Genomic DNA, 288358 nt, shown 5'->3' with positions numbered 1-288358 from the left:
GAAATTCCCCTTATTTTGAGGTAAAAAGGCTGAAATTCCTTTTATTTGGGGGCAAAAAGGCAGAAATTTCCCTTATTTTGGGGCAAATATGCAGAAATTTCACTTATTTCTGGGTAATAAGTCAGAAATTTTCCTTATTTTGGAGCAAAAAAGACAGAAATTCCCTTTGTTTTGAGGGAAAAAGACAGAAATTCTACTTATTTAAAGGGAAAAAAGCAGAAATTCCCCTTATTTTACAGCAAAAATAAAGAAATTTCCCTTTTTTATGGCAAAAGGTATGCATTCTTCTTATTTTCGGGCAAAAAGGCCAAAATTCCCCCTATTTCTGAGCAAAATTGCAGAAATTCCCCTAATTGTGGGGCAAAAAGGCAGACATTCCCTATATGTTGGGGCAAAAGACAGAAATTCTCCTTATTTTGGGGAAAAACGCAGAAATTCCACTTATTTGGTGCAAAATTCCAGAAATTTCCCTTATTTTGGGGCAAAATTGCAGAAATTTCATTTATTTTGGGGAACAATTGCAGAAATTTCACTTATTTCAAAAAAAAGGCAGAAATTTTCCTTATTTTGGGGAAAAAAGGCTGAAATTCCTAATATTTTGTGACAAAAATGCACAAATTTCTCTTATTTTGAGGTAAAAAGGCTGAAATTCCCCTTATTTGGGGGCAAAAAGGCAGAAATTTCCCTTATTTTGGGGAAAAATTGCAGAAATTTCACTTATTTCAGAGTAATAATTCAGAAATTTTTTTTATTTTGAGGCAAAAAAGACAGAAATTTCCTTTGTTTTGGGGGAAAAAGACAGAAAATCCACTTATTTAGAGGGAAAAAAGCAGAAATTCCCCTTATTTTGGGGCAAACAGCAGACATTTCCCTTATTTTGGAAAAAATTTTTAGAAATTTTACTTATTTCAGGGCAAAAAGTCAGAAATTCCCCTTATTTTAAGGCAAAAAGACAGAAATTCCATTTATTTTTTGGGAAAAGTCAGAAATTGCACTTATTTTGAGTCAAAAAGTCGGAAAATCACCTTATTTTGGGGTAAAAATTAAGAAATTCTCTTTTTTAAGGCAAAAAGGTATACATTCCCTTTATTTTCGGGCAAAAATGCAGAAATTCCCCTGTATTTTGGAGCAAAATTGCAGAAATTCCCCTAATTTTGGGGCAAAAACGCAGAACTTTCCCTTACTTTGTGGTAAAACTGCAGAAATTTCACTTATTTCGTGGCAAAATGGCAAAAATTCCCCTTATTTTTGGCAAAAAAGGCTGAAATTCCCCATATTTTGGAGCAAAATTGCAGAAATTCCCCTAATTGTTGGGCAAAAATGCAGAAATTCCCTATATGTTGGGGCAAAAAGACAGAAATTCTCCTTATTTTGGGGGAAAACTCAGAAATTTTCTCTTATTTTGGGCCAAAATTCCAAAAATTTCCCTTATTTTGGGGCAAAATTGCAGAAATTTCACTTATTTTGGGGCAAAATTGCAGAAATTTCACTTATTTCAGAGTAATAAGTCAGAAATTTTCCTTATTTTGAGACAAAAAAGACAGAAATTCTCATTGTTTTGGGGGAAAAAGACAGAAATTCCACTTATTTAGATGGAAAAAACCAGAAATTCCCCTTATTTTGGGGCAAACAGCAGACATTTCCCTTATTTTGGGAAAAATTTTAGAAATTTTACTTATTTCAGGGCAAAAAGTCAGAAATTCCCCTTATTTTAAGGCAAAAAGACAGAAATTCCGTTTATTTTTGGGGAAAAGTCAGAAATTGCACTTATTTTGAGTCAAAAAGGCGGAAAATCCAATTATTTTGGGGTAAAAATGAAGAAATTCTCTTTCTTTATGGCAAAAAGGTATACATTCCCTTTATTTTCGTGCAAAAAGGCAGAAATTCCCCGTATTTTGGAGAAAATTGCAGAAATTCCACTAATTTTGGGGCAAAAACGCAGAACTTCCCCTTATTTTTGGGGTAAAACTGCAGAAATTCCACTTATTTGGGGGCAAAATTCCAGAAATTTCTCTTATTTTGGGGCAAAATTGCAGAAATTTCACTTATTTTGGGGCAAAATTGCAGATATTTCATTTATTTCAGGGAAAAAAGGCAGAAATTTTCTGTATTTTAGAGCACAATGGCAGAAATTTTTAATATTTTGTGGCAAAAATGCAGAAATTCATCTTATTTTGAGATAAAAAGGCTGAAATTCCCCTTATTTGGGAACAAAAAGGCAAATATTTCCCTTATTTTGGGGCAAAAATACTGACATTCTCCTTATTTTGTGGCAAAAAGGCAGAATTTTCTTTTATTTTGGGGCAAAATTGCAGAAATTTCACTTATTTCAAGGCATAATTCAAAAATTCCTTTTATTCTGTGGCAAAAAGACAGAAATTTTGTTTATTTTTGGGTAAAAAGGCAGAAATTTCACTTATTTTGAGGTAGAAAGGCAGAAATTCCTCTTATTTTGGGGCAAACCTGAAGCAAAAAGACAGAAATTCTTTTTATTTTGGAGCAAAAATCTGAAATTCCACTTATTTGGAGCAAAATTCCAGAAATTTCCCTTATTTTGGGGCAAAATTGCAGAAATTTCACTTATTTTGGTGCAAAATTACAGAAATTTCACTTATTTCATGGAAAAAAGGCACAAATTTTCCTTATTTTGGGGCAAAAAGGCAGAAATTCCTAATATTTTGTGGAAAAATGCAGAAATTCCCCTTATTTTGAGGTAAAAAGGCTGAAATTCCCTTTATTTGGGGGCAAAAAGGCAGAAATTTCGCTTATTTTGGAGCAAATATGAAGAAATTTCACTTATTTCAGGGTAATAAGTCAGAAATTTTCCTTATTTTGGAGCAAAAAAGACAGAAATTCCCTTTGTTTTGGGGGAAAAAGACAGAAATTCCACTTATTTGAAGGGAAAAAAGCAGAAATTCCCCTTATTTTAGAGCAAAAATGAAGAAATTCCCCTTTTTTATGGCAAAAGGTATGCATTCTTCTTATTTTCGGGCAAAAAGGCCAAAATTCCCCCTATTTTTGAGCAAAATTGCAGAAATTCCCCTAATTGTGGGGCAAAAAGGCAGACATTCCCTATATGTTGGGGCAAAAAGACAGAAATTCTCCTTATTTTGGGGAAAAACTCAGAAATTCCACTTATTTGGTGCAAAATTCCAGAAATTTCCCTTATTTTGGGGCAAAATTGCAGAAATTTCACTTATTTTGGGGCACAATTGCAGAAATTTCACTTATTTCAAAAAAAAGGCAGATATTTTCCTTATTTTGGGGAAAAAAGGCTGAAATTCCTAATATTTTGTGGCAAAAATGCACAAATTCCCCTTATTTTGAGGTAAAAAGTCTGAAATTCCCCTTATTTGGGGGCAAAAAGGCAGAAATTTCCCTTTTTTGGGGCAAAATTGCAGAAATTTCACTTATTTCAGAGTAATAAGTCAGAATTTTTTTTTTATTTTGAGGCAAAAAAGACAGAAATTTCCTTTGTTTTGGGGGAAAAAGACAGAAAATCCACTTATTTAGAGGGAAAAAAAGCAGAAATTCCCCTTATTTTGGGGTAAAAAGCAGACATTTCCCTTATTTTGGAAAAAATTTTTAGAAATTTTACTTATTTCAGGGCAAAAAGTCAGATATTCCCCTTATTTTAAGGCAAAAAGACAGAAATTCCGTTTATTTTTGGGGAAAAGTCAGAAATTGCACTTATTTTGAGTCAAAAAGGCGGAAAATCCCCTTATTTTGGGGTAAAAATGAAGAAATTCTCTTTTTAAGGCAAAAAGGTATACATTCCCTTTATTTTCGGGCAAAAATGCAGAAATTCCCCGTATTTTGGAGCAAAATTGCAGAAATTCCCCTAATTTTGGGGCAAAAATGAAGAAATTCCCCTTATTTTGTGGTAAAACTGCAGAAATTTCACTTATTTCGCGGGAAAATGGCAGAAATTCCCTTTATTTTCGGCGAAAAAGGCTGAAATTCCCCGTATTTTGGAGCAAAATTGCAGAAATTCCCCTAATTGTGGGGCAAAAATGCAGAAATTCCCTATATGTTGGGGCAAAAATACAGAAATTCTCCTTATTTTGGGGCAAAACTCAGAAATTTCACTTATTTTGGGCCAAAATTCCAAAAATTTCCCTTATTTTGGGGCAAAATTGCAGAAATTTCACTTATTTAGGGGCAAAATTGCAGAAATTTCACTTATTTAAAGGAAAAAAGGCAGAAGTTTTCCATACTTTGGAGCACAATGGCAGAAATTCTTAATATTTTGTGGCAAAAATGCAGAAATTCCCCTTATTTTGAGGTAAAAAGCCTGAAATTCCCCCTTATTTGGGGGCAAAAATGCAGAAATTTTCCTTATTTTGGGGCATAAAGACAGAAATTCCCTATATTTTGTGGCAAAAAGGCAGAAATTTCTATTATTTTGGGGCAAAATTGCAGAAATTTCACTTATTTCAGGGCATAATTCAAAAATTCCTTTTATTTTTGGGCAAAAAGACAGAAATTCCGTTTATTTTTGGGTAAAAAGGCAGAAATTTCACTTATTTTGAGGTAAAAAGGCAGAAATTCCTCTTATTTTTGGGCAAAAATGAAGAAATTTCGCTATTTTGTGGCAAAAGATATACATTCCCCTCATTTTCGGGCAAAAAAGCAGAAATTCCCCGTATTTTGGAGCAAAATTGCAGAAATTCTTCGACTTGTGGGGCAAAAATGCAAAAATTCTTTATATGTTGGGGCAAAAAGACTGAAATTCTTCTTATTATGGGGCAAAACTCAGAAATTCTACTTATTTTGGGGCAAAATTTCAGAAATTTCACTTATTATGGGGCAAAATTGCAGACATTTCATTTATTTCAGGGAAAAAAGGCAGAAATTTTTCGTATTTTAGAGCACAATGGCAGAAATTTTTAATATTTTGTGGCAAAAATGCAGAAATTCCTCTTATTTTGAGGTAAAAAGGCTGAAATTCCCCTTATTTGGGAACAAAAAGGCAAAAATTTCCCTTATTTTGGGGCAAAAATACAGAAATTCTCCTTATTTTGTGGCAAAAAGGCAGAAATTTCTTTTATTTTGGGGCAAAATTGCAGAAATTTCACTTATTTCAAGGAATAATTCAAAAATTCCTTTTATTCTGGGGCAATAAGACAGAAATTTCGTTTATTTTTGGGTAAAAAGGCAGAAATTTCACTTTTTTGAGGTAGAAAGGCAGAAATTCCTCTTATTTTGGGGCAAACCTGAAAATATTTCCCTTTTTTATGGCAAAAAGATATGCATTCTTCTTATTTTCAAGCAAAAAAGCAGAAATTCCCTCTATTTTGGAGCAAAATTGCAGAAATTCCCCTAATTGTGGGGAAAAAATGCAGAAATTCCCTATATGTTGAGGCAAAAAGACAGAAATTCTTTTTATTTTGGGGCAAAACTCAGAAATTCCACTTATTTGGAGCAAAATTCGAGAAATTTCCCTTATTTTGGGGAAAAATTGCAGAAATTTCACTTATTTTGGGGCACAATTGCAGAAATTTCACTTATTTCATGGAAAAAAGGCACAAATTTCCCTTATTTTGGGGCAAAAAGGCAGAAATTCCTAATATATTCTGGAAAAAATGCAGAAATTCCCCTTATTTTGAGGTAAAAAGGCTGAAATTCCCTTTATTTGGGGGCAAAAAGGCAGAAATTTCCCTTATTTTGGGGCAAATATGCAGAAATTTCACTTATTTCAGGGTAATAAGTCAGAAATTTTCCTTATTTTGGAGCAAAAAAGACAGAAATTCCCTTTGTTTTGGGGGAAAAAGACAGAAATTCTACTTATTTAAAGGGAAAAAAGTAGAAATTCCCCTCATTTTAGAGCAAAAATGAAGAAATTTCCCTTTTTTATGGCAAAAGGTATGCATTCTTCTTATTTTCGGGCAAAAAGGCCAAAATTCCCCCTATTTTTGAGCAAAATTGCAGAAATTCCCCTAATTGTGGGGCAAAAAGGCAGACATTCCCTATATGTTGGGGCAAAAGACAGAAATTCTCTTTATTTTGGGGAAAAACTCAGAAATTCCACTTATTTGGTGCAAAATTCCAGAAATTTCCCTTATTTTGGGGCAAAATTGCAGAAATTTCACTTATTTTGGGGCACAATTGCAGAAATTTCACTTATTTCAAAAAAAAAGGCAGAAATTTTCCTTATTTTGGGGAAAAAAGGCTGAAATTCCTAATATTTTGTGACAAAAATGCACAAATTCCTCTTATTTTGAGGTAAAAAGGCTGAAATTCCCTTTATTTGGGGGCAAAAAGGCAGAAATTTCCCTTATTTTGGGGCAAAATTGCAGAAATTTCACTTATTTCAGAGTAATAAGTCAGAAATTTTTTTTATTTTGAGGCAAAAAAGACAGAAATTTCCTTTGTTTTGAGGGAAAAAGACAAAAATTCCACTTATTTAAAGGGAAAAATCAGAAATTCCCCTTATTTTGGGGCAAAAAGCAGACATTTCCGTTATTTTGGAAAAAACTTTTAGAAATTTTACTTATTGCAGGGCAAAAAGTCAGAAATTCCCCTTATTTTAAGGCAAAAAGACAGAAATTCCGTTTATTTTTGGGGAAAAGTCAGAAATTGCACTTATTTTGAGTCAAAAAGGCTGAAAATCCCTTTATTTTGGGGTAAAAATGAAGAAATTCTCTTTTTTTAAGGCAAAAAGGTATACATTCCCTTCATTTTCGGGCAAAAATGCAGAAATTCCCCGTATTTTGGAGTAAAATTGCAGAAATTCCCCTAATTTTGGGGCAAAAACGAAGAAATTCCCCTTATTTTGGGGTAAAACTGCAGAAATTGCACTTATTTCGTGGCAAAATGGCAGAAATTCCCCTTATTTTCGGCGAAAAAGGCTGAAATTCCCCGTATTTTTGGTGCAAAATTACAGAAATTTCCCTAATTGTGGGGCAAAAAGACAGAAATTCTCCTTATTTTGGGGCAAAACTCAGAAATTTCACTTATTTTGGGCCAAAATTCCAAAAATTTCCCTTATTTTGGGGCAAAATTGCAGAAATTTCACTTATTTTGGGGCAAAATTGCAGAAATTTCACTTATTTAAGGGAAAAAAGGCAGAAGTTTTCCATACTTTGGAGCACAATGGCAGAAATTCTTAATATTTTGTGGCAAAAATGCAGAAATTCCCCTTATTTTGAGGTAAAAAGCCTGAAATTCCCCCTTATTTGGGGGCAAAAATGCAGAAATTTCCCTTATTTTGGGGCAAAAAGACAGAAATTCCCCTTATTTTGTGGCAAATGCAGAAATTTCTATTATTTTGGGGCAAAATTGCAGAAATTTCACTTATTTCAGGGCATAATTTAAAAATTTCTTTTATTTTTGGGCAAAAAGACAGAAATTCCGTTTATTTTTGGGTAAAAAGGCAGAAAATTCACTTATTTTGTGGTAAAAAGGCAGAAATTCCTCTTATTTTTGGGCAAAAATGAAGAAATTTCCCTATTTTGTGGCAAAAGATATACATTCCTCTTATTTTCGGGCAAAAAAGGAGAAATTCCCCATATTTTGAGGTAAAAAGCCTGAAATTCCCCCTTATTTGGGGGCAAAAAGGCAGAAATTTCCCTTATTTTGGGGCAAAAAGACAGAAATTCCCCTTATTTTGTGGCAAAAAGGCAGAAATTTCTATTATTTTGGGGCAAAATTGCAGAAATTTCACTTATTTCAGGGCATAATTCAAAAATTCCTTTTATTTTTGGGCAAAAAGACAGAAATTCCGTTTATTTTTGGGTAAAAAGGCAGAAATTTCACTTATTTTGAGGTAAAAAGGCAGAAATTCCTCTTATTTTGGGGCAAAAATGAAATTTCCCTATTTTGTGGCAAAAGATATACATTCCCCTTATTTTCGGGCAAAAAAGCAGAAATTCCCCGAATTTTGGAGCTAAATTGCAGAAATTCTTCTAATTGTGGGGCAAAAATGCAAAAATTCCTTATATGTTGGGGCAAAAAGACAGAAATTCTTCTTATTTTGGGGCAAAACTCAGAAATTCTACTTATTTTGGGGCAAAATTCCAGAAATTTCCCTTATTTTGGTGCAAAATTACAAAAATTTCACATATTTTGGGGCAAAATTGCAGAAATTTCACTTATTTCAGGGAAAAAAGGCAGAAATTTTCCTTATTTTAGAGAACAATGGCAGAAATCCTTAATATTTTGTGGCAAAAATGCAGAAATTCCCCATATTTTGAGCTAAAAAGGCTGAAATTCCCCCTTATTTGGGGGCAAAAAGGCTGAAATTTCCCTTATTTTGGGGCAAAAAGACAGAAATTCCTTTTTTGTGATAAAAAGGAAGAAATTTCTTTTATTTTGGGGCAATATTGCCGAAATTTCACTTATTTCAGGGCATAATTCAAAAATTCCTTTTATTTTGGAGCAAAAAGACAGAAATTCCATTTATTTTGGGGTAAAAAGACAGAAATTTTAATTATTTTGAAGTAAAAAGGCAGAAATTCTTCTTATTTTGGGGCAAAAATGAAGAAATTTCCCTTTTTTGTGGCAAAAAGTATACATTCCCCTTATTTTCAGGCAAAAAAGCAGAAATTCCCCGTATTTTGGAGCAAAATTGCAGAAATTTCCCTAATTGTGGGGCAAAAAGGCAGAAATTCCCTATATGTTGGGACAAAAAGACAGAAATTCTAATTATTTTGGGGCAAAACTCAGAAATTCTACTTATTTTGGGGCAAAATTCCAGAAATTTCCCTTATTTTGGTGCAAAATTACAAAAATTTCACATATTTTGGGGCAAAATTGCAGAAATTTCACTTATTTCAGGGAAAAAAGGCAGAAATTTTCCTTATTTTAGAGAACAATGGCAGAAATCCTTAATATTTTGTGGCAAAAATGCAGAAATTCCCCATATTTTGAGCTAAAAAGGCTGAAATTCCCCCTTATTTGGGGGCAAAAAGGCTGAAATTTCCCTTATTTTGGGGCAAAAAGACAGAAATTCCTTTTTTGTGATAAAAAGGAAGAAATTTCTTTTATTTTGGGGCAATATTGCCGAAATTTCACTTATTTCAGGGCATAATTCAAAAATTCCTTTTATTTTGGAGCAAAAAGACAGAAATTCCATTTATTTTGGGGTAAAAAGACAGAAATTTTAATTATTTTGAAGTAAAAAGGCAGAAATTCTTCTTATTTTGGGGCAAAAATGAAGAAATTTCCCTTTTTTGTGGCAAAAAGTATACATTCCCCTTATTTTCAGGCAAAAAAGCAGAAATTCCCCGTATTTTGGAGCAAAATTGCAGAAATTTCCCTAATTGTGGGGCAAAAAGGCAGAAATTCCCTATATGTTGGGACAAAAAGACAGAAATTCTAATTATTTTGGGGCAAAACTCAGAAATTCCACTTATTTTGGGACAAAATTCCAGAAATTTCCCTTATTTTTGGGCATAATTGCAGAAATTTCACTAATTTTTGGGCAAAATTGCAGAAATTTCATTTATTTCAGGGAAAAAAGGCAGAAATTTTCCATATTTTAGAGCACAATGGCAGAAATTTTTAATATTTTGTGGCAATAATGCAGAAATTCCCCTTATTTTGAGGTAAAAATGCTAAAATTCCCCTTATTTGGCGGCAAAAAGGCAGAAATTTTCTTTATTTTGGGGCAAAAAGACAGAAATTCTTTTTATTTTGTGGCAAAAAGGCAGAAATTTCTTTTATTTTGGGGCAAAATTGCAGAAATTTCACTTATTTCAGAGTAATAATTCAGAAATTTTCCTTATTTTGAGTCAAAAAAGACAGAAATTCTCTTTGTTTTGGAAGAAAAAGACAGAAATTCCACTTATTTAGATGGAAAAAAGCAGAAATTCCCCTTATTTTGGGGCAAAAAGCAGACATTTTCCTTATTTTTGGGAAAAATTTTAGAAATTTTACTTATTTCAGGGCAAAAAGTCAGAAATTCCCCTTATTTTAAGGCAAAAAGACAGAAATTCCGTTTATTTTTGGGGAAAAGTCAGAAATTGCACTTATTTTGAGTCAAAAAAGCGGAAAATCCCCTTATTTTGGGGTAAAAATGAAGAAATTCTTTTTCTTTATGGCAAAAAGGTATACATTTCTTTTATTTTCGGGCAAAAAGGCAGAAATTCCCCGTATTTTGGAGCAAAATTGCAGAAATTCCCATAATTTTGGGGAAAAACGCAGAACTTCCCCTTATTTTGGGGTAAAACTGCATAAATTCCACTTATTTTGGGGCAAAATTCCAGAAATTTCCCTTATTATGAGGCAAAATTGCAGAAATTTCACTTATTTTGGGGCAAAATTGCAGAAATTTCATTTATTTCAGGGGAAAAAGGCAGAAATTTTCCGTATTTTAGAGCACAATGGCAGAAATTTTTAATATTTTGTGGCAAAAATGCAGAAATTTCTCTTATTTTGAGGTAAAAAGGCTGAAATTCCCCTTATTTGGGAACAAAAAGGCAAAAATTTCCCTTAATTTGGGGCAAAAATACAGAAATTCTCATTATTTTGTGGCAAAAAGGCAGAAATTTCTTTTATTTTGGGGCAAAATTGCAGAAATTTCACTTATTTCAAGGCATAATTAAAAAATTCCTTTTATTCTGGGGCAAAAAGACAAAAATTTCGTTTATTTTTGGTTAAAAGGCAGAAATTTCACTTATTTTGAGGTAGAAAGGAAGAAATTCCTCTTATTTTGGGGCAAAACTAAAAAAATTTCCCTTTTTTATGGCAAAAAGATATGCATTCTTCTTATTTTCAAGCAAAAAAGCAGAAATTCCCCCTATTTTGAAGCAAAATTGCAGAAATTCCCCTAATTGTGGGCAAAAAAGCAGAAATTCCCTATATGTTGGGGCAAAAAGACAGAAATTCTTTTTATTTTGGGGCAAAACTCAGAAATTCCACTTATTTGGAGCAAAATTCCAGAAATTTCCCTTATTTTGGGGCAAAATTGCAGAAATTTCACTTATTTTGGGGCACAATTACAGAAATTTCACTTATTTCAAAAAAAAAGGCAGAAATATTTTTTATTTTGGGGAAAAAAGGCAGAAATTCCTAATATTTTGTGGCAAAAATGTAGAAATTCCCCCTTTTTTGAGGTAAAAAGGCTGAAATTCCCCTTATTTGGGGGCAAAAAGGCAGAAATTTCCCTTATTTTGGGGCAAAATTGCAGAAATTTTACTTATTTCAGAGTAATAAGTCAGAAATTTTTCTTATTTTGAGGCAAAAAAGACAGAAATTCCCTTTGTTTTGGGAAAAAAAGAAATTCCATTTATTTAGAGGGAAAAAAGCAAAAATTCCCCTTATTTTGGGGCAAAAAGCAGACATTTCCCTTATTTTGGAAAAAAATTTCAGAAATTTTACTTGTTTCAGGGCAAAAAGTCAGAAATTCCCCTTATTTTAAGGCAAAAAGACAGAAATTCCGTTTATTTTTGGGGAAAAGTCAGAGATTGCACTTATTTTGTGTCAAAAAGGCGGAAAATCCCCTTATTTTGGGGTAAAAATGAAGAAATTCTCTTTTTTTATGGCAAAAAGGTATACATTCCCTTTATTTTCAGGCAAAAATGCAGAAATTCCCCGTATTTTGGAGCAAAATTGCAGAAATTCCCCTAATTTTGGGGCAAAAACGCAGAACTTACCTTATTTTGGGGGAAAATTGCAGAAATTTCACTTATTTCGCGGCAAAATGGCAGAAATTCCCCTAATTTTCGGCGAAAAAGGCTGAAAATCCCCGTATTTTGGAGCAAAATTGCAGAAATTCCCCTAATTGTGGGGCAAAAATGCAGAAATTTTCTATATGTTGGGGCAAATAGACAGAAATTTTCCTTATTTTGGAGGAAAAACTCAGAAATTTCACTTATTTTGGGCCAAAATTCCAGAAATTTCCGTTATTTTGGGGCAAAATTGGAGAAATTTCACTTATTTTGGGGCATAATTGCAGAAATTTCACTTATTTAAGAGAAAAAATCAGAAGTTTTCCATACTTTGGAGCACAATGGCAGAAATTCTTAATATCTTGTGGCAAAAATTCAGAAATTCCCCTTATTTTGAGGTAAAAAGCCTGAAATTCCCCTTTTTGGGGGGCAAAAAGGCAGAAATTTCCCTTATTTTGGGGCAAAAAGACAGAAATTCCCCTTATTTTGTGGCAAAAAGAAAGAAATTTCTTTTATTTTGGGGCAAAATTGCAGAAATTTCACTTATTTCAGGGCATAATTCAAAAATTACTTTAATTTTTGGGCAAAAAGACAGAAATACCGTTTATTTTTGGGTAAAAAGGCAGAAATTTCACTTATTTTGAGGTAAAATGGCAGAAATTCCTCTTATTTTGTGGCAAAAATGAAGAAATTTCCCTATTTTGTGGCAAAAGTTATACATTCCCCTTATTTTCGGGCAAAAAAGCAGAAATTCCCCATATTTTGAAGCAAAATTGCAGAAATTCTTCTAATTTTGGGTCAAAAATGCAAAAATTCTTAATGTGTTGGGGCAAAAAGACAGAAATTCTTCTTATTTTGCGGCAAAACTCAGAAATTCTACTTATTTTGGGGCAAAATTCCAGAAATTTCCCTTATTTTGGGCCAAAATTGCAGAAATTTCACTTATTTTGGGGCAAAATTGCAGAAATTTCACCTATTTCAGGGAAAAAAGGCAGAAATTTTCCGTATTTTAGAGAACAATGGCAGAAATCCTTAATATTTTGTGGCAAAAATGCAGAAATTCCCCATATTTTGAGCTAAAAAGGCTGAAATTCCCCCTTATTTGGGGGCAAAAAGGCTGAAATTTCCCTTATTTTGGGGCAAAAAGACAGAAATTCCTTTTTGTGATAAAAAGGAAGAAATTTCTTTTATCTTGGGGCAAAATTGCAGAAATTTCACTTATTTCAGGGCATAATTCAAAAATTCCTTTTATTTTGGAGCAAAAACACAGAAATTCCATTTATTTTGGTGTAAAAACACAAAAATTTTACTTATTTTGAGGTAAAAAAGCAGAAATTCCTCTTATTTTGGGGCAAAAATTAAGAAATTTCCCTTTTTTGTGATAAAAGTATACATTCTACTTATTTTCAGGCAAAAAAGAAGAAATTCCCTGTATTTTGGAGCAAAATTGCAGAAATTCCCCTAATTTTGGGGCAAAAAGGCAGAAATTCCCTATATGTTGGGACAAAAAGACAGAAATTCTTATTATTTTGGGGCAAAACTCAGAAATTCCACTTATTTTTGGCAAAATTTCAGAAATTTCATTTATTTCAGGGAAAAAAGGAAGAAATTTTCCGTATTTTAGAGCACAATGGCAGAAATTTTTAATATTTTGTGGCAAAAATGCAGAAATTCCTGTTATTTTGAGGTAAAAATGCTGGAATTAACCTTATTTGGGGGCAAAAAGGCAGAAATTTCCCTTATTTTGGGGCAAAATTGCAGAAATTTCACTTACTTCAGAGTAATAAGTCAGAAATTTTTTTTTATTTTGAGGCAAAAAAGACAGAAATTCCCTTTGTTTTGGGGGAAAAAGACAGAAATTCCACTTATTTAGAGGAAAAAAAGCAGAAATTCCCCTTATTTTGGGGCAAAAAGCAGACATATCTCTTATTTTGGAAAAAATTTTAGAAATTTTACTTATTTCAGGGCAAAAAGTAAGAAATTCCCCTTATTTTAAGGCAAAAAGACAGAAATTCCGTTTATTTTGTGGGAAAAGTCAGAAATTGCACTTATTTTGAGTCTAAAAGGCAGAAAATCCCCTTATTTTAAGGTAAAAATGAAGAAATTCTCTTTTTTTATGGCAAAAATGTATACATACCCTTTATTTTCGGGCAAAAATGCAGAAATTCCTCGTATTTTGGAGCAAAATTGCAGATATTCCCCCAATTTTGGGGCAAAAACGAAGAACTTCCCCTTATTTTGGGGTAAAACTGCAGAAATTTCACTTATTTTGCGGCAAAATGGCAGAAATTCCCCTTATTTTCGGCGAAAAAGGCTGAAAATCCCCGTATTTTGGAGCAAAATTGAAGAAATTCCCCTAATTGTGTGGCAAAAATGCAGAAATTCGCTATATGTTGGGGCAAAAAGACAGAAATTCTCTTTATTTTTGGGGAAAACTCAGAAATTTCACTTATTTTGGGCCAAATTTCCAGAAATTTCCCTTATTTTGAGGCAAAATTGCAGAAATTTCACTTATTTCAGGGCATAATTCAAAAATTCCTTTTATTTTTGGGCAAAAAGACAGAAATTCCGTTTATTTTTGGGTAAAAGAGCAGAAATTTCACTTATTTTGAGGTAAAAAGGCAGAAATTCCTATTATTTTGGGGCAAAAATGAAGAAATTTCCCTATTTTGTGGCAAAAGTTATACATTCCCCTTATTTTCGGGCAAAAAAGCAGAAATTCCCCGTATTTTGAAGCAAAATTGCAGAAATTCTTCTAATTTTTAAGCAAAAATGCAAAAATTCTTTATGTTTTGGGGCAAAATAACAGAAATTCTTCTTATTTTGGGGCAAAACTCAGAAATTCTACTTATTTTGGGGCAAAATTCCAGAAATTTCCCTTATTTTGGGCCAAAATTGCAGAAATTTCACTTATTTTGTGGCAAAATTGCAGAAATTTCACTTATTTCAGGAAAAAAAGGCAGAAATTTTCCGTATTTTAGAGAACAATGGCAGAAATCCTTAATATTTTGGGGCAAAAATGCAGAAATTCCCCATATTTTGAGCTAAAAAGGCTGAAATTCCCTCTTATTTGGGGGCAAAAAGGCTGAAATTTCCCTTATTTTGGGGCAAAAAGACAGAAATTACTTTTTTGTGATAAAAAGGAAGAAATTTCTTTTATCTTGGGGCAAAATTGCAGAAATTTCACTTATTTCAGGGCATAATTCAAAAATTCCTATTATTTTAGAGCAAAAAGACAGAAATTCCATTTATTTTGGTGTAAAAACACAGAAATTTTACTTATTTTGAGCTAAAAAGGCAGAAATTCCTCTTATTTTGGGGCAAAAATTAAGAAATTTCCCTTTTTTGTGGCAAAAAGTATACATTCCCCTTATTTTCAGGCAAAAAAGAAGAAATTCTCCATATTTTGGAGCAAAATTGAAGAAATTCCCCAAATTTTGGGGCAAAAAGGCAGAAATTCCCTATATGTTGTGACAAAAAGACAGAAATTCTCCTTATTTTGGGGCAAAACTCAGAAATTCCACTTATTTTGGGACAAAATTCCAAAAATTTCCCTTATTTTTGGGCAAAATTGCAGAAATTTCACTTATTTTGGGGCAAAATTGCAGAGATTTCATTTATTTCAGGGAAAAAAGGCAGAAATTTTCAGTATTTTAGAGCACAATGGCAGAAATTTTTAATATTTTGTGGCAAAAATGCAGAAATTCCCCTTATTTTGAGGTAAAAAGGCTGAAATTCCCCTTATTTGGGGGCAAAAAGGCAGAAATTTCCCTTATTTTGGGGCAAAAAGACAGAAATTCTCCTTATTTTGTGGCAAGAAGCAGAAATTTCTTTTATTTTGGGGCAAAATTGCACAAATTTCACTTATTTCAAGGCATAATTCAAAAATTCCTTTTATTCTAGGGGAAAAAGGCAGAAATTTCTTTTATTTTGGGGCAAAATTACAGAAATTTCACTTATTTTGGAGCAAAATTGCAGAAATTTCACTTATTTCAGGAAAAAAAGGCAGAAATTTTCTTTATTTTGGGGAAAAAAGGCAGAAATTCCTAATATTTTGTGGCAAAAATGCAGAAATTCCCCTTATTTTGAGGTAAAAAGGCTGAAATTCCCCTTATTTGTGGGAAAAAAGCAGAAATTTCCCTTATTTTGGGGCAAAATTGCAGGAATTTCACTTATTTCAGAGTAAAAAGTCAGAAATTTTCCTTATTTTGGGGCAAAAAAGACAGAAATTCCCTTTGTTTTGGGGGAAAAAACAGAAATTCCACTTATTTAGGGGGAAAAAAGCAGAAATTCCCCTTATTTTGGAGCAAAAATGAAGAAATTTCCCTTTTTTATGGCAAAAAGGTATGCATTCTTCTTATTTTTGGGCAAAAAGGCAGAAATTCCCCGTATTTTGGAGCAAAATTGCAGAAATTCCCCTAATTGTGGGGCAAAAAGGCAGAAATTCCCTTTATGTTGGGGCAAAAAGACAGAAATTCTCCTTATTTTGGGGCAAAACTCAGAGATTCCACTTATTTTGGGGCAAAATTCCAGAAATTTCCCTTATTTTGGGGCAAAGTTGCAAAAATTTCACTTATTTTGGTGCAAAATTGCAGAAATTTCACTTATTTCAGGAAAAAAAGGCAGAAATTTTCCGTATTTTGGAGCACAATGGCAGATATTCTTAATATTTTTTGGCAAAAATGCAGAAATTCCTTTTTTTTAGGTAAAAAGGCTAAAATACCCCTTATTTGGGGGCAAAAAGGCAGAAATTTCTCTTATTATGGGGCAAAAAGACAGAAATTCCCCTTATTTTTGGGCAAAAAGACAAAAATTCCGTTTATTTTTGGGTTAAAGGGCAAAAATTTCACTTATTTTGAGGTAAAAAGGCAGAAATTCCTCTTATTTTGGGGCAAAAATTAAGAAATTTCCTATTTTTGTGGCAAAAGGTATACATTCCCTTTATTTTCGGGCTAAAAAGCAGAAATTCCCCGTATTTTGGAGCAAAATTGCAGAAATTTCTCTAATTGTGGGGCAAAAAGGCTGAAATTCCCTGTATGTTGGGGCAAAAAGACAGAAATTCTTCTTATTTTGGGGCAAAACTCAGAAATTCCACTTATTTTGGGACAAAATTCTAGAAATTTCACTTATTTTGGGGCAAAATTGCAGAAATTTCATTTATTTTGGTGAAAAATTGCAGAAATTTCACTTATTTCAGAAAAAGAACAAAAATTTTCTTATTTGGGGGCAAAAAGGTAAAAATTTCTTTTATTTTGGTACAAAATTGCAGAAATTATTCTTATTTTGGGGCAAAAAGGCAGAAATTTCCCATATTTTGGGGCAAAAATGCAGAAATTCCCTTTATTTTGAGGTAAAAAGGCTAAAATTCCCCTTATTTGGGGGCAAAAAGGCAGAAATTCCATTTATTTTGGGGCAAAAAGCAGACATTTCCCTTATTTTAGGTAAAAATATTAGAAATTTAATTTATTTCAGGGCAAAAAGTCAGAAATTCCCCTTATTTTGGGGCAAAAAGACAGAAAATCCGTTTATTTTTGGGGAAAATTCAGAAATTGCACTTATTTTGAGTCAAAATGGTGAAAAATCGTTTTATTTTGGAGTAAAAATGAAGGAATTTCCCTATTTTTATGGCAAAAAGGTATACATTCCCTTTATTTTCGGGAAAAAGGCAGAAATTCCCCGTATTTTGGAGCAAAATTGCAGAAATTCCCTTAATTTTGGGGCAAAAACGCAGAACTTCCTTTATTTTGTGGTAAAACTGCAGAAATTTCACTTATTTCGCGGCAAAATGGCAGAAATTCCCTTTATTTTCGGCGAAAACGGCAGAAAATCCCCATTTTTTGGAGCAAAATTGCAGAAATTCACTTAATTTTGGGGTAAAACATGCAGTAATTTTCTTTATTTCGGGGCAAAAAGGCAGAAATTCCCTTTATTTTGGGGCAAAAGGCAGAAATAACCCTTATTTTAGGGCAAAATTGCAGAAATTTCCCTTATTTGGGGACAAAAAACAGAAATTCTCTTTATTTTGGGGCAATATTGCAGAAAATTCCTTTATTATGGGGAAAAATTGCAGAAATTTCTTTTATTTTAAGGCAAAATTGCAGAAATTTCATTTATTTCAGAGAAAAATAGCAAAAATTTTTCTTATTTTAGGGCAAAATGCAGAAATTCCCATTATTTGGGGGCAAAAAGGCAGAAATTCACCTTATTTTAGGGTAAAATTGCAGGCATTTCACATATTTCAGGGCAAAAGTCAGAAATTCCCCTTATTTGAAGGCAAAAAGGCAGAAATTCCCCTTATTTTGGAATACAATTGCAGAAATTACCCTTGTTTGTTGGCAAAAAGGCAGAAAATCCCCATATTTTGGAGCGAAATTGCCAAACTTCCCCTAATATTGGGTCAAAAATGCAGAAATACCCTTTATTTGGGGCAAATCGACAGAAGTTCCCCTTATTTTCAGGAAAAGAGGCAGAAATTCCCTGTATTTTGAAGAAAAATTGCAGAAACTCCCCTAATTTTGGGGCAAAAAGGCAGAAATTCCCTTTATTTTGGGGCAAAAATACAGAAATTCTTCTTATTTCGGGGCAAAAAAATCAGAAATTTCCCTTATTTTGGGGCAAAATTTTAGAAATTTCTTTATTTTGGTACAGAATTGAAGAAATTTTTCATATTTTGTGGAAAAAAGGCAGAAATTTCCCATATTTTGGGGCAAAAATGCCGAAATTCCCCTTATTTTGAGGTAAAAAGGCTGAAATTCCCTTTATTTGGGGGCAAAAAGGCAGAAATTTCACTTATTTTGGGGTAAAATTGCAGAAATTTCACTTATTTCAGGAAAAAAAAGGCAGAAATTTTCATTATTTTGGAGCAAAAAGGCAGAAATTCCTAATATTTTGTGGCAAAAATGCAGAAATTCCCCTTATTTTGAGGTAAAAAGGCTATAATTTTCCTTATTTGGGGGCAAACAGGCAAAAATTTCCCTTATTTTGGGGCAAAATTGCAGAAATTTCACTTATTTCTGGGTAATAAGTCAGAAATTTTCCTTATTTTGGGGCAAGAAAAGACAGAAATTACCTTTGTTTTGAGGGAAAAAAACAGAAATTCCACTTATTTAGAGGCAAAAAAGCAGAAATTCCCCTTATTTTGGAGCAAAAATGAAGAAATTTTCCTTTTTTCTGGCAAAAAGGTATGCATTCTTCTTATTTTCGGCCAAAAAGGCAGAAAATCCCCATATTTTGGACCAAAATTGAAGAAATTCACCTAATTTTGGGGTAAAACATGCAGTAATTTTCTTTATTTTGGGGCAAAAAGGCAGAAATTCCCTTTATTTTGGGGCAAAAGACAGAAATAACCCTTATTTTAGGGCAAAATTGGAGAAATTTCCTTTATTTGGGAACATAAAACAGAAATTCCCTTTATTTTGGTGTAATATTGCAGAAAATTCCTTTATTATGGGGAAAATTGCAGAAATTTCTTTTATTTTAAGGCAAAATTGCAGAAATTTCATTTATTTCAGAGAAAAATAGCAAAAATTTTTCTTATTTTAGGGCAAAATGCAGAAATTCCCAATTTTTGGGGCAAAAAGGCAGATATTCACCTTATTTTGAGGTAAAATTGCAGACATTTCACATAATTCAGGGAAAAAGGCAGAAATTCCCTTTATTTGGGGGCAAAAACGCAGAAATTTCCCTTATTTTGGGATAAAATTGCAGAAATTTCCCTTGTTTGTGGGCAAAAAAGCAGAAAATCCCCCTATTTTGGAGCAAAATTGCAAAAATTCCCCTAATATTGGGGCAAAAATGCAGAAATTCCTTTTAATTGGGGCAAATCGGCAGAAGTTCCCCTTATTTTCAGGAAAAGAGGCAGAAATTCCCTGTATTTTGAGCAAAAATTGCATAAACTCCCCTAATTTTGGGGCAAAAAGGCAGAAATTCCCTTTATTTTGGGGCAAAAATACAGAAATTCTCCTTACTTCGGGGCAAAAACTCAGAAATTTCCCTTATTTTAGGGCAAAATTTTAGAAATTTCTTTTATTTTGGTACAGAATTGCAGAAATTTTTCTTATTTTGTGGCAAAAAGGCAGAAATTTCGCATATTTTGGGGCAAAACTGCAGAAATTCCCCTTATTTTGAGGTAAAAAGGCTGTAATTCTCCTTATTTGGGGGCAAAAAGGCAGAAATTTCACTTATTTTGGGGTAAAATTGCAGAAATTTCACTTATTTCAGAGAAAAAAGGCAGAAATTTTCCTTATTTTGGGGCAAAAAGGCAGAAATTCCTAATATTTTGTGGCAAAAATGCAGAAATTCTCCTTATTTTGAGGTAAAAAGGCTGAAATTCCCCTTATTTGGGGGCAAAAAGGCAGAAATTTCCGTTATTTTGGGGCAAAATTGCAGAAATTTCACTTATTTCAGGGTAATAAGTCAGAAATTTTCCTTATTTTGGGGCAAAAAAGACAGAAATTACCTTTGTTTTGGGGGAAAAAGACAGAAATTCCACTTATTTAGAGGCAAAATAGCAGAAATTCCCCTTATTTTGGAGCAAAAATGAAGAAATTTCCCTTTTTTATGGCAAAAAGGTATGCATTCTTCTTATTTTCGGGCAAAAGCAGAAATTTCCCGTATTTTGGAGCAAAATTGCAGAAATCCCTTAATTGTGGGGCAAAAAGGCAGAAATTCCCTATATGTTGGGGTACAAAGACAGAAATTCTCCTTATTTTGGTACAAAACTCAGAAATTACACTTATTTTGGGGCAAAATTCCAGAAATTTCCCTTATTTTGGGGCAAAATTGCAGAAATTTCTCTTATTTTGGGGCAAAATTGCAGAAATTTCACTTATTTCAGGGAAAAAAAGCAGAAATTTTCTTATTTTCGGGCAAAAAGGCAGAAATTGTCGTTATTTTGTGGCAAAAAGGCAGAAATTTCTTTTATTTTGGGGCAAAATTGCAGAAATTTCACTTATTTCACGGCATAATTCAAAAATTCCTTTTATTCTGGGGCAAAAAGACAGAAATTTCGTTTATTTTTGGGTAAAAAGGCAGAAATATCACTTATTTTGAGGTAGAAAGGCAGAAATTCCTCTAATTTTTGGGCAAACCTGAAAAAATTTCCCTTTTTTATGGCAAAAAGATATGCATTCTTCTTATTTTCGGGCAAAAAGGCAGAAATTCCCCCTATTTTGGAGCAAAATTGCAGAAATTCCCCTAATTGTGAAGCAAAAAAGCAGAAATTCCCTATATGTTGGGGCAAAAAGACAGAAATTCTCTTTATTTTGGGGCAAAACTCAGAAATTCCATTTATTTGTAGCAAAATTCCAGAAATTTCCCTTATTTTGGGGCAAAATTGCAGAAATTTCACTTATTTTGGGGCACAATTGCAGAAATTTCACTTATTTCAAAAAAAAAGGCAGAAATTTTCCTTATTTTGTGGAAAAAAGGCAGAAATTCCTAATATTTTTTGGCAAAAATGCAGAAATTCCCCTTATTTTGAGGTTAAAAAGGCTGAAATTCCCCTTATTTGGGGGCAAAAAGGCAGAAATTTCCCTTATTTTGGGGCAAAATTGCAGAAATTTTACTTATTTCAGAGTAATAAGTCAGAAATTTTCCTTATTTTGAGGCAAAAAAGACATAAATTCCCTTTGTTTTGGGGGAAAAAGAAAGAAATTCCACTTATTGAGAGAGAAAAAAGCAGAAATTCCTCTTATTTTGGGGCAAAATGCAGACATTTCCCTTATTTTGGAAAAATATTTCAGAAATTTTACTTATTTCAGGGCAAAAAGTCAGAAATTCCCATTATTTTAAGGCAAAAAGACAGAAATTCCATTTATTTTTGGGGAAAAGTCAGAGATTGAACTTATTTTGAGTCAAAAAAGCGAAAAATCCCCTTATTTTGGGGTAAAAATGAAGAAATTCTCTTTTTTTATGGCAAAAAGGAATACATTCCCTTTATTTTCGGGCAAAAATGCAGAAATTCTCCGTATTTTGGAGCAAAATTGCAGAAATTCCCCTAATTTTCGGGCAAAAACGCAGAACTTCCTCTTATTTTGGGGTAAAACTGCAGAAATTTCACTTATTTCGCGGCAAAATGGCAGAAATTCCCCTTATGTTCGGCGAAAAAGGCTGAAAATCCTCGTATTTTGGAGCAAAATTGCAGAAATTCCCCTAATTGTAGGGCAAAAATTCAAAAATTCCCTATATGTTGGGGCAAAAAGACTGAAATTCTCTTTATTTTGGGGGAAAACTCAGAAATTTCACTTATTTTGGGCCAAAATTCCAGAAATTTCCCTTATTTTGAAGCAAAATTGCAAAAATTTCACTTATTTTGGGGCAAATTTGCAGAAATTTCACTTATTTAAGGGAAAAAAGGCAGAAGTTTTCCATACTTTGGAGCACAATGGCAGAAATTCTTAATATTTTGAGGCAAAAATGCAGAAATTCCCCTTATTTTGAGGTAAAAACCCTGAAATTCCCTCTTATTTGGGGGCAAAAAGGCAGAAATTTCCCTAATTTTGGGGCAAAAAGACAGAAATTCCCCTTATTTTGTGGCAAAAAGAAAGAAATTTCTTTTATTTTGGGGCAAAATTTCAGAAATTTCACTTATTTCAGGGCATAATTCAAAAATTCCGTTTATTTTTTGGGTAAAAAGGCAGAAATTTCACTTATTTTGAGGTAAAAAGGCAGAAATTCGTCTTATTTTGGGGCAAAAACGAAGAAATTTCCCTATTTTGTGGCAAAAGATATACATTCCCCTTATTTTCGGGCAAAAAAGCAGAAATTCCCTGTATTTTGAAGCAAAATTGCAGAAATTCTTCTAATTGTGGGGCAAAAATGCAAAAATTCCTTATATGTGGGGGCAAAAAGACAGAAATATTCTTATTTTGGGGCAAAACTCATAAATTCTACTTATTTTGGGGCAAAATTCCAGAAATTTCCCTTATTTTGGGGCAAAATTACAGAAATTTCACTTATTTCAGGGAAAAAAGGCAGAAATTTTCCGTATTTTAGAGAACAATGGCAGAAATCCTTAATATTTTTGGCAAAAATGCAGAAATTCCTCATATTTTGAGCTAAAAAGGCTGAAATTCCCCCTTATTTGATGGCAAAAAGGCTGAAATTTCCCTTATTTTGGGGCAAAAAGACAGAAATTCTTATTTTGGGGCAAAACTCAGAAATTCCACTTATTTTGAAGCAAAACTCAGAAATTTCACTTATTTTGGGCAAAATTCCAGAAATTTCTCTTATTTTAGGGCAAAATTGCAGAAATTTCACTTCTTTTGGGCAAAATTGCAGAAATTTCACTTATTTAGGGAAAAAAGGCAGAAGTTTTTCATACTTTGGAGCACTATGGCAGAAATACTTATTATTTTGTGGCAAAACTGCAGAAATTTCCCTTATTTTGAGGTAAAAAGCCTGAAATTCCCCCTTATTTGGGGGCAAAAAGGAAGAAATTTCCCTTATTTTGGGGCAACAATACAGAAATTCCCCTTATTTTGTAGCAAAAAGGCAGAAATTTCTTTTATTTTGGGGCAAAATTGCAGAAATTTCACTTATTTCAGGGCATAATTCAAAAATTCCTTTTATTTTTGGGCAAAAAGACAGAAATTCCGTTTATTTTTGGGTAAAAAGGCAGAAATTTCACTTATTTTGAGGTAAAAATGCAGAAATTCCTCTTAATTTGGGGCAAAAATGAAGAAATTTCCCTATTTTGTGGCAAAAGATATACATTCCCCTTATTTTCGGGCAAAAAAGCAGAAATTCCCCGTATTTTGAGCTAAAAAGGCTGAAATTCCCCCTTACTTGGGGGAAAAAAGGCTGAAATTTTCTTTATTTTGGGGCAAAAAAACAGAAATTCCTTTTTTGTGACAAAAAGGAAAAAATATCTTTGATTTTGGGGCAAAAATGCAGAAATTTCACTTATTTCAGGGCATAATTCAAAAATTCCTTTTATTTTGGAGCAAAAAGACAGAAATTCCATTTATTTTGGTGTAAAAAGACAGAAATTTTACTTATTTTGAGGTAAAAAGGCAGAAATTCCTCTTATTTTGGGGCAAAAATGAAGAAATTTTCCTTTTTTGTAGCAAAAAGTATACATTCCCCTTATTTTCAGGAAAAAAACAGAAATTCCCCGTATTTTGGAGCAAAATTGCAGAAATTCCCCTAATTGTGGGGCAAAAAGGCAGAAATTTCCTATATGTTGGGACAAAAAGACAGAAATTCTCCTTATTTTGGGGCAAAACTCAGAAATTCCACATATTTTGGGGCAAAATTCCAGAAATTCCATTATTCTGGGGCAAAATTGCAGAAATTTAACTTATTTTGGGGCAAAATTGCAGAAATTTTACTTATTTCAGAGAAAAAAGGCAGAAATATTTCTTGTTTTGGGGAAAAAATGCAGAAATTTCATTTATTTCAGAGAAAAAAGCAGAAATTTTCGGTTTTAGAGCACAATGGCAGAAATTTTTAATATTTTGTGGCAAAAATGCAGAAATTCCCCTTATTTTGAGGTAAAAAGGCTGAAATTCCATTTATTTTGGGGTTAAACTGCAGAAATTCCACTTATTTTGGGGCAAAATTGCAGAAATTTCATTTATTTCAGGAAAAAAAGGCAGAAATTTTCCGTATTTTAGAGCACAATGGCAGAAATTTTTAATATTTTGTGGCAAAAATGCAGAAATTCCTCTTATTTTGAGGTAAAAAGGCTAAAATTCCCCTTATTTGGGGGCAAAAAGGCAGAAATTTCCTTTATTTTGGGCAAAAAGACAGAAATTGTCGTTATTTTGTGGCAAAAAGGCAGAAATTTCTTTTATTTTGGGGCAAAATTGCAGAAATTTCACTTATTTCAGAGTAATAAGTCAGAAATTTTCCTTATTTTGAGGCAAAAAAGACAGAAATTCCCTTTGTTTTGGGGGGAAAAGACAGAAATTCCACTTATTTAGAGGGAAAAAAGCAGAAATTCCCCTTATTTTGGGGCAAAAAGCAGACATTTCCCTTATTTTGGGGTAAAATTTTAGAAATTTTAATTATTTCAGGGCAAAAAGTCAGAAATTCCCCTTATTTTAAGGCAAAATGACAGAAATTCCGTTTATTTTTCGAGAAAAGTCAGAAATTGCACTTATTTTGAGTTAAAAAGGCAGAAAATCCCCTTATTTTGGGGTAAAAATGAAGAAATTCTCTTTCTTTATGGCAAAAAGATATACATTCCCTTTATTTTCGGGCAAAAAGGCAGAAATTCCCCGTATTTTGGAGCAAAATTGCAGAAATTCCCCTAATTTTGGGGCAAAAACGCAGAACTTCCCCTTATTTTGGGGTAAAACTGCAAAAATTCCACTTATTTTGGGGCAAAATTCCAGAAATTTCCCTTATTTTGGGGCAAAATTGCAGAAATTTCACTTATTTTGGGGCAAAATTGCAGAAATTTCATTTATTTCAGGGAAAAAAGGCAGAAATTTTTCGTATTTTAGAGCACAATGGCAGAAATTTTTAATATTTTATGGCAAAAATGCAGAAATTCCTCTTATATTGAGGTAAAAAGGGTGAAATTCCCCTTATTTGGGGGCAAAAAGACAGTTGTTTCCCTTATTTTGGGGCAAAAAGACAGAAATTCTCCTTATTTTGTGGCAAAAAGGCAGAAATTTCACTTATTTCAAGGCATAATTCAAATATTTTTTTTATTCTGGGGCAAAAAGACAGAAATTTCGTTTATTTTTGGGTAAAAAGGCAGAAATTTCACTTATTTTGAGGTAGAAAGGCAGAAATTCCTCTTATTTTGGGGCAAACCTGAAGAAATTTCCCTTTTTTATAGCAAAGAGGTATGCATTCTTCTTGATTTCGGGCAAAAAGGCAGAAATTCCCCCTATTTTGAAGCAAAATTGCAGAAATTCCCCTAATTGTGGGGCAAAAAAGCAGAAATTCCATATATGATGGGGCAAAAAGACAGAAATTCTATTTATTTTGGGGCAAAACTCAGAAATTCCACTTATTTGGGGCAAAATTCCAGAAATTTCCCTTATTTTGAGGCAAAATTGCAGAAATTTCACTTATTTTGGGGCACAATTGCAGAAATTTCACTTATTTCAAAAAAAGGCAGAAATTTTCCTTATTTTGGGGGAAAAAGGCAGAAATTCCTAATATTTTGTGGCAAAAATGCAGAAATTCCCCTTATATTGAGGTAAAAAGGCTGAAATTCTTATTTGGGGGCAAAAAGGCAGAAATTTCCCTTATTTTGGGGCAAAATTGCAGAAATTTCACTTATTTCAGAGTAATAAGTCAGAAATTTTCCTTATTTTGAGGCAAAAAAGACAGAAATTCCCTTTGTTTTGGGGGGAAAAGACAGAAATTCCACTTATTTAGAGGGAAAAAAGCAGAAATTCCCCTTATTTTGGGGCAAAAAGCAGACATTTCCCTTATTTTGGGGTAAAATTTTAGAAATTTTAATTATTTCAGGGCAAAAAGTCAGAAATTCCCCTTATTTTAAGGCAAAATGACAGAAATTCCGTTTATTTTTCGAGAAAAGTCAGAAATTGCACTTATTTTGAGTTAAAAAGGCAGAAAATCCCCTTATTTTGGGGTAAAAATGAAGAAATTCTCTTTCTTTATGGCAAAAAGATATACATTCCCTTTATTTTCGGGCAAAAAGGCAGAAATTCCCCGTATTTTTGAGCAAAATTGCAGAAATTCCCCTAATTTTGGGGCAAAAACGCAGAACTTCCCCTTATTTTGGGGTAAAACTGCAAAAATTCCACTTATTTTGGGGCAAAATTCCAGAAATTTCCCTTATTTTGGGGCAAAATTGCAGAAATTTCACTTATTTTGGGGCAAAATTGCAGAAATTTCATTTATTTCAGGGAAAAAAGGCAGAAATTTTTCGTATTTTAGAGCACAATGGCAGAAATTTTTAATATTTTATGGCAAAAATGCAGAAATTCCTCTTATATTGAGGTAAAAAGGGTGAAATTCCCCTTATTTGGGGGCAAAAAGACAGTTGTTTCCCTTATTTTGGGGCAAAAAGACAGAAATTCTCCTTATTTTGTGGCAAAAAGGCAGAAATTTCACTTATTTCAAGGCATAATTCAAATATTTTTTTTATTCTGGGGCAAAAAGACAGAAATTTCGTTTATTTTTGGGTAAAAAGGCAGAAATTTCACTTATTTCAAGGCATAATTCAAATATTTTTTTTATTCTGGGGCAAAAAGACAGAAATTTCGTTTATTTTTGGGTAAAAAGGCAGAAATTTCACTTATTTTGAGGTAGAAAGGCAGAAATTCCTCTTATTTTGGGGCAAACCTGAAGAAATTTCCCTTTTTTATAGCAAAGAGGTATGCATTCTTCTTGATTTCGGGCAAAAAGGCAGAAATTCCCCCTATTTTGAAGCAAAATTGCAGAAATTCCCCTAATTGTGGGGCAAAAAAGCAGAAATTCCATATATGATGGGGCAAAAAGACAGAAATCCTATTTATTTTGGGGCAAAACTCAGAAATTCCACTTATTTGGGGCAAAATTCCAGAAATTTCCCTTATTTTGAGGCAAAATTGCAGAAATTTCACTTATTTTGGGGCACAATTGCAGAAATTTCACTTATTTCAAAAAAAGGCAGAAATTTTCCTTATTTTGGGGGAAAAAGGCAGAAATTCCTAATATTTTGTGGCAAAAATGCAGAAATTCCCCTTATTTTGAGGTAAAAAGGCTGAAATTCTTATTTGGGGGCAAAAAGGCAGAAATTTCCCTTATTTTGGGGCAAAATTGCAGAAATTTCACTTATTTCAGAGTAATAAGTCAGAAATTTTCCTTATTTTGAGGCAAAAAAGACAGAAATTCCCTTTGTTTTGGGGGGAAAAGACAGAAATTCCACTTATTTAGAGGGAAAAAAGCAGAAATTCCCCTTATTTTGGGGCAAAAAGCAGACATTTCCCTTATTTTGGAAAAAAATTTAGAAATTTTACTTATTTCAGGCAAAAAGTCAGAAATTCCCCTTATTTTAAGGCAAAAAGACAGAAATTCTGTTTATTTTTGGGGAAAAGTCAGAAATTGCACTTATTTTGAGTCAAAAAGGCGGAAAATTCCCTTATTTTAAGGTAAAAATGAAGAAATTCTCTTTTTTATGGCAAAAAGGTATACATTCCCTTTATTTTCGGGCAAAAATGCAGAAATTCCTTGTATTTTGGAGCAAAATTGCAGAAATTCCCCTAATTTTGGGGCAAAAACGCAGAACTTCCCCTTATTTTGGGGTAAAACTGCAGAAATTTCACTTATTTCGCGGCAAAATGGCAGAAATTCCCCTTATTTTCGGCGAAAAAGGCTGAAATTCCCCGTATTTTGGTGCAAAATTGCAGAAATTCCCCTAATTGTGGGGCAAAATTGCAGAAATTCCCTATATGTTGGGGCAAAAAGACAGAAATTCTCTTTATTTTTGGGGAAAACTCAGAAATTTCACTTATTTTGCGCCAAAATTCCAGAAATTTTCCTTATTTTGGGGCAAAATTGCAGAAATTTCACTTATTTTGGGGCAAAATTGCAGAAATTTCACTTATTTAAGGGAAAAAAGGCAGAAATTTTCCATACTTTGGAGCACAATGGCAGAAATTCTTAATATTTTGTGGCAAAAATGCAGAAATTCCCCATATTTTGAGCTAAAAAGGCTGAAATTCCCCTTATTTGGGGGCAAAAAGGCAGAAATTCCCCTTATTTTGGGGCAAAAAGCAGACATTTCCTTTATTTTAGGGAAAAATTTTAGAAATTTAATTTATTTCAGGGCAGAAAGTCAGAAATTCCCCTTATTTTGGGGCAAAATACAGAAATTCCGTTTATTTTTGGGGAAAAGTCAGAAATTGCTCTTATTTTGAGTCAAAATGTTGGAAAATCCTCTTATTTTGGGGTAAAAATGAAGAAATTTCCCTATTTTTATGGCAAAAAGATATACATTCCCTTTATTTTCGGCAAAAAGGCAGAAATTCCCCGTATTTTGGAGCAAAATTGCAGAAATTCCCCTAATTTTGGGGCAAAAACGCAGAACTTCCCTTTATTTTGTGGTAAAACTGCAGAAAATTCATTTATTTCGCGGCAAAATGGCAGAAATTCCTTTTATTTTCGGCGAAAACGGCAGAAAATCCCCATATTTTGGAGCAAAATTGCAGAAATTAACTTAATTTTGGGGTAAAACATGCAGTAATTTTCTTTATTAATAAATTCCACTTATTTAGAGGCAAAAAAGCAGAAATTCCCCTTATTTTGGAGCAAAAATGAAGAAATTTTCTTTTTTTATGGCAAAAGGAATGCATTCTTCTTATTTTCGGGCAAAAAGGCAGAAATTTCCCCTATTTTGGGGCAAATATAAAGAAATTTCCTTTTTTTATGGCAAAAAGGTATGCATACTTCTTATTTTCAGGCTAAAAAGCAGAAATTCTCCGTATTATGGAGCAAAATTGAAGAAATTCCCCTAATTGTGGGGCAAAAAGACAGAAATTCTCCCAATTTTGGGGCAAAACTCAGAAATTCCACTTATTTTGGGGCAAAATTCCAGAAATTTCCCTTATTTTGGGGCAAATTTACAGAAATTTCACTTCTTTTGGGGCAAAATTGCAGAAATTTCACTTATTTCAGGAAAAAAAGGCAGAAATTTTCCTTATTTTGGAGCAAAAATGCAGAAATTCCTAATATTTTGTGGCAAAAATGCAGAAATTCCCCTGATTTTGAGGTAAAAAGGCTGAATTTCCCCTTATTTGGAGGCAAAAAGTCAAAATTTTCCCTCATTTTGGGGCAAAATTGCAGAAATTTCACTTATTTCAGGGTAATAAGTCAGAAATTCCCCTTATTTTGGGGCAAAAAAGACAGAAATTCCCTTTGTTTTGGGGGAAAAAGACAAAAATTCCACATATTTAGAGGCAAAAAAGCAGAAATTCCCCTTATTTTAGAGCAAAAATGAAGAATTTTTTTTTTTATGGCAAAAAGGTATGCATTCTTCTTATTTTCGGACAAAAAGGCAGAAATTCCCCGTATTTTGTAGCAAAATTGCAGAAATTCCCCTAATTGTGGGGCAAAAAGGCAGAAATTCATTAAATGTTGGGGCAAAAAGACAGAAATTCTCTTTATTTTGGGACAAAACTCAGAAATTCCACTTATTTGGAGCAAAATTCCAGAAATTTCCCTTATTTTGGGGCAAAATTGCAGAAATTTCACTTATTTTGGGGCAAAATTGCAGAAATTTCACTTATTTCAGGGAAGTAAGGCAGAAATTTTCCTTATTTTGGGGCAAAAGGGAGAAATTCCTAATATTTGTGGTAAAAATGCAGAAATTTTCCTTATTTTGAGGTAAAAAGGCTGAAATTCCCCTTTTTGGTGGCAAAAAGCAGAAATTTCCCTTATTTTGGGGAAAAATTCCAGAAATTTCACATATTTCAGGGTAATAAGTCAGAAATTTTCCTTACTTTGGGGCAAAAAGACAGAAATTTCCTTAGTTTTGGGGAAAAAAACAGAAATTTCACTTATTTAGAGGGAAAAAAGCAGAAATTCCTCTTATTTTGGAGCAAAAATGAAGAAATTTCTTGTTTTATGGCAAAAAAGTATGCATTCTTATTATTTTCGGGCAAAAAGGCAGAAAATTCCCTTAATTTTTAGCAAAATTGCAGAAATTTCCCTAATTGTAGGGCAAAAAGAAAGAAATTCCCTATATTTTGGGGCAAAAAGACAGAAATTCTCCTTATTTTGGGACAAACCTCAGAAATTCCACTTATTTGGGGCAAAATTCAAGAAATTTTCATTATTTTGGGGCAAAATTGCAGAAATTACACTTATTTTGGGGCAAAATTGCAGGAATTTCACTTATTTCAGGGAAAAAAGGTAGACATTTTCATTATTTTGGCGCAAAAATGCAGAAATTCCTAATATTTTGTAGCAAAAATGCAGAAATTCCCTTTATTTTGAGGTAAAAAGGCTGAAATTCCGCTTATTTGGGGGCAAAAATGTAGAAATTTCCATTTTTATGGCAAAAACGTATGCATTCTTCTTATTTTCGGGCAAAAAGGCAGAAATTCCCCGTATTTTGGAGCAGAATTGCAGAAATTTCCCTAATTGTGGGGCAAAAATGCAGAAATTCCCTATATGTTGGGGCAAAAAGAAAGAAATTCTTTTTATTTAGGGGCAAAACTCAGAAATTCCACTTATTTTGGGGCAAAGTTTCAGAATTTTCCCTTATTTTGGGGCAAAATTGCAGAAATTTCACTTATTTTGGGGTAAAATTGCAGAAATTTCACTTATTTCAGGGAAAAAAGGCAGAAATTTTCCTTATTTTGGGGCAAAAAGGAAGAAATTCCTAATATTTTGTGGCAAGAATGCAGAAATTCCCCTTATTTTGAGATAAAAAGGCTATAATTTTCCTTATTTGGGGGCAAAAAGGCAAAAATTTCCCTTATTTTGGGGCAAAATTGCAGAAATTTCACTTATTTCTGGGTAATAAGTCAGAAATTTTCCTTATTTTGGGGCAAAAAAGACAGAAATTACCTTTGTTTTGGGGTAAAAAGACAGAAATTCCACTGATTTAAAGGCAAAAAAGCAGAAATTCCCCTTATTTTGGAGCAAAAATGAAGAAATTTCCCTTTTTTATCGCAAAAACGTATGCATTCTTGTTATTTTCGGCCAAAAAGGCAGAAAATCCCCATATTTTGGAGCAAAATTGCAAAAATTCACCTAATTTTGGGGTAAAACATGCAGTAATTTTCTTTATTTTGGGGCAAAAAGGCAGAAATTCCCATTATTTTGGGGCAAAAGACAGAAATAACCCTTATTTTAGGGAAAAATTGCAGAAATTTCCCTTATTTGGGGACAAAAAACAGAAATTCCCTTTATTTTGGAACAATATTGCAGAAAATTCCTTTATTATGGGGAAAAATTGCAGAAATTTCTTTTATTTTAAGGCAAAATTGCAGAAATTTCATTTATTTCCGAGAAAAATAGCAAAAATTTTTCTTATTTTAGGGCAAAATGCAGAAATTCCCATTATTTTGGGGCAAAAAGGGAGAAATTCACCTTATTTTGGGGTAAAATTGCAGACATTTCACATATTTCAGGGCAAAAAAGCAGAAATTCCCCTTATTTGGGGGCAAAAACGCAGAAATTCCCCTTATTTTGGGATAAAATTGCAGAAATTTCTCTTGTTTTTGGTCAAAAAGGCAGAAAATCCCCGTATTTTGGAGCAAAATTGCAAAAATTCCCCTAATATTGGGGCAAAAATGCAGAAATTCCCTTTATTTGGGGCAAATCGGCAGAAGTTCCCTTATTTTCAGGAAAAGAGGCAGAAATTCCCTGTATTTTGAAGAAAAATTGCAGAAACTCCCCTAATTTTGGGGCAAAAAGGCAGAAATCCCTTTATTTTGGGGCAAAAATACAGAAATTCTCCTTATTTCGGGACAAAAAATCAGAAATTTCCCTTATTTTGGGGCAAAATTTTAGAAATTTCTTTTATTTTGGTACAGAATTGCAGAAATTTTTCTTATTTTGTGGCAAAAAGGCAGAAATTTTCCATATTTTGGGGCAAAAATGCAGAAATGCCCCTTATTTTGAGGTAAAAAGGCTGAAATTCCCCTTATTTGGGGGCAAAAAGGCAAAAATTTCCCTTATTTTGGGGCAATATTGCAGAAATTTCACTTATTTCAGGGTATTAAGTCAGACATTTTCCTTATTTTGGGGCAAAAAAGACAGAAATTCCCTTTGTTTTAGAGGAAAAAGACAGAAATTCCACTTATTTAGAGGGAAAAATGCAGAAATACCCCCTATTTTGGAGCAAATATGAAGGAATTTCCCTTTTTTATGGCAAAAAGCTATGCATTCTTCTTATTTTCAGGCTATAAAGCAGAAATTTTCTGTATTTTGGAGCAAAATTGCAGAAATTCCCCTAATTGTGGGGCAAAAAGACAGAAATTCTCCTAATTTTGGAGCAAAACTCAGAAATTCCACTTATTTTGGGGCAAAATTCCAGAAATTTCCCTTATTTTGGGGCAAAATTGCAGAAATTTCACTTATTTTTGGGCAAAATTGCAGAAATTTCACTTATTTCAGAGAAAAAAAGGCAGAAATTTTCCATATTTTGGAGCAAAAATGCAGAAATTCCTGATATTTTGTGGCAAAAATGCAGAAATTCCCCTTATTTTGAGGTAAAAAGGCTGAAATTCCCCTTATTTGGGGGCAAAAAGTCAAAAATTTCCCTTATTTTGGGGCAAAATTGCAGAAATTTCACTTATTTCAGGGTAATAAGTCAGAAATTCCCCTTAATTTGGGGCAAAAAAGACAGAAATTCCCTTTGTTTTTGGGGAAAATAACAGAAATTCCACATATTTAGAGGCAAAAAAGCAGAAATTCACCTTATTTTAGAGCAAAAATGAAGAAATTTTTTTTTATGGCAAAAAAGTATGCATTCTTCTTATTTTCGGGCAAAAAGGCAGAAATTCCTTTTATTTTGGAGCAAAATTGCAGAAATTCCCCAAATTGTGGGGCAAAAAGGTAGAAATTCTTGAAATGTTGGGGCAAAAAGACAGAAATTCTCCTTATTTTGGGGCAAAACTCAGAAATTCCACCTATTTAGAGCAAAATTCCAGAAATTTCCCTTATTTTGGGGCAAAATTGCAGAAATTTCACTTATTTTGGGGCAAAATTGGAGAAATTTCACTCTTTTCAGGGAAAAAAGAAGAAATTTTCCTTATTTTGGGGCAAAAGGGAGAAATTACTAATATTTTGTTGTAAAAATGCAGAAATTCCCATTATTTTGAGGAAAAAAAGCTGAAATTCCCTTTTTGGGGGCAAAAAGCAGAAATTTCTCTTATTTTGGGGCAAAATTGCAGAAATTTCACTTATTTCAGGGTAATAAGTCAGAAATTTTCCTTATTTTGGGGCAAAAAATACAGAAATTCCCTTTGTTTTGGGGAAAAAAAGACAGAAATTTCACTTATTTAGAGGGAAAAAAGCAGAAATTCCTCTTATTTTGGAGCAAAAATGAAGAAATTTCCCTTTTTTATGGCAAAAAGTTATGCATTCTTCTTATTTTCGGGCAAAAAGGCAGAAATTCCCCCTATTTTAGAGCAAAATTGCAGAAATTCCCCTAATTGTGGGGCAAAAAGAAAGAAATTTCCTATATGTTGGGGCAAAAAGACCGAAATTCTCCTTATTTTGGGGCAAAACTCAGAAAATTCCACTTATTTTGGGGCAAAATTCGAGAAATTTCCCGTATTTTGGAATAAAATTGCAGAAATTTCACTTATTTTGGGGCAAAATTGCAGAAATTTCACTTGTTTTGGGGCAAAATTGCAGAAATTTCACTTATTTCAGGGAAAAAAGGCAGACATTTTCATTATTTTTGGTCAAAAATGCAGAAATTCCTAATATTTTGTGGCAAAAATGCAGAAATTCCCCTTATTTTGAGGTAAAAAAGCTGAAATTCCCCTTAATTGGGGGCAAAAATGAAGAAATTTCCATTTTTTATGGCAAAAAGGTATGCATTCTTATTTTCGGGCAAAAAGACAGAAATTTCCTGTATTTTGGAGAAAAATTGCAGAAATTCTTCTAATTGTGGGGCAAACATGCAGAAATTCCCTAAATGTTGGGGCAAAAAGAAAGAAATTCTTTTTATTTAGGGGCAAAACTCAGAAATTCCACTTATTTTGGGGCAAAATTCCAGAATTTTCTCTTATTTTGGGGCAAAATTGCAGAAATTTCACTTATTTTGGGGCAAAATTGCAGAAATTTCACTTATTTTGGGGCAAAATTGCAGAAATTTCACTTATTTCACGGAAAAAAAGCAGAAATTTTCTTATTTTGGGCCAAAAGGCAGAAAATCCTAATATTTTGTGGCAAAAATGCAGAAATTCCCCTTATTTTGAGGTCTAAAGGCTGAAATTCCCCTTATTTGGGGGCAAAAAGGCAGAAATTTCCCTTATTTTGGGGCAAAATTGCAGAAATTTCACTTAGTTCAGGGTAATAAGTCAGAAATTTTCCTTATTTTGGGGCAAAAAAAAAGAAATTACCTTTGTTTTGGGGGAAAAGACAGAAATTCCACTTATTTAGAGGCAAAAAAGCAGAAATTCCCCTTATTTTGGAGCAAAAATGAAGAAATTTTCTTTTTTTATGGCAAAAGGAATGCATTCTTCTTATTTTCGGGCAAAAAGGCAGAAATTTCCCCTATTTTGGGGCAAATATAAAGAAATTTCCTTTTTTTATGGCAAAAAGGTATGCATACTTCTTATTTTCAGGCTAAAAAGCAGAAATTCTCCGTATTACGGAGCAAAATTGAAGAAATTCCCCTAATTGTGGGGCAAAAAGACAGAAATTCTCCCAATTTTGGGGCAAAACTCAGAAATTCCACTTATTTTGGGGCAAAATTCCAGAAATTTCCCTTATTTTGGGGCAAATTTACAGAAATTTCACTTCTTTTGGGGCAAAATTGCAGAAATTTCACTTATTTCAGGAAAAAAAGGCAGAAATTTTCCTTATTTTGGAGCAAAAATGCAGAAATTCCTAATATTTTGTGGCAAAAATGCAGAAATTCCCCTGATTTTGAGGTAAAAAGGCTGAATTTCCCCTTATTTGGAGGCAAAAAGTCAAAATTTTCCCTCATTTTGGGGCAAAATTGCAGAAATTTCACTTATTTCAGGGTAATAAGTCAGAAATTCCCCTTATTTTGGGGCAAAAAAGACAGAAATTCCCTTTGTTTTGGGGGAAAAAGACAAAAATTCCACATATTTAGAGGCAAAAAAGCAGAAATTCCCCTTATTTTAGAGCAAAAATGAAGAATTTTTTTTTTATGGCAAAAAGGTATGCATTCTTCTTATTTTCGGACAAAAAGGCAGAAATTCCCCGTATTTTGTAGCAAAATTGCAGAAATTCCCCTAATTGTGGGGCAAAAAGGCAGAAATTCATTAAATGTTGGGGCAAAAAGACAGAAATTCTCTTTATTTTGGGACAAAACTCAGAAATTCCACTTATTTGGAGCAAAATTCCAGAAATTTCCCTTATTTTGGGGCAAAATTGCAGAAATTTCACTTATTTTGGGGCAAAATTGCAGAAATTTCACTTATTTCAGGGAAGTAAGGCAGAAATTTTCCTTATTTTGGGGCAAAAGGGAGAAATTCCTAATATTTGTGGTAAAAATGCAGAAATTTTCCTTATTTTGAGGTAAAAAGGCTGAAATTCCCCTTTTTGGTGGCAAAAAGCAGAAATTTCCCTTATTTTGGGGAAAAATTCCAGAAATTTCACATATTTCAGGGTAATAAGTCAGAAATTTTCCTTACTTTGTGGCAAAAAGACAGAAATTTCCTTAGTTTTGGGGAAAAAAACAGAAATTTCACTTATTTAGAGGGAAAAAAGCAGAAATTCCTCTTATTTTGGAGCAAAAATGAAGAAATTTCTTGTTTTATGGCAAAAAAGTATGCATTCTTATTATTTTCGGGCAAAAAGGCAGAAAATTCCCTTAATTTTTAGCAAAATTGCAGAAATTTCCCTAATTGTAGGGCAAAAAGAAAGAAATTCCCTATATTTTGGGGCAAAAAGACAGAAATTCTCCTTATTTTGGGACAAACCTCAGAAATTCCACTTATTTGGGGCAAAATTCAAGAAATTTTCATTATTTTGGGGCAAAATTGCAGAAATTACACTTATTTTGGGGCAAAATTGCAGGAATTTCACTTATTTCAGGGAAAAAAGGTAGACATTTTCATTATTTTGGCGCAAAAATGCAGAAATTCCTAATATTTTGTAGCAAAAATGCAGAAATTCCCTTTATTTTGAGGTAAAAAGGCTGAAATTCCGCTTATTTGGGGGCAAAAATGTAGAAATTTCCATTTTTATGGCAAAAACGTATGCATTCTTCTTATTTTCGGGCAAAAAGGCAGAAATTCCCCGTATTTTGGAGCAGAATTGCAGAAATTTCCCTAATTGTGGGGCAAAAATGCAGAAATTCCCTATATGTTGGGGCAAAAAGAAAGAAATTCTTTTTATTTAGGGGCAAAACTCAGAAATTCCACTTATTTTGGGGCAAAGTTTCAGAATTTTCCCTTATTTTGGGGCAAAATTGCAGAAATTTCACTTATTTTGGGGTAAAATTGCAGAAATTTCACTTATTTCAGGGAAAAAAGGCAGAAATTTTCCTTATTTTGGGGCAAAAAGGAAGAAATTCCTAATATTTTGTGGCAAGAATGCAGAAATTCCCCTTATTTTGAGATAAAAAGGCTATAATTTTCCTTATTTGGGGGCAAAAAGGCAAAAATTTCCCTTATTTTGGGGCAAAATTGCAGAAATTTCACTTATTTCTGGGTAATAAGTCAGAAATTTTCCTTATTTTGGGGCAAAAAAGACAGAAATTACCTTTGTTTTGGGGTAAAAAGACAGAAATTCCACTGATTTAAAGGCAAAAAAGCAGAAATTCCCCTTATTTTGGAGCAAAAATGAAGAAATTTCCCTTTTTTATCGCAAAAACGTATGCATTCTTGTTATTTTCGGCCAAAAAGGCAGAAAATCCCCATATTTTGGAGCAAAATTGCAAAAATTCACCTAATTTTGGGGTAAAACATGCAGTAATTTTCTTTATTTTGGGGCAAAAAGGCAGAAATTCCCTTTATTTTGGGGCAAAAGACAGAAATAACCCTTATTTTAGGGAAAAATTGCAGAAATTTCCCTTATTTGGGGACAAAAAACAGAAATTCCCTATATTTTGGAACAATATTGCAGAAAATTCCTTTATTATGGGGAAAAATTGCAGAAATTTCTTTTATTTTAAGGCAAAATTGCAGAAATTTCATTTATTTCCGAGAAAAATAGCAAAAATTTTTCTTATTTTAGGGAAAAATGCAGAAATTCCCATTATTTTGGGGCAAAAAGGGAGAAATTCACCTTATTTTGGGGTAAAATTGCAGACATTTCACATATTTCAGGGCAAAAAAGCAGAAATTCCCCTTATTTGGGGGCAAAAACGCAGAAATTCCCCTTATTTTGGGATAAAATTGCAGAAATTTCTCTTGTTTTTGGTCAAAAAGGCAGAAAATCCCCGTATTTTGGAGCAAAATTGCAAAAATTCCCCTAATATTGGGGCAAAAATGCAGAAATTCCCTTTATTTGGGGCAAATCGGCAGAAGTTCCCTTATTTTCAGGAAAAGAGGCAGAAATTCCCTGTATTTTGAAGAAAAATTGCAGAAACTCCCCTAATTTTGGGGCAAAAAGGCAGAAATCCCTTTATTTTGGGGCAAAAATACAGAAATTCTCCTTATTTCGGGACAAAAAATCAGAAATTTCCCTTATTTTGGGGCAAAATTTTAGAAATTTCTTTTATTTTGGTACAGAATTGCAGAAATTTTTCTTATTTTGTGGCAAAAAGGCAGAAATTTTCCATATTTTGGGGCAAAAATGCAGAAATGCCCCTTATTTTGAGGTAAAAAGGCTGAAATTCCCCTTATTTGGGGGCAAAAAGGCAAAAATTTCCCTTATTTTGGGGCAATATTGCAGAAATTTCACTTATTTCAGGGTATTAAGTCAGACATTTTCCTTATTTTGGGGCAAAAAAGACAGAAATTCCCTTTGTTTTAGAGGAAAAAGACAGAAATTCCACTTATTTAGAGGGAAAAATGCAGAAATACCCCCTATTTTGGAGCAAATATGAAGGAATTTCCCTTTTTTAAGGCAAAAAGCTATGCATTCTTCTTATTTTCAGGCTATAAAGCAGAAATTTTCTGTATTTTGGAGCAAAATTGCAGAAATTCCCCTAATTGTGGGGCAAAAAGACAGAAATTCTCCTAATTTTGGAGCAAAACTCAGAAATTCCACTTATTTTGGGGCAAAATTCCAGAAATTTCCCTTATTTTGGGGCAAAATTGCAGAAATTTCACTTATTTTTGGGCAAAATTGCAGAAATTTCACTTATTTCAGAGAAAAAAAGGCAGAAATTTTCCATATTTTGGAGCAAAAATGCAGAAATTCCTGATATTTTGTGGCAAAAATGCAGAAATTCCCCTTATTTTGAGGTAAAAAGGCTGAAATTCCCCTTATTTGGGGGCAAAAAGTCAAAAATTTCCCTTATTTTGGGGCAAAATTGCAGAAATTTCACTTATTTCAGGGTAATAAGTAAGAAATTCCCCTTAATTTGGGGCAAAAAAGACAGAAATTCCCTTTGTTTTTGGGGAAAATAACAGAAATTCCACATATTTAGAGGCAAAAAAGCAGAAATTCCCCTTATTTTAGAGCAAAATGAAGAAATTTTTTTTTTATGGCAAAAAAGTATGCATTCTTCTTATTTTCGGGCAAAAAGGCAGAAATTCCTTTTATTTTGGAGCAAAATTGCAGAAATTCCCCAAATTGTGGGGCAAAAAGGTAGAAATTCTTGAAATGTTGGGGCAAAAAGACAGAAATTCTCCTTATTTTGGGGTAAAACTCAGAAATTCCACCTATTTAGAGCAAAATTCCAGAAATTTCCCTTATTTTGGGGCAAAATTGCAGAAATTTCACTTATTTTGGGGCAAAATTGGAGAAATTTCACTCTTTTCAGGGAAAAAAGAAGAAATTTTCCTTATTTTCGGGCAAAAGGGAGAAATTACTAATATTTTGTTGTAAAAATGCAGAAATTCCCATCATTTTGAGGAAAAAAAGCTGAAATTCCCTTTTTGGGGGCAAAAAGCAGAAATTTCTCTTATTTTGGGGCAAAATTGCAGAAATTTCACTTATTTCAGGGTAATAAGTCAGAAATTTTCCTTATTTTGGGGCAAAAAATACAGAAATTCCCTTTGTTTTGGGGAAAAAAAGACAGAAATTTCACTTATTTAGAGGGAAAAAAGCAGAAATTCCCCTTATTTTGGAGCAAAAATGAAGAAATTTCCCTTTTTTATGGCAAAAAGTTATGCATTCTTCTTATTTTCGGGCAAAAAGGCAGAAATTCCCCCTATTTTAGAGCAAAATTGCAGAAATTCCCCTAATTGTGGGGCAAAAAGAAAGAAATTTCCTATATGTTGGGGCAAAAAGACCGAAATTCTCCTTATTTTGGGGCAAAACTCAGAAAATTCCACTTATGTTGGGGCAAAATTCGAGAAATTTCTCATATTTTGGAATAAAATTGCAGAAATTTCACTTATTTTGGGGCAAAATTGCTGAAATTTCACTTGTTTTGGGGCAAAATTGCAGAAATTTCACTTATTTCAGGGAAAAAAGGCAGACATTTTCATTATTTTTGGTCAAAAATGCAGAAATTCCTAATATTTTGTGGCAAAAATGCAGAAATTCCCCTTATTTTGAGGTAAAAAAGCTGAAATTCCCCTTAATTGGGGGCAAAAATGAAGAAATTTCCATTTTTTATGGCAAAAAGGTATGCATTCTTATTTTCGGGCAAAAAGACAGAAATTTCCTGTATTTTGGAGAAAAATTGCAGAAATTCTTCTAATTGTGGGGCAAACATGCAGAAATTCCCTAAATGTTGGGGCAAAAAGAAAGAAATTCTTTTTATTTAGGGGCAAAACTCAGAAATTCCACTTATTTTGGGGCAAAATTCCAGAATTTTCTCTTATTTTGGGGCAAAATTGCAGAAATTTCACTTATTTTGGGGCAAAATTGCAGAAATTTCACTTATTTTGGGGCAAAATTGCAGAAATTTCACTTATTTCACGGAAAAAAAGCAGAAATTTTCTTATTTTGGGCCAAAAGGCAGAAAATCCTAATATTTTGTGGCAAAAATGCAGAAATTCCCCTTATTTTGAGGTCTAAAGGCTGAAATTCCCCTTACTTGGGGGCAAAAAGGCAGAAATTTCCCTTATTTTGGGGCAAAATTGCAGAAATTTCACTTAGTTCAGGGTAATAAGTCAGAAATTTTCCTTATTTTGGGGCAAAAAAAAGAAATTACCTTTGTTTTGGGGGAAAAGACAGAAATTCCACTTATTTAGAGGCAAAAAAGCAGAAATTCCCCTTATTTTGGAGCAAAAATGAAGAAATTTTCTTTTTTTATGGCAAAAGGAATGCATTCTTCTTATTTTCGGGCAAAAAGGCAGAAATTTCCCCTATTTTGGGGCAAATATAAAGAAATTTCCTTTTTTTATGGCAAAAAGGTATGCATACTTCTTATTTTCAGGCTAAAAAGCAGAAATTCTCCGTATTATGGAGCAAAATTGAAGAAATTCCCCTAATTGTGGGGCAAAAAGACAGAAATTCTCCCAATTTTGGGGCAAAACTCAGAAATTCCACTTATTTTGGGGCAAAATTCCAGAAATTTCCCTTATTTTGGGGCAAATTTACAGAAATTTCACTTCTTTTGGGGCAAAATTGCAGAAATTTCACTTATTTCAGGAAAAAAAGGCAGAAATTTTCCTTATTTTGGAGCAAAAATGCAGAAATTCCTAATATTTTGTGGCAAAAATGCAGAAATTCCCCTGATTTTGAGGTAAAAAGGCTGAATTTCCCCTTATTTGGAGGCAAAAAGTCAAAATTTTCCCTCATTTTGGGGCAAAATTGCAGAAATTTCACTTATTTCAGGGTAATAAGTCAGAAATTCCCCTTATTTTGGGGCAAAAAAGACAGAAATTCCCTTTGTTTTGGGGGAAAAAGACAAAAATTCCACATATTTAGAGGCAAAAAAGCAGAAATTCCCCTTATTTTAGAGCAAAAATGAAGAATTTTTTTTTTTATGGCAAAAAGGTATGCATTCTTCTTATTTTCGGACAAAAAGGCAGAAATTCCCCGTATTTTGTAGCAAAATTGCAGAAATTCCCCTAATTGTGGGGCAAAAAGGCAGAAATTCATTAAATGTTGGGGCAAAAAGACAGAAATTCTCTTTATTTTGGGACAAAACTCAGAAATTCCACTTATTTGGAGCAAAATTCCAGAAATTTCCCTTATTTTGGGGCAAAATTGCAGAAATTTTACTTATTTTGGGGCAAAATTGCAGAAATTTCACTTATTTCAGGGAAGTAAGGCAGAAATTTTCCTTATTTTGGGGCAAAAGGGAGAAATTCCTAATATTTGTGGTAAAAATGCAGAAATTTTCCTTATTTTGAGGTAAAAAGGCTGAAATTCCCCTTTTTGGTGGCAAAAAGCAGAAATTTCCCTTATTTTGGGGAAAAATTCCAGAAATTTCACATATTTCAGGGTAATAAGTCAGAAATTTTCCTTACTTTGGGGCAAAAAGACAGAAATTTCCTTAGTTTTGGGGAAAAAAACAGAAATTTCACTTATTTAGAGGGAAAAAAGCAGAAATTCCTCTTATTTTGGAGCAAAAATGAAGAAATTTCTTGTTTTATGGCAAAAAAGTATGCATTCTTATTATTTTCGGGCAAAAAGGCAGAAAATTCCCTTAATTTTTAGCAAAATTGCAGAAATTTCCCTAATTGTAGGGCAAAAAGAAAGAAATTCCCTATATGTTGGGGCAAAAAGACAGAAATTCTCCTTATTTTGGGACAAACCTCAGAAATTCCACTTATTTGGGGCAAAATTCAAGAAATTTTCATTATTTTGGGGCAAAATTGCAGAAATTACACTTATTTTGGGGCAAAATTGCAGGAATTTCACTTATTTCAGGGAAAAAAGGCAGACATTTTCATTATTTTGGCGCAAAAATGCAGAAATTCCTAATATTTTGTAGCAAAAATGCAGAAATTCCCTTTATTTTGAGGTAAAAAGGCTGAATTTCCGCTTATTTGGGGGCAAAAATGTAGAAATTTCCATTTTTATGGCAAAAACGTATGCATTCTTCTTATTTTCGGGCAAAAAGGCAGAAATTCCCCGTATTTTGGAGCAGAATTGCAGAAATTTCCCTAATTGTGGGGCAAAAATGCAGAAATTCCCTATATGTTGGGGCAAAAAGAAAGAAATTCTTTTTATTTAGGGGCAAAACTCAGAAATTCCACTTATTTTGGGGCAAAGTTTCAGAATTTTCCCTTATTTTGGGGCAAAATTGCAGAAATTTAACTTATTTTGGGGCAAAATTGCAGAAATTTTCCTTATTTCACAGAAAAAAAGCAGAAATTTTCTTATTTTGGGGCAAAAAGGAAGAAAATCCTAATATTTTGTGGCAAAAATGCAGAAATTCCCCTTATTTTGAGGTATAAAGGCTGAAATTCCCCTTATTTGGGGGCAAAAAGGCAGAAATTTCCCTTATTTTGGGGCAAAATTGCAGAAATTTCACTTATTTCAGGGTAATAAGTCAGAAATTTTCCTTATTTTGGGGCAAAAAAGACAGAAATTCTCTTTGTTTTGGGGTAAAAGACAGAAATTCCACTTATTTAGAGGCAAAAAAGCAGAAATTCCCCTTATTTTGGAGCAATAATGAAGAAATTTCCCATTTTTATGGCAAAAGTTATGAATTCTTCTCATTTTCGGGCAAAAAGGCAGAAATTCCCCGTATTTTGGAGCAAAATTGCAGAAATTCCCCTAATTGTAGGGCAAAAAGGCAGAAATTCCCTATATGTTGGGGCAAAAAGACAGATATTCTTTTTATTTTGGGGCAAAACTCAGAAATTCCACTTATTTTGGGGCAAAATTCCAGAAATTTCCCTTATTTTGGGGCAAAATTCCAGAAATTTGACTTATTTCAGGAAAAAAAGCAGAAATTTTCTTATTTTACGGCAAAAAGGAAGAAATTTCTTTTATTTTGATACAGAATTGCCGAAATTTTTCTTATTTTGGGGCAAAAAGGCAGAAATTTCCCATATTTTGGGGAAAAATGAAGAAATTCCCCTTATTTTGAGTTAAAAAGGCTGAAATTCCCCTTATTTGGGGACAAAAAGGCAGAAATTTCCCTTTTTTGGGGAAATATTGCAGAAATTTCACTTATTTCAGGGTAATAATTCAGACATTTTCCTTATTTTGGGACAAAAAAGACAGAAATTCCCTTTGTTTTGGAGGAAAAAGACAGAAATTCCACTTATTTAGAGGCAAAAATGCAGAAATTCCCCCTATTTTGGGGCAAATATGAAGGAATTTCCCTTTTTTATGGCAAAAAGGTATGGATTCTTCTTATTTTCAGGCTAAAAAGCAGAAATTTTCCGTATTTTTTAGCAAAATTGCAGAAAATCCCCTAATTGTTGGGCAAAAAGACAGAAATTCTCCTAATTTTGGGGCAAAACTCAGAAATTCCACTTATTTTGGGGCAAAATTCCAGAAATTTCCCTTATTTTGTGGCAAAATTGCAGAAATTTCACTTATTTTGTGGCAAAATTGAAGAAAATTCACTTATTTCAGGGAAAAAAGGCAGATATTTTTCTTATTTTGGAGCAAAAATGCAGAAATTCCTAATATTTGTGGCAAAAATGCAGAAATTCTCCTTATTTTGAGGTAAAAAGGCTTAAATTCCCCTTATTTGGGGGCAAAAAGTCAAAATTTTCCTTTATTTTGGGGCAAAATTCCAGAAATTTCACTTATTTCAGGGTAATAAGTCAGAAATTCCCCTTATTTTGGGGCAAAAAAGACAGAAATTCCCTTTGTTTTGGGGGAAACAGACAGAAATTCCACATATTTAGAGGCAAAAAAGCAGAAATTCCCCTTATTTTAGAGCAAAAATGAAGAAATTTTTTTCTAATGGCAAAAAGGTATGCATTCTTCTTATTTTCGGGCAAAAAGACATAAATTCCTTTTATTTTGGAGCAAAATTGCAGAAATTCCCCTAATTGTGGGGCAAAAAGGCAGAAATTCCCTAAATGTTGCGGCAAAAAGACAGAAATTCTTCTTATTTTAGGGCAAAACTCAGAAATTCCACTTATTTTGGCGCAAAATTCCAGAAATTTCCCTTATTTTGGGGCAAAATTGCAGAAATTTCACTTATTTTGAATCAAAATTGTAGAAATTTCACTTATTTCAGGGAAAAAAAACAGAAATTTTCCTTATTTTGGGGCAAAAAGGCAGAAATTCGTAATATTTTGTAGCAAAAATGCAGAAATTCCGCTTATTTTGAGGTAACAAGGCTGAAATTCCTCGTATTTGGGGGCAAAAAGGCAGAAATTTCCCTTATTTTGGGGCAAAATTGCAGAAATTTCACTTATTTAAGGGTAATAAGTAAGAAATTTTCTTTATTTTGGGGCTAAAAAGACAGAAATTCCCTTTGTTTTTTGGGAAAAAGAAAGAAATTCCTCTTATTTAGAGGCAAAAAAGCAGGAATTCCCCTTATTTTGGAGCAAAAATGAAGAAACTTCCCCTTTTTATGGCAAAATGTTATGCATTCTTTCTATTTTTGGGCAAAAAGGCAGAAATTCCCCCTATTTTGAAAAAAAATTGCAGAAATTCCCCTAATTGTGGGGAAAAAAGGCAGAAATTCCCTATATGTTAATGCAAAAAGACAGAAATTCTCTTTATTTTGGGGCAAAACTCAGAAATTCCACTTATTTTGGGGCAAAATTCCAGAAATTTCCCTTATTTTGGGGCAAAATTGCAGAAATTTCACTTATTTTGAATCAAAATTGAATAAATTTCACTTATTTCAAAAAAAGCATAATTTTCTTATTTTTGGGCAAAAAGGCAGAAATTTCTTTTATTTTGGTAAAAAAATGCAGAATTTTTTCTTATTTTGGGGCAAAAAGGCAGAAATTTTGTATATTTTGGGGCAAAAATGCAGAAATTCATTTTAATTTGGGGCAAAAAGGCAGAAATTTCCCATATTTTGTAGCAAAAATGCAGAAATTCCCCTTATTTTGTGGTAAAAAGGGTGAAATTCTTCTTATTTGGGGGCAAAAATGAAGAAATTTCTCTTTTATATGGCAAAAAGGAATGCATTCTTCTTATTTTCGGGCAAAAGAACAGAAATTCTCCATATTTTGGAGCAAAATTGCCGAAATTCCTCTAATTGTGGGGCAAAAAGGCAGAAATTCCTTATATGTTAATGCAAAAAGACATAAATTCTCCTTATTTTGGGGCAAAACTCAGAAATTCCACTTATTTTGAGGCAAAATTCCAGAAATTTCCCTTATTTTGGGGCAAAATTGCAGAAATTTCACTTATTTTGGGGCAAAATTGCAGAAATTTCACTTATTTCAGAGAAAAAAGGCAGAAATTTTCCTTATTTTGGAGCAAAAAGGCAGAAATTCCTAATATTATGTGGCAAAAATACAGAATTTCCCCTTATTTTGAGGTATAAAGGCTGAAATTCCCTTTATTTGAGAGAAAAAAGGCAGAAATTTCCCTTATTTTGGGGCAAAAAAACAGAAATTTCCCTTATTTTGTGCAAAAAGGCAGAAATTTCTTTTATTTTGAGGCAAAATTGCAGAAATTTCACTTATTTCAGGGCATAATTCAAAAATTCCTTTTATTTTGGGGCAAAAAGACAGAAATTCCGTTCATTTTTGGGTAAAAAGGCAGAAATTTCACTTATTTTGAGGTAAATAGGCAGAAATTCCTCTTATTTTCTGGCACAAATGAAGAAATTTCCCTTTTTTATGGCAAAAAGGTATGCATTCCTCTTATTTTCGGGTAAAAAGGCAGAAATTCCCCGTATTTTGGAGCAAAATTGCAGAAATTCCCCTAATTGTGGGGCAAAAAGGCAGAAATTCCCTATATGTTGGGGTAAAAAGACAGTAATTCTCCTTATTTTGAGGCAAAACTCAGAAATTCCACTTATTTTGGAGCAAAATTCCAGAAATTTCCCTTATTTTGGGGCAAAATTGCAGAAATTTCAATTATTTTGGGGCAAAATTGCAGAAATTTCACTTATTTCAGGGAAAAAAAAACAGAAATTCCTAATATTTTGTGGCAAAAATGCAGAAATTCCCCATATTTTGAGGTAAAAAGGCTGAAATTCCCCTTATTTGGGGGCAAAGGGCAGAAATTTCCCTTATTTTGGGGCAAATTGCAGAAATTTCACTTATTTCAAGGTAATAAGTCAGAAATTTTCCTTATTTTGGGGCAAAAAAGGCAGAAATTTTCTTTGTTTTGGGGGAAAGAGACAGAAATTCCACTTATTTAAAGGGAAAAAAGCAGAAATTCCCCTTATTTTGGAGCAAAAATGAAGAAATTTCCTTTTTTTTTTGGGAAAAAGTATGCATTCTTCTTATTTTCGGGCAAAAAGGCAGAAATTCCCTATATTTTGGAGCCAAATTGCAGAAATTCTCCTAATTGTGGGGCAAAAAGACAGAAATTCTCCTTATTTTGGGGCAAAACTCAGAAATTCCACTTATTTTGGGGCAAAATTCCAGAAATTTCCCTTATTTTAAGGCAAAATTGCAAAAATTTCACTTATTTTTGGGCAAAATTGCAGAATTTTCACTTATTTCAGGGAAAAAAGGCAGAAATTTTCCTTATTTTGGAACAAAAATACAGATATTCCTAATATTTTTGGCAAAAATGCAGAAATTCCCCTTATTTTGAGGTAAAAAGGCTGAAATTTCTTTTATTTGGAGGCAAAAAGTCAAAAATTTCTTTTATTTTGGGGCAAAATTGCAGAAATTTCACTTATTTCAGGGTAATAAGTCAGAAATTCCTTTTATTTTGGGGCAAAAAAGACAGAAATTCCCTTTGTTTTGGGGGAAAAAGACAGAAATTCCACATATTTGGAGGCAAAAAAGCAGAAATTCCCGTTATTTTAGAGCAAAAATGAAGAATTTTTTTCTAATGGCAAAAAGGTATGCATTCTTCTTATTTTTGGGCAAAAAGGCAGAAATTCCTTTTATTTTGGGTAAAAAATGAAGAAATTTCCCTTTTTTGTGGCAAAAGGTATACATTCCTCTTGTTTTCGGGCTAAAAAGCAGAAATTTCCCGTATTTTGGAGCAAAATTGCAGAAATTCCCCTAATTGTAGGGTAAAAAGGCAGAAATTCCCTATATGTTGGGGCAAAAAGACAGATTTTTTTTTATTTTGGGGCAAAACTCAGAAATTCTAATTATTTTGGGGAAAAATTCCAGAAATTTCTCTTATTTTGGTGCAAAATTCCAAAAATTTGACTTATTTCAGAAAAAAAGCAGAAATTTTCGTATTTTCGGGCAAAAAGGAAGAAATTTCTTTTATTTTGGAACAAAATTGAAGAAATTTTTCTTATTTTTGAGAAAAAAATGCAGAAATTTCCCATATTTTGGGGCAAAAATGCAGAAATTCCCCTTATTATGAGGTAAAAAGACTGAAATTCCCCTTATTTGGGGGCAAAAAGGCAGAAATTTCCCTTATTTGGGGGATAAATTGCAGAAATTTCACTTATTTCAGGGTAATAAGTCAGACATTTTTCTTATTTTGGGGAAAAAAAGACAGAAATTCCCTTTGTTTTGGGGGAAAAAGACAGAAATTCCAATATTTTACAGGCAAAAATGCAGAAATTACTCTATTTTAGAGCAAAAATGAAGAAATTTTTTTTATGGCAAAGAGGTACGCATTCTTCTTATTTTCAGGCTAAAAAGCAGAAATTCCCTGTATTTTGGAGCAAAATTGCAGAAATTCCCCTAATTGTGGGGCAAAAAGGCAGAAATTCCCTATACGTTGGGGCAAAAAGATAGAAAATCTCCTTATTTTGGGGCAAAACTCAGAAATTCCACTTATTTTGGGGCAAAGTTCCAGAAATTTCTCTTATTTTGGGGCAAAATTGCAGAAATTTCACTTATTTTGTGGCAAAATTACAGAAGTTTCACTTATTTCAGGAAAAAAGCAGAAATTTTCTTATTTTGGGGCAAAAAGGCAGAAATTCCTAATATTTTGTGGCAAAAATGCAGAAATTCTCCTTATTTGGGAGCAAAGGCAGAAATTTCCCTTATTTTGGGGCAAAATTGCAGAAATTTCACTTATTTCAGAGTAATAAATCAGAAATTTTCCTTATCTTAGGGCAAAAAGACAGAAATTCCCTTTGTTTTTGGGGAAAAGAAAAAATTCCACTTATTTAGAGGCAAAAAAGCAGAAATTCCCCTTATTTTGGAGCAAAAATGAAGAAATTTCCCTTTTTTATGGCAAAAGGTATGCATTCTTCTTATTTACGGGCAAAAAGGCAGAAATTCCCCGTATTTTGGAGCAAAATTGCAGAAATTCCCCTAATTGTGGGGCAAAGAGGCAGAAATTATCTATATGTTGGGGCAAAAAACAGAAATTCTCATTATTTTGGGGCAAAACTCAGAAAATCCACTTATTTTGGGGCAAAATTCCAGAAATTTCCTTTTTTTGGGGGCAAAATTGAAGAAATTTGACTCGTTTCAGAAAAAAAGCAGAAATTTTCTTATTTGGGGGCAAAAAGGCTGAAATTTCTTTTATTCTGGTACAAAATTGCAGAAATTTATCTTATTTTGGGGAAAAAGGCAGAAATTTCCAATATTTTGGGGCAAAAATGCAGAAATTCCCCTTATTTTGAGGTAAAAAGGCTGAAATTCCCCTTATTTGGTTGCAAAAATGCAGAAATTTCCCTTATTTTTTGGCAAAATTGCAGAAATTTTACTTATTTCTGGGTAATAAGTAAGACATTTTCTTTACTTTGGGGCACAAAAGACAGAAATTCCCTTTGTTTTGGGGGAAAAAGACAGAAATTGCACTTATGTAGAGGCAAAAATGCAGAAATTCCATTTATTTTAGAGCAAAAATGAAGAAATTTCACTTTTTTATGGCAAAAAGGTATGCATTCTTCTTATTTCAGGCTAAAAAGCAGAAATTCCCCGTATTATGGAGCAAAATTGCAGAAATTCCCCTAATTTTGGGGCAAAAAGGCAGAAATTCCCTATATGTTGGGGCAAAAAGACAGATATTTTTTTTATTTTTGGGCAAAAGTCAGAAATTCCACTTATTTTGGGGCAAAATTTCAGAAATTTCACTTATTTTGGGGCAAAATTGCAGAAATTTCATTTATTTCAGGGAAAAAAGGCAGAAATTATCCTTATTTTGGAGCAAAAATGCAGAAATTCCTAATATTTTGTGGCAAAAATGCAGAAATTCACCTTATTTTGAGGTAAAAAGGCTGAAATTCCCCTTATTTGGGGGCAAAAAGGCAGAAATTTCCCTTATTTTGGGGAAAAATTGCAGAAATTTCACTTATTTCAGGGTAATAAGTCAGAAATTCCCCTTATTTTGGGGAAAAAATACAGAAATTCCCTTTGTTTTGGGGGAAAAAGACAGAAATTCCACATATTTAGAGGCAAAAAAGCAGAAATTCCCCCTATTTTAGAGCAAAAATGAAGAAATTTTTTTTTTTATTGCAAAAAGGTATGCATTCTTCTTATTTTCGGGCAAAAAGGAAGAAATTCCTTATATTTTGGAGCAAAATTGCAGAAATTCCCCTAATTGTGGGGCAAAAAGGCAGAAATTCCCTATATTATGGGCAAAAAGACAGAAATTCTCCTTATTTTGGGGCAAAACTCAGAAATTCCATTTATTTGGAGCAAAATTCCAGAAATTTCCCTTATTTTGGGGCAAAATTGCAAAAATTTCACTTATTTTTGGGCACAATTGCAGAAACTTCACTTATTTCAGGGAAAAAAGGCAGAAATTTTCTTTATTTTGGTGCAAAAGTTAGAAATTCCAAATATTTTGTGTCAAAAATGCAGAAATTCCCCTTATTTTGAGGTAAAAGGCTGAAATTCCATTTTTGGGGGCAAAAAGCAGAAATTTCCCTTATTTTGGAGCAAAATTGCAGAAATTTCACTTATTTCAGGGTAATAAGTCAGAAATTTTCCTTATTTTGGGGCACAAAAGACAGAAATTCCCTTTGTTTTGGGGAAAAAAGACAGAAATCCCACTTATTTAGAGGGAAAAATAAAGAAATTCCCCTTATTTTGGAGCAAAAATGAAGAAATTTCCCTTTTTTATGGCAAAATGTTATGCATTCTTTATATTTTCGGGTAAAAAGGCAGAAATTCCCCCTATTTTGGAGCAAAATTGCAGAAATTACCCCAATTGTGGGGCAAAAATGCAGAAATTCCCTATATGTTGGGGCAAAAAGACAGAAATTCTTTTTATTTTGGGGCAAAACTCAGAAATTCAACTTATTTTGGGGCAAAATTCCAGAAATTTCCCTTATTTGGGGGCAAAATTGCAGAAATTTCACTTATTTTGGGGCAAAATTGCAGAAATTTCACTTATTTCCGAAAAAAAAGCAGAAATTTTCTTATTTTGGGGCAAAAAGGCAGAAATTTTTTTTATTTTGGTAAAAAATTGCTGAATTTTTTCTTATTTTGGGGCAAAAAGGCAGAAATTTTGTATATTTTGGGGCAAAAATGAAGAAATTCCCCTTATTTTGGAGCAAAATGGCAGAAATTTCTCATATTTTGGGGCAAAAATGCAGAAATTCCCCTTATTTTGAGGTAAAAAGGCTGAAAGTCCTCTTTTTTCTGGGCAAAAAGGCAGAAATTTTTTTTATTTTGGGGCAAAATTGCAGAAATTTCACTTATTTCAGGGTAAGAAGTCAGACATTTTTCTTATTTTGGGGCAAAAAAGACAGAAATTCTCTTTGTTTTGGGGGAAAAAGAGAGAAATTCCACTTATTTAGAGGCAAAAATGCAGATATTCCCCCTATTTTAGAGCAAAAATGAAGAAATTTTTCTTTTTTATGGCAAAAAGTTATGCATTCTTCTTATTTTCAGGCTAAAAAGCAGAAATTCCCCATATTTTGAAGCAAAATTGCAGAAATTCCCCTAATTGTGGGGCAAAAAGGCAGAAATTCCCTATATGTTGGGGCAAAAAGACAGAAATTCTCTTTATTTTGGGGCAAAACTCAGAAATTCCACTTATTTTGGGGCAAAATTGCAGAAATTTCACTTATTTAAGGGAAAAAAGGCAGAAATTTTCCATACTTTGGAGCACAATGGCAGAAATTCTTAATATTTTGTGGCAAAAATGCAGAAATTCCCCATATTTTGAGCTAAAAAGGCTGAAATTCCCCTTATTTGGGGGCAAAAAGGCAGAAATTCCCCTTATTTTGGGGCAAAAAGCAGACATTTCCTTTATTTTAGGGAAAATTTTAGAAATTTAATTTATTTCAGGGCAGAAAGTCAGAAATTCCCCTTATTTTGGGGCAAAATACAGAAATTCCGTTTATTTTTGGGGAAAAGTCAGAAATTGCTCTTATTTTGAGTCAAAATGTTGGAAAATCCTCTTATTTTGGGGTAAAAATGAAGAAATTTCCCTATTTTTATGGCAAAAAGATAGACATTCCCTTTATTTTCGGCAAAAAGGCAGAAATTCCCCGTATTTTGGAGCAAAATTGCAGAAATTCCCCTAATTTTGGGGCAAAAACGCAGAACTTCCCTTTATTTTGTGGTAAAACTGCAGAAAATTCATTTATTTCGCGGCAAAATGGCAGAAATTCCTTTTATTTTCGGCGAAAACGGCAGAAAATCCCCATATTTTGGAGCAAAATTGCAGAAATTAACTTAATTTTGGGGTAAAACATGCAGTAATTTTCTTTATTAATAAATTCCACTTATTTAGAGGCAAAAAAGCAGAAATTCCCCTTATTTTGGAGCAAAAATGAAGAAATTTTCTTTTTTTATGGCAAAAGGAATGCATTCTTCTTATTTTCGGGCAAAAAGGCAGAAATTTCCCCTATTTTGGGGCAAATATAAAGAAATTTCCTTTTTTTATGGCAAAAAGGTATGCATACTTCTTATTTTCAGGCTAAAAAGCAGAAATTCTCCGTATTATGGAGCAAAATTGAAGAAATTCCCCTAATTGTGGGGCAAAAAGACAGAAATTCTCCCAATTTTGGGGCAAAACTCAGAAATTCCACTTATTTTGGGGCAAAATTCCAGAAATTTCCCTTATTTTGGGGCAAATTTACAGAAATTTCACTTCTTTTGGGGCAAAATTGCAGAAATTTCACTTATTTCAGGAAAAAAAGGCAGAAATTTTCCTTATTTTGGAGCAAAAATGCAGAAATTCCTAATATTTTGTGGCAAAAATGCAGAAATTCCCCTGATTTTGAGGTAAAAAGGCTGAATTTCCCCTTATTTGGAGGCAAAAAGTCAAAATTTTCCCTCATTTTGGGGCAAAATTGCAGAAATTTCACTTATTTCAGGGTAATAAGTCAGAAATTCCCCTTATTTTGGGGCAAAAAAGACAGAAATTCCCTTTGTTTTGGGGGAAAAAGACAAAAATTCCACATATTTAGAGGCAAAAAAGCAGAAATTCCCCTTATTTTAGAGCAAAAATGAAGAATTTTTTTTTTTATGGCAAAAAGGTATGCATTCTTCTTATTTTCGGACAAAAAGGCAGAAATTCCCCGTATTTTGTAGCAAAATTGCAGAAATTCCCCTAATTGTGGGGCAAAAAGGCAGAAATTCATTAAATGTTGGGGCAAAAAGACAGAAATTCTCTTTATTTTGGGACAAAACTCAGAAATTCCACTTATTTGGAGCAAAATTCCAGAAATTTCCCTTATTTTGGGGCAAAATTGCAGAAATTTCACTTATTTTGGGGCAAAATTGCAGAAATTTCACTTATTTCAGGGAAGTAAGGCAGAAATTTTCCTTATTTTGGGGCAAAAGGGAGAAATTCCTAATATTTGTGGTAAAAATGCAGAAATTTTCCTTATTTTGAGGTAAAAAGGCTGAAATTCCCCTTTTTGGTGGCAAAAAGCAGAAATTTCCCTTATTTTGGGGAAAAATTCCAGAAATTTCACATATTTCAGGGTAATAAGTCAGAAATTTTCCTTACTTTGGGGCAAAAAGACAGAAATTTCCTTAGTTTTGGGGAAAAAAACAGAAATTTCACTTATTTAGAGGGAAAAAAGCAGAAATTCCTCTTATTTTGGAGCAAAAATGAAGAAATTTCTTGTTTTATGGCAAAAAAGTATGCATTCTTATTATTTTCGGGCAAAAAGGCAGAAAATTCCCTTAATTTTTAGCAAAATTGCAGAAATTTCCCTAATTGTAGGGCAAAAAGAAAGAAATTCCCTATATTTTGGGGCAAAAAGACAGAAATTCTCCTTATTTTGGGACAAACCTCAGAAATTCCACTTATTTGGGGCAAAATTCAAGAAATTTTCATTATTTTGGGGCAAAATTGCAGAAATTACACTTATTTTGGGGCAAAATTGCAGGAATTTCACTTATTTCAGGGAAAAAAGGTAGACATTTTCATTATTTTGGCGCAAAAATGCAGAAATTCCTAATATTTTGTAGCAAAAATGCAGAAATTCCCTTTATTTTGAGGTAAAAAGGCTGAAATTCCGCTTATTTGGGGGCAAAAATGTAGAAATTTCCATTTTTATGGCAAAAACGTATGCATTCTTCTTATTTTCGGGCAAAAAGGCAGAAATTCCCCGTATTTTGGAGCAGAATTGCAGAAATTTCCCTAATTGTGGGGCAAAAATGCAGAAATTCCCTATATGTTGGGGCAAAAAGAAAGAAATTCTTTTTATTTAGGGGCAAAACTCAGAAATTCCACTTATTTTGGGGCAAAGTTTCAGAATTTTCCCTTATTTTGGGGCAAAATTGCAGAAATTTCACTTATTTTGGGGTAAAATTGCAGAAATTTCACTTATTTCAGGGAAAAAAGGCAGAAATTTTCCTTATTTTGGGGCAAAAAGGAAGAAATTCCTAATATTTTGTGGCAAGAATGCAGAAATTCCCCTTATTTTGAGATAAAAAGGCTATAATTTTCCTTATTTGGGGGCAAAAAGGCAAAAATTTCCCTTATTTTGGGGCAAAATTGCAGAAATTTCACTTATTTCTGGGTAATAAGTCAGAAATTTTCCTTATTTTGGGGCAAAAAAGACAGAAATTACCTTTGTTTTGGGGTAAAAAGACAGAAATTCCACTGATTTAAAGGCAAAAAAGCAGAAATTCCCCTTATTTTGGAGCAAAAATGAAGAAATTTCCCTTTTTTATCGCAAAAACGTATGCATTCTTGTTATTTTCGGCCAAAAAGGCAGAAAATCCCCATATTTTGGAGCAAAATTGCAAAAATTCACCTAATTTTGGGGTAAAACATGCAGTAATTTTCTTTATTTTGGGGCAAAAAGGCAGAAATTCCCATTATTTTGGGGCAAAAGACAGAAATAACCCTTATTTTAGGGAAAAATTGCAGAAATTTCCCTTATTTGGGGACAAAAAACAGAAATTCCCTTTATTTTGGAACAATATTGCAGAAAATTCCTTTATTATGGGGAAAAATTGCAGAAATTTCTTTTATTTTAAGGCAAAATTGCAGAAATTTCATTTATTTCCGAGAAAAATAGCAAAAATTTTTCTTATTTTAGGGCAAAATGCAGAAATTCCCATTATTTTGGGGCAAAAAGGGAGAAATTCACCTTATTTTGGGGTAAAATTGCAGACATTTCACATATTTCAGGGCAAAAAAGCAGAAATTCCCCTTATTTGGGGGCAAAAACGCAGAAATTCCCCTTATTTTGGGATAAAATTGCAGAAATTTCTCTTGTTTTTGGTCAAAAAGGCAGAAAATCCCCGTATTTTGGAGCAAAATTGCAAAAATTCCCCTAATATTGGGGCAAAAATGCAGAAATTCCCTTTATTTGGGGCAAATCGGCAGAAGTTCCCTTATTTTCAGGAAAAGAGGCAGAAATTCCCTGTATTTTGAAGAAAAATTGCAGAAACTCCCCTAATTTTGGGGCAAAAAGGCAGAAATCCCTTTATTTTGGGGCAAAAATACAGAAATTCTCCTTATTTCGGGACAAAAAATCAGAAATTTCCCTTATTTTGGGGCAAAATTTTAGAAATTTCTTTTATTTTGGTACAGAATTGCAGAAATTTTTCTTATTTTGTGGCAAAAAGGCAGAAATTTTCCATATTTTGGGGCAAAAATGCAGAAATGCCCCTTATTTTGAGGTAAAAAGGCTGAAATTCCCCTTATTTGGGGGCAAAAAGGCAAAAATTTCCCTTATTTTGGGGCAATATTGCAGAAATTTCACTTATTTCAGGGTATTAAGTCAGACATTTTCCTTATTTTGGGGCAAAAAAGACAGAAATTCCCTTTGTTTTAGAGGAAAAAGACAGAAATTCCACTTATTTAGAGGGAAAAATGCAGAAATACCCCCTATTTTGGAGCAAATATGAAGGAATTTCCCTTTTTTATGGCAAAAAGCTATGCATTCTTCTTATTTTCAGGCTATAAAGCAGAAATTTTCTGTATTTTGGAGCAAAATTGCAGAAATTCCCCTAATTGTGGGGCAAAAAGACAGAAATTCTCCTAATTTTGGAGCAAAACTCAGAAATTCCACTTATTTTGGGGCAAAATTCCAGAAATTTCCCTTATTTTGGGGCAAAATTGCAGAAATTTCACTTATTTTTGGGCAAAATTGCAGAAATTTCACTTATTTCAGAGAAAAAAAGGCAGAAATTTTCCATATTTTGGAGCAAAAATGCAGAAATTCCTGATATTTTGTGGCAAAAATGCAGAAATTCCCCTTATTTTGAGGTAAAAAGGCTGAAATTCCCCTTATTTAGGTGCAAAAAGTCAAAAATTTCCCTTATTTTGGGGCAAAATTGCAGAAATTTCACTTATTTCAGGGTAATAAGTCAGAAATTCCCCTTAATTTGGGGCAAAAAAGACAGAAATTCCCTTTGTTTTTGGGGAAAATAACAGAAATTCCACATATTTAGAGGCAAAAAAGCAGAAATTCACCTTATTTTAGAGCAAAAATGAAGAAATTTTTTTTTATGGCAAAAAAGTATGCATTCTTCTTATTTTCGGGCAAAAAGGCAGAAATTCCTTTTATTTTGGAGCAAAATTGCAGAAATTCCCCAAATTGTGGGGCAAAAAGGTAGAAATTCTTGAAATGTTGGGGCAAAAAGACAGAAATTCTCCTTATTTTGGGGCAAAACTCAGAAATTCCACCTATTTAGAGCAAAATTCCAGAAATTTCCCTTATTTTGGGGCAAAATTGCAGAAATTTCACTTATTTTGGGGCAAAATTGGAGAAATTTCACTCTTTTCAGGGAAAAAAGAAGAAATTTTCCTTATTTTGGGGCAAAAGGGAGAAATTACTAATATTTTGTTGTAAAAATGCAGAAATTCCCATTATTTTGAGGAAAAAAAGCTGAAATTCCCTTTTTGGGGGCAAAAAGCAGAAATTTCTCTTATTTTGGGGCAAAATTGCAGAAATTTCACTTATTTCAGGGTAATAAGTCAGAAATTTTCCTTATTTTGGGGCAAAAAATACAGAAATTCCCTTTGTTTTGGGGAAAAAAAGACAGAAATTTCACTTATTTAGAGGGAAAAAAGCAGAAATTCCCCTTATTTTGGAGCAAAAATGAAGAAATTTCCCTTTTTTATGGCAAAAAGTTATGCATTCTTCTTATTTTCGGGCAAAAAGGCAGAAATTCCCCCTATTTTAGAGCAAAATTGCAGAAATTCCCCTAATTGTGGGGCAAAAAGAAAGAAATTTCCTATATGTTGGGGCAAAAAGACCGAAATTCTCCTTATTTTGGGGCAAAACTCAGAAAATTCCACTTATTTTGGGGCAAAATTCGAGAAATTTCCCGTATTTTGGAATAAAATTGCAGAAATTTCACTTATTTTGGGGCAAAATTGCTGAAATTTCACTTGTTTTGGGGCAAAATTGCAGAAATTTCACTTATTTCAGGGAAAAAAGGCAGACATTTTCATTATTTTTGGTCAAAAATGCAGAAATTCCTAATATTTTGTGGCAAAAATGCAGAAATTCCCCTTATTTTGAGGTAAAAAAGCTGAAATTCCCCTTAATTGGGGGCAAAAATGAAGAAATTTCCATTTTTTATGGCAAAAAGGTATGCATTCTTATTTTCGGGCAAAAAGACAGAAATTTCCTGTATTTTGGAGAAAAATTGCAGAAATTCTTCTAATTGTGGGGCAAACATGCAGAAATTCCCTAAATGTTGGGGCAAAAAGAAAGAAATTCTTTTTATTTAGGGGCAAAACTCAGAAATTCCACTTATTTTGGGGCAAAATTCCAGAATTTTCTCTTATTTTGGGGCAAAATTGCAGAAATTTCACTTATTTTGGGGCAAAATTGCAGAAATTTCACTTATTTTGGGGCAAAATTGCAGAAATTTCACTTATTTCACGGAAAAAAAGCAGAAATTTTCTTATTTTGGGCCAAAAGGCAGAAAATCCTAATATTTTGTGGCAAAAATGCAGAAATTCCCCTTATTTTGAGGTCTAAAGGCTGAAATTCCCCTTATTTGGGGGCAAAAAGGCAGAAATTTCCCTTATTTTGGGGCAAAATTGCAGAAATTTCACTTAGTTCAGGGTAATAAGTCAGAAATTTTCCTTATTTTGGGGCAAAAAAAAAGAAATTACCTTTGTTTTGGGGGAAAAGACAGAAATTCCACTTATTTAGAGGCAAAAAAGCAGAAATTCCCCTTATTTTGGAGCAAAAATGAAGAAATTTTCTTTTTTTATGGCAAAAGGAATGCATTCTTCTTATTTTCGGGCAAAAAGGCAGAAATTTCCCCTATTTTGGGGCAAATATAAAGAAATTTCCTTTTTTATGGCAAAAAGGTATGCATACTTCTTATTTTCAGGCTAAAAAGCAGAAATTCTCCGTATTACGGAGCAAAATTGAAGAAATTCCCCTAATTGTGGGGCAAAAAGACAGAAATTCTCCCAATTTTGGGGCAAAACTCAGAAATTCCACTTATTTTGGGGCAAAATTCCAGAAATTTCCCTTATTTTGGGGCAAATTTACAGAAATTTCACTTCTTTTGGGGCAAAATTGCAGAAATTTCACTTATTTCAGGAAAAAAAGGCAGAAATTTTCCTTATTTTGGAGCAAAAATGCAGAAATTCCTAATATTTTGTGGCAAAAATGCAGAAATTCCCCTGATTTTGAGGTAAAAAGGCTGAATTTCCCCTTATTTGGAGGCAAAAAGTCAAAATTTTCCCTCATTTTGGGGCAAAATTGCAGAAATTTCACTTATTTCAGGGTAATAAGTCAGAAATTCCCCTTATTTTGGGGCAAAAAAGACAGAAATTCCCTTTGTTTTGGGGGAAAAAGACAAAAATTCCACATATTTAGAGGCAAAAAAGGAGAAATTCCCCTTATTTTAGAGCAAAAATGAAGAATTTTTTTTTATGGCAAAAAGGTATGCATTCTTCTTATTTTCGGACAAAAAGGCAGAAATTCCCCGTATTTTGTAGCAAAATTGCAGAAATTCCCCTAATTGTGGGGCAAAAAGGCAGAAATTCATTAAATGTTGGGGCAAAAAGACAGAAATTCTCTTTATTTTGGGACAAAACTCAGAAATTCCACTTATTTGGAGCAAAATTCCAGAAATTTCCCTTATTTTGGGGCAAAATTGCAGAAATTTCACTTATTTTGGGGCAAAATTGCAGAAATTTCACTTATTTCAGGGAAGTAAGGCAGAAATTTTCCTTATTTTGGGGCAAAAGGGAGAAATTCCTAATATTTGTGGTAAAAATGCAGAAATTTTCCTTATTTTGAGGTAAAAAGGCTGAAATTCCCCTTTTTGGTGGCAAAAAGCAGAAATTTCCCTTATTTTGGGGAAAAATTCCAGAAATTTCACATATTTCAGGGTAATAAGTCAGAAATTTTCCTTACTTTGGGGCAAAAAGACAGAAATTTCCTTAGTTTTGGGGAAAAAAACAGAAATTTCACTTATTTAGAGGGAAAAAAGCAGAAATTCCTCTTATTTTGGAGCAAAAATGAAGAAATTTCTTGTTTTATGGCAAAAAAGTATGCATTCTTATTATTTTCGGGCAAAAAGGCAGAAAATTCCCTTAATTTTTAGCAAAATTGCAGAAATTTCCCTAATTGTAGGGCAAAAAGAAAGAAATTCCCTATATTTTGGGGCAAAAAGACAGAAATTCTCCTTATTTTGGGACAAACCTCAGAAATTCCACTTATTTGGGGCAAAATTCAAGAAATTTTCATTATTTTGGGGCAAAATTGCAGAAATTACACTTATTTTGGGGCAAAATTGCAGGAATTTCACTTATTTCAGGGAAAAAAGGTAGACATTTTCATTATTTTGGCGCAAAAATGCAGAAATTCCTAATATTTTGTAGCAAAAATGCAGAAATTCCCTTTATTTTGAGGTAAAAAGGCTGAAATTCCGCTTATTTGGGGGCAAAAATGTAGAAATTTCCATTTTTATGGCAAAAACGTATGCATTCTTCTTATTTTCGGGCAAAAAGGCAGAAATTCCCCGTATTTTGGAGCAGAATTGCAGAAATTTCCCTAATTGTGGGGCAAAAATGCAGAAATTCCCTATATGTTGGGGCAAAAAGAAAGAAATTCTTTTTATTTAGGGGCAAAACTCAGAAATTCCACTTATTTTGGGGCAAAGTTTCAGAATTTTCCCTTATTTTGGGGCAAAATTGCAGAAATTTCACTTATTTTGGGGTAAAATTGCAGAAATTTCACTTATTTCAGGGAAAAAAGGCAGAAATTTTCCTTATTTTGGGGCAAAAAGGAAGAAATTCCTAATATTTTGTGGCAAGAATGCAGAAATTCCCCTTATTTTGAGATAAAAAGGCTATAATTTTCCTTATTTGGGGGCAAAAAGGCAAAAATTTCCCTTATTTTGGGGCAAAATTGCAGAAATTTCACTTATTTCTGGGTAATAAGTCAGAAATTTTCCTTATTTTGGGGCAAAAAAGACAGAAATTACCTTTGTTTTGGGGTAAAAAGACAGAAATTCCACTGATTTAAAGGCAAAAAAGCAGAAATTCCCCTTATTTTGGAGCAAAAATGAAGAAATTTCCCTTTTTTATCGCAAAAACGTATGCATTCTTGTTATTTTCGGCCAAAAAGGCAGAAAATCCCCATATTTTGGAGCAAAATTGCAAAAATTCACCTAATTTTGGGGTAAAACATGCAGTAATTTTCTTTATTTTGGGGCAAAAAGGCAGAAATTCCCATTATTTTGGGGCAAAAGACAGAAATAACCCTTATTTTAGGGAAAAATTGCAGAAATTTCCCTTATTTGGGGACAAAAAACAGAAATTCCCTTTATTTTGGAACAATATTGCAGAAAATTCCTTTATTATGGGGAAAAATTGCAGAAATTTCTTTTATTTTAAGGCAAAATTGCAGAAATTTCATTTATTTCCGAGAAAAATAGCAAAAATTTTTCTTATTTTAGGGCAAAATGCAGAAATTCCCATTATTTTGGGGCAAAAAGGGAGAAATTCACCTTATTTTGGGGTAAAATTGCAGACATTTCACATATTTCAGGGCAAAAAAGCAGAAATTCCCCTTATTTGGGGGCAAAAACGCAGAAATTCCCCTTATTTTGGGATAAAATTGCAGAAATTTCTCTTGTTTTTGGTCAAAAAGGCAGAAAATCCCCGTATTTTGGAGCAAAATTGCAAAAATTCCCCTAATATTGGGGCAAAAATGCAGAAATTCCCTTTATTTGGGGCAAATCGGCAGAAGTTCCCTTATTTTCAGGAAAAGAGGCAGAAATTCCCTGTATTTTGAAGAAAAATTGCAGAAACTCCCCTAATTTTGGGGCAAAAAGGCAGAAATCCCTTTATTTTGGGGCAAAAATACAGAAATTCTCCTTATTTCGGGACAAAAAATCAGAAATTTCCCTTATTTTGGGGCAAAATTTTAGAAATTTCTTTTATTTTGGTACAGAATTGCAGAAATTTTTCTTATTTTGTGGCAAAAAGGCAGAAATTTTCCATATTTTGGGGCAAAAATGCAGAAATGCCCCTTATTTTGAGGTAAAAAGGCTGAAATTCCCCTTATTTGGGGGCAAAAAGGCAAAAATTTCCCTTATTTTGGGGCAATATTGCAGAAATTTCACTTATTTCAGGGTATTAAGTCAGACATTTTCCTTATTTTGGGGCAAAAAAGACAGAAATTCCCTTTGTTTTAGAGGAAAAAGACAGAAATTCCACTTATTTAGAGGGAAAAATGCAGAAATACCCCCTATTTTGGAGCAAATATGAAGGAATTTCCCTTTTTTATGGCAAAAAGCTATGCATTCTTCTTATTTTCAGGCTATAAAGCAGAAATTTTCTGTATTTTGGAGCAAAATTGCAGAAATTCCCCTAATTGTGGGGCAAAAAGACAGAAATTCTCCTAATTTTGGAGCAAAACTCAGAAATTCCACTTATTTTGGGGCAAAATTCCAGAAATTTCCCTTATTTTGGGGCAAAATTGCAGAAATTTCACTTATTTTTGGGCAAAATTGCAGAAATTTCACTTATTTCAGAGAAAAAAAGGCAGAAATTTTCCATATTTTGGAGCAAAAATGCAGAAATTCCTGATATTTTGTGGCAAAAATGCAGAAATTCCCCTTATTTTGAGGTAAAAAGGCTGAAATTCCCCTTATTTGGGGGCAAAAAGTCAAAAATTTCCCTTATTTTGGGGCAAAATTGCAGAAATTTCACTTATTTCAGGGTAATAAGTCAGAAATTCCCCTTAATTTGGGGCAAAAAAGACAGAAATTCCCTTTGTTTTTGGGGAAAATAACAGAAATTCCACATATTTAGAGGCAAAAAAGCAGAAATTCACCTTATTTTAGAGCAAAAATGAAGAAATTTTTTTTTATGGCAAAAAAGTATGCATTCTTCTTATTTTCGGGCAAAAAGGCAGAAATTCCTTTTATTTTGGAGCAAAATTGCAGAAATTCCCCAAATTGTGGGGCAAAAAGGTAGAAATTCTTGAAATGTTGGGGCAAAAAGACAGAAATTCTCCTTATTTTGGGGCAAAACTCAGAAATTCCACCTATTTAGAGCAAAATTCCAGAAATTTCCCTTATTTTGGGGCAAAATTGCAGAAATTTCACTTATTTTGGGGCAAAATTGGAGAAATTTCACTCTTTTCAGGGAAAAAAGAAGAAATTTTCCTTATTTTGGGGCAAAAGGGAGAAATTACTAATATTTTGTTGTAAAAATGCAGAAATTCCCATTATTTTGAGGAAAAAAAGCTGAAATTCCCTTTTTGGGGGCAAAAAGCAGAAATTTCTCTTATTTTGGGGCAAAATTGCAGAAATTTCACTTATTTCAGGGTAATAAGTCAGAAATTTTCCTTATTTTGGGGCAAAAAATACAGAAATTCCCTTTGTTTTGGGGAAAAAAAGACAGAAATTTCACTTATTTAGAGGGAAAAAAGCAGAAATTCCTCTTATTTTGGAGCAAAAATGAAGAAATTTCCCTTTTTTATGGCAAAAAGTTATGCATTCTTCTTATTTTCGGGCAAAAAGGCAGAAATTCCCCCTATTTTAGAGCAAAATTGCAGAAATTCCCCTAATTGTGGGGCAAAAAGAAAGAAATTTCCTATATGTTGGGGCAAAAAGACCGAAATTCTCCTTATTTTGGGGCAAAACTCAGAAAATTCCACTTATTTTGGGGCAAAATTCGAGAAATTTCCCGTATTTTGGAATAAAATTGCAGAAATTTCACTTATTTTGGGGCAAAATTGCAGAAATTTCACTTGTTTTGGGGCAAAATTGCAGAAATTTCACTTATTTCAGGGAAAAAAGGCAGACATTTTCATTATTTTTGGTCAAAAATGCAGAAATTCCTAATATTTTGTGGCAAAAATGCAGAAATTCCCCTTATTTTGAGGTAAAAAAGCTGAAATTCCCCTTAATTGGGGGCAAAAATGAAGAAATTTCCATTTTTTATGGCAAAAAGGTATGCATTCTTATTTTCGGGCAAAAAGACAGAAATTTCCTGTATTTTGGAGAAAAATTGCAGAAATTCTTCTAATTGTGGGGCAAACATGCAGAAATTCCCTAAATGTTGGGGCAAAAAGAAAGAAATTCTTTTTATTTAGGGGCAAAACTCAGAAATTCCACTTATTTTGGGGCAAAATTCCAGAATTTTCTCTTATTTTGGGGCAAAATTGCAGAAATTTCACTTATTTTGGGGCAAAATTGCAGAAATTTCACTTATTTTGGGGCAAAATTGCAGAAATTTCACTTATTTCACGGAAAAAAAGCAGAAATTTTCTTATTTTGGGCCAAAAGGCAGAAAATCCTAATATTTTGTGGCAAAAATGCAGAAATTCCCCTTATTTTGAGGTCTAAAGGCTGAAATTCCCCTTATTTGGGGGCAAAAAGGCAGAAATTTCCCTTATTTTGGGGCAAAATTGCAGAAATTTCACTTAGTTCAGGGTAATAAGTCAGAAATTTTCCTTATTTTGGGGCAAAAAAAACCAGTAATTCCTTTTGTTTTGGGGGAAAAAGACAGAAATTCCACTTATTTAGAGGCAAAAAAGCAGAAATTCCCCTTATTTTGGAGCAAAAATGAAGAAATTTTCTTTTTTTATGGCAAAAGGAATGCATTCTTCTTATTTTCGGGCAAAAAGGCAGAAATTTCCCCTATTTTGGGGCAAATATAAAGAAATTTCCTTTTTTTATGGCAAAAAGGTATGCATACTTCTTATTTTCAGGCTAAAAAGCAGAAATTCTCCGTATTACGGAGCAAAATTGAAGAAATTCCCCTAATTGTGGGGCAAAAAGACAGAAATTCTCCCAATTTTGGGGCAAAACTCAGAAATTCCACTTATTTTGGGGCAAAATTCCAGAAATTTCCCTTATTTTGGGGCAAATTTACAGAAATTTCACTTCTTTTGGGGCAAAATTGCAGAAATTTCACTTATTTCAGGAAAAAAAGGCAGAAATTTTCCTTATTTTGGAGCAAAAATGCAGAAATTCCTAATATTTTGTGGCAAAAATGCAGAAATTCCCCTGATTTTGAGGTAAAAAGGCTGAATTTCCCCTTATTTGGAGGCAAAAAGTCAAAATTTTCCCTCATTTTGGGGCAAAATTGCAGAAATTTCACTTATTTCAGGGTAATAAGTCAGAAATTCCCCTTATTTTGGGGCAAAAAAGACAGAAATTCCGTTTGTTTTGGGGGAAAAAGACAAAAATTCCACATATTTAGAGGCAAAAAAGCAGAAATTCCCCTTATTTTAGAGCAAAAATGAAGAATTTTTTTTTTATGGCAAAAAGGTATGCATTCTTCTTATTTTCGGACAAAAAGGCAGAAATTCCCCGTATTTTGTAGCAAAATTGCAGAAATTCCCCTAATTGTGGGGCAAAAAGGCAGAAATTCATTAAATGTTGGGGCAAAAAGACAGAAATTCTCTTTATTTTGGGACAAAACTCAGAAATTCCACTTATTTGGAGCAAAATTCCAGAAATTTCCCTTATTTTGGGGCAAAATTGCAGAAATTTCACTTATTTTGGGGCAAAATTGCAGAAATTTCACTTATTTCAGGGAAGTAAGGCAGAAATTTTCCTTATTTTGGGGCAAAAGGGAGAAATTCCTAATATTTGTGGTAAAAATGCAGAAATTTTCCTTATTTTGAGGTAAAAAGGCTGAAATTCCCCTTTTTGGTGGCAAAAAGCAGAAATTTCCCTTATTTTGGGGAAAAATTCCAGAAATTTCACATATTTCAGGGTAATAAGTCAGAAATTTTCCTTACTTTGGGGCAAAAAGACAGAAATTTCCTTAGTTTTGGGGAAAAAAACAGAAATTTCACTTATTTAGAGGGAAAAAAGCAGAAATTCCTCTTATTTTGGAGCAAAAATGAAGAAATTTCTTGTTTTATGGCAAAAAAGTATGCATTCTTATTATTTTCGGGCAAAAAGGCAGAAAATTCCCTTAATTTTTAGCAAAATTGCAGAAATTTCCCTAATTGTAGGGCAAAAAGAAAGAAATTCCCTATATTTTGGGGCAAAAAGACAGAAATTCTCCTTATTTTGGGACAAACCTCAGAAATTCCACTTATTTGGGGCAAAATTCAAGAAATTTTCATTATTTTGGGGCAAAATTGCAGAAATTACACTTATTTTGGGGCAAAATTGCAGGAATTTCACTTATTTCAGGGAAAAAAGGTAGACATTTTCATTATTTTGGCGCAAAAATGCAGAAATTCCTAATATTTTGTAGCAAAAATGCAGAAATTCCCTTTATTTTGAGGTAAAAAGGCTGAAATTCCGCTTATTTGGGGGCAAAAATGTAGAAATTTCCATTTTTATGGCAAAAACGTATGCATTCTTCTTATTTTCGGGCAAAAAGGCAGAAATTCCCCGTATTTTGGAGCAGAATTGCAGAAATTTCCCTAATTGTGGGGCAAAAATGCAGAAATTCCCTATATGTTGGGGCAAAAAGAAAGAAATTCTTTTTATTTAGGGGCAAAACTCAGAAATTCCACTTATTTTGGGGCAAAGTTTCAGAATTTTCCCTTATTTTGGGGCAAAATTGCAGAAATTTCACTTATTTTGGGGTAAAATTGCAGAAATTTCACTTATTTCAGGGAAAAAAGGCAGAAATTTTCCTTATTTTGGGGCAAAAAGGAAGAAATTCCTAATATTTTGTGGCAAGAATGCAGAAATTCCCCTTATTTTGAGATAAAAAGGCTATAATTTTCCTTATTTGGGGGCAAAAAGGCAAAAATTTCCCTTATTTTGGGGCAAAATTGCAGAAATTTCACTTATTTCTGGGTAATAAGTCAGAAATTTTCCTTATTTTGGGGCAAAAAAGACAGAAATTACCTTTGTTTTGGGGTAAAAAGACAGAAATTCCACTGATTTAAAGGCAAAAAAGCAGAAATTCCCCTTATTTTGGAGCAAAAATGAAGAAATTTCCCTTTTTTATCGCAAAAACGTATGCATTCTTGTTATTTTCGGCCAAAAAGGCAGAAAATCCCCATATTTTGGAGCAAAATTGCAAAAATTCACCTAATTTTGGGGTAAAACATGCAGTAATTTTCTTTATTTTGGGGCAAAAAGGCAGAAATTCCCTTTATTTTGGGGCAAAAGACAGAAATAACCCTTATTTTAGGGAAAAATTGCAGAAATTTCCCTTATTTGGGGACAAAAAACAGAAATTCCCTTTATTTTGGAACAATATTGCAGAAAATTCCTTTATTATGGGGAAAAATTGCAGAAATTTCTTTTATTTTAAGGCAAAATTGCAGAAATTTCATTTATTTCCGAGAAAAATAGCAAAAATTTTTCTTATTTTAGGGAAAAATGCAGAAATTCCCATTATTTTGGGGCAAAAAGGGAGAAATTCACCTTATTTTGGGGTAAAATTGCAGACATTTCACATATTTCAGGGCAAAAAAGCAGAAATTCCCCTTATTTGGGGGCAAAAACGCAGAAATTCCCCTTATTTTGGGATAAAATTGCAGAAATTTCTCTTGTTTTTGGTCAAAAAGGCAGAAAATCCCCGTATTTTGGAGCAAAATTGCAAAAATTCCCCTAATATTGGGGCAAAAATGCAGAAATTCCCTTTATTTGGGGCAAATCGGCAGAAGTTCCCTTATTTTCAGGAAAAGAGGCAGAAATTCCCTGTATTTTGAAGAAAAATTGCAGAAACTCCCCTAATTTTGGGGCAAAAAGGCAGAAATCCCTTTATTTTGGGGCAAAAATACAGAAATTCTCCTTATTTCGGGACAAAAAATCAGAAATTTCCCTTATTTTGGGGCAAAATTTTAGAAATTTCTTTTATTTTGGTACAGAATTGCAGAAATTTTTCTTATTTTGTGGCAAAAAGGCAGAAATTTTCCATATTTTGGGGCAAAAATGCAGAAATGCCCCTTATTTTGAGGTAAAAAGGCTGAAATTCCCCTTATTTGGGGGCAAAAAGGCAAAAATTTCCCTTATTTTGGGGCAATATTGCAGAAATTTCACTTATTTCAGGGTATTAAGTCAGACATTTTCCTTATTTTGGGGCAAAAAAGACAGAAATTCCCTTTGTTTTAGAGGAAAAAGACAGAAATTCCACTTATTTAGAGGGAAAAATGCAGAAATACCCCCTATTTTGGAGCAAATATGAAGGAATTTCCCTTTTTTAAGGCAAAAAGCTATGCATTCTTCTTATTTTCAGGCTATAAAGCAGAAATTTTCTGTATTTTGGAGCAAAATTGCAGAAATTCCCCTAATTGTGGGGCAAAAAGACAGAAATTCTCCTAATTTTGGAGCAAAACTCAGAAATTCCACTTATTTTGGGGCAAAATTCCAGAAATTTCCCTTATTTTGGGGCAAAATTGCAGAAATTTCACTTATTTTTGGGCAAAATTGCAGAAATTTCACTTATTTCAGAGAAAAAAAGGCAGAAATTTTCCATATTTTGGAGCAAAAATGCAGAAATTCCTGATATTTTGTGGCAAAAATGCAGAAATTCCCCTTATTTTGAGGTAAAAAGGCTGAAATTCCCCTTATTTGGGGGCAAAAAGTCAAAAATTTCCCTTATTTTGGGGCAAAATTGCAGAAATTTCACTTATTTCAGGGTAATAAGTAAGAAATTCCCCTTAATTTGGGGCAAAAAAGACAGAAATTCCCTTTGTTTTTGGGGAAAATAACAGAAATTCCACATATTTAGAGGCAAAAAAGCAGAAATTCCCCTTATTTTAGAGCAAAATGAAGAAATTTTTTTTTTATGGCAAAAAAGTATGCATTCTTCTTATTTTCGGGCAAAAAGGCAGAAATTCCTTTTATTTTGGAGCAAAATTGCAGAAATTCCCCAAATTGTGGGGCAAAAAGGTAGAAATTCTTGAAATGTTGGGGCAAAAAGACAGAAATTCTCCTTATTTTGGGGTAAAACTCAGAAATTCCACCTATTTAGAGCAAAATTCCAGAAATTTCCCTTATTTTGGGGCAAAATTGCAGAAATTTCACTTATTTTGGGGCAAAATTGGAGAAATTTCACTCTTTTCAGGGAAAAAAGAAGAAATTTTCCTTATTTTGGGGCAAAAGGGAGAAATTACTAATATTTTGTTGTAAAAATGCAGAAATTCCCATCATTTTGAGGAAAAAAAGCTGAAATTCCCTTTTTGGGGGCAAAAAGCAGAAATTTCTCTTATTTTGGGGCAAAATTGCAGAAATTTCACTTATTTCAGGGTAATAAGTCAGAAATTTTCCTTATTTTGGGGCAAAAAATACAGAAATTCCCTTTGTTTTGGGGAAAAAAAGACAGAAATTTCACTTATTTAGAGGGAAAAAAGCAGAAATTCCCCTTATTTTGGAGCAAAAATGAAGAAATTTCCCTTTTTTATGGCAAAAAGTTATGCATTCTTCTTATTTTCGGGCAAAAAGGCAGAAATTCCCCCTATTTTAGAGCAAAATTGCAGAAATTCCCCTAATTGTGGGGCAAAAAGAAAGAAATTTCCTATATGTTGGGGCAAAAAGACCGAAATTCTCCTTATTTTGGGGCAAAACTCAGAAAATTCCACTTATGTTGGGGCAAAATTCGAGAAATTTCTCATATTTTGGAATAAAATTGCAGAAATTTCACTTATTTTGGGGCAAAATTGCTGAAATTTCACTTGTTTTGGGGCAAAATTGCAGAAATTTCACTTATTTCAGGGAAAAAAGGCAGACATTTTCATTATTTTTGGTCAAAAATGCAGAAATTCCTAATATTTTGTGGCAAAAATGCAGAAATTCCCCTTATTTTGAGGTAAAAAAGCTGAAATTCCCCTTAATTGGGGGCAAAAATGAAGAAATTTCCATTTTTTATGGCAAAAAGGTATGCATTCTTATTTTCGGGCAAAAAGACAGAAATTTCCTGTATTTTGGAGAAAAATTGCAGAAATTCTTCTAATTGTGGGGCAAACATGCAGAAATTCCCTAAATGTTGGGGCAAAAAGAAAGAAATTCTTTTTATTTAGGGGCAAAACTCAGAAATTCCACTTATTTTGGGGCAAAATTCCAGAATTTTCTCTTATTTTGGGGCAAAATTGCAGAAATTTCACTTATTTTGGGGCAAAATTGCAGAAATTTCACTTATTTTGGGGCAAAATTGCAGAAATTTCACTTATTTCACGGAAAAAAAGCAGAAATTTTCTTATTTTGGGCCAAAAGGCAGAAAATCCTAATATTTTGTGGCAAAAATGCAGAAATTCCCCTTATTTTGAGGTCTAAAGGCTGAAATTCCCCTTACTTGGGGGCAAAAAGGCAGAAATTTCCCTTATTTTGGGGCAAAATTGCAGAAATTTCACTTAGTTCAGGGTAATAAGTCAGAAATTTTCCTTATTTTGGGGCAAAAAAAAGAAATTACCTTTGTTTTGGGGGAAAAGACAGAAATTCCACTTATTTAGAGGCAAAAAAGCAGAAATTCCCCTTATTTTGGAGCAAAAATGAAGAAATTTTCTTTTTTTATGGCAAAAGGAATGCATTCTTCTTATTTTCGGGCAAAAAGGCAGAAATTTCCCCTATTTTGGGGCAAATATAAAGAAATTTCCTTTTTTTATGGCAAAAAGGTATGCATACTTCTTATTTTCAGGCTAAAAAGCAGAAATTCTCCGTATTATGGAGCAAAATTGAAGAAATTCCCCTAATTGTGGGGCAAAAAGACAGAAATTCTCCCAATTTTGGGGCAAAACTCAGAAATTCCACTTATTTTGGGGCAAAATTCCAGAAATTTCCCTTATTTTGGGGCAAATTTACAGAAATTTCACTTCTTTTGGGGCAAAATTGCAGAAATTTCACTTATTTCAGGAAAAAAAGGCAGAAATTTTCCTTATTTTGGAGCAAAAATGCAGAAATTCCTAATATTTTGTGGCAAAAATGCAGAAATTCCCCTGATTTTGAGGTAAAAAGGCTGAATTTCCCCTTATTTGGAGGCAAAAAGTCAAAATTTTCCCTCATTTTGGGGCAAAATTGCAGAAATTTCACTTATTTCAGGGTAATAAGTCAGAAATTCCCCTTATTTTGGGGCAAAAAAGACAGAAATTCCCTTTGTTTTGGGGGAAAAAGACAAAAATTCCACATATTTAGAGGCAAAAAAGCAGAAATTCCCCTTATTTTAGAGCAAAAATGAAGAATTTTTTTTTTTATGGCAAAAAGGTATGCATTCTTCTTATTTTCGGACAAAAAGGCAGAAATTCCCCGTATTTTGTAGCAAAATTGCAGAAATTCCCCTAATTGTGGGGCAAAAAGGCAGAAATTCATTAAATGTTGGGGCAAAAAGACAGAAATTCTCTTTATTTTGGGACAAAACTCAGAAATTCCACTTATTTGGAGCAAAATTCCAGAAATTTCCCTTATTTTGGGGCAAAATTGCAGAAATTTTACTTATTTTGGGGCAAAATTGCAGAAATTTCACTTATTTCAGGGAAGTAAGGCAGAAATTTTCCTTATTTTGGGGCAAAAGGGAGAAATTCCTAATATTTGTGGTAAAAATGCAGAAATTTTCCTTATTTTGAGGTAAAAAGGCTGAAATTCCCCTTTTTGGTGGCAAAAAGCAGAAATTTCCCTTATTTTGGGGAAAAATTCCAGAAATTTCACATATTTCAGGGTAATAAGTCAGAAATTTTCCTTACTTTGGGGCAAAAAGACAGAAATTTCCTTAGTTTTGGGGAAAAAAACAGAAATTTCACTTATTTAGAGGGAAAAAAGCAGAAATTCCTCTTATTTTGGAGCAAAAATGAAGAAATTTCTTGTTTTATGGCAAAAAAGTATGCATTCTTATTATTTTCGGGCAAAAAGGCAGAAAATTCCCTTAATTTTTAGCAAAATTGCAGAAATTTCCCTAATTGTAGGGCAAAAAGAAAGAAATTCCCTATATGTTGGGGCAAAAAGACAGAAATTCTCCTTATTTTGGGACAAACCTCAGAAATTCCACTTATTTGGGGCAAAATTCAAGAAATTTTCATTATTTTGGGGCAAAATTGCAGAAATTACACTTATTTTGGGGCAAAATTGCAGGAATTTCACTTATTTCAGGGAAAAAAGGCAGACATTTTCATTATTTTGGCGCAAAAATGCAGAAATTCCTAATATTTTGTAGCAAAAATGCAGAAATTCCCTTTATTTTGAGGTAAAAAGGCTGAATTTCCGCTTATTTGGGGGCAAAAATGTAGAAATTTCCATTTTTATGGCAAAAACGTATGCATTCTTCTTATTTTCGGGCAAAAAGGCAGAAATTCCCCGTATTTTGGAGCAGAATTGCAGAAATTTCCCTAATTGTGGGGCAAAAATGCAGAAATTCCCTATATGTTGGGGCAAAAAGAAAGAAATTCTTTTTATTTAGGGGCAAAACTCAGAAATTCCACTTATTTTGGGGCAAAGTTTCAGAATTTTCCCTTATTTTGGGGCAAAATTGCAGAAATTTAACTTATTTTGGGGCAAAATTGCAGAAATTTTCCTTATTTCACAGAAAAAAAGCAGAAATTTTCTTATTTTGGGGCAAAAAGGAAGAAAATCCTAATATTTTGTGGCAAAAATGCAGAAATTCCCCTTATTTTGAGGTATAAAGGCTGAAATTCCCCTTATTTGGGGGCAAAAAGGCAGAAATTTCCCTTATTTTGGGGCAAAATTGCAGAAATTTCACTTATTTCAGGGTAATAAGTCAGAAATTTTCCTTATTTTGGGGCAAAAAAGACAGAAATTCTCTTTGTTTTGGGGTAAAAGACAGAAATTCCACTTATTTAGAGGCAAAAAAGCAGAAATTCCCCTTATTTTGGAGCAATAATGAAGAAATTTCCCATTTTTATGGCAAAAGTTATGAATTCTTCTCATTTTCGGGCAAAAAGGCAGAAATTCCCCGTATTTTGGAGCAAAATTGCAGAAATTCCCCTAATTGTAGGGCAAAAAGGCAGAAATTCCCTATATGTTGGGGCAAAAAGACAGATATTCTTTTTATTTTGGGGCAAAACTCAGAAATTCCACTTATTTTGGGGCAAAATTCCAGAAATTTCCCTTATTTTGGGGCAAAATTCCAGAAATTTGACTTATTTCAGGAAAAAAAGCAGAAATTTTCTTATTTTACGGCAAAAAGGAAGAAATTTCTTTTATTTTGATACAGAATTGCCGAAATTTTTCTTATTTTGGGGCAAAAAGGCAGAAATTTCCCATATTTTGGGGAAAAATGAAGAAATTCCCCTTATTTTGAGTTAAAAAGGCTGAAATTCCCCTTATTTGGGGACAAAAAGGCAGAAATTTCCCTTTTTTGGGGAAATATTGCAGAAATTTCACTTATTTCAGGGTAATAATTCAGACATTTTCCTTATTTTGGGACAAAAAAGACAGAAATTCCCTTTGTTTTGGAGGAAAAAGACAGAAATTCCACTTATTTAGAGGCAAAAATGCAGAAATTCCCCCTATTTTGGGGCAAATATGAAGGAATTTCCCTTTTTTATGGCAAAAAGGTATGGATTCTTCTTATTTTCAGGCTAAAAAGCAGAAATTTTCCGTATTTTTTAGCAAAATTGCAGAAAATCCCCTAATTGTTGGGCAAAAAGACAGAAATTCTCCTAATTTTGGGGCAAAACTCAGAAATTCCACTTATTTTGGGGCAAAATTCCAGAAATTTCCCTTATTTTGTGGCAAAATTGCAGAAATTTCACTTATTTTGTGGCAAAATTGAAGAAAATTCACTTATTTCAGGGAAAAAAGGCAGATATTTTTCTTATTTTGGAGCAAAAATGCAGAAATTCCTAATATTTGTGGCAAAAATGCAGAAATTCTCCTTATTTTGAGGTAAAAAGGCTTAAATTCCCCTTATTTGGGGGCAAAAAGTCAAAATTTTCCTTTATTTTGGGGCAAAATTCCAGAAATTTCACTTATTTCAGGGTAATAAGTCAGAAATTCCCCTTATTTTGGGGCAAAAAAGACAGAAATTCCCTTTGTTTTGGGGGAAACAGACAGAAATTCCACATATTTAGAGGCAAAAAAGCAGAAATTCCCCTTATTTTAGAGCAAAAATGAAGAAATTTTTTTCTAATGGCAAAAAGGTATGCATTCTTCTTATTTTCGGGCAAAAAGACATAAATTCCTTTTATTTTGGAGCAAAATTGCAGAAATTCCCCTAATTGTGGGGCAAAAAGGCAGAAATTCCCTAAATGTTGCGGCAAAAAGACAGAAATTCTTCTTATTTTAGGGCAAAACTCAGAAATTCCACTTATTTTGGCGCAAAATTCCAGAAATTTCCCTTATTTTGGGGCAAAATTGCAGAAATTTCACTTATTTTGAATCAAAATTGTAGAAATTTCACTTATTTCAGGGAAAAAAAACAGAAATTTTCCTTATTTTGGGGCAAAAAGGCAGAAATTCGTAATATTTTGTAGCAAAAATGCAGAAATTCCGCTTATTTTGAGGTAACAAGGCTGAAATTCCTCGTATTTGGGGGCAAAAAGGCAGAAATTTCCCTTATTTTGGGGCAAAATTGCAGAAATTTCACTTATTTAAGGGTAATAAGTAAGAAATTTTCTTTATTTTGGGGCTAAAAAGACAGAAATTCCCTTTGTTTTTTGGGAAAAAGAAAGAAATTCCTCTTATTTAGAGGCAAAAAAGCAGGAATTCCCCTTATTTTGGAGCAAAAATGAAGAAACTTCCCCTTTTTATGGCAAAATGTTATGCATTCTTTCTATTTTTGGGCAAAAAGGCAGAAATTCCCCCTATTTTGAAAAAAAATTGCAGAAATTCCCCTAATTGTGGGGAAAAAAGGCAGAAATTCCCTATATGTTAATGCAAAAAGACAGAAATTCTCTTTATTTTGGGGCAAAACTCAGAAATTCCACTTATTTTGGGGCAAAATTCCAGAAATTTCCCTTATTTTGGGGCAAAATTGCAGAAATTTCACTTATTTTGAATCAAAATTGAATAAATTTCACTTATTTCAAAAAAAGCATAATTTTCTTATTTTTGGGCAAAAAGGCAGAAATTTCTTTTATTTTGGTAAAAAAATGCAGAATTTTTTCTTATTTTGGGGCAAAAAGGCAGAAATTTTGTATATTTTGGGGCAAAAATGCAGAAATTCATTTTAATTTGGGGCAAAAAGGCAGAAATTTCCCATATTTTGTAGCAAAAATGCAGAAATTCCCCTTATTTTGTGGTAAAAAGGGTGAAATTCTTCTTATTTGGGGGCAAAAATGAAGAAATTTCTCTTTTATATGGCAAAAAGGAATGCATTCTTCTTATTTTCGGGCAAAAGAACAGAAATTCTCCATATTTTGGAGCAAAATTGCCGAAATTCCTCTAATTGTGGGGCAAAAAGGCAGAAATTCCTTATATGTTAATGCAAAAAGACATAAATTCTCCTTATTTTGGGGCAAAACTCAGAAATTCCACTTATTTTGAGGCAAAATTCCAGAAATTTCCCTTATTTTGGGGCAAAATTGCAGAAATTTCACTTATTTTGGGGCAAAATTGCAGAAATTTCACTTATTTCAGAGAAAAAAGGCAGAAATTTTCCTTATTTTGGAGCAAAAAGGCAGAAATTCCTAATATTATGTGGCAAAAATACAGAATTTCCCCTTATTTTGAGGTATAAAGGCTGAAATTCCCTTTATTTGAGAGAAAAAAGGCAGAAATTTCCCTTATTTTGGGGCAAAAAAACAGAAATTTCCCTTATTTTGTGCAAAAAGGCAGAAATTTCTTTTATTTTGAGGCAAAATTGCAGAAATTTCACTTATTTCAGGGCATAATTCAAAAATTCCTTTTATTTTGGGGCAAAAAGACAGAAATTCCGTTCATTTTTGGGTAAAAAGGCAGAAATTTCACTTATTTTGAGGTAAATAGGCAGAAATTCCTCTTATTTTCTGGCACAAATGAAGAAATTTCCCTTTTTTATGGCAAAAAGGTATGCATTCCTCTTATTTTCGGGTAAAAAGGCAGAAATTCCCCGTATTTTGGAGCAAAATTGCAGAAATTCCCCTAATTGTGGGGCAAAAAGGCAGAAATTCCCTATATGTTGGGGTAAAAAGACAGTAATTCTCCTTATTTTGAGGCAAAACTCAGAAATTCCACTTATTTTGGAGCAAAATTCCAGAAATTTCCCTTATTTTGGGGCAAAATTGCAGAAATTTCAATTATTTTGGGGCAAAATTGCAGAAATTTCACTTATTTCAGGGAAAAAAAAACAGAAATTCCTAATATTTTGTGGCAAAAATGCAGAAATTCCCCATATTTTGAGGTAAAAAGGCTGAAATTCCCCTTATTTGGGGGCAAAGGGCAGAAATTTCCCTTATTTTGGGGCAAATTGCAGAAATTTCACTTATTTCAAGGTAATAAGTCAGAAATTTTCCTTATTTTGGGGCAAAAAAGGCAGAAATTTTCTTTGTTTTGGGGGAAAGAGACAGAAATTCCACTTATTTAAAGGGAAAAAAGCAGAAATTCCCCTTATTTTGGAGCAAAAATGAAGAAATTTCCTTTTTTTTTTGGGAAAAAGTATGCATTCTTCTTATTTTCGGGCAAAAAGGCAGAAATTCCCTATATTTTGGAGCCAAATTGCAGAAATTCTCCTAATTGTGGGGCAAAAAGACAGAAATTCTCCTTATTTTGGGGCAAAACTCAGAAATTCCACTTATTTTGGGGCAAAATTCCAGAAATTTCCCTTATTTTAAGGCAAAATTGCAAAAATTTCACTTATTTTTGGGCAAAATTGCAGAATTTTCACTTATTTCAGGGAAAAAAGGCAGAAATTTTCCTTATTTTGGAACAAAAATACAGATATTCCTAATATTTTTGGCAAAAATGCAGAAATTCCCCTTATTTTGAGGTAAAAAGGCTGAAATTTCTTTTATTTGGAGGCAAAAAGTCAAAAATTTCTTTTATTTTGGGGCAAAATTGCAGAAATTTCACTTATTTCAGGGTAATAAGTCAGAAATTCCTTTTATTTTGGGGCAAAAAAGACAGAAATTCCCTTTGTTTTGGGGGAAAAAGACAGAAATTCCACATATTTGGAGGCAAAAAAGCAGAAATTCCCGTTATTTTAGAGCAAAAATGAAGAATTTTTTTCTAATGGCAAAAAGGTATGCATTCTTCTTATTTTTGGGCAAAAAGGCAGAAATTCCTTTTATTTTGGGTAAAAAATGAAGAAATTTCCCTTTTTTGTGGCAAAAGGTATACATTCCTCTTGTTTTCGGGCTAAAAAGCAGAAATTTCCCGTATTTTGGAGCAAAATTGCAGAAATTCCCCTAATTGTAGGGTAAAAAGGCAGAAATTCCCTATATGTTGGGGCAAAAAGACAGATTTTTTTTTATTTTGGGGCAAAACTCAGAAATTCTAATTATTTTGGGGAAAAATTCCAGAAATTTCTCTTATTTTGGTGCAAAATTCCAAAAATTTGACTTATTTCAGAAAAAAAGCAGAAATTTTCGTATTTTCGGGCAAAAAGGAAGAAATTTCTTTTATTTTGGAACAAAATTGAAGAAATTTTTCTTATTTTTGAGAAAAAAATGCAGAAATTTCCCATATTTTGGGGCAAAAATGCAGAAATTCCCCTTATTATGAGGTAAAAAGACTGAAATTCCCCTTATTTGGGGGCAAAAAGGCAGAAATTTCCCTTATTTGGGGGATAAATTGCAGAAATTTCACTTATTTCAGGGTAATAAGTCAGACATTTTTCTTATTTTGGGGAAAAAAAGACAGAAATTCCCTTTATTTTGGGGGAAAAAGACAGAAATTCCAATATTTTACAGGCAAAAATGCAGAAATTACTCTATATTAGAGCAAAAATGAAGAAATTTTTTTTATGGCAAAGAGGTACGCATTCTTCTTATTTTCAGGCTAAAAAGCAGAAATTCCCTGTATTTTGGAGCAAAATTGCAGAAATTCCCCTAATTGTGGGGCAAAAAGGCAGAAATTCCCTATACGTTGGGGCAAAAAGATAGAAAATCTCCTTATTTTGGGGCAAAACTCAGAAATTCCACTTATTTTGGGGCAAAGTTCCAGAAATTTCTTTTATTTTGGGGCAAAATTGCAGAAATTTCACTTATTTTGTGGCAAAATTACAGAAGTTTCACTTATTTCAGGAAAAAAGCAGAAATTTTCTTATTTTGGGGCAAAAAGGCAGAAATTCCTAATATTTTGTGGCAAAAATGCAGAAATTCTCCTTATTTGGGAGCAAAGGCAGAAATTTCCCTTATTTTGGGGCAAAATTGCAGAAATTTCACTTATTTCAGAGTAATAAATCAGAAATTTTCCTTATCTTAGGGCAAAAAGACAGAAATTCCCTTTGTTTTTGGGGAAAAGAAAAAATTCCACTTATTTAGAGGCAAAAAAGCAGAAATTCCCCTTATTTTGGAGCAAAAATGAAGAAATTTCCCTTTTTTATGGCAAAAGGTATGCATTCTTCTTATTTACGGGCAAAAAGGCAGAAATTCCCCGTATTTTGGAGCAAAATTGCAGAAATTCCCCTAATTGTGGGGCAAAGAGGCAGAAATTATCTATATGTTGGGGCAAAAAACAGAAATTCTCATTATTTTGGGGCAAAACTCAGAAAATCCACTTATTTTGGGGCAAAATTCCAGAAATTTCCTTTTTTTGGGGGCAAAATTGAAGAAATTTGACTCGTTTCAGAAAAAAAGCAGAAATTTTCTTATTTGGGGGCAAAAAGGCTGAAATTTCTTTTATTCTGGTACAAAATTGCAGAAATTTATCTTATTTTGGGGAAAAAGGCAGAAATTTCCAATATTTTGGGGCAAAAATGCAGAAATTCCCCTTATTTTGAGGTAAAAAGGCTGAAATTCCCCTTATTTGGTTGCAAAAATGCAGAAATTTCCCTTATTTTTTGGCAAAATTGCAGAAATTTTACTTATTTCTGGGTAATAAGTAAGACATTTTCTTTACTTTGGGGCACAAAAGACAGAAATTCCCTTTGTTTTGGGGGAAAAAGACAGAAATTGCACTTATGTAGAGGCAAAAATGCAGAAATTCCATTTATTTTAGAGCAAAAATGAAGAAATTTCACTTTTTTATGGCAAAAAGGTATGCATTCTTCTTATTTCAGGCTAAAAAGCAGAAATTCCCCGTATTATGGAGCAAAATTGCAGAAATTCCCCTAATTTTGGGGCAAAAAGGCAGAAATTCCCTATATGTTGGGGCAAAAAGACAGATATTTTTTTTATTTTTGGGCAAAAGTCAGAAATTCCACTTATTTTGGGGCAAAATTTCAGAAATTTCACTTATTTTGGGGCAAAATTGCAGAAATTTCATTTATTTCAGGGAAAAAAGGCAGAAATTATCCTTATTTTGGAGCAAAAATGCAGAAATTCCTAATATTTTGTGGCAAAAATGCAGAAATTCACCTTATTTTGAGGTAAAAAGGCTGAAATTCCCCTTATTTGGGGGCAAAAAGGCAGAAATTTCCCTTATTTTGGGGAAAAATTGCAGAAATTTCACTTATTTCAGGGTAATAAGTCAGAAATTCCCCTTATTTTGGGGAAAAAATACAGAAATTCCCTTTGTTTTGGGGGAAAAAGACAGAAATTCCACATATTTAGAGGCAAAAAAGCAGAAATTCCCCCTATTTTAGAGCAAAAATGAAGAAATTTTTTTTTTATTGCAAAAAGGTATGCATTCTTCTTATTTTCGGGCAAAAAGGAAGAAATTCCTTATATTTTGGAGCAAAATTGCAGAAATTCCCCTAATTGTGGGGCAAAAAGGCAGAAATTCCCTATATTATGGGCAAAAAGACAGAAATTCTCCTTATTTTGGGGCAAAACTCAGAAATTCCATTTATTTGGAGCAAAATTCCAGAAATTTCCCTTATTTTGGGGCAAAATTGCAAAAATTTCACTTATTTTTGGGCACAATTGCAGAAACTTCACTTATTTCAGGGAAAAAAGGCAGAAATTTTCTTTATTTTGGTGCAAAAGTTAGAAATTCCAAATATTTTGTGTCAAAAATGCAGAAATTCCCCTTATTTTGAGGTAAAAGGCTGAAATTCCATTTTTGGGGGCAAAAAGCAGAAATTTCCCTTATTTTGGAGCAAAATTGCAGAAATTTCACTTATTTCAGGGTAATAAGTCAGAAATTTTCCTTATTTTGGGGCACAAAAGACAGAAATTCCCTTTGTTTTGGGGAAAAAAGACAGAAATCCCACTTATTTAGAGGGAAAAATAAAGAAATTCCCCTTATTTTGGAGCAAAAATGAAGAAATTTCCCTTTTTTATGGCAAAATGTTATGCATTCTTTATATTTTCGGGTAAAAAGGCAGAAATTCCCCCTATTTTGGAGCAAAATTGCAGAAATTACCCCAATTGTGGGGCAAAAATGCAGAAATTCCCTATATGTTGGGGCAAAAAGACAGAAATTCTTTTTATTTTGGGGCAAAACTCAGAAATTCAACTTATTTTGGGGCAAAATTCCAGAAATTTCCCTTATTTGGGGGCAAAATTGCAGAAATTTCACTTATTTTGGGGCAAAATTGCAGAAATTTCACTTATTTCCGAAAAAAAAGCAGAAATTTTCTTATTTTGGGGCAAAAAGGCAGAAATTTTTTTTATTTTGGTAAAAAATTGCTGAATTTTTTCTTATTTTGGGGCAAAAAGGCAGAAATTTTGTATATTTTGGGGCAAAAATGAAGAAATTCCCCTTATTTTGGAGCAAAATGGCAGAAATTTCTCATATTTTGGGGCAAAAATGCAGAAATTCCCCTTATTTTGAGGTAAAAAGGCTGAAAGTCCTCTTTTTTCTGGGCAAAAAGGCAGAAATTTTTTTTATTTTGGGGCAAAATTGCAGAAATTTCACTTATTTCAGGGTAAGAAGTAAGACATTTTTCTTATTTTGGGGCAAAAAAGACAGAAATTCTCTTTGTTTTGGGGGAAAAAGAGAGAAATTCCACTTATTTAGAGGCAAAAATGCAGATATTCCCCCTATTTTAGAGCAAAAATGAAGAAATTTTTCTTTTTTATGGCAAAAAGTTATGCATTCTTCTTATTTTCAGGCTAAAAAGCAGAAATTCCCCATATTTTGAAGCAAAATTGCAGAAATTCCCCTAATTGTGGGGCAAAAAGGCAGAAATTCCCTATATGTTGGGGCAAAAAGACAGAAATTCTCTTTATTTTGGGGCAAAACTCAGAAATTCCACTTATTTTGGGGCAAAATTGCAGAAATTTCAGTTATTTCCGGGAAAAAAAGCAGAAATTTCCCTTATTTTGAGGTAAAAAGACTGAAATTCCCCTAATTTAGGGGGAAAAAGTGAACAAATTTCCCTTTTATATGGCAAAAAGGTATGCATTCTTCTTATTTTCGGGCAAAAAGGCAGAAATTCCCGGTATTTTGGGGCAAAATTGCAGAAATTCTCCTAATTGTGGGGCAAAAAGGAAGAAATTCCCTATATGTTGGGGCAAAAAGACAGAAATTCTCTTTATTTTGGGACAAAACTCAGAAATTCCACTTATTTTGGGGCAAAGTTCCAGAAATTTCCCATATTTTGGGGCAAAATTGCAGAAATTTTACTTATTTCAGGGAAAAAAAAGCAGAAATTTTCTTATTTTGAGAGAAAAAGCAGAAATTCCCAATATTTTGTGGCAAAAATGCAGAAATTCCTTTATTTTGGGTTAAAAAGGCTGAAATTCCCCTTATTTGGGGGCAAAAAGGCAGAAATTTCCCTTATTTTGGGGCAAAATTGCAGAAATTTCACTTATTTCAGGGTAATAAGTCAGAAATTTTCCTTATTTTGGGGCAAAAAAGACAGAAATTCCCTTTGTTTTCAGGGAAAATACAGAAATTCCACTTATTTAGAGGCAAAAAAGCAGAAATTACTCTTATTTTGGAGCAAAAATGAAGAAATTTCCCTTTTTTATGGCAAAATGTATTCATTCTTTTTATTTTTGGGCAAAGAGGCATAAATTCCCCGTATTTTGGCGCAAAATTGCAGAAATTCCCCTAATTGTGGGGCAAAAAGGCAGAAATTCCTTATATGTTGGGGCACAAAGACAGATATTCTTTTTATTTTGGGGCAAAACTCAGAAATTCCAATTATTTTGGGGCAAAATTCCAGAAATTTCCCTTATTTTGGTGCAAAATTCCAGAAATTTGACTTATTTCAGAAAAAAAGCAGAAATTTTCGTATTTTCGGGCAGAAAGGAAGAAATTTCTTATATTTTGGTACAAAATTGAAGAAATTTTTCTTATTTTGGGGAAAAAAGGCAGAAATTTCCCATATTTTAAGGCAAAAATGCAGAAATTCCCCTTATTTTGAGGTAAAAAGGCTGAAATTCCCCTTATTTGGGGGCAAAAATGCAGAAATTTCCCTTATTTTGGGGCAAAATTGCAGAAATTTTACTTATTTCTGGGTAATAAGTCAGACATTTTTTTTATTTTGGGGCAAAAAAGACAGAAATATCTTTTGTTTTTGGGGAAAAAGACAGAAATTCCAAGTATTTACAGGCAAAAATGCAGAAATTCCCCCTATTTTAGAGCAAAAATGAAGAAATTTCGTTTTTTTATGTCAAAAAGGTATGCAGTCTTCTTATTTTCATGCTAAAAAGCAGAAATTCCCCATATTTTGGAGCAAAATTGCAGAAATTCCCCTAATTGTGGGGCAAAAAGGCAGAAATTCCCTATATGTAGGGGCAAAAAGACAGAAATTCTCCTTATTTTGGGGCAAAACTCAGAAATTCCACTTATTTTGGGGCAAAGTTCCAGAAATTTCTCTTATTTTGGGGCAAAATTGCAGAAATTTCACTTAATTTGGGGCAAAATTGCAGAAGTTTCACTTATTTCAGGGAAAAAAAGCAGAAATTTTCTTATTTTGGGGCAAAAAGGGAGAAATTCCTAATATTTTGTGGCAAAAATGCAGGAATTCCCCTTATTTTGAGGTAAAAAGGCTGAAATTCCCCTTATTTGGGAGCAAAGGCAGAAATTTCCCTTATTTTGGGGCAAAAGTACAGATATTTCACTTATTTCAGGGTAATAAATCAGAAATTTTCCTTATCTTGGGGCAAAAAGACAGAAATTCCCTTTGTTTTGGGGGAAAAGACCGAAATTCCACTTATTTAGAGGCAAAAAAGGAGAAATTCCCCTTATTTTGGAGCAAAAATGAAGAAATTTCACTTTTTTATGGCAAAAGGTATGCATTCTTCTTATTTACGGGCAAAAAGGCAGAAATTCCCCGTATTTTGGAGTAAAATTGCAGAAATTCCCCTAATTGTGGGGCAAAAAGGCAGAAATTCCCTATATGTTGGGGCAAAAAGACAGAAATTCTCCTTATTTTGGGGCAAAACTCAGAAATTCCACTTATTTTGGGGAAAAATTCCAGAAATTTCCCTTTTTTGGGGCAAAATTAAAGAAATTTGACTTATTTCAAAAAAAAGGCAGAAATTTTCTTATTTGGGGGCAAAAAGGCAGAAATTTCTTATATTTTGGTACAAAATTGCAGAAATTTTTTTTTATTTTGGGGCAAAAAGGCAGAAATTTCCAATATTTTGGGGCAAAAATGCAGAAATTCCCCTTATTTTGAGGTAAAAATGCTGAAATTCCCCTTATTTCGTGGCAAAAATGCAGAAATTTCCCTTATTTTGGGGCAAAATTGCAGAAATTTTACTTATTTCTGGGTAATAAGTCAGACATTTTTCTTATTTTGGGGCACAAAAGACAGAAATTTCCTTTGTTTTTGGGGAAAAAGACAGAAATTGCACTTATTTAGAGGTAAAAATGCAGAAATTCCCTTTATTTTAGAGCAAAATGAAGAAATTTCCCTTTTTTATGTCAAAAAGGTATGCATTCTTCTTATTTCAGGCTAAAAAGCAGAAATTCCCCGTGTTTTGGAGCAAAATTGCAGAAATTTCCCTATTTGTGGAGCAAAAAGGCAGAAATTCCCTATATGTTGGGGCAAAAAACAGATATTCTTTTTATTTTTGGGCAAAACTCAGAAATTCCACTTATTTTCGGGCAAAATTGCAGAAATTTCACTTATTTTGGGGCAAAATTTCATTTATTTCAGGGAAAAAATGCAGAAATTTTACTTATTTTGGAGCAAAAATGCAGAAATTCCTAATATTTTGTGGCAAAAATGCAGAAATTCACCTTATTTTGAGGTAAAAAGGCTGAAATTCCCCTTATTTGGGGGCAAAAAAGCAGAAATTTTCCTTATTTTGGGGCAAAATTGCAGAAATTTCACTTATTTCAGGGCATAATTCAAAAATTCCTATTATTTTGGGGCAAAAAACAAAAATTCCATTTATTTTTGGGTAAAAAGACAGAAATTTAACTTATTTTGAGGTAAAAAGGCAGAAATTCCTCTTATGTTCGGGCAAAAATGAAGAAATTTCTCTTTTTTATGGCAAAAAGGTATACATTCTTCTTATTTCGGGTAAAAAGGCAGAAATTCCCTGTATTTTGGAGTAAAATAGCAGAAATTCCCCAAATTGTGGGGCAAAAAGGCAGAAATTGCCTATATATTGGGGCAAAAAGACAGAAATTTTCGTTATTTTGGGGCAAAACTCAGAAATTCCACTTATTTTGGGGCAAAATTGCAGAAATTTAAATTATTTTGGGGCAAAATTGCAGAAATTTCACTTATTTCAGGGAAATAAAACAGAAATTCCTAATATTTTGTGGCAAAAATACAGAAATTCCCCATATTTTGAGGTAAAAAAGCTGAAATTCCCTTATTTGGGGGCAAAAAGCAGAAATTTCCCTTATTTTGGGGCAAAATTGCAGAAATTTCACTTATTTCAGGGTAATAAGTCAGAAATTTTCTTTATTTTGGGGCAAAAAAGACAGAAATTTTCTTTGTTTTGGGGGAAAAAGACAGAAATTCCTCTTATTTAAAGGGAAAAAAGCAGAAATTCCATTTATTTTGGAGCAAAAATGAAGAAATTTCCCTTTTTTATGGCAAAAAGTATGCATTCTTCTTATTTTCGGGCAAAAAGGCAGAAATTCCCAATATTTTGGAGCCAAATTGCAGAAATTCCCCTAATTGTGGGGCAAAAATGCAGAAATTCTCTATGTGTTGGGGCAAAAAGACAGAAATTCTCCTTATTTTGGGGCAAAACTCAGCAATTCCACTTATTTGGGGTAAAATTCCAGAAATTTCCCTTATTTTGGTGCAAAATTGCCGAAATTTCTCTTATTTTGGGGCAAAATTGCAGAAATTTCACTTATTTCAGGGAAAAAAGGCAGAAATTTTCCTTATTTTGTGGCAAAAATGCAGAAATTCACTTTATTATGAGGTAAAAAGGCTGAAATTCCCCTTATTTGGGGGCAAAAAGGCAGAAATTTCTCTTATTTTGGGGCAAAATTGCAGAAATTTCACTTATTTCAGGGTAATAAGTCAGAAATTTTCCTTATTTTGGGGCAAAAAAGACAGAAATTCCCTTTGTTTTGGGGGAAAAAGACAGAAATTCCACTTATTTAGAGGATAAAAAGCAGAAATTCCCCTTTTTTTGTAGCAAAAATGAAGAAATTTCCCTTTTTTATGGCAAAAAGTTATGCATTCTTCTTATTTGCGGGCAAAAAGGCAGAAATTCCCCCTACTTTGAAGCAAAATTGAAGAAATTCCCCCAATTGTGGGGCAAAAAGGAAGAAATTCCCTAAATGTTGAGGCAAAAAGACAGAAATTCTCTTTATTTTGGGGCAAAACTCAGAAATTCCACTTATTTGGGGCAAAATTCCAGAAATTACCCTTATTTTGGGGCAAAATTGCAGAAATTTCACTTATTTTGGGGCAAAATTGCAGAAATTTCACTTATTTCAGGGAAAAAAGGCAGAAATTTTCCTTATTTTGGGGCAAAAATGCAAAAATTCCTAAAATTTTGTGGCAAAAATGCAGAAATTCTTTTTATTTTGATGTAAAAATGCTGAAATTCCAATTATTTGGGTGCAAAAATGAAGAAATTTTCCTTTTTTATGGCAAAAATGTATGCATTCTTCTTATTTTTGGGCAAAAAGGCAGAAATTCCCCATATTTTGGAGCAAAATTGCAGAAATTCCCCTAATTGTGGGGCAAAAAGGCAGAAATTCCCCGTATTTTGGAACAAAATATCAGAAATTCCCCTAATTGTGGGGCAAAAAGGCAGAAATTCCCTATATGTTGGGGCAAAAAGACAGAAATTCTCCTTATTTTTGGCAAAACTCAGAAATTCCACTTTTTTGGGGGCAAAATTCCAGAAATTTCCCTTTTTTTGGGGCAAAATTGAAGAAATTTGACTTGTTTCAGAAAAAAAAAGCAGAAATTTTCTTATTTGGGGGCAAAAAGGCAGAAATTTCTTTTATTTTGTAACAAAATTGCAGAAATTTTTCTTATTTTGGGGCAAAAAGGCAGAAATTTCCAATATTTTGAGGCAAAAATTCAGAAATTCCCCTTATTTTGAGGTAAAAAAGCTGAAATTCCCCTTATTTGGTGGCAAAAATGCAGAAATTTCCCTTATTTTGGGGCAAAATTGCAGAAATTTTACTTATTTCTGGGTAATAAGTCAGACATTTTACTTATTTTGGGGTACAAAAGACAGAAATCCCCTTTGTTTTGGGGGAAAAAGACAGAAATTGCACTTATTTAGAGGCAAAAATGCAGAAATTCCCTTTATTTTAGAGCAAAAATGAAGAAATTTTCCTTTTTTATGGCAAAAAGGTATGCATTCTTCTTATTTCAGGCTAAAAAGCAGAAATTCCCGTATTTTTAGCAAAATTGCAGAAATTCCCCTAATTGTGGGGCAAAAAGGCAATAATTCCCTATATGTTGGGGCAAAAAGACAGATATTCTTTTTATTTTTGGGCAAAACTCAGAAATTCCACTTATTTTGGGGCAAAATTGCAGAAATTTCACTTATTTTGGGGAAAAATTGCAGAAATTTCATTTATTTCAGGGAAAAAATTCAGAAATTTTCCTTATTTTGGAGCAAAAATGCAGAAATTCCTAATATTTTGTGGCAAAAATGCAGAAATTCACCATATTTTGAGGTAAAAAGGCTGAAATACCCCTTATTTGGGGGCAAAAAGGCAGAAATTTTTTTTATTTTGGGGCAAAAATACAGAAATTCCCCTTATTTTGTGGCAAAAAGGCAGAAATTTCTTTTATTTTGGGCAAAAAGACAGAAATTCCGTTTATTTTTGGGTAAAAAGGCAGAAATTTAACTTATTTTGAGGTAAAAAGGCAGAAATTTCTCTTATTTTCCAGCAAAAAATGAAGAAATTTCCATTTTTTATGTCAAAAAGCTATGCATTCTTCTTATTTTCGGGTAAAAAGGCAGAAATTCCCCGTATTTTGGAGCAAAATTGAAGAAATTCCCCTAATTGTGGGGCAAAAAGGCAGAAATTCCCTATATGTTGGGGCAAAAAGAGAGAAATTCTCTTTATTTTGGGGCAAAACTCAGAAATTTCCCATATTTTGGGGCAAAATTGCAGAAATTTCACTTATTTCAGGGGAAAAAAGCAGAAATTTTCTTATTTTGAGAGAAAAAGGCAGAAATTCCTAATATTTTGTGGCAAAAATGCAGAAATTCCTTTATTTTGGGGTAAAAAGGCTGAAATTCCCCTTATTTGGGGGCAAAAGGCAGAAATTTCCCTTATTTTGGGGCAAAATTGCAGAAATTTCACTTATTTCAGGGTAATAAGTCAGAAATTTTCCTTATTTTGGGGCAAAAAAGACAGAAATTCCCTTTGTTTTCGGGGAAAATACAGAAATTCCACTTATTTAGAGGCAAAAAAGCAGAAATTCCCCTTATTTTGGAGCAAAATGAAGAAATTTCCCTTTTTTATGGCAAAATGTATTCATTCTTTTTATTTTTGGGCAAAGAGGCATAAATTCCCCGTATTTTGGCGCAAAATTGCAGAAATTCCCCAAATTGTGGGGCAAAAAGGCAGAAATTTCTTATATGTTGGGGCAAAAAGACAGATATTCTTTTTATTTTGGGGCAAAACTCAGAAATTCCAATTAATTTGGGACAAAATTCCAGAAATTTCCCTTATTTTGGTGCAAAATTCCAGAAATTTGACTTATTTCAGAAAAAAAGCAGAAATTTTCGTATTTTCAGGCAGTAAGGAAGAAATTTCTTATATTTTGGTACAAAATTGAAGAAATTTTTCTTATTTTGTGGAAAAAAGGCAGAAATTTCCCATATTTTGGTGCAAAAATGCAGAAATTCTTCTTATTTTAAGGTAAAAAGGCTGAAATTCCCCTTATTTGGGGGACAAAAGGCAGAAATTTCCCTTATTTTGGGGCAATATTGCAGAAATTTCACTTATTTCAGGGTAATAAGTCAGACATTTTCCTTATTTTGGGGCAAAAAAGACAGAAATTCCCTTTGTTTTAAGGGAAAAAGACAGAAATTCCGATTATTTACAGGCAAAAATACAGAAATTCCCCCTATTTTAGAGCAAAAATGAAGAAATTTCTTTTTTTTATGGCAAAAAGGTATGCATTCTTCTTATTTTCAGGCTAAAAAGCAGAAATTCCCCGTATTTTGGAGCAAAATTGAAGAAATTCCCCTAATTGTGGGGCAAAAAGGCAGAAATTCTCTATATGTTGGGGCAAAAAGACAGAAATTCTTCTTATTTTGAGGCAAAACTCAGAAATTCCACTTATTTTGGGGCAAAGTTCCAGAAATTTCTTTTATTTTGGGGCAAAATTGCAGAAATTTCAATTATTTTGGGGCAAAATTGCAGAAGTTTCACTTATTTCAGGGAAAAAAAGCAGAAATTTTCTTATTTTGGGGCAAAAAGGCAGAAATTCCTAATATTTTGTGGCAAAAATGCAGGAATTCCCCTTATTTTGAGGTAAAAAGGCTGAAATTCCCGTTATTTGGGGACAAAGGCAGAAATTTCCCTTATTTTGGGGCAAAATTGCAGATATTTCACTTATTTCAGGGTAATAAATCAGAAATTTTCCTTATCTTGGGGCAAAAAGACAGAAATTCCCTTTGTTTTGGGGGAAAAGACAGAAATTCCACTTATTTAGAGGCAAAAAAGCAGAAATTCCTCTTATTTTGGAGCAAAAATGAAGAAATTTCCCTTTTTTATGGCAAAAGGTATGCATTCTTCTTATTTACAAGCAAAAGGCAGAAATTCCCTCTATTTTGGAGCAAAATTGCAGAAATTCCCCTAATTGTGGGGCAAAAAGGCAGAAATTCCCTATATGTTTGGGCAAAAAGACAGAAATTCTTCTTATTTTGGGGCAAAACTCAGAAATTCCACTTATTTTGGGGCAAAATTCCAGAAATTTCTTTTTTTGGGGGGCAAAATTGAAGAAATTTGACTTATTTCAGAAAAAAAGCAGAAATTTTCTTATTTGGGGGCAAAAAGGCTGAAATTTCTTTTATTCTGGTACAAAATTGCAGAAATTTATCTTATTTTGGGGAAAAAGGCAGAAATTTCCAATATTTTGGGGCAAAAATGCAGAAATTCCCCTTATTTTGAGGTAAAAAGGCTGAAATTCCCCTTATTTGGTTGCAAAAATGCAGAAATTTCCCTTATTTTTTGGCAAAATTGCAGAAATTTTACTTATTTCTGGGTAATAAGTCAGACATTTTTCTTATTTTGGGGCACAAAAGACAGAAATTCCCTTTGTTTTGGGGGAAAAAGACAGAAATTGCACTTATTTAGAGGCCAAAATGCAGAAATTCCCTTTATTTTAGAGCAAAAATGAAGAAATTTCCTTTTTTTAAGGCAAAAAGTTATGCATTCTTCTTATTTCAGGCTAAAAAGCAGAAATTCCCCATATTTTGGAGCAAAATTGGAGAAATTCCCCTAATTGTGGGGCAAAAAGGCAGAAATTCTCTACATGTTGGGGCAAAAAGACAGATATTCTTTTTATTTTTGGGCAAAACTCAGAAATTCCACTTATTTTGGGGCAAAGAAGACAGAAATTCCCTTTGTTTAGGGAGAAAAAGACAGAAATTCCACATATTTAGAGGCAAAAAGGCAGAAATTCCCCTTATTTTAGCGCAAAAATGAAGAAATTTCCTTTTTTTATTGCAAAAAGGTATGCATTCTTCTTATTTTCCGGCAAAAAGGAAGAAATTCTTTATATTTTGGAGCAAAATTGCAGAAATTCCCCTAATTGTGGGGCAAAAAGACAGAAATTCTCCTTATTTTGGGGCAAAACTCAGAAATTCCACTTATTTGTAGCAAAATTCCAGAAATTTCCATTATTTTGGGGCAAAATTGCAGAAATTTCACTTATTTTGGGGCACAATTGCAGAAACTTCACTTATTTCAGGGAAAAAAACAGAAATTTTCTTTATTTTGGGGCAAAAGTGAGAAATTCCTAATATTTTGTGGCAAAAATGCAGAAATTCCCCTTATTTAGAGGTAAAAGGCTGAAATTCCATTTTTTTGGGGGGCAAAAAGCAGAAATTTTCCTTATTTTGGGGCAAAATTGCAGAAATTTCACTTATTTCAGGGTAATAAATCAGAAATTTTCCTTATTTTTGGGCAAAAAATACAGAAATTCCCTTTGTTTTGGAGGAAAAAGACAGAAATTCCACTTATTTAGAGGCAAAAATGCAGAAATTCCCCCTATTTTGGAGCAAATATGAAGAAATTTCCCTTTTTTATGGCAAAAAGGTATGCTTTCTTCTTATTTTCATGCTAAAAAGCAGAAATTTTCCATATTTTGGGGCAAAATTGCTGAAATTCCCCTAATTGTGGGGCAAAAAGACAGAAATTCTCCTAATTTTGGGGCAAAACTCAGAAATTCCACTTATTTTGGGGAAAAATTCCAAAAATTTCCCTGATTTTGGGGCATAATTGCAGAAATTTCACTTATTTTGGGGCAAAATTGAAGAAAATTCACTTATTTCAGGGAAAAAAGGCAGAAATTTTCTTTATTTTGGAGCAAAAATGCAGAAATTCCTAATATTTTGTGGCAAAAATGCAGAAATTCTCCTTATTTTGAGGTAAAAAGGCTGAAATTCCCCTTATTTGGGGACAAAAAGTCAAAAATTACCCTTTTTGGGGCAAAATTCCAGAAATTTCACTTATTTAAGGGTAATAAGTCAGAAATTCCCCTTATTTTGGGGCAAAAAAGACAGAAATTCCCTTTGTTTTGGGGGAAAAAGACAGAAATTCCACATATTTAGAGGCAAAAAAGCAGAAATTCGACAGAAATTCTTTTTATTTTGGGGCAAAACTCAGAAATTCCCCTTATTTTCGGGCAAAATTCCAGAAATTTCCCTTATTTTGGGGCAAAATGGCAGATGTTTCACTATTTTGAGGCTAAATTGCAGAAATTTCACTTAGTTCAGGGAAAAAAAGCAGAAATTTTCCTTATTTTGGGGCAAAAATGCAGAAATTCCCCTTATTTTGTGGTAAAAAGGCTGAAATTCCCCTTATTTGGGGGCAAAAAGGCAGAAATTTCCCTTATTTTGGGGCAAAAAGACAGAAATTCCCCTTATTTTGTGGCAAAAAGGCAGAAATTTCTTTTATTTTGGGGCAAAATTGCAAAAATTTCACTTATTTCAGGGCATAATTCAGAAATTCCTTTTATTTTGGGGCAAAAAAGACAGAAATTCTGTTTATTTTTGGGTAAAAAGGCAGAAATTTCACTTATTTTGAGGTAAAAAGGCAGAAATTCCACTTATTTTGGGGCAAAAATAAAGAAATTTTTTTTTTTGTGGGAAAAGGTATACATTCCCCTTACTTTCGTGATAAAAAGTAGAAATTCACCGTATTTTGAAGCAAAATTGCAGAAATTTTCATAATTTTAGGGAAAAAGGCAGAAATTCTCCTTATTTTGGGGCAAAAAACAAGAAATCTCCTTTTTTCGAGAGCAAACAGTCAGAAATTCCCCTTATTTTGGGGCAAAGTTGCACAAATTTCCTTTACATTGGGGCAAAATTGCAGAAATTTCCCTTATTTTGGGGCAAAATTGCAGAAATTTCACTTATTTCAGAGTAATAAGTCAGAAATTTTCCTTATTTTGAGGCAAAAAAGACAGAAATTCCCTTTGTTTTGGGGGAAAAAGACAGAAATTCCAATTATTTAGAGGTAAAAAGGCAGAAATTCCTCTTATTTTGGAGCAAAAATTAAGAAATTTTACTTTTTATGGCAAAAAGGTATGCATTCCCATTATTTTCAGGCAAAAAGGCAGAAATTCCCCGTATTTTAGAGCAAAATTGCAGAAATTCCCCTAATTTTGGGGCAAAAGTTAGAAATTCTTTTTCTTTTGAGGCAAAAATCAGAAATTCCCCTTATTTTGGGGCAAAATTCCAGAAATTTCCATTATTTTGGGGCAAAATTGCAGGAATTTACCTGATTTTGGGGTAAAATTGCAGAAATTTCCTTTATTTGGGGCAAAATTGCAGAAATTTCACTTATTTTCAGGTAAAAAGGCTGAAATTTCCTTTATTTTGTTGCAAAAAGGGAGAAATTCCCCTTATTTTGGGGCAATATTGCAGAAATTTCCTTTATTATGGGGAAAAATTCAGAAATTTCACTTATTTTAGGGCAAAATTGCAGAAATTTCACTTATTTCAGAGAAAAAAAGCAAAAATTTTTCCTATTTTAGGGCAAAAAGGCAGAAATTCCCATTATTTTGGGGCAAAAGCAGAAATTCACCTTATTTTGGGGTAAAATTGCAGAAATTTCACATATTTCAGGGCAAAAAGGCAGAAATTTCCTTTATGTTGGGGAAAAATTGCAGAAATTTCTAATATTTTGTCGCGAAAATGCAGAAATTCCCCTTATTTTGAGGTAAAAAGTCTGAAATTCCCCTTATTTGGGAGCAAAAAGGCAGAAATTTCCCTTAATTTGGGGCAAAATTGCAGAAATTTCACGTATTTCAGGGTAATTATCCAGAAATTCCCCTTATTTTGGGGCAAAAAATACAGAAATTCCTTTTGTTTTGGGGAAAAAAGACAGAAATTCCACTTATTTAGAGGCAAAAAAACAGAAATTGTTCTTATTTTGGAGCAAAAATGAAGAAATTTTCCTCTTTTATGGCAAAAAGTTATGCATTCCCCTTATTTTCGGGCGAAAAGGCAGAAATTCCTCGTATTTTGGAGCAGAATTGCAGAAATTCCCCTAATTGTGGGGCAAAAAGGCAGAAATTCCTTATATGTTTGGGCAAAAAGACAGAAATTCTCCTTATTTTGGGGCAAAACTCAGAAATTCCACTTATTTTGGGGAAAAATTCCAGAAATTTCCCTTATTTTGGGGCAAAATTGAAGAAATTTCACTTATTTTGGGGCAAAATTTCAGAAATTTCACTTATTTCAGAAAAAAATGCAGAAATTTTCCTTATTTTGGGGTAAAAAGGCAGAAATTCCTAATATTTTGTGGCAAACATGCAGAAATTTCCCTTATTTTGAAGTAAAAAGGCTGAAAAACCCTTATTTGGGGGCAAAAAGGCAGAAATTTCCCTTATTTTGGGGCAAAATTGCAGAAATTTCACTTATTTCAGGGTAATAAGTCAGAAATTTTCCTTATTTTTGTGCAAAAAACACAGAAAATCCTATTGTTTTGGGGGAAAAGAAAGAAATTCCATTTATTTAGAGGCAAAAATCAGAAATTCCCCTTATTTTGGAGAAAAAATAAAAAAATTTCCTTTATTTAAGGCATAAAGCTATGCATTCTTCCTATTTTTGGGCGAAAATGCAGAAATTCCCTGTATTTTGGAGCAAAATTGTAGAAATTCCTTTAATTGTAGGTCAAAAATGCAGAAATTCTCTATATGTTGGGGCAAAAATACAAAAATTCTTTTTATTTTGGGGCAATACTCAGAAATTCCACTTATTTTGGGGCAAAATTCCAGAAATTTCCCTTATTTTGGGGCAAAATTGCAAAAATTCCACTTATTTTGGGGCAAAATTCCAGAAATTTCCCTTATTTTGGGGCAAAAAGGCAGAAATTCCTAATATTTTGTGGCAAAAATGCAGAAATTCCTTTTATTTTGAGGTAAAAAGTCTGAAATTCCCCTTATTTGGCGGCAAGAAGGCTGAAATTTCCCTTATTCTGAGGCAAAATTGAAGAAATTTCACTTATTTCAGGGTAATAAGTCAGAAATTCCCCTTATTTTGGGCCAAAAAAGACAGAAATTTCCTTTGTTTTGAGGGAAAAAGACAGAAATTCCACTTATTTAGAGGCAAAAATTCAGAAATTCCCCTTATATTTTAGCAAAAATCAAGAAATTTCCCTTTTTATGGCAAAAAGATATGCATTCCCATTATTTTCGAGCAAAAAGTCAGAAATTCCCCATATTTTGGAGCAAAATTGCAGAAATTCCCCTAATTTTGGGGCAAAAGGCAGAAATTCCCTTTATTTTGGGGCAAAAATCAGAATTTTCCTTTATTTTGTGGCAAAAATTCAATAATTTCCTTTATTTGGGGGCAAAATTGCAGGAATTTACCTTATTTTGGGGCAAAATTGCAGAAATTTCCCTTATTTGGTTCAAAATTGCAGAAATTTCACTTATTTTTAGGTAAAAAGGCTGAAATTTCCTTTATTTTCGGGCAAAAAGGGAGAAATTCCCCTTATTTTGGGGTAAAATTGTAGAAATTTCTCTTATTATGGGGAAAAATTGAAGAAATTTTCCTTATTTTAGGGCAAAATTGCAGAAATTTCACTTATTTCAGAGAAAAATGCAAAAATTTTTCTAATTTTGGAGCAAAAAGGCAGAAATTTCCATTACTTTGGGGCAAAAAGGCAGAAATTAACCTTATTATGGGGTAAAATTGCAGAAATTTCACATATTTCTGGGTAATAAGTCAGAAATTTCCCTTATTTTGGGGCAAAAAAGACAGAAATTCCCTTGGTTTTGTAGGAAAAAGACAGAAATTCCACTTATTTAGAGGCAAAAAGGCAGAAATTCCCCTTATTTTGGAGCAAAAAATGAAGAAATTTTCTTTTTTTATGGCAAAAAGTTATGCATTCCTTTTTTTGGGGGGCAAAAAGGCAGAAATTCCCCGTATTTTGGAGCAAAATTGCACAAATTCCCCTAATTGTGGGGCAAAAAGGCAGAAATTCCCTATATGTTGGGGCAAACAGATAGAAATTTTTCTTATTTTGGGGCAAAACTCAGAAATTCCACTTATTTTGGGGCAAAATTCCAGAAATTTTTCTTATTTTAGGGCAAAATTGCATAAATTTCACTTATTTTGGGGCAAAATTTCAGAAATTTCACATATTTCAGGGCAAAAAGGCAGAAATTTTCTTTATTTTGGGGCAAAATTGCAGAAATTCACCTTATTTTGGGGTAAAATTGCAGAAATTTCACATATTTCAGGGCATAAAGGGAGAAATTTCCTTTATTTTGGGGCAAAATTGCAGAAATTCCTATTATTTTGTGGCGAAAATGCAGAAATTCCCCTTATTTTGAGGTAAAAAGTCTGAAATTCCCCTTATTTGGGAGCAAAAAGGCAGAAATTTCCCTTAATTTGGGGCAAAATTGCAGAAATTTCACGTATTTCAGGGTAATTAGTCAAAAATTCCCCTTATTTTGGGGCAAAAAACCCCAGAAATTCCCTTTGTTTTTGGGGAAAAAGACAGAAATTCCACTTATTTAGAGGCAAGAAAACAGAAATTCTTCTTATTTTGGAGCAAAAATGAAGAAATTTTCCTCTTTTATGGCAAAAAGTTATGCATTCCCCTTATTTTTAGGCGAAAAGGCAGAAATTCCTCGTATTTTGGAGCAAAATTGCAGAAATTCCCCTAATTGTGGGGCAACAAGGCAGAAATTCCCTATATGGTGAGGCAAAAAGACAGAAATTCTCCTTATTTTGGGGCAAAACTCAGAAATTCCACTTATTTTTGGGCAAAATTCCAGAAATCCCCCTTATTTTTGGGCAAAATTGCAGAAATTTCCCTTATTATGGGGAAAAATTGCAGAAATTTCCCTTAATTTAGGGCAAAATTGCAGAAATTTCACTTATTTCAGAGAAAAAAGGAAAAATTTTTCTTATTTTGAGGCAAAAAGACAGAAATTCCCATTATTTTGGGGCAAAAGGCAAATATTCACCTTATTTTTGGGTAAAATTACAGAAATTTCACATATTTCAGGGCAAAAAGGCAGAAATTTCTTTTATTTGGGGGCAAAATGGCAGAAATTTCACTTATTACAGGGTAATAAGTCAGAAATTCCCTTTATTTTGGGGCAAAAAAGACAGAAATTCCCTTTGTTTTGGGGGAAAAAGACAGAAATTCCACTTATTTAGAGGCAAAAAACAGAAATTCTTCTTATTTTGGAGCAAAATGAAGAAATTTTTCTCTTTTATGGCAAAAAGTTAGGCATTCCCCTTATTTTCAGGCAAAAAGCCAGAAATTCCCTGTATTTTGGAGCAAAATTGCAGAAATTCTCCTAATTATGGGCAAAAAGGCAGAAATTCCCTATATGTTGGGGCAAAAGGACAGATATTCTTTTTATTTTGGGGCAAAACTCAGAAATTCCCCTTATTTTGGGGTAAAATTCCAGAAATTTCCCTTATTTTGGGGCAAAATTGCAGAAATTTCACTATCTTGAGGCTAAATTGCAGAAATTTCACTTATTTCAGGGAAAAAAAGCAAAAATTTTCCTTATTTTGGGGCAAAAATGCAGAAATTCCCCTTATTTTGTGGTAAAAAGGCTGAAATTCCCCTTATTTGGGGGCAAAAAGGCAGAAATTTCCCTTATTTTGGGGCAAAAAGACAGAAATTCCCCTTATTTTGTGGCAAAAAGGCAGAAATTTCTTTTATTTTGGGGCAAAATTGCAAAAATTTCACTTATTTCAGGGCATAATTCAGAAATTCCTTTTATTTTCGGGCAAAAAAGACAGAAATTTTATTAATTTTTGGGTAAAAAGGCAGAAATTTCACTTATTTTGTGGTAAAAATGCAGAAATTCCTCTTATTTTGGGGCAAAAATAAAGAAATTTCTCTTTTTGTGGCAAAAGGTATACATTCCCCTTACTTTCGTGATAAAAAGTAGAAATTCACCGTATTTTGAAGCAAAATTGCAGAAATTCTCATAATTTTCGGGAAAAAGGCAGAAATTCTCCTTATTTTGGGGCAAAAAGACAAGAAATCTCCTTTTTTCGAGAGCAAACAGTCAGAAATTCCCCTTATTTTGGGGCAAAGTTGCACAAATTTCCTTTACATTGGGTCAAAATTGCAGAAATTTCCCTTATTTTGGGGCAAAATTGCAGAAATTTCACTTATTTCAGGATAATAAGTCAGAAATTCCCCTTATTTTGGGGCAAAAAAAACCCAGAAATTCCCTTTGTTTTGGGGGAAAAAGACAGAAATTCCACTTATTTAGAGGCAAAAAGGCAGAAATTCCTCTTATTTTGGAGCAAAAATTAAGAAATTTTACTTTTTATGGTAAAAAGGTATGCATTCTCATTATTTTCAGGCAAAAAGTCACAAATTCCCCGTATTTTAGAGCAAAATTGGAGAAATTCCCCTAATTTTGGGGCAAAAGGTAGAAATTCCCTTTTTTTTGGGCAAAAATCAGAAATTTTCCTTATTTTGGGGCAAAATTCCAGAAATTTCCATTATTTTGGGGCAAAATTGCAGGAATTTACCTGATTTTGGGGTAAAATTGCAGAAATTTCCTTTATTTGGGGCAAAATTGCAGAAATTTCACTTATTTTCAGGTAAAAAGGCTGAAATTTCCTTTATTTTGGTGCAAAAGGGGAGAAATTCCTCTTATTTTGGGGCAAAATTGCAGAAATTTCCTTTATTATGGGGAAAAATTCAGAAATTTCACTTATTTTAGGGCAAAATTGCAGAAATTTCACTTATAAAAAAGCAAAAATTTTTCTTATTTTAGGGCAAAAAGGCAGAAATTCCCATTATTTTGGGGCAAAAGCAGAAATTCACCTTATTTTGGGGTAAAATTGCAGAAATTTCACATATTTCAGGGCATAAAGGCAGAAATTTCTTTTATTTTGGCGCAAAATTGCAGAAATTCCTATTATTTTGTCGCGAAAATGCAGAAATTCCCCTTATTTTGAGGTAAAAAGGCTGAAATTCCTTTTATTTGGGAGCAAAAAGGCAGTAATTTCCCTTAATTTGGGGCAAAATTGCAGAAATTTCACGTATTTTAAGGTAATTAGTCAAAAATTCCCCTTATTTGGGGGCAAAAAAAAAACAGAAATTCCCTTTGTTTTTCGGGAAAAACACAGAAATTCCAATTATTTAGAGGCAAGAAAACAGAAATTCTTCTTATTTATGAGCAAAAATGAAGATATTTTCCTCTTTTATGGCAAAAAGTTATGCATTCCCCTTATTTTCGGGCGAAAAGGCAGAAATTCCTCGTATTTTGGAGCAAAATTGCAGAAATTCCCCTAATTGTGAGGCAAAAAGGCAGAAATTCCCTATATGGTGGGGCAAAAAGACAGAAATTCTCCTTATTTTGGGGCAAAACTCAGAAATTCCACATATTTTTGGGCAAAATTCCAGAAATTTCCCTTATTTTGGGGCAAAATTGCAGAAATTTCACATATTTTGGGGAAAAATTACAGAAATTTCACTTATTTCAGAAAAAAAGGCAGAAATTTTTCTTATTTTGGGGCAAAAAGGGAGAAATTCCCTGTATTTTGGAGCAAAATTGCAGAAATTCTCCTAATTGTGGGCAAAAAGGCAGAAATTCCCTATATGTTGGGGCAAAAAGACAGAAATTCTTTTTATTTTGGGGCAAAACTCAGAAATTCCCCTTATTTTGGGGTAAAATTCCAGAAATTTCCCTTATTTTGGGGCAAAATTGCAGAAATTTCACTATCTTGAGGCTAAATTGCAGAAATTTCACTTATTTCAGGGAACAAAAGCAGAAATTTTCCTTATTTTGGGGCAAAAATGCAGAAATTCCCCTTATTTTGTGGTAAAAAGGCTGAAATTCCCCTTATTTGGGGGCAAAAAAGCAGAAATTTCCCTTATTTTGGGGCAAAAAAACAGAAATTCCCCTTCTTTTGTGGAAAAAAGGCAGAAATTTCTTTTATTTGGGGGCAAAATTGCAAAAATTTCACTTATTTCAGGGCATAATTCAGAAATTCCTTTTATTTTGGGGCAAAAAAGACAGAAATTCTGTTTATTTTTGGGTAAAAAGGCAGAAATTTCACTTATTTTGAGGTAAGAAGGCAGAAATTTCTCTTATTTTGGGACAAAAATAAAGAAATTTCTCTTTTTGTGGCAAAAGGTATACATTCCCCTTACTTTCGTGATAAAAAGTAGAAATTCACCGTATTTTGAAGCAAAATTGCAGAAATTCTCATAATTTTCGGGAAAAAAGGCAGAAATTCTCCTTATTTTGGTGCAAAAAGACAAGAAATCTCCTTTTTTCGAGAGCAAACAGTCAGAAATTCCCCTTATTTTGGGGCAAAGTTGCACAAATTTCCTTTACATTGGGTCAAAATTGCAGAAATTTCCCTTATTTTGGGGCAAAATTGCAGAAATTTCACTTATTTCAGGATAATAAGTCAGAAATTCCCCTTATTTTGGGGCAAAAAAACCCCAGAAATTCCCTTTGTTTTGGGGGAAAAAGACAGAAATTCCACTTATTTAGAGGCAAAAAGGCAGAAATTCCTCTTATTTTGGAGCAAAAATTAAGAAATTTTACTTTTTATGGCAAAAAGGTATGCATTCTCATTATTTTCAGGCAAGAAGGCAGAAATTCCCCGTATTTTAGAGCAAAATTGCAGAAATTCCCCTAATTTTTGGGCAAAAGGTAGAAATTCCCTTTCTTTTGGGGCAAAAATCAGAAATTCCCCTTATTTTGGGGCAAAATTCCAGAAATTTCCATTATTTTGGGGCAAAATTGCAGGAATTTACTTGATTTTGGGGTAAAATTGCAGAAATTTCCTTTATTTGGGGCAAAATTGCAGAAATTTCACTTATTTTCAGGTAAAAAGGCTGAAATTTCCTTTATTTTGGTGCAAAAAGGGAAAAATTCCCCTTATTTTGGGGCAAAATTGCAGAAATTTCCTTTATTATGGGGAAAAATTCAGAAATTTCACTTATTTTAGGGCAAAATTGCAGAAATTTCACTTATTTCAGAGAAAACAAGCAAAAATTTTTCTTATTTTAGGGCAAAAAGTCAGAAATTCCCATTATTTTGGGGCAAAAGCAGAAATTCACTTTTTTTGGGGTAAAATTGCAGAAATTTCACATATTTCAGGGCATAAAGGCAGAAATTTCTTTTATTTTGGGGCAAAATTGCAGAAATTCCTATTATTTTGTCGAGAAAATGCAGAAATTCCCCTTATTTTGAGGTAAAAAGGCTGAAATTCCTTTTTTTTGGAGCAAAAAGGCAGTAATTTCCCTTAATTTGGGGCAAAATTGCAGAAATTTCACGTATTTCAAGGTATTAGTAAAAAATTCCCCTTATTTTGGGGCAAAAAAAACCAGAAATTCCCTTTGTTTTTGGGGAAAAAGACAGAAATTCCAATTATTTAGAGGCAAGAAAACAGAAATTCTTTTTATTTATGAGCAAAAATGAAGAAATTTTCCTCTTTTATGGCAAAAAGTTATGCATTCCCCTTATTTTCGGGCGAAAAGGCAGAAATTCCTCGTATTTTGGAGCAAAATTGCAGAAATTCCCCTAATTGTGAGGCAAAAAGGCAGAAATTCCCTATATGGTGGGGCAAAAAGACAGAAATTCTCCTTATTTTGGGGCAAAACTCAGAAATTCCACATATTTTTGGGCAAAATTCCAGAAATTCCCTTAATTTGGGGCAAAATTGCAGAAATTTCACATATTTTGGGGAAAAATTGCAGAAATTTCACTTATTTCAGAAAAAAAGGCAGAAATTTTTCTTATTTTGGGGCATAAAGGCAGAAATTCCTAATATTTTGTGGCAAACATGCAGAAATTTCCCTTATTTTGAGGTAAAAGGGCTGAAAAACCCTTATTTGGGAGCAAAAAGGCAGAAATTTTTTTATTTTGGGGCAAAATTGCAGAAATTTCACATATTTCAGGGTAATAAGTCAGAAAATTTCCTTATTTTTGTGCAAAAAACACAGAAAATCCCTTTGTTTTTGGAGAAAAAGACAGAAATTCCATTTTTTTAGAGGCAAAAAATAGAAATTCCCCTTATATTTTAGCAAAAATGAAGAAATTTCCCTTTTTATGGCAAAAAGATATGCATTCCCATTATTTTCAGGCAAAAAGCAGAAATTCCCCTTATTTTGGAGCAAAAATAAAGAAATTTCCCTTTTTTAAGGCAAAAATGTATGCATTCTTCTTATTTTCGGGCCAAAATGCAGAAATTCCCTGTATTTTGGAGCAAAATTGCAGAAATTCCTTTAATTGTGGGGCAAAAATGCAGAAATTCTCTATATGTTGGGGCAAAATACAGAAATTCTTTTTATTTTGGGGAAATACTCAGAAAATCCACTTATTTTGGGGCAAAATTCCAGAAATTTTTCTTATTTTGGGGCAAAATTGCAAAAATTCCACTTATTTTGGGGCAAAATTCCAGAAATTTCCTTTATTTTAGGGCAAAAATGCAGAAATTCCTAATATTTTGTGGCAAAAAGGCAGAAATTCCCCTTATTTTGAGGTAAAAAGGCTGAAATTCCCTTTATTTGGGGGCAAAAAGGCAGAAATTTCCCTTATTTTGAGGCAAAATTGCAGAAATTTCACTTATTTCAGGGTAATTAGTCAGAAATTCTTCTTATTTTGGGGCAAAAAAGACAGAAATTTCCTTTGTTTTGAGGGAAAAGACAGAAATTCCACTTATTTAGAGGCAAAAAGTCAGAAATTCCCCTTATATTTTAGCAAAAATGAAGAAATTTCCCTTTTTATGGCAAAAAGATATGCATTCCCATTATTTTCAGGCAAAAAGGCAGAAATACCCAATATTTTGGAGCAAAATTGCAGATATTCCTCTAATTTTGGGGCAAAAGGCAAAAATTGCCTTTATTTTGGGGCAAAAATCAAATTCCCTTTATTTTGTTTCAAAATTCCAGAAATTTCCTTTATTTGGGGGCAAAATTGCAGGAATTTACCTTATTTTGGGGCAAAATTGCAGAAATTTCACTTATTTTTACGTAAAAAAGCTGAAATTTCCTTTACTTTCGGGCAAAAAGGGAGAAATTCCCCTTATTTTAGAATAAATTGTAGAAATTTCTTTTATTATGGGGAAAAATTGCAGAAATTTTCCTTATTTTAGGGCAAAATTGCAGAAATTTCACTTATTTCAGAGAAAAAAGCAAAAATTTTTCTTATTTTGGGGCAAAAAGACAGAAATTCCCATTATTTTGGGGCAAAAAGGCAGAAATTCACCTTATTTTGATGTAAAATTGCAGAAATTTCACATATTTCTGGGTAATAAGTCAGAAATTTCTCTTATTTTGGGGCAAAAAAGACAGAAATTCCCTTGGTTTTGTAGGAAAAAGACAGAAATTCCACTTATTTAAAGGCAAAAGCAGAAATTTACCTTATTTTGGAGAAAAAATGAAGAAATTTCCCTTTTTTATGGCAAAAAGTTATGCATTTCCCTTATTTTGGGGCAAAAAGGCAGAAATTCCCCGTATTTTGGAGCAAAATTGCACAAATTTTTCTTATTGTGGGGCAAAAAGGAAGAAATTTTCTATATGTTGGGGCAAAAAGAAATTCTCCTTATTTTGGGGCAAAACACAGAAATTCCACTTATTTTGGGGCAAAATTCCAGAAATTTCCCTTATTTTGGGGCAAAATTGCAGAAATTTCACTTATTTTGGGGCAAAATTGCAGAAATTTCACATATTTCAGGGCAAAAAGGCAGAAATATCCTTTATTTTTGGGCAAAATTGCAGAAATTCACCTTATTTTGTGGTAAATATGCAGAAATTTCACATATTTCAGGGCAAAAAGGCAGAAATTTCCTTTATTTTGGGGCAAAATTGCAGAAATTCCTAATATTTTGTGGCGAAAATGCAGAAATTCCCCTTATTTTGAGGTAAAAAGGCTGCAATTCCCCTTATTTGGGAGCAAATGCAGAAATTTCCCCTAATTTGGGGCAAAATTGCAGAAATTTCACGTATTTCAGAGTAATTAGTCAGAAATTTTCCTTATTTTGGGGCAAAAAAACAGAAATTCCCTTTGTTTTGGGGGAAAAAGGCAGAAATTCCTCTTATTTAGAGGCAAAAAAACAGAAATTCTTATTATTTTGGAGAAAAAATGAAGAAATTTTCCTCTTTTATGGCAAAAAGTTATGCATTCCCCTTATTTTCGGGCGAAAAGGCAGAAATTCCTCGTATTTTGGAGCAAAATTGCAGAAATTCCCCTAATTGTGGGGCAAAAAGGCAGAGATTCCCTATATGTTTGGGCAAAAAAACAGAAATTCTCTTTATTTTGGGGCAAAACTCATAAATTCCACTTATTTTTGGGCAAAATTCTAGAAATTTCCCTTATTTTAGAACAAAATTGCAGAAATTTCACTTATTTTGGGGCAAAATTGCAGAAATTTCACTTATTTCAGAAAAAAAGGCAGAAATTTTCCTTATTTTGGGGCAAAAAGGAAGAAATTCCTAATATTTTGTGGCAAACATGCAGAAATGTCCCTTATTTTGAGGTAAAAAGGCAGAAAAACCCTTATTTGGGGGCAAAAAGGCAGAAATTTCCCTTATTTTGGGGCAAAATTGCAGAAATTTCACTTATTTCAGGGTAATAAGTCAGAAATTTTCCTTATTTTTGTGCAAAAAACACAGAAAATCCCTTTGTTTTGGGGAAAAAGACAGAAATTCCACTTATTTAGAGGCAAAAAAGCAGAAATTTCCCTTATTTTGGGGCAAAATTGCAAAAATTCCACTTATTTTGGGGCAAATTCCAGAAATTTCCCTTATTTTGGGGCAAAAGGCAGAAATTCCTAATATTTTGTGGCAAAAATGCAAAAATTCCCCTTATTTTGAGGTAAAAAGGCTGAAATTCCCCTTATTTGGGGTAAAAAGGCAGAAATTTCCCTTATTTTGAGGAAAAATTGCAGAAATTTCACTTATTTCAGGGTAATAAGTCAGAAATTCCCCTTATTTTGGGGCAAAAAAGACAGAAATTTCCTTTGTTTTGAGGGAAAAAGACAGAAATTCCACTTATTTAGGGGCAAAAAGTCAGAAATTCCCCTTATATTTTAGCAAAAATGAAGAAATTTCCCTTTTTATTGCAAAAATATATGCATTCCCATTATTTTCGGGCAAAAAGGCAGAAATTCTCTGTATTTTGGAGCAAAATTGCAAAAATTCCCCTAATTGTGGGGCAAAATGGCAGAAATTCCCTATATGGTGGGGCAAAAAGACAGAAATTCTCCTTATTTTGGGGCAAAACTCAGAAATTCCACTTATTTTGGGGCAAAATTCCAGAAATTTCCCGTATTTTGGAGTAAAATTGCAGAAATTTCACTTATTGTGGGGCAAAATTGCAGAAATTTTACTTATTTCAGGGGAAAAAGACAGAAATTTTCTTATTTTGTAGCAAAAATGCAGAAATTCTTAATATTTTGTGGCAAAAATGCAGAAATTCCTCTTATTTTGAGGTAAAAAGGCTGAAATTCCTTTTATTTGGGGGCAAAAAGGCAGAAATTTCCCTTATTTTGGGGCAAAAAGACAGAAATTCCCCTTATTTTGTGGCAATAAAGCAGAAATTTCTTTTATTTTAGGGCAAAATTGAAGAAATTTCACTTATTTCAGGGCATAATTCAAAAATTCCTTTTATTTTGGGGCAAAAGACAGAAATTCCGTTTATTTTTGGGTAAAAAGTTCAAAATTTCTCTTATTTTGAGGTAAAAAGGCAGAAATTCCTATTATTTCGGGGCAAAAATGAAGAAATTTTCCTTTTTTGTGGCAAAGGGTATACATTCCTTTTACTTTCGGGATAAAAAGCAGAAATTCCCCGTATTTTGAAGCAAAATTGCAGAAATTCTCATAATTTTTGGGCAAAAATACAGAAATTCTCCTTATTTTGGGGCAAAAAGACAGAAAATCTCCTTTTTCGGGAGCAAACTGTCAGAAATTCCCCTTATTTTGGGGCAAAATTGTAGAACTTTCCTTTACATTGGGGCAAAATAGCAGAAATTTTCATTATTTTCGGGCAAAATTGCAGAAATTTCACTTATTTTGGGGCAAAATTTCAGAAATTTCACTTATATTAGGGAAAAAAGGCAGAAATTTCTCTTATTTTGGGGCAAAATTGCAGAAATTTCACTTATTTGAGGGTAATAAGTGAGATATTTACCTTATTTTGGGGCAAAAATAAGAGAAATTCCCTTTGTTTTGAGGGAAAAAGAAAGAAATTCCACTTATTTAGAGGCAAAAAGGCAGAAATTCCCCTTATTTCGGAGCAAAAATGAAGAAATTTCCCTTATATGGCAAATAGGTATGCATCCCCATTATTTTCGGGCAAAAAGGCAGAAATTCCCCGTATTTTGGAGCAAAATTACAGAAATTCCTCTAATTTTGTGGCAAAAGGCAGAAATTCCCTTTATTTTGGGCCAAAAAACAGAATTTCCCTTTATTTTGAAGCAAAATTCCAGAAATTTCTTTTATTTTGGAGCAAAATTGCAGGAATTTACCTTATTTTGAGGCAAAATTGCAGAAATTTCCCTTATTTGGTGCAAAATTGCAGAAATTTTCACTTATTTTTAGGTAAAAAAGCTGAAATTTCCTTTATTTTGGGGCAAAAAGGAAGAAATCCCCTTATTTTGGGGTAAAATTTAAAAAATTTCCCTTATTATGGGGAAAAATTGCAGAAATTTCCCTTATATTGGGGCAAAATTGCAGAAATTTCACTTATTTCAGAGAAAAAAAGCAAAAATTTTTTTTATATTGGGGCAAAAAGGCAGAAATTCCCATTATTTTGGGGCAAAAAGGCAGTAATTCACCATATTTAGGGGTAAAATTGCAGAAATTTCATATATTTCAGGGCAAAAATGCAGTAATTTCCTTTATTTTGGGGCAAAATTGCAGAAATTTCACTTATTTTAGGGTAATAAGTAAGAAATTCTCCTTATTTTCGGGCAAAAATGCAGAAATTCCCTGTATTTTGGAGCATAATTGCAGAAATTCCTTTAATTGTAGGGCAAAAATGCAGAAATTCTCTATATGTTGGGGCAAAAAGACAGAAATTCTTTTTATTTTGGGGCAATATTCTGAAATTCCACATATTTTGGGGCAAAATTCCAGAAATTTCCCTAATTTTGGGGCAAAATTGCAAAAATTCCACTTATTTTGGGGCAAATTCCAGAAATTTCCCTTATTTTGGGGCAAAAGGCAGAAATTCCTAATATTTTGTGGCAAAAATGCCAAAATTCCCCTTATTTTGAGGTAAAAAGGCTGAAATTCCCCTTATTTGGGGGTAATAAGTCAGAAATTCCCCTTATTTTGGGGCAAAAAAGACAGAAATTTCCTTTGTTTTGAGGGAAAAAGACAGAAATTCCACTCTTTTAGGGGCAAAAATTCAGAAATTCCCCTTATATTTTAGCAAAAATGAAGAAATTTCCCTTTTTATGGCAAAAATATATGCATTCCCATTATTTTCGGGCAAAAAGGCAGAAATTCTCCGTATTTTGGAGCAAAAGTGCAAAAATTCCCCTAATTGTGGGGCAAAATGGCAGAAATTCTCTATATGGTGGGCAAAAAGACGGAAATTCTCCTTGTTTTGGGGCAAAACTCAGAAATTCCACTTATTTTCGGGCAAAATTCTAGAAATTTCCCGTATTTTGGAGCAAAATTGCAGAAATTTCACTTATTTTGGGGCAAAATTGCAGAAATTTTACTTATTTCAGGGGAAAAAGACAGAAATTTTCTTATTTTGTGGCAAAAATGCAGAAATTCTTAATATTTTGTGGCAAAAATGCAGAAATTCCTCTTATTTTGAGGTAAAAAGGCTGAAATCCCTTATATTTGGGGGCAAAAAGGCAGAAATTTCCCTTATTTTGGGGCAAAAAGACAGAAATTCCCCTTATTTTGTGGCAAAAAAGCAGAAATTTCTTTATTTTGGGGCAAAATTGCAGAAATTTCACTTATTTCAGGGCATAATTCAAAATTTTCTTTTATTTTTGGGCAAAAGACAGAAATTCCATTTATTTTTGGGTAAAAAGTTCGAAATTTCTTTTATTTTGAGGTAAAAAGGCAGAAATTCCTCTTATTTCGGGGCAAAAATGAAGAAATTTTTTTTTTGTGGCAAAAGGTATACATTCCTTTTACTTTCGGGATAAAAAGCAGAAATTCCCCGTATTTTGAAGCAAAATTGCAGAAATTCTCATAATTTTTGGGCAAAAATGCAGAAATTCTCCTTATTTTGGGGCAAAAAGACAGAAAATCTCCTTTTTTCAGGAGCAAACCGTCAGAAATTCCCCTTATTTTGGGGCAAAATTGCAGAAATTTCCTTTACATTGGGGCAAAATAGCAGAAATTTTCCTTATTTTTGGGCAAAATTGCAGAAATTTAACTTATTTTGTGGCAAAATTTCAGAAATTTCACTTATTTTAGGGAAAAAAAGCAGAAATTTCCCTTATTTTGGGGCAAAATTGCAGAAATTTTACTTATTTCAGGGTAATAAGTCAGATATTTCCCTTATTTTGGGGCAAAAATAAGAGAAATTCCCTTTGTTTTGAGGGAAAAAGACAGAAATTCCACTTATTTAGAGGCAAAAAGGCAGAAATTCACTTTATTTTGGAGCAAAAATGAAGAAATTTCCTTTATATGGCAAATAGGTATGCATCCCCATTATTTTCGGGCAAAAAGGCAGAAATTCCCCATATTTTGGAGCAAAATACAGAAATTCCCCTAATTTTGGGGCAAAAGGCAGAAATTCTCTTTATTTTGGGCCAAAAAACAGAAATTCCCTTTATTTTGAGGCAAAATTCCAGAAATTTCCTTTATTTTGGAGCAAAATTGCAGGAATTTACCTTATTTGGGAACAAAATTGCAGAAATTTCCCTTATTTGGTGCAAAATTGCAGAAATTTCACTTATTTTTAGGTAAAAAAGCTGAAATTTCCTTTATTTTGGGGCAAAAAGGAAGAAATCCCCTTATTTTGGGGTAAAATTGCAGAAATTTCCCTTATTATGGGGAAAAATTACAGAAATTTATCTTATATTGGGGCAAAATTGCAGAAATTTCACTTATTTCAGAGAAAAAAAGCAAAATTTTTTTTTTATATTAGGGCAAAAAGGAAGAATTCCCATTATTTTGGGGCAAAAAGGCAGAAATTCACCATATTTTGGGGTAAAATTGCAGAAATTTCATATATTTCAGGGCAAAAATGCAGAAATTTCCTTTATTTTGGGGCAAAATTGCAGAAATTTCACTTATTTCAGGGTAATAAGTAAGAAATTCCCCTTATTTTCGGGCAAAAATGCAGAAATTCCCTGTATTTTGGAGCAAAATTGCAGAAATTCCTTTAATTGTGGGGCAAAAATGCAGAAATTCTCTATATGTTGGGGCAAAAAGACAGAAATTCTTTTTATTTTGGGGCAATACTCAGAAATTCCACATATTTTGGGGCAAAATTCCAGAAATTTCCCTTATTTTGGGGCAAAATTGCAAAAATTCCACTTATTTTGGGGCAAATTCCAGAAATTTCCCTTATTTTGGGGCAAAAGGCAGAAATTCCTAATATTTTGTGGCAAAAATGCAAAAATTCCCCTTATTTTGAGGTAAAAAGGCTGAAATTCCCCTTATTTGGGGGCAAAAAGGCAGAAATTTCCCTTATTTTGAGGCAAAATTGCAGAAATTTCACTTATTTCAGGGTAATAAGTCAGAAATTCCCCTTATTTTGGGGCAAAAAAGACAGAAATTTTCTTTGTTTTGAGGGAAAAAGACAGAAATTCCACTTATTTAGAGGCAAAAAGGCAGAAATTCCCCTTATATTTTAGCAAAAATGAAGAAATTTCCCTTTTTATGGCAAAAAGATATGCATTCCCATTATTTTCAGGCAAAAAGGCAGAAATTCCCCATAGTTTGGAGCAAAATTGCAGATATTCCTCTAATTTTGGGGCAAAAGGCAAAAATTGCCTTTATTTTGGGGCAAAAATCAGAAATTCCTTTTATTTTGTTTCAAAATTCCAGAAATTTCCTTTATTTGGGGGCAAAATTGCAGGAATTTACCTTATTTTGGGGCAAAATTGCAGGAATTTACCTTATTTGGGAACAAAATTGCAGAAATTTCCCTTATTTGGTGCAAAATTGCAGAAATTTCACTTATTTTTAGGTAAAAAAGCTGAAATTTCCTTTATTTTGGGGCAAAAAGGAAGAAATCCCCTTATTTTGGGGTAAAATTGCAGAAATTTCCCTTATTATGGGGAAAATTGCAGAAATTTATCTTATATTGGGGCAAAATTGCAGAAATTTCACTTATTTCAGAGAAAAAAAGCAAAAATTTTTTTTTATATTAGGGCAAAAAGGAAGAATTCCCATTATTTTGGGGCAAAAAGGCAGAAATTCACCATATTTTGGGGTAAAATTGCAGAAATTTCATATATTTCAGGGCAAAAATGCAGAAATTTCCTTTATTTTGGGGCAAAATTGCAGAAATTTCACTTATTTCAGGGTAATAAGTAAGAAATTCCCCTTATTTTCGGGCAAAAATGTAGAAATTCCCTGTATTTTGGAGCAAAATTGCAGAAATTCCTTTAATTGTGGGGCAAAAATGCAGAAATTCTCTATATGTTGGGGCAAAAAGACAGAAATTCTTTTTATTTTGGGGCAATACTGAGAAATTCCACATATTTTGGGGCAAAATTCCAGAAATTTCCCTTATTTTGGGGCACAATTGCAAAAATTCCACTTATTTTGGGGCAAATTCCAGAAATTTCCCTTATTTTGGGGCAAAAGGCAGAAATTCCTAATATTTTGTGGCAAAAATGCAAAAATTCCCCTTATTTTGAGGTAAAAAGGCTGAAATTCCCCTTATTTGGGGGCAAAAAGGCAGAAATTTCCCTTATTTTGAGGCAAAATTGCAGAAATTTCACTTATTTCAGGGTAATAAGTCAGAAATTCCCCTTATTTTGGGGCAAAAAAGACAGAAATTTTCTTTGTTTTGAGGGAAAAAGACAGAAATTCCACTTATTTAGAGGCAAAAAGGCAGAAATTCCCCTTATATTTTAGCAAAAATGAAGAAATTTCCCTTTTTATGGCAAAAAGATATGCATTCCCATTATTTTCAGGCAAAAAGGCAGAAATTCCCCATAGTTTGGAGCAAAATTGCAGATATTCCTCTAATTTTGGGGCAAAAGGCAAAAATTGCCTTTATTTTGGGGCAAAAATCAGAAATTCCTTTTATTTTGTTTCAAAATTCCAGAAATTTCCTTTATTTGGGGGCAAAATTGCAGGAATTTACCTTATTTTGGGGCAAAATTGCAGGAATTTACCTTATTTGGGAACAAAATTGCAGAAATTTCCCTTATTTGGTGCAAAATTGCAGAAATTTCACTTATTTTTAGGTAAAAAAGCTGAAATTTCCTTTATTTTGGGGCAAAAAGGAAGAAATCCCCTTATTTTGGGGTAAAATTGCAGAAATTTCCCTTATTATGGGGAAAATTGCAGAAATTTATCTTATATTGGGGCAAAATTGCAGAAATTTCACTTATTTCAGAGAAAAAAAGCAAAATTTTTTTTTATATTAGGGCAAAAAGGAAGAATTCCCATTATTTTGGGGCAAAAAGGCAGAAATTCACCATATTTTGGGGTAAAATTGCAGAAATTTCATATATTTCAGGGCAAAAATGCAGAAATTTCCTTTATTTTGGGGCAAAATTGCAGAAATTTCACTTATTTCAGGGTAATAAGTAAGAAATTCCCCTTATTTTCGGGCAAAAATGCAGAAATTCCCTGTATTTTGGAGCAAAATTGCAGAAATTCCTTTAATTGTGGGGCAAAAATGCAGAAATTCTCTATATGTTGGGGCAAAAAGACAGAAATTCTTTTTATTTTGGGGCAATACTCAGAAATTCCACATATTTTGGGGCAAAATTCCAGAAATTTCCCTTATTTTGGGGCAAAATTGCAAAAATTCCACTTATTTTGGGGCAAATTCCAGAAATTTCCCTTATTTTGGGGCAAAAGGCAGAAATTCCTAATATTTTGTGGCAAAAATGCAAAAATTCCCCTTATTTTGAGGTAAAAAGGCTGAAATTCCCCTTATTTGGGGGCAAAAAGGCAGAAATTTCCCTTATTTTGAGGCAAAATTGCAGAAATTTCACTTATTTCAGGGTAATAAGTCAGAAATTCCCCTTATTTTGGGGCAAAAAAGACAGAAATTTTCTTTGTTTTGAGGGAAAAAGACAGAAATTCCACTTATTTAGAGGCAAAAAGGCAGAAATTCCCCTTATATTTTAGCAAAAATGAAGAAATTTCCCTTTTTATGGCAAAAAGATATGCATTCCCATTATTTTCAGGCAAAAAGGCAGAAATTCCCCATAGTTTGGAGCAAAATTGCAGATATTCCTCTAATTTTGGGGCAAAAGGCAAAAATTGCCTTTATTTTGGGGCAAAAATCAGAAATTCCTTTTATTTTGTTTCAAAATTCCAGAAATTTCCTTTATTTGGGGGCAAAATTGCAGGAATTTACCTTATTTTGGGGCAAAATTGCAGGAATTTACCTTATTTGGGAACAAAATTGCAGAAATTTCCCTTATTTGGTGCAAAATTGCAGAAATTTCACTTATTTTTAGGTAAAAAAGCTGAAATTTCCTTTATTTTGGGGCAAAAAGGAAGAAATCCCCTTATTTTGGGGTAAAATTGCAGAAATTTCCCTTATTATGGGGAAAATTGCAGAAATTTATCTTATATTGGGGCAAAATTGCAGAAATTTCACTTATTTCAGAGAAAAAAAGCAAAAATTTTTTTTTATATTAGGGCAAAAAGGAAGAATTCCCATTATTTTGGGGCAAAAAGGCAGAAATTCACCATATTTTGGGGTAAAATTGCAGAAATTTCATATATTTCAGGGCAAAAATGCAGAAATTTCCTTTATTTTGGGGCAAAATTGCAGAAATTTCACTTATTTCAGGGTAATAAATAAGAAATTCCCCTTATTTTCGGGCAAAAATGTAGAAATTCCCTGTATTTTGGAGCAAAATTGCAGAAATTCCTTTAATTGTGGGGCAAAAATGCAGAAATTCTCTATATGTTGGGGCAAAAAGACAGAAATTCTTTTTATTTTGGGGCAATACTCAGAAATTCCACATATTTTGGGGCAAAATTCCAGAAATTTCCCTTTTTTTGGGGCAAAATTGCAAAAATTCCTCTTATTTTGGGGCAAATTCCAGAAATTTCCCTTATTTTGGGGCAAAAGGCAGAAATTCCTAATATTTTGTGGCAAAAATGCAAAAATTCCCCTTATTTTGAGGTAAAAAGGCTGAAATTCCCCTTATTTGGGTGCAAAAAGGCAGAAATTTCCCTTATTTTGAGGCAAAATTGCAGAAATTTCACTTATTTCAGGGTAATAAGTCAGAAATTCCCCTTATTTGGGGGCAAAAAAAGACAGAAATTTTCTTTGTTTTGAGGGAAAAAGACAGAAATTCCACTTATTTGGAGGCAAAAAGGCAGAAATTCCCCTTATATTTTAGCAAAAATGAAGAAATTTCCCTTTTTATGGCAAAAAGATATGCATTCCCATTATTTTCAGGCAAAAAGGCAGAAATTCCCCATAGTTTGGAGCAAAATTGCAGATATTCCTCTAATTTTGGGGCAAAAGGCAAAAATTGCCTTTATTTTGGGGCAAAAATCAGAAATTCCCTTTATTTTGTTTCAAAATTCCAGAAATTTCCTTTATTTGGGGGCAAAATTGCAGGAATTTACCTTATTTTGGGGCAAAATTGCAGAAATTTCCCTTATTTGGTGCAAAATTGCAGAAATTTCACTTATTTTTACGTAAAAAAGCTGAAATTTCCTTTATTTTCGGGCAAAAAGGGAGAAATTCCCCTTATTTTAGAATAAAATTGTAGAAATTTCTCTTATTATGGGGAAAAATTGCAGAAATTTTCCTTATTTTAGGGCAAAATTGCAGAAATTTCACTTATTTCAGAGTAAAAAGCAAAAATTTTTCTTATTTTGGGGCAAAAAGACAGAAATTCCCATTATTTTGGGGCAAAAAGGCAGAAATTCACCTTATTTTGATGTAAAATTGCAGAAATTTCACATATTTCTGGGTAATAAGTCAGAAATTTCCCTTATTTTGGGGCAAAAAAGACAGAAATTCCCTTGGTTTTGTAGGAAAAAGACAGAAATTCCACTTATTTAGAGGCAAAAGCAGAAATTTACCTTATTTTGGAGCAAAAATGAAGAAGTTTCCATTTTTATGGCAAAAAGTTATGCATTTCTCTTATTTTGGGGCAAAAAGGCAGAAATTCCCCGTATTTTGGAGCAAAATTGCACAAATTTTTCTTATTGTGGGGCAAAAAGGAAGAAATTCTCTATATGTTGGGGCAAAAAGTTAGAAATTCTCCATATTTTGGGGCAAAACACAGAAATTCCACTTATTTTAGGGCAAAATTCCAGAAATTTCCCTTATTTTGGGGCAAAATTGCAGAAATTTCACTTATTTTGGGGCAAAATTGCAGAAATTTCACATATTTCAGGGCAAAAAGGCAGAAATATCCTTTATTTTTGGGCAAAATTGCAGAAATTCACCTTATTTTGTGGTAAATATGCAGAAATTTCACGTATTTCAGGGCAAAAAGGCAGAAATTTCCTTTATTTTGGGGCAAAATTGCAGAAATTCCTAATATTTTGTGGCGAAAATGCAGAAATTCCCCTTATTTTGAGGTAAAAAGGCTGCAATTCCCCTTATTTTGGAGCAAATGCAGAAATTTCCCCTAATTTGGGGCAAAATTGCAGAAATTTCACGTATTTCAGAGTAATTATTCAGAAATTTTCCTTATTTTGGGGCAGAAAAACAGAAATTCCCTTTGTATTTGGGGAAAAAGACAGAAATTCCTCTTATTTAGAGGCAAAAAAACAGAAATTCTTCTTATTTTGGAGCAAAAATGAAGAAATTTTCCTCTTTTATGGCAAAAAGTTATGCATTCCCCTTATTTTCGGGCGAAAAGGCAGAAATTCCTCGTATTTTGGAGCAAAATTGCAGAAATTCCCCTAATTGTGGGGCAAAAAGGCAGAAATTCTTTATATGTTTGGGCAAAAAAACAGAAATTCTCCTTATTTTGGGCAAAACTCAGAAATTCCACTTATTTTTGGCAAAATTCTAGAAATTTCCCTTATTTTAGAACAAAATTGCAGAAATTTCCCTTATTTTGGGGCAAAATTGCAGAAATTTCACTTATTTCAGGGTAATAAGTCAGAAATTTTCCTTATTTTTGTGCAAAAAACACAGAAAATCCCTTTGTTTTGGGGAAAAAGACAGAAATTCCACTTATTTAGAGGCAAAAAGCAGAAATTCCCCTTATTTTGGAGCAAAAATAAAGAAATTTCCCTTTTTTAAGGCAAAAAGATATGCATTCTTCTTATTTTCGGGCAAAAATGCAGAAATTCCCTGTATTTTGGAGCAAAATTGAAGAAATTCCTTTAATTGTGGGGCAAAAATGCAGAAATTCTCTATATGTTGGGGCAAAAAGACAGAAATTATTTTTATTTTGGGGCAATACTCAGAAATTCCACATATTTTGGGGCAAAATTCCAGAAATTTCCCTTATTTTGGGGCAAAATTGCAAAAATTCCACTTCTTTTGGGGCAAATTCCAGAAATTTCCCTTATTTTGGGGCAAAAGGCAGAAATTCCTAATATTTTGTGGCAAAAATGCAAAAATTCCCCTTATTTTGAGGTAAAAAGGCTGAAATTCCCCTTATTTGGGGGCCAAAAGGCAGAAATTTCCCTTATTTTGAGGCAAAATTGCAGAAATTTCACTTATTTCAGGGTAATAAGTCAGAAATTCCCCTTATTTTGGGGCAAAAAAGACAGAAATTTTCTTTGTTTTGAGGGAAAAAGACAGAAATTCCACTTATTTAGAGGCAAAAAGGCAGAAATTCCCCTTATATTTTAGCAAAAATGAAGAAATTTCCCTTTTTATGGCAAAAAGATATGCATTCCCATTATTTTCAGGCAAAAAGGCAGAAATTCCCCATAGTTTGGAGCAAAATTGCAGATATTCCTCTAATTTTGGGGCAAAAGGCAAAAATTGCCTTTATTTTGGGGCAAAAATCAGAAATTCCTTTTATTTTGTTTCAAAATTCCAGAAATTTCCTTTATTTGGGGGCAAAATTGCAGGAATTTACCTTATTTTGGGGCAAAATTGCAGGAATTTACCTTATTTGGGAACAAAATTGCAGAAATTTCCCTTATTTGGTGCAAAATTGCAGAAATTTCACTTATTTTTAGGTAAAAAAGCTGAAATTTCCTTTATTTTGGGGCAAAAAGGAAGAAATCCCCTTATTTTGGGGTAAAATTGCAGAAATTTCCCTTATTATGGGGAAAATTGCAGAAATTTATCTTATATTGGGGCAAAATTGCAGAAATTTCACTTATTTCAGAGAAAAAAAGCAAAAATTTTTTTTTATATTAGGGCAAAAAGGAAGAATTCCCATTATTTTGGGGCAAAAAGGCAGAAATTCACCATATTTTGGGGTAAAATTGCAGAAATTTCATATATTTCAGGGCAAAAATGCAGAAATTTCCTTTATTTTGGGGCAAAATTGCAGAAATTTCACTTATTTCAGGGTAATAAATAAGAAATTCCCCTTATTTTCGGGCAAAAATGTAGAAATTCCCTGTATTTTGGAGCAAAATTGCAGAAATTCCTTTAATTGTGGGGCAAAAATGCAGAAATTCTCTATATGTTGGGGCAAAAAGACAGAAATTCTTTTTATTTTGGGGCAATACTCAGAAATTCCACATATTTTGGGGCAAAATTCCAGAAATTTCCCTTTTTTTGGGGCAAAATTGCAAAAATTCCTCTTATTTTGGGGCAAATTCCAGAAATTTCCCTTATTTTGGGGCAAAAGGCAGAAATTCCTAATATTTTGTGGCAAAAATGCAAAAATTCCCCTTATTTTGAGGTAAAAAGGCTGAAATTCCCCTTATTTGGGGGCAAAAAGGCAGAAATTTCCCTTATTTTGAGGCAAAATTGCAGAAACTTCACTTATTTCAGGGTAATAAGTCAGAAATTCCCCTTATTTTGGGGCAAAAAAAGACAGAAATTTTCTTTGTTTTGAGGGAAAAAGACAGAAATTCCACTTATTTGGAGGCAAAAAGGCAGAAATTCCCCTTATATTTTAGCAAAAATGAAGAAATTTCCCTTTTTATGGCAAAAAGATATGCATTCCCATTATTTTCAGGCAAAAAGGCAGAAATTCCCCATAGTTTGGAGCAAAATTGCAGATATTCCTCTAATTTTGGGGCAAAAGGCAAAAATTGCCTTTATTTTGGGGCAAAAATCAGAAATTCCCTTTATTTTGTTTCAAAATTCCAGAAATTTCCTTTATTTGGGGGCAAAATTGCAGGAATTTACCTTATTTTGGGGCAAAATTGCAGAAATTTCCCTTATTTGGTGCAAAATTGCAGAAATTTCACTTATTTTTACGTAAAAAAGCTGAAATTTCCTTTATTTTCGGGCAAAAAGGGAGAAATTCCCCTTATTTTAGAATAAAATTGTAGAAATTTCTCTTATTATGGGGAAAAATTGCAGAAATTTTCCTTATTTTAGGGCAAAATTGCAGAAATTTCACTTATTTCAGAGAAAAAAGCAAAAATTTTTCTTATTTTGGGGCAAAAAGACAGAAATTCCCATTATTTTGGGGCAAAAAGGCAGAAATTCACCTTATTTTGATGTAAAATTGCAGAAATTTCACATATTTCTGGGTAATAAGTCAGAAATTTCCCTTATTTTGGGGCAAAAAAGACAGAAATTCCCTTGGTTTTGTAGGAAAAAGACAGAAATTCCACTTATTTAGAGGCAAAAGCAGAAATTTACCTTATTTTGGAGCAAAAATGAAGAAGTTTCCATTTTTATGGCAAAAAGTTATGCATTTCTCTTATTTTGGGGCAAAAAGGCAGAAATTCCCCGTATTTTGGAGCAAAATTGCACAAATTTTTCTTATTGTGGGGCAAAAAGGAAGAAATTCTCTATATGTTGGGGCAAAAAGTTAGAAATTCTCCATATTTTGGGGCAAAACACAGAAATTCCACTTATTTTAGGGCAAAATTCCAGAAATTTCCCTTATTTTGGGGCAAAATTGCAGAAATTTCACTTATTTTGGGGCAAAATTGCAGAAATTTCACATATTTCAGGGCAAAAAGGCAGAAATATCCTTTATTTTTGGGCAAAATTGCAGAAATTCACCTTATTTTGTGGTAAATATGCAGAAATTTCACGTATTTCAGGGCAAAAAGGCAGAAATTTCCTTTATTTTGGGGCAAAATTGCAGAAATTCCTAATATTTTGTGGCGAAAATGCAGAAATTCCCCTTATTTTGAGGTAAAAAGGCTGCAATTCCCCTTATTTTGGAGCAAATGCAGAAATTTCCCCTAATTTGGGGCAAAATTGCAGAAATTTCACGTATTTCAGAGTAATTATTCAGAAATTTTCCTTATTTTGGGGCAGAAAAACAGAAATTCCCTTTGTTTTTGGGGAAAAAGACAGAAATTCCTCTTATTTAGAGGCAAAAAAACAGAAATTCTTCTTATTTTGGAGCAAAAATGAAGAAATTTTCCTCTTTTATGGCAAAAAGTTATGCATTCCCCTTATTTTCGGGCGAAAAGGCAGAAATTCCTCGTATTTTGGAGCAAAATTGCAGAAATTCCCCTAATTGTGGGGCAAAAAGGCAGAAATTCTTTATATGTTTGGGCAAAAAAACAGAAATTCTCCTTATTTTGGGCAAAACTCAGAAATTCCACTTATTTTTGGCAAAATTCTAGAAATTTCCCTTATTTTAGAACAAAATTGCAGAAATTTCCCTTATTTTGGGGCAAAATTGCAGAAATTTCACTTATTTCAGGGTAATAAGTCAGAAATTTTCATTATTTTTGTGCAAAAAACACAGAAAATCCCTTTGTTTTGGGGAAAAAGACAGAAATTCCACTTATTTAGAGGCAAAAAGCAGAAATTCCCCTTATTTTGGAGCAAAAATAAAGAAATTTCCCTTTTTTAAGGCAAAAAGATATGCATTCTTCTTATTTTCGGGCAAAAATGCAGAAATTCCCTGTATTTTGGAGCAAAATTGAAGAAATTCCTTTAATTGTGGGGCAAAAATGCAGAAATTCTCTATATGTTGGGGCAAAAAGACAGAAATTATTTTTATTTTGGGGCAATACTCAGAAATTCCACATATTTTGGGGCAAAATTCCAGAAATTTCCCTTATTTTGGGGCAAAATTGCAAAAATTCCACTTCTTTTGGGGCAAATTCCAGAAATTTCCCTTATTTTGGGGCAAAAGGCAGAAATTCCTAATATTTTGTGGCAAAAATGCAAAAATTCCCCTTATTTTGAGGTAAAAAGGCTGAAATTCCCCTTATTTGGGGGCAAAAAGGCAGAAATTTCCCTTATTTTGAGGCAAAATTGCAGAAATTTCACTTATTTCAGGGTAATAAGTCAGAAATTCCCCTTATTTTGGGGCAAAAAAGACAGAAATTTTCTTTGTTTTGAGGGAAAAAGACAGAAATTCCACTTATTTAGAGGCAAAAAGGCAGAAATTCCCCTTATATTTTAGCAAAAATGAAGAAATTTCCCTTTTTATGGCAAAAAGATATGCATTCCCATTATTTTCAGGCAAAAAGGCAGAAATTCCCCATAGTTTGGAGCAAAATTGCAGATATTCCTCTAATTTTGGGGCAAAAGGCAAAAATTGCCTTTATTTTGGGGCAAAAATCAGAAATTCCCTTTATTTTGTTTCAAAATTCCAGAAATTTCCTTTATTTGGGGGCAAAACTGCAGGAGTTTACCTTATTTTGGGGCAAAATTGCAGGAATTTACCTTATTTGGGAACAAAATTGCAGAAATTTCCCTTATTTGGTGCAAAATTGCAGAAATTTCACTTATTTTTAGGTAAAAAAGCTGAAATTTCCTTTATTTTGGGGCAAAAAGGAAGAAATCCCCTTATTTAGGGGTAAAATTGTAGAAATTTCTCTTATTATGGGGAAAAATTGCAGAAATTTTCCTTATTTTAGGGCAAAATTGCAGAAATTTCACTTATTTCAGAGAAAAAAGCAAAAATTTTTCTTATTTTGGGGCAAAAAGACAGAAATTCCCATTATTTTGGGGCAAAAAGGCAGAAATTCACCTTATTTTGATGTAAAATTGCAGAAATTTCACATATTTCTGGGTAATAAGTCAGAAATTTCCCTTATTTTGGGGCAAAAAAGACAGAAATTCCCTTGGTTTTGTAGGAAAAAGACAGAAATTCCACTTATTTAGAGGCAAAAGCAGAAATTTACCTTATTTTGGAGCAAAAATGAAGAAGTTTCCCTTTTTTATGGCAAAAAGTTATGCATTTCTCTTATTTTGGGGCAAAAAGGCAGAAATTCCCGGTATTTTGGAGCAAAATTGCACAAATTTTTCTTATTGTGGGGCAAAAAGGAAGAAATTCTCTATATGTTGGGGCAAATAGTTAGAAATTCTCCATATTTTGGGGCAAAACACAGAAATTCCACTTATTTTAGGGCAAAATTCCAGAAATTTCCCTTATTTTGGGGCAAAATTGCAGAAATTTCACTTATTTTGGGGCAAAATTGCAGAAATTTCACATATTTCAGGGCAAAAAGGCAGAAATATCCTTTATTTTTGGGCAAAATTGCAGAAATTCACCTTATTTTGTGGTAAATATGCAGAAATTTCACGTATTTCAGGGCAAAAAGGCAGAAATTTCCTTTATTTTGGGGCAAAATTGCAGAAATTCCTAATATTTTGTGGCGAAAATGCAGAAATTCCCCTTATTTTGAGGTAAAAAGGCTGCAATTCCCCTTATTTTGGAGCAAATGCAGAAATTTCCCCTAATTTGGGGCAAAATTGCAGAAATTTCACGTATTTCAGAGTAATTAGTCAGAAATTTTCCTTATTTTGGGGCAGAAAAACAGAAATTCCCTTTGTTTTTGGGGAAAAAGACAGAAATTCCTCTTATTTAGAGGCAAAAAAACAGAAATTCTTCTTATTTTGGAGCAAAAATGAAGAAATTTTCCTCTTTTTGGCAAAAAGTTATGCATTCCCCTTATTTTCGGGCGAAAAGGCAGAAATTCCTCGTATTTTGGAGCAAAATTGCAGAAATTCCCCTAATTGTGGGGCAAAAAGGCAGAAATTCTTTATATGTTTGGGCAAAAAAACAGAAATTCTCCTTATTTTGGGCAAAACTCAGAAATTCCACTTATTTTTGGCAAAATTCTAGAAATTTCCCTTATTTTAGAACAAAATTGCAGAAATTTCCCTTATTTTGGGGCAAAATTGCAGAAATTTCACTTATTTCAGGGTAATAAGTCAGAAATTTTCCTTATTTTTGTGCAAAAAACACAGAAAATCCCTTTGTTTTGGGGAAAAAGACAGAAATTCCACTTATTTAGAGGAAAAAAGCAGAAATTCCCTTTATTTTGGAGCAAAAATGAAAAAATTTCCCTTTTTTATGGCAAAAAGTTATGCATTTCTCTTATTTTGGGGCAAAAAGGCAGAAATTCCCCGTATTTTGGAGCAAAATTGCACAAATTTTTCTTATTGTGGGGCAAAAAGGAAGAAATTCTCTATATGTTGGGGCAAAAAGTTAGAAATTCTCCATATTTTGGGGCAAAACACAGAAATTCCACTTATTTTAGGGCAAAATTCCAGAAATTTCCCTTATTTTGGGGCAAAAATGCAGAAATTTCACTTATTTTGGGGCAAAATTGCAGAAATTTCACATATTTCAGGGCAAAAAGGCAGAAATATCCTTTATTTTTGGGCAAAATTGCAGAAATTCACCTTATTTTGTGGTAAATATGCAGAAATTTCACGTATTTCAGGGCAAAAAGGCAGAAATTTCCTTTATTTTGGGGCAAAATTGCAGAAATTCCTAATATTTTGTGGCGAAAATGCAGAAATTCCCCTTATTTTGAGGTAAAAAGGCTGCAATTCCCCTTATTTTGGAGCAAATGCAGAAATTTCCCCTAATTTGGGGCAAAATTGCAGAAATTTCACGTATTTCAGAGTAATTATTCAGAAATTTTCCTTATTTTGGGGCAGAAAAACAGAAATTCCCTTTGTTTTTGGGGAAAAAGACAGAAATTCCTCTTATTTAGAGGCAAAAAAACAGAAATTCTTCTTATTTTGGAGCAAAAATGAAGAAATTTTCCTCTTTTATGGCAAAAAGTTATGCATTCCCCTTATTTTCGGGCGAAAAGGCAGAAATTCCTCGTATTTTGGAGCAAAATTGCAGAAATTCCCCTAATTGTGGGGCAAAAAGGCAGAAATTCTTTATATGTTTGGGCAAAAAAACAGAAATTCTCCTTATTTTGGGCAAAACTCAGAAATTCCACTTATTTTTGGCAAAATTCTAGAAATTTCCCTTATTTTAGAACAAAATTGCAGAAATTTCCCTTATTTTGGGGCAAAATTGCAGAAATTTCACTTATTTCAGGGTAATAAGTCAGAAATTTTCCTTATTTTTGTGCAAAAAAACACAGAAAATCCCTTTGTTTTGGGGAAAAAGACAGAAATTCCACTTATTTAGAGGCAAAAAGCAGAAATTCCCCTTATTTTGGAGCAAAAATAAAGAAATTTCCCTTTTTTAAGGCAAAAAGATATGCATTCTTCTTATTTTCGGGCAAAAATGCAGAAATTCCCTGTATTTTGGAGCAAAATTGAAGAAATTCCTTTAATTGTGGGGCAAAAATGCAGAAATTCTCTATATGTTGGGGCAAAAAGACAGAAATTCTTTTTATTTTGGGGCAATACTCAGAAATTCCACATATTTTGGGGCAAAATTCCAGAAATTTCCCTTATTTTGGGGCAAAATTGCAAAAATTCCACTTATTTTAGGGCAAATTCCAGAAATTTCCCTTATTTTGGGGCAAAAGGAAGAAATTCCTAATATTTTGTGGCAAAAATGCCAAAATTTCCCTTATTTTGAGGTAAAAAGGCTGAAAATCTCCTTATTTGGGGGCAAAAAGGCAGAAATTTCCCTTATTTTGAGGCAAAATTGCAGAAATTTCACTTATTTCAGGGTAATAAGTCAGAAATTCCCCTTATTTTGGGGCAAAAAAGACAGAAATTTCCTTTGTTTTAAGGGAAAAAGACAGAAATTCCACTTATTTAGGGGCAAAAAGTCAGAAATTCCCCTTATATTTTAGCAAAAATGAAGAAATTTCCCTTTTTATTGCAAAAATATATGCATTCCCATTATTTTCTTGCAAAAAGGCAGAAATTCTTCGTATTTTGAAGCAAAATTGCAAAAATTCCCCTAATTGTGGGGCAAAAAGGCAGAAATTCCCTATATGGTGGGGCAAAAAGACACAAATTCTCCTTATTTTGGGGCAAAACTCAGAAATTCCACTTATTTTGGGGCAAAATTCTAGAAATTTCCCGTATTTTGGAGTAAAATTGCAGAAATTTCACTTATTTTGGGGCAAAATTGCAGAAATTTTACTTATTTCAGGGGAAAAAGACAGAAATTTTCTTATTTTGTGGCAAAAATGCAGAAATTCTTAATATTTTGTGGCAAAAATGAAGAAATTCCTCTTATTTTGAGGTAAAAAGGCTGAAATTCCTTTTATTTGGGGGCAAAAAGGCAGAAATTTCCCTTATTTTGGGGCAAAAAGACAGAAATTCCCCTTATTTTGTGGCAAAAAAGCAGAAATTTCTCTTATTTTGGGGCAAAATTGCAGAAATTTCACTTATTTCAGGGCATAATTCAAAAATTCCTTTTATTTTGGGGCAAAAGACAGAAATTCCGTTTATTTTTGGGTAAAAAGTTCGAAATTTCTTTTATTTTGATGTAAAAAGGCAGAAATTCCTCTTATTTCGGGGCAAAAATAAAGAAATTTTCCTTTTTTGTGGCAAAAGGTATACATTCCTTTTACTTTCGGGATAAAAAGCAGAAATTCCCCGTATTTTGAAGCAAAATTGCAGAAATTCTCATAGTTTTTGGGCAAAAATGCAGAAATTCTCCTTATTTTGGGGCAAAAAGACAGAAAATCTCCTTTTTTCGGGAGCAAACCGTCAGAAATTCCTCTTATTTTGGGGCAAAATTGCAGAAATTTCCTTTACATTGGGGCAAAATAGCAGAAATTTTCCTTATTTTGGGGCAAAATTGCAGAGATTTCACTTATTTTGTGGCAAAATTTCAGAAATTTCACTTATTTTAGGGAAAAAAGGCAGAAATTTCCCTTATTTTGGGGCAAAATTGCAGAAATTTCACTTATTTCAGGGTAATAAGTCAGATATTTCCCTTAACTTGGTGCAAAAATAAGAGAAATTCCCTTTGTTTTGAGGGAAAAAGACAGAAATTCCACTTATTTAGAGGCAAAAAGGCAGAAATTCCCTTTATTTTGGAGCAAAAATGAAGAAATTTCCCTTAAAATGCAAAAAGGTATGCATCCCCATTATTTTCGGGCAAAAAGGCAGAAATTCCCCGTATTTTGGAGCAAAATTACAGAAATTCCCCTAATTTTGGGGCAAAAGGCAGAAATTCCCTTTATTTTGGGCCAAAAAACAGAAATTCCCTTTATTTTGAGACAAAATTCCAGAAATTTCCTTTATTTTGGAGCAAAATTGCAGGAATTTACCTTATTTTGGGGCAAAATTGCAGAAATTTCCCTTATTTGGTGCAAAATTGCAGAAATTTCACTTATTTTTGGGTAAAAAATCTGAAATTTCCTTTATTTTGGGGCAAAAAGGAAGAAATCCCCTTATTTTGGGGTAAAATTGCAGAAATTTCCCTTATTATGGGGAAAAATTGCAGAAATTTATCTTATATTGGGGCAAAATTGCAGAAGTTTCACTTATTTCAGAGAAAAAAAGCAAAAATTTTTTTTATATTAGGGCAAAAAGTCAGAAATTCCCATTATTTTGGGGCAAAATAGGCAGAAATTCAACATATTTTGGGGTAAAATTGCAGAAATTTCATATATTTCAGGGCAAAAATGCAGAAATTTCCTTTATTTTGGGGCAAAATTGCAGAAATTTCACTTATTTCAGGGTAATAAGTAAGAAATTCCCCTTATTTTTGGGCAAAAATGCAGAAATTCCCTGTATTTTGGAGCAAAATTGCAGAAATTTCTTTAATTGGGGGCAAAAATGCAGAAATTCTCTATATGTTGTTGCAAAAAGACAGAAATTCTTTTTATTTTGGGGCAATACTCAGAAATTTCCCTTATTTTGGGGCAAAAGGCAGAAATTTCCCTTATTTTGTGGCAAAAATGCAAAAATTCCCCTTATTTTGAGGTAAAAAGGGCTGAAATTCCCCTTATTTGGGGGTAATAAGTCAGAAATTCCCTTTATTTTGGGGCAAAAAAGACAGAAATTTCCTATATGGTGGGGCAAAAAGACAGAAATTCTCCTTATTTTGGGGCAAAACTCAGAAATTCCACTTATTTTGGGGCAAAATTCCAGAAATTTCCCGTATTTTGGAGTAAAATTGCAGAAATTTCACTAATTTTGGGGCAAAATTGCAGAAATTTTATTTATTTCAGGGGAAAAAGACAGAAATTTTCTTATTTTGTGGCAAAAATGCAGAAATTCTTAATATTTTGTGGCAAAAATGCAGAAATTCCTCTTATTTTGAGGTAAAAAGGCTGAAATTCCTTTTATTTGGGGGCAAAAAGGCAGAAATTTCCCTTATTTTGGGGCAAAAAGACAGAAATTCCCCTTATTTTGTGGCAAAAAAGCAGAAATTTCTTTTATTTTGGGGCAAAATTGTAGAAATTTCACTTATTTCAGGGCATAATTCAAAATTTTCTTTTATTTTGGGGCAAAAGACAGAAATTCCGTTTATTTTTGGGTAAAAAGTTCGAAATTTCTCTTATTTTGAGGAAAAAAGGCAGAAATTCCTCTTATTTCGGGGCAAAAATGAAGAAATTTTCCTTTTTTGTGGCAAAGGGTATACATTCCTTTTACTTTCGGGATAAAAAGCAGAAATTCCCCGTATTTTGAAGCAAAATTGCAGAAATTCTCATAATTTTTGGGCAAAAATACAGAAATTCTCCTTATTTTGGGGCAAAAAGACAGAAAATCTCCTTTTTTCGGGAGCAAACCGTCAGAAATTCCCCTTATTTTGGGGCAAAATTGTAGAACTTTCCTTTACATTGGGGCAAAATAGCAGAAATTTTCATTATTTTCGGGCAAAATTGCAGAAATTTCACTTATTTTGTGGCAAAATTTCAGAAATTTCACTTATTTTAGGGAAAAAAGGCAGAAATTTCTCTCATTTGGGGGCAAAATTGCAGAAATTTCACTTATTTCAGGGTAATAAGTCAGATATTTCCCTTATTTTGGGGCAAAAATATGAGAAATTCTCTTTGTTTTGAGGGAAAAAGACAGAAATTCCACTTATTTAGAGGCAAAAGGCAGAAATTCCCCTTATTTTGGAGCAAAAATGAAGAAATTTCCATTATATGGCAAAAAGGTATGCATCCCCATTATTTTCGGGCAAAAAGGCAGAAATTCCCCGTATTTTGGAGCAAAATTATAGAAATTCCCCTAATTTTGGGGCAAAAGGCAGAAATTCCCTTTATTTTGGGCCAAAAACCAGAAATTCCCTTTATTTTGAGGCAAAATTCCAGAAATTTCTTTTTTTTTGGAGCAAAATTGCAGGAATTTACCTTATTTTGTGGCAAAATTGCAGAAATTTCCATTATTTGGTGCAAAATTGCAGAAATTTCACTTATTTTTAGGTAAAAAAGCTGAAATTTCCTTTATTTTGGGGCAAAAAGGAAGAAATTCCCCTATTTTGGGGTAAAATTGAAGAAATTTCCCTTATTATGGGGAAAAATTGCAGAAATTTCCCTTATATTGGGGCAAAATTGCAGAAATTTCACTTATTTCAGAGAAAAAAAGCAAAAATTTTTTTTATATTGGGGCAAAAAGGCAGAAATTCCCATTATTTTGGGGCAAAAATGCAGTAATTCACCATATTTTGGGGTAAAATTGCAGAAATTTTATATATATCAGGGCAAAAATGCAGAAATTTCCTTTATTTTGGGGCAAAATTGCAGAAATTTCACTTATTTCAGGGTAATAAGTAAGAAATTCTCCTTATTTTCGGGCAAAAATGCAGAAATTCCCTGTATTTTGGAGCAAAATTGAAGAAATTCCTTTAATTTTAGGGCAAAAATGCAGAAATTCTCTATATGTTGGGGCAAAAAGACAGAAATTCTTTTTATTTTGGGGCAATATTCTGAAATTCCACATATTTTGGGGCAAAATTCCAGAAATTTCCCTTATTTTGGGGTAAAATTGCAAAAATTCCACTTATTTTGGGGCAAATTCCAGAAATTTCCCTTATTTTGGGGCAAAAGGCAGAAATTCCTAATATTTTGTGGCAAAAATGCAAAAATTCACCTTATTTTGAGGTAAAAAGGCTGAAATTCCCCTTATTTGGGGGTAATAAGTCAGAAATTCCCCTTATTTTGGGGCAAAAAAGAAAGAAATTTCCTTTGTATTGAGGGAAAAAGACAGAAATTCCACTTATATAGGGGCAAAAAGTCAGAAATTCCCCTTATATTTTAGCAAAAATGAAGAAATTTCCCTTTTTATGGCAAAAATATATGCATTCCCATTATTTTCGGGCAAAAAGGCAGAAATTCTCCGTATTTTGGAGCAAAAGAGCAAAAATTTCCCTAATTGTGGGGCAAAATGGCAGAAATTCCCTATATGGTGGGGCAAAAAGACGGAAATTCTCCTTATTTTGGGGCAAAACTCAGAAATTCCACTTATTTTCGGGCAAAATTCTAGAAATTTCCCGTATTTTGGAGCAAAATTGCAGAAATTTCACTTATTTTGGGGCAAAATTGCAGAAATTTTACTTATTTCAGGGGAAAAAGACAGAAATTTTCTTATTTTGTGGCAAAAATGCAGAAATTCTTAATATTTTGTGGCAAAAATGCAGAAATTCCTCTTATTTTGAGGTAAAAAGGCTGAAATTCCTTTTTTTGGGCGGCAAAAAGGCAGAAATTTCCCTTATTTTGGGGCAAAAAGACAGAAATTCCCCTTATTTTTTGGCAAAAAAGCAGAAATTTCTTTTATTTTGGGGCAAAATTGCAGAAATTTCACTTATTTCAGGGCCTAATTCAAAAGTTCCTTTTATTTTGGGGCAAAAGACAGAAATTCCGTTTATTTTTGGGTAAAAAGTTCGAAATTTCTTTTATTTTGAGGTAAAAAGGCAGAAATTCCTCTTATTTCGGGGCAAAAATGAAGAAATTTTCCTTTTTTTGTGGCAAAAGGTATACATTCCTTTTACTTTCGGGATAAAAAGCAGAAATTCCCCGTATTTTGAAGCAAAATTGCAGAAATTCTCATAATTTTTGGGCAAAAATGCAGAAATTCTCCTTATTTTGGGGCAAAAAGACAGAAAATCTCCTTTTTTCGGGAGCAAACTGTCAGAAATTCCCCTTATTTTGGGGCAAAATTGCAGAAATTTCCTTTACATTGGGGCAAAATAGCAGAAATTTTCCTTATTTTCGGGCTAAATTGCAGAAATTTCACTTATTTTGTGGCAAAATTTCAGAAATTTCACTTATTTTAGGGAAAAAGGCAGAAATTTCCCTTATTTTGGGGCAAAATTGCAGAAATTTCACTTATTTCAGGGTAATAAGTCAAATAATTCCCTTTTATTGGGGCAAAAATAAGAGAAATTTCCTTTGTTTTGAGAGAAAAAGACAGAAATTCCACTTATTTAGAGGCAAAAAGGCAGAAATTCAATTTATTTTGGAGCAAAAATGAAGAAATTTCCCTTATATGGAAAAAGGTATGCATCCCCATTATTTTCGGGCAAAAAGGCAGAAATTCCCCGTATTTTGGAGCAAAATTACAGAAATTCCCCTAATTTTGGGGCAAAAGGCAGAAATTCCCTTTATTTTGGGCCAAAAAACAGAAATTCCCTTTATTTTGAGGCAAAATTCCAGAAATTTCCTTTATTTTGGAGCAAAATTACAGGAATTTACCTTATTTGGGGGCAAAATTGCAGAAATTTCCCTTATTTGGTGCAAAATTGCAGAAATTTCACTTATTTTTAGGTAAAATGCTGAAATTTCCTTTATTTTGGGGCTAAAGGAAGAAATCCCCTTATTTTGGGGTAAAATTGCAGAAATTTCCCTTATTATGGTCAAAAATTGCAGAAATTTATCTTATATTGGGGCAAAATTGCAGAAATTTCACTTATTTCAGAGAAAAAAAGCAAAAATTTTTTTTATATTAGGGCAAAAAGGCAGAAATTCCCATTATTTTGGGGCAAAAAGGCAGAAATTCACCATATTTTGGGGTAAAATTGCAGAAATTTCATATATTTCAGGGCAAAAATGCAGAAATTTCCTTTATTTTGGGGCCAAATTGCAGAAATTTCACTTATTTCAGGGTAATAAGTAAGAAATTCCCCTTATTTTCGGGCAAAAATGCAGAAATTCCCTGTATTTTGGAGGAAAATTTTATAAATTCCTTTAATTGTGGGGCAAAAATGCAGAAATTCTCTATATGTTGGGGCAAAAAGACAGAAATTCTTTTTATTTTGGGGCAATACTCAGAAATTCCACATATTTTGGGGCAAAATTCCAGAAATTTCCCTTATTTTGGGGCAAAATTGCAAAAATTCCACTTATTTTGTGGCAAATTCCAGAAATTTCCCTTATTTTGGGGCAAAAGGCAGAAATTCCTAATATTTTGCGGCAAAAATGCAAAAATTCCCCTTATTTTGAGGTAAAAAGGCTGAAATTCCTCTTATTTTGGGGCAAAAAGGCAGAAATTTTCCTTATTTTGAGGCAAAATTGCAGAAATTTCACTTATTTCAGGGTAATAAGTCAGAAATTCCCCTTATTTTGGGGCAAAAAAGACAGAAATTTCCTTTGTTTTGAGGGAAAAAGACAGAAATTCCACTTATTTAGGGGCAAAATGCAGAAATTCCCCTTATATTTTAGCAAAAATGAAGAAATTTCCCTTTTTTATGGCAAAAATATATGCATTCTCATTATTTTCGGGCAAAAAGGCAGAAATTCTCCGTATTTTGGAGCAAAATTGTAAAAATTCCCCTAATTGTGGGGCAAAAAGGCAGAAATTTCCTATATGGTGGGGCAAAAAGACAGAAATTCTCCTTATTTTGGGGCAAAACTCAGAAATTCCACTTATTTTGGGGCAAAATTCCAGAAATTTCTTGTATTTTGGAGTAAAATTGCAGAAATTTCACTTATTTTGGGGCAAAATTGCAGAAATTTTACTTATTTCAGGGGAAAAAGACAGAAATTTTCTTATTTTGTGGCAAAAATGCAGAAATTCTTAATATTTTGTGGCAAAAATGCAGAAATTCCTCTTATTTTGAGGCAAAAAGGCTGAAATTCCTTTTATTTGGGGGCAAAAAGGCAGAAATTTCCCTTATTTTGGGGCAAAAAGACAGAAATTCCCCTTATTTTGTGGCAATAAAGAAGAAATTTCTTTTATTTTAGGGCAAAATTGAAGAAATTTCACTTATTTCAGGGCCTAATTCAAAAGTTCCTTTTATTTTGGGGCAAAAGACAGAAATTCCGTTTATTTTTGTGTAAAAAGTTCGAAATTTCTCTTATTTTGAGGTAAAAAGGCAGAAATTCCTCTTATTTCGGGACAAAAATGAAGAAATTTTCCTTTTTTGTGGCAAAGGGTATACATTCCTTTTACTTTCGGGATAAAAAGCAGAAATTCCCCGTATTTTGAAGCAAAATTGCAGAAATTCTCATAATTTTTGGGCAAAAATACAGAAATTCTCCTTATTTTGGGGCAAAAAGACAGAAAATCTCCTTTTTTCGGGAGCAAACCGTCAGAAATTCCCTTTATTTTGGGGCAAAATTGTAGAACTTTCCTTTACATTGGGGCAAAATAGCAGAAATTTTCATTATTTTTGGGCAAAATTGCAGAAATTTCACTTATTTTGTTGCAAAATTTCAGAAATTTCACTTATTTTAGGGAAAAAAGGCAGAAATTTCTCTCATTTTGGGGCAAAATTGCAGAAATTTCACTTATTTCAGGGTAATAAGTCAGATATTTTTCTTATTTTGGGGCAAAAATGACAGAAATTCCCTTTGTTTTGGGGGAAAAAGACAGAAATTCCACTTATTTAGAGAAAAAAAGCAGAAATTCCTCTTATTTTAGGGCAAAATTGCAGAAATTTCCTTTATTTGGGGGCAAAAAACAGAAATTCCCTTTATTTTGGGGCAAAATTCCAGAAATTTCCTATATTATGGGGAAAAATTGCAGAAATTTCTTTTATTTTAGGGCAAAATTGCAGAAATATCACATATTTCAGAGAAAAAAAGCAAAAAATTTTCTTATTTTGGGGCAAAAAAGCAGAAATTCCCATTATTTTGGGGCAAGAAGGCAGAAATACCCTTTTTTTGGGCTAAAATTGCAGAAATTTCACATATTTCAGGGGAAAATTTCACTTATTCCTGCAAAATTGCAGGAATTTACCTTATTTGGGGGCAAAATTGCAGAAATTTCCATTATTTGGTGCAAAATTGCAGAAATTTCACTTATTTTTAGGTAAAAAAGCTGAAATTTCCTTTATTTTGGGGCAAAAAGGAAGAAATTCCCCTATTTTGGGGTAAAATTGCAGAAATTTCCCTTATTGTGGTCAAAAATTGCAGAAATTTATCTTATATTGGAGCAAAATTGCAGAAATTTCACTTATTTCAGAGAAAAAAAGCAAAAATTTTTTTTATATTGGGGCAAAAAGGCAGAAATTCCCATTATTTTGGGGCAAAAAGGCAGAAATTCACCATATTTTGGGGTAAAATTGCAGAAATTTCATATAATTCAGGGCAAAAATGCAGAAATTTCCTTTATTTTGGGGCAAAATTGCAGAAATTTCACTTATTTCAGGGTAATAAGTAAGAAATTCCCCTTATTTTCGGGCAAAAATGCAGAAATTCCCTGTATTTTGGAGCAAAATTGCAGAAATTCCTTTAATTGTGGGGCAAAAATGCAGAAATTCTCTATATGTTGGGGCAAAAAGACAGAAATTCTTTTTATTTTGGGGCAATATTCTGAAATTCCACATATTTTGGGGCAAAATTCCAGAAATTTCCCTTATTTTGGGGTAAAATTGCAAAAATTCCACTTATTTTGGGGCAAATTCCAGAAATTTCCCTTATTTTGGGGCAAAAGGCAGAAATTCCTAATATTTTGTGGCAAAAATGCAAAAATTCCACTTATTTTGAGGTAAAAAGGCTGAAATTCCCCTTATTTGAGGGCAAAAAGGCAGAAATTTCGCTTATTTTGAGGCAAAATTGCAGAAATTTCACTTATTTCAGGGTAATAAGTCAGAAATTCCCCTTATTTTGGGGCAAAAAAGACAGAAATTTCCTTTGTTTTGAGGGAAAAAGACAGAAATTCCACATATTTAGGGGCAAAAAGTCAGAAATTCCCCTTATATTTTAGCAAAAATGAAGAAATTTCCCTTTTTATGGCAAAAATATATGCATTCCCATTATTTTCGGGCAAAAAGGCAGAAATTCTCCGTATTTTGGAGCAAAATTGCAAAAATTCCCCTAATTGTGGGGCAAATGGGAAGAAATTCCCTATATGGTGTGGCAAAAAGACAGAAATTCTCCTTATTTTGGGGCAAAACTCAGAAATTCTACTTATTTTGGGGCAAAATTCCAGAAATTTCCCGTATTTTGGAGCAAAATTGCAGAAATTTCACTTATTTTGGGGCAAAATTGCAGAAATTTTACTTATTTCAGGGGAAAAAGAAATTTTATTATTTTGTGGCAAAAATGCAGAAATTCTTAATATTTTGTGGCAAAAATGCAGAAATTCCTCTTATTTTGGGGTAAAAAGGCTGCAATAACTTTTATTTGGGGGCAAAAAGGCAGAAATTTCCCTTATTTTGGGGCAAAAAGACAGAAATTCCCCTTATTTTGTGGCAAAAAAGCAGAAATTTCTTTTATTTTGGGGCAAAATTGCAGAAATTTCACTTATTTCAGGGCATAATTCAAAATTTTCTTTTATTTTGGGGCAAAAGACAGAAATTCCGTTTATTTTTGGGTAAAAAGTTCGAAATTTCTCTTATTTTGAGGAAAAAAGGCAGAAATTCCTCTTATTTCGGGGCAAAAATGAAGAAATTTTCCTTTTTTGTGGCAAAAGGTATACATTCCTTTTACTTTCGGGATAAAAAGCAGAAATTCCCCGTATTGTGAAGCAAAATTGCAGAAATTCTCATAATTTTTGGGCAAAAATGCAGAAATTCTCCTTATTTTGGGGCAAAAAGACAGAAAAATCTCCTTTTTTCGGGAGCAAACCGTCAGAAATTCCCCTTATTTTGGGGCAAAATTGCAGAAATTTCCTTTACATTGGGGCAAAATAGCAGAAATTTTCCTTATTTTCAGGCAAAATTGCAGATATTTCACTTATTTTGTGGCAAAATTTTAGAAATTTCACTTATTTTAGGGAAAAAAGGCAGAAATTTCCCTTATTTTGGGGCAAAATTGCAAAAATTTCACTTATTTCAGGGTAATAAGTCAGATATTTCCCTTATTTTGGGGCAAAAATAAGAGAAATTCCCTTTGTTTTGAGGGAAAAAGACAGAAATTCCACTTATTTAGAGGCAAAAAGGCAGAAATTCCCCTTATTTTGGAGCAAAAATGAAGAAATTTTCCTTATATGGCAAAAAGGTATGCATCCCCGTTATTTTCGGGCAGAAAGGCAGAAATTCCCTGTATTTTGGAGCAAAATTACAGAAATTCCCCTAATTTTGGGGAAAAGGCAGAAATTCCCTTTATTTTGGGCCAAAAAACAGAAATTCCCTTTATTTTGAGGCAAAATTCCAGAAATTTTTTTTATTTTGGAGCAAAATTGCAGGAATTTACCTTATATTGGGGCAAAATTGCAGAAATTTCCCTTATTTGGTGCAAAATTGCAGAAATTTCACTTATTTTTAGGTAAAAAAGCTGAAATTTCCTTTATTTTGGGGCAAAAAGGAAGAAATCCCCTTATTTTGGGGTAAAATTGCAGAAATTTCCCTTATTATGGTCAAAAAGGGCAGAAATTTATCTTATATTGGGGCAAAATTGCAGAAATTTCACTTATTTCAGAGAAATAAAGCAAAAAATTTTTTAATATTAGGGCAAAAATGCAGAAATTCCAATTATTTTGGGGCAAAAAGGCAGAAATTCACCATATTTTGGGGTAAAATTGCAAAATTTTCATATATTTTAGGGCAGAAATGCAGATATTTCCTTTATTTTGGGGCAAAATTGCAGAAATTTCACTTATTTCAGGGTAATAAGTAAGAAATTCCCCTTATTTTCGGACAAAAATGCAGAAATTCCCTGTATTTTGGAGCAAAATTGCAGAAATTCCTTTAATTGTGGGGCAAAAATGCAGAAATTCTCTATATGTTGGGGCAAAAAGACAGAAATTCTTTTTATTTTGGGGCAATACTCAGAAATTCCACATATTTTGGGGCAAAATTCCAGAAATTTCCCTTATTTTGGGGCAAAATTGCAAAAATTCCACTTATTTTGGGGGAAATTCCAGAATTTTCCCTTATTTTGGGGCAAAAGGCAGAAATTCCTAATATTTTGTGGCAAAAATGCAAAAATTCCCCTTATTTTGAGGTAAAAAGGCTGAAATTCCCCTTATTTGAGGGCAAAAAGGCAGAAATTTCGCTTATTTTGAGGCAAAATTGCAGAAATTTCACTTATTTCAGGGTAATAAGTCAGAAATTCCCCTTATTTTGGGGCAAAAAAGACAGAAATTTCCTTTGTTTTGAGGGAAAAAGACAGAAATTCCACTTATTTAGGGGCAAAAAGTCAGAAATTCCCCTTATATTTTAGCAAAAATGAAGAAATTTCCCTTTTTATGGCAAAAATATATGCATTCCCAATATTTTCGGGCAAAAAGGCAGAAATTCTCCGTATTTTGGAGCAAAATTGCAAAAATTCCCCTAATTGTGGGGCAAAAAGTCAGAAATTCCCTATATGGTGTGGCAAAAAGACAGAAATTCTCCTTATTTTGGGGCAAAACTCAGAAATTCTACTTATTTTGGGGCAAAATTCCAGAAATTTCCCGTATTTTGGAGCAAAATTGCAGAAATTTCACTTATTTTGGGGCAAAATTGCAGAAATTTTACTTATTTCAGGGGAAAAAGACAGAAATTTTCTTATTTTGTGGCAAAAATGCAGAAATTCTTAATATTTTGTGGCAAAAATGCAGAAATTCCTCTTATTTTGAGGTAAAAAGGCTGAAATTCCTTTTATTTGGGGGCAAAAAAGCAGAAATTTCCCTTATTTTGGGGCAAAAAGACAGAAATTCCCCTTATTTTGTGGCAAAAAAGCAGAAATTTCTTTTATTTTGGGGCAAAATTGCAGAAATTTCACTTATTTCAGGGCATAATTCAAAATTTTCTTTTATTTTGGGGCAAAAGACAGAAATTCCGTTTATTTTTGGGTAAAAAGTTCGAAATTTCTCTTATTTTGAGGAAAAAAGGCAGAAATTCCTCTTATTTCGGGGCAAAAATGAAGAAATTTTCCTTTTTTGTGGCAATAGGTATACATTCCTTTTACTTTCGGGATAAAAAGCAGAAATTCCCCGTATTGTGAAGCAAAATTGCAGAAATTCTCATAATTTTTGGGCAAAAATGCAGAAATTCTCCTTATTTTGGGGCAAAAAGACAGAAAAATCTCCTTTTTTCGGGAGCAAACCGTCAGAAATTCCCCTTATTTTGGGGCAAAATTGCAGAAATTTCCTTTACATTGGGGCAAAATAGCAGAAATTTTCCTTATTTTCAGGCAAAATTGCAGAAATTTCACTTATTTTGTGGCAAAATTTCAGAAATTTCACTTATTTTAGGAAAAAAAGGCAGAAATTTCCCTTATTTTGGGGCAAAATTGCAAAAATTTCACTTATTTCAGGGTAATAAGTCAGATATTTCCCTTATTTTGGGGCAAAAATAAGAGAAATTCCCTTTGTTTTGAGGGAAAAAGACAGAAATTCCACTTATTTAGAGGTAAAAAGGCAGAAATTCCCCTTATTTTGGAGCAAAAATGAAGAAATTTTCCTTATATGGCAAAAAGGTATGCATCCCCGTTATTTTCGGGCAGAAAGGCAGAAATTCCCTGTATTTTGGAGCAAAATTACAGAAATTCCCCTAATTTTGGGGCAAAAGGCAGAAATTCCCTCTATTTTGGGCCAAAAAACAGAAATTCCCTTTATTTTGAGGCAAAATTCCAGAAATTTTTTTTATTTTGGAGCAAAATTGCAGGAATTTACCTTATTTTGGGGCAAAATTGCAGAAATTTCCCTTATTTGGTGCAAAATTGCAGAAATTTCACTTATTTTTAGGTAATAAAGCTGAAATTTCCTTTATTTTGGGGCAAAAAGGAAGAAATCTCCTTATTTTGGGGTAAAATTGCAGAAATTTCCCTTATTATGGTCAAAAATTGCAGAAATTTATCTTATATTGGGGCAAAATTGCAGAAATTTCACTTATTTCAGAGAAAAAAAGCAAAAATTTTTTTTTATATTAGGGCAAAAAGGCAGAAATTCCCATTATTTTGGGGCAAAAAGGCAGAAATTCACCATATTTTGGGGTAAAATTGCAGAAATTTCATATATTTCAGGGCAAAAATGCAGAAATTTCCTTTATTTTGGGGCAAAATTGCAGAAATTTCACTTATTTCAGGGTAATAAGTAAGAAATTCCCCTTATTTTCGGGCAAAAATGCAGAAATTCCCTGTATTTTGGAGCAAAATTGCAGAAATTCCTTTAATTGTGGGGCAAAAATGCAGAAATTCTCTATATGTTGGGGCAAAAAGACAGAAATTCTTTTTATTTTGGGGCAATACTCAGAAATTCCACATATTTGGGGCAAAATTCCAGAAATTTCCCTTATTTTGGGGCAAAATTGCAAAAATTCCACTTATTTTGGGGCAAATTCCAGAATTTTCCCATATTTTGGGGCAAAAGGCAGAAATTCCTAATATTTTGTGGCAAAAATGCAAAAATTCCCCTTATTTTGAGGTAAAAAGGCTGAAATTCCCCTTATTTGAGGGCAAAAAGGCAGAAATTTCGCTTATTTTGAGGCAAAATTGCAGAAATTTCACTTATTTCAGGGTAATAAGTCAGAAATTCCCCTTATTTTGGAGCAAAAAAGACAGAAATTTCCTTTGTTTTGAGGGAAAAAGACAGAAATTCCACTTATTTAGGGGCAAAAAGTCAGAAATTTTCCTTATATTTTAGCAAAAATGAAGAAATTTCCCTTTTTATGGCAAAAATATATGCATTCCCAATATTTTCGGGCAAAAAGGCAGAAATTCTCCGTATTTTGGAGCAAAATTGCAAAAATTCCCCTAATTGTGGGGCAAAAAGACAGAAATTCCCTATATGGTGTGGCAAAAAGACAGAAATTCTCCTTATTTTGGGGCAAAACTCAGAAATTCTACTTATTTTGGGGCAAAATTCCAGAAATTTCCCGTATTTTGGAGCAAAATTGCAGAAATTTCACTTATTTTGGGGCAAAATTGCAGAAATTTTACTTATTTCAGGGGAAAAAGACAGAAATTTTCTTATTTTGTGGCAAAAATGCAGAAATTCTTAATATTTTGTGGCAAAAATGCAGAAATTCCTCTTATTTTGAGGTAAAAAGGCTGCAATTCCTTTTATTTGGGGGCAAAAAGGCAGAAATTTCCCTTATTTTGGGGCAAAAAGACAGAAATTCCCCTTATTTTGTGGCAAAAAAGCAGAAATTTCTTTTATTTTGGGGCAAAATTGCAGAAATTTCACTTATTTCAGGGCATAATTCAAAATTTTCTTTTATTTTGGGGCAAAAGACAGAAATTCCGTTTATTTTTGGGTAAAAAGTTCGAAATTTCTCTTATTTTGAGGAAAAAAGGCAGAAATTCCTCTTATTACGGGGCAAAAATGAAGAAATTTTCCTTTTTTGTGGCAAAAGGTATACATTCCTTTTACTTTCGGGATAAAAAGCAGAAATTCCCCGTATTGTGAAGCAAAATTGCAGAAATTCTCATAATTTTTGGGCAAAAATGCAGAAATTCTCCTCATTTTGGGGCAAAAAGACAGAAAAATCTTCTTTTTTCGGGAGCAAACCGTCAGAAATTCCCCTTATTTTGGGGCAAAATTGCAGAAATTTCCTTTACATTGGGGCAAAATAGCAGAAATTTTCCTTATTTTCGGGCAAAATTGCAGAAATTTCACTTATTTTGTGGCAAAATTTCAGAAATTTCACTTATTTTAGGGAAAAAAGGCAGAAATTTCCCTTATTTTGGGGCAAAATTGCAAAAATTTCACTTATTTCAGGGTAATAAGTCAGATATTTCCTTTATTTTGGGGCAAAAATAAGAGAAATTCCCTTTGTTTTGAGGGAAAAAGACAGAAATTCCACTTATTTAGAGGTAAAAAGGCAGAAATTCCCCTTATTTTGGAGCAAAAATGAAGAAATTTTCCTTATATGGCAAAAAGGTATGCATCCCCGTTATTTTCGGGCAAAAAGGCAGAAATTCCCCGTATTTTGAAGCAAAATTACAGAAATTCCCCTAATTTTGGGGCAAAAGGCAGAAATTCCCTTTATTTTGGGCCAAAAAACAGAAATTCCCTTTATTTTGAGGCAAAATTCCAGAATTTTTTTTTTATTTTGGAGCAAAATTGCAGGAATTTACCTTATTTTGGGGCAAAATTGCAGAAATTTCCCTTATTTGGTGCAAAATTGCAGAAATTTCACTTATTTTTAGGTAAAAAAGCTGAAATTTCCTTTATTTTGGGGCAAAAAGGAAGAAATCCCCTTATTTTGGGGTAAAATTGAAGAAATTTTTTTATTATGGGGATAAATTGCAGAAATTTCCCTTATATTGGGCCTAATTGCAGAAATTTCACTTATTTCAGAGAAAAAAAGCAAAAATTTTTTTTATATTGGGGCAAAAAGGCAGAAATTCCCATTATTTTGGGGCAAAAAGGCAGAAATTCACCATATTTTGGGGTAAAATTGCAGAAATTTCCTATATTTCAGGGCAAAAATGCAGAAATTTCCTTTATTTTGGGGCAAAATTGCAGAAATTTCACTTATTTCAGGGTAATAAGTAAGAAATTCCCCTTATTTTCGGGCAAAAATGCAGAAATTCCCTGTATTTTGGAGCAAAATTGCAGAAATTCCTTTAATTGTGGGGCAAAAATGCAGAAATTCTCTATATGTTGGGGCAAAAAGACAGAAATTCTTTTTATTTTGGGGCAATACTCAGAAATTCCACATATTTTGGGGCAAAATTCCAGAAATTTCCCTTATTTTGGGGCAAAATTGCAAAAATTCCACTTATTTTGGGGGAAATTCCAGAATTTTCCCTTATTTTGGGGCAAAAGGCAGAAATTCCTAATATTTTGTGGCAAAAATGCAAAAATTCCCCTTATTTTGAGGTAAAAAGGCTGAAATTCCCCTTATTTGAGGGCAAAAAGGCAGAAATTTCGCTTATTTTGAGGCAAAATTGCAGAAATTTCACTTATTTCAGGGTAATAAGTCAGAAATTCCCCTTATTTTGGGGCAAAAAAGACAGAAATTTCCTTTGTTTTGAGGGAAAAAGACAGAAATTCCACTTATTTAGGGGCAAAAAGTCAGAAATTCCCCTTATATTTTAGCAAAAATGAAGAAATTTCCCTTTTTATGGCAAAAATATATGCATTCCCAATATTTTCGGGCAAAAAGGCAGAAATTCTCCGTATTTTGGAGCAAAATTGCAAAAATTCCCCTAATTGTGGGGCAAAAAGTCAGAAATTCCCTATATGGTGTGGCAAAAAGACAGAAATTCTCCTTATTTTGGGGTAAAACTCAGAAATTCTACTTATTTTGGGGCAAAATTCCAGAAATTTCCCGTATTTTGGAGCAAAATTGCAGAAATTTCACTTATTTTGGGGCAAAATTGCAGAAATTTTACTTATTTCAGGGGAAAAAGACAGAAATTTTCTTATTTTGTGGCAAAAATGCAGAAATTCTTAATATTTTGTGGCAAAAATGCAGAAATTCCTCTTATTTTGAGGTAAAAAGGCTGCAATTCCTTTTATTTGGGGGCAAAAAGGCAGAAATTTCCCTCATATTGGGGCAAAAAGACAGAAATTCCCCTTATTTTGTGGCAAAAAAGCAGAAATTTCTTTTATTTTGGGGCAAAATTGCAGAAATTTCACTTATTTCAGGGCATAATTCAAAATTTTCTTTTATTTTGGGGCAAAAGACAGAAATTCCGTTTATTTTTAAGTAAAAAGTTCGAAATTTCTCTTATTTTGAGGAAAAAAGGCAGAAATTTTTCTTATTTCGGGGCAAAAATGAAGAAATTTTCCTTTTTTGTGGCAAAAGGTATACATTCCTTTTACTTTCGGGATAAAAAGCAGAAATTCCCCGTATTTTGAAGCAAAATTGCAGAAATTCTCATAATTTTTGATCAAAAATGCAGAAATTCTCCTTATTTTGGGGCAAAAAGACAGAAAAATCTCCTTTTTTCGGGAGCAAACCGTCAGAAAATTCCCCTTATTTTGGGGCAAAATTGCAGAAATTTCCTTTACATTGGGGCAAAATAGCAGAAATTTTCCTTATTTTCGGGCAAAATTGCAGAAATTTCACTTATTTTGTGGCAAAATTTCAGAAATTTCACTTATTTTAGGGAAAAAAGGTAGAAATTTCCCTTATTTTGGGGCAAAATTGCAGAAATTTCACTTATTTCAGTGTAATAAGTCAGATATTTCCCTTATTTTGGGGCAAAAATAAGAGAAATTCCCTTTGTTTTGAGGGAAAAAGACAGAAATTCCACTTATTTAGAGGTAAAAAGGCAGAAATTCCCCTTATTTTGGAGCAAAAATGAAGAAATTTTCCTTATATGGCAAAAAGGTATGCATCCCCGTTATTTTCGGGCAGAAAGGCAGAAATTCCCCGTATTTTGGAGCAAAATTACAGAAATTCCCCTAATTTTGGGGCAAAAGGCAGAAATTCCCTTTATTTTGGGCCAAAAAACAGAAATTCCCTTTATTTTGAGCCAAAATTCCAGAAATTTTTTTTATTTTGGAGCAAAATTGCAGGAATTTACCTTATTTTGGGGCAAAATTGCAGAAATTTCCCTTATTTGGTGCAAAATTGCAGAAATTTCACTTATTTTTTGGTAAAAAAGCTGAAATTTCCTTTATTTTGGGGCAAAAAGGAAGAAATCCCCTTATTTTGGGGTAAAATTGCAGAAATTTCCCTTATTATGGTCAAAAATTGCAGAAATTTATCTTATATTGGGGCAAAATTGCAGAAATTTCACTTATTTCAGAGAAAAAAAGCAAAATTTTTTTTTATATTAGGTCAAAAAGGCAGAAATACCCATTATTTTGGGGCAAAAAGGAAGAAATTTACCATATTTTGGGGTAAAATTGCAGAAATTTCATATATTTCAGGGCAAAAATGCAGAAATTTCCTTTATTTTGGGGCAAAATTGCAGAAATTTCACTTATTTCAGGGTAATAAGTAAGAAATTCCCCTTATTTTCGGGCAAAAATGCAGAAATTCCCTGTATTTTGGAGCAAAATTGCAGATATTCCTTTAATTGTGGGGCAAAAATGCAGAAATTATATGTTGGGGCAAAAAGACAGAAATTCTTTTTATTTTGGAACAATACTCAGAAATTCCACATATTTGGGGCAAAATTCCAGAAATTTCCCTTATTTTGGGGCAAAATTGCAAAAATTCCACTTATTTTGGGGGAAATTCCAGAATTTTCCCTTATTTTGGGGCAAAAGGCAGAAATTCCTAATATTTTGTGGCATAAATGCAAAAATTCCCCTTATTTTGAGGTAAAAAGGCTGAAATTCCCCTTATTTGAGGGCAAAAAGGCAGAAATTTCGCTTATTTTGAGGCAAAATTGCAGAAATTTCACTTATTTCAGGGTAATAAGTCAGAAATTCCCCTTATTTTGGGGCAAAAAAGACAGAAATTTCCTTTGTTTTGAGGGAAAAAGACAGAAATTCCACTTATTTAGGGGCAAAAAGTCAGAAATTCCCCTTATATTTTAGCAAAAATGAAGAAATTTCCCTTTTTATGGCAAAAATATATGCATTCCCATTATTTTCGGGCAAAAAGGCAGAAATTCTCCGTATTTTGGAGCAAAATTGCAAAAATTCCCCTAATTGTGGGGCAAAAAGGCAGAAATTCCCTATATGGTGTGGCAAAAAGACAGAAATTCTCCTTATTTTGGGGCAAAACTCAGAAATTCTACTTATTTTGGGGCAAAATTCCAGAAATTTCCCGTATTTTGGAGCAAAATTGCAGAAATTTCACTTATTTTGGGGCAAAATTGCAGAAATTTTACTTATTTCAGGGGAAAAAGACAGAAATTTTCTTATTTTGTGGCAAAAATGCAGAAATTCCTCTTATTTTGAGGTAAAAAGGCTGCAATTCCTTTTATTTGGGGGCAAAAAGGCAGAAATTTCCCTTATTTTGGGGCAAAAAGACAGAAATTCCCCTTATTTTGTGGCAAAAAAGCAGAAATTTCTTTTATTTTGGGGCAAAATTGCAGAAAATTCACTTATTTCAGGGCATAATTCAAAATTTTCTTTTATTTTGGGGCAAAAGACAGAAATTCCGTTTATTTTTGGGTAAAAAGTTCGAAATTTCTCTTATTTTGAGGAAAAAATGCAGAAATTCCTCTTATTTCGGGGCAAAAATGAAGAAATTTTCCTTTTTTGTGGCAAAAGGTATACATTCCTTTTACTTTCGGGATAAAAAGCAGAAATTCCCCGTATTTTGAAGCAAAATTGCAGAAATTCTCATAATTTTTGGGCAAAAATGCAGAAATTCTCATTATTTTGGGGCAAAAAGACAGAAAAATCTCCTTTTTTCGGGAGCAAACCGTCAGAAATTCCCCTTATTTTGGGGCAAAATTGCAGAAATTTCCTTTACATTGGGGCAAAATAGCAGAAATTTTCCTTATTTTGTGGCAAAATTTCAGAAATTTCACTTGTTTTAGGGAAAAAAGGCAGATATTTCCCTTATTTTGGGGCAAAATTGCAGAAATTTCACTTATTTCAGGGTAATAAGTCAGATATTTCCCTTATTTTGGGGCAAAAATAAGAGAAATTCCCTTTGTTTTGAGGGAAAAAGACAGAAATTCCACTTATTTAGAGGTAAAAAGGCAGAAATTCCCCTTATTTTGGAGCAAAAATGAAGAAATATTCCTTATATGGCAAAAAGGTATGCATCCCCATTATTTTTAGGCAGAAAGGCAGAAATTCCCCGTATTTTGGAGCAAAATTACAGAAATTCCCCTAATTTTGGGGCAAAAGGCAGAAATTCCCTTTATTTTGGGCCAAAAAAACAGAAATTCCCTTTATTTTGAGCCAAAATTCCAGAAATTTTTTTTTATTTTGGAGCAAAATTGCAGGAATTTACCTTATTTTCGGGCAAAATTGCAGAAATTTCCCTTATTTGGTGCAAAATTGAAGAAATTTCACTTATTTTTAGGTAAAAAAGCTGAAATTTCCTTTATTTTGGGGCAAATGGAAGAAATCCCCTTATTTTGGGGTAAAATTGCAGAAATTTCCCTTATTATGGTCAAAAATTGCCGAAATTTATCTTATATTGGGGCAAAATTGCAGAAATTTCACTTATTTCAGATAAAAAAAGCAAAAATTTTTTTTATATTAGGGCAAAAAGGCAGAAATTCCCATTATTTTGGGGCAAAAAGGAAGAAATTCACCATATTTTGGGGTAAAATTGCAGAAATTTCATATATTTCAGGGCAAAAATCAGAAAATTCCTTTATTTTGGGGCAAAATTGCAGAAATTTCACTTATTTCAGGGTAATAAGTAAGAAATTCCCCTTATTTTCGGGCAAAAATGCAGAAATTCCCTGTATTTTGGAGCAAAATTGCAGAAATTCCTTTAAATGTGGGGCAAAAATGCAGAAATTCTCTATATGCTGGGGCAAAAAGACAGAAATTCTTTTTATTTTGGGGCAATACTCAGAAATTCCACATATTTGGGGCAAAATTCCAGAAATTTCCCTTATTTTGGGGCAAAATTGCAAAAATTCCACTTATTTTGGGGGAAATTCCATAATTTTCCCTTATTTTGGGGCAAAAGGCAGAAATTCCTAATATTTTGTGGCATAAATGCAAAAATTCCCCTTCTTTTGAGGTAAAAAGGCTGAAATTCCCCTTATTTGAGGGCAAAAAGGCAGAAATTTCGCTTATTTTGAGGCAAAATTGCAGAAATTTCACTTATTTCAGGGTAATAAGTCAGAAATTCCCCTTATTTTGGGGCAAAAAAGACAGAAATTTCCTTTGTTTTGAGGGAAAAAGACAGAAATTCCACTTATTTAGGGGCAAAAAGTCAGAAATTCCCCTTATATTTTAGCAAAAATGAAGAAATTTCCCTTTTTATGGCAAAAATATATGCATTCCCAATATTTTCGGGCAAAAAGGCAGAAATTCTCCGTATTTTGGAGCAAAATTGCAAAAATTCCCCTAATTGTGGGGCAAAAAGTCAGAAATTCCCTATATGGTGTGGCAAAAAGACAGAAATTCTCCTTATTTTGGGGCAAAACTCAGAAATTCTACATATTTTGGGGCAAAATTCCAGAAATTTCCCGTATTTTGGAGCAAAATTGCAGAAATTTCACTTATTTTGGGGCAAAATTGCAGAAATTTTACTTATTTCAGGGGAAAAAGACAGAAATTTTCTTATTTTGTGGCAAAAATGCAGAAATTCCTCTTATTTTGAGGTAAAAAGGCTGCAATTCCTTTTATTTGGGGGCAAAAAGGCAGAAATTTCCCTTATTTTGGGGCAAAAAGACAGAAATTCCCCTTATTTTGTGGCAAAAAAGCAGAAATTTCTTTTATTTTGGGGCAAAATTGCAGAAAATTCACTTATTTCAGGGCATAATTCAAAATTTTCTTTTATTTTGGGGCAAAAGACAGAAATTCCGTTTATTTTTGGGTAAAAAGTTCGAAATTTCTCTTATTTTGAGGAAAAAATGCAGAAATTCCTCTTATTTCGGGGCAAAAATGAAGAAATTTTCCTTTTTTGTGGCAAAAGGTATACATTCCTTTTACTTTCGGGATAAAAAGCAGAAATTCCCCGTATTTTGAAGCAAAATTGCAGAAATTCTCATAATTTTTGGGCAAAAATGCAGAAATTCTCATTATTTTGGGGCAAAAAGACAGAAAAATCTCCTTTTTTCGGGAGCAAACCGTCAGAAATTCCCCTTATTTTGGGGCAAAATTGCAGAAATTTCCTTTACATTGGGGCAAAATAGCAGAAATTTTCCTTATTTTGTGGCAAAATTTCAGAAATTTCACTTGTTTTAGGGAAAAAAGGCAGATATTTCCCTTATTTTGGGGCAAAATTGCAGAAATTTCACTTATTTCAGGGTAATAAGTCAGATATTTCCCTTATTTTGGGGCAAAAATAAGAGAAATTCCCTTTGTTTTGAGGGAAAAAGACAGAAATTCCACTTATTTAGAGGTAAAAAGGCAGAAATTCCCCTTATTTTGGAGCAAAAATGAAGAAATATTCCTTATATGGCAAAAAGGTATGCATCCCCATTATTTTTAGGCAGAAAGGCAGAAATTCCCCGTATTTTGGAGCAAAATTACAGAAATTCCCCTAATTTTGGGGCAAAAGGCAGAAATTCCCTTTATTTTGGGCCAAAAAAACAGAAATTCCCTTTATTTTGAGCCAAAATTCCAGAAATTTTTTTTTATTTTGGAGCAAAATTGCAGGAATTTACCTTATTTTCGGGCAAAATTGCAGAAATTTCCCTTATTTGGTGCAAAATTGAAGAAATTTCACTTATTTTTAGGTAAAAAAGCTGAAATTTCCTTTATTTTGGGGCAAATGGAAGAAATCCCCTTATTTTGGGGTAAAATTGCAGAAATTTCCCTTATTATGGTCAAAAATTGCCGAAATTTATCTTATATTGGGGCAAAATTGCAGAAATTTCACTTATTTCAGATAAAAAAAGCAAAAATTTTTTTTATATTAGGGCAAAAAGGCAGAAATTCCCATTATTTTGGGGCAAAAAGGAAGAAATTCACCATATTTTGGGGTAAAATTGCAGAAATTTCATATATTTCAGGGCAAAAATCAGAAAATTCCTTTATTTTGGGGCAAAATTGCAGAAATTTCACTTATTTCAGGGTAATAAGTAAGAAATTCCCCTTATTTTCGGGCAAAAATGCAGAAATTCCCTGTATTTTGGAGCAAAATTGCAGAAATTCCTTTAAATGTGGGGCAAAAATGCAGAAATTCTCTATATGCTGGGGCAAAAAGACAGAAATTCTTTTTATTTTGGGGCAATACTCAGAAATTCCACATATTTGGGGCAAAATTCCAGAAATTTCCCTTATTTTGGGGCAAAATTGCAAAAATTCCACTTATTTTGGGGGAAATTCCAGAATTTTCCCTTATTTTGGGGCAAAAGGCAGAAATTCCTAATATTTTGTGGCATAAATGCAAAAATTCCCCTTCTTTTGAGGTAAAAAGGCTGAAATTCCCCTTATTTGAGGGCAAAAAGGCAGAAATTTCGCTTATTTTGAGGCAAAATTGCAGAAATTTCACTTATTTCAGGGTAATAAGTCAGAAATTCCCCTTATTTTGGGGCAAAAAAGACAGAAATTTCCTTTGTTTTGAGGGAAAAAGACAGAAATTCCACTTATTTAGGGGCAAAAAGTCAGAAATTCCCCTTATATTTTAGCAAAAATGAAGAAATTTCCCTTTTTATGGCAAAAATATATGCATTCCCAATATTTTCGGGCAAAAAGGCAGAAATTCTCCGTATTTTGGAGCAAAATTGCAAAAATTCCCCTAATTGTGGGGCAAAAAGTCAGAAATTCCCTATATGGTGTGGCAAAAAGACAGAAATTCTCCTTATTTTGGGGCAAAACTCAGAAATTCTACATATTTTGGGGCAAAATTCCAGAAATTTCCCGTATTTTGGAGCAAAATTGCAGAAATTTCACTTATTTTGGGGCAAAATTGCAGAAATTTTACTTATTTCAGGGGAAAAAGACAGAAATTTTCTTATTTTGTGGCAAAAATGCAGAAATTCCTCTTATTTTGAGGTAAAAAGGCTGCAATTTCTTTTATTTTGGGGCAAAAAGGCAGAAATTTCCCTTATATTGGGGCAAAAAGACAGAAATTCCCCTTATTTTGTGGCAAAAAAGCAGAAATTTCTTTTATTTTGAGGCAAAATTGCAGAAATTTCACTTATTTCAGGGCATAATTCAAAATTTTCTTTTATTTTGGGGCAAAAGACAGAAATTCCGTTTATTTTTGGGTAAAAAGTTCGAAATTTCTCTTATTTTGAGGAAAAAAGGCAGAAATTCCTCTTATTTCGGGGCAAAAATGAAGAAATTTTCCTTTTTTGTGGCAAAAGGTATACATTCCTTTTACTTTCGGGATAAAAAGCAGAAATTCCCCGTATTTTGAAGCAAAATTGCAGAAATTCTCATAATTTTTGATCAAAAATGCAGAAATTCTCCTTATTTTGGGGCAAAAAGACAGAAAAATCTCCTTTTTTCGGGAGCAAACCGTCAGAAAATTCCCCTTATTTTGGGGCAAAATTGCAGAAATTTCCTTTACATTGGGGCAAAATAGCAGAAATTTTCCTTATTTTCGGGCAAAATTGCAGAAATTTCACTTATTTTGTGGCAAAATTTCAGAAATTTCACTTATTTTAGGGAAAAAAGGCAGAAATTTCCCTTATTTTAAGGCAAAATTGCAGAAATTTCACTTATTTCAGGGTAATAAGTCAGATATTTCCCTTATTTTGGGGCAAAAATAAGAGAAATTCCCTTTGTTTTGAGGGAAAAAGACAGAAATTCCACTTATTTAGAGGTAAAAATGCAGAAATTCCCCTTATTTTGGAGCAAAAATGAAGAAATTTTCCTTATATGGCAAAAAGGTATGCATCCCCATTATTTTCGGGCAAAAAGGCAGAAATTCCCCGTATTTTGGAATAAAATTACAGAAATTCCCCTAATTTTGGGGCAAAAGGCAGAAATTCCCTTTATTTTGGGCCAAAAAACAGAAATTCTTTTTATTTTGAGCCAAAATTCCAGAAATTTCTTTTATTTTGGAGCAAAATTGCAGGAATTTACCTTATTTTGGGGCAAAATTGCAGAAATTTCCCTTATTTGGTGCAAAATTGCAGAAATTTCACTTATTTTTAGGTAAAAAAGCTGAAATTTCCTTTATTTTGGGGCAAAAAGGAAGAAATTCCCCTATTTTGGGGTAAAATTGAAGAAATTTCCCTTATTATGGGGAAAAATTGCAGAAATTTCCCTTATATTGGGGCAAAATTGCAGAAATTTCACTTATTTCAGAGAAAAAAAGCAAAAAATTTTTTTATATTGGGGCAAAAAGGCAGAAATTCCCATTATTTTGGGGCAAAAAGGCAGAAATTCACCATATTTTGGGGTAAAATTGCAGAAATTTCATATATTTCAGGGCAAAAATGCAGAAATTTCCTTTATTTTGGGGCAAAATTGCAGAAATTTCACTTATTTCAGTGTAATAAGTAAGAAATTCCCCTTATTTTCGGGCAAAAATGCAGAAATTCCCTGTATTTTGGAGCAAAATTGCAGAAATTCCTTTAATTGTGGCGCAAAAATGCAGAAATTCTCTATATGTTGGGGCAAAAAGACAGAAATTCTTTTTATTTGGGGGCAATACTCAGAAATTCCACATATTTTGGGGCAAAATTCCAGAAATTTCCCTTATTTTGGGGCAAAATTGCAAAAATTCCACTTATTTTGGGGGAAATTCCAGAATTTTCCCTTATTTTGGGGCAAAAGGCAGAAATTCCTAATATTTTGTGGCAAAAATGCAAAAATTCCCCTTATTTTGAGGTAAAAAGGCTGAAATTCCCCTTATTTGAGGGCAAAAAGGCAGAAATTTCGCTTATTTTGAGGCAAAATTGCAGAAATTTCACTTATTTCAGGGTAATAAGTCAGAAATTCCCTTTATTTTGAAGCAAAAAAGACAGAAATTTCATTTGTTTTGAGGGAAAAAGACAGAAATTCCACTTATTTAGGGGCAAAAAGTCAGAAATTCCCCTTATATTTTAGCAAAAATGAAGAAATTTCCCTTTTTATGGCAAAAATATATGCATTCCCATTATTTTCGTGCAAAAAGGCAGAAATTCTCCGTATTTTGGAGCAAAATTGCAAAAATTCCCCTAATTGTAGGGCAAAAAGGCAGAAATTCCCTATATGGTGTGGCAAAAAGACAGAAATTCTTTTTATTTTGTGGCAAAACTCAGAAATTCTCCTTATTTTGGGGCAAAATTCCAGAAATTTCCCGTATTTTGGAGCAAAATTGCAGAAATTTCACTTATTTTGGGGCAAAATTGCAGAAATTTTACTTATTTCAGGGGAAAAAGACAGAAATTTTCTTATTTTGTGGCAAAAATTCAGAAATTCTTAATATTTTGTGGCAAAAATGCAGAAATTCCTCTTATTTTGAGGTAAAAAGGCTGAAATTCCTTTTATTTGGGGGCAAAAAGGCAGAAATTTCCCTTATTTTGGGGCAAAAAGACAGAAATTCCCCTTATTTTGTGGCAAAAAAGCATAAATTTCTTTTATTTTGGGGCAAAATTGCAGAAATTTCCTTTGCATTGGGGCAAAATAGCAGAAATTTTTTTTATTTTCGGGCAAAATTGCAGAAATTTCACTTATTTTTTGGCAAAATTTCAGAAATTTCACTTATTTTAGGGAAAAAAAGCAGAAATTTCCCTTATTTTGGGGCAAAATTGCAGAAATTTCACTTATTTCAGGGTAATAAGTCAGATATTTCCCTTATTTTGGGGCAAAAATATGAGAAATTCCCTTTGTTTTGAGAGAAAAAGACAGAAATTCCACTTATTTAGAGGCCACAAGGCAGAAATTCCCTTTATTTTGGAGCAAAAATGAAGAAATTTCCCTTATATGGCAAAAAGGTATGCATCCCCATTATTTTCGGGCAAAAAGGCAGAAATTCCCCGTATTTTGGAGCAAAATTACAGAAATTCCCCTAATTTTGGGGCAAATGCAGAAATTCCCTTTATTTTGGGCCAAAAAACAGAAATTCCCTTTATTTTGAGGCAAAATTCCAGAAATTTCCTTTATTTTGGAGCAAAATTGCAGGAATTTACATTATTTGGTGTAAAATTGCAGAAATTTCACTTATTTTTAGGTGAAAAAGCTGAAATTTCCTTTATTTGGGGGCAAAAAGGAAGAAATCCCCTATTTTGGGGTAAAATTGCAGAAATTTCCTTTATTATGGGGAAAAATTGCAGAAATTTATCTTATATTTGGGCAAAATTGCAGAAATTTCACTTATTTCAGAGAAAAAAAGCAAAAATTTTTTTAATATTAGGGCAAAAAGGCAGAAATTCCCATTATTTTGGGGCAAAAAGGCAGAAAATCACCATATTTTGGGGTAAAATTGCAGAAATTTCATATATTTCAGGGCAAAAATGCAGAAATTTCCTTTATTTTGGGGCAAAATTGCAGAAATTTCACTTATTTCAGGGTAATAAGTAAGAAATTCCCCTTATGTTCGGGCAAAAATGCAGAAATTCCCTGTATTTTGGAGCAAAATTGCAGAAATTCCTTTAATTGTGGGGCAAAAATGCAGAAATTCTCTATATGTTGGGGCAAAAAGACAGAAATTCTTTTTATTTTGGGGCAATACTCAGAAATTCCACATATTTTGGGGCAAAATTCCAGAAATTTCCCTTATTTTGGGACAAAATTGCAAAAATTCCACTTATTTTGGGGCAAATTCCAGAAATTTCCCTTATTTTGCGGGCAAAAGCCAGAAATTTCTAATATTTTGTGGCCAAAATGCAAAAATTCCCCTTATTTTGAGGTAAAAAGGCTGAAATTCCCCTTATTTGGGGGCAAAAAGGCAGAAATTTCGCTTATTTTGAGGCAAAATTGCAGAAATTTCACTTATTTCAGGGTAATAAGTCAGAAATTCCCTTTATTTTGGGGTGAAAAAGACAGAAATTTCCTTTGTTTTGAGAGAAAAAGACAGAAATTCAACTTATTTAGGGGCAAAAAGTCAAAAATTCCCCTTATATTTTAGCAAAAATGAAGAAATTTCCCTTTTTATGGCAAAAATATATGCATTCCCATTATTTTCTGGCAAAAAGGCAGAAATTCTCCGTATTTTGGAGCAAAATTGCAAAAATTCCCCTAATTGTGGGGCAAAAAGGCAGAAATTCCCTATATGGTGTGGCGAAAAGACAGAAATTCTCCTTATTTTGGGGCAAAACTCAGAAATTCCACTTATTTTGGGGCAAAATTCCAGAAATTTCCCGTATTTTGGAGCAAAATTGCAGAAATTTCACTTATTTTTGGGGAAAAATTGCAGAAATTTTACTTATTTCAGGGGAAAAAGACAGAAATTTTCTTATTTTGTGGCAAAAACGCAGAAATTCTTATCATTTTGTGGCAAAATGCAGAAATTCCTCTTATTTTGAGGTAAAAAGGCTGAAATTCCTTTTATTTGTGGGCAAAAAGGCAGAAATTTCCCTTATTTTGGGGCAAAAAGACAGAAATTCCCCTTATTTTGTGGCAAAAAGCAGAAATTTCTTTTATTTTGGGGCAAAATTGCAGAAATTTCACTTATTTCAGGGCATAATTAAAAATTATCTTTTATTTTGGGGCAAAAGACAGAAATTCCGTTTATTTTTGGGTAAAAAGTTCGAAATTTCTCTTATTTTGAGGTAAAAAGGCAGAAATTCCTCTTATTTCGGGGCAAAAATGAAGAAATTTTCCTTTTTTGTGGCAAAAGGTATACATTCCTTTTACTTTCGGGATAAAAAGCAGAAATTCCCCGTATTTTGAAGCAAAATTGCAGAAATTTTCATAATTTTTGGGCAAAAATGCAGAAATTCTCCTTATTTTGGGGCAAAAAGACAGAAAATCTCCTTTTTTCGGGAGCAAACCGTCAGAAATTCCCCTTATTTTGGGGCAAAATTGCAGAAATTTCCTTTACATTGGGGCAAAATAGCAGAAATTTTCCTTATTTTTGGGCAAAATTGCAGAAATTTCACTTATTTTGTGGCAAAATTTCAGAAATTTCACTTATTTTAGGGAAAAAAGGTAGAAATTTCCCTTATTTTGGGGCAAAATTGCAGAAATTTCACTTATTTCAGGGTAATAAGTCAGATATTTCCCTTATTTTGGGGCAAAAATAAGAGAAATTCCCTTTGTTTTGAGGGAAAAAGACAGAAATTCCACTTATTTAGAGGCAAAAAGGGAGAAATTCACTTTATTTTAGAGCAAAAATGAAGAAATTTCCCTTATATGGCAAAAAGGTATGCATCCCCAATATTTTCGGGCAAAAAGGCAGAAATTCCCCGTATTTTGGAGCAAAATTACAGAAATTCCCCTAATTTTGGGGCAAAAGGCAGAAATTCCCTTTATTTTGGGCCAAAAAACAGAAATTCCCTTTATTTTGAGCCAAAATTCCAGAAATTTCCTTTATTTTGGAGCTAAATTGCAGGAATTTACCTTATTTGGTGTAAAATTGCAGAAATTTCACTTATTTTTAAGTAAAAAAAGCTGAAATTTCCTTTATTTTTGGGCAAAAAGGAAGAAATCCCCTTATTTTGGGGTAAAATTGCAGAAATTTCCTTTATTATGGGGAAAAATTGCAGAAATTTATCTTATATTGGGGCAAAATTGCAGAAATTTCACTTATTTCAGAGAAAAAAATCAAATTTTTTTTTATATTAGGGCAAAAAGGCAGAAATTCCCATTATTTTGGGGCAAAAAGGCAGAAATTCACCATATTTTGGGGTAAAATTGCAGAAATTTCATATATTTCAGGGCAAAAATGCAGAAAATTCCTTTATTTTGGGGCAAAATTGCAGAAATTTCACTTATTTCAGGGTAATAAGTAAGAAATTCCCCTTATTTTCGGGCAAAAATGCAGAAATTCCCTGTATTTTGGAGCAAAATTGCAGAAATTCCTTTAATTGTGGGGCAAAAATGCAGAAATTCTCTATATGTTGGGGCAAAAAGACAGAAATTCTTTTTATTTTGGGGCAATACTCAGAAATTCCACATATTTTGGGGCAAAATTCCAGAAATTTCCCTTATTTTGGGGCTAAATTGCAGAAATTCCACTTATTTTGGGGCAAATTCCAGAAATTTCCCTTATTTTGGGGAAAAAGGCAGAAATTCCTAATATTTTGTGGCAAAAATGCAAAAATTCCCCTTATTTTGAGGTAAAAAGGCTGAAATTCCCCTTATTTGGGGGCAAAAAGGCAGAAATTTCCCTTATTTTGAGGCAAAATTGCAGAAATTTCACTTATTTCAGGGTAATAAGTCAGAAATTCCCCTTATTTTGGGGCAAAAAAGACAGAAATTTCCTTTGTTTTGAGGGGAAAAGACAGAAATTCCACTTATTTAGGGGCAAAAAGTCAGAAATTCCCCATATATTTTAGCAAAAATGAAGAAATTTCCCTTTTTATGGCAAAAATATATGCATTCCCATTATTTTCTGGCAAAAAGGCAGAAATTCTCCGTATATTGGAGCAAAAGTGCAAAAATTCCCCTAATTGTGGGGCAAAATGGCAGAAATTCCCTATATGGTGGGGCAAAAAGACAGAAATTGTCCTTATTTTGGGGCAAAACTCAGAAATTCCACTTATTTTGGGGCAAAATTCTAGAAATTTCCCATATTTTGGAGCAAAATTGCAGAAATTTCACTTATTTTGGGGCAAAATTGCAGAAATTTTACTTATTTCAGGGGAAAAAGACAGAAATTTTCTTATTTTGTGGCAAAAATGCAGAAATTCTTAATATTTTGTGGCAAAAATGCAGAAATTCCTCTTATTTTGAAGTAAAAAGGCTGAAATTCCTTTTATTTGGGGGCAAAAAGGCAGAAATTTCCCTTATTTTGGGGCAAAAAGACAGAAATTCCCCTTATTTTGTGGCAAAAAAGCAGAAATTTCTTTTATTTTGGGGCAAAATTGCAGAAATTTCACTTATTTCAGGGCATAATTCAAAATTTTCTTATATTTTGGGGCAAAAGACAGAAATTCCGTTTATTTTTGGGTAAAAAGTTCAAAATTTCTTTTATTTTGAGGTAAAAAGGCAGAATTCCTCTTATTTCGGGGCAAAAATGAAGAAATTTTCCTTTTTTGTGGCAAAAGGTATACATTCCTTTTATTTTCGGGATAAAAAGCAGAAATTCCCCGTATTTTGAAGCAAAATTGCAGAAATTCTCATAATTTTTGGGCAAAAATGCAGAAATTCTCCTTATTTTGGGGCAAAAAGACAGAAAATCTCGATTTTTCAGGAGCAAACCGTCAGAAATTCCCCTTATTTTGGGGCAAAATTGCAGAAATTTCCTTTACATTGGGGCAAAATAGCAGAAATTTTCCTTATTTTCGGGCAAAATTGCAGAAATTTCACTTATTTTGTGGCAAAATTTCAGAAATTTCACTTATTTAAGGGAAAAAAGACAGAAATTTCCCTTATTTTGGGGCAAAATTGCAGAAATTTCACTTATTTCAGGGTAATAAGTCAGATATTTACCTTAATTTGGGGCAAAAATAAGAGAAATTCCCTTTGTTTTGAGGGAAAAAGACAGAAATTCCACTTATTTAGAGGCAAAAAGGGAGAAATTCACTTTATTTTGGAGCAAAAATGAAGAAATTTCCCTTATATGGCAAAAAGGTATGCATCCCCATTATTTTCGGGCAAAAAGGCAGAAATTCCCAGTATTTTGGAGCAAAATTACAGAAATTCCCCTAATTTTGGGGCAAAAGGCAGAAATTCCCTTTATTTTGGGCCAAAAAACAGAAATTCCCTTTATTTTGAGGCAAAATTCCAGAAATTTCCTTTATTTTGGAGCAAAATTGCAGGAATTTACCTTATTTGGGGGCAAAATTGCAGAAATTTCCCTTATTTGGTGCAAAATTGCAGAAATTTCACTTATTTTTAGGTAAAAAAGCTGAAATTTCCTTTATTTTGGGGCAAAAATGAAGAAATCCCCTTATTTTGGGGTAAAATTGCAGAAATTTCCCTTATTATGGGGAAAAATTGCAGAAATTTATCTTATCTTGGGGCAAAATTGCAGAAATTTCACTTATTTTAGAGAAAAAAACAAAAATTTTTTTTTATATTAGGGCAAAAAGGCAGAAATTCCCATTATTTTGGGGCAAAAAGGCAGAAATTCACCATATTTTGGGGTAAAATTGCAGAAATTTCATATATTTCAGGGCAAAAATGCAGAAATTTCCTTTATTTTGGGGCAAAATTGCAGAAATTTCACTTATTTTAGGGTAATAAGTAAGAAATTCCCCTTATTTTCGGGCAAAAATGCAGAAATTCCCTGTATTTTGGAGCAAAATTGCAGAAATTCCTTTAATTGTGGGGCAAAAATGCAGAAATTCTCTATATGTTGGGGCAAAAAGACAGAAATTCTTTTTATTTTGAGGCAATACTCAGAAATTCCACATATTTTGGGGCAAAATTCCAGAAATTTCCCTTATTTTGGGGCAAAATTGCAAAAATTCCACTTATTTTGGGGCAAATTCCAGAAATTTCCCTTATTTTGGGGCAAAAGGCAGAAATTCCTAATATTTTGTGGCAAAAATGCAAAAATTCCCCTTATTTTGAGGTAAAAAGGCTGAAATTCCCCTTATTTGAGGGCAAAAAGGCAGAAATTTCGCTTATTTTGAGGCAAAATTGCAGAAATTTCACTTATTTCAGGGTAATAAGTCAGAAATTCCCTTTATTTTGGGGCAAAAAAGACAGAAATTTCATTTGTTTTGAGGGAAAAAGACAGAAATTCCAGTTATTTAGGGGCAAAAAGTCAGAAATTCCCCTTATATTTTAGCAAAAATGAAGAAATTTCCCTTTTTATGGCAAAAATATATGCATTCCCATTATTTTCGGGCAAAACGGCAGAAATTCTCCGTATTTTGGAGTAAAATTGCAAAAATTCCCCTAATTGTGGGGCAAAAAGGCAGAAATTCCCTATATGGTGGGGCAGAAAGACAGAAATTCTCCTTATTTTGGGGCAAAACTCAAAAATTCTACTTATTTTGGGGCAAAATTCCAGAAATTTCCCGTATTTTGGAGCAAAATTGCAGAAATTTCACTTATTTTGGGGCAAAATTGCAGAAATTTTACTTATTTCAGGGGAAAAAGACAGAAATTTTCTTATTTTGTGGCAAAAATTCAGAAATTCTTAATATTTTGTGGCAAAAATGCAGAAATTCCTCTTATTTTGAGGTAAAAAGGCTGAAATTCCTTTTATTTGGGGGCAAAAAGGCAGAAATTTCCCTTATTTTGGGGCAAAAAGACAGAAATTCCCCTTATTTTCTGGCAAAAAAGCAGAAATTTCTTTTATTTTGGGGCAAAATTGCAGAAATTTCCTTTACATTGGGGCAAAATAGCAGAAATTTTCCTTATTTTCGGGCAAAATTGCAGAAATTTCACTTATTTTGTGGCAAAATTTCAGAAATTTCACTTATTTTAGGGAAAAAAAGCAGAAATTTCCCTTATTTTGGGGCAAAATTGCAGAAATTTTACTTATTTCAGGGTAATAAGTCAGATATTTCCCTTATTTTGGGGCAAAAATAAGAGAAATTCCCTTTGTTTTGAGGGAAAAAGACAGAAATTCCACTTATTTAGAGGCAAAAAGGCAGAAATTCCCCTTATTTTGGAGCAAAAATGAAGAAATTTTCCTTATATGGCAAAAAGGTATGCATCCCCATTATTTTCGGGCAAAAAGGCAGAAATTCCCCGTATTTTGGAGCAAAATTACAGAAATTCCTCTAATTTTGGGGCAAAAGGCAGAAATTCCCTTTATTTTGGGCCAAAAAACAGAAATTCCCTTTATTTTGAGGCAAAATTCCAGAAATTTTTTTTATTTTGGAGCAAAATTGCAGGAATTTACCTTATTTTGGGGCAAAATTGCAGAAATTTCCCTTATTTGGTGCAAAATTGCAGAAATTTCACTTATTTTTAGGTAAAAAAGCTGAAATTTTCTTTATTTTGGGTCAAAAAGGAAGAAATCCCCTTATTTTGGGGTAAAATTGAAGAAATTTCCCTTATTATGGGGAACAATTGCAGAAATTTCCCTTATATTGGGGCAAAATTGCAGAAATTTCACTTATTTCAGAGAAAAAAAGCAAAAATTTTTTTTATATTGGGGCAAAAAGGCAGAAATTCCCATTATTTTGAGGCAAAAAGGCAGTAATTCACCATATTTTGGGGTAAAATTGCAGAAATTTCAAATATTTCAGGGCAAAAATGCAGAAATTTCCTTTATTTTGGGGCAAAATTGCAGAAATTTCACTTATTTCAGGGTAATAAGTAAGAAATTCTCCTTATTTTCGGGCAAAAATGCAGAAATTCCCTGTATTTTGGGGCAAAATTGCAGAAATTCCTTTAATTGTAGGGAAAAAATGCAGAAATTCTCTATATGTTGGGGCAAAAAGACAGAAATTCTTTTTATTTTGGGGCAATACTCTTAAATTCCACATATTTTGGGGCAAAATTCCAGAAATTTCCCTTATTTTGGGGCAAAATTGCAAAAATTCCACTTATTTTGGGGCAAATTCCAGAAATTTCCCTTATTTTGGGGCAAAAGGCAGAAATTCCTAATATTTTGTGGCAAAAATGCAAAAATTCCCCTTATTTTGAGGTAAAAAGGCTGAAATTCCCCTTATTTGGGGGCAAAAAGGCAGAAATTTCCCTTATTTTGAGGCAAAATTGCAGAAATTTCACTTATTTCAGGGTAATAAGTCAGAAATTCCCCTTATTTTGGGGCAAAAAAGACAGAAATTTCCTTTGTTTTGAGGGAAAAAGACAGAAATTCCACTTATTTAGGGGCGAAAAGTCAGAAATTCCCCTTATATTTTAGCAAAAATGAAGAAATTTCCCTTTTTATGGCAAAAATATATGCATTCCCATTTTTTTTCTGGCAAAAAGGCAGAAATTCTCCGTATTTTGGAGCAAAAGTGCAAAAATTCCCCTAATTGTGGGGCAAAATGGCAGAAATTCCCTATATGGTGGGGCAAAAAGACAGAAATTCTCCTTATTTTGGGGCAAAACTCAGAAATTCCACTTATTTTGGGGCAAAATTCTAGAAATTTCCCATATTTTGGAGCAAAATTGCAGAAATTTCACTTATTTTGGGGCAAAATTGCAGAAATTTTACTTATTTCAGGGGAAAAAGACAGAAATTTTCTTATTTTGTGGCAAAAATGCAGAAATTCTTAATATTTTGTGGCAAAAATGCAAAAATTCCTCTTATTTTGAGGTAAAAAGGCTGAAATTCCTTTTATTTGGGGGCAAAAAGGCAGAAATTTCCCTTATTTTGGGGCAAAAAGACAGAAATTCCCCTTATTTTGTGGCAAAAAAGCAGAAATTTCTTTTATTTTGGGGCAAAATTGCAGAAATTTCACTTATTTCAGGGCATAATTCAAAATTTTCTTTTATTTTGGGGCAAAAGACAGAAATTCCGTTTATTTTTGGGTAAAAAGTTCGAAATTTCTCTTATTTTGAGGTAAAAATGCAGAAATTCCTCTTATTTCGGGGCAAAAATGAAGAAATTTTCCTTTTTTGTGGCAAAAGGTATACATTCCTTTTACTTTCGGGATAAAAAGCAGAAATTCCCCGTATTTTGAAGCAAAATTGCAGAAATTCTCATAATTTTTGGGCAAAAATGCAGAAATTCTCCTTATTTTGGGGCAAAAAGACAGAAAATCTCCTTTTTTAGGGAGCAAACCGTCAGAAAATCCCCTTATTTTGGGGCAAAATTGCAGAAATTTCCTTTACATTGGGACAAAATAGCAGAAATTTTCCTTATATTTGGCTAAAATTGCAGAAATTTCACTTATTTTGTGGCAAAATTTCAGAAATTTCACTTATTTTAGGGAAAAAAGGCAGAAATTTCCCTTATTTTGGGGCAAAATTGCAGAAATTTTACTTATTTCAGGGTAATAAGTCAGATATTTCCCTTATTTTGGGGCAAAAATAAGAGAAATTCCCTTTGTTTTGAGGGAAAAAGACAGAAATTCCACTTATTTAGAGGCAAAAAGGCAGAAATTCACTTTATTTTGGAGCAAAAATGAAGAAATTTTCCTTATATGGCAAAAAGGTATGCATCCCCATTATTTTCGGGCAAAAAGGCAGAAATTCCCCGTATTTTGGAGCAAAATTACAGAAATTCCTCTAATTTTGGGGCAAAAGGCAGAAATTCCCTTTATTTTGGGCCAAAAAACAGAAATCCCTTTATTTTGAGGCAAAATTCCAGAAATTTTTTTTTATTTTGGAGCAAAATTGCAGGAATTTACCTTATTTTGGGGCAAAATTGCAGAAATTTCCCTTATTTGGTGCAAAATTGCAGAAATTTCACTTATTTTTAGGTAAAAAAGCTGAAATTTTCTTTATTTTGGGTCAAAAAGGAAGAAATCCCCTTATTTTGGGGTAAAATTGAAGAAATTTCCCTTATTATGGGGAACAATTGCAGAAATTTCCCTTATATTGGGGCAAAATTGCAGAAATTTCACTTATTTCAGAGAAAAAAAGCAAAAATTTTTTTTATATTGGGGCAAAAAGGCAGAAATTCCCATTATTTTGAGGCAAAAAGGCAGTAATTCACCATATTTTGGGGTAAAATTGCAGAAATTTCAAATATTTCAGGGCAAAAATGCAGAAATTTCCTTTATTTTGGGGCAAAATTGCAGAAATTTCACTTATTTCAGGGTAATAAGTAAGAAATTCTCCTTATTTTCGGGCAAAAATGCAGAAATTCCCTGTATTTTGGGGCAAAATTGCAGAAATTCCTTTAATTGTAGGGAAAAAATGCAGAAATTCTCTATATGTTGGGGCAAAAAGACAGAAATTCTTTTTATTTTGGGGCAATACTCTTAAATTCCACATATTTTGGGGCAAAATTCCAGAAATTTCCCTTATTTTGGGGCAAAATTGCAAAAATTCCACTTATTTTGGGGCAAATTCCAGAAATTTCCCTTATTTTGGGGCAAAAGGCAGAAATTCCTAATATTTTGTGGCAAAAATGCAAAAATTCCCCTTATTTTGAGGTAAAAAGGCTGAAATTCCCCTTATTTGGGGGCAAAAAGGCAGAAATTTCCCTTATTTTGAGGCAAAATTGCAGAAATTTCACTTATTTCAGGGTAATAAGTCAGAAATTCCCCTTATTTTGGGGCAAAAAAGACAGAAATTTCCTTTGTTTTGAGGGAAAAAGACAGAAATTCCACTTATTTAGGGGCGAAAAGTCAGAAATTCCCCTTATATTTTAGCAAAAATGAAGAAATTTCCCTTTTTATGGCAAAAATATATGCATTCCCATTATTTTCTGGCAAAAAGGCAGAAATTCTCCGTATTTTGGAGCAAAAGTGCAAAAATTCCCCTAATTGTGGGGCAAAATGGCAGAAATTCCCTATATGGTGGGGCAAAAAGACAGAAATTCTCCTTATTTTGGGGCAAAACTCAGAAATTCCACTTATTTTGGGGCAAAATTCTAGAAATTTCCCATATTTTGGAGCAAAATTGCAGAAATTTCACTTATTTTGGGGCAAAATTGCAGAAATTTTACTTATTTCAGGGGAAAAAGACAGAAATTTTCTTATTTTGTGGCAAAAATGCAGAAATTCTTAATATTTTGTGGCAAAAATGCAAAAATTCCTCTTATTTTGAGGTAAAAAGGCTGAAATTCCTTTTATTTGTGGGCAAAAAGGCAGAAATTTCCCTTATTTTGGGGCAAAAAGACAGAAATTCCCCTTATTTTGTGGCAAAAAAGCAGAAATTTCTTTTATTTTGGGGCAAAATTGCAGAAATTTCACTTATTTCAGGGCATAATTCAAAATTTTCTTTTATTTTGGGGCAAAAGACAGAAATTCCGTTTATTTTTGGGTAAAAAGTTCGAAATTTCTCTTATTTTGAGGTAAAAATGCAGAAATTCCTCTTATTTCTGGGCAAAAATGAAGAAATTTTCCTTTTTTGTGGCAAAAGGTATACATTCCTTTTACTTTCGGGATAAAAAGCAGAAATTCCCCGTATTTTGAAGCAAAATTGCAGAAATTCTCATAATTTTTGGGCAAAAATGCAGAAATTCTCCTTATTTTGGGGCAAAAAGACAGAAAATCTCCTTTTTTAGGGAGCAAACCGTCAGAAAATCCCCTTATTTTGGGGCAAAATTGCAGAAATTTCCTTTACATTGGGACAAAATAGCAGAAATTTTCCTTATATTTGGGCAAAATTGCAGAAATTTCACTTATTTTGTGGCAAAATTTCAGAAATTTCACTTATTTTAGGGAAAAAAGGCAGAAATTTCCCTTATTTTGGGGCAAAATTGCAGAAATTTTACTTATTTCAGGGTAATAAGTCAGATATTTCCCTTATTTTGGGGCAAAAATAAGAGAAATTCCCTTTGTTTTGAGGGAAAAAGACAGAAATTCCACTTATTTAGAGGCAAAAAGGCAGAAATTCCCCTTATTTTGGAGCAAAAATGAAGAAATTTTCCTTATATGGCAAAAAGGTATGCATCCCCATTATTTTCGGGCAAAAAGGCAGAAATTCCCCGTATTTTGGAGCAAAATTACAGAAATTCCTCTAATTTTGGGGCAAAAGGCAGAAATTCCCTTTATTTTGGGCCAAAAAACAGAAATTCCCTTTATTTTGAGGCAAAATTCCAGAAATTTTTTTTATTTTGGAGCAAAATTGCAGGAATGTACCTTATTTTGGGGTAAAATTGCAGAAATTTCCCTTATTTGGTGCAAAATTGCAGAAATTTCACTTATTTTTAGGTAAAAAAGCTGAAATTTCCTTTATTTTGGGTCAAAAAGGTAGAAATCCCCTTATTTTGGGGTAAAATTGAAGAAATTTCCCTTATTATGGGAAAAAATTGCAGAAATTTCCCTTATATTGGGGCAAAATTGCAGAAATTTCACTTATTTCAGAGAAAAAAAGCAAAAATTTTTTTTATATTGGGGCAAAAAGGCAGAAATTCCCATTATTTTGAGGCAAAAAGGCAGTAATTCACCATATTTTGGGGTAAAATTGCAGAAATTTCATATATTTCAGGGCAAAAATGCAGAAATTTCCTTTATTTTGGGGCAAAATTGCAGAAATTTCACTTATTTCAGGGTAATAAGTAAGAAATTCTCCTTATTTTCGGGCAAAAATGCAGAAATTCCCTGTATTTTGGGGCAAAATTGCAGAAATTCCTTTAATTGTAGGGCAAAAATGCAGAAATTCTCTATATGTTGGGGCAAAAAGACAGAAATTCTTTTTATTTTGGGGCAATACTCTTAAATTCCACATATTTTGGGGCAAAATTCCAGAAATTTCCCTTATTTTGGGGCAAAATTGCAAAAATTCCACTTATTTAGGGGCAAATTCCAGAAATTTCCCTAATTTTGGGGCAAAAGGCAGAAATTCCTAATATTTTGTGGCAAAAATGCAAAAATTCCCCTTATTTTGAGGTAAAAAAGCTGAAATTCCCCTTATTTGGGGGCAAAAAGGCAGAAATTTCCCTTATTTTGAGGCAAAATTGCAGAAATTTCACTTATTTCAGCGTAATAAGTCAGAAATTCCCCTTATTTTGGGGCAAAAAAGACAGAAATTTCCTTTGTTTTGAGGGAAAAAGACAGAAATTCCACTTATTTAGGGGCAAAAAGTCAGAAATTCCCCTTATATTTTAGCAAAAATGAAGAAATTTCCCTTTTTATGGCAAAAATATATGCATTCCCATTATTTTCTGGCAAAAAGGCAGAAATTCTCCGTATTTTGGAGCAAAAGTGCAAAAATTCCCCTAATTGTGGGGCAAAATGGCAGAAATTCCCTATATGGTGGGGCAAAAAGACAGAAATTCTCCTTATTTTGGGGCAAAACTCAGAAATTCCACTTATTTTGGGGCAAAATTCTAGAAATTTCCCATATTTTGGAGCAAAATTGCAGAAATTTCACTTATTTTGGGGCAAAATTGCAGAAATTTTACTTATTTCAGGGGAAAAAGACAGAAATTTTCTTATTTTGTGGCAAAAATGCAGAAATTCTTAATATTTTGTGGCAAAAATGCAAAAATTCCTCTTATTTTGAGGTAAAAAGGCTGAAATTCCTTTTATTTGGGGGCAAAAAGGCAGAAATTCCCCTTATTTTGTGGCAAAAAAGCAGAAATTTCTTTTATTTTGGGGCAAAATTGCAGAAATTTCACTTATTTCAGGGCATAATTCAAAAATTCCTTTTATTTTGGGGCAAAAGACAGAAATTCCGTTTATTTTTGGGTAAAAAGTTCGAAATTTCTTTTATTTTGAGGTAAAAATGCAGAAATTCCTCTTATTTCGGGGCAAAAATGAAGAAATTTTCCTTTTTTGTGGCAAAAGGTATACATTCCTTTTACTTTCGGGATAAAAAGCAGAAATTCCCCGTATTTTGAAGCAAAATTGCAGAAATTCTCATAATTTTTGGGCAAAAATGCAGAAATTCTCCTTATTTTGGGGCAAAAAGACAGAAAATCTCCTTTTTTCGGGAGCAAACCGTCAGAAATTCCCCTTATTTTGGGGCAAAATTGCAGAAATTTCCTTTACATTGGGGCAAAATAGCAGAAATTTTCCTTATTTTCGGGCAAAATTGCAGAAATTTCACTTATTTTGTGGCAAAATTTCAGAAATTTCACTTATTTTAGGGAAAAAAAGCAGAAATTTCCCTTATTTTGGGGCAAAATTGCAGAAATTTCATTTATTTCAGGGTAATAAGTCAGATATTTCCCTTTATTTTGGGCCAAAAAACAGAAATTCCCTTTATTTTGAGGCAAAATTCCAGAAATTTTTTTTTTATTTTGGAGCAAAATTTCAGGAATTTACCTTATTTTGGGGCAAAATTGCAGAAATTTCCCTTATTTGGTGCAAAATTGCAGAAATTTCACTTATTTTTAGGTAAAAAAGCTGAAATTTCCTTTATTTTGGGGCAAAAAGGAAGAAATCCCCTTATTTTGGGGTAAAATTGCATAAATTTCCCTTATTATGAAGAAAAATTGCAGAAATTTCCCTTATATTGGGGCAAAATTGCAGAAATTTCACTTATTTCAGAGAAAAAAAGCAAAAATTTTTTTTTATATTGGGGCAAAAAGGCAGAAATTCCCATTATTTTGGGGCAAAAAGGCAGAAATTTACAATATTTTGGGGTAAAATTGCAGAAATTTCATATATTTCAGGGCAAAAATGCAGAAATTTCTTTTATTTTGGGGCAAAATTGCAGAAATTTCACTTATTTCAGGGTAATAAGTAAGAAATTCCCCTTATTTTTGGGCAAAAAGACAGAAATTTCGTTTATTTTTGGAAAAAAGGCAGAAATTGCACTTATTTTGAGTCAAAAAGGTAGAAAATTCCCTTAATTTGGGGCAAAAATGAAAAAATTCCTTTTTTTATGGCAACAATATATACATTCCCTTTATTTTCGGGCAAAAAGGCAGAAATTCCTCGTATTTTGGAGCAAAATTACAGAAATTCCTCTAATTTTGTTGCAAAAAGGCAGAAATTCCCCTCATTTTGGGGAAAAACTGCAGAAATTTCACTTATTTCGCGGCTAAATGGCAGAAATTCCCCTTATTTTCGGCGAAAAAGGCAAAAAATCCCCGTATTTTGGAGCAAAATTGAAGAAATTCACTTAATTTTGGGGTAAAAAATACAGTAATTTTCTTTATTTTGTGGCAAAAAGGCATAAATTCTCCTTATTTTGAGGCAAAAGGCAGAAATTACTTTTATTTTAGGGCAAAATTGCAGAAATTTCCCGTATTTGGGGGCAAAAAAACAGAAATTCCTCTTATTTTGTTGCAAAATTGCAGAAATTTCCCTTATTATGGGGAAAAATTGCAGAAATTTCCCTTATTTTAGGACAAAATTGCAGAAATTTCACTTATTTCAGAGAAAAAAAGCAAAATTTTTTTTATTTTGGGGCAAAAAGGCAGAAATTCCCATTATTTTGGGGCAAAAAGGCAGAAATTCACCTTATTTTGGGGTAAAATTGCAGAAATTTCACATATTTCAGGGCAAAAAGGCAGAAATTCCCCTTATTTTAGGGCAAAAAGGCAGAAATTCCCCTTATTTTGGGATAAAATTGCAGATATTTCCCTTATTTGGGGGCAAAAAGGCAGTAAATCCCATTAATTTTGGGTAAAAAGTCAGAAATTCCTTGTATTTTGGAGCAAAATTGCAGAAATTCCCCAAATATTGGGGCAAAAATGCAGAAATTCCCTTTATTTGGGGCAAAAAAGCAGAAGTTCCTTTTATTTTCAGGAAAAGAGGCAGAAATTCCCTGTATTTTGAAGCAAAATTGCAGAATCTCCCCTAATATTGGGGCAAAAAGGCAGAAATTTTCTATATTTTGGGGCAAAAATACAGAAATTCTCCTTATTTTGGGGCAAAAATCAGAAATTTCCCTTATTTTGGGGCAAAATTTTAGAAATTTCATTTATTTTGTTACAGACTTGCAGAAATTTTTCTTATTTGGGGGCAAAAATGCAGAAATTCCCCATATTTTGGTGCACTAAGCTGAAATTCCCCTTATTTTGAGGTAAAATCCTGAAATTCCCCACATTTTGGGGCAAAAAGGCAGAAATTCCCCACATTTTGGGGCAAGAAGGCACAAATTTCCCTTATTGTTGGGCAAAATTGCAGGAATTTCATTTATTTCAGGACAAAAAGTCAGAAATTCCTTTTATTTTGGGGCAAAAAGCAGAAATTTCTTATATTTTGATACAAAATTGTAGAAATTTTCCTTATTTTGGAACAAAAAGGCAGAAATTACCCATATTTTGGGGCAAAAGGCAGAAATTCCCCTTATTTTGAGGTAAAAAGGCTGAAATTCCCGTTATTTTGGGGCAAAAAGGCAGAAAATCCCTTTACTTTGTGGCAAAAAGGCAGAAATTCCCGTTAATTGGGGCAGAAAAGCAGAAATTTTCCTTATTTAAGGGCAAAAGGGCAGAAATTCCCCATATATTGTGGCAAAGAAGCAGAAATTCCCCTTATTTGGAGGTAAAATGCTGAAATTCCCCTTATTTTTGGGCAAAAAGGCAGAAATTCTTATTATTTTGGGGCAAAATTGCAGAAATTTCAATTATTTCAGGGCAAAAAGTCAGAAATTTGCCTTCTTTTGGGGCAAAAAGAAGAAATTCCCCTAATTTTGGGGCCAAAAACAGAAATTCCCCTTATTTTGGGGTAAAATTGCAGAAATTTCAAATATTTCAGGGCAAAAAGGGAGAAATTCCACTTTATTTCGGGAAATAACGCAGAAATTCCCCGTATTTTAAAGCTAAATTTCAGAAATTTCTTTTATATTGGTTCAAAAATGCAGAAATTCCCTTTATTTTTGTGCAATAAGGCAGATTTTCCCGTATTTTGAAGCAAAATTGCACATATTCCCCTAATATTGAGGGAAAATGCAGAAATTCACATTATTTTGGGGCAAAAAGACAGAAATTCTTTTTATTTCTGGGCAAAAAGTCAAAAATTCCCCTTACTTTGGGGCAAAATTGCAGAAATTTCCTTTATTTTGGGGATAAATTGCAGAAATTTCTCTTAATTTGGGGCAAAATTGCAGAAATTTCACTTATTTCAGAGAAAAAAAACAGAAATTTCTATTATTTTGGGGCAAAAAGGCAGAAAATTCTTTTATTTTTGTACAAAATTGCAGAAATTTTTATTTATTTTGGGGCAAAAATGCAGAAATTTCCATTATTTTGGGGCAAAATTGAAGAAATTTCACTTATTTCAGGGCAAAATAAAAAATTCCTTATATTTGGGGCAAAAAGACAGAAATTCCGTTAATTATTGGGTAAAAAGGCAGAAATTTCCCTTATTATGAGGTAAAAAGGCAGAAATTCCTCTTATTTTGGGGCAAAAATGAAGAAATATCCCTTTTTTGTGGCAAAAGTTATATATTCCCCTTATTTTCGGGCAAAAAAGCAGAAATTCCCCATATTTTGGAGCACAATTGCAGAAAATCCTTTAATAGTGGGGCAAAAAGGCAGAAATTCTCTATATGTTGGGGCAAAAAGACAGAAATTCTTCTTATTTTGGGGCAAAACTCAGAAATACCACTTATATTGGGTCAAAATTTCAGAAATTTCCCTTATTTTGGGGCAAAAAAGCAGAAATTTCACTTATTTTGAGGCAAAATTGCAAGAATTTCACAAATTTCAGGGAAAAAAGGCAGAAATTTTCCTTATTTTGGGGCAAAAATGCAGAAATTCTTAATATTTTGTGGCAAAAATGCAGAAATTCCCCTTATTTTGAGGTAAAAAGGCTGAAATTTCCCTTATTTGGGGGCAAAAAGGTAGAAATTTCCCTTATTTTAGGGCAAAATTGCAGAAATATCACTTATTTAAGGGTAATTAGTCAAAAATTCCTCTTATTTTGGGGCAAAAAAGACAAAAATTCTTTTTGTTTTGGGGGGAAAAGACAGAAATTCCACTTATTTAGAGGCAAAAAGGCAGAAATTTCACTTATTTTGGAGCAAAAATGAAGATATTTCCAATTTTTTGGCAAAAAGGTATGAATTTCCCTTATTTTCGGGCAAAAAGGCAGAAATTCCCTGTATTTTGGAGCAAAATTGCAGTAAGTCCCCTAATTTGGGGGCAAAAAAGCAGAAATTCCCTATATGTTGGGACAAAAAGACAGAAATTCTCCTTATTTTGGGGCAAAACTCAGAAATTCCACTTATTTTGGGGCAAAATTGCAGGAATTTACCTTATTTTGGGGCAAAATTGCAGAAATTTTTCTTATTTGGGGCAAAATTGCAGAACTTTCACTTATTTTCAGGTAAAAAGGCTGAAATTTGCTTTATTTTTGGGCAAAAAGGAAGAAATTCCCTTTATTTTGCGGCAAAATTGCAGAAATTTTTCTTATTTTGGGGCAAAAAGGCAGAAATTTCTTATATTTTGGGGCAAAAATGCAGAAATTCCTTTTATTTTGAGGTAATAAGGCTGAAATTCCCCTTATTTTGAGGTAATAAGGCTGAAATTCCCCTTATTTTGGGGCAAAAAGCAGAAATTCCCCTTATTTTGGGGTAAAATTGCAGAAATTTCAAATATTTCAAGGCAAAATGGCAGAAATTTTTTTTATTTTGGGGCAAAAAGATGAAATCCCTAATTTTTGGCTAAAATTGCAGAAATTTCACTTATTTCTGGACAAAAAGGCAGAAATTCCACTTAATTTCGGGCAAAAAGGCAGAAATGACCTGTATTTTGGAGCAAAATTGCAGAAATTCCCCTAATTTTGGTGGAAAAATGCAGAAATTCCCTTTATTTTGGGGGCAAGAAGTAAGAAATTCCCCATATTTTGTTGCAAAAAGGCTGAAATTTCCCTTATTTTGAGGTAAAATGCTAAAATTTCCCATATTTTGGAGCAAAAGGCAGAAATTCCCCTCATTTTGGGGCAAAAAGGCACAAATTTCCCTTCTTTTCGGGCAAAATTGCAGGAATTTCATTTATTTCAGTGCAAAAAGTCAGAAATTCCTTATATTTTGGGGCAAAAAGCAGAAATTTCTTTTATTATGGTACAAAATTGAAGAAATTTTTTTTTATTTTGGAAGAAAAAGGCAGAAATTACCCATATTTTGGGGCAAAAGGCAGAAATTCCCCTTATTTTGAGGTAAAAAGGCTGTAATTCCCGTTATTTTTGGGCAAAAAGGCAGAAATTCCCTTTACTTTGTGGCAAAAAGGCAGAAATTTTCATTAATTGGGGCAGAAAAGCAGAAATTTTCCTTAAATAAGGACAATAGGGCAGAAATTCCCCATATTTTGTGGCAAAAAGGCAGAAATTCCCCTTATTTGGAGGTAAAATGCTGAAATTCCCCTTATTTTTGGGCAAAAAGTCAGAAATTCTTATTATTTAGGGGCAAAATTGCAGAAATTTCAATTATTTCAGGGCAAAAAGTCAGAAATTTGCCTTATTTTGGGGCAAAAAGCAGAAATTCCCCTAATTTTGGGGCCAAAAACAGAAATTCCCCTTATTTTGGGGTAAAATTGCAGAAATTTCAAATATTTCAGGGCAAAAAGTCAGAAATTCCACTTTATTTCGGGCAATAACGCAGAAATTCCCCGTACTTTAAAGCTAAATTTCAGAAATTCTCCTTATATTGGTGCAAAAATGCAGAAATTTCTTTATTTTTGTGCAATAAGGCAGATTTCCCTGTATTTTGAAGCAAAATTGCACATATTCCCCTAATATTGAGGGAAAATGCAGAAATTCACATTATTTTGGGGCAAAAAGACAAAAATTCTTTTTATTTCAGGGCAAAAAGTCAAAAATTCCCCTTATTTTGGAGCAAAATTGCAGAAATTTCCTTTATTTTGGAGCAAAATTGCAGAAATTTCACTTATTTCAGGGAAAAAACACAGAAATCTCTCTTATTTTGGGGCAAAAAGACAGAAATTTCTTTTATTTTGGTACAAAATTGCAAAAATTTTCTTTATTTTGGGGCAAAAATGCAGAAATTCCCAATTTTTTGGAGCCAAAAGGCAGAGATTCCCCTTAGTATTAGGTTAAATGCTGAAATTCCCCTTATTTTGGGGCAAAAAGACAGAAATTCCCTTTATTTTGTGGCAAAAAGGCAGAAATTTCCCTTATTTTGGGGCAAAATTGCAGAAATTTCACTTATTTCAGGGCAAATTTCAAAAATTCCTTATATTTTGGGGCAAAAAGATAGAAATTCCGTTTATTTTTGGGTAAAAAGACAAAAATTTCACTTATTTTGAGGTAAGAAGGCAGAAATTCCTCTTATTTTGGGGCAAAAATGAAGAAATTTCCCTTTTTTGTGGCAAAAGGTATACATTCCCCTTATTTTCGGGCAAAAAAGCAGAAATTCCCTGTACTTTGGAGCACAATTGCAGAAAATCCCCTAATTGTGGGGCAAAAAGGCAGAAATTCTCTATATGTTGGGGCAGAAAGACAGTAATTCTTCTTATTTTGGGGCAAAACTCAGAAATTCTACTTATTTTGGGTCAAAATTCCAGAAATTTTCCTTATTTTTGGGGCAAAATTGCAGAAATCTCACATATTTTGGGGTAAAATTGCAGAAATTTCACTAATTTCAGGGAAAAAAGCAGAAATTTTTTTTATTTTGGGGCAAAAATGCAGAAATTCTTAATATTTTGTGGCAAAATTCAGAAATTCCTCTTATTTTGAGGTAAAAAGGCTGAAATTTCCCTTATTTGGGGGCAAAAAGGCAGAAATTTCCCTTATTTTGGGGCAAAATTGCAGAAATTTCACTTATTTCAGGGTAATAAGTCAGAAATTCCTCTTATTTTGGGGCAAAAAAGACAGAAATTCCCTTTGTTTTGGGAAAAAAAGACAGAAATTGCACTTACATATTGGCAAAAAGGCAGAAATTCCCCTTATTTTGGAGCAAAAATGAAAAAATTTCCCTTTTTTATGGCAAAAAGGTATAAATTCCCCTTATTTCCGGGCAAAAAGGCAGAAATTCCCCGTATTTTGGAGCAAAATTGCAGAAAGTCCCCTAATTGTGGGGCAAAAAGGCAGAAATTCCCTATATGTTGGGGCAAAAATTAAGAAATTCTTTTTATTTTGGGGCAAAACTCAGAATTTCCACTTATTTTGGGGCAAAATTGCAGGAATTTACCTTATTTTGGGGCAAAATTGCAGAAATTTCCCTTTTTGGTGCAAAATTGCAGAAATTTCACTTATTTCAGAGTAATAAGTCAGAAATTCCCCTTATTTTGGGGCAAAAAATACAGAAATTCCCTTTGTCTTGGGGGAAAAAGACAGAAATTCCACTTATTTAGAGGCAAAAGGCAGAAATTCCTTTTATTTTGGGGCAAAAATGAAGAAATTTCCTTTTCTTATGGCAAAAAGTTATGCACTCCCCTTATTTTCGGGCAAAAAGGCAGAAATTCCCCGTATTTTGGAGCAAAATAGCAGAAATTCTCCTTATTTTGAGATAAAAAATCTGATATTCCCCTTATTTGGGGGCAAAAGCAGAAATTCTCCTTATTTTGGGGCAAAATTTAAGAAATTTCACTTATTTCAGGGTAATAAGTCAGAAATTGCCCTTATTTTGAGGCAAAAAGTACAGAAATTCCCTTTGTATTGGGGGAAAAAGACAGAAATTCCACTTATTTAGAGGCAAAAAGGCAGAAATTCCCCTTATTTTTGGGCAAAAATGAAGAAATTTCCTTTTTTTAAGGCAAAAAGGTATGCATTCCCCTTATTTTCGGGCAAAAATGCAGATATTCCCCGTATTTTGGAGCAAAATTGCAGAAATTACCCTAATTTTAGAGCAAAAGGCAGAAATTCCCTTTATTTTGGGGCAAAAATCAGAAATTCCCCTTATTTTGTGCCAAAATTGCAGTAATGTCACATATTTTCAGGTAAAAAGGCTGAAATTTCCTTTATTTTGGGGCAAAAAGGGAGAAATTCCCCTTCTTTTGGGGCAAAATTGCAGAAATTTTCCTTATTTTGGGGCAAAAAGCAGAAATTCCTTATATTTTGGGGCAAAAAGGCAGAAATTCCCCTTACTTTGAGGTAATAAAACTGAAATTCCCCTTATTTTGGGGCAAAAAGGCAGAACTTCTTTTTATTTGGTGGTAAAATTGCAGAAATTTCAAATATTTCAGGGCAAAATGGCAGAAAGTCCCCTTATTTTGAGGCAAAAAGATAAAATCCCTAATTTTTGGCTAAAATTGCAGATATTTTACTTATTTCGGGACAAAAAGGCAGAAATTCCACTTAGTTTCAGGCAAAAAGGCAGAAATGACCTGTATTTTGGAGCAAAAAGCCTGAAATTCCCCTTATTTTGAGGTAAAATTCTTAAATTCCTCATATTTTGGGGCAAAAGGCAGAAATTCCCCTCATTTTGGGGCAAAAGGCACAAATTTCCCTTATTTTCGGGCAAAATTGTAGAAATTTCATTTATTTCAGAATAAAAAGTCAGAAATTCATCTTATTTTGGGGCAAAAAGCAGTAATTTCTTTTATTATGGTACAAAATTGAAGAAATTTTCTTTATTTTAGAACAAAAAGGCAGAAATTCCCCATATTTTGGGGCAAAATGCATAAATTCTCCTTATTTAAAGGTGAAATGCAGAAATTCCCCTAATATTTGGGAAAAATGCAGAAATTCCCTTTATTTTTTGGCTAAAAGGCAGAAATTCCCCGTATTTTGAAGAAAAAATTGCAGAAATTCTCAAATTTTAGGGCAAAAAGGCTAAAATTCTCCTTATTTTGGTGCAAAAAGAAATAAAATCTCCATTTTTCGAGTGCAAAAATGCAGAAATTCCCCTTATTTGGGGAAAAATTGCAGAAATTTCCTTTACTTTGGGGCAAAATTGCAGAAATTTCCCTTATTTTGGGGCAAAATTCCAAAAATTTCACGTATTTCAGAGAAAAAAGGCAGAAATTTCTCTTATTTTGGGGCAAAAAGGCAGAAATTTCTTTTATTTTGGTACAAAATTACAGAAATTTTACTTTTTGGGGCAAAAAGGCAGAAATTTTCCATTTTTGGGGGCAAAAGGCAGAAATTCCCCTTATTTGAAGGAAAAAAGGCTGAAATTCCCCTTATTTTGGGGCAAAAAGGCAGAAATTCCCCTTATTTTGGGGCAAAAAGACAGAAATTTTGTTTTTTTGGGGGGAAAAGTCAGAAATTGCACTTATTTTGAGTCAAAAGCGGAAAATCCCCTTATTTTGGGATAAAAATAATGAAATTTCCCTTTTTATGGCAAAAAGGTATACATTCCTTTTATTTTCGGGCAAAAAGGCAGAATTCCCAGAATTTTGGAGCAAAATTGCAGAAAATCCCCTTATTTTGGAGCAAAAAGGCAGAAATTCCCTTTATTGTGGGGAAAAACTGCAGAAATTTCACTTATTTCGCGGCAAAATGGCAGAAATTCCCCTTATTTTCAGCGAAAAAGGCAGAAAATGTCCGTATTTTGGAGCAAAATTGCAGAAATTCACCTAACTTTGGGGTAAAACATGCAGTAATTTTCTTTATTTTGTGGCAAAAAGGCAGAAATTCCCCTTATTTTGGGGCAAAAGGCAGAAATTTCCTTTATTTTAGGGCAAAATTGCAGAAATATCCCTTATTTAAGGACAAAAAACAGAAATTCCCTATATTTTGGGGCAAAATTGCAGAAAATTCCTTTATTATGGAGAAAAATTGAAGAAATTTCTTATATTTTAAGGCAAAATTGCAGAAATTTCACTTACTTCCGAGAAAAAAAGCAAAAATTTTTTTTATTTTGGGGCCAAAAGGCAGAAATTCATATTATTTTGGGGCAAAAAGGCAGAAATTCACCTTATTTTGGGGTAAAATTGCAGACATTTCACATATTTCAGGGCAAAAAGGCAGAAATTTCCCTTATTTGGGGGCAAAAAGGCAGAAATTCCTTTTATTTTGGGATAAAATTTCAGAAATTTCCTTTGTTTGAGGGCAAAAAGGCAGAAATTCCCCTCATTTTGGGGCAAAAAGGCACAAATTTCCCTTATTTTCGGGCAAAATTGCAGAAATTTAATTTATTTCAGGGCAAAAAGTCAGAAATTTGCCTTATTTTGGGGAAAAAGCAGAAATTCTTTTAATTTTGGGGACAAAAACAGAAATTCCCCTTATTTTGGGGTAAAATTGCAGAAATTTCAAATATTTCAGGGCAAAAAGTCAGAAATTAAACTTTATTTCGGGCAATAAGGCAGAAATTCCCCGTATTTTAGAGCAAAATTTAAGAAATTCCTCTTATATTGCTGCAAAAATGCAGAAATTCCCTATATTTTGGGGCTAATAGGCAGAAATTCCCCGTATTTTGAAGCAAAATTGCAGAAATTCTCAAATTTAGGGCAAAAAGGCTGAAATTCTTCTTATTTTGGTGCAAAAAGAAAGAAAATCTCCATTTTTCGAGTGCAAAAATTCAGAAATTCCCCTTATTTGGGGCAAAATTGCAGTAATTTCCTTTACTTTGGGGCAAAATTGCAGAAATTTCCCTTATTTTGGGGCAAAATTGCAGAAATTTCACGTATTTAAGAGAAAAAAGGCAGAAATTTCTCTTATTTTGGGGCAAAAAGGCAGAAATTTCTTTTATTTTGGTACAAAATTGCAGAAATTTTTCTTTTTGGGGCAAAAAGGCAGAAATTTTCCATTTTTGGGGGGCAAAAGTCAGAAATTCCTTTTATTTGAAGGAAAAAAGGCTGAAATTCCCCTTATTTTGGGGCAAAAAGGCAGAAATTCCCCTTATTTTGGGGCAAAAAGACAGAAATTTTGTTTTTTTGGGGGGAAAAGTCAGAAATTGCACTTATTTTGAGTCAAAAAGGCAGAAAATCCCCTTATTTTGGGGTAAAAATAATGAAATTTCCCTTTTTATGGCAAAAAGGTATACATTCCCTTTACTTTCGGGCAAAAAGGCAGAAATTCCCCGTATTTTGGAGCAAAATGGCAGAAAATCCCCTAATTTTGGGGCAAAAAGGCAGAAATTCCCTTTATTGTGGGGTAAAACTGCAGAAATTTCACTTATTTCGCGGCAAAATGGCAGAAATTCCCCTTATTTTCAGCGAAAAAGGCAGAAAATTCCCGTATTTTGGAGCAAAATTGCAGAAATTCACCTAATTTTGGGGTAAAATATGCAGTAATTTTCTTTGTTTTGGGGCAAAAAGCAGAAACTCCCCTTTTTTTGGGGCAAAAGGCAGAAATTCCTCTTGTTTTAGGGCAAAATTGCAGAAATATCCCTTATTTGGGGACAAAAAACAGAAATTCCCTTTATTTTGGAGCAAAATTGCAGAAAATTCCTTTATTATGGGGAAAAATTAGAGAAATTTCTTTTATTTTATGGCAAAATTGCAGAAATTTCACTTATTTCCGAAAAAAAAGCAAAAATTTTTCTTATTTTGGGGCCAAAAGGCAGAAATTCCCATTATTTTGGGGCAAAAAGGCAAAATTCACCTTATTTTGGGGTAAAATTGCAGACATTTCACATATTTCAGGGCAAAATGGCAGAAATTTCCCTTATTTGGGGGCAAAAAGGCAGAAATTCCTCTTATTTTAGGATAAAATTGCAGAAATTTCCCTTGTTTGGGGGCAAAAATGCAGAAAATCCCCTTAATTTCGGGCAAAAAAAAAAATTCCCCGTATTTTGGAGCAAAATTGCAGAAATTCCCCTAATATTGGGGCAAAAATGCAGAAATTCCCTTTTTTTGGGGCAAATCGGCAGAAGTTTTCCTTATTTTCGGGAAACGAGGCAGAAATTACCTGTATTTTGAAACAAAATTGCAGAAACTTTCCTAATTTTGGGGCAAAATGCAGAAATTCCCTTTATTTTGGGGCAAAAATACAGAAATTCTCCTTATTTCGGGGCAAAAATCAGAAATTTCCCTTATTTTGTGGCAAAATTTTAGACATTTCTTTTATTTTGGTACAGAATTGCAGATATTTTTTTTATTTTGTGGCAAAAAGGCAGAAATTCCCCATATTTTGGTGCAAAAAGGCTGAAATTTCCTTTATTTTGAGGTAAAATGCTGAAATTCCCCATATTTTGGGGCAAAAAGGCAGAAATTCCACTCATTTTGGGGCAAAAAGGCACAAATTTCCCTTATTTTCGGGCAAAATTGCAGAATATTCATTTATTTCAGGGCAAAAAGTCAGAAATTTGCCTTATTTTGGGGCAAAAAGCAGAAATTCTCCTAATTTTGGGGACAAAAACAGAAATTCCCATTATTTTGGGGTAAAATTGCAGAAATTTCAAATTTTTCAGGGCAAAAAGGCAGAAATTAATCTTTATTTCGGGCAATAAGGCAGAAATTCCCCGTATTTTAGAGCAAAATTTCAGAAATTCCCCTTATATTGGATCAGAAATGCAGAAATTTTCTTTATTTTGGGGCTAAAAGGCAGAAATTCCCCGAATTTTGAAGCAAAATTGCAGAAATTCTCAAATTTTAGAGCATAAAGGCTGAAATTCTCCTTATTTTGGTGCAAAAAGAAACAATATCTCCATTTTTCGAGGGCAAAAAGTCAGAAATTCCCCTTATTTGGGGCAAAATTGCAGTAATTTCCTTTACTTTGGGGCAAAATTGCAGAAATTTCCCTTTTTTTGGAGCAAAATTGCAGAAATTTCACGTATTTAAGAGAAAAAAGGCAGAAATTTCTCTTATTTTGGGGCAAAAAGGCAGAAATTTCTTTTATTTTGGTACAAAATTGCAGAAATTTTTCTTTTTGGGGCAAAAAGGCAGAAATTTTCCATTTTTGGGGGGCAAAAGGCAGAAATTCCTTTAATTTGAAGGAAAAAAGGCTGAAATTCCCCTTATTTTGGGGCAAAAAGGCAGAAATTCCCCTTATTTTGGGGCAAAAAGACAGAAATTTTGTTTTTTTGGGGGGAAAAGTCAGAAATTGCACTTATTTTGAGTCAAAAAGGCGGAAAATCCCCTTATTTTGGGGTAAAAATAATGAAATTTCCCTTTTTATGGCAAAAAGGTATACATTCCCTTTACTTTTGGGCAAAAAGGCAGAAATTCCCCGTATTTTGGAGCAAAATGGCAGAAAATCCCCTAATTTTGGGGCAAAAAGGCAGAAATTCCCTTTATTGTGGGGTAAAACTGCAGAAATTTCACTTATTTCGCGGCAAAATGGCAGAAATTCCCCTTATTTTCAGCGAAAAAGGCAGAAAATGCCCGTATTTTGGAACAAAATTGCAGAAATTCACCTAATTTTGGGGTAAAACATGCAGTAATTTTCTTTGTTTTGGGGCAAAAAGCAGAAATTCCCCTTATTTTGGGGCAAAAGGCAGAAATTCCCCTTACTTTAGGGCAAAATTTCAGAAATATCCCTTATTTCGGGACAAAAAACAGAAATTCCCTTTATTTTGGAGCAAAATTGCAGAAAATTCATTTATTATGGGGGAAAATTGGAGAAATTTCTTTTATTTTAAGGCAAAATTGCAGAAATTTCACTTATTTCCGAAAAAAAAGCAAAAATTTTTCTTATTTTGGGGCCAAAAGGCAGAAATTCCCATTATTTTGGGGCAAAAAGGCAAAATTCACCTTATTTTGGGGTAAAATAGCAGACATTTCACATATTTCAGGGCAAAATGGCAGAAATTTCCCTTATTTGGGGGCAAAAAGGCAGAAATTCCTCTTATTTTAGGATAAAATTGCAGAAATTTCCTTTGTTTGGGGGCAAATAGGCAGAAAATCCCCTTAGTTTCGGGCAAAAAAAAAATTCCCCGTATTTTGGAGCAAAATTGCAGAAATTCCCCTAATATTGGGGCAAAAATGCAGAAATTCCCTTTTTTTGGGGCAAATCGGCAGAAGTTTTCCTTATTTTCGGGAAACGAGGCAGAAATTCCCTGTATTTTGAAACAAAATTGCAGAAACTTTCCTAATTTTGGGGCAAAAAGGCAGAAATTCCCTTTATTTTGGGGCAAAAATACAGAAATTCTCCTTATTTCGGGGCAAAAATCAGAAATTTCCCTTATTTTGTGGCAAAATTTTAGACATTTCTTTTATTTTGGTACAGAATTGCAGATATTTTTTTTATTTTGTGGCAAAAAGGCAGAAATTCCCCATATTTTGGTGCAAAAAGGCTGAAATTTCTTTTATTTTGAGGTAAAATGCTGAAATTCCCCATATTTTGGGGCAAAAAGGCAGAAATTCCACTCATTTTGGGGCAAAAAAGCACAAATTCCCTTATTTTCGGGCAAAATTGCAGAATATTCATTTATTTCAGGGCAAAAAGTCAGAAATTTGCCTTATTTTGGGGCAAAAAGCAGAAATTCTCCTAATTTTGGGGACAAAAACAGAAATTCCCATTATTTTGGGGTAAAATTGCAGAAATTTCAAATATTTCAGGACAAAAAGGCAGAAATTAATCTTTATTTCGGGCAATAAGGCAGAAATTCCCCGTATTTTAGAGCAAAATTTCAGAAATTCCCCTTATATTGGTGCAAAAATGCAGAAATTTTCTTTATTTTGGGGCTAAAAGGCAGAAATTCCCCGAATTTTGAAGCAAAATTGCAGAAATTCTCAAATTTTAGAGCATAAAGGCTGAAATTCTCCTTATTTTGGTGCAAAAAGAAACAATATCTCCATTTTTCGAGGGCAAAAAGTCAGAAATTCCCCTTATTTGGGGCAAAATTGCAGTAATTTCCTTTACTTTGGGGCAAAATTGCAGAAATTTCCCTTATTTTGGGGCAAAATTGCAGAAATTTCACGTATTTAAGAGAAAAAAGGCAGAAATTTCTCTTATTTTGGGGAAAAAAGGCAGAAATTTCTTTTATTTTGGTACAAAATTGCAGAAAATTTCTTTTTGGGGCAAAAAGGCAGAAATTTTCCATTTTTGGGGGGCAAAAGTCAGAAATTCCTTTTATTTGAAGGAAAAAAGGCTGAAATTCCCCTTATTTTGGGGCAAAAAGGCAGAAATTCCCCTTATTTTGGGGCAAAAAGACAGAAATTTTGTTTTTTTGGGGGGAAAAGTCAGAAATTGCACTTATTTTGAGTCAAAAAGGCAGAAAATCCCCTTATTTTGGGGTAAAAATAATGAAATTTCCCTTTTTATGGCAAAAAGGTATACATTCCCTTTACTTTCGGGCAAAAAGGCAGAAATTCCCCGTATTTTGGAGCAAAATGGCAGAAAATCCCCTAATTTTGGGGCAAAAAGGCAGAAATTCCCTTTATTGTGGGGTAAAACTGCAGAAATTTCACTTATTTCGCGGCAAAATGGCAGAAATTCCCCTTATTTTCAGCGAAAAAGGCAGAAAATGCCCGTATTTTGGAGCAAAATTGCAGAAATTCACCTAATTTTGGGGTAAAACATGCAGTAATTTTCTTTGTTTTGGGGCAAAAAGCAGAAATTCCCCTTATTTTGGGGCAAAAGGCAGAAATTCCCCTTACTTTAGGGCAAAATTGCAGTAATATCCCTTATTTGGGGACAAAAAACAGAAATTCCCTTTATTTTGGGGCAAAATTGCAGAAAATTCCTTTATTATGGGGAAAAATTAGAGAAATTTCTTTTATTTTAAGGCAAAATTGCAGAAATTTCACTTATTTCAGACAAAAAAAGCAAAAATTTTTCTTATTTTGGGGCTAAAATGCAGAAATTCCGATTATTTTGGGGCAAAAAGGCAGAAATTCACCTTATTTTGAGGTAAAATTGCAGACATTTCACATATTTCAGTGCAAAAGGCAGAAATTTCCCTTATTTGGGGGCAAAAAGGCAGAAATTCCTCTTATTTTGGGATAAAATTGCAGAAATTTCCTTTGTTTGGGGGCAAAAAGTCAGAAAATCCCATTAATTTCGGGCAAAAAGGAAGAAATTCCCTGTATTTTGGAGCAAAATTGCATAAATTTCCCTAATATTGGGGCAAAAATGCAGAAATTCCCTTTTTTTGGGGCAAATCGGCAGTTTTCCTTATTTTCGGGAAACGAGGCAGAAATTCCCTGTATTTTGAAGCAAAATTGCAGAAACTCCCCTAATTTTGGGGCAAAAAGGCAGAAATTCCCTTTATTTTGGGGCAAAAATACAGAAATTCTTCTTATTTCGGGGCAAAAATCAGAAATTTTACTTATTTTTGGGCAAAATTTTAGAAATTTCTTTTATATTGGTACATAATTGCAGATATTTGTCTTATTTTGTGGCAAAAAGGCAGAAATTTCCCATATTTTTGTGCAAAAAGGCTGAAATTTCATTTATTTTGAGGTAAAATGCTGAAATTCCCCATATTTTGGGGCAAAAAGGCAGAAATTCCCCTCATTTTGGGGCAAAAAAGCACAAATTTCCCTTATTTTCGGGCAAAATTGCAGAAATTTCATTTATTTCAGGGCAAAAAGTCAGAAATTTGCCTTATTTTGGGGCAAAAAGCAGAAATTCTCCTAATTTTAGGGACAAAAACAGAAATTCCCCTTATTTTGGGATAAAATTGCAGAAATTTCAAATATTTCAGGACAAAAAGGCAGAAATTAAACTTTATTTCGGGCAATAAGGCAGAAATTCCCCGTATTTTAGAGCAAAATTTCAGAAATTCGCCTTATATTGGTGCAAAAATGCAGAAATTCCCTTTATTTTGGTGCAATAAGGCAGAAATTCCTCGTATTTTGAAGCAAAATTGCACATATTCCCCTAATTTTGAGGGAAAATGCAGAAATTCACATTATTTTGGGGCAAAAAGACAGAAATTCTCATTATTTCAGGCAAAAAGTCAGAAATTCCCCTTATTTTAGGGCAAAATAGAAAAAATTTTCTTTATTTTGGGGCAAAATTGCAGAAATCTCCCTTATTTTGGGGCAAAATTAGAGAAATTTCACTTATTTCAGGGAAAAAAACGCAGAAATTTCTCATATTTTGGGGCAAAAAGCAAGAAATTACTTTTATTTTGGTACAAAATTGCAGAAATTTTTTTATTTTGGGGCAAAAATACAGAAATTCCTCATATAGTAGGGCAAAAAGGCAGAGATTCCTTTTATTATTAGGTAAAGATGCAGAAATTCCCCTTATTTTGGGGCAAAAGACAGAAATTCCCCATATTTTGTGGCGAAAAGGCAGAAATTTCCCTTATTTTTGGGCAAAATTGCAAAAATTTCACTTATTTCCGGGCAAAATTTAAAAACTCCTTTTATTTTGGGGCAGAAAGGCAGAAATTCTTAATATTTTGTGTCAAAAATGCAGAAATTCCCCTTATTTTGTGGCAAAATGGCAGAAATTTCACTTATTTTAGGGCAAAAATTCAGAAATTCTTAATATTTTGTGGCAAAAATGCAGAAATTCCTCTTATTTTGAGGTAAAAAGGCTGAAATTCTATATATTTGGGGGCAAAAAGGCAGAAATTTCCCTTATTTTGGGGCAAAAATACAGAAATTCCCCTTATTTTGTTGCAAAAAGACAGAAATTCTTTGGTTTTGGGGCAAAATTGCAGAAATTTCACTTATTTCAGGGCATAATTCAAAAATTCCTTTTATTTTGGGGCAAAAAGACAGAAATTCCGTTTATTTTTGGGTAAAAAGACAGAAATTTCACTTATTTTGATATAAAAAGGCAGAAATTTCTCTTATTTTGGATCAAAAATGAAGAAATTTCTCTTTTTTGTGGCAAAAAGTATACATTCCCCTTACTTTCGGGCTAAAAACAGAATTTCTCCGTATTTTGGAGCAGAAATGAAGAAATTTCCCTTTTTTATGGCAAAAAGGTATGCATTCTTCTTATTTTCGGTAAAAAAGGCACAAATTCCCTGTATTTTGGAGCAAAATTGCAGAAATTCCCCTAATTGTGGGGCAAAAAGGCAGAAATTCCCAATATGTTGGGGTCAAAAAGACAGATATTCTCCTTATTTTGGAGCAAAACTCAGAAATTCCACTTATTTTGGGGCAAAATTCCAGAAATTTCCCTTCTTTTGGGGCAAAATTGCAGAAATTTCACTTATTTTGGGGCAAAAAGACAGAAATTCCCCTTATTTTGTGGAAAAAGCAAAAATTTCTTTTATTTTTGGGCAAAATTGCAGAAATTTCACTTATTTCAGGGCATAATTCAAAAATTCCTTTTATTTAGAGGCAAAAAGACAGAAATTCCGTTTATCTTTGGGTAAAAAGGCAGAAATTTCACTTACTTTGAGGTAAATAGGAAGAAATTTCTCTTATTTTAAGGCAAAAATGAAGAAATTTACCTTTTTTGTGGCAAAAGGTATACATTCCCCTTATTTTCAGGCAAAACAGCAGAAATTCCCTGTATTTTGGAGCAAAATTGCAGAAATTCCCCTAATTGTGGGGCAAAAATGCAGAAATTTCACTTATTTCAGGGAAAAAAGGCAGAAATTTTTTGTATTTTGGAACAAAATGGCAGAAATTCTAAATATTTTGTGGCAAAAATGCAGATATTCCCCTTATTTTGAGGTAAAAATGCTGAAATTCCTCTTATTTGGGGGCAAGTAGGCAGAAATTTCCCTTATTTTGGGGCAAAAAGACAAAATTCCCCTTATTTTGTGGCAAAAAGGCAGAAATTTCTTTTATTTTGAGGCAAAATTGCAGAAATTTCACTTATTTCAGGGCATAATTCATAAATTTTTTTATTTTGAAGCAAAAAGACAGAAATTCCATTTATTTTTGGTAAAAAAGCAGAAATTTCACTTATTTTGAGGTAAAAAAGCAGAAATTCCTCTTATTTTGGGGCAAAAATGAAGAAAGTTCACTTTTTTATGGCAAAAGGTATACATTCCTCTTACTTTCGTGCTAAAAAGCAGAAATTTCCCTTATTTTGGGTCAAAATTGCAGAAATTTCACTTATTTCAGGGAAAAAAAGACAGAAATTTTCCTTATTATTGGCCAAAAAGCAGAAATTCCTAATTTTTTGTGGAAAAAATGCAAAAATTCCCCTTATTTTGAGGTAAAATGCTGAAATTCCCCTTATTTCGGGGCAAAAAAGCATAAAATCCCATTATTTTGGGCGAGAAGGCAGAAATTTCCTTTATTTTGGGGCAAAATTGCAGAAATTTCACTTATTTTGGGGCAAAATTGCAGAAATTTCACTTATTTCAGAGATAAAAGGCAGAAATTTTCTTTATTTTGGGGCAAAAATGCAGAAATTCCTAATATTTTGTGGCAAAAATGCAGAAATTCCCCTTATTTTGTGGCAAAATGGCAGATATTTCACTTATTTTGGGGCAAAATTCCAGAAATTTCAATTATTTCAGGGCATAATTCAAAAATTTCTTTTATTTTGGGGCAAAAAGACAGAAATTTTGTTTATTTTTGGGTAAAAAGCAGAAATTTCACTTATTTTGAGGTAAAAAGGCGGAAATTTCTCTTATTTTGGGGCAAAAATGAAGAAATTTCTCTTTTTTTGTGGCAAAAGGTATACATTCCTTTTATTTTCGGGAAAAAAGCAGAAATTCCTCGTATTTTGGAGCAAAATTGCAGAAATTCCAGTAGTTGTGGGACAAAAAGGCAGAAATTCATTATTTGTTGAGGCAAAAAGACAGAAATTCTCACTATTTTGGGGCAAAACTCAGAAATTCCACTTATTTTGGGGAATAATTCCAGAAATTGCCCTTATTTTGGGGCAAAATTGCAGAAATTTCACTTATTTTGGGGCAAAATTGCAGAAATTTCACTTATTTCAGAAATAAAAGGCAAAAATTTTCCTTATTTTGGGGCAAAAATGCAGAAATTCCTAATATTTTGTGGCAAAAATGCAGAAATTCTCCTTATTTTGTGGCAAAATGGCAAAAATTTAACTTATTTTGGGGAAAAATTGCAGAAATTTCAATTATTTCAGGGCATAATTCAAAAATTTCTTTTATTTTGGGGCAAAAAGACAGAAATTCTGTTTATTTTTCGGTAAAAAGCAGAAATTTCACTTATTATGAGGTAAAAAGGCAGAAATTCCTTTTATTTTGGAGCAAAAATGAAGAAATTTCCCTTTTTTTGTGGCAAAACGTATACATTCCCCTTATTTTCGGGAAAAAAAGCAGAAATTCCTCGTATTTTGGAGCAAAATAGCAGAAATTCTTCTAGTTGTGGGACAAAAAGGCAGAAATTCCCTAATTGTTGGGGCAAAAAGACAGAAATTCTCCTTATTTTCTGGCAAAACTCAGAAATTCCACTTATTTTGGGGCAAAATTCCAGAAATTTCCATTATTTTGGGGCAAAATTGCAGAAATTTCACTTATTTCAGGGAAAAAAGGCAGAAATTTTCCTTATTTTGGGGCAAAAAGTCAGAAATTCCTAATAGTTTGTGGAAAAAAATGCAGAAATTCCCTTTATTTTGAGGTAAAATGCTGAAATTCCCCTTATTTAGGGGCAAAAAGGCAGAAATTTCCCTTATTTTGGGGCAAAATTGCAGAAATTTCACTTATTTCAGCGAAAAAAAGCAAAAATTTTTCTTATTTCGGGGCAAAAATGCAGAAATTCCCTTTATTTTTTGCAAAAAGTCAGATATTCACCTTATTTTGGGGTAAAATTGCAGAAATTTCACTTATTTTGGGGCAAAATTGCAGAAATTTCAATTATTTCAGGGCATAATTCAAAAATTTCTTTTATTTTGGGGCAAAAAGACAGAAATTCTGTTTCTTTTTGGGTAAAGAGCCGAAATTTCACTTATTTTGAGGTAAAAAGCAGAAATTCCTATTATTTTGGGGCAGGAATGAAGAAATTTCACTTTTTTGTGGTAAAAGGTATACATTCCCCTTATTTTCGGGAAAAAAGCAGAAATTCCTTGTATTTTGGAGCAAAATTGCAGAAATTCCCCTAGTTGTGGGGCAAAAAGGCAGAAATTCCCTATATTTTGAGGCAAAAAGACAGAAATTTTCCTTATTTTGGGGAAAAACTCAGAAATTCCACTTATTTTGGGGCAAAATTTCAAAAATTTCCTTTATTTTGGGGCAAAATTGCAGAAATTTCACTTTTTTAAAAGAAAAAAGGCAGAAATTTTCCTTATTTTGGGTCAAAAAGGCAGAAATTCCTAATATTTTGTGGCAAAAATGCAGAAATTCCCATTATTTTGTGGCAAAATGGCAGAAATTTCACTTATTTTGGGGCAATATTGCAGAAATTTCAATTATTTCAGGGCATAATTCAAAAATTTCTTTTATTTTGGGGCAAAAAGACAGAAATTCTGTTTATTTTTGGGTAAAAAGCAGAAATTTCACTTATTTTAAAGTAAAAAGGCAGAAATTCCTCTTATTTTGGGGCAAATATGAATAAATTTCCCATTTTTGTGGCAAAAGGTATACATTCCCCTGATTTTCGGGAAAAGAAGCAGAAATTCCCCGTATTTCGGAGCAAAATTGCAGAAATTTCCCTAATTGTGGGGCAAAAAGGCAGAAATTCCCTATATGTTGGGCAAAACGACAGAAATTCTCCTTATTTTGGGGCAAAACTCAGAAATTCCACTTATTTTGGGGCAAAAGTCCAGAAATTTCTCTTATTTTGGGGCAAATTTGCAGAAATTTCACTTATTTCAGGGAAAAAAAGCAGAAATTTTCTTTATTTTGGGGCAAAAAGGCAGAAATTCCTAATATTTTGTGGCAATAATGCAGAAATTCCCCTTATTTTGTGGGAAAATGGCAGAAATTTCACTTATTTTGGGGCAAATTTGCAGAAATTTCAATTATTTCAGGGCATAATTCAAAAATTTCTTTTATTTTGGGGCAAAAAGACAGAAATTCTGTTTATTTTTGGGTAAAAAGCAGAAATTTCACTTATTTTGAGGTAAAAAGGCAGAAATTCCTCTTATTTTGGGGCAAAAATGAAGAAATTTCTTTTTTTTTTTTTTGAGGCAAAAGGTATACATTCCCCTTATTTTCGGGAAAAAAAGCAGAAATTCCTCGTATTTTGGAGCAAAATTGCAGAAATTCCCCTAGTTGTGGGACAAAGATGCAGAAATTCCCTATTTGTTGGGGCAAAAAGACAGAAATTCTCCTTATTTTGGGGCAAAACTCAGAAATTCCACTTATTTTGGGGCAAAATTCCAGAAATTTCCCTTATTTTGAAGCAAAATTGCAGAAATTTCACTTATTTTGGGGCAAAATTGCAGAAATTTCACTTATTTCAGGGAAAAAAGGCAGAAATTTTCCTTATTTTGTGGCAAAAAGTCAGAAATTCCTAATATTTTGTGGCAAAAATGCAGAAATTCCCCTTATTTTGTGGCAAAATGGCAGAAATTTCACTTATTTTGGGGCAATATTGCAGAAATTTCAATTATTTCAGGGCATAATTCAAAAATTTCTTTTATTTTGGGGCAAAAAGACAGAAAATCTGTTCATTTTTGGGTAAAAAGCAGAAATTTCACTTATTTTGAGGTAAAAAGGCAGAAATTCTTCTTATTTTGGGGCAGGAATAAAGAAATTTCACTTTTTTGTGGGAAAAGGTATACATTCCCCTTATTTTCGGGAAAAAAAGCAGAAATTCCTCGTATTTTGGAGCAAAATTGCAGAAATTCCCCTAGTTGTGGGACAAAAAGGCAGAAATTCCCTATTTGTTGGGGCAAAAAGACAGAAATTCTCTTTATTTTGGGGCAAAACTCAGAAATTCCACTTATTTTGGGGCAAAATTCCAGAAATTTCTATTATTTTGAAGCAAAATTGCAGAAATTTTACTTATTTTCGGGCAAAATTGCAGAAATTTCACTTATTCAGGGAAAAAAGGCAGAAATTTCCCTTATTTTGGGGCAAAATTAGAGAAATTTCACTTATTTCAGCAAAAAAAAAGCAAAAATTTTTCTTATTTCGGGGCAAAAAGGCAGAAATTCCCTTTATTTTGAGCAAAAAGTCAGAAATTCACCTTATTTTGGGGTAAAATTGCAGAAATTTCACTTATTTTGGGGCAAAATTGCAGAAATTTCAATTATTTCAGGGCATAATTCAAAAATTTCTTTTATTTTAGGGCAAAAAGACAGAAATTCTGTTTATTTTTGGGTAAAGAGCCGAATTTTCACTTATTTTGAGGTAAAAAGCAGAAATTCCTATTATTTTGGGGCAGGAATGAAGAAATTTCACTTTTTTGTGGGAAAAGGTATACATTCCCCTTATTTTCGGGAAAAAAGCAGAAATTCCTTGTATTTTGGAGCAAAATTGCAGAAATTCCCCTAGTTGTGGGGCAAAAAGGCAGAAATTCCCTATATTTTGAGGCAAAAAGACAGAAATTTTCCTTATTTTGGGGAAAAACTCAGAAATTCCACTTATTTTGGGGCAAAATTTCAAAAATTTCCTTTATTTTGGGGCAAAATTGCAGAAATTTCACTTCTTTAAAAGAAAAAAGGCCGAAATTTTCCTTATTTTGGGTCAAAAAGGCAGAAATTCCTAATATTTTGTGGCAAAAATGCAGAAATTCCCATTATTTTGTGGCAAAATGGCAGAAATTTCACTTATTTTGGGGCAATATTGCAGAAATTTCATATATTTCAGGGCATAATTCAAAAATTTCTTTTATTTTGGGGCAAAAAGACAGAAATTCTGTTTATTTTTGGGTAAAAAGCAGAAATTTCACTTATTTTGAGGTAAAAAGGCAGAAATTTCACTTATTTTGGGGCAATATTGCAGAAATTTCAATTATTTCAGGGCATAATTCAAAAATTTCTTTTATTTTGGGGCAAAAAGACAGAAATTCTGTTTATTTTTGGGTAAAAAGCAGAAATTTCACTTATTTTGAGGTAAAAAGGCAGAAATTCCTCTTATTTTGGGGCAAATATGAATAAATTTCCCATTTTTGTGGCAAAAGGTATACATTCCCCTGATTTTCGGGAAAAGAAGCAGAAATTCCCCATATTTCGGAGCAAAATTGCAGAAATTTCCCTAATTGTGGGGCAAAAAGGCAGAAATTCCCTATATGTTGGGCAAAACGACAGAAATTCTCCTTATTTTGGGGCAAAACTCAGAAATTCCACTTATTTTGGGGCAAAATTCCAGAAATTTCTCTTATTTTGGGGCAAAATTGCAGAAATTTCACTTATTTCAGGGAAAAAAGGCAGAAATTTTCTTTATTTAGGGGCAAAAAGGCAGAAATTCCTAATATTTTGTGGCAATAATGCAGAAATTGCCCTTATTTTGTGACAAAATGGCAGAAATTTCACTTATTTTGGGGCAAAATTGCAGAAATTTCAGTTATTTCAGGGCATAATTCAAAAATTTCTTTTATTTTGGGGCAAAAAGACAGAAATTCTGTTTATTTTTGGGTAAAAAGCAGAAATTTCACTTATTTTGAGGTAAAAAGGCAGAAATTCCTATTATTTTGGGGCAGGAATCAAGAATTTTTCTTTTTTGTGGGAAAAGGTATACATTCCCCATATTTTCGGGAAAAAAAGCAGAAATTCCTCATATTTTGGAGCAAAATTGCAGAAATTACTCTAGTTTTGGGACAAAAAGGCAGAAATTCCCTATTTGTTGAGGCAGAAAGACAGAAATTCTCCATATTTTGGGTCAAAACTCAGAAATGTCACTTATTTTGGGGCAAAATTCCAGAAATTTCCCTAATTTTGGGGCAAAATTGCAGAAATTTCACTTATTTTGGGGCAAAATTGCAGAAATTTCACTTATTTCAGTAAAAAAAGGCAGAAATTTTCCTTATTTTGGGGCAAAAATCAAAAATTCCTAATATTTTGTGGCAAAAATGCAGAAATTTTCCTTATTTTGTGGCAAAATGGCAGAAATTTCACTTATTTTGGGGCAATATTGCAGAAATTTCAATTATTTCAGGGGATAATTCAAAAATTTCTTTTATTTTAGGGCAAAAAGACAGAAATTCTGTTTATTTTGGGGTAAAAAGCAGAAATTTCACTTATTTTGAGGTAAAAAGGCAGAAATTCCCCTTATTTTGGGGTAAAAATTAAGAAATTTTCCTTTTTATGGCAAAAAGTTATACATTCCCTTTATTTTCGGGCATAAAGGCAAAAATTCCCCGTATTTTGGAGCAAAATTGCAGAAATTCCCCTAATTGTGGGGCAAAAAGGCAGAAATTCCCTATATGTTGGGGCAAAAAGACAGAAATTCTCTTTATTTTGGGGCAAAACTCAGAAATTCCACTTATTTTGGGTCTATTCCAGAAATTTCCCTTATTTTGGGGCAAAATTGCAGAAATTTCACTTATTTTAGGGAAAAAAGGCAGAAATTTTCCTTATTTTGGGGCAAAAAGGCAGAAATTCCTAATATTTTGTGGCAAAAATGCAGAAATTCCCCTTATTTTGTGGCAAAATGGCAGAAATTTCACTTATTTTGGGGCTAAATTGCAGAAATTTCAATTATTTCAGGGCATAATTCAAAAATTTCTTTTATTTTGGGTCAAAAAGACAGAAATTCCGTATATTTTTGAGTAAAAAGCAGAAATTTCACTTATTTTAAGGTAAAAAGGCAGAAATTCCTCTTATTTTGAAGCAAAAATGAAGAAATTTCTTTTTTTGTGGCAAAAGGTATACATTCCCCTTATTTTCGGGAAAAAAAAGCAGAAATTCCTCGTATTTTGGAGCAAAATTGCAGAAATTCGCCTAGCTGTGGGACAAAAAGGCAGAAATTCATTATTTGTTGAGGCAAAAACACAGAAATTCTCTCTATTTTGGGGCAAAACTCAGAAATTCCAATTATTTTGTGGCAAAATTCCAGAAATTGCCTTTATTTTGGGGCAAAATTGCAGAAATTTCACTTATTTTGGGGCAAAATTGCAGAAATTTCACTTATTTCAGGAATAAAAGGCAGAAATTTTCCTTATTTTGGGGCAAAAATGCAGAAATTCCTAATATTTTGTGGCAAAAATGCAGAAATTCCCATTATTTTGTGGCAAAATGGCAGAAATTTCACTTATTTTGGGGCAATATTGCAGAAATTTCAATTATTTCAGGGCATGATTCAAAAATTTCTTTTATTTTGGGGCAAAAAGACAGAAATTCTGTTTATTTTTGGGTAAAAAGCAGAAATTTCACTTATTTTAAAGTAAAAAGGCAGAAATTCCTCTTATTTTGGGGCAAATATGAATAAATTTCCCATTTTTGTGGCAAAAGGTATACATTTTCCTGATTTTCGGGAAAAGAAGCAGAAATTCCCCGTATTTCGGAGCAAAATTGCAGAAATTTCCCTAATTGTGGGGCAAAAAGGCAGAAATTCCCTATATGTTGGGCAAAACGACAGAAATTCTCCTTGTTTTGGGGCAAAACTCAGAAATTCCACTTATTTTGGGGCAAAAGTCCAGAAATTTCTCTTATTTTGGGGCAAAATTGCAGAAATTTCACTTATTTCAGGGAAAAAAGGCAGAAATTTTCTTTATTTTGGGGCAAAAAGGCAGAAATTCCTAATATTTTGTGGCAATAATGCAGAAATTCCCCTTATTTTGTGGCAAAATGGCAGAAATTTCACTTATTTTGGGGCAAAATTGCAGAAATTTCAATTATTTCAGGGCATAATTCAAAAATTTCTTTTATTTTGGGGCAAAAAGACAGAAATTCTGTTTATTTTTGGGTAAAAAGCAGAAATTTCACTTATTTTGAGATAAAAAGGCAGAAATTCCTCTTATTTTGGGGCAAAAATGAAGAAATTTCTTTTTTTTGTGGCAAAAGGTATACATTCCCCTTATTTTCGTGAAAAAAAGCAGAAATTCCTCGTATTTTGGAGCAAAATTGCATAAATTCCCCTAGTTGTGTTACAAAAAGGCAGAAATTCCCTATTTGTTGGGGCAAAAAGACAGAAATTCCACTTATTTTGGGGCAAAATGCCAGAAATTTCCCTTATTTTGAAGCAAAATTGCAGAAATTTCACTTATTTGGGGGCAAAATTGCAGAAATTTCACTTATTTCAGGGAAAAAAAGGCAGAAATTTTCTTTATTTTGGGGCAAAAAGGCAGAAATTCCTAATATTTTGTGGCAATAATGCAGAAATTCCCCTTATTTTGTGGCAAAATGGCAGAAATTTCACTTATTTTGGGGCAAAATTGCAGAAATTTCAATTATTTTAGGGCATAATTCAAAAATTTCTTTTATTTTGGGGCAAAAAGATAGAAAATCTGTTTATTTTTGGGTAAAAAGTAGAAATTTCACTTATTTTGAGGTAAAAAGGCAGAAATTCCTATTATTTTGGGACAGGAATAAAGAAATTTTTCTTTTTGTGGGAAAAGGTATACATTCCCCTTATTTTCGGGAAAAAAAGCAGAAATTCCTCATATTTTGGAGCAAAATTACAGAAATTCCCCTAGTTGTGGGACAAAAAGGCAGAAATACCCTATTTGTTGGGGCAAAAAGACAGAAATTCTCTTTATTTTGGGGCAAAACTCAGAAATTCCACTTATTTTGGGGCAAAATTCCAGAAATTTCTATTATTTTGAAGCAAAATTGCAGAAATTTTACTTATTTTGGGGCAAAATTGCAGAAATTTCACTTATTCAGGGAAAAAAGGCAGAAATTTTCCTTATTTTGGGGCAAAAAGTCAGAAATTCCTAATATTTTGTGGAAAAAATGCAGAAATTCCCCTTATTTTGAGGTAAAATGCTGAAATTCCCCTTCTTTAGAGGCAAAAAGGCAGAAATTTCCCTTATTTTGGGGCAAAATTGCAGAAATTTCACTTATTTCAGCGAAAAAAAGCAAAAATTTTTCTTATTTCGGGGCAAAAAGGCAGAAATTCCCTTTATTTTGCGCAAAAAGTCAGAAATTCACCTTATTTTGGGGTAAAATTGCAGAAATTTCACTTATTTTGGGGCAAAATTGCAGAAATTTCAATTATTTCTAGGCATAATTCAAAAATTTCTTTTATTTTAGGGCAAAAAGACAGAAATTCTGTTTATTTTTGGGTAAAGAGCCGAATTTTCACTTATTTTGAGGTAAAAAGCAGAAATTCCTATTATTTTGGGGCAGGAATGAAGAAATTTCACTTTTTTGTGGGAAAAGGTATACATTCCCCTTATTTTCGGGAAAAAAGCAGAAATTCCTTGTATTTTGGAGCAAAATTGCAGAAATTCCCCTAGTTTTGGGGCAAAAAGGAAGAAATTCCCTATATTTTGAGGCAAAAAGACAGAAATTTTCCTTATTTTGGGGAAAAACTCAGAAATTCCACTTATTTTGGGGCAAAATTTCAAAAATTTCCTTTATTTTGGGGCAAAATTGCAGAAATTTCACTTTTTTAAAAGAAAAAAGGCAGAAATTTTCCTTATTTTGGGTCAAAAAGGCAGAAATTCCTAATATTTTGTGGCAAAAATGCAGAAATTCCCATTGTTTTGTGGCAAAATGGCAGAAATTTCACTTATTTTGGGGCAATATTGCAGAAATTTCATATATTTCAGGGCATAATTCAAAAATTTCTTTTATTTTGGGGCAAAAAGACAGAAATTCTGTTTATTTTTGGGTAAAAAGCAGAAATTTCACATATTTTGAGGTAAAAAGCAGAAATTCCTATTATTTTGGGGCAAATATGAATAAATTTCCCATTTTGTGGCAAGATGTATACATTCCCCTTATTTTCGGGAAAAGAAGCAGAAATTCCCCGTATTTCGGAGCAAAATTGCAGAAATTTCCTTAATTGTGGGGCAAAAAGGCAGAAATTCCCTATATGTTGGGCAAAACGACAGAAATTCTCCTTATTTTGGGGCAAAACTCAGAAATTCCACTTATTTTGGGGCAAAATTCCAGAAATTTCTCTTATTTTGGGGCAAAATTGCAGAAATTTCACTTATTTCAGGGAAAAAAGGCAGAAATTTTCTTTATTTTGGGGCAAAAAGGCAGAAATTCCTAATATTTTGTAGCAATAATGCAGAAATTCCCCTTATTTTGTGGCAAAATGGCAGAAATTTACCTTATTTTGGGGCAAAATTGCAGAAATTTCAATTATTTCAGGGCATAATTCAAAAATTTCTTTTATTTTGGGGCAAAAAGACAGAAATTCTGTTTATTTTTGGGTAAAAAGCAGAAATTTCACTTATTTTGAGGTAAAAAGGCAGAAATTCCTCTTATTTTGGGGCAAAAATGAAGAAATTTCTTTTTTTTTTTGAGGCAAAAGGTATACATTCCCCTTATTTTCGGGAAAAAAAGCAGAAATTCCTCGTATTTTGGAGCAAAATTGCAGAAATTCCCCTAGTTGTGGGACGGAATGGCAGAAATTCCCTATTTGTTGGGGCAAAAAGACAGAAATTCTCCTTATTTTTGGGCAAAACTCAGAAATTCCACTTATTTTGGGGCAAAATTCCAGAAATTTCCCTTATTTTGAAGCAAAATTGCAGAAATTTCACTTATTTTGGGGCAAAATTGCAGAAATTTCACTTATTTCAGGGAAAAAAGGCAGAAATTTTCCTTATTTTGGGGCAAAAAGGCAGAAATTCCTAATATTTTGTGGCAAAAATGCAGAAATTCCCCTTATTTTGTGGCAAAATGGCAGAAATTTCACTTATTTTGGGGCTAAATTGCAGAAATTTCAATTATTTCAGGGCATAATTCAAAAATTTCTTTTATTTTGGGTCAAAAAGACAGAAATTCCGTATATTTTTGAGTAAAAAGCAGAAATTTCACTTATTTTAAGGTAAAAAGGCAGAAATTCCTCTTATTTTGAAGCAAAAATGAAGAAATTTCTTTTTTTTGTGGCAAAAGGTATACATTCCCCTTATTTTCGGGAAAAAAAGCAGAAATTCCTCGTATTTTGGAGCAAAATTGCAGAAATTCGCCTAGCTGTGGGACAAAAAGGCAGAAATTCATTATTTGTTGAGGCAAAAACACAGAAATTCTCTCTATTTTGGGGCAAAACTCAGAAATTCCAATTATTTTGTGGCAAAATTCCAGAAATTGCCTTTATTTTGGGGCAAAATTGCAGAAATTTCACTTATTTTGGGGCAAAATTGCAGAAATTTCACTTATTTCAGGAATAAAAGGCAGAAATTTTCCTTATTTTGGGGCAAAAATGCAGAAATTCCTAATATTTTGTGGCAAAAATGCAGAAATTCCCATTATTTTGTGGCAAAATGGCAGAAATTTCACTTATTTTGGGGCAATATTGCAGAAATTTCAATTATTTCAGGGCATGATTCAAAAATTTCTTTTATTTTGGGGCAAAAAGACAGAAATTCTGTTTATTTTTGGGTAAAAAGCAGAAATTTCACTTATTTTAAAGTAAAAAGGCAGAAATTCCTCTTATTTTGGGGCAAATATGAATAAATTTCCCATTTTTGTGGCAAAAGGTATACATTTTCCTGATTTTCGGGAAAAGAAGCAGAAATTCCCCGTATTTCGGAGCAAAATTGCAGAAATTTCCCTAATTGTGGGGCAAAAAGGCAGAAATTCCCTATATGTTGGGCAAAACGACAGAAATTCTCCTTGTTTTGGGGCAAAACTCAGAAATTCCACTTATTTTGGGGCAAAAGTCCAGAAATTTCTCTTATTTTGGGGCAAAATTGCAGAAATTTCACTTATTTCAGGGAAAAAAGGCAGAAATTTTCTTTATTTTGGGGCAAAAAGGCAGAAATTCCTAATATTTTGTGGCAATAATGCAGAAATTCCCCTTATTTTGTGGCAAAATGGCAGAAATTTCACTTATTTTGGGGCAAAATTGCAGAAATTTCAATTATGTCAGGGCATAATTCAAAAATTTCTTTTATTTTGGGGCAAAAAGACAGAAATTCTGTTTATTTTTGGGTAAAAAGCAGAAATTTCACTTATTTTGAGATAAAAAGGCAGAAATTCCTCTTATTTTGGGGCAAAAATGAAGAAATTTCTTTTTTTTTTGTGGCAAAAGGTATACATTCCCCTTATTTTCGTGAAAAAAAGCAGAAATTCCTCGTATTTTGGAGCAAAATTGCATAAATTCCCCTAGTTGTGTTACAAAAAGGCAGAAATTCCCTATTTGTTGGGGCAAAAAGACAGAAATTCCACTTATTTTGGGGCAAAATGCCAGAAATTTCCCTTATTTTGAAGCAAAATTGCAGAAATTTCACTTATTTGGGGGCAAAATTGCAGAAATTTCACTTATTTCAGGGAAAAAAGGCAGAAATTTTTTTTATTTTGGGGCAAAAAGGCAGAAATTCCTAATATTTTGTGGCAATAATGCAGAAATTCCCCTTATTTTGTGGCAAAATGGCAGAAATTTCACTTATTTTGGGGCAAAATTGCAGAAATTTCAATTATTTCAGGGCATGATTCAAAAATTTCTTTTATTTTGGGGCAAAAAGACAGAAAATCTGTTTATTTTTGGGTAAAAAGTAGAAATTTCACTTATTTTGAGGTAAAAAGGCAGAAATTCCTATTATTTTGGGGCAGGAATAAAGAAATTTTTCTTTTTGTGGGAAAAGGTATACATTCCCCATATTTTCGGGAAAAAAAGCAGAAATTCCTCATATTTTGGAGCAAAATTACAGAAATTCCCCTAGTTGTGGGACAAAAAGGCAGAAATACCCTATTTGTTGGGGCAAAAAGACAGAAATTCTCTTTATTTTGGGGCAAAACTCAGAAATTCCACTTATTTTGGGGCAAAATTCCAGAAATTTCTATTATTTTGAAGCAAAATTGCAGAAATTTTACTTATTTTGGGGCAAAATTGCAGAAATTTCACTTATTCAGGGAAAAAAGGCAGAAATTTTCCTTATTTTGGGGCAAAAAGTCAGAAATTCCTAATATTTTGTGGAAAAAATGCAGAAATTCCCCTTATTTTGAGGTAAAATGCTGAAATTCCTCTTATTTAGAGGCAAAAAGGCAGAAATTTCCCTTATTTTGGGGCAAAATTGCAGAAATTTCACTTATTTCAGCGAAAAAAAGCAAAAATTTTTCTTCTTTCGGGGCAAAAAGGCAGAAATTCCCTTTATTTTGCGCAAAAACTCAGAAATTCCACTTATTTTGGGGCAAAATTTCAAAAATTTCCTTTATTTTGGGGCAAAATTGCAGAAATTTCACTTTTTTAAAAGAAAAAAGGCAGAAATTTTCCTTATTTTGGGTCAAAAAGGCAGAAATTCCTAATATTTTGTGGCAAAAATGCAGAAATTCCCATTATTTTGTGGCAAAATGGCAGAAATTTCACTTATTTTGGGGCAATATTGCAGAAATTTCAATTATTTCAGGGCATAATTCAAAAATTTCTTTTATTTTGGGGCAAAAAGACAGAAATTCTGTTTATTTTTGGGTAAAAAGCAGAAATTTCACTTATTTTAAAGTAAAAAGGCAGAAATTCCTCTTATTTTGGGGCAAATATGAATAAATTTCCCATTTTTGTGGCAAGATGTATACATTCCCCTTATTTTCGGGAAAAGAAGCAGAAATTCCCCGTATTTCGGAGCAAAATTGTAGAAATTTCCCTAATTGTGGGGCAAAAAGGCAGAAATTCCCTATATGTTGGGCAAAACGACAGAAATTCTCCTTATTTTGGGGCAAAACTCAGAAATTCCACTTATTTTGGGGCAAAATTCCAGAAATTTCTCTTATTTTGGGGCAAAATTGCAGAAATTTCACTTATTTCAGGGAAAAAAGGCAGAAATTTTCTTTATTTTGGGGCAAAAAGGCAGAAATTCCTAATATTTTGTAGCAATAATGCAGAAATTCCCCTTATTTTGTGGCAAAATGGCAGAAATTTACCTTATTTTGGGGCAAAATTGCAGAAATTTCAATTATTTCAGGGCATAATTCAAAAATTTCTTTTATTTTGGGGCAAAAAGACAGAAATTCTGTTTATTATTGGGTAAAAAGCAGAAATTTCACTTATTTTGAGGTAAAAAGGCAGAAATTCCTCTTATTTTGGGGCAAAAATGAAGAAATTTCTTTTTTTTTTTGAGGCAAAAGGTATACATTCCCCTTATTTTCGGGAAAAAAAGCAGAAATTCCTCGTGTTTTGGAGCAAAATTGCAGAAATTCCCATAGTTGTGGGACGAAATGGCAGAAATTCCCTATTTGTTGGGGCAAAAAGACAGAAATTCTCCTTATTTTGGGGCAAAACTCAGAAATTCCACTTATTTTGTGGCAAAATTCCAGAAATTTCCCTTATTTTGAAGCAAAATTGCAGAAATTTCACTTATTTTGGGGCAAAATTGCAGAAATTTCACTTATTTCAGGGAAAAAAGGCAGAAATTTTCCTTATTTTGGGGCAAAAACTCAGAAATTCCTAATATTTTGTGGCAAAAATGCAGAAATTCCCCTTATTTTGTGGAAAAATGGCAGAAATTTCACTTATTTTGGGGCAATATTGCAGAAATTTCAATTATTTCAGGGCATAATTCAAAAATTTCTTTTATTTCGGGGCAAAAAGGCAGAAATTCCCTTTATTTTGGGCAAAAAGTCAGAAATTCACCTTATTTTGGGGTAAAATGGCAGAAATTTCACTTATTTTGGGGCAAAATTGCAGAAATTTCAATTATTTCATTGCATAATTCAAAATTTTCTTTTATTTTAGGGCAAAAAGACAGAAATTCTGTTTATTTTTGGGTAAAGAGCCGAAATTTCACTTATTTTGAGGTAAAAAGCAGAAATTCCCATTATTTTGGGGCAGGAATAAAGAAATTTCCCTTTTTTGTGGGAAAAGGTATACATTCCCCTTATTTTCGGGAAAAAAGCAGAAATTCCTTGTATTTTGGAGCAAAATTGCAGAAATTCCCCTAGTTTTGGGGCAAAAAGGCAGAAATTCCCTATATTTTGAGGCAAAAAGACAGAAATATTCCTTATTTTGGGGAAAAATTCAGAAATTCCACTTATTTTGGGGCAAAATTTCAAAAATTTCCTTTATTTTGGGGCAAAATTGCAGAAATTTCACTTTTTTAAAAGAAAAAAGGCAGAAATTTTCCTTATTTTGGGTCAAAAAGGCAGAAATTCCTAATATTTTGTGGCAAAAATGCAGAAATTCCCATTATTTTGTGGCAAAATGGCAGAAATTTCACTTATTTTGGGGCAATATTGCAGAAATTTCAATTATTTCAGGGCATAATTCAAAAATTTCTTTTATTTTGGGGCAAAAAGACAGAAATTCTGTTTATTTTTGGGTAAAAAGCAGAAATTTCACTTATTTTAAAGTAAAAAGGCAGAAATTCCTCTTATTTTGGGGCAAATATGAATAAATTTCCCATTTGTGTGGCAAAAGGTATACATTTCCCTTATTTTCGGGAAAAGAAGCAGAAATTCCCCGTATTTCGGAGCAAAATTGCAGAAATTTCCCTAATTGTGGGGCAAAAAGGCAGAAATTCCCTATATGTTGGGCAAAACGACAGAAATTCTCCTTATTTTGGGGCAAAACTCAGAAATTCCACTTATTTTGGGGCAAAATTCCAGAAATTTCTCTTATTTTGGGGCAAAATTGCAGAAATTTCACTTATTTCAGGGAAAAAAGGCAGAAATTTTCTTTATTTTGGGGCAAAAACGCAGAAATTCCTAATATTTTGTGGCAATAATGCAGAAATTCCCCTTATTTTGTGGCAAAATGGCAGAAATTTACCTTATTTTGGGGCAAAATTGCAGAAATTTTAATTATTTCAGGGCATAATTCAAAAACTTCTTTTATTTTGGGGCAAAAAGACAGAAATTCTGTTTATTTTTGGGTAAAAAGCAGAAATTTCACTTATTTTGAGGTAAATAGGCAGAAATTCCTCTTATTTTGGGGCAAATATGAATAAATTTCCCATTTTTTGTGGCAAAAGTTATACATTCCCCTTATTTTCGGGAAAAAAAGCAGAAATTCCTCGTATTTTGGAGCAAAATTGCAGAAATTCCCCTAGTTGTGGGACAAAAAGGCAGAAATTCCCTATTTGTTGGGGCAAAAAGACAGAAATTCTCCTTATTTTGGGGCAAAACTCAGAAATTCCACTTATTTTGGGGCAAAATTCCAGAAATTTCCCTTATTTTGAAGCAAAATTGCAGAAATTTCACTTATTTTGGAGCAAAATTGCAGAAATTTCACTTATTTCAGGGAAAAAAGGCAGAAATTTTCCTTATTTTGGGGCAAAAAGGCAGAAATTCCTAATATTTTGTGGCAAAAATGCAGAAATTCCCCTTATTTTGTGGCAAAATGGCAGAAATTTCACTTATTTTGGGGCAATATTGCAGAAATTTCAATTATTTCAGGGCATAATTCAAAAATTTCTTTTATTTCGGGGCAAAAAGGCAGAAATTCCCTTTATTTTGCGCAAAAAGTCAGAAATTCACCTTATTTTGGTGTAAAATGGCAGAAATTTCACTTATTTTGGGGCAAAATTGCAGAAATTTCAATTATTTCAGGGCATAATTCAAAAATTTCTTTTATTTTAGGGCAAAAAGACAGAAATTCTGTTTATTTTTGGGTCAAGAGCCGAAATTTCACTTATTTTGAGGTAAAAAGCAGAAATTCCTATTATTTTGGGGCAGGAATGAAGAAATTTCACTTTTTTGTGGGAAAAGGTATACATTCCCCTTATTTTCGGGAAAAAAGCAGAAATTCCTTGTATTTTGGAGCAAAATTGCAGAAATTCCCCTAGTTTTGGGGCAAAAAGGCAGAAATTTCCTATATTTTGAGGCAAAAGGCAGAAATTTTTCTTATTTTGGGGAAAAACTCAGAAATTCCACTTATTTTGGGGCAAAATTTCAAAAATTTCCTTTATTTTGGGGCAAAATTGCAGAAATTTCACTTTTTTAAAAGAAAAAAGGCAGAAATTTTCCTTATTTTGGGTCAAAAAGGCAGAAATTCCTAATATTTTGTGGCAAAAATGCAGAAATTTCCATTATTTTGTGGCAAAATGGCAGAAATTTCACTTATATTGGGGCAATATTGCAGAAATTTCAATTATTTCAGGGCATAATTCAAAAATTTCTTTTATTTTGGGGCAAAAAGACAGAAATTCTGTTTATTTTTGGGTAAAAAGCAGAAATTTCACTTATTTTAAAGTAAAAAGGCAGAAATTCCTCTTATTTTGGGGCAAATATGAATAAATTTCCCATTTTTGTGGCAAAAGGTATACATTTTCCTGATTTTCGGGAAAAGAAGCAGAAATTCCCCGTATTTCGGAGCAAAATTGCAGAAATTTCCCTAATTGTGTGGCAAAAAGGCAGAAATTCCCTATATGTTGGGCAAAACGACAGAAATTCTCCTTATTTTGGGGCAAAACTCAGAAATTCCACTTATTTTGGGGCAAAATTCCAGAAATTTCTCTTATTTTGGGGCAAAATTGCAGAAATTTCACTTATTTCAGGGAAAAAAGGCAGAAATTTTCTTTATTTTGGGGCAAAAAGGCAGAAATTCCTAATATTTTGTAGCAATAATGCAGAAATTCCCCTTATTTTGTGGCAAAATGGCAGAAATTTACCTTATTTTGGGGCAAAATTGCAGAAATTTCAATTATTTCAGGGCATAATTCAAAAATTTCTTTTATTTTGGGTCAAAAAGACAGAAATTCTGTTTATTATTGGGTAAAAAGCAGAAATTTCACTTATTTTGAGGTAAAAAGGCAGAAATTCCTCTTATTTTGGGGCAAAAATGAAGAAATTCTTTTTTTTTTTTTGAGGCAAAAGGTATACATTCCCCTTATTTTCGGGAAAAAAAGCAGAAATTCCTCGTATTTTGGAGCAAAATTGCAGAAATTCCCATAGTTGTGGGACGAAATGGCAGAAATTCCCTATTTGTTGGGGCAAAAAGACAGAAATTCTCCTTATTTTGGGGCAAAACTCAGAAATTCCACTTATTTTGTGGCAAAATTCCAGAAATTTCCCTTATTTTGAAGCAAAATTGCAGAAATTTCACTTATTTTGGGGCAAAATTGCAGAAATTTCACTTATTTCAGGGAAAAAAGGCAGAAATTTTCCTTATTTTGGGGCAAAAACTCAGAAATTCCTAATATTTTGTGGCAAAAATGCAGAAATTCCCCTTATTTTGTGGAAAAATGGCAGAAATTTCACTTATTTTGGGGCAATATTGCAGAAATTTCAATTATTTCAGGCATAATTCAAAAATTTCTTTTATTTCGGGGCAAAAAGGCAGAAATTCCCTTTATTTTGGGCAAAAAGTCAGAAATTCACCTTATTTTGGGGTAAAATGGCAGAAATTTCACTTATTTTGGGGCAAAATTGCAGAAATTTCAATTATTTCATTGCATAATTCAAAATTTTCTTTTATTTTAGGGCAAAAAGACAGAAATTCTGTTTATTTTTGGGTAAAGAACCGAAATTTCACTTATTTTGAGGTAAAAAGCAGAAATTCCCATTATTTTGGGGCAGGAATAAAGAAATTTCCCTTTTTTGTGGGAAAAGGTATACATTCCCCTTATTTTCGGGAAAAAAGCAGAAATTCCTTGTATTTTGGAGCAAAATTGCAGAAATTCCCCTAGTTTTGGGGCAAAAAGGCAGAAATTCCCTATATTTTGAGGCAAAAAGACAGAAATTTTCCTTATTTTGGGGAAAAATTCAGAAATTCCACTTATTTTGGGGCAAAATTTCAAAAATTTCCTTTATTTTGGGGCAAAATTGCAGAAATTTCACTTTTTTAAAAGAAAAAAGGCAGAAATTTTCCTTATTTTGGGTCAAAAAGGCAGAAATTCCTAATATTTTGTGGCAAAAATGCAGAAATTCCCATTATTTTGTGGCAAAATGGCAGAAATTTCACTTATTTTGGGGCAATATTGCAGAAATTTCAATTATTTCAGGGCATAATTCAAAAATTTCTTTTATTTTGGGGCAAAAAGACAGAAATTCTGTTTATTTTTGGGTAAAAAGCAGAAATTTCACTTATTTTAAAGTAAAAAGGCAGAAATTCCTCTTATTTTGGGGCAAATATGAATAAATTTCCCATTTGTGTGGCAAAAGGTATACATTTCCCTTATTTTCGGGAAAAGAAGCAGAAATTCCCCGTATTTCGGAGCAAAATTGCAGAAATTTCCCTAATTGTGGGGCAAAAAGGCAGAAATTCCCTATATGTTGGGCAAAACGACAGAAATTCTCCTTATTTTGGGGCAAAACTCAGAAATTCCACTTATTTTGGGGCAAAATTCCAGAAATTTCTCTTATTTTGGGGCAAAATTGCAGAAATTTCACTTATTTCAGGGAAAAAAGGCAGAAATTTTCTTTATTTTGGGGCAAAAACGCAGAAATTCCTAATATTTTGTGGCAATAATGCAGAAATTCCCCTTATTTTGTGGCAAAATGGCAGAAATTTACCTTATTTTGGGGCAAAATTGCAGAAATTTTAATTATTTCAGGGCATAATTCAAAAACTTCTTTTATTTTGGGGCAAAAAGACAGAAATTCTGTTTATTTTTGGGTAAAAAGCAGAAATTTCACTTATTTTGAGGTAAATAGGCAGAAATTCCTCTTATTTTGGGGCAAATATGAATAAATTTCCCATTTTTTGTGGCAAAAGTTATACATTCCCCTTATTTTCGGGAAAAAAAGCAGAAATTCCTCGTATTTTGGAGCAAAATTGCAGAAATTCCCCTAGTTGTGGGACAAAAAGGCAGAAATTCCCTATTTGTTGGGGCAAAAAGACAGAAATTCTCCTTATTTTGGGGCAAAACTCAGAAATTCCACTTATTTTGGGGCAAAATTCCAGAAATTTCCCTTATTTTGAAGCAAAATTGCAGAAATTTCACTTATTTTGGAGCAAAATTGCAGAAATTTCACTTATTTCAGGGAAAAAAGGCAGAAATTTTCCTTATTTTGGGGCAAAAAGTCAGAAATTCCTAATATTTTGTGGCAAAAATGCAGAAATTCCCCTTATTTTGTGGCAAAATGGCAGAAATTTCACTTATTTTGGGGCAATATTGCAGAAATTTCAATTATTTCAGGGCATAATTCAAAAATTTCTTTTATTTCGGGGCAAAAAGGCAGAAATTCCCTTTATTTTGCGCAAAAAGTCAGAAATTCACCTTATTTTGGGGTAAAATGGCAGAAATTTCACTTATTTTGGGGCAAAATTGCAGAAATTTCAATTATTTCAGGGCATAATTCAAAAATTTCTTTTATTTTAGGGCAAAAAGACAGAAATTCTGTTTATTTTTGGGTCAAGAGCCGAAATTTCACTTATTTTGAGGTAAAAAGCAGAAATTCCTATTATTTTGGGGCAGGAATGAAGAAATTTCACTTTTTTGTGGGAAAAGGTATACATTCCCCTTATTTTCGGGAAAAAAGCAGAAATTCCTTGTATTTTGGAGCAAAATTGCAGAAATTCCCCTAGTTTTGGGGCAAAAAGGCAGAAATTTCCTATATTTTGAGGCAAAAGGCAGAAATTTTTCTTATTTTGGGGAAAAACTCAGAAATTCCACTTATTTTGGGGCAAAATTTCAAAAATTTCCTTTATTTTGGGGCAAAATTGCAGAAATTTCACTTTTTTAAAAGAAAAAAGGCAGAAATTTTCCTTATTTTGGGTCAAAAAGGCAGAAATTCCTAATATTTTGTGGCAAAAATGCAGAAATTTCCATTATTTTGTGGCAAAATGGCAGAAATTTCACTTATATTGGGGCAATATTGCAGAAATTTCAATTATTTCAGGGCATAATTCAAAAATTTCTTTTATTTTGGGGCAAAAAGACAGAAATTCTGTTTATTTTTGGGTAAAAAGCAGAAATTTCACTTATTTTAAAGTAAAAAGGCAGAAATTCCTCTTATTTTGGGGCAAATATGAATAAATTTCCCATTTTTGTGGCAAAAGGTATACATTTTCCTGATTTTCGGGAAAAGAAGCAGAAATTCCCCGTATTTCGGAGCAAAATTGCAGAAATTTCCCTAATTGTGTGGCAAAAAGGCAGAAATTCCCTATATGTTGGGCAAAACGACAGAAATTCTCCTTATTTTGGGGCAAAACTCAGAAATTCCACTTATTTTGGGGCAAAATTCCAGAAATTTCTCTTATTTTGGGGCAAAATTGCAGAAATTTCACTTATTTCAGGGAAAAAAGGCAGAAATTTTCTTTATTTTGGGGCAAAAAGGCAGAAATTCCTAATATTTTGTGGCAATAATGCAGAAATTCCCCTTATTTTGTGGCAAAATGGCAGAAATTTACCTTTTTTTGGGGCAAAATTGCAGAAATTTCAATTATTTTAGGGCATAATTCAAAAATTTCTTTTATTTTGGGGCAAAAAGACAGAACTTCTGTTTATTTTTGGGTAAAAAGCAGAAATTTCACTTATTTTGAGGTAAAAAGGCAGAAATTCCTCTTATTTTGGGGCAAAAATGAAGAAATTTCTTTTTTTTTTTGTGGCAAAAGGTATACATTCCCCTTATTTTCGGGAAAAAAAGCAGAAATTCCTCGTATTTTGGAGCAAAATTGCAGAAAGTCCCCTAGTTGTGGGACAAAAAGGCAGAAATTCCCTATTTGTTGGGGCAAAAAGACAGAAATTCTTCTTATTTTGGGGCAAAACTCAGAAATTCCACTTATTTTGGGGCAAAATTCCAGAAATTTCCCTTATTTTGGAGCAAAATTGCAGAAATTTCACTTATTTCAGGGAAAAAAGGCAGAAATTTTCCTTATTTTGGGGCAAAAAGTCAGAAATTCCTAATATTTTGTGGCAAAAATGCAGAAATTCCCCTTATTTTGTGGCAAAATGGCAGAAATTTCACTTATTTTGGGGCAATATTGCAGAAATTTCAATTATTTCAGGGCATAATTCAAAAATTTCTTTTATTTCGGGGCAAAAAGGCAGAAATTCCCTTTATTTTGCGCAAAAAGTCAGAAATTCACCTTATTTTGGGGTAAAATTGCAGAAATTTCACTTATTTTGGGGCAAATTGCAGAAATTTCAATTATTTCAGGGCATAATTCAAAAATTTCTTTTATTTTAGGGCAAAAAGACAGAAATTCTGTTTATTTTTGGGTAAAGAGCTGAAATTTCACTTATTTTGAGGTAAAAAGCAGAAATTCCTATTATTTTGGGGCAGGAATGAAGAAATTTCACTTTTTTGTGGGAAAAGGTATACATTCCCCTTATTTTCGGGAAAAAAGCAGAAATTCCTTGTATTTTGGAGCAAAATTGAGGAAATTCCCCTAGTTTTGGGGCAAAAAGGCAGAAATTCCCTATATTTTGAGGCAAAAAGACAGAAATTTTCCTTATTTTGGGGAAAAACTAAGAAATTCCACTTATTTTGGGGTAAAATTTCAAAAATTTCCTTTATTTTGGGGCAAAATTGCAGAAATTTCACTTTTTTAAAAGAAAAAAGGCAGAAATTTTCCTTATTTTGGGTCAAAAAGGCAGAAATTCCTAATATTTTTTGGCAAAAATGCAGAAATTCCCATTATTTTGTGGCAAAATGGCAGAAATTTCACTTATTTTGGGGCAATATTGCAGAAATTTCAATTATTTCAGGGCATAATTCAAAAACTTCTTTTATTTTGGGGCAAAAAGACAGAAATTCTGTTTATTTTTGGGTAAAAAGCAGAAATTTCACTTATTTTAAAGTAAAAAGGCAGAAATTCCTCTTATTTTGGGGCAAATATGAATAAATTTCCCATTTTTGTGGCAAAAGGTATACATTCCCCTTATTTTCGGGAAAAGAAGCAGAAATTCCCCGTATTTCGGAGCAAAATTGCAGAAATTTCCCTAATTGTGGGGCAAAAAGGCAGAAATTCCCTATATGTTGGGCAAAACGACAGAAATTCTCCTTATTTTGGGGCAAAACTCAGAAATTCCACTTATTTTGGGGCAAAATTCCAGAAATTTCTCTTATTTTGGGGCAAAATTGCAGAAATTTCACTTATTTCAGGGAAAAAAGGCAGAAATTTTCTTTATTTTGGGGCAAAAAGGCAGAAATTCCTAATATTTTGTGGCAATAATGCAGAAATTCCCCTTATTTTGTGGCTAAATGGCAGAAATTTACCTTATTTTGGGGCAAAATTGCAGAAATTTCAATTATTTCAGGGCATAATTCAAAAATTTCTTTTATTTTGGGGCAAAAAGACAGAAATTCTGTTTATTTTTGGGTAAAAAGCAGAAATTTCACTTATTTTGAGGTAAAAAGGCAGAAATTCCTCTTATTTTGGGGCAAAAATGAAGAAATTTCTTTTTTTTTGTGGCAAAAGGTATACATTCCCCTTATTTTCGGGAAAAAAAGCAGAAATTCCTCGTATTTTGGAGCAAAATTGCAGAAATTCCCCTAGTTGTGGGACAAAAAGGCAGAAATTCCCTATTTGTTGGGGCAAAAAGACAGAAATTCTCCTTATTTTGGGGCAAAACTCAGAAATTCCACTTATTTTGGGGCAAAAAACAAAAAAATTCTCTAATTTTGGGGCAAAATTGCAGAAAATTCACTTATTTTGGGGCAAAATTGCAGAAATTTCACTTATTTCAGGGAAAAAAGGCAGAAATTTTCCTTATTTTGGGTCAAAATTCAGAAATTCCTAATATTTTGTGGCAAAAATGCAGAAATTTTCCTTATTTTGTGGCAAAATGGCAGAAATTTCACTTATTTTGGGGCAATATTGCAGAAATTTCAATTATTTCAGGGCATAATTCAAAAATTTCTCTTATTTTGGGGCAAAAAGACAGAAATTCTTTTTATTTTGGGGTAAAAAGCAGAAATTTCACTTATTTTGAGGTAAAAAGGCAGAAATTCCCCTTATTTTGGGTTAAAAATTAAGAAATTTTCCTTTTTATGGCAAAAAGGTATACATTCCCTTTATTTTCGGGCAAAAAGGCAGAAATTCCCCGTATTTTGGAGCAAAATTGCAGAAATTCCCCTAATTGTGGGGCAAAAAGGCAGAAATTCCCTATATGTTGGGGCAAAACGACAAAATTCTCCTTATTTTGGGGCAAAACTCAAAAATTCCACTTATTTTTGGTCTATTCCAGAAATTTCCCTTATTTTGGGGCAAAATTGCAGAAATTTCACTTATTTTAGGGAAAAAAGGCAGAAATTTTCCTTATTTTGGGGCAAAAAGGCAGAAATTCCTAATATTTTGTGGCAATAATGCAGAAATTCCCCTTATTTTGTGGCAAAATGGCAGAAATTTAACTTATTTTGGGGCAAAATTGCAGAAATTTCAATTATTTCAGGGCATAATTCAAAAATTTCTTTTATTTTGGGGCAAAAAGACAGAAATTCCGTTTATTTTTGGGTAAAAAGCAGAAATTTCACTTATTTTAAGGTAAAAAGGTAGAAATTCCTCTTATTTTGGGGCAAAAATGAAGAAATTTCTTTTTTTTGTGGCAAAAGGTATACATTCCCCTTATTTTTGGGAAAAAAAGCAGAAATTCCTCGTATTTTGGAGCAAAATTGCAGAAATTCCCCTTGTTGTGGGACAAAAAGGCAGAAATCCATTATTTGTTGAGGCAAAAACACAGAAATTCTCTCTATTTTGCGGCAAAACTCAGAAATTCCAATTATTTTGTGGCAAAATTCCAGAAATTGCCTTTATTTTGGGGCAAAATTGCAGAAATTTCACTTATTTTGGGGCAAAATTGCAGAAATTTCACTTATTTCAGGAATAAAAGGCAGAAATTTTCCTTATTTTGGGGCAAAAATGCAGAAATTCCTAATATTTTGTGGCAAAAATGCAGAAATTCCCCTTATTTTGTGGCAAAATGGCAAAATTTCACTTATTTTGGGGCAAAATTGCAGAAATTTCAATTATTTCAGGGCATAATTCAAAAATTTCTTTTATTTTGGGGCAAAAAGACAGAAATTCTGTTTATTTTTGGGTAAAAAGCAGAAATTTCACTTATTTTGAGGTAAAAAGGCAGAAATTCCTTTTATTTTGAGGCAAAAATGAAGAAATTTCCCTTTTTTATGGCAAAAGGTATACATTCCCCTTATTTTTGGGAAAAAAAGCAAAAATTCCTCGTATTTTGGAGCAAAATTGCAGAAATTCCCGTAGTTGTGGGACAAAAAGGCAGAAATTCCCTATTTGTTGGGGCAAAAAGACAGAAATTCTCCTTATTTTGGGGCAAAACTCAGAAATTCCAATTATTTTGTGGCAAAATTGCAGAAATTTCAATTATTTCAGGGCATAATTCAAAAAATTTTTTTTATTTTGGGGCAAAGAGACAGAAAGTCTGTTTATTTTTGGGTAAAAAGCCGAAATTTCACTTATTATGAGGTAAAAAGGCAGAAATTCCTCTTATTTTAGGGCAAAAATGAAGAAATTTCCCTTTTTTGTGGCAAAAATTACACATTCCCCTTATTTTCGGGAAAAAAAAGCAGAAATTCCTTGTATTTTGGAGCAATTTTGCAGAAATTCCCCAAATTGTGGGGCAAAAAGGCAGAAATTCCCTATATGTTGGGCAAAACGACAGAAATTCTCCTTATTTTGGGGCAAAACTCAGAAATTCCACTTATTTTGATGCAAAATTGCAGAAATTTCACTTATTTTGGGGCAAAATTGCAGAAATTTCACTTATTTCAGGGAAAAAAGGCAGAAATTTTCCTTATTTTGGGCAAAAAGTCAGAAATCCCTAATATTTTGTGGCAAAAATGCAGAAATTCCCCTTATTTTGTGGCAAAATGGAGGAAATTTCACTTATTTTGGGGCAATATTGCAGAAATTTCAATTATTTCAGGGCATAATTCAAAAATTTCTTTTATTTTGGGGCAAAAAGACAGAAAATCTGTTTATTTTTGGGTAAAAAGCAGAAATTTCACTTATTTTGAGGTAAAAAGGCAGAAATTCCTATTATTTTGGGGCAGGAATAAAGAAATTTCACTTTTTTGTGGGAAAAGTATACATTCCCCTTATTTTTGGGAAAAAAAGCAGAAATTCCTCGTATTTTGGAGCAAAATTGCAGAAATTCCCCTAGTTGTGGGACAAAAAGGCAGAAATTCCCTATTTGTTAAGGCAAAAAGACAGAAATTCTCTTTATTTTGGGGCAAAACTCAGAAATTCCACTTATTTTGGGGCAAAATTCCAGAAATTTCTATTATTTTGAAGCAAAATTGCAGAAATTTTACTTATTTTGGGGCAAAATTGCAGAAATTTCACTTATTCAGGGAAAAAAGGCAGAAATTTTCCTTATTTTGGGGCAAAAAGTCAGAAATTCCTAATATTTTGTGGAAAAAAATGCAGAAATTCCCCTTATTTTGAGGTAAAATGCTGAAATTCCCCTTATTTAGGGGCAAAAAGCAGAAATTTCCCTTATTTTGGGGCAAAATTGCAGAAATTTCACTTATTTCAGCGAAAAAAAGCAAAAATTTTTCTTATTTCGGGGCAAAAAGGCAGAAATTCCCTTTATTTTGCGCAAAAAGTCAGAAATTCACCTTATTTTGGGGTAAAATTGCAGAAATTTCACTTATTTTGGGGCAAAATTGCAGAAATTTCAATTATTTCAGGGCATAATTCAAAAATTTCTTTTATTTTGGAGCAAAAAGACAGAAATTCTGTTTATTTTTGGGTAAAAAGCAGAAATTTCACTTATTTTGAGGTAAAAAGCAGAAATTCCTCTTATTTTGGGGCAAATATGAATAAATTTCCCATTTTTGTGGCAAAAGGAATACATTTTCCTGATTTTCGGGAAAAGAAGCAGAAATTCCCCGTATTTCGGAGCAAAATTGCAGAAATTTCCCTAATTGTGGGGCAAAAAGGCAGAAATTCCCTATATGTTGGGCAAAACGACAGAAATTCTCCTTATTTTGGGGCAAAACTCAGAAATTCCACTTATTTTGGGGCAAAATTCCAGAAATTTCTCTTATTTTGGGGCAAAATTGCAGAAATTTCACTTATTTCAGGGAAAAAAGGCAGAAATTTTCTTTATTTTGGGGCAAAAAGGCAGAAATTCCTAATATTTTGTGGCAAGAATGCAGAAATTCCCCTTATTTTGTGGCAAAATGGCAGAAATTTACCTTATTTTGGGGCAAAATTGCAGAAATTTCAATTATTTCAGGGCATAATTCAAAAATTTCTTTTATTTTGGGGCAAAAAGACAGAAATTCTGTTTATTTTTGGGTTAAAAGCAGAAATTTCACTTATTTTGAGGTAAAAAGGCAGAAATTCCTCTTATTTTGGGGCAAAAATGAAGAAATTTCTTTTTTTTTGTGGCAAAAGGTATACATTCCCCTTATTTTCGGGAAAAAAAGCAGAAATTCCTCATATTTTGGAGCAAAATTGCAGAAATTCCCCTAGTTGTGGGACAAAATGGCAGAAATTCCCTATTTGTTGGGGCAAAAAGACAGAAATTCTCCTTATTTTGGGGCAAAACTCAGAAATTCTACATATTTTGGGGCAAAATTCCAGAAATTTCCCTTATTTTGAAGCAAAATTGCAGAAATTTCACTTATTTTGGGGCAAAATTGCAGAAATTTCACTTATTTCAGGGAAAAAAGGCAGAAATTTTCCTTATTTTGGGGCAAAAAGTCAGAAATTCCTAATATTTTGTGGCAAAAATGCAGAAATTCCCCTTATTTTGTGGCAAAATGGCAGAAATTTCACTTATTTTGGGGCAATATTGCAGAAATTTCAATTATTTCAGGGCATAATTCAAAAATTTCTTTTATTTCAGGGCAAAAAGGCAGAAATTCCCTTTATTTTGCGCAAAAAGTCAGAAATTCACCTTATTTTGGGGTAAAATGGCAGAAATTTCACTTATTTTGGGGCAAAATTGCAGAAATTTCAATTATTTCAGGGCATAATTCAAAAATTTCTTTTATTTTAGGGCAAAAAGACAGAAATTCTGTTTATTTTTGGGTAAAGAGCCGAAATTTCACTTATTTTGAGGTAAAAAGCAGAAATTCCTATTATTTTGGGGCAGGAATGAAGAAATTTCACTTTTTTGTGGGAAAAGGTATACATTCCCCTTATTTTCGGGAAAAAAGCAGAAATTCCTTGTATTTTGGAGCAAAATTGCAGAAATAGCCCTAGTTTAGGGGCAAAAAGGCAGAAATTCCCTATATTTTGAGGCAAAAAGACAGAAATTTTCCTTATTTTGGGGAAAAACTCAGAAATTCCACTTATTTTCGGGCAAAATTTCAAAAATTTCCTTTATTTTGGGGCAAAATTGCAGAAATTTCACTTTTTTAAAAGAAAAAAGGCAGAAATTTTCCTTATTTTGGGTCAAAAAGGCAGAAATTCCTAATATTTTGTGGCAAAAATGCAGAAATTCCCATTATTTTGTGGCAAAATGGCAGAAATTTCACTTATTTTAAGGCAATATTGCAGAAATTTCAATTATTTCAGGGCATAATTCAAAAATTTCTTTTATTTTGGGGCAAAAAGACAGAAATTCTGTTTATTTTTGGGTAAAAAGCAGAAATTTCACTTATTTTGAGGTAAAAAGGCAGAAATTCCCCTTATTTTGGGGTAAAAATTAAGAAATTTCCCTTTTTATGGCAAAAGGTATACATTCCCCTTATTTTCGGGAAAAGAAGCAGAAATTCCCCGTATTTCGGAGCAAAATTGCAGAAATTTCCCTAATTGTGCGGCAAAAAGGCAGAAATTCCCTATATGTTGGGCAAAACGACAGAAATTCTCCTTATTTTGGGGCAAAACTCAGAAATTCCACTTATTTTGGGGCAAAATTCCAGAAATTTCTCTTATTTTGGGGCAAAATTGCAGAAATTTCACTTATTTCAGGGAAAAAAGGCAGAAATTTTTCTTATTTTGGGGCAAAAAGGCAGAAATTCCTAATATTTTGTGGCAAGAATGCAGAAATTCCCCTTATTTTGTGGCAAAATTGCAGAAATTTACCTTATTTTGGGGCAAAATTGCAGAAATTTCAATTATTTCAGGGCATAATTCAAAAATTTCTTTTATTTTAGGGCAAAAAGACAGAAATTCTGTTTATTTTTGGGTAAAGAGCCGAAATTTCACTTATTTTGAGGTAAAAAGCAGAAATTCCTATTATTTTGGGGCAGGAATGAAGAAATTTCACTTTTTTTGGGAAAAGGTATACATTCCCCTTATTTTCGGGAAAAAAGCAGAAATTCCTTGTATTTTGGAGCAAAATTGCAGAAATTCCCCTAGTTTTGGGGCAAAAAGGCAGAAATTCCCTATATTTTGAGGCAAAAAGACAGAAATTTTCCTTATTTTGGGGAAAAACTCAGAAATTCCACTTATTTTGGGGCAAAATTTCAAAAATTTCCTTTATTTTGTGGCAAAATTGCAGAAATTTCACTTTTTTAAAAGAAAAAAGGCCGAAATTTTCCTTATTTTGGGTCAAAATGCAGAAATTCCTAATATTTTGTGGCAAAAATGCAGAAATTCCCATTATTTTGTGGCAAAATGGCAGAAATTTCACTTATTTTGGGGCAATATTGCAGAAATTTCAATTATTTCAGGGCATAATTCAAAAATTTCTTTTATTTTGGGGCAAAAAGACAGAAATTCTGTTTATTTTTGGGTAAAAAGCAGAAATTTCACTTATTTTGAGGTAAAAAGGCAGAAATTCCTCTTATTTTGGGGCAAAAATGAAGAAATTTCTTTTTTTTTGTGGCAAAAGGTATACATTCCCCTTATTTTCGGGAAAAAAAAGCAGAAATTCCTCGTATTTTGGAGCAAAATTGTAGAAATTCCCCTAGATGTGGGACAAAAAGGCAGAAATTCCCTATTTTTTGGGGCAAAAAGACAGAAATTCTCCTTATTTTGGGGCAAAACTCAGAAATTCCACTTATTTTGGGGCAAAATTCCAGAAATTTCCCTTATTTTGAAGCAAAATTGCAGAAATTTCACTTATTTTGGGGCAAAATTGCAGAAATTTCACTTATTTCAGGGAAAAAAGACAGAAATTTTCCTTATTTTGGGGCAAAAAGTCAGAAATTCCTAATATTTTGTGGCAAAAATGCAGAAATTCCCCTTATTTTGTGGCAAAATGGCAGAAATTTCACTTATTTTGGGGCAATATTGCAGAAATTTCAATTATTTCAGGGCATAATTCAAAAATTTCTTTTATTTCGGGGCAAAAAGGCAGAAATTCCCTTTATTTTGCGCAAAAAGTCAGAAATTCACCTTATTTTGGGGTAAAATGGCAGAAATTTCACTTATTTTGGGGCAAAATTGCAGAAATTTCAATTATTTCAGGGCATAATTCAAAAATTTCTTTTATTTTAGGGCAAAAAGACAGAAATTCTGTTTATTTTTGGGTAAAGAGCCGAAATTTCACTTATTTTGAGGTAAAAAGCAGAAATTCCTATTATTTTGGGGCAAATATGAATAAATTTCCCATTTTTGTGGCAAAAGGTATACATTTTCCTGATTTTCGGTAAAAGAAGCAGAAATTCCCCGTATTTCGGAGCAAAATTGCAGAAATTTCCCTAATTGTGGGGCAAAAAGGCAGAAATTCCCTATATGTTGGGCAAAGCGACAGAAATTCTCCTTATTTTGGGGCAAAACTCAGAAATTCCACTTATTTTGGGGCAAAATTCCAGAAATTTCTCTTATTTTGGGGCAAAATTGCAGAAATTTCACTTATTTCAGGGAAAAAAGGCAGAAATTTTCTTTATTTTGGGGCAAAAAAACAGAAATTCCTAATATTTTGTGGCAATAATGCAGAAATTCCCCTTATTTTGTGGCAAAATGGCAGAAATTTCACTTATTTTGGGGCAAAATTGCAGAAATTTCAATTATTTCAGGGCATAATTCAAAAATTTCTTTTATTTTGGGGCAAAAAGACAGAAATTCTGTTTATTTTTGGGTAAAAAGCAGAAATTTCACTTATTTTGAGGTAAACAGGCAGAAATTCCTCTTATTTTGGGGCAAAAATGAAGAAATTTGTTTTTTTTTTTGTGGCAAAAGGTATACATTCCCCTTATTTTTGGGAAAAAAAGCAGAAATTCCTCGTATTTTGGAGCAAAATTGCAGAAATTCCCCTAGTTGTGGGACAAAAAGGCAGAAATTCCCTATTTGTTGGGGCAAAAAGACAGAAATTCTCCTTATTTTTGGGCAAATCTCAGAAATTCCACTTATTTTGGGGCAAAATTCCAGAAATTTCCCTTATTTTGAAGCAAAATTGCAGAAATTTCACTTATTTTGGGGCAAAATTGCAGAAATTTCACTTATTTTGGGGCAAAAATGAAGAAATTTCTTTTTTTTGTGGCAAAAGGTATACATTCCCCTTATTTTCGGGAAAAAAAGCAGAAATTCCTTGTATTTTGGAGCAAAATTGCAGAAATTCCCCTAGTTGTGGGACAAAAAGGCAGAAATCCATTATTTGTTGAGGCAAAAACACAGAAATTCTCTCTATTTTGCGGCAAAACTCAGAAATTCCAATTATTTTGTGGCAAAATTCCAGAAATTGCCTTTATTTTGGGGCAAAATTGCAGAAATTTCACTTATTTTGGGGCAAAATTGCAGAAATTTCACTTATTTCAGGAATAAAAGGCAGAAATTTTCCTTATTTTGGGGCAAAAATGCAGAAATTCCTAATATTTTGTGGCAAAAATGCAGAAATTCCCCTTATTTTGTGGCAAAATTGCAGAAATTTCACTTATTTTGGGGCAAAATTGCAGAAATTTCAATTATTTCAGGGCATAATTCAAAAATTTCTTTTATTTTGGGGCAAAAAGACAGAAATTCTGTTTATTTTTGGGTAAAAAGCAGAAATTTCCCTTTTTTTAGGTAAAAAGGCAGAAATTCCTTTTATTTTGGGGCAAAAATGAAGAAATTTCCCTTTTTTGTGGCAAAAGGTATACATTCCCCTTATTTTTGGGAAAAAAAGCAAAAATTCCTCGTATTTTGGAGCAAAATTGCAGAAATTCCTGTAGTTGTGGGACAAAAAGGCAGAAATTCCCTATTTGTTGGGGCAAAAAGACAGAAATTCTCCTTATTTTGGGGCAAAACTCAGAAATTCCAATTATTTTGTGGCAAAATTGCAGAAATTTCAATTATTTAGAGCATAATTCAAAAATTTTTTTTATTTTGGGGCAAAAAGACAGAAAGTCTGTTTATTTTTGGGTAAAAAGCAGAAATTTCACTTATTTTGAGGTAAAAAGGCAGAAATTCCTCTTATTTTAGGGCAAAAATGAAGAAATTTCCCTTTTTAGTGGCAAAAATTATACATTCCCCTTATTTTCGGGAAAAAAAGCAGAAATTCCTTGTATTTTGGAGCAATTTTGCAGAAATTCCCCAAATTGTGGGGCAAAAAGGCAGAAATTCCCTATATGTTGGGCAAAACGACAGAAATTCTCCTTATTTTGGGGCAAAACTCAGAAATTCCACTTATTTTGGGGCAAAATTCCAGAAATTTCTCTTATTTTGGGGCAAAATTGCAGAAATTTCACTTATTTCAGGAAAAAAAGGTAGAAATTTTCCTTATTTTGGGGCAAAACTCAGAAATTCCACTTATTTTGGGGCAAAATTCCAGAAATTTCACTTATCTTGGGGCAAAATTGCAGAAATTTCACTTATTTCAGGGAAAAAAGGCAGAAATTTTTTTTATTTTGGGGCAAAAAGTCAGAAATTCCTAATATTTTGTGGCAAAAATGCAGAAATTCTCCTTATTTTGTGGCAAAATGGAGGAAATTTCGCTTATTTTGGGGCAATATTGCAGAAATTTCAATTATTTCAGGGCATAATTCAAAAATTTCTTTTATTTTGGGGCAAAAAGACAGAAAATCTGTTTATTTTTGGGTAAAAAGCAGAAATTTCACTTATTTTGAGGTAAAAAGGCAGAAATTCCTATTATTTTGGGGCAGGAATAAAGAAATTTCACTTTTTTGTGGGAAAAGGTATACATTCCCCTTATTTTCGGGAAAAAAAGCAGAAATTCCTCGTATTTTGGATCAAAATTGCAGAAATTCCCCTAGTTGTGGGACAAAAAGGCAGAAATTCCCTATTTGTTAAGGCAAAAAGACAGAAATTCTCTTTATTTTGGGGCAAAACTCAGAAATTCCACTTATTTTGGGGCAAAATTCCAGAAATTTCTATTATTTTGAAGCAAAATTGCAGAAATTTTACTTATTTTGGGGCAAAATTGCAGAAATTTCACTTATTCAGGGAAAAAAGGCAGAAATTTTCCTTATTTTGTGGCAAAAAGTCAGAAATTCCTAATATTTTGTGGAAAAAAATGCAGAAATTTCCATTATTTTGAGGTAAAATGCTGAAATTCCCCTTATTTAGGGGCAAAAAAGAAGAAATTTCCCTTATTTTGGGGCAAAATTGCAGAAATTTCACTTATTTCAGCGAAAAAAAGCAAAAATTTTTCTTATTTCGGGGCAAAAAGGCAGAAATTCCCTTTATTTTGCGCAAAAAGTCAGAAATTCACCTTATTTTGGGGTAAAATTGCAGAAATTTCACTTATTTTGGGGCAAAATTGCAGAAATTTCAATTATTTCAGGGCATAATTCAAAAATTTCTTTTATTTTGGGGCAAAAAGACAGAAATTCTGTTTATTTTGGGTAAAAAGCAGAAATATCACTTATTTTGAGGTAAAAAGGCAGAAATTCCTTTTATTTTGGGGCAAAAATGAAGAAATTTCCCTTTTTTGTGGCAAAAGGTATACATTCCCCTTATTTTTGGGAAAAAAAAGCAAAAATTCCTCGTATTTTGGAGCAAAATTGCAGAAATTCCCGTAGTTGTGGGACAAAAAGGCAGAAATTCCCTATTTGTTGGGGCAAAAAGACAGAAATTCTCCTTATTTTGGGGCAAAACTCAGAAATTCCAATTATTTTGTGGCAAAATTGCAGAAATTTCAATTTTTTCAGGGCATAATTCAATAATTTTTTTTATTTTGGGGCAAAAAAACAGAAAGTCTGTTTATTTTTGGGTAAAAAGCAGAAATTTCACTTATTTTGAGGTAAAAAGGCAGAAATTCCTCTTATTTTGGGGCAAAAATGAAGAAATTTCCCTTTTTAGTGGCAAAAAGTATGCATTCCCCTTATTTTCGGGAAAAAAAGCAGAAATTCCTCGTATTTTTGAACAATTTTGCAGAAATTCCCCTAATTGTGGGGCAAAAAGGCAGAAATTCCCTATTTGTTGAGGCAAAACGACAGAAATTCTCCTTATTTTGGGGCAAAACTCAGAAATTCCACTTATTTTGGGGCAAAATTCCAGACATTTCCCTTATTTTGGAACAAAATTGCAGAAATTTCACTTATTTCAGGGAAAAAAGGAAGAAATTTTCCTTATTTTGGGGCAAAAAAAAACAGAAATTTCTAATATTTTGTGGCAAAAATACAGAAATTCCCCTTATTTTGGCAAAATGGCAGAAATTTCACTTATTTTGGGGCAATATTGCAAATATTTCAATTATTTCAGGGCATAATTCAAAAATTTATTTTATTTTGGGGCAAAAAGACAGAAATTCTGTTTATTTTGGGGTAAAAAGCAGAAATTTCACTTATTTTGAGGTAAAAAGGAAGAAATTCCCCTTATTTGGGGGTAAAAATTAAGAAATTTTTCTTTTTATGGCAAAAAGGTATACATTCACTTTATTTTCGGGCAAAAAGGCAGAAATTCCCCGTATTTTGGAGCAAAATTGCAGTAATTCCCCTAATTGTGGGGCAAAAAGGCAGAAATTCCCTATATGTTGGGGCAAAAAGACAGAAATTCTCTTTAATTTGGGGCAAAACTCAGAAATTTCACTTATTTTGGGTCTATTCCAGAAATTTCCCTTATTTTGGGGCAAAATTGCAGAAATTTCACTTATTTTAGGGAAAAAAGGCAGAAATTTTCTTTATTTTGGGGCAAAAAGGCAGAAATTCCTAATATTTTGTGGCAATAATGCAGAAATTCCCCTTTATTTTGTGGCAAAATGGCAGAAATTTAACTTATTTTGGGGCAAAATTGCAGAAATTTCAATTATTTCAGGGCATAATTCAAAAATTTCTTTTATATTGGGGCAAAAAGACAGAAATTCCGTTTATTTTTGGGTAAAAAGCAGAAATTTCACTTATTTTGAGGTAAAAAGGCAGAAATTCCTCTTATATTGGGGCAAAAATGAAGAAATTTCATTTTTTTTGTGGCAAAAGGTACACCTTCCCTTTATTTTCGGGCAAAAAGGCAGAAATTCCCCGTATTTTGGAGCAAAATTGCAGAAATTCCCCTAATTCTGGGGCAAAAAGGCAGAAATTCCCTATATGTTGGGGCAAAAAGACAGAAATTTTCTTTATTTTGGGGCAAAACTCAGAAATTCCACTTATTTTGGGTCTATTCCAGAAATTTCCCTTATTTTGGGGCAAAATTGCAGAAATTTCACTTATTTTAGGGAAAAAAGGCATAAATTTTTCTTATTTTGGGGCAAAAAGGCAGAAATTCCTAATATTTTGTAGCAATAATGCAGAAATTCCTTTTATTTTGTGGCAAAATGGCAGAAATTTAACTTATTTTGGGGCAAAATTGCAGAAATTTCAATTATTTCAGGGCATAATTCAAAAATTTCTTTTATTTTGGGGCAAAAAGACAGAAATTCTGTTTATTTTGGTGTAAAAAGCAGAAATTTCACTTATTTTGAGGTAAAAAGGCAGAAATTCCCCTTATTTTGGGGTAAAAATTAAGAAATTTCCCTTTTTATGGCAGAAAGGTATACATTCCCTTTATTTTCGGGCAAAAAGGCAGAAATTCCCCGTATTTTGGAGCAAAATTGCAGAAATTCCCCTAATTGTGGGGCAAAAAGGCAGAAATTCCCTATATGTTGGGGCAAAAAGACAGAAATTCTCTTTATTTTGGGGCAAAACTCAGAAATTCCACTTATTTTGGGTCTATTCAAGAAATTTCCCTTATTTTGGGGCAAAATTGCAGAAATTTCACTTATTTTAGGGAAAAAAGGCAGAAATTTTTTTTATTTTGGGGCAAAAAGGCAAAAATTCCTAATATTTTGTGGCAATAATGCAGAAATTCCCCTTATTTTGTGGCAAAATGGCAGAAATTTAACTTATTTTGGGGCAAAATGCAGAAATTGCAATTATTTCAGGGCATAATTCAAAAATTTCTTTTATTTTGGGGCAAAAAGACAGAAATTCCGTTTATTTTTGGGTAAAAAGCAGAAATTTCACTTATTTTGAGGTAAAAAGGCAGAAATTCCTATTATTTTTGGGCAGGAATCAAGAAATTTCACTTTTTTGTGGGAAAAGGTATACATTCCCCTTATTTTCGGGAAAATAAGCAGAAATTCCTCATATTTTGGAGCAAAATTGCAGAAATTACCCTAGTTGTGGGACAAAAAGGCAGAAATTCCCTATTTGTTGAGGCAGAAAGACAGAAATTCTCCCTATTTTGGGGCAAAACTCAGAAATTCCACTTATTTTAGGGCAAAATTCCAGAAATTTTCCTTATTTTGGGGCAAAATTGCAGAAATTTCACTTATTTTGGGGCAAAATTGCAGAAATTTCACTTATTTCAGGGAAAAAAGGCAGAAATTTTCCTTATTTGGGGCAAAAAGTCAGAAATTCCTAATATTTTGTGGCAAAAATGCAGAAATTTTCCTTATTTTGTGGCAAAATGGCAGAAATTTCACTTATTTTGGGGCAATATTGCAGATATTTCAATTATTTCAGGGCATAATTCAAAAATTTCTTTTATTTTGGGGCAAAAAGACAGAAATTCTTTTTATTTTGGGGTAAAAAGCAGAAATTTCACTTATTTTGAGGTAAAAAGGCAGAAATTCCCCTTATTTTGGGGTAAAAATTAAAAAATTTCCCTTTTTATGGCAAAAAGGTATACATTCCCTTTATTTTCGGGCAAAAAGGCAGAAATTCCCCGTATTTTGGAGCAAAATTGCAGAAATTCCGCTAATTGTGGGGCAAAAAGGCAGAAATTCCCTATATGTTGGGGCAAAAAGACAGAAATTCTCTTTATTTTGGGGCAAAACTCAGAAATTCCACTTATTTTGGGTCTATTCCAGAAATTTCCCTTATTTTGGGGCAAAATTGCAGAAATTTCACTTATTTTAGAAAAAAAAGGCAGAAATTTTCCTTATTTTGGGGCAAAAAGGCAGAAATTCCTAATACTTTGTGGCAATAATGCAGAAATTCCCCTTATTTTATGGCAAAATGGCAGAAATTTAACTTATTTTGGGGCAAAATTGCAGAAATTTCAATTATTTCAGGGCATAATTCAAAAATTTCTTTTATTTTGGGGCAAAAAGACAGAAATTCCGTTTATTTTTGGGTAAAAAGCAGAAATTTCACTTATTTTGAGGTAAAAAGGCAGAAATTCCTCTTAATTTGGGGCAAAAATAAAGAAATTTCTTTTTTTGTGGCAAAAGGTATACATTCCCCTTATTTTCGAAAAAAAAAGCAGAAATTCCTCGTATTTTGGAGCAAAATTGCAGAAATTCACCTAATTGTGTGGTAAAAAGGCAGAAATTCCCTATATGTTTGGGGAAAACTACAGAAATTCTCTTTATTTTGGGCCAAAACTCAGAAATTCCACTTATTTTGGGGCAAAATTCCAGAAATTTCCCTTATTTTGGGGCAAAATTGCAGAAATTTCACTTATTTCAGGAAAAAAAGGCAGAAATTTTCCTTATTTTGGGGCAAAAAGGCAGAAATTCCTAATATTTTGTGGCAATAATGCAGAAATTCCCCTTATTTTGTGGCAAAATGGCAGAAATTTAACTTATTTCGGGGCAAAATTGCAGAAATTTCAATTATTTCAGGGCATAATTCAAAAATTTCTTTTATTTTGGGGCAAAAAGACAGAAATTCTGTTTGTTTTTGGGTAAAAAGCAGAAATTTCACTTATTTTGAGGTAAAAAGGCAGAAATTCCCCTTATTTTGTTGTAAAAATTAAGAAATTTTTCTTTTTATGGCAAAAAGGTATACATTCCCTTTATTTTCGGGCAAAAAGGCAGAAATTCCCCGTATTTTGGAGCAAAATTGAAGAAATTCCCCTAATTGTGGGGCAAAAAGGCAGAAATTCCCTATATGTTGGGGCAAAAAGACAGAAATTCTCTTTATTTTGGGGCAAAACTCAGAAATTCCACTTATTTTTGGTCTATTCCAGAAATTTCCCTTATTTTGGGGCAAAATTGCAGAAATTTCACTTATTTTGGGGCAAAATTGCAGAAATTTCACTTATTTTGGGGCAAAAAGGCAGAAATTCCTAATATTTTGTGGCAATAATGCAGAAATTCCCCTTATTTTGTGGCAAAATGGCAGAAATTTAACTTATTTTGGGGCAAATTTGCAGAAATTTCAATTATTTCAGGGCATAATTCAAAAATTTCTTTTATTTTGGGGCAAAAAGACAGAAATTCTGTTTATTTTTAGGTAAAAAGCAGAAATTTCACTTATTTTGAGGTAAAAAGGCAGAAATTCCTCTTATTTTGTGGCAAAAATGAAGAAATTTCTTTTTTTGTGGCAAAAGGTATACATTCCCCTTATTTCCGGGAAAAAAGCAGAAATTCCTCGTATTTTGGAGCAAAATTGCAGAAATTCACCTAATTGTGTGGTAAAAAGGCAGAAATTCCCTATATGTTTGGGCAAAACAACAGAAATTCTCCTTATTTTGGGCCAAAACTCAGAAATTCCACTTATTTTGGGGCAAAATTCCAGAAATTTCCCTTATTTTGGGGCAAAATTGCAGAAATTTCACTTATTTCAGGAAAAAAAGGCAGAAATTTTCCTTATTTTGGGGCAAAAAGGCAGATATTCCTAATATTTTGTGGCAATAATGCAGAAATTCCCCTTATTTTGTGGCAAAATGGCAGAAATTTAACTTATTTCGGGGCAAAATTGCAGAAATTTCAATTATTTCAGGGCATAATTCAAAAATTTCTTTTATTTTGGGGCAAAAAGACAGAAATTCTGTTTATTTTTGGGTAAAAACAGAAATTTCACTTATTTTGAGGTAAAAAGGCAGAAATTCCTATTATTTTTGGGCAGGAATCAAGAAATTTTACTTTTTTGTGGGAAAAGGTATACATTCCCCTTATTTTCAGGAAGAAAAGCAGAAATTCCTCATATTTTGGAGCAAAATTGCAGAAATTACCCTAGTTGTGGGACAAAAAGGCAGAAATTCCCTATTTGTTGAGGCAGAAAGACAGAAATTCTCCCTATTTTGGGGCAAAACTCAGAAATTCCACTTATTTTGGGGCAAAAATCCAGAAATTTCCCTTATTTTGGGGCAAAATTGCAGAAATTTCACTTATTTTGGGGCAAAATTGCAGAAATTTCACTTATTTCAGGGAAAAAAGGCAGAAATTTTCCTTATTTTGGGGCAAAAAGTCAGAAATTCCTAATATTTTGTGGCAAAAATGCAGAAATTTTCCATATTTTGTGGCAAAATGGCAGAAATTTCACTTATTTTGGGGCAATATTGCAGATATTTCAATTATTTCAGGGCATAATTCAAAAATTTATTTTATTTTGGGGCAAAAAGACAGAAATTCTGTTTATTTTGGGGTAAAAAGCAGAAATTTCACTTATTTTGAGGTAAAAAGGCAGAAATTCCCCTTATTTTGGGGTAAAAATTAAGAAATTTCCCTTTTTATGGCAAAAAGGTATACATTCCCTTTATTTTCGGGCAAAAAGGCAGAAATTCCCCGTATTTTGGAGCAAAATTGCAGAAATTCCCCTAATTGTGGGGCAAAAAGGCAGAAATTCCCTATATGTTGGGGCAAAAAGACAGAAATTCTCTTTATTTTGGGGCAAAACTCAGAAATTCCACTTATTTTGGGTCTATTCCAGAAATTTCCCTTATTTTGGGGCAAAATTGCAGAAATTTCACTTATTTTAGGGAAAAAAGGCAGAAATTTTCCTTATTTTGGGGCAAAAAGGCAGAAATTCCTACTATTTTGTGGCAATAATGCAGAAATTCCCCTTATTTTGTGGCAAAATGGCAGAAATTTAACTTATTTTGGGGCAAAATTGCAGAAATTTCAATTATTTCAGGGCATAATTCAAAAATTTCTTTTATTTTGGGGCAAAAAGACAGAAATTCCGTTTATTTTTGGGTAAAAAGCAGAAATTTTACTTATTTTGAGGTAAAAAGGCAGAAATTCCTCTTATTTTGGGGCAAAAATGAAGAAATTTCTTTTTTTGTGGCAAAAGGTATACATTCCCCTTATTTTCGAAAAAAAAAGCAGAAATTCCTCATATTTTGGAGCAAAATTGCAGAAATTCACCTAATTGTGTGGTAAAAAGGCAGAAATTCCCTATATGTTTGGGCAAAACAACAGAAATTCTCCTTATTTTGGGCCAAAACTCAGAAATTCCACTTATTTTGGGGCAAAATTCCAGAAATTTCCCTTATTTTGGGGCAAAATTGCAGAAATTTCACTTATTTCAGGAAAAAAAGGCAGAAATTTTCCTTAATTTGGGGCACAAAGGCAGAAATTCCTAATATTTTGTGGCAAAAATGCAGAAATTCCCCTTATTTTGGAAAAATGGCAGAAATTTCACTTATTTTGGGGCAATATTGCAGAAATTTCACTTATTTCAGGGCTAAAAGGCAGACATTTTCCTTATTTTGGGGCAAAAAGGCAGAAATTCCTAATATTTTGTGGCAAAAATGCAGAAATTCCCATTATTTTGTGGCAAAATGGCAGAAATTTCACTTATTTTGGGGGAATATTGCAGATTTTAATTATTTCAGGGAATAATTCAAAAATTTCTTTTATTTTGGGGCAAAAAGACAGAAATTCTGTTTATTTTTTGGTAAAAAGCAGAAATTTCACTTATTTTAAAGTAAAAAGGCAGAAATTCCTCTTATTTTGGGGCAAATATGAATAAATTTCCCATTTTTGTGGCAAAAGGTATACATTGCCCTGATTTTCGGGAAAAGAAGCAGAAATTCCCTGTATTTCGGAGCAAAATTGCAGAAATTTCCCTAATTGTGGGGCAAAAAGGCAGAAATTCCCTATATGTTTGGGGAAAACAACAGAAATTCTCCTTATTTTGGGCCAAAACTCAGAAATTCCACTTATTTTGGGGCAAAATTCCAGAAATTTCCCTTATTTTGGGGCAAAATTGCAGAAATTTCACTTATTTCAGGAAAAAAAGGCAGAAATTTTCCTTATTTTGGGGCAAAAAGGCAGAAATTCCTAATATTTTGTGGCAATAATGCAGAAATTCCCCTTATTTTGTGGCAAAATGGCAGAAATTTAACTTATTTCGGGGCAAAATTGCAGAAATTTCAATTATTTCAGGGCATAATTCAAAAATTTCTTTTACTTTGGGGCAAAAAGACAGAAATTCTGTTTGTTTTTGGGTAAAAAGCAGAAATTTCACTTATTTTGAGGTAAAAAGGCAGAAATTCCTATTATTTTTGGGCAGGAATCAAGAAATTTTACTTTTTTGTGGGAATAGGTATACATTCCCCTTATTTTCGGGAAAAAAAGCAGAAATTCCTCATATTTTGGAGCAAAATTGCAAAAATTACCCTAGTTGTGGGACAAAAAGGCAGAAATTCCCTATTTGTTGAGGCAGAAAGACAGAAATTCTCCCTATTTTGGGGCAAAACTCAGAAATTCCACTTATTTTGGGGCAAAATTCCAGAAATTTCCCTTATTTTGGGGCAAAATTGCAGAAATTTCACTTATTTTGGGGCAAAATTGCAGAAATTTCACTTATTTCAGGGAAAAAAGGCAGAAATTTTCCTTATTTTGGGGCAAAAACTCAGAAATTCCTAATATTTTGTGGCAAAAATGCAGAAATTTTCCTTATTTTGTGGCAAAATGGCAGAAATTTCACTTATTTTGGGGCAATATTGCAGAAATTTCAATTATTTCAGGGCATAATTCAAAAATTTCTTTTATTTTGGGGCAAAAAGACAGAAATTCTGTTTATTTTGGGGTAAAAAGCAGAAATTTCAATTATTATGAGGTAAAAAGGCAGAAATTCCCCTTATTTTGTGGTAAAAATTAAGAAATTTTTCTTTTTATGGCAAAAAGGTATACATTCCCTTTATTTTCGGGCAAAAAGGCAGAAATTCCCCGTATTTTGGAGCAAAATTGAAGAAATTCCCCTAATTGTGGGGCAAAAAGGCAGAAATTCCCTATATGTTGGGGCAAAAAGACAGAAATTCTCTTTATTTTGGGGCAAAACTCAGAAATTCCACTTATTTTGGGTCTATTCCAGAAATTTCCCTTATTTTGGGGCAAAATTGCAGAAATTTCACTTATTTTAGGGAAAAAAGGCAGAAATTTTCCTTATTTTGGGGCAAAAAGGCAGAAATTCCTAATATTTTGTGGCAATAATGCAGAAATTCCCCTTATTTTGTGGCAAAATGGCAGAAATTTAACTTATTTTGGGGCAAAATTGCAGAAATTTCAATTATTTCAGGGCATAATTCAAAAATTTCTTTTATTTTGGGGCAAAAAGACAGAAATTCCGTTTATTTTTGGGTAAAAATCAGAAATTTCACTTATTTTGAGGTAAAAAGGCAGAAATTCCTCTTATTTTGGGGCAAAAATGAAGAAATTTCTTTTTTTGTGGCAAAAGGTATACATTCCCCTTATTTTCGAAAAAAAAAAGCATTAATTCCTCGTATTTTGGAGCAAAATTGCAGAAATTCACCTAATTGTGTGGTAAAAAGGCAGAAATTCCCTATATGTTTGGGCAAAACAACAGAAATTCTCCTTATTTTGGGCCAAAACTCAGAAATTCCACTTATTTTGGGGCAAAATTCCAGAAATTTCCCTTATTTTGGGGCAAAATTGCAGAAATTTCACTTATTTCAGGAAAAAAAGGCAGAAATTTTCCTTAATTTGGGGCAAAAAGGCAGAAATTCCTAATATTTTGTGGCAAAAATGCAGAAATTCCCCTTATTTTGGCAAAATGGCAGAAATTTCACTTATTTAGGGGCAAAATTTCAGAAATTTCAATTATTTCAGGGCATAATTCAAAAATTTCTTTTATTTTGGGGCAAAAAGACAGAAATTCTGTTTATTTTTGGGTAAAAAGCAGAAATTTCACTTATTTTGAGGTAAAAAGGCAGAAATTCCTATTATTTTTGGGCAGGAATCAAGAAATTTTACTTTTTTGGGAAAAAGTATACATTCCCCTTATTTTCGGGAAAAAAAGCAGAAATTCCTCATATTTTGGAGCAAAATTGCAGAAATTACCCTAGTTGTGGGACAAAAAGGCAGAAATTCCCTATTTGTTGAGGCAGAAAGACAGAAATTCTCCTTATTTTGGGGCAAAACTCAGAAATTCCACTTATTTTGGGGCAAAATTCCAGAAATTTCCCTTATTTTGGGGCAAAATTGCAGAAATTTCACTTATTTTGGGGCAATATTTCAGAAATTTCAATTATTTCAGGGCATAATTCAAAAATTTCTTTTATTTTAGGGCAAAAAGACAGAAATTCTGTTTATTTTGGGGTAAAAAGCAGAAATTTCACTTATTTTGAGGTAAAAAGGCAGAAATTCCCCTTATTTTGGGGTAAAAATTAAGAAATTTCCCTTTTTATGGCAAAAAGGTATACATTCCCTTTATTTTCGGGCAAAAAGGCAGAAATTCCCCGTATTTTGGAGCAAAATTGCAGAAATTCCCCTAATTGTGGGGCAAAAAGGCAGAAATTCCCTATATGTTGGGGCAAAAAGACAGAAATTCTCTTTATTTTGGGGCAAAACTCAGAAATTCCACTTATTTTGGGTCTATTCCAGAAATTTCCCTTATTTTGGGGCAAAATTGCAGAAATTTCACTTATTTCAGGGAAAAAAGGCAGAAATTTTCCTTATTTTGGGGCAAAAAGGCAGAAATTCCTAATATTTTGTGGCAAAAATGCAGAAATTTTCCTTATTTTGTGGCAAAATGGCAGAAATTTCACTTATTTTGGGGCAATATTGCAGAAATTTCAATTATTTCAGGGCATAATTCAAAAATTTCTTTTATTTTGGGGCAAAAAGACAGAAATTCTGATTATTTTGGGGTAAAAAGCAGAAATTTCACTTATTATGAGGTAAAAAGGTAGAAATTCTCCTTATTTTGGGGTAAAAATTAAGAAATTTTCCTTTTTATGGCAAAAAGGTATACATTCCCTTTATTTTCGGGCAAAAAGGCAGAAATTCCCCGTATTTTGGAGCAAAATTGCAGAAATTCCCCTAATTGTGGGGCAAAAAGGCAGAAATTCCCTATATGTTGGGGCAAAAAGACAGAAATTCTCTTTATTTTGGGGCAAAACTCAGAAATTCCACTTATTTTGGGTCTATTCCAGAAATTTCCCTTATTTTGGGGCAAAATTGCAGAAATTTCACTTATTTTAGGGAAAAAAGGCAGAAATTTTCCTTATTTTGGGGCAAAAAGGCAGAAATTCCTAATATTTTGTGGCAATAATTCAGAAATTCCCCTTATTTTGTGGCAAAATGGCAGAAATTTAACTTATTTTGGGGCAAAATTGCAGAAATTTCAATTATTTCAGGGCATAATTCAAAAATTTCTTTTATTTTGGGGCAAAAAGACAGAAATTCCGTTTATTTTTGGGTAAAAAGCAGAAATTTTACTTATTTTGAGGTAAAAAGGCAGAAATTCCTCTTATTTTGGGGCAAAAATGAAGAAATTTCTTTTTTTGTGGCAAAAGGTATACATTCCCCTTATTTTCGAAAAAAAAAGGCAGAAATTCCTCGTATTTTGGAGCAAAATTGCAGAAATTCACCTAATTGTGTGGTAAAAAGGCAGAAATTCCCTATATGTTTGGGCAAAACAACAGAAATTCTCCTTATTTTGGGCCAAAACTCAGAAATTCCACTCATTTTGGGGCAAAATTCCAGAAATTTCCCTTATTTTGGGGCAAAATTGCAGAAATTTCACTTATTTTGGGGCAATATTTCAGAAATTTCAATTATTTCAGGGCATAATTCAAAAATTTCTTTTATTTTAGGGCAAAAAGACAGAAATTCTGTTTATTTTGGGGTAAAAAGCAGAAATTTCACTTATTTTGAGGTAAAAAGGCAGAAATTCCCCTTATTTTGGGGTAAAAATTAAGAAATTTCCCTTTTTATGGCAAAAAGGTATACATTCCCTTTATTTTCGGGCAAAAAGGCAGAAATTCCCCGTATTTTGGAGCAAAATTGCAGAAATTCCCCTAATTGTGGGGCAAAAAGGCAGAAATTCCCTATATGTTGGGGCAAAAAGACAGAAATTCTCTTTATTTTGGGGCAAAACTCAGAAATTCCACTTATTTTGGGTCTATTCCAGAAATTTCCCTTATTTTGGGGCAAAATTGCAGAAATTTCACTTATTTTAGGGAAAAAAGGCAGAAATTTTCCTTATTTTGGGGCAAAAAGGCAGAAATTCCTAATATTTTGTGGCAATAATGCAGAAATTCCCCTTATTTTGTGGCAAAATGGCAGAAATTTAACTTATTTTGGGGCAAAATTGCAGAAATTTCAATTATTTCAGGGCATAATTCAAAAATTTCTTTTATTTTGGGGCAAAAAGACAGAAATTCTGTTTATTTTTGGGTAAAAAGCAGAAATTTCACTTATTTTGAGGTAAAAAGGCAGAAATTCCTATTATTTTTGGGCAGGAATCAAGAAATTTTACTTTTTTGTGGGAAAAGGTATACATTCCCCTTATTTTCGGGAAAAAAAGCAGAAATTCCTCATATTTTGGAGCAAAATTGCAGAAATTACCCTAGTTGTGGGACAAAAAGGCAGAAATTCCCTATTTGTTGAGGCAGAAAGACAGAAATTCTCCCTATTTTGGGGCAAAACTCAGAAATTCCTCTTATTTTGGGGCAAAATTGCAGAAATTTCAATTATTTCAGGGAAAAAAGGCAGAAATTTTCTTTATTTTGGGGCAAAAAGTCAGAAATTCCTAATATTTTGTGGCAAAAATGCAGAACTTTTCCTTATTTTGTGGCAAAATGGCAGAAATTTCACTTATTTTGGGGCAATATTGCAGAAATTTCAATTATTTCAGGGCATAATTCAAAAATTTCTTTTATTTTGGGGCAAAAAGACAGAAATTCTGATTATTTTGGGGTAAAAAGCAGAAATTTCACTTATTATGAGGTAAAAAGGTAGAAATTCTCCTTATTTTGGGGTAAAAATTAAGAAATTTTCCTTTTTATGGCAAAAAGGTATACATTCCCTTTATTTTCGGGCAAAAAGGCAGAAATTCCCCGTATTTTGGAGCAAAATTGCAGAAATTCCCCTAATTGTGGGGCAAAAAGGCAGAAATTCCCTATATGTTGGGGCAAAAAGACAGAAATTCTCTTTATTTTGGGGCAAAACTCAGAAATTCCACTTATTTTGGGTCTATTCCAGAAATTTCCCTTATTTTGGGGCAAAATTGCAGAAATTTCACTTATTTTAGGGAAAAAAGGCAGAAATTTTCCTTATTTTGGGGCAAAAAGGCAGAAATTCCTAATATTTTGTGGCAATAATTCAGAAATTCCCCTTATTTTGTGGCAAAATGGCAGAAATTTAACTTATTTTGGGGCAAAATTGCAGAAATTTCAATTATTTCAGGGCATAATTCAAAAATTTCTTTTATTTTGGGGCAAAAAGACAGAAATTCCGTTTATTTTTGGGTAAAAAGCAGAAATTTTACTTATTTTGAGGTAAAAAGGCAGAAATTCCTAATATTTTGTGGCAAAAATGCAGAAATTCCCCTTATTTTGGCAAAATGGCAGAAATTTCACTTATTTAGGGGCAAAATTTCAGAAATTTCAATTATTTCAGGGCATAATTCAAAAATTTCTTTTATTTTGGGGCAAAAAGACAGAAATTCTGTTTATTTTTGGGTAAAAAGCAGAAATTTCACTTATTTTGAGGTAAAAAGGCAGAAATTCCTATTATTTTTGGGCAGGAATCAAGAAATTTTACTTTTTTGGGAAAAGGTATACATTCCCCTTATTTTCGGGAAAAAAAGCAGAAATTCCTCATATTTTGGAACAAAATTGCAGAAATTACCCTAGTTGTGGGACAAAAAGGCAGAAATTCCCTATTTGTTGAGGCAGAAAGACAGAAATTCTCCCTATTTTGGGGCAAAACTCAGAAATTCCACTTATTTTGGGGCAAAATTCCAGAAATTTCCCTTATTTTGGGGCAAAATTGCAGAAATTTCACTTATTTTGGGGCAATATTTCAGAAATTTCAATTATTTCAGGGCATAATTCAAAAATTTCTTTTATTTTAGGGCAAAAAGACAGAAATTCTGTTTATTTTGGGGTAAAAAGCAGAAATTTCACTTATTTTGAGGTAAAAAGGCAGAAATTCCCCTTATTTTGGGGTAAAAATTAAGAAATTTCCCTTTTTATGGCAAAAAGGTATACATTCCCTTTATTTTCGGGCAAAAAGGCAGAAATTCCCCGTATTTTGGAGCAAAATTGCAGAAATTCCCCTAATTGTGGGGCAAAAAGGCAGAAATTCCCTATATGTTGGGGCAAAAAGACAGAAATTCTCTTTATTTTGGGGCAAAACTCAGAAATTCCACTTATTTTGGGTCTATTCCAGAAATTTCCCTTATTTTGGGGCAAAATTGCAGAAATTTCACTTATTTTAGGGAAAAAAGGCAGAAATTTTCCTTATTTTGGGGCAAAAAGGCAGAAATTCCTAATATTTTGTGGCAATAATGCAGAAATTCCCCTTATTTTGTGGCAAAATGGCAGAAATTTCACTTATTTTGGGGCAAAATTGCAGAAATTTCAATTATTTCAGGGCATAATTCAAAAATTTTTTTTATTTTGGGGCAAAAAGACAGAAAGTCTGTTTATTTTTGGGTAAAAAGCAGAAATTTCACTTATTTTGAGGTAAAAAGGCAGAAATTCCTATTATTTGGGGCAAAAATGAAGAAATTTCCCTTTTTAGTGGCAAAAAGTATACATTTTCCTTATTTTCGGATAAAAAAGGAGAAATTCCTCGTATTTTGGAGCAGTTTTGCAGAAATTCCCCTAATTGTGGGGCAAAAAGGCAGAAATTCCCTATTTGTTGAGGCAAAATGACAGAAATTCTCCTTATTTTGGGGCAAAACTCAGAAATTCCACTTATTTTGGGGCAAAATTCCAGATATTTCCTTTATTTTGGGGCAAAATAGCAGAAATTTCACTTATTTCAGGGAAAAAATAAAGAAATTTTCCTTGTTTTGGGGCAAAAAGGCAGAAATTCCTAATATTTTGTGGCAAAAATGCAGAAATTCCCCTTATTTTGGCAAAATGGCAGAAATTTCACTTATTTTGGGGCAAAATTTCAGAAATTTCTCTTATTTTGGGGCAAAATTGCCGAAATTTCACTTATTTTGGGGCAAAATTGCAGAAATTTCACTTATTTCAGGGATAAAAGGCAGACATTTTCTTTATTTGGGGGCAAAAAGGCAGAAATTCCCCTTATTTTGTGGCAAAATGGCAGAAATTTCACTTATTTTTGAGCAAAATTGCAGAAATTTCAATTATTTCAGGGCATAATTCAAAAATTTCTTTTATTTTGGGGCAAAAAGACAGAAATTCTGTTTATTTTTGGGTAAAAAGCAGAAATTTCACTTATTTTGAGGTAAAAAGGCAGAAATTCCTTTTATTTTGGGGCAAAAATGAAGAAATTTCCCTTTTTTGTGGCAAAAGGTATACATTCCCCTTATTTTTGGGAAAAAAAGCAAAAATTCCTCCTATTTTGGAGCAAAATTGCAGAAATTCCCGTAGTTGTGGGACAAAAAGGCAGAAATTCCCTATTTTTTGGGGCAAAAAGACAGAAATTCTCCTTATTTTGGGGCAAAACTCAGAAATTCAAATTATTTTGTGGCAAAATTGCCGAAATTTCAATTATTTCAGGGCATAATTCAAAATTTTTTTTTATTTTGGGGCAAAAAGACAGAAAGTCTGTTTATTTTTGGGTAAAAAGCAGAAATTTCACTTTTTTTGAGGTAAAAAGGCAGAAATTACTCTTATTTTGGGGCAAAAATGAAGAAATTTCCCTTTTTAGTGGCATAAAGTACACATTCCCCTTATTTTCGAAAAAAAAAGCAGAAATTCCTCGTATTTTGGAGCAAAATTGCAGAAATTCCCCTAATTGTGGGGCAAAAAGCAGAAATTCCCTATTTGTTGAGGCAAAACGACAGAAATTCTCCTTATTTTGGGGCAAAACTCAGAAATTCCACTTATTTTGGGGCAAAATTTCAGAAATTTCCCTTATTTTGGGGCAAAATTGCAGAAATTTAACTTATTTCAGGGAAAAGAGGCAGAAATTTTCCTTATTTTGGGGCAAAAAAGCAGAAATTCCTAATATTTTGTGGCAAAAATGCAGAAATTCCCCTTATTTTGGCAAAATGGCAGAAATTTCACTTATTTTGGGGCAAAATTCCAGAAATTTCCCTTATTTTGGGGCAAAATTGCAGAAATTTCACTTATTTTTGGGCAAAATTGCAGAAATTTAACTTATTTCAGGGATAAAAGGCAGACATTTTCCTTATTTTGGGGCAAAAAGGCAGAAATTCCTAATATTTTGTGGCAAAAATGCAGAAATTTCCCTTATTTTGTGAAAAAATGGCAGAAATTTCACTTATTTTGGGGCAAAATTCCAGAAATTTCAATTATTTCAGGGCATAATTCAAAAATTTCTTTTAATTTTGGGCAAAAATACAGAAATTCTGTTTATTTTTGAGTAAAAAGCAGAAATTTCACTTATTTTGAGGTAAAAAGGCAGAAATTCCTATTATTTTGGGGCAAGAATGAAGAAATTTCACTTTTTTGTGGCAAAAGTTATACCTTCCCTTTATTTTCGTGAAAACAAGCAGAAATTCCTCATATTTTGGAGCAAAATTGCAGAAATTCTCCTAGTTGTAGGACAAAAAGGCAGAAATTCCCTATTTGTTGGGGCAAAAAGACAGAAATTCTCCTTATTTTGGGGCAAAACTCAGAAATTCCACTTATTTTGGGGCAAAATTCCAGAAATTTCCCTTATTTTGAAGCAAAATTTCAGAAATTTCACTTATTTTGGGGCAAAATTGCAGAAATTTAACTTATTTCACGGAAAAAAGGCAGAAATTTTCTTTATTTTGGGGCAAAAATGCAGAAATTCCTAATATTTTGTGGCAAAAATGCAGAAATTCCCCTTATTTTGGCAAAATGGCAGAAATTTCACTTATTTTGGGGCAAAATTGCAGAAATTTCAATTATTTCAGGGCATAATTCAAAAATTTCTTTTATTTTGGGGCAAAAAAACAGAAATTCTGTTTATTTTTGGGTAAAAAGCAGAAATTTCACTTATTTTGAGTTGAAAAGGCAGAATTTCCTCTTATTTTGGGGCAAAAATGAAGAAATTTCTTTTTTTTGTGGCAAAAGGTATACATTCCCCTTATTTTCGGGAAAAAAAGCAGAAATTCCTCGTATTTTGGAGCAAAACTGCAGAAGTTCCCCTAGTTGTGGGACAAAAAGGCAGAAATTCCCTATTTGTTGAGGCAAAAAGACAGAAATTCTCTTTATTTTGGGGCAAAACTCAGAAATTCCACTTATTTTGCGGCAAAATTCCAGAAATGTCCCTTATTTTGGGGCAAAATTGCAGAAATTTCACTTATTTTGGGGCAAAATTGCAGAAATTTCACTTGTTTTGTGGCAAAATGGCAGAAATTTCACTTATTTTGAGGCAATATTGCAGAAATTTCAATTATTTCAGGGCATAATTCAAAAATTTCTTTTATTTTGGGGCAAAAAGACAGAAATTCTGTTTATTTTTGAGTAAAAAGCAGAAATTTCACTTATTTTGAGGTAAAAAGGCAGAAATTCCTATTATTTTGGGGCAAGAATGAAGAAATTTCACTTTTTTGTGGCAAAAGGTATACATTCCCCTTATTTTCGGGAAAAAAAGCAGAAATTCCTCGTATTTTGGAGCAAAATTGAAGAAATTCCCCTAGATGTGGGACAAAAAGGCAGAAATTCATTATTTGTTGAGGCAAAAACACAGAAATTCTCTCTATTTTGGGGCAAAACTCAGAAATTCCAATTATTTTGTGGAAAAATTCCAGAAATTGCCCTTTATTTTGGGGCAAAATTACAGAAATTTCACTTATTTTTGGACAAAATTGCAGAATTTCACTTATTTCAGGGATAAAAGGCAGAAATTTTCCTTATTTTGGGGCAAGAAGGCAGAAATTCCTAATATTTTGTGGCAAAAATGCAGAAATTCCCCTTATTTTGGCAAAATGGCAGAAATTTCACTTATTTTGGGGCAAAATTGCAGAAATTTCAATTATTTCAGGGCATAATTCAAAAATTTCTTTTATTTTGGGGCAAAAAGACAGAAATTCTGTTTTTTTGGGGTAAATAGCAGAAATTTCACTTATTTTGAGGTAAAAAGGCAGAAATTCCTCTTATTTTGGGGCAAAAATGAAGAAATTTCTTTTTTTAGTGGCAAAAAGTATACATTCCCTTTATTTTTGGGAAAAAAAGCAGAAATTTTTCGTATTTTGGAGCAATTTTGCAGAAATTACCCTAATTGTGGTGCAAAAAGGCAGAAATTCCCTATTTGTTGAGGCAAAAGGACAGAAATTCTCCTTATTTTGGGGCAAAACTCAAAAATTCCACTTATTTTGGGGCAAAATTCCAGGAATTTTCCTTATTTTGGGGCAAAATTGCAGAAATTTCACTTATTTCAGGGAAAAAAGGCAGAAATTTTCCTTATTTTGGGGCAAAAAGGCAGAAATTCCTAATATTTTGTGGCAAAAATGCAGAAATTCCCCTTATTTTGGCAAAATGGGAGAAATTTCACTTATTTTGGGGCAAAATTCCAGAAATTTCCCTTATTTTGGGGCAAAATTGCAGAAATCTCACTTATTTTGGGGCAAAATTCCAGAAATTTCCCTTATTTTGAAGCAAAATTTCAGAAATTTCACTTATTTTGGGGCAAAATTGCAGAAATTTAACTTATTTCAGAGAAAAAAGGCAGAAATTTTCCTTATTTTGGGGCAAAAATGCAGAAATTCCTATTATTTTGTGGCAAAAATGCAGAAATTCCCCTTATTTTGGCAAAATGGCAGAAATTTCACTTATTTTGGGGCAAAATTGCAGAAATTTCAATTATTTCAGGGCATAATTCAAAAATTTCTTTTATTTTGGGTCAAAAAAACAGAAATTCTGTTTATTTTTGGGTAAAAAGCAGAAATTTCACTTATTTTGAGGTGAAAAGGCAGAATTTCCTCTTATTTTGGGGCAAAAATGAAGAAATTTCCCTTTTTTGTGGCAAAAGGTATACATTCCCCTTATTTTCGGGAAAAAAAGCAGAAATTCCTCGTATTTTGGAGCAAAATTGAAGAAATTCCCCTAGATGTGGGACAAAAAGGCAGAAATTCATTATTTGTTGAGGCAAAAACACAGAAATTCTCTCTATTTTGGGGCAAAACTCAGAAATTCCAATTATTTTGTGGAAAAATTCCAGAAATTGCCCTTTATTTTGGGGCAAAATTACAGAAATTTCACTTATTTTGGGGCAAAATTCCAGAAATTTCCCTTATTTTGGGGCAAAATTGCAGAAATTTCACTTATTTTGGGGCAAAATTGCAGAAATTTCACTTATTTCAGGGATAAAAGGCAGACTTTTTCCTTATTTTGGGGCAAAAAGGCAGAAATTCCTAATATTTTGTGGCAAAAATGCAGAAATTTCCCTTATTTTGTGGCAAAATGGCAGAAATTTCACTTATTTTGGGGCAAAATTCCAGAAATTTCAATTATTTCAGGGCATAATTCAAAAATTTCTTTTATTTTGGGGCAAAAAGACAGAAATTCTGTTTATTTTTGAGTAAAAAGTAGAAATTTCACATATTTTGATGTAAAAAGGCAGAAATTCCTATTATTTTGGGGCAAGAATGAAGAAATTTCACTTTTTTGTGGCAAAATGTATACATTCCCCTTATTTTCGGGAAAAAAAGCAGAAATTCCTCGTATTTTGGAGCAAAATTGCAGAAATTCCCCTAGATGTGGGACAAAAAGGCAGAAATTCATTATTTGTTGAGGCAAAAACACAAAAATTCTCCCTATTTTGGGGCAAAACTCAGAAATTCCACTTATTTTGGGGCAAAATTTCAGAAATTTCCCTTATTTTGGGGCAAAATTGCAGAAATTTCACTTATTTTGGGGCAAAATTGCAGAAATTTCACTTATTTTGAGGCAATATTGAAGAAATTTCAATTATTTCAGGGCATAATTCAAAAATTCCTTTTTTTTGGGGCAAAAAGACAGAAATTCTGTTTATTTTGGGGTAAAAAGCAGAAATTTCACTTATTTTGAGGTAAAAAGGCAGAATTTCCTCTTATTTTGGGGCAAAAATGAAGAAATTTCCCTTTTTATTGGCAAAAAGTATACATTCCCCTTATTTTTGGGAAAAAAGCAGAAATTCCTCGTATTTTGGAGCAATTTTGCAGAAATTACCCTAATTGTGGGGCAAAAAGGCAGAAATTCCCTATTTGTTGAGGCAAAAGGACAGAAATTCTCCTTATTTTGGGGCAAAACTGAGAAATTCCACTTATTTTGGGGCAAAATTCCAAATTTTCCTTATTTTGGGGCAAAATTGCAGAAATTTCACTTATTTCAGTGAAAAAAGGCAGAAATTTTCCTTATTTTGGGGCAAAAAGGCAGAAATTCTTAATATTTTGTGGCAAAAATGCAGAAATTCCCCTTATTTTGGCAAAATGGCAGAAATTTCACTTATTTTGGGGCAAAATTCCAGAAATTTCCCTTTTTTTGGGGCAAAATTGAAGAAATTTCACTTATTTTGGGGCAAAATTCCAGAAATTTCCCTTATTTTGAAGCAAAATTTCAGAAATTTCACTTATTTTGGGGCAAAATTGCAGAAATTTAACTTATTTCAGGGAAAAAAGGCAGAAATTTTCCTTATTTTGGGGCAAAAAGGCAGAAATTCCTAATATTTTATGGCAAAAATGCAGAAATTCCCCTTATTTTGGCAAAATGGCAGAAATTTCACTTATTTTTGGGCAAAATTGCAAAAATTTCAATTATTTCAGGGCATAATTCAAAAATTTCTTTTATTTTGGGGCAAAAAAACAGAAATTCTGTTTATTTTGGGTAAAAAGCAGAAATTTCACTTATTTTGAGGTGAAAAGGCAGAATTTCCTCTTATTTTGGGGCAAAAATGAAGAAATTTCCCTTTTTTGTGGCAAAAGGTATATATTCCCCTTATTTTCGGGAAAAAAAGCAGAAACTCCTTGTATTTTGGAGCAAAATTGCAGAAATTCCCCTAGTTGTGGGACAAAAAGTCAGAAATTCCCTATTTGTTGAGGCAAAAAGACAGAAATTCTCCCTATTTTGGGGCAAAACTCAGAAATTCCACTTATTTTGGGGCAAAATTCCAGAAATTTCCCTTATTTTGGGGCAAAATTGCAGAAATTTCACTTATTTTGGGGCAAAATTGCAGAAATTTCACTTATTTTTGGCAAAATGGCAGAAATATCACTTATTTTGAGGCAATATTGCAGAAATTTCAATTATTTCAGGGCATAATTCAAACATTTCTTTTATTTTGGGGCAAAAAGACAGAAATTCTGTTTTTTTTTTGAGTAAAAAGCAGAAATTTCACTTATTTTGAGGTAAAAAGGCAGAAATTCCTATTATTTTGGGGCAAGAATGAAGAAATTTCACTTTTTTGTGGCAAAAGGTATACATTCCCCTTATTTTCGGGAAAAAAAGCAGAAATTCCTCGTATTTTGGAGCAAAATTGCAGAAATTCCCCTAGATGTGGGACAAAAAGGCAGAAATTCATTATTTGTTGAAGCAAAAACACAGAAATCCTCTCTATTTTGGGGCAAAACTCAGAAATTCCAATTATTTTGTGGCAAAATTTCAGAAATTGCCCTTTATTTTGGGGCAAAATTGCAGAAATTTCACTTATTTTTGGACAAAATTGCAGAATTTCACTTATTTCAGGGATAAAAGGCAGAAATTTTCCTTATTTTGGGGCAAAAATGCAGAAATTCTTAATATTTTGTGGCAAAAATGCAGAAATTCCCATATTTTGTGGCAAAATGGCAGAAATTTCACTTATTTTGGGGCAAAATTGCAGAAATTTCAATTATTTCAGGGCATAATTCAAAAATTTCTTTTATTTTGGGGCATAAAGACAGAAATTCTGTTTATTTTTGGGTAAAAAGCAGAAATTTCACTTATTTTGAGGTAAAAAGGCAGAAATTCCTTTTATTTTGAGGCAAAAATGAAGAAATTTCCCTTTTTGTGGCAAAAGGTATACATTCCCCTTATTTTCGGGAAAAAAAGCAGAAATTCCTCGTATTTTGGAGCAAAATTTCAGAAATTCCCATAGTTGTGGGACAAAAAGGCAGAAATTCCCTATTTGTTGGGGCAAAAAGACAGAAATTCCCCTTATTTTGGGGCAAAACTCAGAAATTCCAATTATTTTGTGGCAAAATTGCAGAAATTTCAATTATTTCAGGGCATAATTCAAAATTTTTTTTATTTTGGGGCAAAAAGACAGAAAGTCTGTTTATTTTTGGGTAAAAAGCAGAAATTTCACTTATTTTGAGGTAAAAAGGCAGAAATTCCTCTTATTTTGGGGCAAAAATGAAGAAATTTCCCTTTTTAGTGGCAAAAAGTATACATTTTCCTTATTTTCGGGAAAAAAAGAGAAATTCCTCGTATTTTGGAGCAATTTTGCAGAAATTCCCCTAATTGTGGGGCATAAAGGCAGAAATTCTCTATTTGTTGAGGCAAAACGACAGAAATTCTCCTTATTTTGGGGCAAAACTCAGAAATTCCACGTATTTTGGGGCAAAATTCCAAAAATTTCCCTTATTTTGGGGCAAAATTGCAGAAATTTCACTTATTTCAGGAAAAAAAGACAGAAATTTTCCTTATTTTGGGGCAAAAAGGCAGAAATTCATAATATTTTGTGGCTAAAATGCAGAAATTCCCTTTATTTTTGCAAAATGGCAGAAATTTCCCTTATTTTGGGGCAAAATTGCAGAAATTTCACTTATTTTGGGGCAAAATTGCAGAAATTTCACTTATTTCAGGGATAAAAGGCAAACTTTTTCCTTATTTTGGGGCAAAAAGGCAGAAATTCCTAATATTTTGTGGCATAAATTCAGAAATTTCCCTTATTTTGTGGCAAAATCGCAGAAATTTCACCTATTTTGGGGCAAAATTCCAGAAATTTCAATTATTTCAGGGCATAATTCAAAAATTTCTTTTATTTTGGGGCAAAAAGACAGAAATTCTGTATATTTTTGGGTAAAAAGGAGAAATTTCACTTATTTTGAGGTAAAAAGGCAGAAATTCCTATTATTTTGGGGCAAGAATGAAGAAATTTCACTTTTTTGTGGCAAAAGGTATACATTCCCCTTATTTTTGGAAAAAAAGGCAGAAATTCCTCGTATTTTGGAGCAAAATTGCAGAAATTCCCGTAGTTGTGGGACAAAAAGGCAGAAATTCCCTATTTGTTGGGGCAAAAAGACAGAAATTCCCCTTATTTTGGGGCAAAACTCAGAAATTCCAATTATTTTGTGGCAAAATTGCAGAAATTTCAATTATTTCAGGGCATAATTCAAAAATTTCTTTTATTTTGGGGCAAAAAGACAGAAATTCTGTTTATTTTTGGGTAAAAAGCAGAAATTTCACTTATTTTGAAGTAAAAAGGCAGAAATTCCTATTATTTGGGGCAAAAATGAAGAAATTTCCCTTTTTAGTGGCAAAAAGTATACATTTTCCTTATTTTCGGGAAAAAAAGGAGAAATTCCTCGTATTTTGGAGCAATTTTGCAGAAATTCCCCTAATTGTGGGTCAAAAAGGCAGAAATTCCCTATTTGTTGAGGCAAAACGACAGAAATTCTCCTTATTTTGGGGCAAAACTCAGAAATTCCACTTATTTTGGGGCAAAATTCCAGAAATTTCCCTTATTTTGGGGCAAAATTGCAGAAATTTCACTTATTTCAGGAAAAAAAGGCAGAAATTTTCCTTATTTTGGGGCAAAAAGGCAGAAATTCATAATATTTTGTGGCTAAAATGCAGAAATTCCCTTTATTTTGGCAAAATGGCAGAAATTTCCCTTATTTTGGGGCAAAATTGCAGAAATTTCACTTATTTTGGGGCAAAATTGCAGAAATTTCACTTATATCAGGGATAAAAGGCAGACTTTTTCCTTATTTTGGGGCAAAAAGGCAGAAATTCCTAATATTTTGTGGCAAAAATGCAGAAATTTCCCTTATTTTGTGGCAAAATGGCAGAAATTTAACCTATTTTGGGGAAAATTCCAGAAATTTCAATTATTTCAGGGCATAATTCAAAAATTTCTTTTATTTTGGGGCAAAAAGACAGAAATTCTGTTTATTTTTGAGTAAAAAGCAGAAATTTCACTTATTTTGAGGTAAAAAGGCAGAAATTCCTATTATTTTGGGGCAAGAATGAAGAAATTTCACTTTTTTGTGGCAAAAGGTATACATTCCCCTTATTTTCGAGAAAAAAAGCAGAAATTCCTCGTATTTTGGAGCAAAATTGCAGAAATTCCCCTAGATGTGGGACAAAAAGGCAGAAATTCATTATTTGTTGAGGCAAAAACACAGAAATTCTCTCTATTTTGGGGCAAAACTCAGAAATTCCAATTATTTTGTGGCAAAATTCCAGAAATTGCCTTTTATTTTGGGGCAAAATTGCAGAAATTTCACTTATTTTTGGACAAAATTGCAGAATTTCACTTATTTCAGGGATAAAAGGCAGAAATTTTCTTTATTTTGGGGCAAAAATGCAGAAATTCTTAATATTTTGTGGCAAAAATGCAGAAATTCTCCTTATTTTGTGGCAAAATGGCAGAAATTTCACTTATTTTGGGGCAAAATTTCAGAAATTTCAATTATTTCAGGGCATAATTCAAAAATTTCTTTTATTTTGGGGCAAAAAAACAGAAATTCTGTTTATTTTTGGGTAAAAAGCAGAAATTTCACTTATTTTGAGGAGAAAAGGCAGAATTTCCTCTTATTTTGGGGCAAAAATGAAGAAATTTCCCTTTTTTGTGGCAAAAGGTATACATTCCCCTTATTTTCGGGAAAAAAAGCAGAAATTCCTCGTATTTTGGAGCAAAACTGCAGAAATTCCCCTAGTTTTGGGACAAAAAGGCAGAAATTCCCTATTTGTTGAGGCAAAAAGACAGAAATTCTCCCTATTTTGGGGCAAAACTCAGAAATTCCACTTATTTTGGGGCAAAATTCCAGAAATTTCCCTTATTTTGGGGCAAAATTGAAGAAATTTCACTTATTTTGGGGCAAAATTGCAGAAATTTCACTTATTTTGAGGCAATATTGCAGAAATTTCAATTATTTCAGGGCATAATTCAAAAATTTCTTTTTTTTGGGGGCAAAAAGACAGAAATTCTGTTTATTTTGGGGTAAAAAGCAGAAATTTCACTTATTTTGAGGTAAAAAGGCAGAAATTCCTCTTATTTTGGGGCAAAAATGAAGAAATTTCCCTTATTTGGGGGCAAAATTGCAGAAATTTCACTTATTTTGAAGCAAAATTGCAGAAATTTCACTCATATCAGGGATAAAAGGAAGACTTTTTCCTTATTTTGGGGCAAAAAGGCAGAAATTCCTAATATTTTGTGGCAAAAATGCAGAAATTTCCCTTATTTTGTGGCAAAATGGCAGAAATTTCACCTATTTTGGGGAAAATTCAAGAAATTTCAAGTATTTCAGGGCATAATTCAAATATTTCTTTTATTTTGGGGCAAAAAGACAGAAATTCTGTTTATTTTTGAGTAAAAAGCAGAAATTTCACTTATTTTGAGGTAAAAAGGCAGAAATTCCTATTATTTTGGGGCAAGAATGAAGAAATTTCACTTTTTTGTGGCAAAAGGTATACATTCCCCTTATTTTCGGGAAAAAAAGCAGAAATTCCTCGTATTTTGGAGCAAAATTGCAGAAATTCCCCTAGATGTGGGACAAAAATGCAGAAATTCATTATTTGTTGAGGCAAAAACACAGAAATTCTCTCTATTTTGGGGCAAAACTCAGAAATTCCAATTATTTTGTGGCAAAATTCCAGAATTTGCCGTTTATTTTGGGGCAAAATTGCAGAAATTTCACTTATTTTTGGACAAAATTGCAGAATTTCACTTATTTCAGGGATAAAAGGCAGAAATTTTTATATTTTGGGGCAAAAATGCAGAAATTCTTAATATTTTGTGGCAAAAATGCAGAAATTCCCCTTATTTTGTGGCAAAATGGCAGAAATTTCACTAATTTTGGGGCAAAATTGCAGAAATTTCAATTATTTCAGGGCATAATTCAAAAATTTCTTTTATTTTTGGGCATAAAGACAGAAATTCTGTTTATTTTTGGGTAAAAAGAAGAAATTTCACTTATTTTGAGGTAAAAAGGCAGAAATTCCTTTTATTTTGAGGCAAAAATGAAGAAATTTCCCTTTTTGTGGCAAAAGGTATACATTCCCTTATTTTCGGGAAAAAAAGCAGAAATTCCTCGTATTTTGGAGCAAAATTGCAGAAATTCCCATAGTTGTGGGACAAAAAGGCCGAAATTCCCTATTTGTTGGGGCAAAAAGACAGAAATTCCCCTTATTTTGGGGCAAAACTCAGAAATTCCAATTATTTTGTGGCAAAATTGCAGAAATTTCAATTATTTCAGGGCATAATTCAAAATTTTTTTTTATTTTGGGGCAAAAAGAAAGAAAGACTGTTTATTTTTGGGTAAAAAGCAGAAATTTCACTTATTTTGAGGTAAAAAGGCAGAAATTCCTCTTATTTTGGGGCAAAAATGAAGAAATTTCCCTTTTTAGTGGCAAAAAGTATACATTCCCCTTATTTTTGGAAAAAAAAGCAGAAATTCCTCGTATTTTGGAGCAATTATGCAGAAATTCCCCTAATTGTGGGGCAAAAAGGCAGAAATTCCCTATTTGTTGAGGTAAAACGACAGAAATTCTCCTTATTTTGGGGCAAAACTCAGAAATTCCACTTATTTTGGGGCAAAATTCCAGAAATTTCCCTTATTTTGGGGCAAAATTGCAGAAATTTCACTTATTTCAGGAAAAAAAGGCAGAAATTTTCCTTATTTTGGGGCAAAAAGGCAGAAATTCCTAATATTTTGTGGCAAAAATGCAGAAATTCCCCTTATTTTGGCAAAATGGCAGAAATTTCACTTATTTTGGGGCAAAATTCCAGAAAATTCCCTTATTTGGGGGCAAAATTGCAGAAATTTCACTTATTTTGAAGCAAAATTGCAGAAATTTCACTTATATCAGTGATAAAAGGCAGACATTTTCCTTAATTTGGGGCAAAAAGGCAGAAATTCCTAATATTTTGTGGCAAAAATGCAGAAATTTCCCTTATTTTGTGGCAAAATGGCAGAAATTTCACCTATTTTGGAGAAAATTCAAGAAATTTCAATTATTTCAGGGCATAATTCAAAAAGTTCTTTTATTTTGGGGCAAAAAGACAGAAATTCTGTTTATTTTTGAGTAAAAAGCAGAAATTTCACTTATTTTGAGGTAAAAAGGCAGAAATTCCTATTATTTTGGGGCAAGAAAGAAGAAATTTCACTTTTTTGTGGCAAAAGGTATACATTCCCTTTATTTTCGGGAAAAAAAGCAGAAATTCCTTGTATTTTGGAGCAAAATTGCCGAAATTCCCCTAGATGTGGGACAAAAAGGCAGAAATTCATTATTTGTTGAGGCAAAAACACAGAAATTCTCTCTATTTTGGGGCAAAACTCAGAAATTCCAATTATTTTGTGGCAAAATTCCAGAATTTGCCCTTTATTTTGGGGCAAAATTGCAGAAATTTCACTTATTTTTGGACAAAATTGCAGAATTTCACTTATTTCAGGGATAAAAGGCAGAAATTTTCCTTATTTTGGGGCAAAAATGCAGAAATTCTTAATATTTTGTGGCAAAAATGCAGAAATTCCCCTTATTTTGTGGCAAAATGGCAGAAATTTCACTAATTTTGGGGCAAAATTGCAGAAATTTCAATTATTTCAGGGCATAATTCAAAAATTTCTTTTATTTTGGGGCATAAAGACAGAAATTCTGTTTATTTTTGGGTAAAAAGAAGAAATTTCACTTATTTTGAGGTAAAAAGGCAGAAATTCCTTTTATTTTGAGGCAAAAATGAAGAAATTTCCCTTTTTGTGGCAAAAGGTATACATTCCCTTATTTTCGGGAAAAAAAGCAGAAATTCCTCGTATTTTGGAGCAAAATTGCAGAAATTCCCATAGTTGTGGGACAAAAAGGCAGAAATTCCCTATTTGTTGGGGCAAAAAGACAGAAATTCCCCTTATTTTGGGGCAAAACTCAGAAATTCCAATTATTTTGTGGCAAAATTGCAGAAATTTCAATTATTTCAGGGCATAATTCAAAATTTTTTTTTATTTTGGGGCATAAAGACAGAAATTCTGTTTATTTTTGGGTAAAAAAAAGAAATTTCACTTATTTTGAGGTAAAAAGGCAGAAATTCCTTTTATTTTGAGGCAAAAATGAAGAAATTTCCCTTTTTGTGGCAAAAGGTATACATTCCCCTTATTTTCGGGAAAAAAAGCAGAAATTCCTCGTATTTTGGAGCAAAATTCCAGAAATTCCCATAGTTGTGGGACAAAAAGGCAGAAATTCCCTATTTGTTGGGGCAAAAAGACAGAAATTCCCCTTATTTTGAGGCAAAACTCAGAAATTCCAATTATTTTGTGGCAAAATTGCAGAAATTTCAATTATTTCAGGGCATAATTTAAATTTTTTTTTTATTTTGGGGCAAAAAGAAAGAAAGACTGTTTATTTTTGGGTAAAAAGCAGAAATTTCACTTATTTTGAGGTAAAAAGGCAGAAATTCCTCTTATTTTGGGGCAAAAATGAAGAAATTTCCCTTTTTAGTGGCAAAAAGTATACATTTTCCTTATTTTCGGAAAAAAAAGGAGAAATTCCTCGTATTTTGGAGCAATTTTGCAGAAATTCCCCTAATTATGGGGCAAAAAGGCAGAAATTCCCTATTTGTTGAGGCAAAACGACAGAAATTTTCCTTATTTTGGGGCAAAACTCAGAAATTCCACTTATTTTGAAGCAAAATTCCAGAAATTTCCCTTATTTTGGGGCAAAATTGCAGAAATTTCACTTATTTCAGGAAAAAAAGACAGAAATTGTCCTTATTTTGGGGCAAAAAGGCAGAAATTCATAATATTTTGTGGCTAAAATGCAGAAATTCCCTTTATTTTGGCAAAATGGCAGAAATTTCCCTTATTTTGGGGCAAAATTGCAGAAATTTCACTTATTTTGGGGCTAAATTGCAGAAATTTCACTTATTTCAGGGATAAAAGGCAGACTTTTTTCTTATTTTGGGGCAAAAAGGCAGAAATTCCTAATATTTTGTGGCAAAAATGCAGAAATTTCCATTATTTTCTGGAAAAATGGCAGAAATTTCACCTATTTTGGGGCAAAATTCCAGAAATTTCAATTATTTCAGGGCATAATTCAAAAATTTCTTTTATTTTGGGGCAAAAACACAGAAATTCTGTTTATTTTTGGGTAAAAAGCAGAAATTTCACTTATTTTGATGTTAAAAAGGCAGAAATTCCTATTATTTTGGGGCAAGAATGAAGAAATTTCACTTTTTGTTGGCAAAAGTATACATTCCCCTTATTTTCGGGAAAAAAAGCAGAAATTCCTCGTATTTTGGAGCAAAATTGCAGAAATTCCCCTAGATGTGGGACAAAAAGGCAGAAATTGATTATTTGTTGAGGCAAAAACACAGAAATTCTCTCTATTTTGGGGCAAAACTCAGAAATTCCAATTATTTTGTGGCAAAATTCCAGAAACTGCCCTTTATTTTGGGGCAAAATTGCAGAAATTTCACTTATTTTTGGACAAAATTGCAGAATTTCACTTATTTCAGGGATAAAAGGCAGAAATTTTCCTTATTTTGGGGCAAAAATGCAGAAATTCTTAATATTTTGTGGCAAAAATGCAGAAATTCCCCTTATTTTGTGGCAAAATGGCAGAAATTTCACTTATTTTGGGGCAAAATTTCAGAAATTTCAATTATTTCAGGGCATAATTCAAAGATTTCTTTTATTTTGGGGCATAAAGACAGAAATTCTGTTTATTTTTGGGTAAAAAGAAGAAATTTCACTTATTTTGAGGTAAAAAGGCAGAAATTCCTTTTATTTTGAGGCAAAAATGAAGAAATTTCCCTTTTTGTGGCAAAAGGTATACATTCCCCTTATTTTCGGGAAAAAAAGCAGAAATTCCTCGTATTTTGGAGCAAAATTGCAGAAATTCCCGTAGTTGTGGGACAAAAAGTCAGAAATTCCCTATTTGTTGGGGCAAAAAGACAGAAATTCCCCTTATTTTGGGGCAAAACTCAGAAATTCCAATTATTTTGTGGCAAAATTGCAGAAATTTCAATTATTTCAGGGCATAATTCAAAAATTTCTCTTATTTTGGGGCAAAAAGACAGAAATTCTGTTTATTTTTGAGTAAAAAGCAGAAATTTCACTTATTTTGAGGTAAAAAGGCAGAAATTCCTATTATTTGGGGCAAAAATGAAGAAATTTCCCTTTTTAGTGGCAAAAAGTATATATTTTCCTTATTTTCGGATAAAAAAGGAGAAATTCCTCGTATTTTGGAGCAAAATTGCAGAAATTCCCCTAATTGTGGGGCAAAAAGGCAGAAATTCCCTATTTGTTGAGGCGAAACGACAGAAATTCTCCTTATTTTGGGGCAAAACTCAGAAATTCCACTTATTTTGGGGTAAAATTCCAGAAATTTCCCTTATTTTGGGGCAAAATTGCAGAAATTTCACTTATTTCAGGAAAAAAAGGCAGAAATTTTCCTTATTTTGGGGCAAAAAGGCAGAAATTCATAATATTTTGTGGCTAAAATGCAGAAATTCCCTTTATTTTGGCAAAATGGCAGAAATTTCCCTTATTTTGGGGCAAAATTGCAGAAATTTCACTTATTTTGGGGCAAAATTGCAGAAATTTCACTTATATCAGGGATAAAAGGCAGACTTTTTCCTTATTTTGGGGCAAAAAAGCAGAAATTCCTAATATTTTGTGGCAAAAATGCAGAAATTTCCCTTATTTTGTGGCAAAATGGCAGAAATTTCACCTATTTTGGGGAAAATTCCAGAAATTTCAATTATTTCAGGGCATAATTCAAAAATTTCTTTTATTTTGGGGCAAAAAGACAGAAAGTCTGTTTATTTTTGAGAAAAAAGCAGAAATTTCACTTATTTTGAGTTAAAAAGGCAGAAATTCCTATTATTTGGGGCAAGAATGAAGAAATTTCACTTTTTTGTGGCAAAAGGTATACATTCCCCTTATTTTCGGGAAAAAAAGCAGAAATTCCTCGTATTTTGGAGCAAAATTGCAGAAATTCCCCTAGATGTGGGACAAAAAGGCAGAAATTCATTATTTGTTGAGGCAAAAACACAGAAATTCTCTCTATTTTGGGGCAAAACTCAGAAATTCCAATTATTTTGTGGCAAAATTCCAGAAATTGCCCTTTATTTTGGGGCAAAATTGCAGAAATTTCACTTATTTTTGGACAAAATTGCCGAATTTCACTTATTTCAGAGATAAAAGGCAGAAATTTTCCTTATTTTGGGGCAAAAATGCAGAAAATCTTAATATTTTGTGGCAAAAATGCAGAAATTTTCCTTATTTTGTGGCAAAATGGCAGAAATTTCACTTATTTTGAGGCAAAATTGCAGAAATTTCAATTATTTCAGGGCATAATTCAAAAATTTCTTTTATTTTGGGGCATAAAGACAGAAATTCTGTTTATTTTTGGGTAAAAAGAAGAAATTTCACTTATTTTGAGGTAAAAAGCAGAAATTCCTTTTATTTTGAGGCAAAAATGAAGAAATTTCCCTTTTTGTGGCAAAAGGTATACATTCCCCTTATTTTCGAGAAAAAAAGCAGAAATTCCTCGTATTTTGGAGCAAAATTGCAGAAATTCCCATAGTTGTGGGACAAAAAGGCAGAAATTCCCTATTTGTTGGGGCAATAAGACAGAAATTCCCCTTATTTTGGGGCAAAACTCAGAAATTCCAATTATTTTGTGGCAAAATTGCAGAAATTTCAATTATTTCAGGGCATAATTCAAAAATTTCTTTTATTTTGGGGCATAAAGACAGAAATTCTGTTTATTTTTGGGTAAAAAGAAGAAATTTCACTTATTTTGAGGTAAAAAGGCAGAAATTCCTTTTATTTTGAGGCAAAAATGAAGAAATTTCCCTTTTTGTGGCAAAAGGTATACATTCCCCTTATTTTCGGGAAAAAAAGCAGAAATTCCTCGTATTTTGGAGCAAAATTGCAGAAATTCCCATAGTTGTGGGACAAAAAGGCAGAAATTCCCTATTTGTTGGGGCAAAAAGACAGAAATTCCCCTTATTTTGGGGCAAAACTCAGAAATTCCAATTATTTTGTGGTAAATTGCAGAAATTTAAAATTATTTCAGGGCATAATTCAAAATTTTTTTTATTTTGGGGCAAAAAGACAGAAAGTCTGTTTATTTTTGGGTAAAAAGCAGAAATTTCACTTATTTTGAGGTAAAAAGGCAGAAATTCCTCTTATTTTGGGGCAAAAATGAAGAAATTTCCCTTTTTAGTGGCAAAAAGTATACATTTTCCTTATTTTCGGGAAAAAAAGGAGAAATTCCTCGTATTTTGGAGCAATTTTGCAGAAATTCCCCTAATTGTGGGGCAAAAAGGCAGAAATTCCCTATTTGTTGAGGCAAACCGACAGAAATTCTCCTTATTTTGGGGCAAAACTCAGAAATTCCACTTATTTTGGGGCAAAATTCCAGAAATTTCCCCTATTTTGGGGCAAAATTGCAGAAATTTCACTTATTTCAGGATAAAAAGACAGAAATTTTCCTTATTTTGGGGCAAAAAGGCAGAAATTCATAATATTTTGTGGCTAAAATGCAGAAATTCCCTTTATTTTGGCAAAATGTCAGAAATTTCCCTTATTTTGGGTCAAAATTGCAGAAATTTCACTTATTTTGGGGCTAAATTGCAGAAATTTCACTTATTTCAGGGATAAAAGGCAGACTTTTTTCTTATTTTGGGGCAAAAAGGCAGAAATTCCTAATATTTTGTGGCAAAAATGCAGAAATTTCCATTATTTTCTGGAAAAATGGCAGAAATTTCACCTATTTTGGGGCAAAATTCCAGAAATTTCAATTATTTCAGGGCATAATTCAAAATTTTCTTTTATTTTTGGGCAAAAAGACAGAAATTCTGTTTATTTTTGGGTAAAAAGCAGAAATTTCACTTATTTTGAGGTAAAAAGGCAGAAATTCCTATTATTTTGGGGCAAGAATGAAGAAATTTCACTTTTTTGATTCAAACTGTATACATTCCTTTTATTTTCGGGAAAAAAAGCAGAAATTCCTCGTATTTTGGAGCAAAATTGCAGAAATTCCCCTAGATGTGGGACAAAAAGGCAGAAATTCATTATTTGTTGAGGCAAAAACACAGAAATTCTCTCTATTTTGGGGCAAAACTCAGAAATTCCAATTATTTTGTGGCAAAATTCCAGAAATTGCCCTTTATTTTGGGGCAAAATTGCAGAAATTTCACTTATTTTTGGACAAAATTGCAGAATTTCACTAATTTCAGGGATAAAAGGCAGAAATTTTCCTTATTTTGGGGCAAAAATGCAGAAATTCTTAATATTTTGTGGCAAAAATGCAGAAATTCCCCTTATTTTGTGGCAAAATGGCAGAAATTTCACTTATTTTGGGGCAAATTTTCAGAAATTTCAATTATTTCAGGGCATAATTCAAAAATTTCTTTTATTTTGGGGCATAAAGACAGAAATTCTGTTTATTTTTGGGTAAAAAGAAGAAATTTCACTTATTTTGAGGTAAAAAGGCAGAAATTCCTTTTATTTTGAGGCAAAAATGAAGAAATTTCCCTTTTTGTGGCAAAAGGTATACATTCCCCTTATTTTCGGAAAAAAAAGCAGAAATTCCTCGTATTTTGGAGCAAAATTGCAGAAATTCCCATAGTTGTGGGACAAAAAGGCAGAAATTCCCTATTTGTTGGGGCAAAAATACAGAAATTCCCCTTATTTTGGGGCAAAACTCAGAAATTCCAATTATTTTGTGGCAAAATTGCACAAATTTCAATTATTTCAGGGCATAATTCAAAAATTTTTTTTATTTTGGGGCAAAAAGACAGAAAGTCTGTTTATTTTTGGGTAAAAAGCAGAAATTTCACTTATTTTGAGATAAAAAGGCAGAAATTCCTATTATTTGGGGCAAAAATGAAGAAATTTCCTTTTTTAGTGGCAAAAAGTATACATTTTCCTTATTTTCGGGAAAAAAAGGAGAAATTCCTCGTATTTTGGAGCAATTTTGCAGAAATTCCCCTAATTGTGGGGCAAAAAGGCAGAAATTCCCTATTTGTTGAGGTAAAACGACAGAAATTCTCCTTATTTTGGGGCAAAACTCAGAAATTCCACTTATTTTGGGGCAAAATTCCAGAAATTTCCCTTATTTTGGGGCAAAATTGCAGAAATTTCACTCATTTCAGGAAAAAAAGGCAGAAATTTTCCTTATTTTGGGGCAAAAAGGCAGAAATTCATAATATTTTGTGGCTAAAATGCAGAAATTCCCTTTATTTTGGCAAAATGGCAGAAATTTCCCTTATTTTGGGGCAAAATTGTAGAAATTTCACTTATTTTGGGGCAAAATTGCAGAAATTTCACTTATATCAGGGATAAAAGGCAGACTTTTTCCTTATTTTGTGGCAAAAACGCAGAAATTCCTAATATTTTGTGGCAAAAATGCAGAAATTTCCCTTATTTTGTGGCAAAATGGCAGAAATTTCACCTATTTTGGGGAAAATTCCAGAAATTTCAATTATTTCAGGGCATAATTCAAAAATTTCTTTTATTTTGGGGCAAAAAGACAGAAAGTCTGTTTATTTTTGAGAAAAAAGCAGAAATTTCACTTATTTTGAGTTAAAAAGGCAGAAATTCCTATTATTTGGGGCAAGAATGAAGAAATTTCACTTTTTTGTGGCAAAAGGTATACATTCCCCTTATTTTCGGGAAAAAAAGCAGAAATTCCTCGTATTTTGGAGCAAAATTGCAGAAATTCCCCTAGATATGGGACAAAAAGGCAGAAATTCATTATTTGTTGAGGCAAAAACACAGAAATTCTCTCTATTTTGGGGCAAAACTCAGAAATTCCAATTATTTTGTGGCAAAATTCCAGAAATTGCCCTTTATTTTGGGGCAAAATTGCAGAAATTTCACTTATTTTTGGACAAAATTGCCGAATTTCACTTATTTCAGAGATAAAAGGCAGAAATTTTCCTTATTTTGGGGCAAAAATGCAGAAAATCTTAATATTTTGGGGCAAAAATGCAGAAATTTTCCTTATTTTGTGGCAAAATGGCAGAAATTTAACTTATTTTGGGGCAAAATTTCAGAAATTTCAATTATTTCAGGGCATAATTCAAAAATTTCTTTTATTTTGGGGCAAAAAGACAGAAATTCTGTTTATTTTTGAGTAAAAAGCAGAAATTTCACTTATTTTGAGGTAAAAAGGCAGAAATTCCTATTATTTTGGGGCAAGAATGAAGAAATTTCACTTTTTTGTGGCAAAAGGTATACATTCCCCTTATTTTCGGGAAAAAAAGCAGAAATTCCTCGTATTTTGGAGCAAAATTGCAGAAATTCCCCTAGATGTGGGACAAAAAGGCAGAAATTCATTATTTGTTGAGGCAAAAACACAGAAATTCTCTCTATTTTGGGGCAAAACTCAGAAATTCCAATTATTTTGTGGCAAAATTCCAGAAATTGCCCTTTATTTTGGGGCAAAATTGCAGAAATTTCACTTATTTTTGGACAAAATTGCCGAATTTCACTTATTTCAGAGATAAAAGGCAGAAATTTTCCTTATTTTGGGGCAAAAATGCATAAAATCTTAATATTTTGGGGCAAAAATGCAGAAATTTTCCTTATTTTGTGGCAAAATGGCAGAAATTTAACTTATTTTGGGGCAAAATTTCAGAAATTTCAATTATTTCAGGGCATAATTCAAAAATTTCTTTTATTTTGGGGCAAAAAGACAGAAATTCTGTTTATTTTTGAGTAAAAAGCAGAAATTTCACTTATTTTGAGGTAAAAAGGCAGAAATTCCTATTATTTTGGGGCAAGAATGAAGAAATTTCACTTTTTTGTGGCAAAAGGTATACATTCCCCTTATTTTCGGGAAAAAAAGCAGAAATTCCTCGTATTTTGGAGCAAAATTGCAGAAATTCCCCTAGATGTGGGACAAAAAGGCAGAAATTCATTATTTGTTGAGGCAAAAACACAGAAATTCTCTCTATTTTGGGGCAAAACTCAGAAATTCCAATTATTTTGTGGCAAAATTCCAGAAATTGCCCTTTATTTTGGGGCAAAATTGCAGAAATTTCACTTATTTTTGGACAAAATTGCCGAATTTCACTTATTTCAGAGATAAAAGGCAGAAATTTTCCTTATTTTGGGGCAAAAATGCAGAAAATCTTAATATTTTGGGGCAAAAATGCAGAAATTTTCCTTATTTTGTGGCAAAATGGCAGAAATTTAACTTATTTTGGGGCAAAATTTCAGAAATTTCAATTATTTCAGGGCATAATTCAAAAATTTCTTTTATTTTGGGGCAAAAAGACAGAAATTCTGTTTATTTTTGAGTAAAAAGCAGAAATTTCACTTATTTTGAGGTAAAAAGGCAGAAATTCCTATTATTTTGGGGCAAGAATGAAGAAATTTCACTTTTTTGTGGCAAAAGGTATACATTCCCCTTATTTTCGGGAAAAAAAGCAGAAATTCCTCGTATTTTGGAGCAAAATTGCAGAAATTCCCCTAGATGTGGGACAAAAAGGCAGAAATTCATTATTTGTTGAGGCAAAAACACAGAAATTCTCTCTATTTTGGGGCAAAACTCAGAAATTCCAATTATTTTGTGGCAAAATTCCAGAAATTGCCCTTTATTTTGGGGCAAAATTGCAGAAATTTCACTTATTTTTGGACAAAATTGCCGAATTTCACTTATTTCAGAGATAAAAGGCAGAAATTTTCCTTATTTTGGGGCAAAAATGCAGAAAATCTTAATATTTTGGGGCAAAAATGCAGAAATTTTCCTTATTTTGTGGCAAAATGGCAGAAATTTAACTTATTTTGGGTCAAAATTTCAGAAATTTCAATTATTTCAGGGCATAATTCAAAGATTTCTTTTATTTTGGGGCAAAAAGACAGAAATTCTGTTTATTTTTGAGTAAAAAGCAGAAATTTCACTTATTTTGAGGTAAAAAGGCAGAAATTCCTATTATTTTGGGGCAAGAATGAAGAAATTTCACTTTTTTGTGGCAAAAGGTATACATTCCCCTTATTTTCGGGAAAAAAAGCAGAAATTCCTCGTATTTTGGAGCAAAATTGCAGAAATTCCCCTAGATGTGGGACAAAAAGGCAGAAATTCATTATTTGTTGAGGCAAAAACACAGAAATTCTCTCTATTTTGGGGCAAAACTCAGAAATTCCAATTATTTTGTGGCAAAATTCCAGAATTTGCCCTTTATTTTGGGGCAAAATTGCAGAAATTTCACTTATTTTAGGACAAAATTGCAGAATTTCACTAATTTCAGGGATAAAAGGCAGAAATTTTCCTTATTTTGGGGCAAAAATGCAGAAATTCTTAATATTTTGTGGCAAAAATGCAGAAATTCCCCTTATTTTGTGGCAAAATGGCAGAAATTTCACTTATTTTGGGGCAAAATTTCAGAAATTTCAATTATTTCAGGGCATAATTCAAAAATTTCTTTTATTTTGGGGCATAAAGACAGAAATTCTGTTTATTTTTGGGTAAAAAGAAGAAATTTCACTTATTTTGAGGTAAAAAGGCAGAAATTCCTTTTATTTTGAGGCAAAAATGAAGAAATTTCCCTTTTTGTGGCAAAAGGTATACATTCCCCTTATTTTCGGGAAAAAAAGCAGAAATTCCTCGTATTTTGGAGCAAAATTGCAGAAATTCCCATAGTTGTGGGACAAAAAGGCAGAAATTCCCTATTTGTTGGGGCAAAAATACAGAAATTCCCCTTATTTTGGGGCAAAACTCAGAAATTCCAATTATTTTGTGGCAAAATTGCAGAAATTTCAATTATTTCAGGGCATAATTCAAAAATTTTTTTTATTTTGGGGCAAAAAGAGAGAAAGTCTGTTTATTTTTGGGTAAAAAGCAGAAATTTCACTTATTTTGAGATAAAAAGGCAGAAATTCCTATTATTTGGGGCAAAAATGAAGAAATTTCCTTTTTTAGTGGCAAAAAGTATACATTTTCCTTATTTTCGGGAAAAAAAGGAGAAATTCCTCGTATTTTGGAGCAATTTTGCAGAAATTCCCCTAATTGTGGGGCAAAAAGGCAGAAATTCCCTATTTGTTGAGGTAAAACGACAGAAATTCTCCTTATTTTGGGGCAAAACTCAGAAATTCCACTTATTTTGGGGCAAAATTCCAGAAATTTCCCTTATTTTGGGGCAAAATTGCAGAAATTTCACTCATTTCAGGAAAAAAAGGCAGAAATTTTCCTTATTTTGGGGCAAAAAGGCAGAAATTCATAATATTTTGTGGCTAAAATGCAGAAATTCCCTTTATTTTGGCAAAATGGCAGAAATTTCCCTTATTTTGGGGCAAAATTGTAGAAATTTCACTTATTTTGGGGCAAAATTGCAGAAATTTCACTTATATCAGGGATAAAATGCAGACTTTTTCCTTATTTTGTTGCAAAAAGCCAGAAATTCCTAATATTTTGTGGCAAAAATGCAGAAATTTCCCTTAATTTGTGGCAAAATGGCAGAAATTTCACCTATTTTGGGGAAAATTCCAGAAATTTCAATTATTTCAGGGCATAATTCAAAAATTTCTTTTATTTTGGGGCAAAAAGACAGAAAGTCTGTTTATTTTTGAGAAAAAAGCAGAAATTTCACTTATTTTGAGTTAAAAAGGCAGAAATTCCTATTATTTGGGGCAAGAATGAAGAAATTTCACTTTTTTGTGGCAAAAGGTATACATTCCCCTTATTTTCGGGAAAAAAAGCAGAAATTCCTCGTATTTTGGAGCAAAATTGCAGAAATTCCCCTAGATGTGGGACAAAAAGGCAGAAATTCATTATTTGTTGAGGCAAAAACACAGAAATTCTCTCTATTTTGGGGCAAAACTCAGAAATTCCAATTATTTTGTGGCAAAATTCCAGAAATTGCCCTTTATTTTGGGGCAAAATTGCAGAAATTTCACTTATTTTTGGACAAAATTGCCGAATTTCACTTATTTCAGAGATAAAAGGCAGAAATTTTCCTTATTTTGGGGCAAAAATGCAGAAAATCTTAATATTTTGTGGCAAAAAATGCAGAAATTTTCCTTATTTTGTGGCAAAATGGCAGAAATTTCACTTATTTTGGGGCAAAATTGCAGAAATTTCAATTATTTCAGGGCATAATTCAAAAATTTCTTTTATTTTGGGGCATAAAGACAGAAATTCTGTTTATTTTTGGGTAAAAAGAAGAAATTTCACTTATTTTGAGGTAAAAAGGCAGAAATTCCTTTTATTTTGAGGCAAAAATGAAGAAATTTCCCTTTTTGTGGCAAAAGGTATACATTCCCCTTATTTTCGGGAAAAAAAGCAGAAATTCCTCGTATTTTGGAGCAAAATTGCAGAAATTCCCATAGTTGTGGGACAAAAAGGCAGAAATTCCCTATTTGTTGGGGCAAAAAGACAGAAATTCCCCTTATTTTGGGGCAAAACTCAGAAATTCCAATTATTTTGTGGCAAAATTGCAGAAATTTCAATTATTTCAGGGCATAATTCAAAATTTTTTTTATTTTGGGGCAAAAAGACAGAAAGTCTGTTTATTTTTGGGTAAAAAGCAGAAATTTCACTTATTTTGAGGTAAAAAGGCAGAAATTCCTCTTATTTTGGGGCAAACATGAAGAAATTTCCCTTTTTAGTGGCAAAAGTATACATTTTCCTTATTTTCGGGAAAAAAAGGAGAAATTCCTCGTATTTTGGAGCAATTTTGCAGAAATTCCCCTAATTGTGGGGCAAAAAGGCAGAAATTCCCTATTTGTTGAGGCAAAACGACAGAAATTCTTCTTATTTTGGGGCAAAACTCAGAAATTCCACTTATTTTGGGGCAAAATTCCAGAAATTTCCCTTATTTTGGGGCAAAATTGCAGAAATTTCACTTATTTCAGGAAAAAAACACAGAAATTTTCCTTATTTTGGGGCAAAAAGGCAGAAATTCATAATATTTTGTGGCTAAAATGCAGAAATTCCCTTTATTTTGGCAAAATGTCAGAAATTTTTCTTATTTTGGGGCAAAATTGCAGAAATTTCACTTATTTTGGGGCTAAATTGCAGAAATTTCACTTATTTCAGGGATAAAAGGCAGACTTTTTTCTTATTTTAGGGCAAAAAGGCAGAAATTCCTAATATTTTGTGGCAAAAATGCAGAAATTTCCATTATTTTCTGGAAAAATGGCAGAAATTTCACCTATTTTGGGGCAAAATTCCAGAAATTTCAATTATTTCAGGGCATAATTCAAAAAATTCTTTTATTTTGGGGCAAAAAGACAGAAAGTCTGTTTATTTTTGAGAAAAAAGCAGAAATTTCACTTATTTTGAGTTAAAAAGGCAGAAATTCCTATTATTTGGGGCAAGAATGAAGAAATTTCACTTTTTTATGGCAAAAGGTATACATTCCCCATATTTTCGGGAAAAAAAGCAGAAATTCCTCGTATTTTGGAGCAAAATAGCAGAAATTCCCCTAGATGTGGGACAAAAAGGCAGAAATTCATTATTTGTTGAGGCAAAAACACAGAAATTCTCTCTATTTTGGGGCAAAACTCAGAAATTCCAATTATTTTGTGGCAAAATTCCAGAAATTGCCCTTTATTTTGGGGCAAAATTGCAGATATTTCACTTATTTTTGGACAAAATTGCCGAATTTCACTTATTTCAAAGATAAAAGGCAGAAATTTTCCTTATTTTGGGGCAAAAATGCAGAAAATCTTAATATTTTGTGGCAAAAATGCAGAAATTTTCCTTATTTTGTGGCAAAATGGCAGAAATTTCACTTATTTTGGGGCAAAATTGCAGAAATTTCAATTATTTCAGGGCATAATTCAAAAATTTCTTTTATTTTGGGGCATAAAGACAGAAATTCTGTTTATTTTTGGGTAAAAAGAAGAAATTTCACTTATTTTGAGGTAAAAAGGCAGAAATTCCTTTTATTTTGAGGCAAAAATGAAGAAATTTCCCTTTTTGTGGCAAAAGGTATACATTCCCCTTATTTTCGGGAAAAAAAGCAGAAATTCCTCGTATTTTGGAGCAAAATTGCAGAAATTCCCATAGTTGTGGGACAAAAAGGCAGAAATTCCCTATTTGTTGGGGCAAAAAGACAGAAATTCCCCTTATTTTGGGGCAAAACTCAGAAATTCCAATTATTTTGTGGCAAAATTGCAGAAATTTCAATTATTTCTGGGCATAATTCAAAATTTTTTTTATTTTGGGGCAAAAAGACAGAAAGTCTGTTTATTTTTGGGTAAAAAGCAGAAATTTCACTTATTTTGAGGTAAAAAGGCAGAAATTCCTCTTATTTTGGGGCAAACATGAAGAAATTTCCCTTTTTAGTGGCAAAAAGTATACATTTTCCTTATTTTCGGGAAAAAAAGGAGAAATTCCTCGTATTTTGGAGCAATTTTGCAGAAATTCCCCTAATTGTGGGGCAAAAAGGCAGAAATTCCCTATTTGTTGAGGCAAAACGACAGAAATTCTCCTTATTTTGGGGCAAAACTCAGAAATTCCACTTATTTTGGGGCAAAATTCCAGAAATTTCCCTTATTTTGGGGCAAAATTGCAGAAATTTCACTTATTTCAGGAAAAAAACACAGAAATTTTCCTTATTTTGGGGCAAAAAGGCAGAAATTCATAATATTTTGTGGCTAAAATGCAGAAATTCCCTTTATTTTGGCAAAATGTCAGAAATTTCCCTTATTTTGGGGCAAAATTGCAGAAATTTCACTTATTTTGGGGCTAAATTGCAGAAATTTCACTTATTTCAGGGATAAAAGGCAGACTTTTTTCTTATTTTGGGGCAAAAAGGCAGAAATTCCTAATATTTTGTGGCAAAAATGCAGAAATTTTCCTTATTTTGTGGCAAAATGGCAGAAATTTCACTTATTTTGGGGCAAAATTGCAGAAATTTCAATTATTTCAGGGCATAATTCAAAAATTTCTTTTATTTTGGGGCATAAAGACAGAAATTCTGTTTATTTTTGGGTAAAAAGAAGAAATTTCACTTATTTTGAGGTAAAAAGGCAGAAATTCCTTTTATTTTGAGGCAAAAATGAAGAAATTTCCCTTTTTGTGGCAAAAGGTATACATTCCCCTTATTTTCGGGAAAAAAAGCAGAAATTCCTCGTATTTTGGAGCAAAATTGCAGAAATTCCCATAGTTGTGGGACAAAAAGGCAGAAATTCCCTATTTGTTGGGGCAAAAAGACAGAAATTCCCCTTATTTTGGGGCAAAACTCAGAAATTCCAATTATTTTGTGGCAAAATTGCAGAAATTTCAATTATTTCTGGGCATAATTCAAAATTTTTTTTATTTTGGGGCAAAAAGACAGAAAGTCTGTTTATTTTTGGGTAAAAAGCAGAAATTTCACTTATTTTGAGGTAAAAAGGCAGAAATTCCTCTTATTTTGGGGCAAACATGAAGAAATTTCCCTTTTTAGTGGCAAAAAGTATACATTTTCCTTATTTTCGGGAAAAAAAGGAGAAATTCCTCGTATTTTGGAGCAATTTTGCAGAAATTCCCCTAATTGTGGGGCAAAAAGGCAGAAATTCCCTATTTGTTGAGGCAAAACGACAGAAATTCTCCTTATTTTGGGGCAAAACTCAGAAATTCCACTTATTTTGGGGCAAAATTCCAGAAATTTCCCTTATTTTGGGGCAAAATTGCAGAAATTTCACTTATTTCAGGAAAAAAACACAGAAATTTTCCTTATTTTGGGGCAAAAAGGCAGAAATTCATAATATTTTGTGGCTAAAATGCAGAAATTCCCTTTATTTTGGCAAAATGTCAGAAATTTCCCTTATTTTGGGGCAAAATTGCAGAAATTTCACTTATTTTGGGGCTAAATTGCAGAAATTTCACTTATTTCAGGGATAAAAGGCAGACTTTTTTCTTATTTTGGGGCAAAAAGGCAGAAATTCCTAATATTTTGTGGCAAAAATGCAGAAATTTCCATTATTTTCTGGAAAAATGGCAGAAATTTCACCTATTTTGGGGCAAAATTCCAGAAATTTCAATTATTTCAGGGCATAATTCAAAAATTTCTTTTATTTTGGGGCAAAAAGACAGAAAGTCTGTTTATTTTTGAGAAAAAAGCAGAAATTTCACTTATTTTGAGTTAAAAAGGCAGAAATTCCTATTATTTGGGGCAAGAATGAAGAAATTTCACTTTTTTGTGGCAAAAGGTATACATTCCCCTTATTTTCGGGAAAAAAAGCAGAAATTCCTCGTATTTTGGAGCAAAATTGCAGAAATTCCCCTAGATGTGGGACAAAAAGGCAGAAATTCATTATTTGTTGAGGCAAAAACACAGAAATTCTCTCTATTTTGGGGCAAAACTCAGAAATTCCAATTATTTTGTGGCAAAATTCCAGAAATTGCCCTTTATTTTGGGGCAAAATTGCAGAAATTTCACTTATTTTTGGACAAAATTGCCGAATTTCACTTATTTCAAAGATAAAAGACAGAAATTTTCCTTATTTTGGGGCAAAAATGCAGAAAATCTTAATATTTTGTGGCAAAAATGCAGAAATTTTCCTTATTTTGTGGCAAAATGGCAGAAATTTCACTTATTTTGGGGCAAAATTGCAGAAATTTCAATTATTTCAGGGCATAATTCAAAAATTTCTTTTATTTTGGGGCATAAAGACAGAAATTCTGTTTATTTTTGGGTAAAAAGAAGAAATTTCACTTATTTTGAGGTAAAAAGGCAGAAATTCCTTTTATTTTGAGGCAAAAATGAAGAAATTTCCCTTTTTGTGGCAAAAGGTATACATTCCCCTTATTTTCGGGAAAAAAAGCAGAAATTCCTCGTATTTTGGAGCAAAATTGCAGAAATTCCCCTAGTTGTGGGACAAAAAGGCAGAAATTCCCTATTTGTTGGGGCAAAAAGACAGAAATTCCCCTTATTTTGGGGCAAAACTCAGAAATTCCAATTATTTTGTGGCAAAATTGCAGAAATTTCAATTATTTCAGGGCATAATTCAAATTTTTTTTTATTTTGGGGCAAAAAGACAGAAAGTCTGTTTATTTTTGGGTAAAAAGCAGAAATTTCACTTATTTTGAGGTAAAAAGGCAGAAATTCCTCTTATTTTGGGGCAAACATGAAGAAATTTCCCTTTTTAGTGGCAAAAAGTATACATTTTCCTTATTTTCGGGAAAAAAAGGAGAAATTCCTCGTATTTTGGAGCAATTTTGCAGAAATTCCCCTAATTGTGGGGCAAAAAGGCAGAAATTCCCTATTTGTTGAGGCAAAACGACAGAAATTCTCCTTATTTTGGGGCAAAACGAAGAAATTCCACTTATTTTGGGGCAAAATTCCAGAAATTTCCCTTATTTTGGGGCAAAATTGCAGAAATTTCACTTATTTTAGGAAAAAAAGACAGAAATTTTCCTTATTTTGGGACAAAAAGGCAGAAATTCATAATATTTTGTGGCTAAAATGCAGAAATTCCCTTATTTTGGCAAAATGTCAGAAATTTCCCTTATTTTGGGGCAAAATTGCAGAAATTTCACTTATTTTGGGGCTAAATTGCAGAAATTTCACTTATTTCAGGGATAAAAGGCAGACTTTTTTCTTAATTTGGTTCAAAAAGACAGAAATTCCTAATATTTTGTGGCAAAAATGCAGAAATTTCCATTATTTTCTGGAAAAATGGCAGAAATTTCACCTATTTTGGGGCAAAATTCCAGAAATTTCAATTATTTCAGGGCATAATTCAAAATTTTCTTTTATTTTGGGGCAAAAAGACAGAAATTCTGTTTATTTTTGTGTAAAAAGCAGAAATTTCACTTATTTTGAGGTAAAAAGGCAGAAATTCCTATTATTTTGGGGCAAGAATGAAGAAATTTCACTTTTTTGTTGCAAAAGGTATACATTCCTTTTATTTTCGGGAAAAAAAGCAGAAATTCCTCGTATTTTGGAGCAAAATTGCAGAAATTCCCCTAGATGTGGGACAAAAAGGCAGAAATTCATTATTTGTTGAGGCAAAAACACAGAAATTCTCTCTATTTTGGGGCAAAACTCAGAAATTCCAATTATTTTGTGGCAAAATTCCAGAAATTGCCCTTTATTTTGGGGCAAAATTGCAGAAATTTCACTTATTTTTGGACAAAATTGCAGAATTTCACTTATTTCAGGGATAAAAGGCAGAAATTTTCCTTATTTTGGGGCAAAAATGCAGAAATTCTTAATATTTTGTGGCAAAAATGCAGAAATTCCCCATATTTTGTTGCAAAATGGCAGAAATTTCACTTATTTTGGGGCAAAATTTCAGAAATTTCAATTATTTCAGGGCATAATTCAAAAATTTCTTTTATTTTGGGGCATAAAGACAGAAATTCTGTTTATTTTTGGGTAAAAAGAAGAAATTTCACTTATTTTGAGGTAAAAAGGCAGAAATTCCTTTTATTTTGAGGCAAAAATGAAGAAATTTCCCTTTTTGTGGCAAAAGGTATACATTCCCCTTATTTTCGGGAAAAAAAGCAGAAATTCCTCGTATTTTGGAGCAAAATTGCAGAAATTCCCATAGTTGTGGGACAAAAAGGCAGAAATTCCCTATTTGTTGGGGCAAAAATACAGAAATTCCCCTTATTTTGGGGCAAAACTCAGAAATTCCAATTATTTTGTGGCAAAATTGCAGAAATTTCAATTATTTCAGGGCATAATTCAAAAATTTTTTTTATTTTGGGGCAAAAAGACAGAAAGACTGTTTATTTTTGGGTAAAAAGCAGAAATTTCACTTATTTTGAGGTAAAAAGGCAGAAATTCCTATTATTTGGGGCAAAAATGAAGAAATTTCATTTTTTAGTGGCAAAAAGTATACATTTTCCTTATTTTCGGGAAAAAAAGGAGAAATTCCTCGTATTTTGGAGCAATTTTGCAGAAATTCCCCTAATTGTGGGGCAAAAAGGCAGAAATTCCCTATTTGTTGAGGTAAAACGACAGAAATTCTCCTTATTTTGGGGCAAAACTCAGAAATTCCACTTATTTTGGGGCAAAATTCCAGAAATTTCCCTTATTTTGGGGCAAAATTGCAGAAATTTCACTTATTTCAGGAAAAAAAGACAGAAATTTTCCTTATTTTGGGGCAAAAAGGCAGAAATTCATAATATTTTGTGGCTAAAATGCAGAAATTCCCTTTATTTTGGCAAAATGGCAGAAATTTCCCTTATTTTGGGGCAAAATTGCAGAAATTTCACTTATTTTGGGGCAAAATTGCAGAAATTTCACTTATATCAGGGATAAAAGGCAGACTTTTTCCTTATTTTGTGGCAAAAAGGCAGAAATTCCTAATATTTTGTGGCAAAAATGCAGAAATTTCCCTTATTTTGTGGCAAAATGGCAGAAATTTCACCTATTTTGGGGCAAAATACCAGAAATTTCAATTATTTCAGGGCATAATTCAAAAATTTCTTTTATTTTGGGGCAAAAAGACAGAAATTCTGTTTATTTTGGAATAAAAAGCAGAAATTTCACTTATTTTGAGGTAAAAAGGCAGAAATTCCTCTTATTTTTGGGCAAAAATGAAGAAATTTCCCTTTTAAGTGGCAAAAAGTATACATTCCTCTTATTATTGGGAAAAAAAGCAGAAATTCCTCGTATTTTGGAGCAATTTTGCAGAAATTACCCTAATTGTGGGGCAAAAAGGCAGAAATTCCCTATTTGTTGAGGCAAAAGGACAGAAATTCTCCTTATTTTGGGGCAAAACTCAGAAATTCCACTTATTTTGGGGCAAAATTCCAGAAATTTTCCTTATTTTGGGGCAAAATTGCAGAAATTTCACTTATTTCAGGGAAAAAAGGCAGAAATTTTCCTTATTTTGGGGCAAAAAGGCAGAAATTCCTAATATTTTGTGGCAAAAATGCAGATATTCCCCTTATTTTGGCAAAATGGCAGATATTTCACTTATTTTGGGGCAAAATTCCAGAAATTTCCCTTATTTTGGGGCAAAATTGCAGAAATTTCACTTATTTTGGGGCAAAATTGCAGAAATTTCACTTATTTCAGGGATAAAAGGCAGACTTTTTCCTTATTTTGGGGCAAAAAGGCAGAAATTCCTAATAATTTGTGGCAAAAATGCAGAAATTTCCCTTATTTTGTGGCAAAATGGCAGAAATTTCACCTATTTTGAGGCAAAATTTCAGAAATTTCAATTATTTCAGGGCATAATTCAAAAATTTCTTTTATTTTGGGGCAAAAAGACAGAAATGCTGTTTATTTTTGAGTAAAAAGCAGAAATTTCACTTATTTTGAGGTAAAAAGGCAGAAATTCCTATTATTTTGGGGCAAGAATGAAGAAATTTCACTTTTTTGTGGCAAAAGGTATACATTCCCCTTATTTTCGGGAAAAAAAGCAGAAATTCCTCGTATTTTGGAGCAAAATTGCAGAAATTCCCCTAGTTGTGGGACAAAAAGGCAGAAATTCATTATTTGTTGAGGCAAAAACACAGAAATTCTCTCTATTTTGGGGCAAAACTCAGAAATTCCAATTATTTTGTGGCAAAATTCCAGAAATTGCCCTTTATTTTGGGGCAAAATTGCAGAAATTTCACTTACTTTTGGACAAAATTGCAGAATTTCAGTTATTTCAGGGATAAAAGGCAGAAATTTTCCTTATTTTGGGGCAAAAATGCAGAAATTCTTAATATTTTGTGGCAAAAATGCAGAAATTCCCCTTATTTTGTGGCAAATGGCAGAAATTTCCCTTATTTTGGGGCAAAATTGCAGAAATTTCACTTATTTTGGGGCTAAATTGCAGAAATTTCACTTATTTCAGGGATAAAAGGCAGACTTTTTTCTTATTTTGGGGCAAAAAGGCAGAAATTCCTAATATTTTGTGGCAAAAATGCAGAAATTTCCATTATTTTCTGGAAAAATGGCAGAAATTTCACCTATTTTGGGGCAAAATTCCAGAAATTTCAATTATTTCAGGGCATAATTCAAAATTTTCTTTTATTTTGGGGCAAAAAGACAGAAATTCTGTTTATTTTTGGGTAAAAAGCAGAAATTTCACTTATTTTGAGGTAAAAAGGCAGAAATTCCTATTATTTTGGGGCAAGAATGAAGAAATTTCACTTTTTTGTGGCAAAAGGTATACATTCCTTTTATTTTCGGGAAAAAAAGCAGAAATTCCTCGTATTTTGGAGCAAAATTGCAGAAATTCCCCTAGATGTGGGACAAAAAGGCAGAATTTCATTATTTGTTGAGGCAAAAACACAGAAATTCTCTCTATTTTGGGGCAAAACTCAGAAATTCCAATTATTTTGTGGCAAAATTCCAGAAATTGCCCTTTATTTTGGGGCAAAATTGCAGAAATTTCACTTATTTTTGGACAAAATTGCAGAATTTCACTTATTTCAGGGATAAAAGGCAGAAATTTTCCTTATTTTGGGGCAAAAATGCAGAAATTCTTAATATTTTGTGGCAAAAATGAAGAAATTCCCCTTATTTTGTGGCAAAATGGCAGAAATTTCACTTATTTTGGGGCAAAATTTCAGAAATTTCAATTATTTCAGGGCATAATTCAATAATTTCTTTTATTTTGGGGCATAAAGACAGAAATTCTGTTTATTTTTGGGTAAAAAGAAGAAATTTCACTTATTTTGAGGTAAAAAGGCAGAAATTCCTTTTATTTTGAGGCAAAAATGAAGAAATTTCCCTTTTTGTGGCAAAAGGTATACATTCCCCTTATTTTCGGGAAAAAAAGCAGAAATTCCTCGTATTTTGGAGCAAAATTGCAGAAATTCCCATAGTTGTGGGACAAAAAGGCAGAAATTCCCTATTTGTTGGGGCAAAAATACAGAAATTCCCCTTATTTTGGGGCAAAACTCAGAAATTCCAATTATTTTGTGGCAAAATTGCAGAAATTTCAATTATTTCAGGGCATAATTCAAAAATTTTTTTTATTTTGGGGCAAAAAGACAGAAAGTCTGTTTATTTTTGGGTAAAAAGCAGAAATTTCACTTATTTTGAGATAAAAAGGCAGAAATTCCTATTATTTGGGGCAAAAATGAAGAAATTTCCTTTTTTAGTGGCAAAAAGTATACATTTTCCTTATTTTCGGGAAAAAAAGGAGAAATTCCTCGTATTTTGGAGCAATTTTGCAGAAATTCCTCTAATTGTGGGGCAAAAAGGCAGAAATTCCCTATTTGTTGAGGTAAAACGACAGAAATTCTCCTTATTTTGGGGCAAAACTCAGAAATTCCACTTATTTTGGGGCAAAATTCCAGAAATTTCCCTTATTTTGGGGCAAAATTGCAGAAATTTCACTTATTTCAGGGATAAAAGGCAGAAATTTTCTTTATTTTGGGGCAAAAAGGCAGAAATTCCTAATATTTTGTGGCAAAAATGCAGAAATTCCCCTAATTTTGTGGCAAAATGGCAGAAATTTCACTTATTTTGGGGCAAAATTGCAGAAATTTCAATTATTTCAGGGCATAATTCAAAAATTTCTTTTATTTTGGGGCAAAAAGACAGAAATTCTGTTTATTTTGGGGTAAAAAGCAGAAATTTCACTTATTTTGAGGTAAAAAGGCAGAAATTCCTCTTATTTTGGGGCAAAAATGAAGAAATTTCCCTTTTTAGTGGCAAAAAGTATACATTCCCCTTATTTTTGGGAAAAGAAGCAGAAATTCCGCATATTTTGGAGCAATTTTGCAGAAATTCCCCTAATTGTGGGGCAAAAAGGCAGAAATTCCCTATTTGTTGAGGCAAAAGGACAGAAATTCTCCTTATTTTGGGGCAAAACTCAGAAATTCCACTTATTTTGGGGCAAAATTCCAGAAATTTTCATTATTTTGGGGCAAAATTGCAGAAATTTCACTTATTTCAGGGAAAAAAGGCAGAAATTTTCCTTATTTTGGGGCAAAAATGCAGAAATTCCTAATATTTTGTGGCAAAAATGCAGAGATTCCCCTTATTTTGGCAAAATGGCAGATATTTCACTTATTTTGGGGCAAAATTCCAGAAATTTCCCTTATTTTGGGGCAAAATTGCAGAAATTTCACTTATTTTGGGGCAAAATTGCAGAAAATTCACTTATTTCAGGGATAAAAGGCAGACTTTTTCCTTATTTTGGGGCAAAAAGGCAGAAATTCCTAATATTTTGTGGCAAAAATGCAGAAATTTCCCTTATTTTGTGGCAAAATGGCAGAAATTTCACCTATTTTGAGGCAAAATTCCAGAAATTTCAATTATTTCAGGGCATAATTTAAAAATTTCTTTTATTTTGGGGCAAAAAGACAGAAATTCTGTTTATTTTTGAGTAAAAAGCAGAAATTTCACTTATTTTGAGGTAAAAAGGCAGAAATTCCTATTATTTTGGGGCAAGAATGAAGAAATTTCACTTTTTTGTGGCAAAAGGTATACATTCCCCTTATTTTCGGGAAAAAAAGCAGAAATTCCTCGTATTTTGGAGCAAAATTGCAGAAATTCCCCTAGTTGTGGGACAAAAAGGCAGAAATTCATTATTTGTTGAGGCAAAAACACAGAAATTCTCTCTATTTTGGAGCAAAACTCAGAAATTCCAATTATTTTGTGGCATAATTCCAGAAATTGCCCTTTATTTTGGGGCAAAATTGCAGAAATTTAACTTACTTTTGGACAAAATTGCAGAATTTCACTTATTTCAGGGATAAAAGGCAGAAATTTTCCTTATTTTGGGGCAAAAATGCAGAAATTCTTAATATTTTGTGGCAAAAATGCAGAAATTCCCCTTATTTTGTGGCAAATGGCAGAAATTTCACTTATTTTGGGGCAAAATTGCAGAAATTTCAATTATTTCAGGGCATAATTCAAAAATTTCTTTTATTTTGGGGCAAAAAGACAGAAAGTCTGTTTATTTTTGGGTAAAAAGCAGAAATTTCACTTATTTTGAGGTAAAAAGGCAGAAATTCCTCTTATTTTGGGGCAAAAATAAAGAAATTTCCATTTTAGTGGCAAAAAGTATACATTTTCCTTATTTTCGGGAAAAAAAGGAGAAATTCCTCGTATTTTGGAGCAATTTTGCAGAAATTCCCCTAATTGTGGGGCAAAAAGGCAGAAATTCCCTATTTGTTGAGGCAAAACGAAAGAAATTCTCCTTATTTTGGGGAAAACTCAGAAATTCCACTTATTTTGGGGCAAAATTCCAGAAATTTCCCTTATTTTGGGGCAAAATTGCAGAAATTTCACTTATTTCAGGGCAAAAAGGCAGAAAATTTCTTTATTTGGGGCAAAAAGGCAGAAATTCCTAATATTTTGTGGCAAAAATGCAGAAATTCCCCTAATTTTGTGGCAAAATGGCAGAAATTTCACTTATTTTGGGGCAAAATTGCAGAAATTTCAATTATTTCAGGGCATAATTCAAAATTTCTTTTATTTTGGGGCAAAAAGACAGAAATTCTGTTTATTTTTGGGTAAAAAGCAGAAATTTCACTTATTTTGAGGTAAAAAGGCAGAAATTCCTATTATTTTTGGGCAGGAATCAAGAAATTTCACTTTTTTGTGGGAAAAGGTATACATTCCCCTTATTTTCGGGAAAAAGAAGCAGAAATTCCTCAAATTTTGGAGCAAAATTGCAGAAATTCCCCTAGTTGTGGGACAAAAAGGCAGAAATTCCCTATTTGTTGAGGCAGAAAGACAGAAATTCTCCCTATTTTGGAGCAAAACTCAGAAATTCCACTTATTTTGGGGCAAAATTCCAGAAATTTCCCTTATTTTGGGGCAAAATTGCAGAAATTTCACTTATTTTGGGGCAAAATAGCAGAAATTTCACTTATTTTGTGGCAAAATGGCAGAAATTTCACTTATTTTGAGGCAATATTGCAGAAATTTCAATTATTTCAGGGCATAATTCAAAAATTTCTTTTATTTTGGGGCAAAAAGACAGAAATTCTGTTTATTTTGGGGTAAAAAGCAGAAATTTCACTTATTTTGAGGTAAAAAGGCAGAAATTCCTCTTATTTTGGGGCAAAAATGAAGAAATTTCCCTTTTTAGTGGCAAAAAGTATACATTCCCCTTATTTTTGGGAAAAAAAGCAGAAATTCCTCGTATTTTGGAGCAATTTTGCAGAAATTACCCTAATTGTGTGGCAAAAAGGCAGAAATTCCCTATTTGTTGAGGCAAAAGGACAGAAATTCTCCTTATTTTGGGACAAAACTCAGAAATTCCACTTATTTTGGGGCAAAATTCCAGAAATTTTCCTTATTTTGGGGCAAAATTGCAGAAATTTCACTTATTTCAGAGAAAAAAGGCAGAAATTTTCCTTATTTTGGGGCAAAAAGGCAGAAATTCCTAATATTTTGTGGCAAAAATGCAGAAATTCCCCTTATTTTGGCAAAATGGCAGAAATTTCACTTATTTTGGGGCAAAATTCCAGAAATTTCCCTTATTTTGGGGCAAAATTGCAGAAATTTCACTTATTTTGGGGCAAAATTGCAGAAATTTCACTTATTTCAGGGATAAAAGGCAGACTTTTTCCTTATTTTGGGGCAAAAAGGCAGAAATTCCTCTTATTTTGGGGCAAAAATAAAGAAATTTCCCTTTTTAGTGGCAAAAAGTATACATTTTCCTTATTTTCGGAAAAAAAGGAGAAATTCCTCGTATTTTGGAGCAATTTTGCAGAAATTCCCCTAATTGTGGGGCAAAAAGGCAGAAATTCCCTATTTGTTGAGGCAAAACGACAGAAATTCTCCTTATTTTGGGGAAAACTCAGAAATTCCACTTATTTTGGGGCAAAATTCCAGAAATTTCCCTTATTTTGGGGCAAAATTGCAGAAATTTCAGTTATTTCAGGAAAAAAGGCAGAAATTTTCTTTATTTTGGGGCAAAAAGGCAGAAATTCCTAATATTTTGTGGCAAAAATGCAGAAATTCCCCTAATTTTGTGGCAAAATGGCAGAAATTTCACTTATTTTGGGGCAAAATTGCAGAAATTTCAATTATTTCAGGGCATAATTCAAAAATTTCTTTTATTTTGGGGCAAAAAGACAGAAATTCTGTTTATATTGGGGTAAAAAGCAGAAATTTCACTTATTTTGAGGTAAAAAGGCAGAAATTCCTCTTATTTTGGGGCAAAAATGAAGAAATTTCCCTTTTTAGTGGCAAAAAGTATACATTCCCCTTATTTTTGGGAAAAAAAGCAGAAATTCCTCGTATTTTGGAGCAATTTTGCAGAAATTACCCTAATTGTTGGGCAAAAAGGCAGAAATTCCCTATTTGTTGAGGCAAAAGGACAGAAATTCTTCTTATTTTGGGGCAAAACTCAGAAATTCCACTTATTTTGGGGCAAAATTCCAGAAATTTTCCTTATTTTGGGGCAAAATTGCAGAAATTTCACTTATTTCAGGGAAAAAAGGCAGAAATTTTCCTTATTTTGGGGCAAAAAGGCAGAAATTCCTAATATTTTGTGGCAAAAATGCAGAGATTCCCCTTATTTTGGCAAAATGGCAGATATTTCACTTATTTTGGGGCAAAATTCCAGAAATTTCCCTTATTTTGGGGCAAAATTGCAGAAATTTTACTTATTTTGGGGCAAAATTGCAGAAATTTCACTTATTTCAGGGATAAAAGGCAGTCTTTTTCCTTATTTTGGGGCAAAAAGGCAGAAATTCCTAATATTTTGTGGCAAAAATGCAGAAATTTCCCTTATTTTGTGGCAAAATGGCAGAAATTTCACCTATTTTGGGGCAAAATTCCAGAAATTTCAATTATTTCAGGGCATAATTTAAAAATTTCTTTTATTTTGGGGCAAAAAGACAGAAATTCTGTTTATTTTTGAGTAAAAAGCAGAAATTTCACTTATTTTGAGGTAAAAAGGCAGAAATTCCTATTATTTTGGGGCAAGAATGGAGAAATTTCACTTTTTTGTGGCAAAAGGTATACATTCCCCTTATTTTCGGGAAAAAAAGCAGAAATTCCTCGTATTTTGGAGCAAAATTGCATAAATTCCCCTAGTTGTGGGACAAAAAGGCAGAAATTCATTATTTGTTTAGGCAAAAACACAGAAATTCTCTCTATTTTGGAGCAAAACTCAGAAATTCCAATTATTTTGTGGCAAAATTCCAGAAATTGCCCTTTATTTTGGGGCAAAATTGCAGAAATTTCACTTACTTTTGGACAAAATTGCAGAATTTCACTTATTTCAGGGATAAAAGGCAGAAATTTTCCTTATTTTGGGGCAAAAATGCAGAAATTCTTAATATTTTGTGGCAAAAATGCAGAAATTCCCCTTATTTTGTGGCAAATGGCAGAAATTTCACTTATTTTGGGGCAAAATTGCAGAAATTTCAATTATTTCAGGGCATAATTCAAAAATTTCTTTTATTTTGGGGCAAAAAGACAGAAAGTCTGTTTATTTTTGGGTAAAAAGCAGAAATTTCACTTATTTTGAGGTAAAAAGGCAGAAATTCTTCTTATTTTGGGGCAAAAATAAAGAAATTTCCATTTTAGTGGCAAAAAGTATACATTTTCCTTATTTTCGGGAAAAAAAGGAGAAATTCCTCGTATTTTGGAGCAAAATTGCAGAAATTCCCCTAATTGTGGGGCAAAAAGGCAGAAATTCCCTATTTGTTGAGGCAAAACGAAAGAAATTCTCCTTATTTTGGGGAAAACTCAGAAATTCCACTTATTTTGGGGCAAAACTCCAGAAATTTCCCTTATTTTGGGGCAAAATTGCAGAAATTTCACTTATTTCAGGGAAAAAAGGCAGAAAATTTCTTTATTTGGGGCAAAAAGGCAGAAATTCCTAATATTTTGTGGCAAAAATGCAGAAATTCCCCTAATTTTGTGGCAAAATGGCAGAAATTTCACTTATTTTGTGGCAAAATGGCAGAAATTTCACTTATCTTGAGGCAATATTGCAGAAATTTCAATTATTTCAGGGCATAATTCAAAAATTTCTTTTATTTTGGGGCAAAAAGACAGAAATTCTGTTTATTTTGGGGTAAAAAGCAGAAATTTCACTTATTTTGAGGTAAAAAGGCAGAAATTCCTCTTATTTTGGGGCAAAAATGAAGAAATTTCCCTTTTTAGTGGCAAAAAGTATACATTCCCCTTATTTTTGGGAAAAAAAGCAGAAATTCCTCGTATTTTGGAGCAATTTTGCAGAAATTATCCTAATTGTGTGGCAAAACGGCAGAAATTCCCTATTTGTTGAGGCAAAAGGACAGAAATTCTCCTTATTTTGGGACAAAACTCAGAAATTCCACTTATTTTGGGGCAAAATTCCAGAAATTTTCCTTATTTTGGGGCAAAATTGCAGAAATTTCACTTATTTCAGAGAAAAAAGGCAGAAATTTTCCTTATTTTGGGGCAAAAAGGCAGAAATTCCTAATATTTTGTGGCAAAAATGCAGAAATTCCCCTTATTTTGGCAAAATGGCAGAAATTTCACTTATTTTGGGGCAAAATTCCAGAAATTTCCCTTATTTTGGGGCAAAATTGCAGAAATTTCACTTATTTTGCGGCAAAATTGCAGAAATTTCACTTATTTCAGGGATAAAAGGCAGACTTTTTCCTTATTTTGGGGCAAAAAGGCAGAAATTCCTCTTATTTTGGGGCAAAAATAAAGAAATTTCCCTTTTTAGTGGCAAAAAGTATACATTTTCCTTATTTTCGGAAAAAAAAGGAGAAATTCCTCGTATTTTGGAGCAATTTTGCAGAAATTCCCCTAATTGTGGGGCAAAAAGGCAGAAATTCCCTATTTGTTGAGGCAAAACGACAGAAATTCTCCTTATTTTGGGGAAAACTCAGAAATTCCACTTATTTTGGGGCAAAATTCCAGAAATTTCCCTTATTTTGGGGCAAAATTGCAGAAATTTCACTTATTTCAGGGAAAAAGGCAGAAATATTCTTTATTTTGGGGCAAAAAGGCAGAAATTCCTAATATTTTGTGGCAAAAATGCAGAAATTCCCCTAATTTTGTGGCAAAATGGCAGAAATTTCACTTATTTTGGGGCAAAATTGCAGAAATTTCAATTATTTCAGGGCATAACTCAAAAATTTCTTTTATTTTGGGGCAAAAAGACAGAAATTCTGTTTATTTTGGGGTAAAAAGCAGAAATTTCACTTATTTTGAGGTAAAAAGGCAGAAATTCCTCTTATTTTGGGGCAAAAATGAAGAAATTTCCCTTTTTAGTGGCAAAAAGTATACATTCCCCTTATTTTTGGGAAAAAAAGCAGAAATTCCTCGTATTTTGGAGCAATTTTGCAGAAATTCCCCTAATTGTGGGGCAAAAAGGCAGAAATTCCCTATTTGTTGAGGCAAAACGAAAGAAATTCTCCTTATTTTGGGGAAAACTCAGAAATTCCACTTATTTTGGGGCAAAATTCCAGAAATTTCCCTTATTTTGGGGCAAAATTGCAGAAATTTCACTTATTATAGGGAAAAAAGGCAGAAAATTTCTTTATTTGGGGCAAAAAGGCAGAAATTCCTAATATTTTGTGGCAAAAATGCAGAAATTCCCCTAATTTTGTGGCAAAATGGCAGAAATTTCACTTATTTTGGGGCAAAATTGCAGAAATTTCAATTATTTCAGGGCATAATTCAAAATTTCTTTTATTTTGGGGCAAAAAGACAGAAATTCTGTTTATTTTTGGGTAAAAAGCAGAAATTTCACTTATTTTGAGGTAAAAAGGCAGAAATTCCTATTATTTTTGGGCAGGAATCAAGAAATTTCACTTTTTTGTGGGAAAAGGTATACATTCCCCTTATTTTCGGGAAAAAAAGCAGAAATTCCTCATATTTTGGAGCAAAATTGCAGAAATTCCCCTAGTTGTGGGACAAAAAGGCAGAAATTCCCTATTTGTTGAGGCAGAAAGACAGAAATTCTCCCTATTTTGGAGCAAAACTCAGAAATTCCACTTATTTTGGGGCAAAATTCCAGAAATTTCCCTTATTTTGGGGCAAAATTGCAGAAATTTCACTTATTTTGGGGCAAAATAGCAGAAATTTCACTTATTTTGTGGCAAAATGGCAGAAATTTCACTTATTTTGAGGCAATATTGCAGAAATTTCAATTATTTCAGGGCATAATTCAAAAATTTCTTTTATTTTGGGGCAAAAAGACAGAAATTCTGTTTATTTTGGGGTAAAAAGCAGAAATTTCACTTATTTTGAGGTAAAAAGGCAGAAATTCCTCTTATTTTGGGGCAAAAATGAAGAAATTTCCCTTTTTAGTGGCAAAAAGTATACATTCCCCTTATTTTTGGGAAAAAAAGCAGAAATTCCTCGTATTTTGGAGCAATTTTGCAGAAATTACCCTAATTGTGTGGCAAAAAGGCAGAAATTCCCTATTTGTTGAGGCAAAAGGACAGAAATTCTCCTTATTTTGGGACAAAACTCAGAAATTCCACTTATTTTGGGGCAAAATTCCAGAAATTTTCCTTATTTTGGGGCAAAATTGCAGAAATTTCACTTATTTCAGAGAAAAAAGGCAGAAATTTTCCTTATTTTGGGGCAAAAAGGCAGAAATTCCTAATATTTTGTGGCAAAAATGCAGAAATTCCCCTTATTTTGGCAAAATGGCAGAAATTTCACTTATTTTGGGGCAAAATTCCAGAAATTTCCCTTATTTTGGGGCAAAATTGCAGAAATTTCACTTATTTTGCGGCAAAATTGCAGAAATTTCACTTATTTCAGGGATAAAAGGCAGACTTTTTCCTTATTTTGGGGCAAAAAGGCAGAAATTCCTCTTATTTTGGGGCAAAAATAAAGAAATTTCCCTTTTTAGTGGCAAAAAGTATACATTTTCCTTATTTTCGGAAAAAAAAGGAGAAATTCCTCGTATTTTGGAGCAATTTTGCAGAAATTCCCCTAATTGTGGGGCAAAAAGGCAGAAATTCCCTATTTGTTTAGGCAAAACGACAGAAATTCTCCTTATTTTGGGGAAAACTCAGAAATTCCACTTATTTTGGGGCAAAATTCCAGAAATTTCCCTTATTTTGGGGCAAAATTGCAGAAATTTCACTTATTTCAGGGAAAAAAGGCAGAAATATTCTTTATTTTGGGGCAAAAAGGCAGAAATTCCTAATATTTTGTGGCAAAAATGCAGAAATTCCCCTAATTTTGTGGCAAAATGGCAGAAATTTCACTTATTTTGGGGCAAAATTGCCGAAATTTCAATTATTTCAGGGCATAATTCAAAAATTTCTTTTATTTTGGGGCAAAAAGACAGAAATTCTGTTTATTTTGGGGTAAAAAGCAGAAATTTCACTTATTTTGAGGTAAAAAGGCAGAAATTCCTCTTATTTTGGGGCAAAAATGAAGAAATTTCCCTTTTTAGTGGCAAAAAGTATACATTCCCCTTATTTTTGGGAAAAAAAGCAGAAATTCCTCGTATTTTGGAGCAATTTTGCAGAAATTACCCTAATTGTGGGGCAAAAAGGCAGAAATTCCCTATTTGTTGAGGCAAAAGGACAGAAATTCTCCTTTTTTGGGGCAAAACTAAGAAATTCCACTTATTTTGGGGCAAAATTCCAGAAATTTTCCTTATTTTGGGGCAAAATTGCAGAAATTTCACTTATTTCAGGGAAAATAGGCAGAAATTTTCCTTATTTTGGGGCAAAAAGGCAGAAATTCCTAATATTTTGTGGCAAAAATGCAGAAATTCCCTTATTTTGGCAAAATGGCAGATATTTCACTTATTTTGGGGCAAAATTCCAGAAATTTCCCTTATTTTGGGGCAAAATTGCAGAAATTTCACTTATTTTGGGGCAAAATTCCAGAAATTTCACTTATTTCAGGGATAAAAGGCAGACTTTTTCCTTATTTTGGGGCAAAAAGGCAGAAATTCCTAATATTTTGTGGCAAAAATGCAGAAATTTCCCTTATTTTGTGGCAAAATGGCAGAAATTTCACCTATTTTGGGGCAAAATTCCAGAAATTTCAATTATTTCAGGGCATAATTCAAAAATTTCTTTTATTTTGGGGCAAAAAGAAAGAAATGCTGTTTATTTTTGAGTAAAAAGCAGAAATTTCACTTATTTTCAGGTAAAAAGGCAGAAATTCCTATTATTTTGGGGCAAGAATGAGGAAATTTCACTTTTTTGTGGCAAAAGGTATACATTCCCCTTATTTTCGGGAAAAAAAGCAGAAATTCCTCGTATTTTGGAGCAAAATTGCAGAAATTCCCCTAGTTGTGGGACAAAAAGGCAGAAATTCATTATTTGTTGAGGCAAAAACACAGAAATTCTCTCGATTTTGGGGCAAAACTCAGAAATTCCAATTATTTTGTGGCAAAATTCCAGAAATTGCCTTTTATTTTTGGGCAAAATTGCAGAAATTTCACTTACTTTTGGACAAAATTGCAGAATTTCACTTATTTCAGGGATAAAAGGCAGAAATTTTCCTTATTTTGGGGCAAAAATGCAGAAATTCTTAATATTTTGTGGCAAAAATGCAGAAATTCCCCTTATTTTGTGGCAAATGGCAGAAATTTCACTTATTTTGGGGCAAAATTGCAGAAATTTCAATTATTTCAGGGCATAATTCAAAAATTTTCTTTATTTTGGGGTAAAAAGACAGAAAGTCTGTTTATTTTTGGGTAAAAAGCAGAAATTTCACTTATTTTGAGGTAAAAAGGCAGAAATTCCTCTTATTTTGGGGCAAAAATAAAGAAATTTCTCTTTTTAGTGGCAAAATGTATACATTTTCCTTATTTTCGGGAAAAAAAGTAGTAATTCCTAGTATTTTGGAGCAATTTTGCAGAAATTCCCCTAATTGTGGGGCAAAAAGGCAGAAATTCCCTATTTGTTGAGGCAAAACGACAGAAATTCTCCTTATTTTGGGGAAAACTCAGAAATTCCACTTATTTTGGGGCAAAATTCCAGAAATTTCCCTTATTTTGGGGCAAAATTGCAGAAATTTCACTTATTTCAGGGAAAAAAGGCAGAAATTTTCTTTATTTTGGGGCAAAAAGGCAGAAATTCCTAATATTTTGTGGCAAAAATGCAGAAATTCCCCTAATTTTGTGGCAAAATGGCAGAAATTTCACTTATTTTGGGGCAAAATTGCAGAAATTTCACTTATTTAGGGGCAAAATAGCAGAAATTTCACTTATTTTGTGGCAAAATGGCAGATATTTCACTTATTTTGAGGCAATATTGCAGAAATTTCAATTATTTCAGGGCATAATTCAAAAATTTCTTTTATTTTGGGGCAAAAAGACAGAAATTCTGTTTATTTTGGGGTAAAAAGCAGAAATTTCACTTATTTTGAGGTAAAAAGGCAGAAATTCCTTTTATTTTGGGGCAAAAATGAAGAAATTTCCCTTTTTAGTGGCAAAAAGTATACATTCCCCTTATTTTTGGGAAAAAAAGCAGAAATTCCTCGTATTTTGGAGCAATTTTGCAGAAATTACCCTAATTGTGGGGCAAAAAGGCAGAAATTCCCTATTTGTTGAGGCAAAAGGACAGAAATTCTCCTTATTTTGGGGCAAAACTCAGAAATTCCACTTATTTTGGGGCAAAATTCCAGAAATTTTCCTTATTTTGTGGCAAAATTGCAGAAATTTCACTTATTTCAGGGAAAAAAGGCAGAAATTTTTCTTATTTTGGGGCAAAAAGGCAGAAATTCCTAATATTTTGTGGCAAAAATGCAGAAATTTCCCTTATTTTGTGGCAAAATGGCAGAAATTTCACCTATTTTGGGGCAAAATTCCAGAAATTTCAATTATTTCAGGGCATAATTCAAAAATTTCTTTTATTTTGGGGCAAAAAGACAGAAATTCTGTTTATTTTTGAGTAAAAAGCAGAAATTTCACTTATTTTGAGGTAAAAAGGCAGAAATTCCTATTATTTTGGGGCAAGAATGAAGAAATTTCACTTTTTTGTGGCAAAAGGTATACATTCCCCTTATTTTCGGGAAAAAAAGCAGAAATTCCTCGTATTTTGGAGCAAAATTGCAGAAATTCCCCTAGTTGTGGGACATAAAAGGCAGAAATTCATTATTTGTTGAGGCAAAAACACAGAAATTCTCTCTATTTTGGAGCAAAACTCAGAAATTCCAATTATTTTGTGGCAAAATTCCAGAAATTGCCCTTTATTTTGGGGCAAAATTGCAGAAATTTCACTTACTTTTGGACAAAATTGCAGAATTTCACTTATTTCAGGGATAAAAGGCAGAAATTTTCCTTATTTTGGGGCAAAAATGCAGAAATTCTTAATATTTTGTGGCAAAAATGCAGAAATTCCCCTTATTTTGTGGCAAATGGCAGAAATTTCACTTATTTTGGGGCAAAATTGCAGAAATTTCAATTATTTCAGGGCATAATTCAAAAATTTCTTTTATTTTGGGGCAAAAAGACAGAAAGTCTGTTTATTTTTGGGTAAAAAGCAGAAATTTCACTTATTTTGAGGTAAAAAGGCAGAAATTCCTCTTATTTTGGGGCAAAAATAAAGAAATTTCCATTTTAGTGGCAAAAAGTATACATTTTCCTTATTTTCGGGAAAAAAAGGAGAAATTCCTCGTATTTTGGAGCAATTTTGCAGAAATTCCCATAATTGTGGGGCAAAAAGGCAGAAATTCCCTATTTGTTGAGGCAAAACGAAAGAAATTCTCCTTATTTTGGGGAAAACTCAGAAATTCCACTTATTTTGGGGCAAAATTCCAGAAATTTCCCTTATTTTGGGGCAAAATTGCAGAAATTTCACTTATTTTGGGGCAAAATTCCAGAAATTTCACTTATTTCAGGGATAAAAGGCAGACTTTTTCCTTATTTTGGGGCAAAAAGGCAGAAATTCCTAATATTTTGTGGCAAAAATGCAGAAATTTCCCTTATTTTGTGGCAAAATGGCAGAAATTTCACCTATTTTGGGGCAAAATTCCAGAAATTTCAATTATTTCAGGGCATAATTCAAAAATTTCTTTTATTTTGGGGCAAAAAGAAAGAAATGCTGTTTATTTTTGAGTAAAAAGCAGAAATTTCACTTATTTTCAGGTAAAAAGGCAGAAATTCCTATTATTTTGGGGCAAGAATGAGGAAATTTCACTTTTTTGTGGCAAAAGGTATACATTCCCCTTATTTTCGGGAAAAAAAGCAGAAATTCCTCGTATTTTGGAGCAAAATTGCAGAAATTCCCCTAGTTGTGGGACAAAAAGGCAGAAATTCATTATTTGTTGAGGCAAAAACACAGAAATTCTCTCTATTTTGGGGCAAAACTCAGAAATTCCAATTATTTTGTGGCAAAATTCCAGAAATTGCCCTTTATTTTGGGGCAAAATTGCAGAAATTTCACTTACTTTTGGACAAAATTGCAGAATTTCATTTATTTCAGGGATAAAAGGCAGAAATTTTCCTTATTTTGGGGCAAAAATGCAGAAATTCTTAATATTTTGTGGCAAAAATGCAGAAATTCCCCTTATTTTGTGGCAAATGGCAGAAATTTCACTTATTTTGGGGCAAAATTGCAGAAATTTCAATTATTTCAGGGCATAATTCAAAAATTTTCTTTATTTTGGGGTAAAAAGACAGAAAGTCTGTTTATTTTTGGGTAAAAAGCAGAAATTTCACTTATTTTGAGGTAAGAAGGCAGAAATTCCTCTTATTTTGGGGCAAAAATAAAGAAATTTCTCTTTTTAGTGGCAAAATGTATACATTTTCCTTATTTTCGGGAAAAAAAGTAGTAATTCCTCGTATTTTGGAGCAATTTTGCAGAAATTCCCCTAATTGTGGGGCAAAAAGGCAGAAATTCCCTATTTGTTGAAGCAAAACGACAGAAATTCTCCTTATTTTGGGGAAAACTCAGAAATTCCACTTATTTTGGGGCAAAATTCCAGAAATTTCCCTGATTTTGGGGCAAAATTGCAGAAATTTCACTTATTTCAGGGAAAAAAGGCAGAAATTTTCTTTATTTTGGGGCAAAAAGGCAGAAATTCCTAATATTTTGTGGCAAAAATGCAGAAATTCCCCTAATTTTGTGGCAAAATGGCAGAAGTTTCCCTTATTTTGGGGCAAAATTGCAGAAATTTCACTTATTTTGGGGCAAAATAGCAGAAATTTCACTTATTTTGTGGCAAAATGGCAGAAATTTCACTTATTTTGAGGCAATATTGCAGAAATTTCAATTATTTCAGGGCATAATTCAAAAATTTCTTTTATTTTGGGGCAAAAAGACAGAAATTCTGTTTATTTTGTGGTAAAAAGCAGAAATTTCACTTATTTTGAGGTAAAAAGGCAGAAATTCCTTTTATTTTGGGGCAAAAATGAAGAAATTTCCCTTTTTAGTGGCAAAAAGTATACATTCCCCTTATTTTTGGGAAAAAAAGCAGAAATTCCTCGTATTTTGGAGCAATTTTGCAGAAATTACCCTAATTGTGGGGCAAAAAGGCAGAAATTCACTATTTGTTGAGGCAAAAGGACAGAAATTCTCCTTATTTTGGGGCAAAACTCAGAAATTCCACTTATTTTGGGGCAAAATTCCAGAAATTTTCCTTATTTTGTGGCAAAATTGCAGAAATTTCACTTATTTCAGGGAAAAAAGGCAGAAATTTTTCTTATTTTGGGGCAAAAAGGCAGAAATTCCTAATATTTTGTGGCAAAAATGCAGAAATTCCCCTTATTTTGGCAAAATGGCAGAAATTTCACATATTGTGGGGCAAAATTCCAGAAATTTCCCTTATTTTGGGGCAAAATTGCAGAAATTTCACTTATTTTGGGGCAAAATTGCAGAAATTTCACTTATTTCAGGGATAAAAGCAGACTTTTTCTTTATTTGGGGGCAAAAAGGCAGAAATTCCTAATATTTTGTGGCAAAAATGCAGAAATTTCCATTATTTTGTGGCAAAATGGCAGAAATTTCACCTATTTTGGGGCAAAATTCCAGAAATTTCAATTATTTCAGGGCATAATTCAAAAATTTCTTTTATTTTGGGGCAAAAAGACAGAAATTCTGTTTATTTTTGGGTAAAAAGCAGAAATTTCACTTATTTTGATGTAAAAAGGCAATTATTCCTATTATTTTGGGGCAAGAATGAAGAAATTTCACTTTTTTGTGGCAAAAGGTATACATTCCCCTTATTTTCGGAAAAAAAGCAGAAATTCCTCGTATTTTGGAGCAAAATTGCAGAAATTCCCGTAGTTGTGGGACAAAAAGGCAGAAATTCCCTATTTGTGGGGCAAAAAGACAGAAATTCTCCTTATTTTGGGGCAAAACTCAGAAATTCCACTTATTTTGAGGCAAAATTCCAGAAATTTCCCTTACTTTGGAGCAAAATTGCAGAAATTTTACTTATTTTTGGGCAAAATTGCAGAAATTTCACTTATTTCAGGGAAAAAAATCAGAAATTTTCTTTATTTTGGGGCAAAAAGGCAGAAATTTTCCTTATTTTGTGGCAAAATGGCAGAAATTTCACTTATTTTGGGGAAATATTGCAGAAATTTCAATTATTTCAGGGCATAATTCAAAAATTTCTTTTATTTTGTGGCAAAAAGACAGAAAATCTGTTTATTTTGGGGTAAAAAGCAGAAATTTCACTTATTTTGAGGTAAAAAGGCAGAAATTCCCCTTATTTTGGGGTAAAAATTAAGAAATTTTCCTTTTTATGGCAAAAAGGTATACATTCCCTTTATTTTCGGGCAAAAAGGCAGAAATTCCCCGTATTTTGGAGCAAAATTGCAGAAATTCCCCTAATTGTGGGGCAAAAAGGCAGAAATTCCCTATATGTTGGGGCAAAAAGACAGAAATTCTCTTTATTTTGGGGCAAAACTCAGAAATTCCACTTATTTTGGGTCTATTCCAGTAATTTCCCTTATTTTGGGGCAAAATTGCAGATATTTCACTTAATTTAGGGAAAAAAGGCAGAAATTTTCCTTATTTTGGGGCAAAAAGGCAGAAATTCCTAATATTTTGTGGCAATAATGCAGAAATTCCCCTTATTTTGTGGCAAAATGGCAGAAATTTAACTTATTTTAGGGCAAAATTGCAGAAATTTCAATTATTTCAGGGCATAATTCAAAAATTTCTTTTATTTTGGGGCAAAAAGACAGAAATTCCGTTTATTTTTGGGTAAAAAGCAGAAATTTCACTTATTTTAAGGTAAAAGCAGAAATTCCTCTTATTTTGGGGCAAAAATGAAGAAATTTCTTTTTTTTGTGGCAAAAGGTATACATTCCCCTTATTTTCGGGAAAAAAAGCAGAAATTCCTTGTATTTTGGAGCAAAATTGCAGAAATTCCCCTAGTTGTGGGACAAAAACACAGAAATTCATTATTTGTTGAGGCAAAAACACAGAAATTCTCTCTATTTTGGGGCAAAACTCAGAAATTCCAATTATTTTGTGGCAAATTTCCAGAAATTGCCCTTTATTTTGGGGCAAAATTGCAGAAATTTCACTTATTTTGGGGCAAAATTGCAGAAATTTCACTTATTTCAGGAATAAAAGGCAGAAATTTTCCTTATTTTGGGTCAAAAATGCAGAAATTCCTAATGTTTTGTGGCAAAAATTCAGAAATTCCCCTTATTTTGTGGCAAAATGGCAGAAATTTCACCTATTTTGGGGCAAAATTCCAGAAATTTCAATTATTTCAGGGCATAATTCAAAAATTTCTTTTATTTTGGGGCAAAAAGACAGAAATTCCGTTTATTTTTGGGTAAAAAGCAGAAATTTCACTTATTTTAAGGTAAAAGCAGAAATTCCTCTTATTTTGGGGCAAAAATGAAGAAATTTCTTTTTTTGTGGCAAAAGGTATACATTCCCCTTATTTTTGGGAAAAAAAGCAAAAATTCCTCGTATTTTGGAGCAAAATTGCAGAAATTCCCGTAGTTGTGGGACAAAAAGGCAGAAATTCCCTATTTGTTGGGGCAAAAATAGAGAAATTCTCCTTATTTGGGGGCAAAACTCAGAAATTCCAATTATTTTGTGGCAAAATTGCAGAAATTTCAATTATTTCAGGGCATAATTCAAAAATTTTTTTTTATTTTGGGGCAAAAAGACAGAAAGTCTGTTTATTTTTGGGTAAAAAGCAGAAATTTCACTTATTTTAAGGTAAAAAGGCAGAAATTCCTCTTATTTTGGGGCAAAAATGAAGAAATTTCTTTTTTTTTGTTGCAAAAGGTATACATTCCCCTTATTTTCGGGAAAAAAAGCAGAAATTCCTCGTGTTTTGGAGCAAAATTGCAGAAATTTCCCTAGTTGTGGGACAAAAAGGCAGAAATTCATTATTTGTTGAGGCAAAAACACAGAAATTCTCTCTATTTTGGGGCAAAACTCAGAAATTCCAATTATTTTGTGGCAAAATTCCAGAATTTGCCTTTATTTTGGGGCAAAATTGCAGAAATTTCACTTATTTTGGGGCAAAATTGCAGAAATTTCACTTATTTCAGGAATAAAAGGCAGAAATTTTCCTTATTTTGGGGCAAAAATGCAGAAATTCCTAATGTTTTGTGGCAAAAATGCAGAAATTCCCCTTATTTTGTGGCAAAATGGCAGAAATTTCACTTATTTTGGGGCAAAATTGCAGAAATTTCAATTATTTCAGGGCATAATTCAAAAATTTCTTTTATTTTGGGGCAAAAAGACAGAAATTCTGTTTATTTTTGGGTAAGAAGCAGAAATTTCACTTATTTTGAGGTAAAAAGCCAGAAATTCCTTTTATTTTGGGGCAAAAATGAAGAAATTTCCCTTTTTTGTGGCAAAAGGTATACATTCCCCTTATTTTTGGGAAAAAAAGCAAAAATTCCTCGTATTTTGGAGCAAAATTGCAGAAATTCCCGTAGTTGTGGGGCAAAAAGGCAGAAATTCCCTATTTGTTTGGGCAAAAAGACAGAAATTCTCCTTATTTTGGGGCAAAACTCAGAAATTCCAATTATTTTGTGGCAAAATTGCAGAAATTTCAATTATTTCAGGGCATAATTCAAAATTTTTTTTTATTTTGGGGCAAAAAGACAGAAAGTCTGCTTATTTTTGGGTAAAAAGCAGAAATTTCACTTATTTTGAGGTAAAAAGGCAGAAATTCCTCTTATTTTGGGGCAAAAATGAAGAAATTTCCCTTTTTAGTGGCAAAAAGTATACATTCCCCTTATTTTCGGGAAAAAAAGCAGAAATTCCTTGTATTTTGGAGCAATTTTGCAGAAATTACACAAATTGTGGGGCAAAAAGGCAGAAATTCCCTATTTGTTGAGGCAAAACTACAGAAATTCTCCTTATTTTGGGGCAAAGTCAGAAATTCCACTTATTTTGGGGCAAAATTCCAGAAATTTCCCTTATTTTGGGGCAAAATTGCAGAAATTTCACTTATTTCAGGGAAAAAAGGCAGAAATTTTCTTTATTTTGGGGCAAAAAGGCAGAAATTCCTAATATTTTGTGGCAAAAATGCAGAAATTCCCCTTATTTTGGCAAAATGGCAGAAATTTCACATATTTTGGGGCAAAATTCCAGAAATTTCCCTTATTTTGGGGCAAAATTGCAGAAATTTCACTTATTTCAGGGATAAAAGGCAGACATTTTCCTTATTTTGGGGCAAAAAGGCAGAAATTCTCCTTATTTTGTGGCAAAATGGCAGAAATTTCACATATTTTGGGGCAAAATTCCAGAAATTTCCCTTATTTTAGGGGCAAAATTGCAGAAATTTCACTTATTTCAGGGATAAAAGGCAGACATTTTCCTTATTTTGAGGCAAAAAGGCAGAAATTCCCCTTATTTTGTGGCAAAATGGCAGAAATTTCAATTATTTCAGGGCATAATTCAAAAATTTCTTTTATTTTGGGGCAAAAAGACAGAAATTCTGTTTATTTTTGGGTAAAAAGCAGAAATTTCACTTATTTTGATGTAAAAAGGCAGAAATTCCTTTTATTTTGGGGCAAAAATGAAGAAATTTCCCTTTTTTGTGGCAAAAGGTATACATTCCCCTTATTTTTGGGAAAAAAAGCAAAAATTCCTCGTATTTTGGAGCAAAATTGCAGAAATTCCGGTAGTTGTGGGACAAAAAGGCAGAAATTCCCTATTTTTTGGGGCAAAAAGACAGAAATTCTCCTTATTTTGGGGCAAAACTCAGAAATTCCAATTATTTTGTGGCAAAATTGCAGAAATTTCAATTATTTCAGGGCATAATTCAAAATTTTTTTTTTATTTTGGGGCAAAAAGACAGAAAGTCTGTTTATTTTTGGGTAAAAAGCAGAAATTTCACTTATTTTGAGATAAAAAGGCAGAAATTCCTCTTATTTTGGGGCAAAAATGAAGAAATTTCCCTTTTTAGTGGCAAAAAGTATACATTCCCCTTTTTTTTGGGAAAAAAAGCAGAAATTCCTCGTATTTTGGAGCAATTTTGCAGAAATTACCCTAATTGTGGGGCAAAAAGGCAGAAATTCACTATTTGTTGAGGCAAAAGGACAGAAATTCTCCTTATTTTGGGGCAAAACTCAGAAATTTCACTTATTTTGGGGCAAAATAGCAGAAATTTCACTTATTTTGTGGCAAAATGGCAGAAATTTCACTTATTTTGAGGCAATATTGCAGAAATTTCAATTATTTCAGGGCATAATTCAAAAATTTCTTTTATTTTGGGGCAAAAAGACAGAAATTCTGTTTATTTTGGGGTAAAAAGCAGAAATTTCACTTATTTTGAGGTAAAAAGGCAGAAATTCCTTTTATTTTGGGGCAAAAATGAAGAAATTTCCCTTTTTAGTGGCAAAAAGTATACATTCCCCTTATTTTTGGGAAAAAAAGCAGAAATTCCTCGTATTTTGGAGCAATTTTGCAGAAATTACCCTAATTGTGGGGCAAAAAGGCAGAAATTCACTATTTGTTGAGGCAAAAGGACAGAAATTCTCCTTATTTTGGGGCAAAACTCAGAAATTCCACTTATTTTGGGGCAAAATTCCAGAAATTTTCCTTATTTTGTGGCAAAATTGCAGAAATTTCACTTATTTCAGGGAAAAAAGGCAGAAATTTTTCTTATTTTGGGGCAAAAAGGCAGAAATTCCTAATATTTTGTGGCAAAAATGCAGAAATTCCCCTTATTTTGGCAAAATGGCAGAAATTTCACATATTGTGGGGCAAAATTCCAGAAATTTCCCTTATTTTGGGGCAAAATTGCAGAAATTTCACTTATTTTGGGGCAAAATTGCAGAAATTTCACTTATTTCAGGGATAAAAGGCAGACTTTTTCTTTATTTGGGGGCAAAAAGGCAGAAATTCCTAATATTTTGTGGCAAAAATGCAGAAATTTCCCTTATTTTATGGCAAAATGGCAGAAATTTCACCTATTTTGGGGCAAAATTCCAGAAATTTCAATTATTTCAGGGCATAATTCAAAAATTTCTTTTATTTTGGGGCAAAAAGACAGAAATTCTGTTTATTTTTGGGTAAAAAGCAGAAATTTCACTTATTTTGATGTAAAAAGGCAATAATTCCTATTATTTTGGGGCAAGAATGAAGAAATTTCACTTTTTTGTGGCAAAAGGTATACATTCCCCTTATTTTCGGAAAAAAAGCAGAAATTCCTCGTATTTTGGAGCAAAATTGCAGAAATTCCCGTAGTTGTGGGACAAAAAGGCAGAAATTCCCTATTTGTGGGGCAAAAAGACAGAAATTCTCCTTATTTTGGGGCAAAACTCAGAAATTCCACTTATTTTGAGGCAAAATTCCAGAAATTTCCCTTACTTTGGAGCAAAATTGCAGAAATTTTACTTATTTTTGGGCAAAATTGCAGAAATTTCACTTATTTCAGGGAAAAAAATCAGAAATTTTCTTTATTTTGGGGCAAAAAGGCAGAAATTTTCCTTATTTTGTGGCAAAATGGCAGAAATTTCACTTATTTTGGGGAAATATTGCAGAAATTTCAATTATTTCAGGGCATAATTCAAAAATTTCTTTTATTTTGGGGCAAAAAGACAGAAAATCTGTTTATTTTGGGGTAAAAAGCAGAAATTTCACTTATTTTGAGGTAAAAAGGCAGAAATTCCCCTTATTTTGGGGTAAAAATTAAGAAATTTTCCTTTTTATGGCAAAAAGGTATACATTCCCTTTATTTTCGGGCAAAAAGGCAGAAATTCCCCGTATTTTGGAGCAAAATTGCAGAAATTCCCCTAATTGTGGGGCAAAAAGGCAGAAATTCCCTATATGTTGGGGCAAAAAGACAGAAATTCTCTTTATTTTGGGGCAAAACTCAGAAATTCCACTTATTTTGGGTCTATTCCAGTAATTTCCCTTATTTTGGGGCAAAATTGCAGATATTTCACTTAATTTAGGGAAAAAAGGCAGAAATTTTCCTTATTTTGGGGCAAAAAGGCAGAAATTCCTAATATTTTGTGGCAATAATGCAGAAATTCCCCTTATTTTGTGGCAAAATGGCAGAAATTTAACTTATTTTAGGGCAAAATTGCAGAAATTTCAATTATTTCAGGGCATAATTCAAAAATTTCTTTTATTTTGGGGCAAAAAGACAGAAATTCCGTTTATTTTTGGGTAAAAAGCAGAAATTTCACTTATTTTAAGGTAAAAGCAGAAATTCCTCTTATTTTGGGGCAAAAATGAAGAAATTTCTTTTTTTTGTGGCAAAAGGTATACATTCCCCTTATTTTCGGGAAAAAAAGCAGAAATTCCTCGTATTTTGGAGCAAAATTGCAGAAATTCCCCTAGTTGTGGGACAAAAACACAGAAATTCATTATTTGTTGAGGCAAAAACACAGAAATTCTCTCTATTTTGGGGCAAAACTCAGAAATTCCAATTATTTTGTGGCAAATTTCCAGAAATTGCCCTTTATTTTGGGGCAAAATTGCAGAAATTTCACTTATTTTGGGGCAAAATTGCAGAAATTTCACTTATTTCAGGAATAAAAGGCAGAAATTTTCCTTATTTTGGGTCAAAAATGCAGAAATTCCTAATGTTTTGTGGCAAAAATTCAGAAATTCCCCTTATTTTGTGGCAAAATGGCAGAAATTTCACCTATTTTGGGGCAAAATTCCAGAAATTTCAATTATTTCAGGGCATAATTCAAAAATTTCTTTTATTTTGGGGCAAAAAGACAGAAATTCCGTTTATTTTTGGGTAAAAAGCAGAAATTTCACTTATTTTAAGGTAAAAGCAGAAATTCCTCTTATTTTGGGGCAAAAATGAAGAAATTTCTTTTTTTGTGGCAAAAGGTATACATTCCCCTTATTTTTGGGAAAAAAAGCAAAAATTCCTCGTATTTTGGAGCAAAATTGCAGAAATTCCCTATTTGTTGGGGCAAAAAGAGAGAAATTCTCCTTATTTGGGGGCAAAACTCAGAAATTCCAATTATTTTGTGGCAAAATTGCAGAAATTTCAATTATTTCAGGGCATAATTCAAAAATTTTTTTTTATTTTGGGGCAAAAAGACAGAAAGTCTGTTTATTTTTGGGTAAAAAGCAGAAATTTCACTTATTTTAAGGTAAAAAGGCAGAAATTCCTCTTATTTTGGGGCAAAAATGAAGAAATTTCTTTTTTTTTGTTGCAAAAGGTATACATTCCCCTTATTTTCGGGAAAAAAAGCAGAAATTCCTCGTGTTTTGGAGCAAAATTGCAGAAATTTCCCTAGTTGTGGGACAAAAAGGCAGAAATTCATTATTTGTTGAGGCAAAAACACAGAAATTCTCTCTATTTTGGGGCAAAACTCAGAAATTCCAATTATTTTGTGGCAAAATTCCAGAATTTGCCTTTATTTTGGGGCAAAATTGCAGAAATTTCACTTATTTTGGGGCAAAATTGCAGAAATTTCACTTATTTCAGGAATAAAAGGCAGAAATTTTCCTTATTTTGGGTCAAAAATGCAGAAATTCCTAATGTTTTGTGGCAAAAATGCAGAAATTCCCCTTATTTTGTGGCAAAATGGCAGAAATTTCACTTATTTTGGGGCAAAATTGCAGAAATTTCAATTATTTCAGGGCATAATTCAAAAATTTCTTTTATTTTGGGGCAAAAAGACAGAAATTCTGTTTATTTTTGGGTAAGAAGCAGAAATTTCACTTATTTTGAGGTAAAAAGCCAGAAATTCCTTTTATTTTGGGGCAAAAATGAAGAAATTTCCCTTTTTTGTGGCAAAAGGTATACATTCCCCTTATTTTTGGGAAAAAAAGCAAAAATTCCTCGTATTTTGGAGCAAAATTGCAGAAATTCCCGTAGTTGTGGGACAAAAAGGCAGAAATTCCCTATTTGTTTGGGCAAAAAGACAGAAATTCTCCTTATTTTGGGGCAAAACTCAGAAATTCCAATTATTTTGTGGCAAAATTGCAGAAATTTCAATTATTTCAGGGCATAATTCAAAATTTTTTTTTATTTTGGGGCAAAAAGACAGAAAGTCTGCTTATTTTTGGGTAAAAAGCAGAAATTTCACTTATTTTGAGGTAAAAAGGCAGAAATTCCTCTTATTTTGGGGCAAAAATGAAGAAATTTCCCTTTTTAGTGGCAAAAAGTATACATTCCCCTTATTTTCGGGAAAAAAAGCAGAAATTCCTTGTATTTTGGAGCAATTTTGCAGAAATTCCACAAATTGTGGGGCAAAAAGGCAGAAATTCCCTATTTGTTGAGGCAAAACTACAGAAATTCTCCTTATTTTGGGGCAAAGTCAGAAATTCCACTTATTTTGGGGCAAAATTCCAGAAATTTCCCTTATTTTGGGGCAAAATTGCAGAAATTTCACTTATTTCAGGGAAAAAAGGCAGAAATTTTCTTTATTTTGGGGCAAAAAGGCAGAAATTCCTAATATTTTGTGGCAAAAATGCAGAAATTCCCCTTATTTTGGCAAAATGGCAGAAATTTCACATATTTTGGGGCAAAATTCCAGAAATTTCCCTTATTTTGGGGCAAAATTGCAGAAATTTCACTTATTTCAGGGATAAAAGGCAGACATTTTCCTTATTTTGGGGCAAAAAGGCAGAAATTCTCCTTATTTTGTGGCAAAATGGCAGAAATTTCACATATTTTGGGGCAAAATTCCAGAAATTTCCCTTATTTTAGGGGCAAAATTGCAGAAATTTCACTTATTTCAGGGATAAAAGGCAGACATTTTCCTTATTTTGAGGCAAAAAGGCAGAAATTCCCCTTATTTTGTGGCAAAATGGCAGAAATTTCAATTATTTCAGGGCATAATTCAAAAATTTCTTTTATTTTGGGGCAAAAAGACAGAAATTCTGTTTATTTTTGGGTAAAAAGCAGAAATTTCACTTATTTTGATGTAAAAAGGCAGAAATTCCTTTTATTTTGGGGCAAAAATGAAGAAATTTCCCTTTTTTGTGGCAAAAGGTATACATTCCCCTTATTTTTGGGAAAAAAAGCAAAAATTCCTCGTATTTTGGAGCAAAATTGCAGAAATTCCGGTAGTTGTGGGACAAAAAGGCAGAAATTCCCTATTTTTTGGGGCAAAAAGACAGAAATTCTCCTTATTTTGGGGCAAAACTCAGAAATTCCAATTATTTTGTGGCAAAATTGCAGAAATTTCAATTATTTCAGGGCATAATTCAAAATTTTTTTTTTATTTTGGGGCAAAAAGACAGAAATTCTGTTTATTTTTGGGTAAAAAGCAGAAATTTCACTTATTTTGAGATAAAAAGGCAGAAATTCCTATTATTTTGAGGCAAAAATGAAGAAATTTCCCTTTTTAGTGGCAAAAAGTATACATTCCCCTTATTTTTGGGAAAAAAAGCAGAAATTCCTCGTATTTTGGAGCAATTTTGCAGAAATTACCCTAATTGTGGGGCAAAAAGGCAGAAATTCACTATTTGTTGAGGCAAAAGGACAGAAATTCTCCTTATTTTGGGGCAAAACTCAGAAATTTCACTTATTTTGGGGCAAAATAGCAGAAATTTCACTTATTTTGTGGCAAAATGGCAGAAATTTCACTTATTTTGAGGCAATATTGCAGAAATTTCAATTATTTCAGGGCATAATTCAAAAATTTCTTTTATTTTGGGGCAAAAAGACAGAAATTCTGTTTATTTTGGGGTAAAAAGCAGAAATTTCACTTATTTTGAGGTAAAAAGGCAGAAATTCCTTTTATTTTGGGGCAAAAATGAAGAAATTTCCCTTTTTAGTGGCAAAAAGTATACATTCCCCTTATTTTTGGGAAAAAAAGCAGAAATTCCTCGTATTTTGGAGCAATTTTGCAGAAATTACCCTAATTGTGGGGCAAAAAGGCAGAAATTCACTATTTGTTGAGGCAAAAGGACAGAAATTCTCCTTATTTTGGGGCAAAACTCAGAAATTCCACTTATTTTGGGGCAAAATTCCAGAAATTTTCCTTATTTTGTGGCAAAATTGCAGATATTTCACTTATTTCAGGGAAAAAAGGCAGAAATTTTTCTTATTTTGGGGCAAAAAGGCAGAAATTCCTAATATTTTGTGGCAAAAATGCAGAAATTCCCCTTATTTTGGCAAAATGGCAGAAATTTCACATATTGTGGGGCAAAATTCCAGAAATTTCCCTTATTTTGGGGCAAAATTGCAGAAATTTCACTTATTTTGGGGCAAAATTGCAGAAATTTCACTTATTTCAGGGATAAAAGGCAGACTTTTTCTTTATTTGGGGGCAAAAAGGCAGAAATTCCTAATATTTTGTGGCAAAAATGCAGAAATTTCCCTTATTTTGTGGCAAAATGGCAGAAATTTCACCTATTTTGGGGCAAAATTCCAGAAATTTCAATTATTTCAGGGCATAATTCAAAAATTTCTTTTATTTTGGGGCAAAAAGACAGAAATTCTGTTTATTTTTGGGTAAAAAGCAGAAATTTCACTTATTTTGATGTAAAAAGGCAATAATTCCTATTATTTTGGGGCAAGAATGAAGAAATTTCACTTTTTTGTGGCAAAAGGTATACATTCCCCTTATTTTCGGAAAAAACAGAAATTCCTCGTATTTTGGAGCAAAATTGCAGAAATTCCCGTAGTTGTGGGACAAAAAGGCAGAAATTCCCTATTTGTGGGGCAAAAAGACAGAAATTCTCCTTATTTTGGGGCAAAACTCAGAAATTCCACTTATTTTGAGGCAAAATTCCAGAAATTTCCCTTATTTTGGAGCAAAATTGCAGAAATTTTACTTATTTTTGGGCAAAATTGCAGA

Source organism: Micromys minutus, assembly GCF_963924665.1.
Source record: "Micromys minutus genome assembly, contig: SCAFFOLD_47, whole genome shotgun sequence".
In the NCBI taxonomy this organism is placed as follows: domain Eukaryota; kingdom Metazoa; phylum Chordata; class Mammalia; order Rodentia; family Muridae; genus Micromys; species Micromys minutus.
This window is presented reverse-complemented; position numbering follows the sequence as displayed.